The 288,358-nt window shown below is 45.3% G+C and overlaps 4 protein-coding genes across 14 annotated transcripts; all 4 read right to left on the bottom strand.

Moving 5' to 3' along the window:
- Window positions 1–9,529: 9,529 nt before the first annotated feature.
- TRAP1 (TNF receptor associated protein 1) lies at window positions 9,530–38,988 on the bottom strand. Of its 2 annotated transcripts, none has more exons than XM_080353743.1 (18): window positions 38,861–38,988; window positions 29,838–30,005; window positions 28,333–28,415; window positions 27,798–27,938; window positions 20,066–20,137; window positions 19,166–19,326; window positions 17,876–17,985; window positions 17,617–17,690; window positions 15,026–15,181; window positions 14,523–14,643; window positions 14,331–14,400; window positions 13,802–13,949; window positions 13,101–13,286; window positions 12,364–12,502; window positions 11,785–11,870; window positions 11,106–11,251; window positions 10,653–10,725; window positions 9,530–10,365 (listed from the first exon to the last, which is right to left on the bottom strand). In XM_080353743.1, the coding sequence occupies exons 1-18, from the start codon at window positions 38,952–38,954 to the stop codon at window positions 10,264–10,266; spliced, it is 2,130 nt and encodes a 709-aa protein (XP_080209869.1). In that variant the 5' UTR covers window positions 38,955–38,988; the 3' UTR covers window positions 9,530–10,263. The 2 variants fall into 2 exon arrangements, with proteins under 2 accessions (XP_080209869.1, XP_080209870.1); XM_080353744.1 differs by lacking the exon at window positions 38,861–38,988 and adding an exon at window positions 34,701–34,796.
- An 11-nt stretch (window positions 38,989–38,999) lies between these two features.
- On the bottom strand, window positions 39,000–131,383 carry CREBBP (CREB binding lysine acetyltransferase). Of its 7 annotated transcripts, XM_080353737.1 has the most exons (32): window positions 130,568–131,383; window positions 116,467–117,002; window positions 116,290–116,340; window positions 95,499–95,675; window positions 85,343–85,592; window positions 84,688–84,801; window positions 79,521–79,763; window positions 78,779–78,878; window positions 78,188–78,334; window positions 77,592–77,709; window positions 74,822–75,014; window positions 74,635–74,688; window positions 73,272–73,396; window positions 72,477–72,665; window positions 70,612–71,031; window positions 69,803–69,982; window positions 69,387–69,573; window positions 64,679–64,797; window positions 64,312–64,551; window positions 63,725–63,813; window positions 58,225–58,305; window positions 57,409–57,465; window positions 56,087–56,164; window positions 55,532–55,599; window positions 51,346–51,496; window positions 50,378–50,524; window positions 49,827–49,940; window positions 49,236–49,401; window positions 47,683–47,850; window positions 44,395–44,556; window positions 43,844–44,125; window positions 39,000–42,226 (listed from the first exon to the last, which is right to left on the bottom strand). In XM_080353737.1, exons 1-32 carry the CDS (start codon window positions 130,650–130,652, stop codon window positions 40,052–40,054), a joined length of 7,266 nt encoding a protein of 2,421 aa, XP_080209863.1. In that variant the 5' UTR covers window positions 130,653–131,383; the 3' UTR covers window positions 39,000–40,051. The 7 variants fall into 7 exon arrangements, with proteins under 7 accessions (XP_080209863.1, XP_080209861.1, XP_080209862.1 ...); XM_080353735.1 differs by having other exon boundaries at window positions 116,290–117,002; XM_080353736.1 differs by having other exon boundaries at window positions 73,272–73,366; window positions 116,290–117,002.
- Window positions 131,384–160,006: 28,623 nt separating this feature from the next.
- ADCY9 (adenylate cyclase 9) lies at window positions 160,007–245,989 on the bottom strand. Of its 3 annotated transcripts, XM_080353763.1 has the most exons (11): window positions 244,178–245,988; window positions 242,947–244,066; window positions 199,584–199,756; window positions 194,169–194,273; window positions 189,567–189,784; window positions 184,731–184,833; window positions 181,564–181,772; window positions 173,702–173,861; window positions 170,596–170,744; window positions 167,604–167,645; window positions 160,007–162,162 (listed from the first exon to the last, which is right to left on the bottom strand). In XM_080353763.1, exons 1-11 carry the CDS (start codon window positions 244,643–244,645, stop codon window positions 160,974–160,976), a joined length of 3,936 nt encoding a protein of 1,311 aa, XP_080209889.1. In that variant the 5' UTR covers window positions 244,646–245,988; the 3' UTR covers window positions 160,007–160,973. The 3 variants fall into 3 exon arrangements, with proteins under 3 accessions (XP_080209889.1, XP_080209887.1, XP_080209888.1); XM_080353761.1 differs by having other exon boundaries at window positions 242,947–245,988; XM_080353762.1 differs by lacking the exon at window positions 194,169–194,273 and having other exon boundaries at window positions 242,947–245,989.
- A 17,860-nt stretch (window positions 245,990–263,849) lies between these two features.
- Window positions 263,850–287,347, bottom strand: SRL (sarcalumenin; the record flags this gene model as incomplete). Of its 2 annotated transcripts, XM_080353711.1 has the most annotated exons (7): window positions 263,850–264,661; window positions 265,381–265,614; window positions 266,348–266,464; window positions 271,118–271,153; window positions 274,916–275,011; window positions 275,849–275,947; window positions 287,287–287,347. In XM_080353711.1, the coding sequence occupies 7 exons, from the start codon at window positions 287,345–287,347 to the stop codon at window positions 263,850–263,852; spliced, it is 1,455 nt and encodes a 484-aa protein (XP_080209837.1). The 2 variants fall into 2 exon arrangements, with proteins under 2 accessions (XP_080209837.1, XP_080209838.1); XM_080353712.1 differs by lacking the exon at window positions 271,118–271,153.
- Between the last annotated feature and the right edge of the window lie 1,011 nt (window positions 287,348–288,358).

Raw genomic sequence — 288,358 nt, 5'->3', positions numbered from 1 at the left:
TATCAGGTTAAAAATATGTTATGACAGACATCTACAAATACTTCATGATCATTTCAACCATTTTAATAGGTACATATAGAAGACTTACTGCCTTGTAATACTTAGTTCAAAGAATCCTTCTTAAGAAAAAAAACAACAAAAAGACAATAGTTAACACATCTGCTACTCTCTCACCTTCAGAGCAGCTTCTAACAACTGAAAGCGTATTTCTACCAGCAGTCCAGCCACTTGACACTATCTCTTCTGAGCTTGCAAATATACAACATCTGGGGCTGCTCACTTGCTGCTTTAAACTGTCCATTCATTCCAGGAATGATTCTCCCGCCATTTCAGTCTCCAAGAATATGTCATCATCATGGCTAGAAAGCGTAGATCAATGCTAGGCAGGCCTCAACGACTTGTACCCAGTCAATACCTTCTCTCCTCTCGAACCCTGCAGTGGTTTCAGTACATAACCTCCTCAATTACTCATTGTTAAAGAAAGCCAGACTCTACATCTTCCTCGCCAGGACCACCCTCTCCTGCTTCCTCCACCAGCAACATCAACATCAGAGTGGTCCTGACAGTCCTGCAGGGCTGGCCAGAACTTAAGGGAAAGTCAAATAATGGGATCAAAGTGACTGATATCACCTCAGTCTTCAGAAATGAGTTAATTGCCAGAGCCTGTATGAACCTAGACTGCTAATTACAGCATGTTGACAGCGGACAGGGAAATGGGATGCACACTGTTGCGCTGGCACTGGAAGTTCTATTGCCCCCTCCCCTTTTTTGAAAGCTGCTGCCTGCCAACCTGAAGGCTGGTAGCAAAACTTTCAATCAAGCCAGTCCAAATATTGCAAAGTGAAAGAATTTCTGTAGTGTTTGTTCTGGAAACCACACCAGAAGGCAGTCCTTAGGGATTCTTCCAGACCAAATCCTGTAACAAAAAAATCTTTCTACAGGTTCCTGACAGAGAAGCAGCTACATGTCAACACTATCACTTCTGAAAAGGCATATTAGCCTCCATACTTATAGAGACTCTCTTCACTAGAGCCTGTTCTCTCCAGATCCCTGCACTAACCAATACCTTTATCACCAATGCTACTCTACAAGGACACAACAGTAGATCTGCACAGTGCAGGGTCTCTATCCTTGTAGAGCGCAAATAAATTAACACTGAGGACAGCAATGCTTGTTCTATGAGGAGAGAACAAACGTAAGTGAGGAACGGGAATTCAAAGTCAGGTACCAACCTTCTCATTCTGGTCTCTACCAGCTTACAATAACAAAACCAGAGGTGGATATATTGGAAATGACAAATTAACGCAAGTCTATAAAAGCAGGGGAACAATAGCTAGGAAAATCATAAATCAGATTCTAATGAGCAATCTCAGCAATGACCAGTATCAATATCTACTGACAATACCCACTTCTGTTACCTGATATGCTGTCAGAGCACCGTGCTCACACTTCTTGTCAAGATTACACCCCCCTGCCAGTACCTCATACATACAGTAAAAGATTTCACAGCCAGTAAAAAATCCATCACATTCCAGACATGAATTTTAAGTCACTACTTACATGACAAAATGCCCTCCTATCTTTCAAACACTGTAGAAACTAACCTTACCTTGTAAAGCACTTCACTGAAATAGACATTTTTACTTTATACCTCCTCTGGAAAGATAAAGGGGAAGTGAACATATAAATAAAAATTAACGGTTGCTCAGGTGCAAATGCTCATGGCTTGTATGCAAACACAGCAGCATACAAATCAGAAGTATATGCAGCTGGTGTTTCAAAAATGCTTTTTTGATTTGATTGAAAACAAACAAAATTATTAATTTAGACAGAAAAATACAATTGAGAATCCAGGACTGAATAAAAACATTTCACAGGAATCCCAAAAAATCTGTAAAGAGAACAACACTTACTAAAAGCTGATTTGGTTTTCAGAGAAATAAAACTAATCAGAGTAATAATAAAAATAAATATGTAAACCAACATCATGATAATAGAATTGGATAACCCTGAATATAAACAATGGATTGTATTAAAATGAAAAGGAGGTAAATTTACATAATATTAGTTTTCTGGTTAGAAAAGTTAAAGACTTTCAAAAAGATCTTTTTGGTGTACATCAAAACCAAAAAGAAAAAACTACCAAGGCCACTAGATCATGATAAAACAAACTGTGGACCTGTTAATACTAAGAATACTAAATATTCTTATAATATCCATCCCACAATGTTGATGAAAGCAGCCCATTCTCATAGCAATCCAAAGCATCCTGACCAGCAGCCATTGAAGGCACTTCTGCCAACAGAATCAGATCATTTGCAAGGAGAAGTCACTGTAATTTTTCAAAACGGCAATTACGGAAGTAAACACCCATCCTTCAGACTGCCATCAACACCAGGTGCTTAAAGAAATGGCTTATATGGGAATTATGAATAAAAATGGATAATGAAATTAATACCAGTCAACACAGTTCCATGGAAACCAATGTTTCCTACGCTGAGCTAATACCTTTTTAATGAGAACTCTGTGTATTAACAGAGGTGTCACTCTTTTGTAAACCATTAAGGAAGTGTTAAGAGACAAAATGATTAATTAAAACAATACAAAATCAATACAACACATCGAAAACTATTAAAACGTAGCTGGCTAGGTTTCAAAACGCAACTGCAAACAGCAGTAACCCAGCACATATGTTTCTAGTATCATCCCACAGCAATTAATTCTCTATCCATCTTGGTTTTTTATTACTTAGACTTAGGAAATGAGTTAGGAGAGACATAAAGCACCACTGGTCAAACTGCCTGATGGTAGAGAAAGGAACCGTTAGGTAGTGCAGAGGCAGAAGGATGCAGACCACTTGGTAAACTAACACAAAGCATCGTTCTGGGACAAGGCTGTACTTACAGGTCAGGTAAATCTATCCTGGGAAGCAACGGCTACAAAGGAGTCAGGAGTCTGATAGATAATCAGAACAATGGCAGGTCCCTACAGGTCTTTGGCCATATAGATATTGTAGTGGTGAAATTGTTACAGTGAAGCTACAGCACGATCCATTCTGAAGAGGACGCATTGCCCGCAGGTCATACAGCACCAGTGGCACCAGCTTTGGAATGGTGCTGGTTCCAGTACCCAACACACAGCCTCACCTGGCCCATCGTTCTGCCAAACTGACCAGAGTGACCTTACCCTGCACGTCTGACCCCACTCCAATATGGATAGTTTTGACCATGTCAAACAATGCCCTAACTCTGTAGATCAAGAATGGAGCAATCGGCATTATGGATGTTTGTGGCAAGAAAATCTACTGAATAACTAATGAAGAAGTGGATATGAACACTTTAATGTTAAATATTCAAGCCATTTATCTCCAAGAAGACAGTATTACTCTAAAGGGCATGCTTACTTAAAATAATGCAAGTTTTACTGATACAATTTTTCCCCCAAAAATATATCTTCTGGTTTGTGATTATGTCAAAGCTTATCATCACAAAAGCCAAACATAAAATGAAATTTAACGCAGCATCTTGATTTCTGCACATTATCTAAAATAGAAAGATGCTTGCTTTAAAAAGGAGACCAGACTCATAACGGATTTCTACATGTGACTTAATCATGTATCTTTTATGCTAATATTTCATTAACAACAAATAATTTGCTCTCTTTTCAGCTAAAATCACATACAAGAGCTACAGTAATATAAGTAACACATTACTTTGCAGATGTTACTTTATGCTGTTTCCACACTATCACATCTGTTCTCCATCCTCCAACCTCTATCATTAACAGGCTCAGTTTAGTGCTCTGAAAATACAGTTTCACATTTCTTCCTACTAAAATACCTTATCCTTTTATCAATTTAGTACCTTTGCAAATACACTGCTACCCATAGACTTGCTGTGAGCGCTCTGGGAAACTCTGGTATCATACCAGTGATCTCAGGGATGCATAAATGTGTATCTTCCACAGACGACTACAACAGCAGCAAGAGGTCAGCTCTCAGACAACGATGTCAATTCCTCTGAGTTTAGCTTTCAGGAAAACGATTTTTTGCAACTCTGCACAAGGGCTGTAAATTCAACTAAGGACTCTGAAACATAGTTTGAGTTTCACTAGCATAAGATAATTTGTCAAACATCCTGCTTAAATCGCTATTTTCTACCATTCGACAGTTTATTTGGAAAAAAACCCCTGTAACAAAAATTAACTCAGTGGAAAAAACAAATGCTCAAAAGAATCTGAGGTCCATTTTCTTCCAAATGTAAAGCTTATGATAAAACTTCTGTTTCCAGTCTGCCTCTGACACATCTGTATAGTCTCAAGCAATAAAACGACTTCTGACTATCCAGAAAACTGTTTTAATCCAAACAGCAAAATCAAAGGAGGGAGGAGGGACAAGGAGGGCGATGAAGAACAGGATCTTAAGTAGATCTGAAAGCCAATCACCCAAGGGTTTTGGTGGGTTTTTTTTGTAGATAAAAGTCACTGTACCCAACCTGTGATTTTTAAGAGTTCATACAGAAGCCGACAGACTGAGCATCAATGCGATTGTCTTTGGGCTTTATGAGAGTCAAACTATTTAGTAAATTCATAAATGTTTTTGCCCAGCAAATACATAACTTTGGCTTTATTTTAAACCAGCATGGTTAAAACAAGCACCTGTATATCTGCAGGATTAGGGCCAGAGCATCATCAGTGAAACAGCCGACACCCAGGTTCACCTCAGGGCTGGCCCGCTGCTCCTTTGGCCCCTGGGCCTGGAAGAGAAAGATAAAATTTCACATTGCTTCATGAAGGAAGCAGCTGACAGACTCCTCAGAACTGCTTTCCCTGATAACATTGCTTGAAGGAAGTTTGCTTTGAGACAGGACACATAAAACAAAGTTTGTAATGAATATTCCTAGCAGCCAACACATGCTTGAACTTCAACACCCTCGCAATTCGGCCCTCCCTTGAAAAACTTTGCCTTTTTCACCTCATTTTAGCTTTTGATGCCGTGTTAACATCAAGGCTGGGGCTTCACCCTACCGAACAGCTGCGGCACAGCAGCGAGGCGCCACACGGACCCAGCCTGGGTCCCTCACAGCTCAGCGCTCCCCCAGCTCTGAGGGCGAACCCCAGCCCCTGCTCAGGCTCCCGCAGGGCCAGCCAGGCCTGTGCCGACCATGCCGGTGTCTCCCCCGCGCCGTGCCCGGTCCCCCCGGGGATGACGTCCCGCCGCCACGTCACATCCTCATGCCGATGACGTCGCGCCCTGAGGATGACACCGGTTCGACGCCGCCGCCTCCCCGCCGGCAGGTGGCACTGCGCCGATGGCGCGGGCGTCGTGACGTCACGCCGCGGCTCGCGCGGCCGCCGCTGCCCGCGGGCCGCCCCTCCCGCTCGGGCCGCCGCCCCGGCCCGCCACTGACCTCTCCGCCGCGGCGCGAGCTCTCGCCGCTCCTCGCGCCCCACCGGTGTGCGCCCCGCTGCCCAGCCCGAGCGCATGCGCGGGCACCGACCGTCTCCCTCACCCCGCAGCGGGCACGGTGCGCATGCGCCAGCCAACTGTCAGCGTCCCGCCGGCTGGGCCTGCGCATGCGCCTGGGGCGAGGGCCGCACCCTTCCTGCGCAGGCGCACGGGCTTCCCGCCACCGGTTGCTATGGTGATGCCCCCCACGCCGTCCCCATCCGCGTTGTCCCCTCAGCGGGGCCCGGCGGTCGCGGCACCACTCGCCAGCGGGGAACAGAGGCGACCCGGGCCGTCCCTCGCCCCGGAGCCTCCCCACGGGCAGGCGCGGCGCTGGGCGGCGCCTGCCGAGACGAACCCGGCCGGGGCCGGGCGGTCCGGCGGCCACCGGGGGCGGCCGTGCTCCGGGGAAGTGCCGGCGGGCCCGGCCCCTCCCTGCGCACCTTAATCTTGTGCTCAGTGTGAGGAGTGCAAACACCCTGACCCTCACTGATGCGTGTAAATGCAGCCTTTTAAAAGTCTGCATTGAAAAGAGCCAAAAGAACTGTGGTATTTCCAGTGCAGACAGTTCCAAAAGCACCAACCCGTAACAGCATGTACTGGTTACCAATCGCACATCTGTTTCGCAGGACGTTTTGAGGCCTCAAACCGTTCCTAAAGGCAATAAGGACACGGTGGCTGCACAGGCTCTAATAGCTATTTGTACTCAACAACAGCGCGAAGATGCAGCCATAGGTACAGGTGTAGCGAGGAGAAGCAGCTCTCCCAGAATCAGGCAGCTCACCAGACAGACAATCTGACTCCCCATGTAGACCTGCTGGACTTTTGCCTGCAATTTCTTAATAATTCACTTTTTCTCCCCACCAGAGAACCGGTGTGGATCAGAGTTGGCCTAGGGCCCAGTGCTTTAGACTCTAGTATGAAAATCTTGGCTTAATTTCACGCGTGCTACTGTATAGATGAAGGCAGGTCCCTGAAATAGCAACACTTCAGATACATGTTGCGAAAGATAGGATACACTGTTACACTTTGGTTTTGAGTTGTCTTGACAGAAAATGTTTTTAAAAATACCTGTTTTTTAAAGTATCTGCTGCACCACTTGGGACAGAACAAGTCCAGTGATTGAGATACATCAGCAAAACAAAACAAGTTGCATCTGCCTCCACCTCCTATCACAGCTCTGCCTTCCCGAGTTTCTAAGGGTTTAATTTGGGCCAGATCCATAAAGGATTTACTTACTAGTTTACTTCTGGTGTGGGTTTTAACCCCAATTACCCCTCATTTACTTGGGCTGCAAAAGGAGAACCAAGCTTTGCTTGGCATCGCAGACTGCTGCTTTGTTAACTACTATTACCTGACCCCAAATCCCTTGCGGATCATATGTTGATACTTGGAATAAAGTTGGACAGATATGTTTAGTGGACAATTCATTACGATACCTTTTTGCCATAAACATTTAAAGAGGGGAGGAAACTCTTATTCTTTCACCAGTTTTTCATCCTTCCTGTTGCTGTAAATAGATCAACAGCAACGAGACAATCAGGACTCCTTACAAACTTAAGTACTTAAAGAAGCTTTCAGTCCTTGCACTCCTGCCAGCTATTCCATTTTGACCAGAACTGATTACAGACTTTTTTATCCCACCTGCTCATACTCCAAGCTGTTTCCAGGAGCAGTGTGATGGGCGAGGGCTTGTGATTTGAGATACAGTTCTTGCTTGCTAGAAGGAGCTCCAGGTCTGACAGTGGGAGGCAGCACCAAAGAGCAGCACCCTTCTGTCACAAGTGAGAATGGGAAAATTACTGTCCAGGCAGATAAACTCCCTGCTTGGCCAAGACCATGTTGCAAGCACAGCATCAGCCACTAAGTGCACTACAGAAGATGGAGGTTAAGTGTAAAGGAGGAGGTAAAGGAGAAACAAAAGATGATTCTGAGAGTAGAGGGAGAACAAATGACTTTTCTTCCGGGGGGAAAAACAAAACAAAACAAAACAAACAAACTTCTTGCTGATGAAAGAAGCAGAAAACCTGTGTTCAATCCACTCCAGAAGCATCAGGAGCTGAGCTGTTCTGGGTTGAGAAAGACAGCAAGATAGATTTTAGCATGCCATCCTCTCCTTCCCAAGCGATAAGGGAGACAACCAGCTGGAAAGGACTTTGTACATGATAATTTCAGTTATCAGCCAAGGTTCCAGGTCTGCTCTGAAATGCTCAGAATTTTTGAACCCTGAGGTTACTGGGAAAGTAGATGATGGCACTGGGTAAGGTTTGGGCAGACCCAGAACTGCCCTGGGAAGCATTTCCAGATGCATAGGGTATTGGGCAGAGCTGCTCCCCACGCTGCTGTTACATTAGTGCAGATTGCCTCCTCCAAACCCAGCAGGTACTTGTTTTTGTGCCTCTGGACCTTGGAGGAGGTTTGTTTCACTTTGTGCTGGGATTCTCAAGTCCTGGGCTGCATCCCCAACTCAAATTCACTGTGTTTCTTGGGGAAATGTATGCAAGCTCCACACAGACCTTATTCGTACAATAAAAATAATTCTGACTTAATTCACAAGGAGGCTGGGAGGATCAATTAACAATCATGAGGCTCTACAGAAGTGCTAAACATTATTAATGGATCCCAAGTTTTCTTCTTGCGGAAACAGTGGCCATTTCTTTCCATAATGTTTTAAACAGTTGCTGCTCAAGGAGCTTAGATTGCAGATTCCTGGCTTGTGGTTTGTCCATAAATCATAGACCTGGAGCCTACCCAAGACACTCTCGATAGCCTCAGCAGGAAGTCTGGACGAGAGAAAACTCTGTTCTCAATCTGGCCCAGTGAACTACTTCATGGGCCGGTCCAGTTTCAAGGTTCTGAGCCAGATGTGATAGGGATTCTGTCCAGGTTTGAAAGCACGAGGTCTCAGGAACGTCCTTTCAAACTGGATTTCACTGCCTATAAATATTCTCCATCTTCTGCCCTGGAGGACATAGATTTGACTCCACAGCTGATGAGCCTGGGCAAAGCAGGACAGAAGGTCACGCTGTTTATCACCAAGTTTGTCAGCACACAAAGTTTAACTTGTAGAAAAGAAAACAAAACAAAAAAAACACCCCAAAAACAACACTAAAGAGACACGCAGCAGTTAATAAGGTCCCAGTAAAAAACGAAGTAGGTTAATTTTTCTACACAAAGCAGGGTTCAGCATTGCTTACAGCCAGGAAACCAAACAAGCTGGCATGAGATTCTTCTAAGTTGGAGATCCCTCTGCCAGCTTAGTGACTGGCTTAGTCTTCCAATCTTTGAGTATGGACAATTTAAGGGTATTTCATTATTGCACAATCAAGAAATCCCAGCATGATCAAAAGATGCCATCCATATCTTACCAGAAGCTGGATCAAGACCTGTGGCCTCTAGCTGAGCTACACAGCTACCCTACGGATGTATAGGGTGGCTCCCTGTCCTTCTCAACACCCTCTGAATTGTCACTTTAGTTCCTCTTCTGCATCTGAATAAAAATGAAATTCAGGTAATGTTAATAAAAATTCTACAATGGTACTCTACGCAGCAGACCCTTTTCATGCCTCTTTGCACAGTCAGCCTTCCTTTAGCTTACCGCAGCTCATGGCATTCAGGGAAAGAGCTGAAGGTTGTCCTGGCCAGCAGAGCATCCAAGCAGTTACCCAAATCCAGTTTCAGAATCTTAATCTGGCAATTTTAAGATAAGCTAAACAAATATCACAGCTGCCTCCGAGCCCTCACTGGGCAGCAGAAAGAATTCTTACAAATCAGACACATTTTCTGTTCCAAAGGCCTCTTCTGTTGAATGGCCACTGCTCCTCAGAAAGGATTAAAATGGCTAAATTCCATTTTCAAAAGCAAGGTTAACAGGGTTCATAGCTGCAGATTCTCCTATTTTCCCTCCACACTCTCTGCTGCTACCTACTGTTTTCACAGCCCTCTCTTCCCAACACTGTCCAGTACCTGATGCCTTGAAGAACCATGCAGCATCTGAAGAGAGAAGAACCGACAAAGCACCAGCTGGAAGACAAGAAGTCCAACACAGCAGGGGGAAGAGAGAAGAGTGGAAAGGTCTGGAAAAGCAGAGGAGTTTATTTATCATAAATACAGATCAGCTAGACATGCAGTTTATCCCACAGAAGAGGCAAAATCCCTGGAGACTCTCTAGAAAGCCACACACTGGAAAGCTGTTTCCCAGTTTCTTTCCTTTCTCCACAACAAGACCAGGATGAACTCAATTATCCAGCAACTTGGTGATCTTCTCTGCCATGGCACTGTAGTGACACGTTCTACCAACAGTATGTGCGTCTGCTAATGGCAGCAATCAATCTCCATAACAGCCAACTCCTCCTGCCTGGTCAGAGGTGGAAGTTTCTTAATAAATTAATTAATTCTGTCAGTTCTTGTTTGGAGCGCAATGGTGCACAGGGTCTCAGTGGATGGGGTGGTGTATTCACACACACAACTGGGAATCTTGCTGACAATATCTGTTTCGGTAAAGGCCATTTCTAGAAACAGTATGAAATAAGACTCTTCAGGCCTGTGTCAGAAATTTGGCATATTTAGTAGCAACCTCTGGATTTTGTTCCTACTATGAACATCGCACTTTGAACAGGATGATGACACACGATCTAATAATTACAACTGGCTCCTCCATGTGCAGCGAGGGACTGAAGTCCTTGTCATTCTCCCTGGCTCTCTGCCACATGAACCCCTTGCTGCACAGCGCCTGCAAGCAGATGCTGCAAGAGCTGACAGAGTGACTGCACTTAAAGAGAGATCAGCACAGAGTTCATCCTTCAGTCTTCTGGGGCTCAGTTCTTCTCCAGGATTCTGGTGAGGAGTTCGTTCAGCCGGCTCACCATCGGCCTGGGGTCCTCATTCAGTCCTGCTGCTATCATGGCATTCTCATAAATCTGAAAAAGAGAAGAAACCAATAAGTAAGCAGCAAGTGCAAGCTGGATGAGACCTGGAGGGGAAGTGAATGTCACTCTCCAGGACTTGCATGCTGAGACCAAGCATGTCTTCTAGGTTGTCTGGTATGAAAACATGTGGACCACAAGTAACAGAAATACCCAGAGTAGGGACCACAGAAGGATGTGATTCCTGCTTGCAACGGCTTCACCCTGTTCCCTGCCACACGTGGTCTGCAAGCTGGCTCTGGGGAGGATGGGGCCACCCCTGAGGAAGACCTGGCTCTCACCTGGTCAAGCAACAGCTGGGCCAGATCAGGCTGACTGTCCTTCAGTTCATTAAGCTTCTTAATCAAAGCATGCCTGTTGAGAACAAGAGAGATCAAGATGGAGACTTGGTATTTTTCAACACAATGAGAAATCTATTTCCAGAATGAGTAGCTAAGCTGAGGTGGGGCAGAAAAGGTTCTACCTACAGGTCAAAACAACTCCAACTTCCTTTCCCCTGTTCTGGAGGCTTCTCTCTTCTCTCCCTTTCTGTCCCTGTAAGCCCCAAGAGCTCAGAGGGCTGGACAGTGTGTGTGGGTGGCTCAAGTCAACTGTGCCATGCAGCCTCACAGATTAAGACACTGTAGCACACACTGCACCTAACGGGGAGGGCTCCACTAATTGGGAGCCTCTCTGCCTCCACCCCAGAAAGACTGTGGCGTCCCAGGCTTAGCACTGGTGTTGTTCCTCCTTACCCTGTGTTGATCTCCAGGGTGGGCTGCAGGAGCTGGGCACGTTCCTCTTGGGTCTTGGCCAGCTGCTGCATGCGAAGAAAGTGGCGGGCAGCCCCCATCTCGAGCACAGTGATCATGGCGGGGTGGGTGTCCAGCCGTGTAGTCACCTGTGGCAAAACCAGCAGTCAGTGCTGAGATGGAAAACACAGATGGCTCAGAGGTGGGGGAGATTCAAGGACTCAGGTTCTCCTCAGCACAGATCCACACCAAGCCCTGGCACAATCCGTCCCGACCCCACAGGAGCTACATAAACCAGCAGGAGAGCTGGGGGCTCAAATGGCCCCACTGGTCCACAGGTAGCAGCTCGCAGCTGGACCCAAAGCACTTCTTGCCAACAAGCCTTTCTAGTCCACAGGCAAGACACTCACCAGCCTGTTCTTCTGCTAACCTGAGCATGAGCTAGTAAAATGGGCTTGATCGTTACACATTAAGATGTGGTTGTTCTGCTGCCACGCTGATTATCCAAATCACAAATGTCAGCATTCATACATCTACACAGTGGAGGCATGGACAATGGTTTCTCTCAGGGTTCAAATAAAAATCTGTGACAGCAAATCAGCAATCAACCACCATCTTTTTTCCCTAGATTGTTAACTCCCTGGATCTCCTGTATTCAGTTATCCAGGCACAGAATACCTACCTTAACACCAGTGACACGAGAGCCTAAGGCATTTCTCATCCAGGCCAGCAGATCCTCCGCCTCTTTCTCTGTCAGACGCTCTGCAGCTAGTAGGGGAAAGAGGGCACATCTGAGCATGCATTTATGGTGGGCCAACGGACAGTGAGCTTTCCTTCTGAGCTCAATCCATTTCATACTTCCATTTATCTATTCTCTTGGGGAAATGGGAAGGCAGCAACACTCAGCACACATCTACATATTTGCCTCATTCCAGATCGTGCCGTACCCAGAGAGGACAGGTTCATGCCCTGCCAGTGCCTGCCTGCCTGTCAGGGCACCAGACGTGTGCGTGTTGTTAAAACTCACATCATGGGAACCCTGCATATGACATTCCATCTGTTTAAATTAGCAAATCCCTTAAACTTCGATCACACAGGACGAAAGGGATCTGCAAAAACTGCAAGTTGCCTCAGAGCATGAAAATGGCAGAATGGAAAGGAGTGCTCCTGCTTGCACGCTCAGGAGCTGCACAAGCATTGGCGGTGACCCCTTGCTGTCTGGCACAGGGCAGCAGTGAGGGCCAGGGGAGCCTCACGATACCTGGGTGGCTCTCCTCAAACTTCTCTTCCTTATAGTGATCAACAACAATATCTGTCTCCACCGAGATCAGCTTCTTCTTGTCAAACTCCCGAAGGTGCAAGAGTGTCAGCTCATCAAACTGCTCATAGCAGAACAGGACCTGTGCCAAAAAAAGGGACAATAACACCTTGTTTGGGATGTAACAGCATTTCCTCCTTCCCAAGGCAACTCCACACCAAACAACAAGAACATCACAATGGAAATTAGCAGGTTCAACCCCGTAGTGACTACTGCTCAGGGCCCCAAATGAAGGCAAATCCTTGGAGTGCTTTGTCACCATGGGTGGCAGGTCTGCAGCTGAACAAGTCCTGCTGCCCCACGGAGAGTGAGAACCAGCACCAACTCCCGTCCTGAAAGGGCCACCTGCCTGCAGAGAACACCTGTAACCCCATCACCAGCCCTGCACAGCAGCTCCCAGGCTCCTGCTCTGGGGTTCAGCAAAGGTATTAAACAGATGTCAGAATTAGGTGTCTGCACAAGTCCCAACCTGCCTGCACAGAGCGTGTGACAGGTCCTTCCTGGCCTCACGCTGCAGTAACCAGTCTGAGCACAGACAGAGGGAGCTTGGGCAAAGATACAGTAGTGACAGGGGTCTGTCAGAGGCTTCTGCCCTGCTCAGCTCCAAGATCCAGGGGAGCCCTGACCATTGATGTAGCAGCTCTGGGTGTTCCCATGGCCATGGCACACTGCTCACCCACCTCCATCTCCTTTTTCTTCATGGCCTCAAAGTATGGGGAGTGCTCAGCCAGGTGCCGATTGGGTGCACACAGGTAGTAGATGTTTCTGCTCCCTGCCTTCATGCGGGAGGCGTAGTCGTTCAGGCTGGTCAGCTGGCCTGCAGGCAGCGCAGATGATTCATAACGGAGCAACTTTGCTATGTCCTCCTGAAAGAAAAGTGCTTCTGTGAGCAGAGGACAGGTGACTATGCTCTACCTGACCATCCCAGCCCCAAGACATTGCTGTGTAGCATGCAGGCCTGTTTGTAGCCCTGCAAAAAGGCTCAGGGGATTTTGAGTCCCTCCTTTCCTGCTCCAGATATTAAGGAGGCAGAAGAGAGACCTACACAGGACGTAGGTCAAGCTCTCCTGGAAACGGGAATCCAGGCAGAGGACAACAGCAGAGGAAAGCCCTGTTCATGTTGCATCAGGGAGGGCTGACAACAGTGTGGGTACAGAGAATCTGCAGCATCTCAAATTAAGTGGGAAGCAGCACCCAGTCAGAAAGAGTGAGAGTTAAGGCACTAGAGAACATGTAGGTAACACGTAGGTCTTGTTAGACCCAGGAACACAAGTTATGGGCATATAAGATTCACAGAGAAGTGGCAGCCCCCCTCATCCCAGGTCACGGTAGGAGCCAATACTCTTTCCCAACAGCTGCAGTGCTTCAGGAGTTCTGGTACCTTGACATCCTGCTCTGCTATGGTGACAATCCCCTCTCTCATGAAAACCCCGTAGTCCTCAAAGAATTTGGCATATTTCTCAGGGTCCTTTTTGCTCTGGTCAATGAAGAACTTGATCACTCTCTTCTGCAAAACATCTCGGAGCTTCCTGCAGCAGGAACAAGCCTTTTTAAGGACAGCTGGGTTTTGTTTTCCACACCACTTGGTGGTGCAGATCAGACACTTTAAAGAGCAAATCCACTGTTACCACCGTAGATCAGAAATACTGAAAGGCAGCCTAGGACATGAGGGACACATACCCAAGCAGGCAGCAGCAAGCTGTATGACACAGGACACTGCTCCCACATCTCAAGATGTGATCAGCATGGCTGAGAAAAAACTCACAGGCTACAGAAATTCAAGAATGAAAATGCTGCAGCTTCCATACCAGGTCCCTCCAAGTCCCTGTAATTATCCCACAATGTCCCCTCCTCAACCAGCGAGAAGCTGGAAGAGCCTCAGCAGTCCACAGGATCTACCTCTTGCTTACCTGATAAGGGCGCTCTCCTGCAGCAGCTCCCTGCTGAGGTTCAGGGGTATATCCTCACTGTCCACAACCCCTGGAACACAGAGCAACCCCTGAACAGTGAGGCAAACACAAGTGCCAGGCTCAGGAAGGCAGCCCCTTGCCTCACCCCCTGTGGAAGCTCCACAGCCTGCTAAGCCCGATCGCAGCACACACCTCGAAGAAAACGCAGCCACTTAGGCAGGATGTCTGCAGCTTTGGTTTGGATGAGAATTTTACGGCTGTAGAGGGCAACACTGGAGCCCATTTCCCTGCTGATGTCGAACATGGATGGTTTCTGCAGGAACAAGAGACAGAAGGGTAACACCAGCATTGTGCAGGGTGCCCAGCTATACGTTGTGCTGCCCCATCTCTGTGGCTACACCAGCTGACCAGGCCACAATGCAGTCTTGTTTACCAGTGCTGAACCCAGCAAGAGCTGAAATCTTGCCTCTCTTCCCTAGGGACCTACCAGAGCCATCTCCCCACTCCTCCTGTGGTTCAACAACCCCATAACTATCCCATGGCACCCAGCCCACCGCACAGATGCCACACTGGATATTCCTCCTTGCCATTCTGCAGTCGTAGCTGCCCCCTTTCCTTAAGGAGCTTTCCTGTTCTCTCCTCTTCTGAGCAACTGGGCGGGTGTCCCACTGTTCCCTGGACAGAAGGGCACGTACCTGTTCAGGCACATAGAAGATGCTGCGGATGTTGAGGGGAGCGTCAGTCTTGTAGTGCAGGATGTAGCGGGGCTTGTCGTAAGCTTGTGCTATGAAGCGGTAGAACTCCTCGTGCTGCCACTCGCCAATGTCCTTTGGGTCCAGCATCCAGAGTGCCTGTGGATGAAGAGATGAGTTCCCGTCAGCTATCAAGACCTGTGGCCTCACAGTGCAGGGTTCTTCCTTCAGAGTTACGCTTTCCTTCTGGGGCACTGAGTAAGGAAGTACGATTTTTCAAGCATCCAAAATCTCTGCGCAGACCGAGGGCAGCGGAATGAATTATGGTTCAGGCCCTTTATCACAGACTAACAAATTACTGCCCCTCAGCTAATCTCAGGTCCGCTCCCACAGAGGTGCTCTTGCACTGCAACGTACCTAGGGCAGCTTTGTTTAGGCCAAAACAAAAGGAATTTGGCTAACATGCACTGATTCACACCTGCTACTGGCCAAGAGCATCCTGGGCAGCTACCACAGCTCAGCTGACTGGCAGAAGTGGTCAAGTATCTCAAGGCCTGACCAACAAGCAAAAGAAAAGCAAAAGTTTAAGCGGGTGGATCTGTTGCAACCAGCCTGTCTCCCTGATGGAGGCCACCATCCCACCATAATGTCAGCTGAGTGCTGGTGAAGCAACTCCACAATTGCCTGTTTTCTGCTGATTTGTTTTTGAGCAGTTCAGGAGGTGCTTTGTGAACCACTCGGCCACCCCTGCTGCAGGGGCAGAAAGTGCCCCAGCAGTACTGTTTCACACATCAAAACGTGAACTGAAATCCTGACCTCCAGTCCACGTCCTTCCCCTTGGCCACGCTTTCCACCTGCTGCTGCTCTAAAGCCCCCAGCGCTGTCTGGAGCATCCAACCCAGGCTCACACTGCATTTACATTTTCAGTACTTCAGCACAAGACTGGCATCTAGCAAAGACACGGGAGGTTCTGCCTGTTTAACAAGCACTGAGACTCAACCAAGAATCTCCTGCTTCCCCTCAGGTGAAGATCACTCACCGCCACTCTTTTCTGCTCAAGCCTTAATGAGTGACAGGAGTGATCACTGGGGGTAATACAAACATCCAGCCCATCCCTCCAGGGGATTCAGGGTTCTGGCAGCCCTGCTGTGCTGCCACACTCCTTAAAGCTTCTTCTGCCCCAAAGTCTTGTTCCACAGGTGGCTTCAAAACATTTCCAGCACACACAGGCATCCTAGAGGGTTTGCAGGATCACAGGTAGGATTACAGTCTCAACTGGGTACGAACGTGCTTTACAGCAGCTGTTGCTGGGTGAAGCGCCGCTTTCCCAGAGGTTTACTTGTAGCCACAGTTATCACAATTAGACCAGAAAAGCCTCTAACTCCACATTGTCAGCTACATGGCAAGCATTCAAGAGCTTATCTAGGAAAACCCATACCAGGGAACTAACCATGGGTCTGTTTACAGTGAACTGATGTTGATGTGTGGAAAAATGCAAAAACAAGATCCTGGATAAAGAAAAGGCTTGAAATGGGAGCATAATGAGAACAATGCCGTTGCTGTATCCCAAGGGAAAAAAGACTTTCTGATAAGAAGATAAAAGTACATGACTCTTATCAAGGGCAGTTCACCCCTTACTCTAGTACTAGTCTTCTCTAGGGAGTCTGTTCTATTGACTGTCAGGTAGAAAGAGCAAACAGCTGTCTACATCTATTTCTGGTTTTGTAACTTAAGGAAAACAGCTAGAAAGCCTTTGGAACAAACACTATTATGCAGGAATCCAAATAAATATCAGTGACTAATAACACCAATTACAGAACCTTAGATAAATTAACATGATAAAATATTTAAGTACAGTCTTGAAAGTCTGTGCATTCAGTGCCACATTCCAGGAAACAAAACCAACATACACACACTCTCTACTTGCTCTCTTAGGTAAAGAAGCTTTAACCAAGCAGAAAAAGGAGATGCTGGAGGAAAATGATTAATAGATTTTTCGTTTGTAGATAATTAACTTCACCTAGGTGATTGTTGCAACTGGGCCAAGAGCTTCTGACTAAAATGGATCTGGCTGCTATATAAGTTTTAGTGGTCAGAACTTGCCAGCATCAAGCAGTGCTGTGAAGAAAATCAGGCTGTGAGCTGAGCCATTATGAAAACCAACCATTCACTGGCACTGGCTACCCCACGCTGAAGGACAGAGAGAACTGCAGCAAGAGGTGTCAGCACACCAGTGATATGAGAAAACCCTGCACCACTAGCATACTACCTGGCTTAAACAGTTAGAATAAGTATTACAAAGTACTGAAATATCATTCTGATTAAGGGAAGATCTAGAAGACAATTATAAATAAAAACTGCTTAGCTAATCTGCATGAATTCTCTCCAACAAATGCAAACAAGCAGTACCAGGCATGACTTCTGAGAAATTGTCTCCTCTTGTTCTAATTAACTGATTGCTACAGGGTCTGTGATATCCTGGACAATCCTGCCTTGATTTTCAGGAACAGCAGCCTTATGCTGTTTCCCATCTCCAGTGGAGGATCACAGTGGTTCATCTCCACGAGTGACCTGCCTGTGGCCCTCCTGCTCACCTGTAACGTGTTAATTCTTCTCCCATTGAGATACAGTGGGAAGCTGATGAAGTTGCTGTATTTTGTCACCACCTCTGGAATGAAAATAAGACAGAGAAGTCATGTTTGTGAAAACAACAGAGGAAGAATTGCTTCAGTAACAGCAAGTGAAAGGTGCTGCAGGAGAGGAAGCTGCTGTAAATTCACCTCCTGCTCACAGAGAACCAAGAGACCTCACGCAGCCCCTCAGCAGGTAACAGCACCTCCTTCCTCCACTCACCCTTGACTCGGTCCTCATTTGCAAACTCCTTGCAGTCTTCTTTGAGATGTATAATAATCTTAGTCCCAGTTCTGACACCAGATGCTTCTGCAATCTCAAACATCCCTGAACTAGGATTAGAAACAGACCCCATGTCAGTCTGTGCCTCAGATACATCCATGATGGGACATTAAAATATTTTATTAAACTAAGAGCACACACAACACTTCAGCATCAAGAGGAAAAGGCAAACCATCCTGAATGATCTCTGTGCCTCTGAGAAGTGCCCCAAAAACATGTGGCTGCCTTCCCTACAGAAACTCTAGACCCAGGACACACCACCAGCCTTTACTGAAAAGGAAGCAAACTTCAAACAAACTTCAGGCTGCGTGGGCTTAGCCTTCAGCACCTCTCCTGCATTTCCTGCAGTGACCCACCCAGGCTTCTGCCTTCTCCCTGACAGCTCTGACTGGTTTGTGGGCCCCATTCGTATCTCCACTGGCGTAGGCGGTAACAGGTTACAATGAAAAGCAGCTGTGCTCGTTCTGGACAACCATTTCTACCCTTCTGCTATGTGAATGCCACATGGGGATCAAACACTGGTGAGAGCACTGACCAGCAGAGGGGAAACAGCACCGGTGATGGACAAGTGAGCCTTCAGGCATCCAGCAGTGCAGAGCGCAGCGCACAGCAGCACGCCTGCAGCCCAGGACAGGCTGATGTCTCAGTTACGAGACCTTTTTTTCAAAAGATGTGAATAACTTAGTAAAAGCTTCATTCCTAGGAGGTTTTATGGAGATGCAGGGCTGTTCACCCTCAGGAGATACAATTTCAACACAGTCCAGAAGTCCACAGCTTCGCCATCACAGATGTTTGCAACTTCAAGCAAAAAGCAAAGGATAAGCGCAGATCCAAACTACAGAAGGCACGTGTCTCAGAGCCACGGCACTGCACGAGCCCTGCCTACTGCGGGTGCCCCCCAGCAAAAAGACAGGGCACCAAAGAGATTAAATCTGTCTCTGCAGTTTGGGGCACCGCTAGGATGAGTGCCTGCCAGCAGAGACAGAACAGGAGACGCAGGTACTCTCTTTGTCCTCAACACACCTGCTCTGACAAAGCCAGTTTGTCCCTGTTGTTTTCACCCTGGCACATTTGGCCACACTCTGTTACCCTGTTGAATCTGAGCAGGATCTAAACCAGTAAGCCCAGTCATGAAAGACAACACAAGCCCTGTCTTGCTTTGCAGAGCTTTCAGTCCATGCCTAGTCTGGTCACAGCCCCCCAGGCTTCAATCCCACGCTGCAGCCTTACCCGTCCGATGACCAGTGGTAGCCTGGGCTCCCCGGCTCTGCAGACTGTGAGAACACCTCCACTTTATCGGCCACCATGAAGGCTGAGTAGAAACCCACTCCAAACTGGCCAATGATTTTACTGCTGGCTTCAGCTTGGCTCTGCAGAGCATCTAGAAAAGCCTGGAGGAACAAAGGAGATATAAACCAGTGTGCAGTAAGCTCAGGTACCCCTGGGAGGCTGCAACCCATCCTCCAGCTGGGTTTCTCATGCACTGACCCAGGCCTACGCCAGGTACCGCAGTCCTGGCAGCCCAGCACCCTCATCCCACAGTTCTGCCATCAGTGTTCTGAGGATGGTGCCCAAGAAAAAGGGTTTCTTCCACAGGGACTGCACCTCTGGAACCGGAGCATTGCTTAGGGCAACACTCACTGTCACTAGCAGTAAAAGAAAACAAGTGAGAGCTCAGTCAGTCAGGAGCACAAAACCTTAAAACGGTGACTCCAGAGAAGGAAAAAAAAGAATCAGGTACACATAATATATAAAAACTTGCCAGCACAAGCAGGCAGCCGCTGCCCTCCTGTTCACAGGGTGAATTCTGAGCAAGCATGTGCCCCTCCATAACAATGGTGTGGGGAGGAAGGCATTTGCTTTTGGGAGCAAGGGCAGCCAGCTGCAGCAGCTTTACACGCAGGTGCCCATTAGCCTGGGCACCACAGGCCTCTCACAGCACATGGCAGAGACCACTAGGAGCTAGAAGACTCCACAGGTAGGTTTTACCTTCCAGGAGGGGTATAATTTCACAGCTGGGCTGGGGGCCAAGAGACGAAATGGAATGAGAAACTACTGGGAGAACAGAAGTGCCTGTAATTGGAGCAGACCTTTCTAAGGGGGAAGAAGGGGTGCCTCATCCCAAGTTACCTTTGAGCCCGATCGAGCAATGGTACCGAGGTTAGAAACCAGCTCCTCCTGGGTCATCCCAATACCTGTGTCCTGAAAAGAAACAGCAATTGCAGCTGAAACATCAGTAGAGAAGTGGTGCTTTAGCAACCAGCACCTGAGCAGCTTCTGCCTCTGACTCCCACACCCTCCCAGCCAGCAGAGCAGTAAATGCAACAGCAGACTTGCAGCTGCACATCGTCAGGACAGCGGGTGCCAAAGCCACACAGCTCCAAGGGGCAGCCAGCTGCCTTGTCGCTATAAACCACCACAAAGTTAAAAGACTTGAGCCCTTTATTGAGAGAAAACAAAACCATGCCAAGACAGGCTGGTTGCTACAACCCTCTAAAAATGCACAGGATGAGAGTGCTGGAAAGAGATCCCAACACAGGCACAGCCTCACTGTACATGGACAGAGTTTCAATTCCTGAACAAATCGAAAGGGGAACTGAGGAGCAGCGAGAAACGGCTTGTTTCCAATCCGCAGATGGGGAACTGATGCCCTCACACCAGGGATCAGTGGCAGAGCAGTGAATCCCTTAACTCTCTGCCTACAAGCACCACATTCACTGATCCCCATCTGCTCTGTCTTTTTCTTCCTCCTCTCCCCCTCACATTAAACTCCACAAGACCTGAGTATAAAGATTTCGGTGCCCAGGTCCCCAACAGCTGGGTATTGTGGTGTCTCTGGGAACAGCCCACCCGCAGCTGGAAGCACAGCACGCTGACTCACCCCACAGTGCTCTGTCCAGGCTCCAGAGGCACAAGGCTTGTTGTCTTCCCCACTTTAATCCAGATTTGCACTCCTGCACGCAGATAAACAACTGCCTGCTGCCAGTGCACACCTCGGGCAGCAGACCCTGCAGCAGCACCATCCAGAAAAGGCTGCAACAAGCCTCAGAGCAGGCTGCAACTTCATTTGTTGCCACAACACATTTGCACAACCCCAAGGAACACAGATAACAGCAAACCTCAACTAGAAATGGCCACCCTGTCACACAGGACCGCAACAAAAATCTTCCCCACCTTGTAGCCCGATGTATTTTCAGACTTGCTCCACACACATCTTGCACAGAAGCAAGGCACGGGCTAACGCCCTCCACAATGCCACTCCTGAAAACCAAGTGCTATTCCCTCTCTCACATCCCAGCAGCTCCTCTACCTGACAGAAACACTCCTTGCAGCCACTCTGTAAGGTGACAGCACTGTGAAAATCAGCCAAGTGACAGGCTATTCTTGTTCACACGAGGAGTCCAGCCCTACCCGAGTAACTGTGAGCGCAGGTATCACAGGAGAGAGCAGCCTGCGCATCCCGAGGTGGCCCGATGCTCCCAGCATGGTTACCGCGGGGGGCATTCGGCACGCAGCAGTCAGCAAAACGAGCTATAGAGCAGAGCTGGCTGCTGCTTGATGGCTCGGAGGTGAGATGCCTGAATGAATTCTGGCACAGCATGCCTCTACCACCCATGTGGGGCATTTATTTGGCTTATTCACTAGCAAATTAAGTTAATGTCAGTACATGTTTTTTAGTCTAGTGTTTAACGCCACCGAAGAATCGAACTGTGGTCAGCTTGTGGGGTTACTGAGTGAGGTGCCATGTGGCTAAGACATTTTTCTGCATCTGCAACAAGCCATAGAACAGCAACACCTTCCCCTTGATTAAATATGGTAAAGCCAGGCAGTCATCTGGGCCGAGATGAGGGATGATGCCCAGTGAGATCTCAACAGTGGGAGATGAAAAGCCAGGAAAAACAAACAGAGTATGGCAAAATCTCAGGAATCTGACATAGTCCCTTCCCCCAGGGAAGAAAAAGCCAGAAAGAAAAAATTTCAGCATCTGGTTCAGGTTTTGTTCATGCCAGACCCTGAACAGAGCTGTTAACTCCTCTGATCCACTCCTATTTATAGCACAGCATGTCATTCCCAAATTCCAGTATGTTAAAAAAATCCATCGCTACCTCGTGAATTTATTTAGCTATTGAATTCCAAACTCCCTGCCAAACTTATTGCAAAATACTTAACGACAGTTCCTGGAGACGGGTTTGATGGTGGTGAATCGCAACGAACAAAGAGAGCACAACTCAAAATGCTCTGCTCCCCTGACGGTGCTGAGCCGCTGACAGGGAAAGCGGAAAGTGTTTTTAGGTGGCTGGCCAGAGATCCTGGCAAAGCCGACATTTCCTACGGCAGGAAAACACCTGGGCGGATGATGATGGAAACGCCATCAGGATTGAAAACGCTCTTGCCGCGCACACGTTTCCTGCGGCTGCCCTTCCACTGCTGCTGGGCTGCCTGCGCCTCATGGGGCTGCTTGGGAACAGGGAGCGAAGTGGCGGCGGAGAGATGGGAGCTCGGCTTCTGCAGGGCAGGGCCTCTTCAGCCGCGGGAAGCGGAGGAACCTGCCCACAAACAGCCTGCCTGGGGCTGGCCACGCAAGTGCTGGCAGCATTAGCTCCGAGGAAGTGGCTGGTGGGACGTGCACGGCCCTTCTTGCATCGCCCCGCGCTGCACAGGCTGCTGCTCGGCCTCTGGCATCTTTGCCAGGAACCACCGTGTCATCACGCATCCCTCTTCAAACACTTGTTACCCGCAATCGGCCAGCACAAATGCAAGGACCGCCGTTGCTCCACCATCAATATCGCCATTTTTCTGCCCCTGCAGACAGTTTCAAGCCCCACCTTCAGCCTGCAAGAAAAGTTGTATCAGGCTGAAAATAGCCACAGCAAAGTTATTTGTAAAAGCACAAAGCAAATCGTACACAGGGCTCCCAAAAATATAAGACGTGAGGGATACGTTCAGAGTTCCAAGTGCCAAATGCTTCTCCAAAGCTTGGAGAAACAAACCACTGTATACCATGAAATACAGTTCAGTGCACTGACACTTCATTAGCTGAAGGTTAATTACAGAAGCCCTTCTGTTACTCAGCAGAACAACAATCTACTTGCCCGGTTGAATTTCCCTTCTGGGACTTCTTAGGGTGCAAAGTAAACAGCCTCCCCCTGTCCCTCTGCCAGACAACTCAACAGGCTACAGACCTTCAGCTCATCTCCCAAGGGACCATGAAGAGCACTACGAACACATCTGTTGAACTACACCTCTAAACTAAGTAACATTTCCCCTGTAGACACAGCAGACAAACACCAATTTTAGCGTCTTTTTTTTGTGTGTGGCAGCCTCCCAGATACAAAAGCTACGGGTGAACTGCTCGGGACCTCTGTGCTTCCTCTGCACTTTGCTCTAACCTTCGTGGAGTGGGTGCTGGACGTTTGCAAACAGTGACCGTTTTGTGTAAGGACGGCTGGATAACTGCCGAGCACGCAGCACCTCCCGCTCCCAGCGTGAAATCCTCTGTGCTTGTTCCGCAGCCTGTGTGCCTCCGTCTTCCTTGGCAGAGGGGTAATGCAACATCTTTGGCCCCACTGTCTGTCTCATCAGTCAGTCCACAGCTCTGGTATTCATCTCATACTTTTTGGTAAAGCAAAAACAAACTGCACATAATTACAGCAACAAATCTAGTTTACATCAACAAATTACCTACGTTCTTGTTTACCAGCAAAACTATGCAATGTAACATCTTTGCTCATTACCCAAGTCCAATTTAAGGTATTGCAGAGTCTCGTTAAAACAAGCAATCCATTAACTAACCATTAACTGCTGCCTTTGCCACGGCTGTATCTGAAGTGCTTGCAGTTAGAGGTACATGTCTGAGCTACTGTGCCTTTCATTTTGCTTTGTTGCCAAATGAACACTTGAAAAACATTTCAGTGCAAAATCTCAACAGGGCATCAGAAGAACACTGACTACATTATAAAATAAGGACATGCTGCTTTCACCAACTGATAAGGTAATAAAACCCCAAAATGTCTGTTTAGCAAGTGTGCCCCCTAATTTAAATATCCTGCTCAAAGAGACTTGAAATTCATAAGACCAGGAGAGCAGCCGCGCTGGAGCAGCGTTCTGGTTTAGAACCAATACAGCACCTGCAGCAGCCACGAGTGGAAGAAAAGGCACAAAAAATGATGCATACATATACAAGGTAATCCTGGTCTAGTACACAGAAGCTGTGCAAAGCAGAGAGCCCGAGGTTTCCTTTCCAATACCCCGTGTTAATTTTCAACAATGCTGAGCATTGCTACAGGCTCAGCCTCCACCCATCCAGGTCTAAATATCCGCTGTTTAGAAACGTACTTCCTTTTATCCACTTGGAATTTCTCATTTCTAAATGTGACGTGCTCTTATTCTGGCATGAAGGGGAAGAAAAGATTCTGCACTTCCTTCCCTAGGCCGCAGGTTATTTGAGATGCGTTTATATTTCTGGTTCTCTGGCTTATTTGTTAAAGATGATGCAACAACTGGAAGCTCTAACCCACCCCTGCAAGCAGCAGCACATCCACATAAGCTTAATTCCACCGCAGGTTTGTCCAAGTACAGACAGCTTTACTCCTCCACCTGCACTGTTGTCCCCCTCCTGTTCCCTCCAGCCGGTGTCAGAGGGATGCGGCAGCACTGCCTGCAGCTGAGGATGTCACCCTGTCCCTGCCGCAGCCCGGCAGCCAGGACACGGCCCAGTGCGAGGGGGACCAGCTCCCCAGTTGCACGAAGCTTTGCTGGATGTGTGGGTGCACCTGCACTGAACTGCTACCGCCCAAACGTCCCAGTTCCTACCGGAGACTCAGGACAGCCCACATGTCTGCAAGACGTTGTTGCAGAGTGTTTATAACTCGTAAGCCAGGAGAGATCTGCTCAGTGATACAGGGAGCTGTTGCAGAGAGGAGTGGTGTTTGCAGTCATTTTAACTCCTCCCAAACACAGCAAACTTGTTATTTTGTGGCTTCACAGACACTGATTCTGGATGACTGCAACAGTGAGAAGAAAGCCCGGCAAAGAGAACTGTGCAGCCCAAGCTCTAGCAGCAATTACACTGCTTACCTGTGTTCAAACAGCAGTCACGCTCCCTCACCCAGCAGCAGCAGCTATTAGCTCTGCAAACATTTCAGTTTCCTCTAACCGGTTAGCACTCTCCAAGCCCTAAATTAATCCTCAGCAATGAGCACAGCTCCATCCCTGAGCTCATACAGAGGGCGACCACCAGACACAGCAGCACGGCAGAGCTGCGCAGCAGCAACACCCACTGCGCCAGAGCCGAGCGCCTGCTGTGGGGAGCCCCACGCGGGTGTTGAAGGAGAGTTCTGTGGTCACAGGGCTTTGGGGTCTGTGAAGGGTTCTTTTCCCACCTCAATGGGTCCAAAAGCATGTCTGTAAAGCCTTAGCATGCAGAACTGCAGAGCTCTGCAGATCTGTCCTCATTGAAAACACAGCCCTGACATTTTCAAGTGGATTTTGTTAAGAGATCTGGCCTTGCAGTCTGTGGCTGCTACCAGATGGAGCTGTCCTAGAAACAGAATGAGGCAGTTTCGAAAGGGGTGGAGGAAACTGCAGAATTTGCTAAAACAAAAGGACTTCAATGAAGAAACTGAGGTGGTGTAATCCAGTGGACTAGACAGTGCACGTTTCCCCCTTAGCAGATACAACACTTGGCAATGCTTAGGCAGGACACTCCTGAATGAGGACATCAGGTTAAAATTCTGGATCTTGCTATGCTTACAACTGAAATTCAGTCCTGGCAGAGAATTAAGCAGAACTGCAGTCACTTAACAGAGACAAATGCAGTCCTTTACTGGAGCTCGATAATCCTCTCCAGAAACACGCCTGCAACAGAGGCCATCGCACATTACAGACCTGTCTTTTCTCAGCTCATGGCACACAGAGATACTACAGCGTTTGGAAGGGACGGGGAGAGACCCAGCAGATCCACGGGCCAAGAGCAGCGTGAAGATCTGAGGACAAGAACCTAGAGGTCAGTGTCAGATAATAGGACCCTTCTAAAAGAAACTGTGATGACTGTTGCTGCGGACCACAGAAGTGACCTGCCGCTTCTGTGTTGGTGAGTCTTAGTGAGTACAGGCAACAAAACAGCAACTAAGGGGCAGGCCCATCTCTGCATCAATCCTTGCAGGCAAGATTTTTTGCACCTCTGCATTCCTGAAAGGTACGGAAATGTTTAGAATGAGGCTTGTTCAAAGTAATCGTTACATATAGTATGTTTCGTCAAGAGGTTATAAATAAACCCTTCACTATAGGTAAGGAGCTTTAGGCACTACTGAGAAGGCAAACCTATTAAAAGGGATTGGAGTAGCGCTGTTCTCTCTCCCTTCTCAGAGCGCAGTATTGCTGCAGTTAAAAGCCTCCTACTTAAGACTCATTTAGTTGCATTAGAGATGCAGAAGCGACCAGGTAGGGGGTTATAAAAAGACAAATCCCTAACACATCTAATTGGGTGTGACGTCAGATGCCCCCTGTCTGCGGTGTGGGCAAACAGGTCTCTCAGCCAAACTGCCAGTTACAGGACATGAGCTGTACGAATGTCTTGATGGAGTGAGAGGCTACACGTCCACCACGATCTCAGAAGGGAAAGATGAGAGCAAGATAGTAATGACACACTACTAGGGGCTAAATGAGAGCTCATTAAAGAATCAGGTGTTACACAGCAGCCAGAAAAATGCAATAGTCAGGTGTGAGAGGAATAGCAAAGCCTCTGCATTATGGTTTTAGAATCTTTGGGTTGATGATTGTGTTGCCCACTGACGATCACTAACTTCCCCATGGCAACGGCAGCTGCTTGTTCGGCAGAGAAACAGAAATGTAAAATAACTGAGCAGCCTCCAACAGCAAGTGCTTTTGTCCCATGTGAAAAACATCAGACCACATGCTTTGTGTGTGCCACATCTCCCCTGGACTTGGCAATGGTCAGCTTCACACACTGCTGGCTGCATCATTCTCCACTCTCCTGAGAACAGTCCACAGCTATGCTCTCACGGCTGACGCTGGTTCACGAGGAAAGTCACCAGTTGCCTTCTTTGCATTAAGAACTTTGCCAAGAAAACACCGAAACTAACCCTGAGCCTTCCACCCTGGACAATAGCCACAAACAAGAGCACAAAGAGAAGGACCAGCTCCACCTTCCCTCCCCACACTGCGGCCCACAGGCCAGCACGCTTACACCCATTGCCCCCCTCCTACTAAGCATTTTGTCACCAGTAGGGAACAATCAAAACCATGGCTGCCGAAGGGAGGACAGATGAGTGCTACGGTATTGCTGCAATCTATAGTCCCACTTCCACGTTAGGGCAGAGCCTCAGCACCAGCTGGACTTGATCTGTCCTGGAGCAGGAGGAGACAGAGACAATCAGCAATGAAAGGTTCTTCTCACCACCCCAACATCTCCCAGCAACTGAGGTGAGAGGGAAGGTCTGTGAGCTAACACTTGACACCTCAGGCAGCGACAGAATTCCTTCCAAAAGGCCAGGGTGAAATGAGACTCATAACTTCACTAGTGACAAATGCACATACAACCTGGAAAGTGCACCAGATAAGGTACTGGGAGAAAAGCTACTGGTAGTTCCTAACAGGAAGGAAGGAGCAGCTGATTATCCTATGGGGACAAGTGGGAAGCAGATAAATTGGTGGTTTCTCATCAAATCTTGAGGTTACAGCTTTGTGAACCAGAGTCCAGCTGAGGACAGAACACTTCTCCAGGCAGGCTTGGGAACCCACAGGACTGCTCTGCCACTCAGCTCCCACCAATCCTTCAGGGGACAAAGGCCAGTGATGTGAGAGCAGGGAGTAACGCTCTCCTGTTACCAAAGGGAGATACCTGGATCGTGATGGTTCCCTTTCCACTGTCTGTCTGCAGATGGATCTCCATCTCTGGCAAGGCCTTCCCTTCTGCCATCAGCCGATGACGCAGTTTCTCCAGCGCATCACTGCCATTGGAGATCAGCTCCCGGACAAACACCTGGGGACGAGACACAACCTCACACTGCAGTGTGGCCTTGGCCACTGCCCAGGACTCCCAGAGACCTGGAAACTCATTGCCTGCTCACAAAGTAATTCTCAGCTCAACAGAAGAACGGTGTTTCCCCATTATCTGCCAGGAGAACAGTTTGTCTGAACGCAAATGAAAGTGCAGAGGCTCTGAGTTACCTGGCCATACTTACAAATTGTTTTGAAAACACATTTTCAAGGTGTCTTTAAGAAAACTGCATTCAAGAAAGTGTGGCATGTGAACAGCACAGGACTTGCTGGGAACTGAGCAGGTATTCTCCCAGCTCAACTGTTTTGGATGTACCCTTAACACAGAGAAGGGCTTTGCCAACAGAAAGTCTACCAGCAAGAAGTGGGTGTCTTACCTCCTTCTCCGAGTACAAGGAACGGGCAACAATGTCCAGCAGTTTCTTTGTTTCAGCCTGAAACTCATGTTTAGAGGCTGCCCCTAGAATAAAATCGCAAACACAACTTTAAGGCACTTCACCAGGGTTCTCTTGGGAAGGAAGGCGAAACTGCAGTCTTACCACATGCTTCAGCTTCCCAGGAGCAAAAGCATGAAGCAGGATGGGGCACAGGTAGCTGTGGCCTCCAAGAAGATGACAAGAAAGGTGTTGTTTACACACCCTGATGAGGCAGCATGCTTTGCCAAGCAGACACTCAGCTCCTGCACCTCAACTCCTTGCACATGAAACTCAAGGCAGTCAAAGCTTGCAGTACCTGCAAATTGTTGACCAAGCCTGGGCTGCAGAGCAATCAGTAAATGAGAAGTGAAAGCTGACTCCCCTTGCTCCTAATGCGTGGCTCCATGCAAACCCCAACTGCTCTCTCCAGTGCCTCCTGTGGTTTATAGTCTGCCTTCCATACTCTTCCTTGACTACATTTTCAAGGGAACCCTCTGCAGATGCCCTGCTCCATGAGCTACTACAGCCAAGTAGCATTTCTCATGTCTAAACGATACACAGAACCTTAAGCAGAAAAAGGCAGATTCTCAAATGTCTCTGTGGAGCAGGGAAGGCGGTGCATACGTATGGCCACTTATGGAGGTAGATAACTGTGCCCAGAAAGAGAATTTTCCTCAGAAAGAATACTACTACAAAACATCTCATCTGAAAGACCATCCTTGGCCTTTTAAAAATAGCTTTTCTCCTGCTAGAGGCATGAGAGAGATCCGAACAACATGGGGAAAGCCACGGGTCACGCATCACCTCTGCCGTGCCTTGCTGGTGAGGACGTGCATTCCCCAGGGAGAGGGCAAGCCAGGGTGTGGGCAGCAGTGCATCACCCCACTGCAGCACTCACGGCCTGGCAGCCTCAAAAGCACCTGCCAGAAAAACCATGAGAGCATGGAACTAAGATGCTAATTCCGTGCCTGAATAACTCGTGTGACTTTGCTATAAAGCACCCAGAGATGCGCAAAGCAATTCATTCTAACTAAAAGGCTGACACCAGGATTAGCCACCCACAATCCACAGCAAAGATCTGGGCAGGCAGAGCTTGCTTCTGGGACAAAAAGTCTCTTTTCAGGCAAATTCTAGTGCCCGTGGAACCTCCACGCATATGCACGACCGTCAATTGCCTGGGTAAGCCCACAGATGCAAATTCTTCCTGCAGTCTTGATGGCCTCATTTCTCAGTAAAGGCCATTTTGATTTACACATTCCAGTTTTAGGGGCAAGAGGGTGCAATTCAGGTTCAGACTCGACTCTGCCAGCTCGGATGTGGTGACCAATACCCGCAGCTCCTCCAGAAGCAGCACCACTACCGCAGAGCACTCAGCCTCGCGGTCAGGGCACGGCCGCACCAGAGCTTGTCCCAGGTCTGCCCGCACCCCAAGAGAGCTCCCACGAGACATCTGTGTTTGTGCCCACCTTTCACGTTCTCCGTGTTGCTGATGATGGTGTGCAGGGGCTCTTCTTCCTTGTTCTCCGCTGTCTGTGTGCTGTACGTCCGGAAAGCAGAAATGCTGGTGGCAGAAACGTTGTACCGGAGGCTCCAATGACGGGGTATTTGTCTTTGGAGACATGCTGCTCCTTTTGCTAGAAGACACAGTTAAAGATATTTCAGTATAAATCACAAGTATCAGCAGCAACACTCTTCAAAGGTGCCTTTTAAGTAATCCCGTGGGGAGTTACGTTGTCTGAGCATGGGCGAAGTTCCCTCGCAATCCAAAACCCACTGCTTCCCTCCAGCATTGCCTTCACTGCATCAGGAGGGCAAGGTGCCACTTTAGACTGTCTCTGCTGAATTAAAATTCTAGCTAGAAGATGACAATTAGTAGCTTTCACAATGAATTAACTGGTGAGGATGAGGCAGTCTGCAGCTTTCATTGCTGTTACCTGGCCAAGCTGAAGACAATGGGGAACACTTCAACTCCCACATTACTACCAGCGAAAAAGTAAACCCCGGTGCAAGCAAGGCAGCCTGCAGCTCCCAGAGATGCCTCTGCTGCACATGCAGACTCTCCAGGTGCAGCACTAACACCTACATCTAGGACCAAAATCTATTTCCTCACTTTCATCCCACCAACAGCAATCAGCTCCTTTACAACAAGCTCATTCTCATATCTAAGAACAACTTCAGCCAACCCTGTTTGGCCTTTATCAGCCAGCTGAACAGCTACTTTATGGCAATAAATATTTGGCCTTTGCCTGTTTGAGTACAATTAACAGAGCACAGGGAGCACACCTTCCAACAAAGCCAGCTCTGGCATAAGCAGCAACAAAGCCACTGGTCAGCAAAGCAATCAGTGGGGAAAATGTCAAGTCAGGAAACAGCACAACCCCCATTAAGGGCTGGGATTCCCACTTCTCCTCCTTCCATTCATTGTTCCCAGGTGAACCGAACAGTCTTCTCTCTGTTGGGGGATGAAACAAAGCCAAACCCAGCCACAAAAGGACAGTTTACAGCACTACAGAGCTCTGTCCAAAGCCAGTTACTTGGTGTGATCTCTGAAGTACGAGAGCCCAGGGGGCTCTGAACATGAGCTGTGCTGGGGGCAGGTGGTCACTTGGCCTTCCCAGGCCCTAACCACAAACATAAACGGATGGGGCTGTTTTGGGAGGCAGAGAAGTGACCAGGATGACCAGGAAGAATCTGGATACACAGCAAATGTGGCTGGAAGCAGTGACAAGCCCAAGGCTTTTCTTACAGCTCGCTCTGTGCTTGCAGGCTGTTTCATCAAGCAAGGAATGGAGGCAAACCCTACACCCCAGGGCTTGCAAGAGGCACATCTCCAAGGTGTCTTTTCTTCAGGTGAATGGGTACAAAACCACACAAGACTGAACTGAGAACCACTGGCATGGTCAGAGTCCCTGCAGCGCACCTGTGACCTCCCTGAAAACTGCTGCTTTGGCCGTCACAGCTGACAAGCTGGCAGAGCCCAGCGCCCTCCCGAACCTTCCTCCACCTTGTCACAGCCCTTGAGTGATCTCAGCATCCCAGCCCTTTCACTAATATCCTCCTTTGTCCTCCAGCTCATCTCGGGAGGTCTCAAGCTCCCTTCCCAAGCGCTCTGCAAACTCCTGCCCACCTTAGCAGGTACCACAGCCAGGGCAGTCATTGAGAACAGGTTTTGCTGCTCTGGATCTGGCTGGGCTCTCACTCATTCCAGATCAGGTGAACCCAAACCCCTGAGCCTTAACAGCACTTCTGGGTCCTGCACCTCATCCCCAAGAGCTGATCAATGAGGCTGTCAGTGCTCATTCTTCCTCCTCCCTCACAGAAAGCTTTCAATCAAGATGCACTTCTCCAGCCAGAAGTTTGAATTACTCCCCTGCCCTTAAAGAGCCCACGAGTAGTTCTTAATGCATTTTAACACCTCCTACACACATAACTGTTCGCTCTCTGCATCACAAACAGCTCTGCTTTATCACAGGACATGTTCTTCATCTTTCATTTCACTGCCTTTGTTGGGCTCATTCGAGAAAGCAACAAAGAAAACAGCCCGGGTGACTGAAGTGGAAAGCAGCAGAGAACTCACCGTGTGGCCGTTCGGCCCATCAAGCTTCAGAGAGAAAGGGCCTCCGTCAGCCCAGGGTTTACATATTTTATGCTAGATGGCGTAGGATACTCTGAAAAATCTGCACTTGTACATACACATGCACACACATTTCCCAAGCAGCAGAAATAAAAGGGAATGTTCTCCCTCCCTGACTCCAGGATCCAAAAGAGCAGCAGATCAGCAGCAGCTCCGTGCTAACTGTAAGGCCACTTCTGTCACCAGATCCCCAGGCAGCAGAGCCCCTGAGCCAACAAACAGGTCACCTGCCCTCCCAGCCCATAAACATGAGCTGACTCTAGAAAGTAGAATTACTTACAATTTTTTATGTATTCTCATGTTTCGCCTCCCTGCCTCTAAAGCACAACAATGTAGCACCACCGATCAATTCAAAAGTGATTTCTGGATTTGTGTAATGTTCAGTCTTACAATTCTTTATTAGCAGCCCGTCCTGTGCCAGTTGGAGACAAGGCCCATTAAATGCAAGCTGCAGCATCTTCAGACCATTTGTCTGTTGCAGAGCCCTTGCCTGGGTAGCAGGGGGAAGGCTCCCAGCAATTCTGGATATAAACCCACAGCACATGAAAGCTACTGAGAAAGTATCTGCTGAGTTAACAAGGTGAAGTGATGCTCAGAATGAGCCCAAGAAACAAATTCCTAAGACCAAGAGACAAGGAAGGAATGGCTCTTGCCCCAGTTGAGCACTGTGATGTGCTCAGGCAAATCAGGTCTTTCTATATCAAGTTAATCAAATGCTGAGCTTTATCACAATCCACACACCTTTCTATCTGCATCACTGCCCCACCTGCACTGTAAAAGACAGCAGACACCCAGATTATTCTCTAGCTTCCAGTTCTCTGTGAATTCTGAGTGATCCTGTACGTATGGCCCACAAGTGGCCTTGCACACGGGGAAGATGTCACAGAAAAGAGAAGGACCCTCCGTCTCAGGGGCTCCTTTCAACCCAGGCACCAGGATGCCTCAGTGATTCCTGAACCCACCCAGCCCCCAGGAAACACGGGTTCTTCTGGGAAACGGACTGCAGCGAGCATTTAGCCAACCGGAACGCCAGTCAGAAATTTAGGGTGGAAATCGAGCACAAAGCAGTACGCAGCTCAAAACAAAGAGGAGAATTTAGGTCAGCAGAAATTACCATAATAGCTGGACTGCTGTGCAGTCACAAGCCTGAGGATGATGCTCTTGCAAAGAAGAGCACTAGCAATGAGAGCTTCCAGCTCACATCTCATTAGAAGGGACTCTCTAGCTGGGCATGAAACCCTGTGTGGATCTACACAGAAGAGAGTCCCTGCCTGAACAACGCACCTCCCGAAAAACTCTGTGCCAGTTTCAGCCTTCAGCAACCTGAGAGCCAAGAAAGAACGCTGCCAGCTTTGTGTGGCTGAAGGGAAGGGACGGCTGTCCCTGCAGCCAGGGATCCCCACTGCGTCCAGGTGGAACGACACCAGCTCCTGCTCCTCCTCTTCACTCCCACCCCACACAGCTTCTGCTCACTTTTTTCTTCCCCCTGAACGACAGGTTAAGGAATAAAACTGGCTCTGCTGGACTATATCTAACCCAAGAGAGGCATGCGGTGTTTTTCTCAGAAGCAAATGCTAACAGACCACTGGGGATTTCCGCGGTGGAAGAACTGAATTGCCCAGAAACACCAAAGTGGCACTTGATGGCACAATAAACCTATCAATCTACCCCTGATAGCAACCCTATTTGTCACACGATTTCCTCTGTCACATTTTCCCTTTGTAACCCACAGGGAAACCACAGACCACTTTGACAACTTACAAATCTGTCGATTAGGAGCCAGAGGACAGATAAGGAAATACGGAGCACAGCACGGGCTGCTCACAGCTGGGAGAAGACGTGCAGGAAGCTTCTCACCACGCTCCGGTCAATGACAATTCACATACCTGTGCGCTTTGGCCTCGCCCAGACAACACATCCTGGAGCCGAGACCTCAGAGTTCAGGTTTTTTCAGCCCTCAATCCCGCCAAGGACCCTCAGGTGGAATCCTGAGCGGGAAACGCACACGCTTCAGGGTGATCTCTCAGGTTATCTTGTATGAGAACAGAAACACCATCACCTTCCACTCTTTTTCCAGCACCCACCTGGCCTGGACACACTCTATGCTCTATATGAGCCAGCAGATTAATGTAGACATGTTATATGCCCTATACGAGCAAGCAGATGAACCTGGACATGTTGTACAATCTATGCGAGCCAGGAAGTGAACCTGGACATGTTACACAGCCTGTACGAGCCAGCAGATGAACACGGATGCGCTCCGTGCCCCACACGAAGCACGGCACACGCCCGGGACACGCCTTACACCTGCAGAGCCAGCGGGCACGGAGCGGGCGGGACAGCGACACGGCCCGCAGGACTCGCCGCCCCGCACCAGGGCTGCGCGTTCGCAGCCGCCGGGAGCCGCTCCGGGGCGGCACCACGGCCCTGACCGCCCGCCGGGGAACGGGCGGCGGCTGAGCACGCCGGGAGTCGCGTCACCTCCGTGCGCACACACGGGCCCGGGGGCCCGACGCTCGGGGGCGAGAGCAGCCCCGGGGAGGCGAAAAGCGCGGCAGCCGGCGGTGCCACAGGCCGGGCCGCGGGGCGGCAGCCGTCCCCGCAGCGCCCGCGCCCCCGCCCGCCAGAGCTCCGCGCGGGACTCCGGCCGCCCGGTAGCGGAGGGTGACGGCGCGGCCGGGCCTCCCCAGCTCACCTGCGGGCCGGGCCCCGGGGCGCAGCAGCAGCGCCAGGCACCGCCCCCGCCGCCACGCCGCCGCCATGCCGCGCTCCGCCTGCCCGCTCCGCCGGCGCCGGGCGATGGCGTCACGGGGCGGGGGCGGGCGGCTGGCCCGTGGCGCAAGGGCGCTGACGTCACGCGGGGCCCGCCGCGGGTCCGGGAGCCGGCAGCGCAGCCCCAGGCCCGGTCCTGACGGCGGGGGCGCAGCCGCGCACCGCCCGGCACCCCGCGGCCTTTCCCCACCCGTGCGGCCGCTTTTCCCCGTCCCGCCGCTCTCTACGTGCAGACAGCGCCCGCCGCCGGGGCGGCCCCGCGGGTTTGGCGCCGCCCGAGCTCCTCCGGTGAAGCCGCATCCCTGAGCGCCGGCCCGTGGCCCTGCGGGCCGAGCCCGACTGGCTCAGCTCGGCTCGGCTCGGCTCGGCTCGGCTCAGCTCAGCTCGGCTCGGCTCGGCTCGGCTCAGCTCGGCTCGGCTCAGCCCGCCCCACTGGAGCCGGAGCCGGGCAGACCCAGCCCGTGCCGAAGGCTCCTTGTGCCGGGGTTCCAGCGCTCTCCTCCATCTTGCAACGCAGGTTGTAGCCGTGGAGCCCGAGGCCAGGACAACACTTCACACCTCTGCTGATGCTTACAGCCCGTCCCATGTCTCTTCTACCCTGACACCCGTTAGCAGCGGGAAGCCGCACACGGGTTACAAAAGCAGCCGCCTCTCCCCACACGGACACCCGAGGGAACCCCGCCGTGACCCGCACAGGTGTGCCGCAGGGACCCGTTCCACAGGACGGGGCGCAGCACGAGCTCGGTGCAGCCGCATCTCGCGCAGCTTCCCGCGGGGCTGAGCACAGGCTGTGCGCTCAGGGAGCCTCCGCGTGCCAAGGCCCTGCGCAGCTTCGGCCAAACTGCTTAATACGGCATTTTCCCATTCCTCTGAAATTCCTCTTCTCTTGGGGCTGCCGTGAGTGTAGATTGAGACCCAAAGGGCTGAGGTATAGGAGAAAGGCCTTGGATGGCATCGGGGTGAGAGAGGAAATAAACCGCTCCACTGAGAGCTGAATTTAGAACGTGCGTGAGAGCAGAGCCTGGCCTCCATGAACACCACAGCTAAAAATAAAAGACCCAGCAGGTCTCCTTTCACGAGCACTAACCACTTCCAGACAGGAGGCAAGAGCCTTCAGGAGGGAGCTGAGCGTCCAACAGCAGCAGCTCGCTCGAAAAGCTGCACGTGCACTCACTTGTGCTCACCACTTATCTTTGGGGCTATGCTAATCTGCATGTTGTTTTGGAGGTTTGCTTCCAAGAAACGCGTGCATGCAGTGCGGTGTGTGTGGTGCTGGATGTTATAGATTAGGTGCAACACACCCAGTGCAAGCCTTTGCATCACTGCAGCACTGTTCTGCAGGGCTGCGTGTCCACCTGGAACCAGCCCCAGCCCCTCGAGGTTCCCTCTACTGCAGCCAGAACCAAAGTGACTTCTGAGCCTGTTTCAAATGCTTCCCTCCTCCTGTGTTAATTACTGCCTCCAGCCGACCCCACAGCGCTCCTGAGCATTGCTCTGCCACGACGCTGTGCCAGAGCTCTTCTACCTGCTCTGAAACACCCAAGTCCTCCTCCTGCCTCCCCTTGCACTGCATCACGCTCCTGCTTTGGGTCTGCTTGGACCACTTAGCCGTGAAGCGTGTTCCCGCAAGGAGGGCTGGAGGATGGCAGGAGATGTGGTAAAGATCCTCTCCTCTGTCCTGGCTAATTTTGATTATCCAGTGGTTGGCACCGACTGTATTCAGTCGCTACCCTGGCAGTACACTGGGGGTGAGACATCACCCCGTTCCCCACTTCAAGTTCTGGGCCATGGGGAAGGACAGATGGATGCCGCACAGCAACCTGCGTGTTCTGCAGTGCTGCCCCAGCTACTGCCTCCACAGTGGCTCGATTGATCTTTGCTGCATTGAGAAAACCATGGGCTGGGATTTGCTTTGGAAGCAGCACATGGAGCACACCTGCTCCCTGTGTAAGGCATTAACTGCCTTCCCTTAGGCTGCACCCTGCCACTGACTTGAAGGAACTTTACGCTACTACAGCTGTGGACATGACCACATCTGGCTTCAGACACAGTGTCTGTCAAGGTTACTGTCCCCGGCTTTTTGGGGCCTGCAACGCCCTGGCAGGAGGGCCCATCTTCCTCAGCCCATGGCTGCGGTGAGCCTCTCTTTGCTCTGATGCACCCGGCTGGCAGAGCAGAGCAGGGAGCGCTTACAGCAGGGCTGCGGACAGCGAAGAACAGCCAAGAACATCCAGCGTCAGCTGGTGCATCTGCAGCACGGAGAAATGCACCATAGCCCGCTGCGACAGCACGTCAGGATAGCCAGCGGCGGAGCGTGGTGGGCAGCTAAGGAGAGAAGAGCAGAAAACCAAGTTGTTGCAGCTCAATGTTGATATTTCAGCACCTTCTTCCCCTCCAGAATTCAGTAAGGGGGGAGGTCTCAGCCACTCCTCCTTGTGATAAAAAACCTGCACCAATCTCCAGCACATTCTTGCCTTTAAATCCTCGTGTTTCTAGGATGCTGTACCCAAGACATCAGATGCCCGTCCAGTCTTCAGGTGCACCAAATTTCCCATCAACGCTCAATGAGACCAAAGTCCCCCGAGCTGCAGGGGCTGCACACCAAGCCCAGCCCTTCCTCACGTTCAACTTCAGCTTTGTGCTTCCCTTCTCCCCCTGGTAAAACACCTGCTGGGATTATCAGACCTAAATCTATGCCTTGCTCTGTGCTCTCCACATACTTCAGGTTGCACTTAAAATACGTCGGTATTTGCATCTCATCGCATTTTTTTTCCACTCTTCCCCATGAGCCGGAACCCAAGTGAGCTGCAGCCCCAGAGCTGCACCACCTCTGCGCTCCCACCAGGACCCGGCTCACCCAAATCCAGGAGCAGTGCTGATGTTTTTAGAACAGATACTAATTAAAGGTATTAGCGAGACTGATCCTGATCCTTATCCTGATCCTGGGTGTCGGCTTCGCTGATCCTAGCGGGCACCAGCCAAGCGGAACCATCCTTCAATCCAAGCAGTTTTACCAGCTTTTATTAGAAACACCAGCACATTTCAAGTTTCCTCTTTTTGATCACAAATATAGTATTTTCCCTCTTTTTAAGTACACAGCATGAGACACAGCATCAGGGCTTTCCATCCTTTTTTTTTTTACAGCAATTTCTTTTGGACAAGCTTTGGGTTAGCGCTCGCTGACCTCACCCAAGCCCCAGCTTTTGACATCTTGAATTGCTGAAGACAATTGCGTGGGCAGATGAATCCAATGGTGGTGAAAAAAGATACAAGAGTTAAAAGTTTGCAAGGAAAGTTTAAGCAGAGACCCTTTACAGTTAAAAAAGAATGAAGTAGCACCGCAGTGCACTACTGTTTTTCACAGTATGGGGATTAAAAACTGAGATATATATCATTTGCTCTTCTCCCCGTCGTCCCCCAACACGGTTCCTATAAAAACGTTAAGGCTGGAGGAAGCTCTGACTTCACACGACAATCCAAGTGTGGCCGGCGCTCCCCGCCGAGGCGGCAGCGGCCGGGAGGATAAACCTTGTTGGATTTGCTGCTAATCCCACGCCAGTCGCACCTAATCGAGAAGCCTCAAGGCCCGAGTGATGGGATTTTAGGCCAGTCGTGGTTTCAGCTCACACCTACGCTGGGAAAGTTTCCCTGGACTTTCTAACTCCAAGAAAGTCATTCATTTGCGGGGAGGAGGGGCAAGAATCCCAGGAACAGGAGGGCATGGTGACAGGATATTAAAGGGAACATGTACATGATTTGTTATTTTTTATTCCACAGAAAACCCTCAAATCTAGACTCAGAGTTAACAGCAGAAAAATAGTGTTAAAGTCAATAGGTTCATATTTACTGTAGACTAAATAAATTAGCCTAGAATTAACTCAATACTCTCTATTTTCCTTTCATTGGTGATCCTTCTCTAAATTAATGCAGTTTTTAAAAAGCAACGGCTATTAATAATTTATTCCAGTTAACCCTTATGGCCGGACACCTGCAAATATTCCGTGTATGGGAACTATTCCCCTCTCCTCTCCCTCCCCAAAGAGGAAACAATCACTACAGGGTGTTGTAAAACAGACATGCTACCTACAATACTCCATGGATCGTGCCACTCCTCGCCATGCCTCTGGCTGCTCCGTGTAATGAGTGAATATTCATAGCCATGTCTTACAAAGAACATGATCCAAAAATATATAAATAAATAAAAACCTTAAACATTCTTACATGGATTTTAAAGAACAGAATACATGTTAAAAACTTCAGTAATTTATATCAATTTTAAGCAATACTTTATATACAATGGAAAAAAGACATGCATAGTCCAAATACAATGTTGAAAACAGCATTTTCATAACAAAAAACCCAAACACGAAGTGTTAATACCATGTACATGAATTCAAGAAGGACCACCCTTTTTGTCTGTTGCACACAGTTTATTTAACAATATGATATTATAAGTAAGAAATGAGTTTGTTTTTTTTTTTACCATTCTATACAGTGATTGAATCTTCTTGGATTTTCTTATTTATAGTAATTATAGCGCTTGCATGATTTACACTAGAATTGCTTTTCTTCATTTCAAGTTTCACACAGAAGAAAGAAAGAAAAGAATGCTGCTTCTCTATTCAAATCAGCACGGTCTAAGAGTGATCATCCCTATTTTCATCTAAAACCAGTTTTATCAGAGAAACAAAGCAACAATTTCTACATCTGCAAGACAAGGATTTTGGCATTGGCCAATCTGTGTTTGTGTGTGCAAGAGTCTCTTCCTATCTTTCCAGGGTAATACTTCAAACGCCTGAAGAGTTCACTATAGAAAAAAAACCTCTTCCCGCAACGTGTCAAAGTTACCGGGACACATTATAATGTTGCATTATTTCAGGAAACAGTTTCTGAATATTATTTTTTCTTCTTTTAAACGCAAATGTTTAAAGTCTTGAAAATACAAATAAAAAATATGAATATAATGAACTTGTTTTCCCCCGTTAAAAAAAAGGTATGAGTCAACAGCAACAAAAAAATAAAAACCAAAAAAACCCACAAAAGAGACCAGATATTTTAACCGTCTGGCTTTAACAAAAAAATATATCCTTTGTATTGTTTTTTTTTTTCTTTTTTTCTTTTTTTTTTCTTTTTTTTTAAACAGCAATTCATTCTTCCACGTGTAGGAAGCAGCAGTTCCATCCGGGATCCAAAACAACCCAGATGTCTGAATTTTCAGTACAAAATGTCCAAGAACACGAAAGGAAAAAAAAAAAAAGTGATGCTCCCATAATGCTACAAACCCTCCACAAATTTTTCTAGTGTGTCCCCGGTGGTGTCACCGACCAGAGACAATTCATTAGACAACGCACTCCTGTTGGGGGTGTTTAGTTGTGGAAGCATTGCACTCTGCTCGGGGTTGCCCAAGTGTCCCTGATCCATGGAGCTACTAGCCATAGTAACTGCGAGTCCCGGGTGGGGGGAACCAGTCTGGGGAGAGACGTGGTGAGGTGACGGCTGGGGCTGTATCCTGGGTGACGGGCTGGAATGTGGCGGCTGGGACTGGGGACGGGGAGACTGAACGGGTGCTGGGGACCGCACCTGGTTGCTGAGGGAGGTGGTGATCTGCTGGCCGGGGAGATGAGACGCCGGCGCTTGTCCTGAGAGCATGTGCTGCTGCGGGCTCATGGAGTTGGGCTGCCCGGGGGACCCTATCTGTTGCTTCATCTGCTGCTGCTGCAGGATGCGCTGCTGCAGCGCTTGCTGGATGTTGGGGGTGCCGTCCGCCCCCATGCCGGGCTGGCCCATCTGGTTCAGCTGTCCCATCTGAGCCATCTGTCCCATGGAGCCGCCCTGTATCGAGAGATGCTGCTGCATCCGCTGCTGCTGCATGGCTTGAGGGTAACCTCCCGGTCCCTGGGGCTGCTGGAACTGGTTGTGTCCTGCCATCCCTCCTGCCATGCCAGCCCCTCCTTGCTGCTGCTGTTGCTGTTGCTGCTGCTGCTGCAGAAGTTGCCGCCTCAGGATTTCTCTGTACTGCGGACTCATGTTTGCCATGCTAGGGTTGTGGCTGGGGTTCATGATGTTTATCGCTTGTCCCTGGGGATTCATAGCTCCTATCCCTTGCTGCTGGGGAGGCACGCTCGGTCTTTGCACTCCTGCTTGCATTGCGTTCATGTTCTGCAATCCTGCTTGAGCGTGCATGCCCGGCTGTTGCATCCCAGTCTGCGGCTGCTGCATCCCAGGCTGGGGCTGTATGCCTGCTTGCGGCTGCATCCCAGGCTGGTTAGCCACGTATTTGGCTGTTCTTTGCTTTATAAAAGCTGCCATAAGCTGAGGGTTGGATTTAAGGATATTAAGAACCTGCTGTTGCTGCTGTGGAGAACTCGGTGATTTCAAGGTCCTCAGTAAGTCCTGAAGTGCATTCGGGGGGATGCTCCGTGGCGGCTGCTGCACACCCTGCATCCTTGGCCCAGCCACGGCTTGTGGCGTTGCCATTGGCATCACCGGTCTTGCCATTCCTGGCTGCATTGGTTGCTGCTGCGGCATGGGAGGGGACTGCCACTGTCCAGGCTGCATGTTGGACATCACTGGACCGCTGACAGGGTTGGGCCGGGGTACATTCATGCTGACTTGCTGCATCTGGTTCACTGAACCCACTGTCGGGTTTACTAGTCCTGGGCGACCAGGAGGCAAACCATTGTTAATGTTGTTGACCCTGTAGAGCTGCTGCTGCTGCTGGGCAGCTTCTCTCTCGATCTGCCGAGCCGCTTCCACTGCAGCCGGGGGAGGCTGAGCTGGAGGTGGAGGTGCAGAAACCGGGTTTGCAGGTTTTCCTGTTGAAACAGTAGTAGGGGGCTGAGTTCTTGACACAGTGGGAAAGCCAGCCGGTGACATACTTACAGGGGAAGGCTGGGGCTGGGGAGGAGGCTGTGGTGTTTGTGGTGTACTTGGCTGCTGTGTAGGGGTACCAGGTGTTGCTGAGGTAGGAGAAGGCAAACTTTGCTGAGGCACGTTTCGGGTGTTCATGGTAGCCATCCTTCTGCGCATGAGCTGAGCCTGCTGCAGGCGATGCTGGATCTGCTGCTGTCGAAGCTTATGTTTGATATTGAGACAGAATGGCACGGGGCATTTGTTCTCTTGGCAGTGTTTGGCATGGTAGCAGCAAAGAGCTATGAGCTGTTTGCACACCGGACAGCCACCGTTGGTCTTGCGCTTGCAGCCCTTGGTGTGCTGGACAACCCGTTTCATCTTCTGGCAGGATGGCAACGAGCAGTTTGCATTGCGGCACTGGCAGGCATGGACAAGGGACTGAATGCAGCGCTGGATGCTCAGTCGTCGCGACTCCTGGGGGCTCTTTGACTGTTGCTCTCCTTGGCTGTTGCTCTCATCATCCAGACCCAGGCCCCACTTAACCATCTTGTGGTCATGGCTCTTAGTGTTGTAGCAGTTAATGCAGAGGTCATAGTCCTGAAAGCAAAGAAAACCCAGAGTTCAGTTGTCTACAGAGCACTAATTAAAGCGGCAGAAACAGAAGAGTGGCTCCAGGTGAGCAATATGTGCCTGGTGTGGAAGCACATGGCGGGTTTCAGTAGGTACAAGTACACAGCAGAACAGAAGCAGGACAACAGCCACACGCTGTGAACAGTGGCTGGTTGAGAAGCAGCTGCACAGGCTACAGAGTTACCGTGACAGTGAGGGTTGGGCAGCTGAGGACAGAGCCCACATGAGCTGCCCCAAAGCCATCATGAGTCTTGGCTGCTGCAGGTAACAATGCCAACAAGGCGGCTGCTGGATCTTCATTTTGTTACATTAAAATACCTTGCAGGGTTTCTTTGTTTTTCCCTTTTGAGGACAGAACTCTCTACTTTTCTTTGATGTCTACTGGGGTACTCACACAAGGAGGGCTAAAACCTCCAACCAGTAAGCCAAACCTACTGTCACTGCTTAAAAATAGGGTTTGCCTCTCCATTTAGCTATTCTTAGTGTAATTACTGGCTAATAACTGCCACTCTGAAATACGTATTTTTAAATCTCTAACGTGACCCTCAGATTGAGTGCAAGTTTCATGCTAAGACAGACACTGATTTGAAAACCTGCTCAAACACCCATTTTCACTGCCCTGTCCCTTTTTGCTGGAAGAAGAGCACTCCCTTATACAGAAGTACCCAGAAGAAACCTGAAGGCCATGCCTCCTTCCATCACTTAATTTCTCTAGTGTGTACAATCCATTTCCTCCAGTCTTGCCTCAGGAAGCCCTGTTCAATACTTTCCTCGGAGGGATTAATTAAGACTCTTTCAGCACAGACCTGGCAATAACTTGCAGTGTAAAAATTAGGCTGCACTTATTCACAATTTTTGTTGGCTCAGCTGCAGCCAGAGGTCATCCCCAGCCCTGCAGAGGCTGCCTTCTCCTCAAGTCCACCTGTGTAACTCCATGCCTAATTGCTCTCTAACACAGTTCAGTGGAAGTGATCTATGCTGTAAAAGGACTAGTCATTGAAAGCATCGAGCCAGGTTAGAAAGCAATTACTTGGGCTGACCTGAAGGGCAGGCAACCTCTAACGCTGGGCTGAACAGACAACGATGAAGGGCTGGGGCAGCCTCCTCGCCCAGCTCTGGGGCAGCCTGAACACGCACCCGGCTGTGCTCCTTACGACATGAAGTACCACATACAAAGTAGAACAAAAGCCACCTTGCAGAAAGGCACAGCAGCTCCTCTCGGGGACATGCGTTTTAAGTGGATGAGTTAGTGCCCTGTGGATTCACACTAGTCCTAGGACTAGGACCACCCAGTCCTTAAGTTCTTTAAAATTCAGTTAAAAGCTTGTCCATGCAGAGGAGCCCTAGTGGAATAACTGATGCAGTGGTAGCCATTCCAGAGTACTGGCATTTTCCATGTTGAGAGGCTAAGGGTACTTATTCTAGAAGAAACAGCCCACCATGGCAGTCACCTTCCCTTAAGGCTTAGCGGCCCTTTTAACAGTATAGGCTTATTTTGGAGAAACTTTCGCAATATCTCCCCAAAAAACCCAAGCTTGACTGTAGGGCAAGAGAGAACAGAAGTCTCTGGTGACATACACCTACCTCACAGACAGTGCAATGCCACCTTGTTTCCACATGATGTTTGCACTCATTGCACGTATAGACAAAGCGATCCTGCCCTTGAGTGTGCAGTTCCACCAGCATGCAGAGCGTGGACCACTTGGATCGACGCAGCGAGGAGAACTCCCAGTGCTTATCTCTGGCTAAGGTGAGGAAGGCATCTCGCCCATCCATCAAATCACAGCTAAGTAATGGATCAGGGTCCACAATGGGAGGCAGAGTGTTAATTACAGGCCCAGCATGTAAATGAATCACAAAAAAGACCTGCGGATAAATGAGGAAAAAAAAAAAAAAAATCAATGACGTTAGATAATCTTGTAGGAAAAAGCTCATGTTCTGCTGCAGTAACAGCGTGCCACAGATGTTATCTAATTAACTTAGTTTAGGCTAATTTCCAATATGTTGTTACACAACAGAAGAAGTTCTAGCGCAATCCCAAGCTTCACTCCTCCTGATTTGTCAGTGCTGACTATCACCATGCCCAGATTTACAGGAATAAAATCCTCTCTTTACACAGCCTACTTTGACAGTACCTCTTTATGCTTCTCCATAGTGGCATACAGCTTCTGAGACAGATCATTGGACACATTTGGCATGCTGGGTTTCTTCTTGTTAGCTCTGCTGATGCTACTCTTATTCTTGTTGGTCTTCTTGTTGTTCTTTTTCTTGGCGTTTTTGCTGTCGCCCTGGCTTCCCTGCAACAAACGCATAGGAAAGATGTTACACTTTACAGAGCTCTCTCCCATTCACTGCAGCTGAAAGTGGAACACTTCTGCTGTCAATAATAGAACTTTGTTCCAATGCCTGCAGATCAGCCATCCTGTGATAAATATATCCTACCTTCCAGGAAAAATCAAAAGGCAAACTGGCAGGCAAACAAATTCAAATGCTGTTTAAAAACAGATATAATAAGTATGTATATACATTAAATAATTTGTATCTTACACTTATTTTTTCCTTCTCAAACACTGTACCTTCAGCTTCCACTGCTCACTCTACAACATCTTATACATATTTCATGATAAAATGAGCTACAAACAAAATGGACTTCAAAAAATTCCAGAAGTGCAGTATTTTGCTTTGTTGTGCATTGGGTGTTTCACATACTTGTTTGAGCTTTGATCTAATGTTTTGGTGGTTTTGTTGCTGCTTTTATTGAACAAATTTAGGGCTAGTACACAAATAAGAACATACAGGATTTCAAACTAACAAAATACACTATTCTCCATCCTGAAGACTTACTGCTGCATATGTAACTCCAAAAAATCCCCAAAACCTTCACTTGCATTTAAGTTACAACAACACAGACCACAGTGACCATATGCTGAATACTAGATGTAAGTAAAGAAAGTAAAAAATAGCAGATGATGCTATTTACATGACCTGTGAAAGCAGAAATAACTTTCAGTCTTCTCCTGTCCTTGAAAAATAAACCCCCTAGCCCCTGCCAGGGAGCTCAGCACGCAGTAAAAATCCCCGATCTAACTGCCAGAATGTTGGTTATCATAATATTAAAAATAAGCAACTGAAATACTCTGATATATATATATATATATACACACACACATAAACACACACACACATACAAGAAAGTTTCACGAACACTCTGTACAAGCAAACACAGGGTTTATCCACAAGCATATTTATTTAAAGAAAACAAAAATATTCCAACTGAAGAAAGCAATTCTATATTTAGACTGTTGCCATCGCTCCGTTCCATTAATTAGGCTTAGATAGGAATTCCTGTCCAATCTTGGTTTTTGACCAATTCTGTTTGGAAATTAAAACTATACTGTTTTATGGGAAACTACACAGAGCTCTAAGTCATCTCAAGGTATTCAGAAATGAGCTACTGTATGTTCCCATCTTGATAACTTTCCCCCAAATTTTCTACCCCTGACAGAATCAGGGCACGTCCTCCTTTGCCTGTGCATTCTAGAGCATCAACATTTTAAAATTTAAACACCAAAAGGAAGACTAGATTGAAACTTAGCTGACAGTACAGGTCTAAGTTTTCCTCCTATTCCACCTTTAACAAGTCTATATGGGGTGAATTGTACAAAGCTATTCCAAAATATTTTACGAAGCTATTTCATTTTGATAGCATTTAATGATTCAGCCAGGTTTGCTAGAGATGTTCATGGAACAGTTACCCAGTGAACCTCAGCCCTTTGGAACTTTTGTCAAGAACTTCTGAATATTTACCACCTCCTTAGAGTCTCTTCTAACTCACACTCACAGCACATGTTGGCTTTTAAGAAGCTCTGTCTCCACACATAAAAAGTTGAGGACTATTAAAGAAAAGACAGGCACATTCTGTACCATCTTAATACAGGGAAAGTTGCAAAGATTCATAAAGTGCTTCTGCAGGTGGAGACCCCGTTGCTGTGCAGTTTCCTCCTCAAAGTGTCACACCTTTTGGTGACTGCACTGGAGAAGTTCGCATGCTTATAATTTCACTTATTTTCTGAGCCAAGTGGCAAAGGCCAGACTGTTATGTTTTTTGTTGCATTCTTAGACAACACCTTCAGCAACTTGGATGCAGATTTTGTTTCCCCACTACCCCAAGCAACATCAATGGCATCAAGTGGGAGGATAAGGATGTTAACAGCCACGGCTGCATCTTCTCACTTCAGGAGGATAACACGTATGAGCTTCACAGTTACCTGTTCTGGGCTTTTTAAAACACCTTTTACCCCCCTCTTAGATGTAGAGGTTTACATGGGCATCTTCACTGGAAGAGCATGCTATAATTTATTGAAAACGATACTGTTAGCAAAAGAGGACTGCAACTCAAATTCCAAGCCTTGTCTTTCAGTTACTTTCATACCGCTACATTTGTTGAAATATTTCAATATTAAATGTTAGATCCAGAACAAGGTGAAAACTATCAACTTCATGGTTCCATAAAAGACACAGCAACAAACTACACCAGCTTTGAAGGAGCTACTCAGGTTTAATAGAAGGAATCTTCTGACATAACGAAATCAATGGGTTAAGGTCTATCACTCCATATCAGTCATGTGTAATACATCCTGTATGCAAAGTGTAATGGCATCTAAGCTGAAACACAGCCCCTCCCCAGGTGAAGTTTTGGTTCCACCAATCTGTTAGACTTCAGATCTTACTGCATTTATTTTCAAAACATCTTGAGGCAAATCACAAGTAATAGGGACAGTATAAAAGTGTTAAGACCATTTGGATACAGATACAATCAAGACAGAAATAGAAATCAATAACGAAATTCTGGCCAGGACTCTGAGAAAATACTTTTTTTTTTTGGTTTTGAAGTATACAAAGAGAATGCTGGTGAAGGAACAGCACCATCAGGGTCAACACTTCACACCAATGCAAAGCTTGCAATAAAGCTTTACATTTCAGCTCTCTACTGTTGAAAATGACAAGCACTTTTGCTTAAATAACAGCAAAATATAATTCAACTCTGAAAAATACAGCATCTTTCAAAATGCCAATACTAAAGGTGATTTGCAAAGGTGTGAAGCAGAAGCTCAGCCAAATGACTGCAAACAAATGTAGCAGTCATGATGCAATCCAAAAGTAACTTAACACATTTCTCTGAGAACAGAGATGCTGAACTGATGTCAAATGGCTTGTTACTGTTTTTAACAGAATCTGAAGCCATCAGTATATTGGTTATCCACAAAGAAAGCCAGAAATGTAGCTAAAGAGAACCCTGATTTAACGTCTGATGTGAATGGCCTTCTTTTTGAGTTTACTGGACGTGAACTCTCTAATTTATTAAAGTGTTAATTGTCAGTTTTGTGAGTTAGAAGTAAATATAGCATATAAAGTTAACCCACCTCTGTTGTTTCACTAGCTGCAGTGCTTTCTTCCTTCTTCCTTTCCTCCTCCTCCTGTTCCAACTCCTTAATGCTTTCTTCCAGCACATTGGGCCAGAAATCACCTTCGAAGTAAGGCAGCTCCTTGGCACTTGTCAGCCTGTCCTCAGTTGCTTGTTTGAAGATGTCCTGTTGAGTGTTTCACACAATACCAAGAATAAAGAAACAAAGACCACTTAGGATAAAGAAGAGAACCAGAGAGATGATCCAGGGCTGCCCTGAACAGCTGTGCCTCGCTCCCAGCAGGCCTCCTTTACTAGGTGCAGTTCAACAACTGGCCTGGCAATACTGATAAGAGCCCACTCCCTTTCATCTCGCAAAGGCAGCTGCCGAGGCACTCCTGAGCTTCCATCGTGCCACCAGTTCATGCTCCTGACATAACGGGAGTCACTAAGATATCCCTGGAACACATAACAGACCTCTCCCTGGTAACTGCGCCAACTCCAAGTGAAGCCTACAGCACTCTGCTTGTCCTGTGCTGCTCCTGGATGAGAGCAGGAACTGCTCTAGTGACAGCAAGTGTGTCACATCCAGCCCTTTCCCTTACAAATCTGGAAGCGCGTAAGCACTTCGATGCACGTGTGTGAGCTGTGCATATGTGCAATAAGCCTGATAACCCCAGAAGAATCACTGAATGCACTGGCCAACTATTACATGCAGGAATATCAAGTAATGTCTGGTCGTGGCAGGGGACTGTGAGCAGGCTGCGTCCTTCGCTGACTGCAGCTCTGGGGACCACCCAGCTGGAAAGGCCAGGGACCACGTAGAGAAACAGGTATTCTGACAAGGAACAGGTATTTTACACCGTTGTTCTGGAGTTGTATTTTTTTTTAAGTGCACTGCGTTTAACAAGCCCATACCAGACTAGCTGATTTCCTTCTTCAGCTTCATTTCAAGACCACCTTATTAGGAGAGAGACAGATTTTCTAGCTCTTCGCAACACCGCATCAGATGACAAAGCTTGCTACACGCTGTTCTGTTCCACACACGTAGTAACTGTCACTTGCAACCAAAACAGCAATTTTTCCCATCACTGTTACTACCATTAAGAAATTCTTGCAAATTTTTACATGCAAAGAATGGCAAATGCTACCTTTGCAATCTTTTAACTTATTTCCTTGGATACATGTGTGATATTCTCCAATTATGAAAATCACCCTTTTTCTCTTCAAGTGAAGAAGCTGTTTTATAAGCAGTTTTTCTGATTTCACACTAGTGGGATCCAGCATTCCACCGGCTCCTCCACAATCACCAGACGCAAGCAACTTCTATAAACCTTAGCAAGCTACATACTTCCTTGCCTACAGGACTGCAGTGAAAGATGGGCACGCTTGTCTTTAGGCAGAAATCAATCCTAAGGGACTTTCTGAAAGAAAATCTGAGAAGATGAAGACACTAGCTGAGAATAAAACCCCTTGTACAGCACAACCAGTTTCATGTCTTCTGTAATGGTATTAGCTACCGTCAAATGAAAAGCCCATAAAAATTAATTCAGGAAGTAAACAGTAGCAAACCTTGTAGTCATGAATGATTCTCTCCGCAAATGCCTTGTCCAGCATCTTCTTATACCACTCTTGCAAACGTTTGGGTTTGGGTATTTTCTGATCAGGTGGATGGCAATGAAAAATATAGTCATCTCCTTCACTTGGGGGACAGGCCCAGATGTGTCCTGTCACATACCTGTGTTTCACACACAAGAAAGAAAACCTTACCCATTTTGACTATCACCTTAGAATTAACTCAGCCAAACTGAGATATAAATTCAGACCTCTGACGTTGCGTGCCCCTCCTTCTTTCTTTATACAAAGATGCTGTAGCATTAACCTCTATATACAAGAGTAATAGTCCGGGATGTAATCATGAGACTCAAGCTTCTAGTGAGCCTCTGATAAAAAGACTGATATGTTGCCAGTTTAAGAATCCTAACAACAGAAAAATCACCTTAGTGATAACACCCAAACTCTCTCCTGCAGGAGTGGCATGTGTTCCACATACCTCAGAGAGGGCAGAAGAGAGACTATCCCAAATGAAAAGCCACTTGGCATCCTGGATTAACAAAATACTAAGAAAAAAAAGAGGTATTTCTTTACAAAGATCTCGCTTACCCAAGTTTCTTCACGTACTCCAAATATCCAATAAGGATTTCATGATAAACTGCAGTTCGGAGACAACGGGGGCGGAAGAAATGAATACTATCTAGATATGATATGTACACACGCCTAGAGTAATAAGAGAAGAATGACAGAAAATCATGTATAGCGGAATGTCCATTTTGTCTACTTAGAACTGACTTTTATACTAGATACATATACAGCCATACTGAACAAAGAAGAATTCATTACGTTATTTTAACACATCTTTAAGTATCTTAACACGGTACAAAAAGTTCTCAAAAGCAAAAGATGGCTACCATTTTTTTTAGACAGGAAGAATATACATCAAGATGCAAAATTAAATACAGAATACAAAAAAAAGTAACATTTTTGTCGTGATATTTGTTTCTCCCTTCAAAGTCATCTGCAGTCACACAGCCAGACTTATTTGTGCCACAGAATAGAAACATATCTCCTAATCTTCTGTATTTGAGAGTAACTGTCCAGTGACCATAGCAAGATGTTATCTGGGCAGGCACCACAGTACAGAAATGAAAGAGTACCTTGTATTTGGAGGAGGGCAATCCGAGCCATACTCCTGTACGTGCATGCCAAAGAAGCAAACATCTACTCCGTCTATCTCCTCAAATGCAAACAGGGCTTTGGTACGGTAAGGGAAAGACTCTGACATCTCACCAGAATCCACAAATCTGAAGGGAAGGGTGTTAGACAGGAACAGGAAAAACAAACACACACAAAAAGCCAGTTATTAAACCAGTGTCCTACCAGAATGGGGAAATTATTTCCAACCTTATTTTTAACTCATTAGAAATATTTATGCGGAAGTTAAACAGGGTCAAATCAGAGCTGTATTAAAACAGGGAGTCTTGCTACTGTAAACCTCATGGAAAGACAGTTTCCATATAGTTAACATATGACTGAACAGGCAGCATTGAGGACAAGAGCATCCTCAGAAACCACGAGCCTTTTAATATGTTGCGGAGTAGAAAGCCTGATGCATTATGATGAAGTGATGTCACATAAACAGTCGTGAATTAAAGCCAAAATGCTTCATAGAATAAACCTTTTAAGCTTTTAATTTATGCTGAAGCAAATTAAAAATAACTTTTGAAAGCTGAAGTATTTATAAAATCACAATAAAATGAAGGAACAGTAAGGAACCGAATCTCAGCAATCGTTCCAAACTAAACTATGAATTCTGTAATGCTAACCAAAATGTGGTCAAGACACTCAAGATTTAGTAATATTAAACAAAGTCACAGCATTATAACCAAAACCAGGATGTCCCCACTACCCAAACAGTCAAAATACAACTGTTGTCTCCTCTGAGTTAATTTATTGCATGCTGCTTTTTTTACGTTTCATAATCTTACTCATGCTGAGCTTTCAAAAATGTGCAAAGGGATTAAGGTGCAAATTAGCCCAGCTGTACAAGATGTATGCAGGGAGACTCCAAAATAAAAATGGGCCAAAAATCAAGATTGCATTTATTGTCATTAGCAGAACTAACCTGGATTTCATTCCTGGTTTAACTTCTACTGTCTTATCTGAACTTGCTACTACTCTGACAAAGACCTCTCCAGCTTCAGGATGATTCTGTCGCCGCAAAAATTTGTTTACTCTGTCTTCCAAATGGTTTCCTAAACGCGTGGTCTGCAGCCCTAGAAATGAAGGGGGAGAACGTGAAAATGCAAACGTTAACACTGGAGAAATCGCTGTTCAATTCAGGGTGTTACTATGCTCATGAAGTCTTTCAGCTTGCTTCTCGGTATAGAATCAGGCTCTTGTCCCTTTGTTTTACCTCCATGTAAAAAATCGATGTTTTTATTTATGCAGTCAAAATTCAAAAACCAAAACCATGCACGTTGTTACTCAGCCCTTAAATGTTCATACCCGATTGTGGAAGCTAAAACCACTACAGTGGGAAAATTACTAAGTGAACTAACAAAGGCAGCTTTACATAGCATTTTTAACTTTGCAGGCTTATTTTATGAACACTGCAAATGTTTTCTCCTAACAAAACCACTATCTGGCTGTTTGACAGAGATGACATCATTTTATAGATCTGGCTCAGTGCCACACCTTTTCAAGCAAAGCAAAGCAAATCAACAGAAATGAAAGCCTTTTGACTTCAATGGAGATTTCATTGCTTTTTCTTTTCTTTTCAAGAGAGCTTTTAGATTGAACAGTTACAGTAATCTGCACATAAAGCTTAAATAGTTCTTGCCCAGCGATAGAGGTCTTTAAAAGTTCAAGTCCACATATTGTCCAGATCCCCTCTCTTGGTCTTTACATTGACAATGAACTTTTGCGGGGATAGCTGGGTTTGTAGTATTACAGGATGTGACGCTTTTCAAATAAATCCACAACAAATTACAGAAATTAAGATGAAGATTTTGGTTTAAATTAAGAAAACAGAAGGAGCGCACTGTTTTGACTTTAAGATTTATGACTATTTATTTTATCCCGCTGTATTTATTTTACCAACTCTTATTTCTACTTCATTTTTATGGTCAATCTGCTACCTTTTCCAAAGTGATATTGCAATCTACAGATGTTCATTTTACTAAAATGCATTTAATTTTTAGCTCTCCAATGCTTCCTTTTCCAGTTGTTATTTGGCTACTGACACAAGGCTGTTGGTTTTTCCTCCTGAATACTGAGCCTGCATACAGAATGCTGCACTGAAATATCTATACTAAAAATTATTCTAGGTTCCAAGAATGGGAGAAAAAAGCCACTAAGGAAGATGTCACTTTCTAAAGGTTTTATATACTTGGAATTCTATTTTACAATAAGCTTACACAAACTGTCAAACATGGCAATCTTGTTTTACATCTTTTACTCTTTCTCATTCTCCAGTGAGATTCTGCGGTTATAGCAGCACAACACAGTCCAGATATCATTTACTTGGGAGCCAATAATTAAATGTAAAGGCAGGTTAAAGTAAAAATACACTATGCCCTTTACCAGTTCCAATATACTGGCCCTTCTCAGTGTTTCCCAGCCCCATACAATATATTTGGCTTTCCATATATAATAGAAGAGGGTTGATTTTAAAGGAAATTCAAATAATCTTAAAGAAAATTCATAAATGCTATCTGAAGAAATTATTTCGTTTTACTGATTTCTCCAAAGACGAACAGGGAAAAAAAGGAAATGGCTGTTTCAGCTAATGACTTGGTCCATTTTTAGAAAGCCCTTTCAGTTAACTCCACTGTCTCGTTCTGTTTTCATTTTATCGTGTTTCCAATGCTAAGCAACCAAAGGATATCTGCTTCCTTCCTTATGCTGCAATACATTAAGACTTGAAAAACAAAAGAGAGACCAGATAAGAAGATAAAAGAAATTGCCACCATTAAGATTACTAGTACCGTAAGGAAAGGATCTAAAAGCTGCATATTTCGATATATTAGAATGTGCAAATTCTTTCAGAAAGCAACCAGATTTTGGTTCTTGGACATCTCTAACATATCTACTTCCAATAAAAGCTCAGGTCTCAATGAAAACTGCAGTGCAAACTTGAGAAAAGGCATCCAAACCGCTAACAAAACAGCAGGTTTCGGGTCACTTGAGTACAGAGGTTTTGTTGCAGTAGCAATGACCAGACATGTGTTACTGGATGAGTAATTGGACAGATAGGAACAAAGCCAGACTTCTGGCTCACTGCAACTTGTTGTCAGGAAACTTCTTTGGGTGATTTATTTGTCAGGATATCTTTGCCTTTGAACATCTCTGCATTAGCTACTGGTTAAAAGTAGTATTTGTAGATTTTATTAGTAAGAAAAATACTTCAAAAGTTAGGAATTTCACAGTGTGATCCAGCTGTGCGCTGGTTTACAGGTTACATCTGGCATGTTATCAGTCACCTTTATGCAACTTACTTGTGATGTGGTCAGGATAATCAATTTTACTTAATATACATTAGGAATATGAATGTTACCGTAACAGCTGAGCAACAGCTTCCAGCTGAGGGACATGCTATCTCGGTTATTATCAGTTGCGCCAGCGTGCTTGAGAAAGTGTAGAAATACTGGTGGTAATTCAGTAAGTAAAGGTTTTTATGGGAAGGGAGGGGGAGAGGAGGGGAAACACATTAACATTTCCAACTTTCATTGCTCATATTTGTTTTTAGGTTACTAGTAAAACCAAAGTGTTCCAAGTTCTCTTGTACTTCCACTAGAGAACTGTTAAAGAATATGGATCTCGAGAGCTGAGCCCACCAGTGGGTTACAGCTGGCAGCAGGGCCCATCATGGGGAAATGAAAACAAGATGGCCAAACAGCAGGGAAAGGAGAAGGAGGAGACTAATGGGAAGGAAAAAACCACCATTATTTCCCTGTCTAGACTCCCAAAGAACAGAATGGTTACCGTGATCTAAATGGCTGGTTACTCAAACTTTAAGGAATGTCACAGAACAACTACAGACATCCAGGAATTGCATACTTATTTAAGCTAATTTACATCAACATATGCTATAAAGTCAGCATACAACAGAAATCTATTTTAAATGGTTATCTAAAACTACATTTTTATGTCATCATTTTACTAACGTTCTCTTACAATCTTAATCTGTCTTTAATGAGACTAATTTTAATGTTTTTAACAATACTACCTTGCATCAGGTTACTCCAGAGACCATTCTGAGTACTGAAACCTAATATGTCTCATATATCATCATCTCCAAATTATCGCCCTTCAAATCTCTTATTATGCAATCCACCGCACACAAAGTTATCAAGAAGTTATATTTAACGCAAAAGCACTCCTTTATTATTGTTATTTGGAAGATTCAGGCTTGCAAAGTCACAGTATGACATGGTAACGTGCCCAGGACTTCCATGGACCAAAGAAGAACAAGTAATCAAGTGCACCTGCAAGTCCCAGTTGTTCAGGTGTCTGAATCACCTTCTTGGTTTCTACACTCACTGTATTTTTCTACTTTATGCCACTGACACTGCGTTTCCAATCACAGCCTCTACTGTTCCCTCCGCTATTTTTATGAGTAAAAGTTAAATTGTGTTCTCTGCTGTTAAACGTATGCAAAGAACACCTGTATAAGGATTACTAAGGACACTGAGACAACTTCACCTGACAAATTTTGACACTTTCTTTAGCACATATTTCAACAAGATTATGACAACAGTTAATTCCAAGAAAATCTGGACATGTAGTACAATTGGTTACTTATTCCAGCGGACAGTTCTTATACTACAGTCCACCCTAGAAGCAAAAAAAGCTCTTCAAATACATTAGTACTTGGCACCACCACAGTACACCTGAAATGCAGTACAACTTGTTACTACACGTTATTTGAAGGGCACAGAGGTGTCAGTAATTTACTACAGTTTCAACGCTACATGGAAACATGTCTAAATATAGCCAGTAAAGCGCACACAGCCTTATGTTTCTCCTGTTCTATTCTCCTACCTTTTTTTTTTTTACATCTTAGAAGGGGGGGCATATATGTCAAATACCTCAAGTAGCATCAAGACTGACCACAAACACATAAAAAGCAGGTCTTTAGAACATTAATTAAAATTCTGACAGCTACTAAAGTCTTGGGCTACACTACTGCCCATCTTGTGAATGTTCCTGTACTGTCTGTCTATCATGACAACAGAAAAGTCATTATCAAAAAGCTATTAGAGGTGGCAGGGAGAAGATGAAGATAAAACAAGAAATATCAAACTCACTTTTAGCACTGAATTTGTTTTCTTTGCGTGTTCTACCAGTTTTCTTCAGACAATTATCACAGACAAACCTATTGAGAGAAAAAATTGCCAAATATTTAGCATACAACCATTATTGACTTGCTTAAGCCCAATGTTTGAACAACAATTTAAATGTCAGAGTACAATATTTTTCTGTGGATTTGAACAGCTTGTATCTCTCCATTATTGAGGGACTTAAAACCTTTATAAGTCTGTTTAATTCTGCCAAGCAGTTACACCTGCAGTTGTGTTCTGTAGTACACAAACCTACCTCCAACCAGCTTCCATTGTTTAGTGGTTAGAAAGAAACCACAGAAACCTGTGTACATGAATAAGTTGGTTTCATGCATATTTTCATCTGAATATACTGAAGTGAGACCCCAAACACCAAAAAACCTATTTTACTTAGAAACTCTTTGTCCTTATGTACTCAGTTCTTAAAAGGGAGTGACTGGATATTAAAAGGCAGAAATTCTAAATTATGTAAACAACGTTGGTCTTATTATACAAGGGGTAAAAAACTAACAAACATCTTACCCTGAAGGCCAGATAATATCATAATGTAATACACAAATCTGGTGCATCTTCCGACCACACTCTTTGCAGTCAACAAACCTGGGAAGAAAACACAGCAGCCAATTACTTCTGTTGTCAGACAAGTAACTTTCCAGAATTTGGCAAGAAAGACAAGACTTTCCAACCCTCTGCATCAGCTTCAGCAAGCCCAGTTCATGTGTCAGCTCTAAAAAATACTCCTTAGAATAGCTTCAAGTATACATCTACCGATCCTGCGTGCAAATAATATGTATATTACAAAAACTATAACACGTACTAGTTTAAAAATGTGAAATGGGCTGTCATGAACCATTTTTTCTGGTTCTTTTCTATCCTTTTCTAAGCAGAGTTCTGAGTTTTCCCAGCTTCACAGAATTCTGCTCAACAATACCTCCACAGATTTAATTTTCAATTGTTGCAAGAACCACAAGCTGACTAAATGGTTGCTCAACTCACTGTAAACATAAAAACTAGTCATTCATGAATCACTGTGCCAAGGAAACATGTATTAGCTTGTCTTTGCCTGCATGGGTCTGCTGTAGTCGTCTTTTTTGGGGGTGTGTGTCCAAACAGTATGTCAAAATTTCCTTTTTTAATGGGAAAACTGTTACAGGTTTTTCCTCTTGAGACTGCAACATTGGTTATGAAGTCAAATGCATCAGGGTGTACCTCAGCAGTCTACCTCTAAAGGTTGGGGGGAGTAGCTCTGTTTAGTATTTGCAAAGGTAAGAAAAGGAATCAAAATGTATTATGTATCAAACTGCCAGAGAACAAAGCAGCAGCATGATAAAGACTTGTTTAGTTAGTTAAGGACAGTAGGAAAAGCAGCACAGCGCTACCAAAGAAATATTCAACTTGGCTTTTACTGAACTTCCCGAGGGCAGTGAACCCAAGGGAGGAGGACGGCTCTGCTACTGGGCAAAGCACCCGGGTGAAGAATAAAACGTGTTTTAGGAGTCTGGCTAAACCAGGGGAGCAAAATGCAGAACTCCCCCACTGGCATTCAGGGCTTGGCATGACAGGCTCTGACCGACGGGAGCCACCTTCAGCCTCACAGAACACACCTCAGGAATTACCCAAATGCTCAGAACTGCCATTAAAACAGGCTCACATTTTCCTCTCGGCCATCAACGGCAGACATCAAGTTTGTGTGTTGTGCTACGAACTTTAGAGCAGGATTCAGTAGTCTGGGCAGAGATGGGAGGAAAAGAAGACTCTATTGACTGCCTCATTCCTGAAGTGCTGCCTAAAGGACGAGTGGAAGCGATCACATTGTTTTAAGAAAACGACAGTCTGGTACTTACGGCTCTGGATCTAGTGTATCATTTTTCTTCTTTTCAAACTGATCCTTAGAGATGGTTCTAGAGACAAAGAGTTAATATAAAAACTCAGTAGTACCTTTATAGCAAGAGGCTGAGAAAATATCATGCTTTTCTGAGCTGCAGCAAATGAACAAATCTCAAACCAGAAAAAAGTGTATCAGTATTTATTCTCTATTCAGAGAGAGCAATTCAGCTCATTTTATTTTGAGCTACAGAAAATATTTTTCTCATTTCACTTTCTGTGTAAATTAAAAGCAACATAAGAGATACCCAAGTATACACATATATTTAAAATCATAAAGAACGAGAGAAGCTATTGTCAATAAATCAGCCACCTTCCAAAACAGCTCATATCCCTCAAATCTTAGAGCACATGATTTTCTTATCAGGTTAAAGAAGAGGCACTGGTTTCATGAACAAAAGCTGTGCTTCAGAAGGTGAGATTCAGGATTAGCCGAAGTCTTTAATTTGAAAAGGTAATGGATTGGTGACATTTATTGACACAGCTTCCAGTTCGCCCCCTCCAGCCACGTTATTGTGTTTGCCAGCCCCTGCAACCAGTCCAGGGGCAGCTCTTGAGTAGCCCAACCAGACACAAGTGACATTGTTGGGCAGAATAACACACCCAACACAGTAACAACTGTTCATCTTCTGTTACCGTAAAAATCTCCAATTAGTGAGAAAGCAGGCACTTCCTCAAACACCACCACCGGCCACAGGTTTTTACTATCAAACCAGGACTACACATCATCCCCACTATGTGAAAAGTCGGTATGCGGAAGAAAGAAAGCGACTTACGTTTGAGGCTGGGAAGGGTCATCACCCAGGGTGACATTCTCCCCCTGGATTTCAGTGAAACACTTCTCACAGAAGTGATACCTGTCAGCAAGAAGGCCATATTTGGGTGAACTGGTCCAGCACAACATACAGCCACCCAAGCACGGAGCCACCAACCAGAGCAGGGCAGATCACCACGACGAAAAGGGGGACGTTGTTGGTTGATAGATGGGTCAGTGTGGACAATGAGGAGGAACAGAGGGAGGGGAGGGCAGGATTAGAGAACAGGGGAGGGAACAAACAGCACAGACGTAAGAGGTAAGACGCAAACACCAAGACAACACAGAGCAGAAAGCCAAGGCAAAGCACAGATTAGCATTCGGTCTCATTTTATACATTGCTAACAAGTCGTCGGGCGTCAAATTCAAAATTTAGGGAGGATTAATGAAGCAGCTACCAAGCGCTACGTTTGTATAGATTTCAAATTTAAGAATTTGGATTTGATTTGCATTATTAAGGAAAAAATGCTCTTTGATTCCAGGCTTGGGACTGATTAAGTTTACTTTGGGTAATTAAAAAAAAAAAGCCTGTCAAAAAGCTTTAAGAACACATTCGTTAAAGACTTCAGTAATTAGAAAATATGCTGAAAGCATTTACTGATTGTCAGTAAAAATTGTAAAAGCAGAAACACTTGGTATTGAAAAAATCTATAAAAAATTAAATTCAGAAATTAATTGACTATAAGATTAAATGTGACCAATTGCTCAGCTAATATTATTTAATATAAATGAAACCAAATCCATACTCTAGACAAACATTTAACATAAATGCAATTATGGGTCAGAGTTTCCAGCCATTTATCTATATAAGTACAATATATGTATATATGTGAACAACATTAAATTGTACATACATACAATATATTTATCAGGTACATTAGAGATTAGAGATGGTAGAATTAAGCTTTACAAATTGAATGAGGCTAGGTACAATTTTTGGTCACCAGACCAAGAGCCAATCCAAGCTATACTCAGCAAAACCAATACTGCAGTTTAACAAACCAAGCTGAGTAAATTGGAATATAACTCTATGAAAATACAATCTGCATTTGAAAAAAAAAATAAAATGAAAATTACACAGATTTTTCAAGGCACTTTTTTGGTGTTTTTTGTTTGTTCGTTTCTTTCAGATGAACTGGAACCAAAGTTGTCAGGGTCATTAAAAAAAAAAGAGGCTAAATGTTTGGAAAGGATATGAATTCACACATGAACAAAGGTAACAAAGAGAGGCCACAGCTGTAAAATGCAGGAAGGCCACAAAGGATCATCAAAATAAAGGAGCTTTATGGAGGATCAAGAGTGAGAGAATATAAGCAGCAATGGCAGCACAGTAAAACGCAGTTTTAGTACTCAAACACTAGAACCATCAGAACGGTAAGTTTAAAAGGCATCAAATGAGACTCAATGTCACAAAGAACCAACAACTTAAGGGATGGAGATTAATAAATATGGCAGCTTGCCCCTTCTTACACATACTGATATACTTAAACTACTGTAATCCAGGTGACAGATCTCCAAGGCTGCGCTTTCCTGGAGACAACAAAAGCCGTTTACAGGCACTTATTGAAACGTGAGGATCAGAATTTCCTCCTGCGACACACACTGGCCCTCACGTCACCACTACACGTTTACTAAATGCTTGTGCAACACAGTGTAAGCAGGAAGGAGAGGGTCCTTCAGCAGCACCCGGTGGGTTGTTAAAGCCATTCTGCGGAGCCATCAGTGTCCTCCCAGGCTGCAGCCAGGGCAGAGCCGCCTCGGCAGAGCCTCAGGAGCCCCAAAACTTCTGAACCTCCACCAGCTGGCTCGGGCTTCCAGAGCTGCTCTGCCAGCCAAGAGCTGCTGAAATGCAGCAGCACCCTGCGCACTCCCCGTACCGCGGGACTCCTACAAAGAGCAAAAAGGGGTATTTTCTTCTATAGTGCATACTGACACATCTACATCACCCTCTGACCAGCTGCCACGCTGACAGCACCCACGTGAGCTGAAATGCCACGTGTGCCCTGCCCAGGGGCTTCCCAGCCCACCCTGAGTTCAACTGACAGTGACTTCTGGGTCAGCTCAACCAAGATTAAACACATCACCCGCCCAAGAAAAAACAAGGCTTTTGCTGCTGATAATACAACAGGACAAGGCCAAGGAAAAAAAATGTATTCTGTTAATTTATAATCAATGGTAATGATAAAGATATTATGGTTATTACAGAGCGATAATACAAGAGAACTTCAGGACAGGATACTGACACTGCACATCTCGTTTGCACTGACTTCACTTGCCCCTAAAGTGACACAGTTATTGGCTAATACTTCTTAAAAAACCCCTGCAAAAATAAAACGAAAAAAAATCCCCAGCAACCCATAAAACATTCAGAATTTGCTTTAAGCTTTTCTTCAATTAAAAAAACCGCACTAGTTATTTTCCTTACTAAAAGGTTGCTCATTTTAAGAGCCAGACTGGAAAGAACTGGCACACAGGAGGACCTAAACACAGAGGGGTGTAGCAACAAAAATTCATGGTCAATGGATTCAATGAATACTTTGCTAAATTTAAACAATCCCAGAAAGTTTAATTCTGACCCGTTTTCAGAATAATTTCTGGGCTTTCAAAGCACTCACGAAACTGAGTAACGAGGCTGCTTTCGATACTGGATTTAAGCTACAGGCAGAAATGTGCCCAGCTCCACTGGCGCAGGTTCTGCACCCTCTGCCCCCAGTTCGGCAGCAGGTCGAGCACGAGCTCCAGACAGCCCTGGGTCTGCAGGGGAGCACAGGATTTCACATATGGCTGAACCAAAGCCTAATGCCATAGCAAGAGTCAAGCCTTAATCCATGATATTAAAATGAGGAAATGAAGGCTGAAATATAGTGAAAATGAATCACCTACAGATCATGAACGTTCATCCATAAAATAATCAGGGTGAAACAACAGCTGTAACTTATTGTGAGTATGGACCCTCAGGAATGGAGACTTACTTGTAATTCACTGACTTCTACATGTCACTACACATATTCAACAAAACCCATAGCAAGCATACAAAATTTTAGTTATAACGGTCATACAAAAACCAAAGAATGTACTTAGTGCAACACATCAAAAATGAAAAGCTTTTCAAATGCAGACTGTTCAGGTGACTGATTCCTGTTTATCAAAGACTAACATTATGGTTCAATACCAAAGTCCAGAAAATGCTCAATCTCTGCATTAACAGGTGAATTTCCAACTGTAATTAAGTGCATTCAAAGGGAATTCTGAGTTAGTAGTTGGATGTCTGTACTAGGTATGAAATACCCATCAGTTTTCTCAACTGGATATTCACACATGAAGTATATTTCTGAACACTTACTTTAACCTAAACTTCTGCTGTATTATGGAAGCCAAACAGTTCCACACCGAATAATTAACTTTAAATCACTGAACTGCAGTGCCACAGTTCATTCACTCAACAGTGTCTAAATATTCTTAGCTGTAATTTAGTTACACAATATGCTGGACTTCAAGTGCATCCAATTTTGCCTGTTCCATAAATGGTTGAAGTCAAGAACATTTGCCCAATTAAAGATATGCTGGAAATACAGAATTTGTTTTTCACTAATTTGCTGCTTGGTTAAGAAAAATCTAAGATTTGAAGATCATTGTCACAGGAAACAGTCAACTTGACTGTTTAGAGCACTACAGCTGATGAATAAGGGCTTTCTATGATCTGACAGTCTAAATGCACACTTAAAAATAAGGTGATTGATCTTTAGAAGTATTTTGTTAAGTAACCCAACCCCCCTAAAATCACTCATTACTTGATTTAGTTGACCTGAAACTGAAAACCTCAAAAACTGTCCCCAACTCAAAGCCACCCCAAATCCCAACCTTTTCCCAAGGCATCTGGATAAACAGATTCCAACACCTAGTTTTGTTCTGCTATGGGCACACTGACACTCGGAAAAATCACCTCCCTTTTATTACTGCTCTTATAGGTTAAACTCAGTGTTAAGGGGCTATCACATTTATAACAAATAGTAACACAATATTTCAATTTCCTGAGTCCAGAGGAACCCACAGCCCCATCGACCCTGGACTTCTTGCCAGCAACCAACACTGCCTTCCATCGAGTAATCCATATGATTTAATACTAACTTAAATAGGAAAGGGATAACTGAAAGAAAAATGAGCCCTTCTTCAACTATTTTAGAAGTTCCTATTCTTTTCAACATAGTACTACCTGGATGCAGAATATGAAAAGTATTTGAAATTGTACCATGTAGAGTTCATATTTAAGGGTTATTTTTTCCCCACTTCCAGTACTCAACTACTGTCTCTTTAGATGCATTTTAGTCGCTTTATTTCTCTTCAGACTGACTTTTTCCCAGAACTCACAGTGGCTGTATCAAACCTTCTATGAGAGCTCTTGAATCTACATTCCTCTGTGGCAATACTACCTGCCTCATAGGGACCCAACAGACAACATGAGACGACACGTTTTCATGACCTCGCTGTGCTGAGGGGTTCGCACCAGCCCCCCTCCATCTTACACCCCATCTGGTGACCGAGGGATCGTCCTGAGACGAAACGCAAGCACTGACTGTCTGAATTAGTTCTGTAACTTCACTTAGACAACAGCCCTGGTGCACTTCAAAGTTGGCAAGACTTATAGACTGCCAAGGCTCTGGAAAGCAATTCGTAACTGTTTGAAACAGGGAAAAGGAAGTTTGTAAGTTTGTGTCTTAGCCTTTTTTTTTGAGGGGCGGGGGGGGGGGGAGGGGGTGGATGAGGAACGAGCAACGAATCTAAGAAACCAAACCCAAAGCCAAGTTCTAAGTTTACTTTGTTAGTATAACACTGCTGATTTAAACATTAAATGGAAAATTAATATTATAACATCTGTTTAATAATAATACTAACACCAAATCATAATATTAATTAAAAAAAATAATAGAAACTATTGTTTTCATAGCTTCTCACAGTCTGGGTGGTTTTCAATGCTAATTCAAAGCTAATTTAAACAGAATTAAGTCCTAACTAGAAAGACATAAAGTATTTCAATCGATCGCTGTACCCTTTGTTTTGCAAATTCTGGCACTAATTTGCAAACAAACCAGCATATTTTTACAGTTCTCCCAGAACAAGGCAACATGATTTCCTAGGGCCTTTCTGCAGTTCTGTCCTTCTCCCTGCAGCAAGCCCAGCTACTCATTTTATGGAAAACATGGACAATTTCACTTCCACTTAAGCGGTGTGTGGTGCAGACCAGCTCATAGCAAGTGCTTAAGTATTGTGTGTATCAAGCTGCAGTACAGGAAATTAAGTGCTCACCAGCAAAATGACAGCATGCAAAGATATGAAAATAACATTTTCCTGACTTAGCTGACAAAGGAAAGAGTAAGTTAATAATCCTCCTTCTCCATCTGTGCAGAGAACTCAAAGGATCTCACTTCCTGAATAAGGAAAAAAAAGCAAAGTCAGGCACTTACCTATTCTGGTAACTGTAGTAGGCAGCATCACGAGGAATTGTGCACAACTGCTTGCCGTAGCAGCACAAGGTCTGTGGAGAAAACTCATACTGCAAAACAATGGTGAGAAAAGAAGCTTCAAAATGTAACCTTAGGTTAATCAAGCATCTATTAGGCAATCCTGACACTTAATTGATATCACAGTATATTGTTAGGTTTATCACACTTTTCCAAGCTCTTGTAAGTATATTAGCACAGTTATCTTATTTTAATTAAATTTAACTATATAAGCTAAACAGCTGACCTTTAAACTGCCTACTTTTTTTTTGCACTGGACATGGAAAACAAGCAAAACATTTTACTATTGCTTCTGACCAAAAAACAATGTGTCCTCTCAAGGAGAAAAATACAACAATAATAATGGAATAGCAGCAAGAAGGATGCTATCTACCTTTTTTAGCGTGCTTACAATAAAGTAAAACTTTTAGCAATTCTTTCAATCAGTGTTTCACTAAAAAAACCCCAAGAATTATACAAAGCTAATGCTTTATCCAATTAAGCAAGCTAAGCTCTTTAGAAGAATGCAGCTCCATCCCTGGAATACATACCTTGCGCCCACAACAGTAGCCAAGTGATTGCATAACAGGATCGATTTCTTGTTCAAACACCTCCGCGAGTTTAGTGCAAAACTTATAGACCCTGGAAGTCTTGCGATTGTAAAGCCAGGCATTGTTAAACATCAGCCAAACATCGTCCACATACTGCCAGGGTTCTTGGTACTGCCCAGTATCCAATTTACGCTTAATGGTTGAAAGATCCATAGGATTCTTCACAATGTCGAAGTAATCCTTCAAACACACACAAAACCCTTCATTTTTAAGATGTCCAATGTTCACAATATGTGCAACTGAAGAAACAAAATGTTTATACAAGCAAAGACAAAATACAAAAACATTTTTGGTAATGCCCACTCACCGGAATCCCTAAAAGCTGGGGATCCACAGGCTGTCTGAAAGGTAGAGACTCTGGGTCCTGCCGGTACAAAGCTTCGAGCGTTGGCATGAGAGCCTGGCGCAGCTCCTCAGGCTTGAAAACTGTTAATGAAAGTCAGAAAGGTTAGAAAATCTCTTCCGCATTTCCTAACCTCCTGACTCCCCTAAAAAAATAAAGAACTATGTTAATACAAAATTCTTAAGAGGGATTTCCTGATCTGTGTAGCTCATCGGAGGCAAAACTTACAGTCAAGAGGCTCTTGCACAGCCTGTGCGTTGACTAAATCACAGTAGGTGATATTCCCAGAATAAGGAGATAGGAACAACTGTAGCCCATAAGGATACATATTGTAGCGCTTAAAAAAAACCAAACGCAAACTGTATCTAGAACCAAATGAATTCAATTGCTTCAACACAGACGAACCTTAGCTCTTCAGAGAAGAGACTAAGCATATTTTCCTCTCCTGCCCTTCTAACCTTGTTTGCTAATTCCAAGCCAAGATTCTTCTAGCAAAACACACCGTAGTGGACAGGTCCAAAGAGCCAAAGAGGAACCAGATGTCCTGATAGTTGGCACAGGAGTTTTCTGGCCATAGCACACAAACAGTCCTGGTCTGATGGGACTGTTAATTGATTTTGAAAGTGTTAATACTTCCAGATTTATATGCATCATTACAACCACTTGGCAACAGTGGCATGGCAACAGCCATGCTTCTTTCAATAGTGGATGACAAGAAAGGCAATGTGCTTTCTGAAAAATAATGATAACTTGGAGAGCTCTTTGAACATCTCAGCAGTGTAATTACACTTATTTCCTTAGGAACAGAGTCTTTAAATAGGGAAGAATGACTATTATTGAGAAAAAAAGACAACTAAGGAAAGTAAGATGGCATCTAATATTTATCTACCTGGCTGAAACAAGAGTGGTACCAATAAAAGAGAGCAATTAGGAGTTCTGTTGAAAGCACTTAAATTAACAGGGCTACAGTGACCCCTTCGAGGCCGATCATTGCCTTTGTCACTCAAATGGTATTTTGGTAAGATGTAAATTGCTCTTTATATATAAATTTTGAACTCAAATTCACATATATTTTTTTTAATTCCCCTTTTTCTCATGGGTCATATTTCTGAGAGGAAGTCCTTTCATCTTAACTAGATTCACCGAAATATTACACCCAAAAATACAGCATGTTTGTTGTTACAACAACAGATGCAACTTGACAATCATTTCAGCTGTTTCAACAATCTCAGTCCTGATAAAACGGCAATACTCTTCCACATTTATTGATACCAAATCTGCATGCGCTTTCCTGTGAAAGGAATCCTACCATATACTCTCAAAGTTTTATAAATAACTACTTAACTATATTATGGAATTCTGAAAAACAGAAGGAAATATTAAATTCCATTCATGACAAGATGAATTCTCTATTGTTTGTGAGCCATCTTGCTCTGGCTCAGGTAGTTCATAACCTGATAATCCGAATTATTTCATTTAATGAAATTTAAATGTCAAAAAGCACCTTTTAATAATCTATCCTGGCCATCTGCTTGATATTGCTTTCAGAATTTTCCCTGTACCAACCCCTATAACAACATACCACTAACCGAGAGTACTTTTCAAAATAAACCAAATCCTAATTGAAACCCAAACTACAGAGATTCAGAACAACTTCTGCCATGTTCCTTAAAGCCTCATTATCTTTGCCGATAAGGTTTACAACTTGCTGTCATTTTGAAATTTGAAAAAATAAAATAAAAATCCAGTTATTGTTTCAATTTATGACTTCACCTACAAACATAAAGAAAGGCTGCCTTCATCTTTAGCAGTAAAAAAGCTGCTCTGCCTCCAAGGAATATGACTAATAACAGAACATTTGATCTCCCTGTACACGGATTTTACAAAAAAGTTTGTTTTCCCTCCTCCCCTCTCCCCCTTTTCCAAAATTAAATGCTCGCAGTTCTCCTCTGCTGGCTACAAGAGCTTTGTAAGGAGCTGGCATCTAGTTGTCCCATTTTGTCTTGGATGTGTGGGTGGTTAAAAGAAAATGGGATCTTTGCCTGAATCTTGATGATGTAGTATCTGCCAGAGAAGAATATATTGCTACCTTTTTCACCTTTTAAAATTGTATTGCTTTTAAACAGAGGAAATCCTGCTTATGATTACTAAAGAGAAAATTCATAAATGAAGATGAAGACATCTTCAAAACAATAAGGACAATACACCGGATTACCCTGCCCCAAAACCAAGCCCCTGCCGGCTCTGCATTATTATGTCTTGTAAGGATGGGAAGAAATTGGTAAAACTAATTTTGAAGGTCAGACTAAGGCAGCCATCTACAGCAAGGAGACAGGAGCTACCCAACTGAGTATTGTACTGTTTCTTTTGAGAAGACTGCAAGGGAAGAGGCCAGGAACCAAAACCCTTCCTTTCTTGCTTACATTAGATCTGCAGAATAAAAGCACAACAAAGCAAAACCCTGAATTTGAAGGGTTTGGTTGCCTGCATTCATGAAGGCAAAACCTGGATGAGGAAGAAAAGCTTGCTGAAGGAGGGTGTCTGCAATTCTCCAAAAAAGCCAAGCTACAAAAATTCAGGTGTAAGTGAACTGGGCAGACCAGTAGCCCATCAGGATTATCCTGGGCTATTCTCCAGCCCGTCCGTATTTCTCATCGCTGAAGTCAGGTTACAGTCTGGTTATACAAGGTGAGCAGCCAGGCAATGGTGTTCAGTACACTTGGGTGGTGGTACAAACAGGTAAGATTCCAACTCCAGAACATAAGCCATGGGGTACCCATAAAACATTCCTTTAGGTTCCAGACAAATCTTTTCAGACATTAAGGTACCAGGCTACAACTTTTTAAGTTATCTATGACACTTCCAGGCATGAGCCTTCCCCTTAGCAGCAGCTGCACGGATCTGCTACGTCCCAAGTTACTGGGGCTGCACCTCAGAAATCTGGCCACACAGGAAGGAAGGAAAGTTTCCATTACTTTTGCAACCCCTGAAAAACTCCAGATGAGTCTCATAAGTAGTTTTAAAATATCACATAACCCATAAGCACACTTCACAGTATTTGCTCTCAAATACCTCTTGGTTTATTTAGCATTTTAATACAAATGCTCTATTACAGCTGGACAAACTACTTGGTGAGAAAATGTCACTGTATGAAATTGTGTATATAGTTTCACCTGCCAATTCTGCACACGTATTATACTATATGGTTACTCAGTGACAGTATTTCCAAGATAAAATTGTGTTACTAAATGAGGTATGGAAAACAGGATGTAATCCAGACTGAATCAGAAGGACAGTGCAGCTCTTCCATGGACTAAATTCTGCAAGAACCTTCCTCTTTCAATCGCTTGCCTTGATTTACTTCCAAGTACACTTCTAACAAGCAACAATGATTCTTTCCACAGGGAATATAACTGGTTTCTAAACACTAATATGCTTTCCACTCCCTATGTTACATTTTGTTCAAAACAGGCTCTGCCAGTTCTGCAGCACATCTCATTTGGTTGGCCCACAGTGCTACAAACTGAACATACAATCTACAGGAAAATGTGTTTCATAGCATTTTATTATAAAAAGATTATGTTTAGTAATTAAATTAAATCCAAAGCATATATAAGAGATCAAGATTCAGTCTGCACAAACTTTGAAACTTTATGACTTCTTGATCACATTCTGGAAGGCATGCAACTGAAATGCTCTCCTCATGTAGTTATACATGGTTTCCTTTGCAAGGGAAGAAGAAAAAAGTAAAGAAATGGTCCATCACTTTCCCTTTTTTTGACATTTGCAGCATGTTGAAACATTAGTTTTGATCAAAACCTAAATACTAACAAGAGAAAACATCATCTCAAAAACCAGGATGGTAAGAGACAGGGATCTCTAAATAGCTCAGGTTTTTGACTCAAAAAACTTACCACAAAGCCTGCGCTACAAATGGAGTAATTTCTTCTTGCCTGTTTCCTTTAAGAATTTAATTCATTTATTTCTTACTAACTCAAGGCATGCAACAATTTATATAAGTCTATCCAAGATCTGTAATGCCATCATGTTTCCTTCTGGAAAAATACATAATACAGACACAGTCACATCTAAATCTATGCTAACACTGTACATCAATTTAAGAGAGTAGTGCCCCAACTATTTCTGAAAAGAAAGCTTTCAAATGAACGCTACACTGAAAACCATACAGGGCTTCAAAGTTAAAGCCAATTGCAGCAGTCCAGCCTTGGAAGAACAGAGATTCAGCAGAGTTCAAGCACCTGATTCTTGGAGAAGTGAACACTAAAACTTGGGATGAAGGCAGTTGTGTGCAGCCTCTGGCAGAAGAGCAAAGCAATGGATATCCTCAGTTACTGAGAGCACTACCTACACTAAGCTCCTGGCCAAGATGCACAGGGAGAGACTGATGTATATAATTTCTCCAACAATCGCTGCCTTACTGTCTTGGTCCTTCTGGACAGAAACTGGAAGCTGTGAGACACTGCTGGGATCAAGACCACAATGATATGCTTTTCTCACCTGCGATTCATATAACATTAAAGGAACGCTACATTCAAAAATAAATTACACCAAGTATGGACCTCCTAGAACTCCATGTGCTGGATCTGAGACCATGAAAAAAAGTGCTAGTAAAATAAAGTACACAAGAAAAACTCAGTTTTCATACACATACTTTTTTTGCGTGGCTGAGATGGCGATGTGGATTGTGAAGTGGTTCCATTAGTGCTGTTCTCCTCTTCCTCTTTAGCATCTACTTTTATTTCAGGCTTCTTTTCTTCTATTTCCATTGGCTCCTGTTTCAGTTCTGTTCCATCTGTTTCTTCTTTTGTTTGTGAAGATCCTTGTAAATCCTCCTCCACCTTAAGAAAGGATGCAACGAGATGTACTATTACATCTATGACCCAAACTTCGGTCATCAAAATATTAGTTTGAGATTGTCAAAGCACTCTCCATCCATGGCTTTCCTCAGGAGAGTTACTTTCCAGTAACTACCCTCCTCTCGCCCCTTAGCTCACCAATTCAGACACATCATTAAGTGCTTTTATAGCTATCACTGCTTTCAGTTAAGCTGTATAGAATCTCATTTACCTCAGTCTTAGCTTCCACTTGTGTCTCACTAGTCTCTGGCTCAGTTTCTTCAGTTTTAACTTCTGATTTGCTTTCTAGCATTGGTGCATCTGGTCCTAGTTGCTGGGAATTCGTATCAGCACTAGCAACTGAGGCAGGGGTGGGGACCCTGTTATCAATACTAGCTGCTGCCTGGGATAGCTGTTGTAAAAACAGTACAAAAGAAAGACACTGCATATATAGAAATACTTTCCTTTACTAAAAATGAACAGCACAAAAGAGACATGAGATGATATTCTAAAACAGTGCAGAACATGGATACAGGAGCTCACTGTAGCCAAGTTTTGATATAACACATTTCATAACTCTGCTTTACAGAGGAGAAGCCAAGGAAGAATTCTGCCCCAAAGACGCTTCTCTTACAGAGAAAACACCTGCCCAGTAAAACACTGTACATTCCTTGACATGTGCATTCATCCTGACTAAAGCTTAAAAGAAAAAATTTATGCAGATTTCATGATCAAAAAAGACCAGTTCTGGTCAAGGCCACGGGTATTAGGCCCGTTACACCTCATCTTTCTGCACGCTGCTGCCATTTTTACTTTAAGCAGCTCCAAGTCATTCCATACACCCCCCCCTCCTTCAAATAATGCTGAGGAGCATCTGAACACACACATTTTTACATTATCTCTATAATGAACCCTTTGGTCTGAAGTAGAAGCCACTATTGACAACTATGGGCTCTATACATTCACGGCACGGTGCTATACACAGGGAGAACTCTTGTGGAATGCCACTACACAAGAAAAATGCAACTAGCTGGTACTTACTGGAGTGCCGGGTGGCTGCGCTTGCACAGATGTTGGCTGCTGCTGAGATGGCTGCGGGGTTGGCACAGACTGGGGCTGAACAGGGGTCTGAGGCTGTGGCGTGACTTGAGCCTGTGCCGCAGTCTGCCCCGTGGGCGTGCTTTGTGTCTGCGTCGCGTTAGGAACGGAACCCGGTGTCGGAGTTGGTGTCTGTCCCGACGATGAGACGGGTGTCGATGGCTGAGTGGGTGCTGCTGGCTGAGGAGGAGTCATTCCAGTTGGCGTTTGGTGCTGAATAGGTGGCATCCCAGCAGCAGTGGACACAGGAGGTGTAGTCTGATGTAGAGGTGGCTGGGTCACTGGTGGACATGGCAACTGCCCGCTCTGCGGTCCCAGCATGTTCATGGAGTTGGGAAGAGCAGCACTGGGAACCTGCCCCTGCTAGAGAGACAGATTCTCTTACAGACATTTGGATCCCAAAACTCTGGGAATCACATCTATCCTTAAAATCACTGCACTAAAGTTTCCTTTTAAAATATACTGTAAGTCTAAACATGAGATCAGCTATAAAGAAGTGCTGCTATTGCAAATGATGATGCTCTGATTTCTCCAAATATTTTCACCAGCTCTTAGCCAAAGACCGCGCTCCCAGATGTGCCACACACTTTTTTTTTAACGTTAATTCTACTGGCACAGAGAGGGAATCCTCACGATCTCAGAGTAACACAGAAAGCCACGGGCAGACAATCTCTAAATCATGCCATTAGCTGGGCAAAGGTCACACTATGCATACAAAATGGTTTCAAGCAAATACATGTTTTAGGCCAGGTTTCTAGAGCTGCCCTGCTTTAGATAACAGTTTAATACATTTAATGCCTCCCTCATTGCACGGTGCCAGACTTAAGGGTGCTTTGCTTTCTTTTTCTAGTTAGACTACTCCAGTTGCTTAGGAAAATTGTGGATCTGTTTTTCAGAGCAGCACCAATAAAGTATTCTGGATGTGCACGGACTTTTAAATCACATATTTTACCAACAATTGTATCAGATAACTAGTGATGAAAAAGAATTCTCTATTCTCAGATGTATCTCTTACTCCTAGAAATCTAAATCAACTAATAGTTTCTTGCAGGTGAGGTTTCACACTTAAAACATGCTTCTGTATTGCCGGTACATAGTCAGTTTTAGTGAAATACGTGCATTAGGAAAACAATATTCCCCACAAAGGTGGTCAAACAACTGAGCCAGGGCCCAAAAAACTGCAGATGCTCTGTCCTGAACACACTCCAAACCTGACCTGACAGAGCTCTTTGTAGCCTGATGTAACTGGAATCTCTCATTTAAAGAGGGCTGGACTGAAGAACTTTGGAGGTCCCAACTAACCTAAATTACTTGGACTCTGAGTTAAAAAACAAGCCTCTCCCTGTGGAAAAGCATATACATTGGCATCATAAGCACAGCTGCTACTTCACTGACTATTACTGTAACAGAAAAAACCCCAATTTTCTCTTCTGAAGTAGAGGTTAAAACAAACTTTAAAAGATCTTCCCCAAACACTTTATTATAATTCTTGATTTAAAGTTACCTTTAGGCCCACAAAAAGACAAAAGCATATGCCATAAATGTCCCATAAACTAACTTCTGATAGTCCCCCTAAAAAATCTCATCAGCATGCAGTTTTTTTTGGAACTTAAATCAGGAATTACATGGCATTGCCCCCATATATAAATCAGCTATGGAAGAGCTTATGAAGAGGGGAGGATCCCCAGAAGTCAGGGGTGACTGCAATAAAGGGTGGATATAGAAATACAAGTAAGCAAACATACATAAAGAAATCAGAACAAAACAACTAAGAATAAATAATTCAAGTATTACAAAATACATCTTACCTGTGCCACCCCGGCCTGGGCTGTTGTCTGGCCCATGCCTACATTGTTCACATTCATGGCCCCACTGGATGCTGGGAACTGGTTCTGGGGCAGGAACTGGTTCTGGGTAGGAGCCTGACCCATCATGTTGTTGCCATGAGCTCCCATCATGTTCTGTGGCTGAGGCATTCGGGAAGGAGACATTGCCATCTAAAAATTAACACCCAAATTAAAGATATTGCCATTTAGTATAATGTAGGAAAACAAAGGAAAACACGCTCCATGTAACCAACACAAAGACAGGTCAAAACAATAAAAAGAAAGCTGGTAAACCAAATGGAAGCAGACAAATACATACAACTTCGGCATTTGTTCCACATTATTCATGAGGAAGTTATTTTTAAACAAGTAATTTTCAAAACTCTACTACAAGTGTTAGAAAACTGAAAATACTTTTGTTTTTCTAAAGAGTAAAAGTATGTTTTCATGCAGGAATAAAGACAGTATATATACTGCAAAGACAGCTTCTGGAAGAACTCCGCTCTTCCGAGGACTGTTGCAGATTACCGCAGCTCTGGCATCTGCCTCTCTAAAGATTTGAAACAACACCACTAACAATCCCACCAAAACAGAACACCATATGTAAATATTGAAAACAAGCACCTCAATATAAGCCTGACAGGCTTGGTACGTTTCCATGAAATTATCCTACAATTTACAGTACTACTCTATGACGTGGCCTTTTCAGAAGAGCATTAACACCGCTAAATGTAATCTACCAATTTTGAGAAGAACACAGTAACAAAAAGTACGAACCGCAGGAACAGCGCCCATGTTGTTCATCTGTACAGGATGGTTCATTGGAGAAGCTGCACGGGGTCCCATGGGTGCTTGTGGCATCTGTACATTCCCTATGGACATGGGGTTAAACTGATTCATTCCTGCAAATGCACCCCCAAAATAACTCATTAGGAACAAGTCATCAGAATTTACATCTGCATATTCTACTATAATATTAACATGTATTATGACTAAAGTTTGACTGCCCTATGCTTTTTTTAACTTTCTTCAAATTACTTGTTTTAAGAGACAAATCAGGGTGCAAGAAGCATTTAGAAGAATACCAGTTAGGCTGAAACATAACTTTTAATGTCTAAAAAAAAAAATAATGCAAAATATGAAGAGTGTGGATGATCTGCAAAGACAGGACGTTATTTGTAAATAATAGCTTGGAATGGCTTCTTAACATCAAACATTTACTTTGAAACAGACATGTCTTATTCAAGCCTCACTGAAAGGGTTGAGGTAAATATGATAAAAATACATATGGTATCTATGAAGGCAATTCCTATAGCCTCAAAGCAGGACAAAAGCTAGCAATATGCTTAAACAGGTGTTGTGCTTTTTATATGAGACATTTAGCCTCTCCAAAAAACTTGTCTAGCAGGAATTAAGGTGTAAATACATAGTTATGGAGCTATACCTGCTATCAACTTTTTTCTCCTATTGAACTGAATGTTAAAACAATGTAAGTTCTCAAGGACATTTCAACACAAGTTCCAACTTACTACTAACTCTGACCAAGAAATAAAACAATTTGCGACAATTTTTTGGAGGAAGCTGAAGCACCTAAAAGTCACAGGTTTGTATTTTCCAGAAAAAGCACACCCATGAGCCCACAGCAGCCTAAATCAGCAATGAGGGGCCATCAGTGCTAGAGACAAGCTCCAAGGCTTTATTAGAAGCACTGTGCATCAGAAACCAAGAAAGGTTATCCTTAGTTAAACAGATTCTAGGATTAATGTGCTAAGTTTCCAGCTATAGGTGTATTTTTGGCTAATTAACTGACGAAAACACGTCAGCATTCTCACCCCCGCTCCCCCCTTTTTACAGTGTTTTATGTGAGATTACCCACAGTATTCTTGCTTGTTCTCTCCTCTTTTCGATAGAACTGAATTAATTCCCAATCACTAGCAAAGCACTGGGCACATATTGCCAGTTTTTAAGATAAGACTGCACCGAGACAGTTCCTGCCACAGAGCAACACCAAAGAATGATGCTGGTAAAGGGAGACTCAGCAGTTCCTCCCCCCACAACTCCAAAAGAAAACCAGATCAGCTTTGCCCCTAACAATTATCTTGAAACCACAAATTGCAATTAGAGAGGAAAACATAGATACCTTGAGAAACCTGCATACGACTTATAGGCACGGTTGGCATGGACATAGGCCCATCTGCAACAACACAGAAGAATGGTCAGCGAAAACCGATTTAAAATACAAACTCAAGATTAACATGAGAGCCCAAGGACACAAAACTGCAGAGCCACAGGTGAAATGCAGAAGTAGCTCCTACGGAAGTACTTACTGGGCGGCCTGACGGGCTGTGCCTGGCCCATGGCTGCAGCCACCTGCGGGATCCCGGGGGGCTGGGGCCCTGGGGTCTGCAAGGCCGCCTGGTTCCCCAGCATCCCTTGTTTATGGAGGCGAGACCTCCGCTTCTCTTCTAGCTCCTTTTGTATCTTATAGATTTTCTCTGCTAATAAATGATAGTATTCATCCTAAAAGAGAAAAAAAAATAGTACTCAGTGTCAAGTGCAAGAAAACAGCAGCAGAACTCAAAGAGTCACCTGTATTTTTATTTAATGTGTACACCTGCCTTTTTAAGCAAGAAGTATTTATTTTCAGAATTCTGCTAAATTGAGAAAGTCTCATCACTGCTTTAATTCAGAAAAGGAAAAGCAAAGCTTCCAGAAAACACATGAGACTTGGCTTTATAGCTATCCTTCATACCTTCTCTGAGCAGATTAGCAGATAAAGGAGAAGACTGTAGGTCTCCTGTTGCTTCATCAAAAAATGGGAAGCTGTGATTTAGTTTCCAAGTGTTGATGATTTTTAAACATTTTAATAATAAGCATTGTCAATAATCCACAGACGAAAGAAAAAAATGTCCCCAGCAACACTGTAATGCTGAATAAACTTCAGGAGCCAGATGTTAAGGACAGATCTATTTTTACAGAAAGAAAGGATTCCTGAAGAGTCTGACTACAGACAGCCATTGCAGGGAATAAACAAAACCAGACCAAACCCCAAAGGAATGGAGGAAAACTGAGAAAAATAGTCCACAGGCACAGACAACTAAACACTACATCTGTACAAGATGAAAAATCCATTTTACTCAGTCCACATTGACAACAGATCAAATAAGACAGTCACAGTGCACAGCAAGGTAACTATTCTGCTTCTCAGCAACTGCTGGACACACATCTGTCAAGTGCATGAGATTATGCTCCTGTTAAAGGCAAAAAAACCCCTACAAACTCTCCAGACTACATTTCTTTTGGAGGTCACCTATGTTCTTAAAACCCAGTGTTACATGGAGCAATGGCTGAGTGACGTTTATGCCGCAATCATTTTGCCTTAACCCAACTTTCATCAAAATTAGAATTTATTACAGTAGGATTGAGTTAATTTCAGAAAATTAAAGATACTGGTATTCCTCACCAGCCTTGTTAAGAAGTCCAGTGTCACAACACAAAACTTTGGGTTTATGTTACTTCCCTCCTCTCAATGTCTCAAAAATCCATGAGTGCAGATACTTTCTGCTGTCTACATTAGAAGCACTACGGCCCCTTCCCTTCTACTCAAGACACTTCACCTCTAACCTTATACTTGTAAATTTAATATTGTGCTACTTTAACACTGAAAAAGGATGTGTTCACAAGGGACACATACTACTAAGACAATGTCAAACTGCTTACAGCAATGCTTCATACTAATCTGTTTTTCAATGTCAAAGTAGGACGGACGCTCCTGGAAAAGAAGGATGCAATTCCACATGGCATCATTAATATGTTCAAAACTATTCTATTCTTTCAAGTTTGCTGCTTGGAGCCAATACATAAGATAAATTCCAGTAACAGATTTCTGACAATGAGGCTCTGACAGCTGCTTTAAGGGGTGAAGATACTTTGGGGTATAATGGTCAGAAAGCATTTAATTTTATAAGCAGAAGTCTACTATGCTCATCCTTACTGAGAAGGTATTTAGATGCCCATGTATGTCTGTGAAATCCTCATTCTTGCTAAAGGTATTCTCTATAGGTGCCAGGGTGATCAAGGGCGATCACATGCTATGAACAACCTCTTGGTAGACACAAGGAAAACATGATACTGTCACTGACTAATGCTGACAAAGCAGCACTACTGCAAATACGGCCACTGCCCATCATTCCATCTTCAGCTCTTCTGGCAGATGGTCTGAGAGGGGCAGACTATGTGTTGCTCTTACTGGGTGATTATCACCTGAAATGCCATTAATTACTCTCTTTAAATGCTTTTTACCTTATTCAGGAAAGGACCTCAACATTCTGATCAGGTAAGATCTCACTAGCTACTGGTGCTACTAACATTGTCTTCAGCTGATGAGACCTCTCAGGGAGTGGTTCCTTTAGGGTAAAGTTACCACAGTGTCATAATGAAATAGTATCCTCAGTATTTCAATCAACAGGGGTTTGCTTTCTCTGAGTAACAGAGATTTGAACTGACCCTTCTTTGCAGAGAGAGCAAAAGCCACAGACAAGAACAGGAATTCTGTCCTGTTTCCCACGCACAAGGACAAATGGACCACTTATGTTGAGAGGTGAAACAGCTATTTCTTAGCCAAATCACCCTTGGTGCTGCTGAGTAGAGGATAAATAATTTCAACAGTGTGGGTAAAAGGTAACCAGTATAAACACAACCGAGTCCTGGAGAAAACCTCCAATGGTAAAGAGGCATTAAGAAAATTTTAAAACTACTATTTACACAGACTTCCAGAAATGAGAAAGTCAGTAACGCAAACATCGAGAACTGCAAACTGTTCGCCAATCTTCATGCGTGCCAATCGCACTTTCAGGAAGAATGCAAATAAGGCTGGGAAGATGTTGTCTAGTTTTCACAGAGCTGACAGAAGTGAATTAGCTTGGCGTGACATTAATCAGATGTCTTGGGACTATACAAATGCTGTCACAGACAAAAAGCAAAGGTTTCCTCACCAAGGACAGTGAAACGATTCTCTGCGGTTTTCATCATGCTTATAAGATTTGTGATACTATTGTTCTTGAACATATACTGAATACCTAGAACGAAGCAACGTACCCTACTGTTAGCAGATTCGTACATATCTCCTTCCACTTTCCTGGCATAAGCCACCAAGTTCTCCATGCGGCGATCCTTCAGTGCTGCTGGATCAGGAGTGGGAAAGATGGCTTGGACACTACAAGAAAGGAGAAAGAATAAAAGAAACATTATTCAGGGAAAAAAAGTATACTTCAATGCAGCTTTATAATGTTCACCCTGGACACACCTTCATACATCAGAGATGTAAAAACATATCAAAATCGTTTGGAAAAAAAATTCTGTATTGCACTACTCCCCACAAGATTAAAGCAAATTATATGATGGAAAAAATGGGAGGTTTGACAGTCTATAGTCTAAATACTTGTTTACTACAGCAGGACAAATTTACTAGCAATATAAACCAATTTCATGCCGATTCCTTAATAAGCATGAAGGATGAACTGTAGGGTGTCAAAGGTAACAGCTCATCCTCAGTGATCCAGTGTCAGAACCACTACTGGTAACTTTTCATCAACAACTTTTCATCAACAACTTTTCAGGTTAATAATAGAACTATGGTATTAAAATTCTTTAAAAACAATCAGGAAAAATACATGGTCTTGGTGAGTACTTACAGTTTATGCACTAAATGATTGCGCAGGTCCTGAGTGACATGTTCATGCCATGCTTTCCTTACCCCGGTACTAGAAGGAGGTGCAGCCGTTGGCATTGAACTGAGGTTTCCAACATTGCCAGAATTTGTGCCATCATTCATTAGTGGGCTAAAATAAAAAGGGACTGCTACAGTACAGAATGCAAAGTTCCGTTGTATGTTTGATGTCTGAAGCAATTTTAAAGTAATTCCATCACTTCTAGCTACTGCATCAAATGTTATCTAAGTGAAATTTTTGTATTGGCAAACTGCAACACCTACAGCAAAGCATCTCAGGAGTTTGCAAGACATAGTGTGAACAATAAAGAATGACAACTTAAAAATACATTATATTCTTCCTTTGGGAATTCATTTAAAACTACTAAATGTTCTAAGGCTCTCAGGAGGACAAAGTGGTAGATATAAAACTGAAATAGGAAAGAAGAGTATAGCTATAGATGTGCCTGATCATTTGCATGCCAATACAATTAGTTTTTAAAGCATGCTCTTTATTTACATTCATAAGCATGTAAATAAATGTTTTATGGAGCAAGAATGAAAACGCATGCATTACTTATTTGTCCCAAGGGATGTTGGAAGAGCAGTGTCAGAAATTAGACTAGCTTGCTGGTCTGTTGTTATTCCTCCTGCGGGAAGGTTCATCTGGTTGGCTCCTTTGGGACAAAATTAAATCACATTAGTATCCAGTTCACAGTTTTGACACTAACATGGCAAAACTACACCTTACTGACCCAGATAGTTAACAAAAGAAAACAGCCTATCAGATAACCACTTTTATGAAAATATGTGCTGTGGTGCATATATGTAGCTATTATGGAATCAAAAGTTACTTTCATTCTGAACATTTTTTTTTTTCCTACAAAAATCCTAGTCTATTAAAACTTAAGATTCATGAACCCTTAAGTCCAGTTTAATAAGCTAAAAAGAAGGTAATACCACAATTATGTTCCAGAAACAAATCAGGATTTAAGACAGAACTGCCTGCTAGAAGAGGATAAATACTTGTTAAACAAACCAAAATCCTGTGGCAATTCAGTCTAATCACCTTAAACAACAGTAAGCTATGGAGTATACATTAAAAGAAACTGAAACTACTGCTCTTTGGCAGAAGCAATATATTCAAAATTTTGTAATATTAAAGCGTAAATTAAAGGTAGTGTTTATAATCAGTGTAATTTTATGTTATTAATCAACATAAATAGAAAGTCACTACTCCAATGAAATGGAATCCTGGACTATCCTAAAAATTTAACCATATTTTAACACTTTAGTTTCTTGGTATTTTTTCCACCTACCCAGTGCATTAATGGTCCTCATTTGCTGGTGAGCCTGCGGCTGTGCCGGCTGTTGCCCTTGTACCTGGGACTGCAGCTGCGTCTGGGGCTGGTTGCCGTAGGGCAACCCGAGCGCAGCATAGGCTCGCTGCATGGAGCTGGGGTCGATGGGGTTGGGATTGCTCAGCGATGGAGTATTCTGCTGGCCCGTGCCAACCGAACCGATGGAATTCTGGATTCCACCAGCTGGAGATCCTAAAAGGGCTATAAAAAAAAATGGATGAGAGAAAATTGAAAAATCAATGAGGACAAATGATAAAACAAATCATGCCAAGAATCAACAGAACGTGTGTATAGTTATATGGTATGTATTGTTCTGCCAAAGGACAGAACGACACCCGAGATGCCAAGTGGTGAAACTCAGCCTTTGATTCTACAGGGCAGAAACCACCTTAGCAATTAATACCTGTAGTCTGAAGAGAAATGCTGTAAACTTCAGGGAGATAAGTCCATAATTACTGTAATATACAAGAAGTACAGGCTCCAATATAAGGCTAAATAGGATTTTCCTGCTTGGGACAGTGGACTAAGGCAGGGGGGAAATTCCTCTACTTCTCTCTTTCCCAGTCCCATTTTAGGTAAAAATATTTGGCTCCAGAACAGAGATCCTGAGTTCAACAGAAATACTGTGTCCCTGGACACAAAGTTAATACTGAAGATGCTGGTAGAAATTTTCATTCTGAGCAGTCACTAGATGAATCCCCTGAAGGCCAAATTACTCTAAACCCCAAGTTATTCAGAGATATGAAAAGCCCGATGGGTTTCAGATTGTACTGACAAAATCTAAAATCATTTGAAGAGTCAGAAAGGGGATGAGCCTGTCACAAGTTTTGGTAAACAATTTAGATAATAATATTTAGATATTCATTAACCATCACAACCAAGGAACTTCTCTCACCACACAGATGTACGGAAGAGTCATTTGCACTGTAGACAGGAAATGGGAACAACAGGGAAAAGTGGGTTTTATTAAACCCAGAAGCGAATAAAAATCTGCTTTCCAGTCCTCATTTTAGCTGCCATTTTAAGTAATAAAATGTTCCGTTGTGAATGACACATGGAGTATATCCCTCACTACAAAGACACTGCATTTTGATAACTGAGACTCTGGTAGAAGTAATACATACTTCACATTTTCCCTCTCAAGTAATTAAATATGTAATGTGCATTACTAATTTGTGAGCTAAACATAGCAACAATAATAGCTTTTAATATAGGCCACAATAGCCATTTTATTGAAATATTAGGAGAGGCACATGGTTAGGAAAAAAAAAAAATCAGGAAAAAAAGCCTTCTGAGACATTAACGGCATTATCTAGGCTTTCTTAAATCCTTACCCACTATGGAAACTGAATCATTGAAAAAGATACACACTTTCAGCTTCCAGCCAAGAGCAAACACACAGAGAGTCCAGACTTTTCCTTTTCCAGATGAGAATTGAATTTGATCTCATTTGCCAAAGAACTACAGATTGATATAGTCAGAGATCCCCTCTCCAGAACAAGCAGCCCCACAGAAAACATCCTTTATTTTTTTTTCCACAAGGACAATCCACAGTATTTTCAACACTGGGTTTACCATGGCAATCAGGATTACATATGTTTACACTTTGTAGACATATTCACAATAGCTTTTGAACTCACTGATAATTTCCAAGCAAGTTTAAGAACAAATAGAAGTTGACTAAGATCCTATCAGTTTAATTAAAGACGACATATTAAAATTTCTTGTTGGACTTGCACATAGCACTCTGGAATCACACAATGTAAGAGCAGGATGCCTTCACACTAGTGCAAGCCAAGAAATAAGGAAGCCTCCAGAAAGGTTCAGTAGCATAAAACTTGTGGCACCCTGGCATTCAAAAGGCTTCAGAGGCTGTTGTGATAGCAAAGGATCGATCTTGGAACTAATAAAAATTCCAGCTTGTTAGGGAAGAAGGATGATGTTTCTCCAGAAAAGTTACCAAAAATCCCCAAACCCAGAAGCTTTCAGCATTGGCTGTAAATCAGAGGCCACATCTCTGGAGATGGCAGAATGACCACAGGTGATGCGGAAGGCTGGGAACAGGAAAAAGGCTTCTGGCCATCACTCTGATGATCACCACCTGTTCCATCACTCCCCATGCTCTTCTAGGGGAAAATGCTAGGGAACGCAAGCTTGGCTTGAAGCTCACACTGAAGATACATTGGAGCTTGGAGAAGTCAACCACCTCTTGCCCACAGCTCTGGGCTGAGCTTTGGCAGCGGTATCAGTCACCAAGAAGTACCAGTTCAGCCCTTGTGTTACAGCAGCTTTAGGAACCACAATCCAGCCAACTCTAGAGAAGTCTACTTCAGCAAGATCAGGTTTCCAGATCTCTATTTCTGCCCCAGACCAAAGACTACTTACAAAAAAATCCCCATCTGGGTATTTGTCAGAGTTGACAGTCTGAATGTCACTTTAAAAGTGACAACATGGATAGTGAGTCGATAAAAACGCCACTGCTTCTTCATAAAACTACTAATTTTATAAAAAGGGGACAATGTCTGAAGACGACTATTTTGACTTGCATTTTGAAAAGACTAATGATCTCCAAGAAGTTCCACATGTGTGCACATACCTATTCAAGCAAGCAAAACTCACTAATCCTGGTAAACACCCAAAAGTTGCTTCAACATTTCAAACTAAAGTATTATTATGAGGAGACAGCCTATGCTCTTGCAGCCAGTGGTGCACTTACAACATGGAAATTAGTGGCTCTGTTTAGTCTCAGCTTTTCTGTACTTTATAACTCAATAGCATACTGTATTAAGTATTTTCACAATGTCAGGAATCTGCTTGTTCATTGGCTTTATTTGAATGCATGATGTTATCTCAATCTGTCAAGCAAGAAGATGGAGGAATAGAGTATTAAATTTCCATCCTGGACAGATCAAGTGCAAATGCAGACCTTTCTGTGGCAGATACCATAGAAAACCAAGTCAATTACACTAAATGCAGCACTGAAACAAACAAGAGTTATCATATTAGGCTACTGCTACATGAAGCAATGCCTACTATGATTTTTTTGTATTAACTAATGCTTTAGACATTGATGAGTTCACAACAGAAGCTACAAGTGTGAAGACAACTCTGTACAGGACTGTTCACATTCTAAAGGCTTTAAGGACAACTGAGCTCCATATGTCCCACTGTTACAAAGTCCCAGTGTTTATGTATCTTAAGAGTGAAAGTTCAAACAAGCAGAAGTTAAGAAGTTAAGCAGCCCCCTCAACACTCATGTACAGGATTCCTGTTTCCAAGTGCAAAGCAGGTAATGCTGCCGTAGTGAAACTGCATCCATGTCTCCTAGAGGGGAAACCCTCCCATCACAATTTACTTTAAACAGAGCCCTGATGCTATTGGAAGTGTGAACGTCCAACACTTCTCTAACCTGACCAGCCCAGTGAACATGTTAATAAAATTTCGAGTCTGATTTGAATTTTCCATTTTGCTTCCAAATTGTTTTTGAAGGCCAAAAAAAGGGGATTATCCTTTATAATATATCTAAACAAGTGGTTTTAGTGTTCACATTTTAGCTTCAAACAAACCATCAGGTGTTACATGTACAACTCAGAGACATAATTCAGAACAAAGAACCTTGCACCTCAGCGTACTAAACTGCAAATTTTCATGGTTACTACCACTGGATTATTGATTAATTGGAGATTTCATATTTATCTCCCCCACATGCAACAGGAGAGCCAAACTCCACACTTATCCATTTTAATTCTGTTGCATTCAAACAACATCCTATTTGATCCCATACAAAATTATTTTTAAGGACTGTTTTTGTTCAAGTGCCTTCTCTTTTGATAAGTTGTATGAATGGCATAAAACCAAACACTGCACGAAGTACTTTCTACAGCAGCTTGTATTGAAAAAAACAATTCTGTTGTGCTAGATGTTGTTAGCACTTTGGTAACAACTGTGTAATAAGGATGTGATGCACAAATGGACCATGTCATATTAAAAAGCAAAGCTTTCAACACATTTTTCAAAGGCCAAACATAACTAATCACTTGCAACAAATTACTTCCAAAACAAAAGACGCATCTTATTTACCAAGGAGGGGTTTGGTGAAATGAAAACAAAATCCTTACCTCCAAATAGCTCTATATTTATATATTTTTTTTCAGTTTTGGAGGGAAAACAACCCTCCTGAAACCATACTGAGAGCATGTTTAATGGATAATTTGGACAGTCTTATCAGCCACTCTCTCCTCTACCTTAATGTCACCTAACCTAGGAGCTCTTCTCTATCCTCCAAGGTTTGTTAGTGCTCCTCACTGCAGTCTCAGCCTAAACGGAAATTAGCAGAATGTTTCCAACACAATTCAAACGTACAAACTTAGCAAGCTCTCCATCTATTTTTCACTTCTTAACCCTTATTAAGTAATACTTGGGCATAACATCACTTAAGACTTTTAGAACTGCTGCACCTCTGCTGTAAAATGTTCTACCGTGGCACCCCTTAAAAGGATTTGATAAGAAGCAAATCTACCAATGTAAGTTCAGTATTTTCTGCTTCAGAGCAAGAGGGAAGAAATGCATTAGAAATTGGCTGCCCCCAAGCATCAGTAGCAGCTAAGTGATTATAAAAAACAGGCCTGGGCAAAACCACTATGATTTGCAGAACTTCGGCTAGTCTATATCAGCATTAAACAGACTTGAAGACACCCAGAGCAGATCTTTTTTGTGCACAAGAATTCTTCCATTTTTTATTATTCTTAATCACTAGCATGATGATTAAGGTGTTTCTATCAGGAAGAAAAATAATGAAGTAGCTTGTATCTTCCCCAAAACCCTACCTACAGCCAAAACTGCATTGTAACTGCAATCTATGGACCTGCCTCACAACAGAACACCAGTGAGAAGTTGTCACACCCTTTAAAAACAGATGTGCACTTGATCTGAGACTTTTTCTTTTCAATTATTGTGTTTGTAAGTAATAAATTGCATTCAGCGATCAGAAAGGAGAACAAGAAGATTATTAAACAGCTATTAAGTTTGCTGGGACATTGTAAAAGTTCACTCCTCCACTGCACATCTGATCAGCTTTATTTTAACAGTATCATTCCTCTGTGACCACAGTAAAACAAATACTTACGTTGCTGATTTCTTTTGTCACTGGCGTTTTTCAAAGGAAGGCAAACAGGACAGTCGTGCCGAGTACAATTCTTCCAGTGAGAGATGATTTGTCTTGAAGATGCACAATGAGCAACTGCAATAAGGAAAAGCAATAGAATTCAGGTCACCCCTTGGATAACAGGTTTTGAATAATCTCATTTTTAGAGCAACTTCATTCTTTCTCCTTTACAAAGAATACTGTATACATAGCTAAACGCAACTAAATTTTTTTGGAACCCACCAATAATGCCATAAAAAATGAAGGAAACTAGTACTAAAATCTGAGAAACTCTACATGGCTGAGTTGCAGGTGAACACATCATGGACATTACACCCTCTTTATAGAATGGAGGGACGAAAAAGAAACTTTCAAGGCTATAGTTGGTACTATCCTGCTTCTAAAAGGCAAATATTACATTCTGTTTTCTCAGCTGACATCTGTGAAGACATCAGAAATAGGAACTGAGCAAAGGTAATGAAAAAGGGAGCAGCTGTTTAATTAAAGAACCAGTTTTGGCACTAATTTGTGCCAGGTACAGGGATCTTCTTGACAAGAAAGAGACATGCGGCTGACAAACACGCAAGAAACCTTACGCAGCTCATTTGCAAGAGCAGCTTCAGCAACATGCGCTCACCTTGACAGGCCTTCCCAGCTTGACAGTGCGTCATGTGGTTGAGGACGTTTTTCATGGTTCGGCAGTGCGGGAGGGCGCAGGCCCGCACCTCTCCGTTCGCCTGCTCGCGCCGCTGACATTTGTGAGCGTGAAGCAGCAGAACCAACTGCTGCTGGATCAGTTTGCGCTTCTCGGGATCTGCTGTTGGTCCAGTCGCCATGGCCTGCGTCGGTACGATCCCCACTTGCTGTACTTGGGTTTGCATCTGGGACTGAGAAAACAGAGAGTTTAGCATTGTGTTTGCAAGTCTCATTTCTGAACTCTATCTTGTGTAATAATTTGAGTACCATAAGATTATTTGCCACGCATTCTGCTACAATTGGCTACAAGGATTATTAGGCCAGTCTCTGTAGTATTCTCAAACATTTCTATAACCCTTGGAACAGCAAAAATGTATTGAGGGGTTTCCTCTGTTAAGAATTTTACAAACAACAGGTTAAGTAACAAGCATCCAAAACCTTCTCTTCATTAGAGAGATCATTATTCCAACAGAAACCAGCTATTACCACACTTGGAGGTAGAATTCAAGTCTGTTTAGTATTATATTTTCATATTACAGGTTTTAATACACTTCAATCCTAGTTTCTTGTACCCAAAAGAAAGAGGAGTCCAATGGGAGAAGACAGTCAAAATTATATGACTGTTTCTGCTTATTACAATAAAAGGCAGAACTGGTTTTCCAAGCCTAAATCAGCCTTTCTCTTCCCAAATGAGCACTGATATTCCTTTCATCGAGAAAATTTCCAAAGTAATAGGTACACAGTTTTTATTCCAGAAAGGGCCACCTAAACCTGGATTGCATTTGTCTACCAAAGTGAACTAGAGTTAACTACAAGGTGATGTTAGGCTCTATCAGTTTGTAAAAATCTGACGTTTTATTTCCAGCATCTATTCTTTATGGACATGCTTCTGTAGCTGTGCCTGACAGAGCCCGCTGAGCCACAGGGATCTTCAGTCTAAGACATGGCTCACACCAACGTGGAAGAGATAAATAGCTTCCGTAACATGTCAGTTCTTCAGCACACATTTAGAAACTTTTCAGCTACCTTCTTGGACCTCTGAAGGACAATAAAGAAAGAAACCTGATTTACAAAATTAAACACATCCCCAGCCTACAACGGCTCCACTAGCAGAAGACACGGGCCTGCAAAAGTGCTTAAATCCCTGTAATTCACAGCCTGAATTAATCTCATGGACAAATATGAAACTGTCCCAAGATTCACTTTGATTATACACTGTAAATACAGGTTACCACGGAAAAGCTCACCAACTTCCAAGATACCCAAGGAAAACCAGGCATTAAAACCACTTATAAACAGAATATATAGTAAGAACAGGGTTATATTGGGGAGCAAATAGTTCAGTGCTGTCTACAGAACTACTGACCAAAGCCTGCTTACTACATTTAAGGATAATCACCCTTAAGTGACAGAATATACCACTTGTAGCCCACTCTACTTTTGACCTTTGAGAGAAGGACTCCCCAGAAAAACTGCAGCCTACAAAGCAGAGCACGTAAGAGCACCAAAACCCATTTTCTTAGGTTAACAAAAAGTTCCCTGGTGCACAAGTTATCACTTCTCCAGCAGCAAGCTTGGTCCTCAGCTTTGCCACCTGCACGTCAGGTTTTTGAAGAGCTTTTCTTCTGGAGAACGAAGCGCACGAGACCAAGTAGAAAACACAATGGCTGCTATTTGATGGAGGAGGTGGGGACTCTGCTGCTGATAATGATTACATATAAGTCTTAAACAAAGAGAAATTGCTGCATTTGCCTTGAACTTGCAAGAAAAAGTGCAATAAAAGGAAAGAGGGCGAGGGAAACCCATTCACTTAGGCTCCTAGTTCATGCAGCTCAAATTAAGTCTTCCATTTCTTCTGTGACCAAATCCACAAGAGCAGGCAGGTTTTGCTGAAGCAATTCTTGTGTCACAAATAGGAAACAATTAGTTCAGCCAATCTGCAGAAAAATATAGAGACCATGCCAAAGAAAATCTTGTTGGAAGTGATGTTTTCATCCCAGTCAAATAATTGTTTCCCAAGCCAAAGTTCTCCTTTTGTTACTACCCTACCAGCTACCAGACGTGACTACAGCTGTATCAGCACAGATGCCCTGACCCAAAAGCATTTCCTGAAGACTGAGTAACAAAAAAGCAGAATCATGGGGTATCAGTAGCTAGAAGAACAAGCAGTCTCGGTCCAGATGAACATGTCTGCAGATAGATAAAAAAAATAACTCAGAATATTGCCTAAGCTCCACAGAGTTATATTGGTCACTATTTCAACATTGTAAAGACCTAAACCTGCAAATATAATGAATGTTCTTCCCACCCTCTATCTCGCTTTTAAGACTGTTGGCTCTTTGAGGAAGTTGATCTCTTCACTGTTAGCTTGTCTTTTAAGAACAGCGGTCTGCAGGACGAGTTCAAAACCAGAGATATGCTGGTGCACGGCAGTCATGCCAAAGGTGTGTAAATCCTCCATCTACCACAGAAATCATTCCGCTCCAGAACAAGCAGGAGGCTTCATGTTGCTTCACCTGAATGACTAACAATTTTCTTGATGAAGCAGGAAATTCAGACACTTCTGCTCCCCCAATTAAAATAAATGCTTCAATGGTCATATACAAGAGATTAAAAAAAAATATATATAGAAGTTTTGCTTTTCTTGCTTCCTTGCTGAGCTCCACCATGAAGAGAACAAACAGATCAGGGGTCGAAAGCCTGTTAAATCTCCAGCGGAGACGGCAGCTTCATTAACCAGTTTTCTACAAACAAAGTAATGCAACACTTCTATAGTGTAAAGCAGCTATTAATGCCATTTAAAACCATGGAAACTATATATTCGCACAGGAAGATGGTTCTGATCCTGTCCCCATTCTGAAGGTCAAAAACTTCCCAAGCTTCTGGGCAGCACAGATGCACAAGTATCTCATCTTCATGGACTTGGATGGACACAATGCTCTCTGGTGGTTTTACAGTACTGAGACGACCAGTAATCCCCTGTGTTTTGATGTGTTTATATTCAAAAGTGTTCAACACTATGTACCTTCACTTGTAAGAGTCGGCACCAATTCAGCAGCACTGGTAATCTTTCAACAGGCAAACAACCTGACATAGAACTTAGTATCAGCCTAGCTTCCATATAGCATTGAGTTTTAAAAGTACATTTCCTCTTCTATAATTTATTTTTATTTCCATGTTCTTTCTTTCTCGCTGATAACAGGATACCACCTTCTGGAATCACTGTACTAGGACAAATCCTGTGTTTCAAAAATGCCTTTTAGCTCTTTAAGACATGTTTGTAATGAACAGTGGACCTTAGTGAGATAATTAATAATCCACTGCCACAAAGGATTACTATTTTGATACAGTTGTTTGTTTTATATACCTCCCCTCACCCTGAGCAGAAGGCAGGTAGCACTTTATACGTGGGGCTTCTCAGCCCATTGACATCTTGGACTAGGAAAGGGATGTTATTTACTAGTGACAAGAGGTCTTTAGCATGTCATCCACATGTGCATTTACATTATGAGCACATACAGTCTATCAATTAAGACTATAGAAAAAAACCAACCCTTGCAGTATCCCAGAGAACAAGGTCGCATCCCACCTTCACTCATGGAGGAGTACAGGAGGTGAAGCACAGACAAACCTCTTCAGTTTCCCTTCAGCCACAGGCTAAAGGCTGATCTGGCAGGTCCCTTTCAGAGAAGGGATGGCAGGCATAAAGTGCGATACACACGTGAGCCGTAAATCTCAAAGAGCACTTCTAATTAGCAACACTTCTATCTGAATTAAGTATTTACAGTGTGATCAATTCCAATCACGTGCCCACACATTTACAGTAAGACTGAAAGAAGTCCTTCCTGCAAACAGGAATTGCAGGAATGCTCTAAGCAGCGTTGAACCAACTCTGAATAACTCAGCAGTCCCTGGTCCGTCACAGAACTGCAACGAGAGGCCAAACAGCAGCTACCTGCTGGCAACATGGAAGGAGGTGTTTTCTCCATGCCCAGGCTTCCTCCAGTGACTACCAGAGCTTCAGTGTGAAAGCAACACAGAACCAGTGTACACTTCTTGCAATTCACGCTGATGCTCTTTATGTGGATAGTGGTTTCTCTGGTTTCACCAGTTACTGTGAACAGCCATGTTCTGAGCAGCTGGGTGCTGTCCGTATGGGAAGAATCCTTCTGCCACCAGGAATCTGAAGGTCTGCTTTGGCTCGACAGGTCCATGTCACACAGAACAGGCTGACACAAGTGGATGTCACAGAGCACAAGCACCTACATTTGTTCCCAATAACCCTACAGTGCTGCATTTTCTCATCCAAATAGCAGAAGGAATCAGAATATGAATCTGTATGGTGGACAGAAGATTTGAGAGGGTGAAAAAGGTTTCCTGAACCGGACACAGTCTCAGAAGGTGGTCGTGCTCTCCGGAAGGAGAACTCAAGTGGCAAAACATTACAAATAGCCTCTTAGCAGCACCAATCTGAGAGCTTGCAATGCACCTACAAATGAGAAGAAAGGGAAGGCAATATGCTCAGCTCCTGCATCCAAAGCTGACAGGATGCATGGTCATAACATGAAGAATATATCCAGAGCCCAAGATTCATGTCAAAGCTTTGGCATTGACATGGTTACAGGAAGAATTTTCACATCAAGTGAGAACATTTTTATCTTCCAACTTCCACTTACCACTATGGAGTATAACTTCCAGCTCTGAAGGTGGTACTGGACTGGGAACCTCACAAGCCCACAAAAGGTGAGAAGGCTCCTATGGTGATTCCATGGAAGAACTCAAATAGCTGGTCCTAGAAAGTGCCCTCAAGGCATTTGGCTTTTAATTGCCAAAGGAGTTTTCTTCTAAAACCAGCAAATGCCTCAATATTATGCAGTTGACTCTGCTGGGAATGTGAGCTGAATCAGCACTGTTCTTAAGGACACACTTTGGAGTTTTATCTCCCTGTCTTTGTAAGTTTTCTGATTTGAAAGACCAGCAAATGACGAGAAACACAGAATGGAGAAATGTTTCAAAGCAACAAAAAGGAACAAAGCTTGATATAGGAATCTGCAGACAGAGTCCAGCTCTCACAGGCAGGAAATGAAGTGAACAAAATTTTAAGAGAGCTTTATACACTAGGTGATAAAGCAGACTGAGAAATGATCAACATTAAAAATCCCAATCTGTGGCTAATAGACAAATGAGAAGTTTTAAGTGAAGGAAAGCCATACTGTCAAGAGTGCTGGCCATGGAGTGCTCCACCTCAGCTGCTGGCAGAGACAAAGAAATGGCAGTGGATATTCTCCTCCACATATAATCATATATGGAGGATGGGAAAGTGGAACAGGAGCCAGAGTGCTGGGAAAAGAGCAGATCCTCTTTTTCAGCTCACTTCTGCCAGCCTGGCACCATTATTTATGGATGGTGCAAAAATTAAAATGTTCCACCATTCAAAGCAATACACATTCCCAGGGTGAACTCCTGCACCATGACAGAATGGGGATGTTTACTTTGCACCCAACATAATAACATAGTTTCTCCAGCCCTGGACATGATCTGTTAGATTTATTTGCAGATGAAGATCTTTTCCTTTAGAAGACCATTGCTAAACAACATGGACAAGAGCTCTTCCCAGCTGTTTGTGGGGCTGCTGCTCCACTTCAGATCAGGTGGGATTTTCTTGAGGAGGAGGAGTGAGCACACCTGGGAAAGAGAACCTTCCAGGACAGGCCCAGGGAAGGTGAGCAAGCGGACCCAGCATGGCTCTGGCGTCACTGTCACAGACCTCCCCCGCAGCAAAGGAGAAGACTGACTTTGCTGCAAGAGAGGAAAAATCACTGGAAGGTTAAGAAAAGCAAACCGTCTTCACTATAAGGACACAATAGGAAGAGATTTTTTCATAATGCCTTTTATTTCTAGTCTCTAGAATAAAATGAGTTGTCTATTTTAAGTAGCTACAGTTCTACTTGTTCTAATTAAACCTGGCCTTGCAGCTTTAAAGCTTTCCTCCTCTCTCTAAGAGAGGCAGGAAGGCACACGTAGGACATCCTCATCCCCCAGTCACTGCTTCTCTCTCTTTTGATCAAAATTTGTTAATAAGGAAATCCAAAGGACATAAAAAGAAACAGAGAAACAAGGAAGAATGCAAGAGAAAACTGGAGATGTAATTCAATAAGAAAGAGGGAAAAAAAAACCAGAGGAAGATGTGCTGCTCCAATTATAAGTCAAGAACAGAGGCAAAATTATTTCCTTTGCTTCTAAAAAGTAATATTCAACTCCATCTGCTGGCCATGGGTATAACTGTGAAACCACGCTGGTGTCTGGAAGCCAAACTTCACACATCGTACTCCTAACCCATGTAGAAATACTAGATTTACTGGTACGTCCATGAAGAAACCATCCGTCACCACCCTTGGAATTGGCAGCACTGCAGACACCGCAAAGCTTCAGCACATTTGATGGAAAAATCTGACGGGGTCCCCTCACTGACTGCACATCCCAGAGTTCGGGGGCTCCAAAACCAAGCTGCTCCCTGCACGCTCCACCAAGTGCCCAAGTGCAGAGCACGGCTCAGCACCACAGCCCAGAGATTCTGCATGACCTCACCATAGCAGAGCAGTGCCAATCCTGCAGTGAACAGTCACACTGAATTCAGGAGCGTTTCAACAAAACTTCCAATGTCAGAAGCAACATCTTTTGGAAACAAGTCGTTCACTCAAGATTTCAAGCTGCCCATCTGTAAGGAAAACTGTATTCTGTGACACAAAGCAATAGCTAATACACCGTTCAGATCCACAGATAAGAAAACAAACCAAATCAATCCATCTGGCTGGCACTGAAAATTAATACCTTAATGCTGACTTTTTAATCATTTTAATGCCATAAAGTTTATCTCCTTCTTAATTGAAGAGATTAAGCCAAATGTGATTCTCAGTCTCATGTAAAGTCATGCTTGGAACAAGGAGTGGAAGATGCAATGAACTAACACTTCTGAGAGGCACTGTCTCTTGGGAGGCGAGCTAGGGGAGACTGTGTGGTTCTTAAGAGAGCAGTAGCTTGAATTTGGATTGAAAAACAACAAAATCCACTGCTGCAACAGAGGTTTATCCTGGTCACCAGTGTGAGGGTTATGTCTGGCAGTGGGAAAACTCCCGGTTAGTGTCTGGGACAGGGTGCCACACATAAGGATGCTCAGAATAATGGGAGTTGAGAAACACACTCATCTTCTGTTTTACTTTTGCAGCAAACACCCTAAGGTTACAGAGGAAGACAAAAGACTGAAAGGAGTATTTAAAAAATGCCCTGCTTTTCAAGACCAAGGGATCTTAAGGCAATGGCTGCACCTTTCTATTTCCTCTTACTTAGTCTTAATGGTAACCAAGGTGTTTAATATCATGCTGGAATTCAGTTTCTTGCCTCAGACATGCCACATATAAACCCATGAGGATGAAAACATTGGTAGTCTCTCACATGGAACAGTATTTTCGGGGGCCTTTAAGATTAGGATAGTTTAGAGGGTTATTTGAGCAAGATACGTGGTTCCAATCATCTCACAAAAAACCCCAGAGGTCCTTTGAAAAAGATGTAGTTGGTCTTTCGCTTGCTGTAGTAGATGGAGTCATTTCTGATAGACAACACAACACTCTACCCTTTTCCACTTCAATCCTGTCTCCAGTAGGCCACCCACAACGCCAAATACATTAAATCAAACCGCCATCTCAAGGGTGCTAAAGCACCACGGGACACAGCAAATGGCAATGGGATTGCAGCAAGAAAGCGTGGCGTAAGAGTTCAAACACCGCAGCTCTGCTCTGGGGAGCTGCTTCTGTCACAAGCAACTTCTCACAAGTGGGTCATATTTTAGTTGTCCAATGTGAGACAGAGACATCACCTCCATGAGTTATGGAGGCACACATCTAAACCATGTGAATTTTATTTTACCCCTAGATAATGTCTTAACATCTGAAATGAGGAAGGCTCTAGCAAGCCAGAGTCTACAAACCTCAAGTTCAGAGTTAGCAGATGCTTCCAGTTTTACTCTCTTCATACTTCTCAGCCCCATGTTTAAAACAGGGTGAATCTTTATCTCAGAGACGTACTGTGAAAATTAACAAATTCAAAGAATATGCCTGCTCCAGTGATGACTGCTACAGGAAAGACTGTTTATAGAAGACTGGATGAGTAAAATATATTACTACATACAGTCAACAAGGCCCACAGCTACACACTGAGCAGGAAAAACATAACAAAATGTTGACTATGTGCTCTTTCAGAGGGCACCGTTCATATGGTACACTGAATAAAGCAAAGTCCCTGTGGAAGGAACAGCATATGGCCGTGTATGTACTATTACAAAATTATACTGCTTTACCCACTGCTGCCAAGTAAAGGTTAAATTTTAACAAGTCTGACATTTCCTATTAAATTCTTAGCTTTGCAATAAAAATGTTTAGATGGAAATTTTAGTTTTTAAAGAGGAAAGTTCCACCACCATCAGGACTGCAACCAAACTGTAACCACCACATGATCCATAAGCAGGGCTAGGATCATCTGGCTCAACAGTACAGATGCCTATCGGCTGAAATGGCTATTACTCTCCACGTTGGCTTGAGGGAGAAAAAAAGATATATTGGACATACAAACCTTTTGACATCTGAGAAACAAAGAAAGATGGTTTTGATTGTCCTCTCAGAGGACAACTCATTTTTGACATTTTAAAGAAACTGGAATTGATAGTACTGGGAAAGTAAGTTTCTCTTACTTTCCTTTGTCTCTTGGACAAGACACAAAAAAGGGAACTAAAGTTTTTTCTATTACTTGCTACCCCAGCACTGGACAAGCCTTCACGGCAAATGCCTTTTTCATTCCACCTGAATATCTGCCGCTACATCCTATACTAGTAAGCGAGTACATTAAGGTTTAGGCCTCCCAAAACCTGACAATTAAATGAGCACAAAATCAGGCTTCAGAATCATCCAGTACCTGGGATGAATACAAAACTCTGGGCAGATTTGTAGGTTCTCTGCAGAATCAGGGCAAGAATTCACTTGATTTACATATGATCCAAACTTGAAGTATTTTAAAAAAAAACAAAATTAGAATAGTCATAAAGCAAACTGTCTTTTGCAAATATTCCACAAGTGCAAGTGGCATTCTGAATGTGGTCTTAACCCTGATCACCAGCTCCTTTCTATAATCATAAGCAATAAATGACAGACGATATTAAAACAAAGATTTCACTGTGTAACTTACAGAAAATTAGGAAGTGGTCCTCTAAAATCAGGAGAAAAGAGGAAGTTTATTACATCGTGTTCCTTACACGATACAGCCTTATTAGCGATAGGCAAATAGTAAACTCTCTGATGGAAGGACAAGCATTGCTTGTGCCAAAAAATAGCTGGTTTTCTAGTTAAATTAAAAAAAAAAAAAGTAATCTGCATCTTACGGAAGGTTTTACAAGTTTCTATAGTAACTGCTATCATGTATAAGAATATAAAATGCAACAAGCTCAAGTTTCCATAGAAACAACACAGACAGTTTGATTAATACGCAGACATACTGAGACAAATGGGAATATTTAATTTCAGTTTATAAAGAAAACTCTAGTAAACAGGATACTACACATTTGGGCAAGGTATCCTAGTAAGAACCATTCTCACAAGCTCACAAGCTGCAAGTCATGCACAATATAAACAGAGTAGCATGTGGTGTGTTTACCATATTAGATTCAAAGCATATGAATGGTACTATTAGTTTCAGGGAAGCTGATGATGTATCCAACACATTCTAATTGATTTAGGAATTTAAACCTACAAACAGCACTTACAGAGAAGACATTTTCATCTGGTTTGGAACTAAATATACCAGACAAAATGAAAGTATGTAAGGCGATTCTTACAATAAAATACTATGATTGCTTAGGAAATCACTGCATAGAAATGTACATTAACTTTCCATACACACTGCAGAGGGGCAGTGAGGAACACAGGGCAACTCTGATATCTAAGCAAACATGAAGAAGTTGTCCAGTAACTCTGCAGAAGCCATATCACCCCAGAAATCTGAATGCACTATCAAGACGTAACGAGTAAGGGAAACAGGTAGGTATAACTCACCATGTTTGGCACACTGGTGACGGGAGTACTCTTGATGTCGGCAGGAAAGGGAGACAAGCTATTTGCCATGCCTGGCTTGTTCGGTAACTGAGGATTCACTCCCGTAGCTCCCATCTGCTGCCCTCCGGTTTGACTGAAAGGCTGCCCGAAGGGACTAGTGTTACCTGTCATTCCCATCTGGAAAAGAACGAATGAAAGTATTAGCATTTCCCCGATTCCAAAGGGATAGGAAAAAAAAAGAACACCACATATGTAAAATATCCATCTTTGCATTCACAGATATCAAATTCTGGTTTAAGTTACTCAATATTAAATTCTCAATGTCACAACTTTAATCAAATTAAAATTAAATTTTTAAAATATTTTACAAATTTACATAGCTGTGTGTGTCTGGCAATTCAACTTACAAAATCATTGTGCAAATGCAAAGGAGAAAACAAGACTGACAGAAATTACTTTCTCTGACACTGCAAAAACTTTTGGAAACCAAAGCAAGCTCAAATCCTGTAATACTTTGAGCATTCTGTGCAGAAAGCATGACTTTGTACATAGGCTAGATGGGAAAGCAGGGGAATGCATAGAGACATCCAGCAAATGCCTATCTAGTTGTGTTTTGGTATTTGAGAAAAAATGTCTGAACAAAACAACACCTATCTACGGCTGACATCCTTGACAAATTACACCCCAAAACTCCTTAAGAATAGCAAGCAGAAACAGGACTCCCCCGAATGAGTAAGGAGAACACTGTCCATCCAAAGAGCCATTTTGCCTGAGCCATCTCCCAAGAGAAGCAGTTACATCTCTATTACTTGAGCCAGTTAATACCACACCGGAGAAAATGTCCTGAAAAGACAATTTAGCAGGAATTTACTTCTTTCAAAGCATATGACCTTCCTTTCTCCCACCAAATAAAGAAGAGAGAAAAGTTGACAGATGACATTTGTGCTCCCCCCTGCCCCATACTGGGAGGACTTCTAGACAACTTTATCACCTGTCAGAATGTCTTAAATATAAATCCAAACACTGAGCAAGTCTTTATTTGAAATATTAAATCCCGTTTTCCCCTTCCTTTGACGTCTCTGGTCATTCCTTACACAACACACTGGTTTTCCATGGTCCTGGTCTTTTCATTTTCCCTACCAGCAGGGATTCAGGACATTATTCCTGCGGCTGGAAGAGGGACTGTGCACGTCAGTTTATCAGCGTAACACCCTTATATTAAGGAGTTGCTCGGTGGTTGCTTTTTCATGCTTACAGGGATTGGACTGAATGACCAGCAGATGAAGCACTGGTTACTAGCAGCACATGATGTCAGGGCAGAGTCCAGTAATCCCAATTTGACTGTGCCTTGTCCTCTTTGCCAGCGCACTTTGCACACCTGGGTTGTGGAGAGCTGGCCCAGCCGCACTCAGAGCAGCCTGACCTTAGGAAACGCTCCCTGCACCTGCATCCTGCTCAGTGACCACTGCCAGATTCAGGTCTTTTCCCACTGTGGAAAATGTTATATTTTTACAGAAGAATCTGATCTACTGTATACCATTACTTGGCAATGTAAGAGGTTACCATGTATGTGCTGTGTTCCAAAGTAAAGTTGAATAATTCAAATAGCATATAGGCCAACCCCCCCGAGTTGCTTAACAGCATGAAAAGCTTAGCAATAAAAGACTGCTTTTCAATAAAAGTGGCACTAGCTACTATCCAATTGCACAAATATAAGTAAATTTATTTCCTCTATTTCTGTGTTTGTATTGTAGGACTGTATGTTCAAATAAGTTAATTTTTAAATTATTGTTTATTACAACGTGGATTTTGGCAGCTTTTCTCTGAAGTATTAATACATTGCTATTAATTAATTAACCCACTCATCTTAACCCACTATTTCAGACAAGGTATGAGAAAGGATCATCTGATACCTACAACTAATCATCAATACTACAATGGTCTATCATAATAACCATGAAGAAAATTTCTGAAACTGAAAGTGAGGTTCTGAGGAAGCAGCTTATGACCGACTATTTAAACCTTTCAGAGGCCAGAAACAGGAACATTCACTGTCTGGCTATTATTCAGTTTCCCCTTGTGTCTAAATCCCCAACTACAAACTCCATTTGCCTGCAGGAAGATTTGGGTCTTCTAGTCTCTGAACTTGCTTGCAGGTTTGTTGGAGATTTTTTAAACTGCATAATATATTGACTTATTCTGGCAACCTCTGCTATGCTACAACTTCCTAGGAGCCCTACAGCCACCAGCACCACTGTGAAAGCTCAGTGGGAAGCCTCAATTGGGAGAAATGCTGCAGAGACACAAATATTCCCACTATTTCCATAGCGTTACACAGGCACATCAGCTGGCAGGAGACAGCGCAACATCTTTCTCCAGCTCGCGGCTGGAGCATGTTCAGCCACCACGGAAGAGATGGAAAAGCTGGACAAGACTCAGTGCAGGCAATGAAGCCACCTAACCCAGCTGTGCTGTTTGTGCAGTGTCATGTTATACAGCTCTGGCAGAATCTCAAACACAGCTGAATTTCCAAAAAGCAGAATAGGGATTTTCTTTAGGCAGTCAGAATGCCAAGCAAATTTTACACCAATTTAAGTTCTTGCTCCAAAAGAAACAGGTGTTCTTCATCTCATATCATTATCAGGAAATATTATCTGTTTTTTACTAAAGGAAAAATGTCTAAAAATAGATTTTTGGAAAAATATTACAAAATATTTGTGTTTCAGAAGACAGAGAACAGAAAAATTCATTTTAAGTTTGTTAAAACTCTATATCACTAGAACATCGCCAAAGCACCCGAGAGCTGTGATTCTTAACAGGTGCCACATGGTTGTTTTTTCGTATTTTAATAGTTCCTTTTCAATACATCATCTTATTAAACATATCACAACACAGTACAACAACAAGGCAACCTTTCAAGTCATCATATTAAGCATGCAGTTTGGAAGATAATTTTTTCCTTTTCTAGGTGGTCATTAAGTAATAGATACTTGATTGAACATTCAAGAAATGCCTTGCTGTTCCTTGAAATCAAGCTGGAAGCAGAGTAGCTTTCACTTGAAACATATGTTTTTAAACTTGCTCTCTGTCACAAGGTATTTCAATGTCTGAAGCTGTGCTTCAATAAGTGAAAGGAATCCCAGCCTAAAGAGTTACACCAGCCTAGAATTTAAAAGAAAAACAGCAGACAGTTTGGTAACAGTCACTGTAAAACATCAGACATGCCCTTCAACCTACACTTCCTTTTTGTAAATTACGGCCACTGAAACAAAGTGCCCAATACTATTTTTTTGTTTGAAGTCAATCTTTAAAAAATAAAACAAAACAAAACTGAAATCTGAAAAGATGGAAAGACCTATCTTTCTTATGTGACAATCCCTGAAGTAAATATGGAGACAAAAATCAGGAGGGACCATACACAAGACAAGCTTAATAAAGCTCATAGCTGTTGCAGTTTCAGGGTTTTTTTAAACTCAGCTTTGCCTCAGAAGAGTTAGGCTTATCAACAGGAGTGACTTCCAGAGCCTAGGAGAAGTGTACAAAACAATGCAAGAACTGCTCCAATGAACGCTTATTTATAACAGTTTTCAACCAAGACTGAGATCGACAAGGAGTTTTAGTGGCAGAACAACCTGCTGCTAAACAGCATTAAGATAACAGCATTTCAGAGCTGTTACTGGAGGCTCGCGGAGAAGCTCTGTTTTTATTCCAGCAGGAACCACCTCCAGCAAGCGCAGTCAGACAGGGACTCCAGCAAAGCCAAACCACTGTCAGCTCCTCACTGGTGGGAAGGCAATAACAGCAGGTGGAAGGAAGAACCAGGCAGATCCCTGCACATCAAACACTGAAAAGAAGTCCAAGGGCATACGGCATTAACTGGTATTGCCTGGTTAATTATCTGAGCACTGAGAGGAGGTGACCCTCCCTCAAAAAACAACTGGCAAATACAATCAGATGATAGCGCATATACAGAATAAAGATTTTACACTGTTTATTCATTCTGCAAACTAAAGCCAGCAGCTCTGAAGCAAACAAGTCAGAAGGCTTGAACACTGTGACTCCTGCCTCCACCCCCAGGTTTTTCCCTATGTGAAATGAGGGGGCAGGTGGGAGAAGGCACATAATCAATAGACCTTTGTTTTTGTATTACTGACACAGAATCCTGATGCCAAATTAGGTAGTTCAGGGGAAGATTACTAGGTAAATACAAGTCATCAGAGAAGATAAACCAGCATGAACATGGAAGAGAGCAACCTGGTAAGAACTGTCCTTTTCATACGGGACTGAGCCATCACAAAGACTTGTATTTTGCTTAAAGTTTGCTTTTGTCCCTTTCAGGAAAATAATTAAACAAAAAATAATCCAGTGAAAGCTGCTTTTTCCACCTGCAATGAATGAGCACAGGTGTGTATCACAGGGCTACTCAGGCTTCAAAATATCATGTGGCAGGTGGTGCATTTCCACTACAACAAAACCAGAATGCTTCTCTCTGAAAACCTGGGCTCTGTTGCATTTCACTCCCATTTTGTTCTAAGCATAAGGATGTTCCCTCCCCCGTTGCTTTCTCTTCCTCTCTATCAATTCATTCAACTGCCAGTTCATCTCCCTCCTCTACCTGACCCCCATTTTCTGCAGATCGTGTTCTCTCCACCCCGGGGTGGCTCCTTTCATCCCACCTCATCCTCTGGCAACTCACATTTTATACTCATGTTCCTGTGTCACAATTTTGTGCAACTCATGCTTCTTGGCTGGTTCTCTGTGGTCACAACTGCGATGACTTCTGATGGAGTAAAGCAGACTTTTGCGCAAGCAAGGGTTTTTTTACACAGCTGCTCCATCAATTGCAATGGCAGAGATGCAGGGATGCGATTAACCACCCCAGCACAGAACTGCGAGGTAATGCTAGAAGTGCCTGAAGAAGTAAGATGATTAATGCAGGACACCAGCTTAAATACATTATTTCTACTCTAAAACAGTTGTTCTCAGAAATATGATAATGCTACTCTCCTTTAATGGAAAAGATGCATTTAATGTAATAATTCTGCTATCCCAGAAAGACAAGCAGATTCTGTTCCCTTTTTATCACTATGGTAACTCTCTAAGATACTGGAATCTATTACTGAGTGTGGATAGGAAACAAGGGTATTTCACTCTGCTCTCATAAGCTGAGGAATGCACAGACTTCCAAGCTAACAAAAGAGAAAAACTTAAACCCCTTGTTTAGCTGACTTGGACTACACAAGACACCACACACTGCCATGTTCTGAGCAGCAGGTGTGGGAGGTACTTCTTGTTTTGCTTTTTAGTTATTTTCAGAGAACAGAAATTCAATTTCATCAAGTTCCTGGAGTTTCATAGTTATTATAGATCAAGTCTGTGACCAAATCTATGTATCTCATCTAACGGTGCAACTCGGAGTTGATATGACAGAAATGAGAAGTTCATCAATCTAATTTAAAAGATACTTTAGGACCAGACTGCATCTTTATACTACGTTATTTCTTCCATTTTTAAAGCTTACTCGTTTCCTCCCTTCTTCACCACTGCTGACATACCACAGTATTTCTCCCTCAGCATCAAGGAGCTACTCCCCCTTTGTACATGAAGCATGTAGGTCATAAATAGAGTAGGAGGAAAGGATAGGACTTAAGTTTTTATTGACTGTCCCCTCACCTCTACCACTACAGCCAATTCTCTCATTCAAGCAGGCAGTTACTTATTGCCACACACTCCCGAGGCTCCCAGGACATGCAACCAATACAATACACTGCAAAAACTGTTCACTAATACATGGACATAGCTTCCTATTCACAATCCCTTTTTTAGCTTCCCCTCCAATATGCTGTCATAAACAGCTCTGTGCTTTTGTATCTCGCACATTCACTGCCTACATAAATACTATATTGAAAAAAAATAAAATTAGCTGGTCCAGACAGATTAGTCCAGAAAAAAAAAAAGAACAAAAATAACCAACCAACAAGAAACTTTCTCAAAGTTAAACGTTGATTTTCATTAAGTTTTAAAGCACTGACTCTTCTGTATAAAAATGGAAGAATGTTATTCTGGCCAAGTATTTAAAACCAACACAAAACAATACGACCAGATGTGGACTAGCTTGACAGCAGAAAAAATACTGAAAGATTGATAAGAGAATCAAAGGAAGCAGCATGGGTTCAGTGAAAAATAAAGCTGGCTGAAGTAATTTGATTATGACCCAATCCTGTATAACTAAAAATAGTCATTGTTGATATTAATTTTAGTATCTATTAGATTTTTAACTAGAAAACAGTCCTAGAAAGGAACCAAGCTAGACAAGCTTGGCTGGACTTTGAACGCTGTAAACCTGCAAAGTACATGAAGGACAAATCTGAGGTCTCAATATGACAACAAGAGGTATGAAAAGAAGATGGGGTAAGTGTAAAGTGATATCTTCACACGTTTGCCTTGACGTGAATGCTACTGTAATGGTGATGATCATGCTGTATTAGTTCTTCATGAATGATACGTAAAAGCAATAGGATTCAGAGAGGCTTCAAGAACTATTCAAAGGACTAAAAGGCATGGCTACAACAGACAGTCTAATTGCAATCTAATAGCCTAATTTATTTAGCTTGCTATTTAAGCTTACTGATTTGCTTATCTTATTAAGGCAAGGATTGAAGTGATCCTAAAGTACCAATTTTGGGAACAGAGAGGTGATAACACAAATATTTTCCATTTAGCAAAGACATATCAACAGGTAAGAGCTGCAGCTCTATAGCTTCCAAGCAAAAATTAGAAACAAATGTGACCAAATACCACTGAAATTCTTAATATAATCTTTTATCTAAATAGTGTGTGCTTCTACTCATCAACAGGAATTAATTCACAAAAGGCATAAGGCCTATAATCAGAGGTATCACGTCTGACTTTGTATGACTGTCATTTTTATATGCTTAATTCTTTATAAAATGGAACCTAATAATAGAAAGGGAATTAGAAGTTCCCTTCTGCCTGTCTAGAGACAACAAAGAACGTGGAGAAGAAAAAGTTATCTCAGGAAGGAAAAATGATCTAAGACCCTGACCAAGCTGCCAAGTCCATTAGCCAAACCCAGAGACAAGTCTCAAAGCCCAGGAAATCAGAGGTGCAGAACAGAAGCCAAAAACTGCATCAAACTATTGTATCCTCCTGTGCACTGCAGAACTGCCTCAGACTGAGCATGGCCAAGTGCAACTTCCAACAACTGCTCTTCTAACCCGAGACCAGAGACAGGGTAGACTGCAAGACAGAATTTCATTCATTCACTCAGCCCAGCAGCAATTAAGTTGCCCCTTCCAACTGACATTGATCGCAGGATCACAAAACCAGTTATGTTGTTAGCTGGGTATCCTAAGGAAATGGGGCTTAAGCAATGGTCCCTTCTCCTCGCCCTTCCTCAAATCAATTCTTCTCTAATCACTTTGGAAATCACTGGTCAACTTGACCTGTTTTTGTTAAAGTTCTGAAAGATAACTAAGTTCCTAAGGTTGCTGAGAGATGGACAGGTAGATTGCAATGCTGAGATTAACATCTCCACAGAGACAAGGCACAAAGCTCTCTGCCATCATCCACTGCGCTTCACAGCAGACAGTGTATCCAGGGCTCTGAACGAGCCACCCTCATTGCCAGGTTTGTCCTCTCAGCACCTCAGAAAAATTATCTGAGGACATGGGAAGGAGCTGAAAGCACAACAGGAAATGGTTTAGAAGACCCTTGGAGAGGGTGCTGTGAAGATCTACAGCCTCTATAGCGGCAGTGTGAGGATACACAGCAAACCTGCTGGTCATGCTGCCCTCATATCTGTTCTGGCAACAGAAAAATAGGAAGGTCATAGCCTTTTTTCCTACCAAACTGTCCCCATACCTCTGAATCTGACAAAACAGTTATAAGGAGGAAGACACACAGACAGCCTTTGAGAGAGCTACCACTGTCCTTACATTATTCTGGACCAAGTCTATGGTACAAAAGCTAAAAATCAATTTAACTGTAAGCCCCAGATTAACAATTTAAATTATTTCAGAGAACAGAACATGCATGTTGTAATTAAGAGAGAGAGAGCAGAGGGATCCTAGATATGATCTGTTTTGATAAAAGGCCAGTTCTTCACAAATTAACAGTGGTGTTGAAGAGTTGCATACGTGAGAGTGTGACTGCTCAACAGTATAATTTGCTTTAGTAAGACATAGTTGTCACTCACCACAGCCTTCTTCTGAATCCCTTGTACTTGCAAGGAAGGATGTTCCCCCTACTTGCTCCTGTTGTATCACTGAAACAACCCAGTGTGAAATAACATGCTAAATGCTGAGGAGACAATAACTAGTTCCACCTTTCAAAAGCTGCCTATGAACTATGATTCAGCTGTCTGAAGGCCTGAGCTGAGCAACTGTGCATAAATAATACAACCCTTCTAGAGCCATTCCTGCTCCTGTCTCACATGCTTCATCCCAAACCCCCTACTACATGGCCAATACATTAGTGATACTTTTCTTCTTCCTTTTTTTTTTTTTTTAAAAAAAAAGGAAGCTGGCACGAACTGGAAATTCTGCACTTCCCGCTATGATCCAAGAAGCATCCTCTGGGTTTGCAACGAACAGAATGAGGGGGTATACAGAAATGGGATACTGCTCCTGCCTCCAAGCTATCACTGTCGTAAGTCACTACAGACAGGGATGATTCAGAACATCTTCTGTACTTGCTGCCACCACCAAGCTGTGCAATCCCATGCACCCTTTACTTCCCTCTTTTATGGGCCTCACCAAAACCAGTCACATAATACTTCATTATTCAAATCCCTTGTCATCAAATTATACCTACTTCCAGCTTGGGCTTTCAACACACATCTTGGTTAAAAAGCTCAGCATTTTATTCCTCTTGTCTCTTCCCATCCATTGAAAAGTTTTTGCTACCAAGAAGTGTGTCACTCTGCTTGGCTTGAATAATTCTAACTTTCTTCCTGTTGATCTTTCTTATCTTTCTCTCAAGACAAGGGAATCAAGCCGTCAGGCGTCTCAGATGTTCAGAAGTTATCTATTAAAGTATACAAAGTACTGTGAAGGCAAGAGTAGATCTTCTCTAAGTAATGGAGCAACATCAGAAATCCAGACTGACAGATAACCCAGCTCCTTCCAATACTGCTCGCAAGCAACAGCAAAAGAGGACAGAGCTGCTTTCAAAAGGCTTATTATGGCATTCCAGAGTGGTAACTCTATGAGAGACAGAGAGCTCTGCTTTGCCACCTGCACCACTTCACCACAGGTTCCCAGGTGAGTTTAACACACACAAGTTTCAGAGCTACTGTGACCTGGCATCAGCCACCTGGGGTTGATCCCCCATCAGCCCACTGTGCGATGGCCGTGGCTCCACCAGCCGCTTTGCTCGCACGCTCAGCGCACAAGAGCAGCATTCCAGCCACGCACGCGCCGAGGACTTCGCACTTTGGACTCTTATCTCCCTCTGGCATGAAACACAAACCTCTACCACGAAGCAAGGTCCACCTAACTGATTAAGGCTCTCAGAGAAGTGTGAAAGATAGGTCCATTAGGAATTTATGTTCATCTGTGAAGTGGGAAAGACAAGACAGGCTTTCTTTACTATGCTGGCATCATCTTGTATCTGTTTACTGACAAAAAAAAAAAGTAAGTCTCCACTAATTACTATTTCATCCTATAGTAATGTGTTCCAAAAAAAAGTCACCATGGTGCTTGGAATGTATATGCCAGAGGGACAGATGGAGAAGCAAGGAAAAGATTAATCATTTTATGGCAGAAAGCCAGTGGCGCTACCAAAAAAAAAAAAAAAGAAGAAGAAAAAAGTGAATTCCATTTCAGTGCAAGAATGGTGGCAATCCTATCATCCTATCATCCTATCATCTCAGCTGAGGTGAGAGCACCTCACCTAAACCAATCTGCAGATCTGGCGGTTTGACAAAAACACTAATTTAAAAATCCTCGCTTTTAAAGTCAATGAGTAACAAGAATGCCTTTAAAAAGTAACATTTCAAGAATCAGGTTTGAGATTTAAATTGTGATCTGGCCAGCAGTGCCCAGAGGAAGCTGTGGCTGTGCTCAAGGTCTCCCCTCTCCCACCTCTGTCAGTGAACCCAGCAGCCTCCCGCAACGGAGTCACAAAGCATTGGAGCGTCTTGCTCTTCAGTAGGAAACTAACTCAAAGAAAAACACCCAGATGCCCAGGAATAACTGTAATTTACTTCATCCTTTATTACAGGATGAAAGATTTGATAAAGCTAGAAACAAAACTTTTTAAATCCCATTGAGAAGAAGCTAGGTGTTTTACTACCACTTGTAATAAGATTTTAAATTCTCTTCCAAGCATTTCAGAGGTCAAAGACAAATTTAAGTATTCCAGTGGAATAAGATCACTTGAATATACAAATGTTTCTACATAATTAGTGATACAGAAACAACAGAATTTTGTGGGAAAACACTCTTTACACTTGATTTGATACATAGAGAACAAACTCTTTTAATATATTTAACTAGAAATTCACCTTTTCCACAAAAAACCAAACCAACAAAAAAAAACCCAAAAAACCCAAACCCAAACCAAAATAATCATATGCTTGCACTGTGTTTATGTCTAAAGAAAGTGTCTCAAAAATTCTGCAGGAGCCTGAGGGCTATAGGAAGAATCAAAGTAATTTCTGCACAGAGCATCACTGTTGTACTTACAAACAAAAAATAAAGCTCAGAAGGCTTATTTTTAAATGGGAGTAACCTCTGCAAATAAAAACTTCAAAGCTCTAATGGATAATTAGCCACAATTGATCAATGTACTCCAATTGCTTCAAGAGCTTTCATGGGTGTCAAGCAGAAAGAGTAGCTTTCTTCAGATAAAGAACTATTCTTACTACATAAGAATAGAAAGTTAACCAGAACCGCAAAATTAACTAAAGATGTTTCAAAGGTTCGTTTCATCAAGGAAATCTCGTTTCAATGCAAACACTAATTCAACAACGGTTAAAAAGAGGATTTTGAAAGTCTGAAATTCAGTTAAGATATACCTCTACAGATACCTGATTGTATATTCACAGGCCAAAATCGTTATGACTTACTTCCAGATGTGTGTACTAAAACACATTTATAGTCACATCAAAACAGAATTTTACAACACAGGATCTCAACCCAAATAGCCCTGTCCCCTCCCAATTCCTGTACTTCATCAGCACTAAGCTAAATGCCGGTTTCTAAACCAACAGCAAATCTCAATACAAAGGTTGTGCTTCCTCCTTTATTTTCTGCATCATAGATATTAGCCTTTCGAAATGTACCCAACAGGCCACAAAAGAATTTACAGATGTGTCTGCTGGCATCTCAGCCGTTCTGGAGTTCCTATAGTTGGCTGGTGAGAGTCAAGGAAAAGGAGAACAAGTCATGCTTCAAAAATTTAGTATAAGGAATTAACTGTTTTGGTAAGAAAAACAGTAGCACTATTTCAGAGATTATTTCCCATTTATCTCCCAGAAGCTGGCCAAAGATAGATTATCGGGCAGTCTGTGTGATGCAATATTCTACAGAGATGGGAAAAAGGCAATAACAGCTCTACAGAGTAACACCAACAAGAAAGGTGTCTCAAAAATATAATGAAAAGAGGTATTATGTTTCTGTTTTTTTACAGTACGTACTCTCCTTGGCAGACATGAAACCTAAAGGAAAAATGGATACACTGAGGGGAGGGACTCGTCTTCTAAAAGAAGTAATTATTCTATTTAAATCCAAGCCTGTGGGGGAAGGGAAATCAAATAGACAAGAAACAAATTTACACTACAGGTTACATTGAATACATTAAAAAAAAAAAATCAATATAGCTTACTCAAAACAACCACTTAGCACAAATATCATAGCCTGACATTAACAGTAGCTAAGGAGAAACATAACTATAAATAATTTACACTGCTGAAATGATTTTTAAATAACTCCAAGAGCCAAGTATGTTTATTTTGAAACACCACACTGATTTGAAGAACTACCTTGAAATCTCCAGTCTTTCTGTAGAAACATGCTCTCCTTGAAGACTGAAGAATTTGCGCGAAGCTATCAAGAGACTTCTCAATAGGTTTTTCCACAAGGTAAGATCTGATTCATACGTTTTTAAACACATGTTTAAAATTGATCAGTGGTAACAAACTAGGCCTGTACACAGATACTTCTCACGGATAACAGCCTGCACACAGTATTATCCAGAAATGTATTTTAACCCCAGATCCCAATATCAGACTAGGGAAGCAAACACAGCTCAATCCAAGAATGAAATTCCATCTTCGACCTGTGGTGTGCCAACAGTTTTCCATCTCCAGGGTACAGAGATCCTCCCATTGTAAAAGCAGTTATTTAATCTAGTCCATTTGCCAAAAGTTTCAAAGGGCATTTGTTTTTCATTTGCTTTTAAAAACCCTCTTAAAAAGAAAAAATAATAATAATACCATACAGATAGGACAGCACCATGCTGCAGTCACTCTGAAAGCACAAAACCTTTCCGTCCCTAAACAGCAGCACCTCTCAGACACTGCTAAATAATCTATTTACTGCTGTTTTCTAAAAGTCCATTTAATAGATCCTTTTGGCCAGGGTGCTCCTATATTTAACATGCTGTATTTTCACTATGATTCATTCTAAAACAAAGGCACTACTGAATCCCTTTTATGGCACAGTATGCTTCTAATTTACCAAACCTAAAACACATTCGTACGTACACCTACCAAAGAATACAACGGTCACTTTGGGGCTTGCACATCTTTGGAACATGTAAGTACCAACATTCCGGATGCTACTTAGAGATAGTTTTTGTGGCATCAGGAGTTCAAAAATCATCTGAAATCTTCATTCATCTAAATCTCAATTCCACAAAGTATTTCTGGCCTTAAAATTAAAGCCATTGCTTGGAATACATACAAACAGTTAAAACACAAACAATAAGCTTAGTATGCCACCTCCCTCCCCAGTCACAGCAATTTCTGGAGTAAATACTCTCTACTGTAGCAAGAAGGAGAAGGGTGGGGAGGAGAAATGAGCACATGCCATTCAAAGCCAACAGACAAAGGTGCAAAATCAAACTACAAATGCCACATTAGTGAAAAAAACAGCCTGCCTGCTATAAAGTAGTCTTGGGCATGCGCAAGTGTGGCCTCTTCTATTGAAATCTTAACCCCCTAAGTGAGGGGATTTCAAAATTTGTCCAATTTGTACTTCAACAAAGGGTCTTCTTTCTCTTGTGGAAGCCACAGCACGAGAACTGTCTTCTCTCACCGCTTCTCCACTCCTGATCCGCTTCTTGGTGAGCTGACACAGTCTGCATCATGCTATAGGTAATTTTCCAAGTTTCCTGCATTGCCTTTTTTCTAAGGAAGCACACCACCAGCATTTAGTTTTCAGACCATAACATCAGCTGCTTTGACACATTTCTGTAGGTACTTCCAATTACAGGATTCCCAATATAATCACAGCTCAGTATCAAGTACAAATATTAAGTTTATCATTTTAAGTAAGGAGAAGTTTTGAAACTTTCTAAAAGGTCCTGTCATCAGAAATGTTCTCGTGCAGTAGTATCTATGTGCATGATCCAAGTCTATTAAGAAAATTACTATGACAAAGACATTTCCTTCTTAATGAAGTAACCAGGCATTTCGCAACTTTTACACACAGACATTTAAGTTTTTCTCCCTCTGAGTCATTTTTACCTGTATATTGAAAAATAAAAACCAACAAACTATGAACGGCAGCAGGAAGATAGGTGAAAACAGTCTAAAAACTTGAAAGAAATAATTTCAGTCACATCTGTTATTAAGGACTTGGAAGTTTGCTTTGTCGTTTTAATAAACCAGAAAAGATAACCCACTAGAAATCTTGCTTTCAAACTGTGGCTTCCAAAAGAACCAGTTGCTCCACTAGTTTCACTTCCAAAACCTTCTTTCAGATACACTACTTAGAAATAAACCCCATTCCAACAATAAGAATTGAAGAATGACAAGACGGTAATCAATTTGACGGAGTGTGACAAAATGCTCAACATCTGTGTTGTGATACCACAGTATCAAAATTCTGCTCTGAAAAGTTAGTACCAACATTTCATTTTGTGAGCCAGATGATAAGCCAACATAAGTGAACAGAGTCGAGCGTTTCAAGTTTTAAGCTTATCGCCTGAGTTGGCAATACATGGAGGGAACACTAAGCCGCAGCCTGCCTCTGTGAAGGCAGCATCCACCTTGCAGAGCAAGAGCCAGATGGAACCCAGGTATCTGCTCAAGCAGAGGACAGAAGCCAAGTGCCTATCGCTTCAGAGATCTCCAGTGGCATTGCACAACTGCAAACAACAGGTAACTCATGTACTAGAAATAGGAAACAACTCCGTTTCAGGTGCCAGGAGTAGTAGCTGTGGTGAGTGAGCTTTTTAAGTCACCAAACCTCTATGGCATATCAAACTCACCTGCAGAGTACCACTCTGCATGGTCAAGTTTCAAAACAAAACTGCATTACAGGTATTTTAATTTTACTACAAGTCAGTGTGTTTTGCTGTTACATGTTTCTATATATTTATATCCTTCTTCTGTTTGTATTATTATAAAAGCACATATGTCTCTTCTCACTAAAAATGTTGTTTTGGTGACAGCTATTCAACAAAGAACCAAGCAACTCTGGTCAAGTCCGTAACATTATTAAGAGTCCCCTGAAACTGGGAAGCAGCATTATTTGGACTACATCGTGGACTGGCTATTTGTGTTTGCCAGAGGCATGGTCTGCTGGGAGACAGCTCGGCAGCCTTGAACGGACAACTTCGAGGATGAGAAGCAAATTAACTGCAAATCACGTTAAAACAATTCAGGCAGCCTCAGACAGATTGAGAGTCACCAGGAAAACAAACAGCACCAGCAGTTTGCTAAAACACACAGAACTGCAAAGGAATGAGAACATCTTCAGCCGACTTAGTTCACAATCAACAAGTGTATCTAAACCTGGTACTCAGCAAAATCAACTGGGTAATCTGTTTAAATAATTCGCTTCATCTTTTCTCACCATAAACTTGCCTTAGTACAGATTCCTCAAAACACTGAGTCAAGCAACATAACTACATATACAACTTAAGTCTGTATCAGAACTGTTGCTCTTTAGAGTAGTTCATTATCTTATTAAATATATTCAAGATTAATCTCCAACACCAAAACTCCACTCAGTGAACAACCATAGGGAGCAAAATTGCAAACGTGCTTGTGAAAGGCACATGTACTGTAATACCCCCCGCCAACAAACAACAAATAACAGAATTCAGTTCTTTTATAGCTCAGCAATTAAAAACAAACAAACCAAAAACCAAACAAACCAACCAAAAAAAAAAAGAAAAAAAAATAAAGGCAAAGAGACAGCTGGTTATTCTCTGGGTAGACATAAAAATTACAGTTTTCTGAAGTTCTCTTCTGGTAAGAGTTTCTCCTCATCTTTAATCTAAAACTACAACTGCAACTTGCATTGTCATGTGGCTATTTTAACTACAACAAGGTTGACCACATGCCCCATTCAAATTAATTAGGCCAATGCAGTTAAGATAAAAGATTGCTCTGAATTTGTATGCAGAAATCCAGCATATTAGGTCTATTTTTGCACAGTTAGTGATATTTTTAATCTGTACGATTCTGTACCAATTTTTAATCTGTACGAATCCTACTACTGGTACCAACTTCCAGTTAAATACATAAATGCACAAGTAAAGAAAATTCATCACTTGCACACAGCACTTTGAACTCTGCATCTAAACTCACTACTACCAGATCATCTGAAACACTACATTGGAAGATCTGCCAGCCAGATCAGCTTTTCCATCAGTGCCTCCCTGCCAGGCAGGTTCTAGTTTACATCAATACAAATATTTTCCTCTACAACTTTCAAAGTTTGTAGCATAAGGTTACTTAAAATCTAGAATCTTGAAAAGGCATTTTACAAAAATCCAATAATGTTGTAATCCTCCTAACTATGTATGAAAGTACATACCCATTTTCTCCTGATCTCTTTATAGACTGAGACTACGATCTGACCGAACAATTACATCCTTTTATGGGGCATGCAGAGCCCAATAACATGTTTGATTAAACTGCACCTTTCAGAAAGAAATGTAACTTTGAGGTGGGTTTATTAATTCTATATAGAAAATCACTTTGAGAAGAGCCCCCAGCATGCTGTAGTTTCCCTACAGCTTCAAAGCAACAGCTTCTGCAGATCATCAGCCACACACAACTCCAGGATTTGTTCCCAAGTTTCCGCTGCTGGGTACCAGCACATCCTTACTTGAGTAAAAGGGCTCTGAAGTTACCGAAGAAAAGGTGATTCCTTACAGAATAGTGTAAGGAGGCACTGCACCTTGGAAACACATGAAAAAGAAAACATTTGAGAGTCCTACTCATTTCAATGGGACTTTACTACTACTTAAGGGAAAAAGCAGAAGTATCAATTAGGTGAATCACTGTCCAAAACTCTCAACAGAGCGCAAAAAGGAACTTTGAGTACCATACAAAATAAATGGGAACTTCCCAAAATATTCTTCCGATTTTCCACAGGCTTTGCTAGCAGTGTTATGACGAGGGGAATGCATCTCAGCAAGAGACTATACAACATCTAATCTACAGAAACACAACTTCAAGCTCTTGCCAGCCACAAAGAGGCTCCGTCTCCCTCATTTGAGAAAGATGAACTCTCACAACAGGAGAGTACGATGCACAGAGCATGCTTGCATTGAAGTGCTCACTTCTACGGGAGCAACAGACCATCTGCTTAGTTCTGCTACTGCTTAAAGTGTTTGACAATCAACAATCTTAAAAACCCCTCTAATTTAAAAATATTTTCTAGATGGTTTGAACACGTTTTCTGGACTTAACGCACAGCACAAAAAGCACGGCACAACATAAAAGGTCAATTCTGCTACTCCGGGAATTGCTGTGACAAGATGATCTGTTCCTCTACCCCCGCCAAGTGGTAATTGTTCAAAGAAGAATCCTTCTGCTCTTTTAAGCAGATTTCTTTAAAGAATTCCAACCCAGTCAAATGAAGCTGTCCTTGTAGCGGTGTCCAAGAAAACAGGGCCACAATGCCACAGTTACAAGCAAAATTGTTACAGGAAAGGAGTCTGGTAGTGAACGGAGCAGAGATATATACAGTAATATAGAAGAGAGGTTTCCTCAAAGATTTACAGATGATCTCGGACAAGCCAAAATCACAAAGCAGCGGCTCTAAATAAATACAAATACGCAAACTGCACAGCTGTGGCCAGTGAAGAATTCAAATCCTTGCTATACTAAGTTGTTGTATGTTTAAATTCACAAAACCTTTGCAGGGACTACCCTACTCCCTATTTCCAAAAATATTCTGGGCTATCAAGAACATGCTACATACTCCCAAGAAAACGAAACTATTATTTTAATAGTTATTGTTTAACTTGGATTGACAGGTTGCTTCTTCTGGAGGATCATATGAAATCCGTTAAATCCTTTGCTCATGTCTGTCTAGATAGAGGAAATATTTTGCTTTAATCTCTCCCTACCAATGGAAAAATATTCATCTTGAAGTCAGCACCCTATGGCCCTCTGACATTGGGAATCAGTTATTTTTCATTCCCTTTTTGATCGGATAGGGGCAAGGTTTGTGCGCCACCTTCGAATTATGCAAGCACATGACTCATGAGTTTGAGTTATCATGTTCATTTCTGGGATAATTTTCATTCTTTCAAGAGTTTCCTTAAAATGGCAAGTCCAGCTCAAAATTAACAATACTGGCTTACAATGCTCCAGATGAAATGAATCACAGTTATTTCTGAAAGCAGGAGAAGGCATCAGATTCTGGATTTTTTTTCCCCTTCTTTTTCTCTTACTAGAAAGAATGCTTATAAAAACATGCCACAAGAAAGAAAAACAGAAAAAGCAATGGACTTTCCTTGATTAGCCATTTACTAAAAAAAGATTAGAGCAAACCATCAAGGAAGCAAGGTATTGCCCAACAAAACTGGTCCCAAACCATAAAGGGTCAGGAGTGCTGCATACGGCCCATAAACACACCAACGAGAAAAATGGAAAAATGGGCCATGCTTGAATGAGGTGAATCAGTGATACACGTTACGTACTTTAAATATAACAAGAAAATCTTGGCTTAAAAAGATATTTTGGATTTTTTTTTTCTGCATTTGTATTTCAGAACTCCTTCTTTACCTTAGGATATATTGCTACAGTCACCATCTAGAGAATTTACTTCCAGCCTTGATACAGTTCTTCAAGCATGATGGCAGCTCCATTTCAAGCCATTTAGTCAAGTTAGGCACATGTACTATGAGGCAGCTCAGCTGCCTCCCCATTTTTATTGCTGCTCTTCCAATCTTTTAAGCTGTATATATTATGCAGTAAACATCAGGGAACAGAAGGTGAAAAACCAAACTAACCCACATTCTCCTTTAGCAGAAATTTCAGTTTCAGAAGAACAAACACTGAAATATTTCTTTACTTTTCTTAAAAGCTTTGATCACAACTGGAACATCAATAAGCTAACATACAATCACAGTTGATAATCCTATTGGGGCAATAAACTGTGGGGTGGGAAGAGACTGGAAGAGGATGTCAATTCTCAAATGTCTATTAAAGAGAACAGGAAAAAATGGAGAACACTTTTGCTTGTCAAGAGAAAAATGAGGGAACAAGTAACTTGTTCCCAAATGGAAACATGAAATATTGAGCTCACGTGCTCTCTTACCAAGAGAAAATTAAGACATAAAGAAAAATGTTTTTTAAAAAAGAGGTGTATATATATATATATAAAACGCATGCAATGCTTTCTAGCTTCATCTTGTTCAACATGAGATGGAGCCCTGGAAAACACCAATTCTTCTATTTTTATAAGCTGGCCAAGTTTTAAAAATTGAGTTCTCTTAAGTGCTAACACCTTCACAGAAGCACCATTTTATCACTTATGCTGTCATTAAACGGTCCTACCTTTTCAGCTTCTCCAAACAACATTGCGTCTAAGGACTTTTGAAATCACTAATTTTGCTCTAATCTTTTGGAAATGCAACACCACCGCTGAGCACAGCCCTGCGTACAAGGGCCACCTATTAGATGTGTAACAGGAACACTTCCAGTATTCTTTTTGCAACGTGTTCCTTGTCCAAATTAACTTTTAGTTCTAGAGCATATGCTAACTGAGAAAGTCCAGGTCATCTTCCTGAGCTGGTGAATCCCATCTGCAGCTTGAAAAACAGAATTTGAGTGCTGACCTACTCTTCACCAGGGTGGGTTTGTTTGAAAGAAACCAAGACATCACAGAACCTCCTCCTCCAGATTCATTCATACTCTGTCACATGAAGACCACAGGCAAGTCTCTTTGCTTTGAGGCAATTCTACTTGAGTTACATCACTTAAAAAAAAAAAAGGAAAAAAAAGGTAGTTCCATCAGATGACTATGTAGTGCCTGGGAAAAATCTGCTCCTAAGAACTTACATAACCTTGTGTTTATAGAGTAAGTCAGATAATTAGAATTTCTCACTCGTCCCACAAACTGCAAAAAAACCCAAATGAAAGATAAGCTGAGTTTCTTCCTGTGCAGACCAACGTCATCCACACAAAAAATTTAGCCCATTTGGAGGCTGTAGACAGCTATACCCTCTTTCACATGACCCTCACTCAGACCACAAGCATCTGTTCTTCAAGCAAAGAGATCTCCTCCAGTGCCAAGAGAATGCTTTTTACATTCTCATTTTCAAAAATTAAAGTGAACTATGTGGCACTCCACAATGACATCAGCATTTATTCAGAGAGCCTGATTTCTTCTATGCCAGGCAATTTTTCCTGTGATTGTCAATGCATTAATGAATTAACACTTACATGTTAATAAACCACAATAATAATGACTAGTGATGTATGAACAGATAAAATATCAGAGTTTAAATTATAATTTTCTACATTTCAGAACAGGATTGGTTTGCCATCAAAGTTGCAGGAAGGAACTGGACCCAAAGCAGCACAGACAAGAGATGAGGCACGCTGCTTTCCAATTAGAAGGCAGGAACACCAGCAATCACAATCCTTCTCTAAGCTCACGCCTGGAAAATAACTCAAAAGCAATGCCTATATCAAGCAGGGACTAGAGCAGTACCCCAAAACAAAGGCAAATACTTCCAGGTGTATATATACCCTGTCCCAATTTGCAATGGTCACTGAATGAGACTTCTTGCCCAAACCCTGCCCTCCCCTTACACAGAGTTTGCAGTAGCTTGGCAATCTATGCAGAATGTAGTGTTTCCAGACCAGTCCCTCTACATTTGAAAAACATTTACTGCAAAGCTGTTGACAGTGGTCCTGGACAAGAGTACCAATTGCTACACATCTCCCTTCAATCTACAAATATTTCTGTAACAACTTTCACACTGCTTTACAATATATTGTTGTCTGGAAGCTAAATCTAGATCCTGCACAGAAATTATAATTCGCTTCCTTTGTGCGGGATTACGCTACACTTTTCCAATTCACTCTGCTAAGATACTACCCAACTTTTAACTTCAAGGATGTGTCTTTCAACAAGTGCTTTCATTTCTGATTACATGAGAAATACTGTTTCAATTATCTTTCTTTCATGATGTCACCAGTGATTGAAATGCAAAACTACAGATCCAGGGAAGCACATTCTTTGGTTCTGTTCCAGAAAAGAATCTACTACATTTTTCTAAACACCTGTATGGAAAACAAAACAAAACAAATGCAATAAATAGAATATATTAAATTATAAGTACATACTTTAGTCATTGCTCCTGTCTGTGCTGTGTTCAGTCCGGTGTGACCAGCCATCTGTGGAGATACTTGGGTTAAAGTCTCTGCCAGCACACTGCCTGCATTCCCCTGCATGGCAGGGGCAGAATATTGCATTCCTGCTCCCCTTCCTCTTCCAGCTGCCCCAAGAGATCCATTCATTACCTGCCCTTGTCCTTGCTGAGGCTGATTCATTAAATTGTGACCAGAATTACTGTTGAGAAGGTTCTGGTGTGTCTGACTGAAATTAGTATTCATACATATCCCAGGTCCAGTCTGTGATGTTGCAGGGCTGCTCGTCACCATCCCCACTTGTTTTTGTGCTTGAGAGTTCAGTGTTTGTGATGCGGGTGTGGTAGGTCCGGAGGTGCTGGCTGCTTGTTTTGCCAGGCCTGAAGCAGAAGAGTCTCCTTGGTTTAAAGGGCTCTTACCCATAGCACCCAGATTACTGATATTAGCACTGTTCGGTTGCCCTTGAACTTGACTGCCAACTCCCTGCTGGACAGGGCTACTGGAGTTCACATTTCCAATTCCTGGGTTTAAGGAAGAGCCGCTGCCTCCCCTTAGAAGTTCGGAAAGTTGTTTGTGTTTGGAAGCTGCATCTGGAACAAGGTTCCCACTGCTGTTTAAAAGGCCCAACTCGCCATTGGGGATCAGCTCATCAGGAAGATCATTTTCCAGGTCAAACAAAGATCCAAAATCTACAAGTTAAAACAGAAATATAGGTGAGAAAAACTTGACAAACAAGTGAGTAAAATATTCATCCACACTGCGCTGTACTAGTCTTAAACAATGACGCGCACTAAGGTACATCTTTATCCAAGACCCAAAGCTGACAGCAAGTGAGCGAGGGTCCCTGTGACACGAACGCCAGAGCCCTTCAGGAAGTGGAGTCACTGACACGCACTGTGCACACACAACCAGACTGAGTCAAGCACTGGCCCAGAAGTAGAGTTTTTTTGCAAAACTTTTGACAAAACATTGCACCAAGCTTAAGAAATTCAGGTGGCACAAATCTAACCTAACTCCTCAATTTCTCTTGTTTTGGCTAAAAGAAGGCACCGGAAATATCAAGGTATTCTCCACCCCCCGCCTTTTAAAAAAATTTTTGTTGTTGTTTGCTTTGTTTCAGGTTTTTTGAGTTGTTTTTTGGTTTTTTTCCCTATTGATTTACTCTTCCAGAAGAGCAATTACATCACCTTCTCCAACCTCCTACGCAACCCCAGGCCACTGCATTTCACCCAGCAATCCTACTTCAACCTTCTAATTTATGGTTGTGTATGGTCAAAGAACATCTCCCAGCAAGGCTTCCAGGCTTGATCAAAAGACAACAGTTACTTCTTCGGTAAGTTTGATCCCAGTCTCATCTATAAACGTGTCCAACATCAGTTTCTAGTCATTGATTTGTACCATGATCCACTGCCTCAGAAGATCCCAAAAGGCACTCAGCATTTTCTCCTTCTAATGCCTCTTGAATCAAGTCACTTCTCGATCCCTGAACAGCTCAAATAATTCAAATTGCTCTCTAAGTGCCCAGCCCTCATTTATCATGCCCAATATTGACAGAGCTAATCCACACACTCTGCAGATGAGCAAAATAAATCAATCAAATCTTCATTAAGCCACTTGAAGGAACTGCTCTGCCTGGCTGCAACATTCAGACTGACAAAAAGTGGAGGGTTGTTTTTGAAAATGAGTAGCTCAAGTTCACTCAAATGTTTACTGCACGTCATAAGTGATGTCTGTGCAACAATGTTATTTTGGTATGTAACAAAAAATAGGAAGTTACTTGACTGTATATAGGTACTTCCATGTGAAAACAAAGTTATGTCTGAAGACATAAGGACAAGAGAGTACAGCAACATTAACAAACATGTGAGCAGACTATACTCAATTAAGCAGTGCCGCTGTTCAAACATACAGCACATCTCAGAGAAGTTTTCCAGTCCAAGGATGTGATCTAAAACAACCACTTTTTAGTGTAAAGTAACAAAAATGTGTGAAAACTTTATTTTGCCCTCTCCAAGCTAGCCCTGAAAAACCCCAGCACCAAACAGTGAACAAGACAAACTCATTTTTTTTCCAGATTAGATCAAACAAAAGTTATTTTCTAAATAAGAACACTGCAAAACTTTCATTATTTTGAAGTTTAATTCACTCTTCAACCACAAAAAGTTGGTGCAGGACTCGGGTTGCAGAAGCAGCATATGATTGTTCAGCCACTGACAGCCTGGACCACGCTTAACTGCCTTGAAAACAAACAACAAAAGCCCGACAACACTTGACCTGTATCGCAAAGCTAAGATGCGTTACCAGCACATTTCAGCACAATGCATTTCATCAGCATTCAAATTTACAATTCAACCTAACTGAAGAAAATTAATTTTTACATGTGTTGCAATGGCCAATGAATTACATAAATGGTCACAGTAAACATACACAAAAATATTAAGTTCTGCCTGTTTTGAAGCACTCACAGCAGCATGTCCTTTAGGAGCCAACATTCTGCCACTGTTACCTACTGAAGTCAATAAGCTCTGAAGAATTCTTGCAGCCTTGTATCACAATGGCCACAACAAAATGCACCACAGCTCAGAACAGACCAACTACTCCCTTTCAAGCAGGGAAGTAACAAACTAATGTTTTCATTAGCTAGGGTCACTAAAGTATTTTTAATTTCTCTCTTACTTGCTGGCTTTCCCTTCAGTTGTTTAGTTCACCTTTTCAGCTTGTCTTGAACAGAAACTCCTGGTATACCTTCAACCACATTCCTTTCAGCGATGGCTTCATCTCTTTCCCACACAACCACTCAGCGCTCACTATACGCTGCAATTTGGGTCTCCTCTGTATCTTGGTTCCACCTTCCTCTTTCCCAGATTCCACTATTTTTAACCTTCCATCCCTCTCTAACCCCATGGCCTGCTTTGGCAGAGCTGCACGTGGAGCCCACCCAAAGCCATCTGCTTGTGTGTCACCACGGCTGGTGACACAGGGTCCACGGCTGAGCCTTCACCTTTCTTAGGCTGCTCTTGTCACCCTGCCTTGCTGGGAAGTTCAAGGTTCACAGCGCTTGTGCAGACAACTTGGGTAAATCCCCTGAAATGGTGTTTTTCCAAGCTTCTACACCTAAATTGTTAATATTTCATAACAAAAGACGTGTGTGCCTGCACATGTAGGGTCAAGAGCAGAGGAAAAGTAACAAAATGTGTAGAGGGAAGATGCTGCTGTGGCTTAAAAAAAGAAGAGTACTTTTTTCCAGTTGCATTTCAAAATGGGATGTTGGAGTACAAGTGCTCAATTTTTTTTATTTGGCTGGCTGGACTCTTAACATTCTTGCCAAGGAAGGGAAATGTTTTTGCAGTTTACAAAAAGAGTGAAGAAAGCGTTTGGGAATGCTGCCTCTTCAAACGTAAAATAATCTACCGCTCCTAAGCTCCTGTAAGAAGGCTATACATTAGGGTTAGACACGGGAAGTTTACAGCTCTGCCAGCAGGAAAACAGAAAGCAGGTAAACAGCACAGTGGCCACGTAAAAATTCACTAAGTATTCAAACGTTCAGGTAATGATTAATCTTCCTGCTTTTATATTTTCATCAGACTTGTACATTAAAAACATCAACACAAGGTGTATTTTACAACAGTTATAAAATACAATGGAAAACAAAAGTCTACTTGAGCATGTCTGCAACAAATCCATGCAGATAAGAGATTGTCTTGGCAGTTATAAAAATAATAAATGCATTCTTACACATATAAAAATCTGCCATACTAAGGCTGCCCACTTCTACCGGTAGCAAAATGAAAAGAACCTCAGCCCCCCATCCTCACGGAAAGAACATAACCAATCCCATCCCCAACGCTTCAACTATTTCTCCAAGTCGATGACAGCTACCAAGAGTCTAAAAAAAACCAAACAACACAACAAAACTGAGATGCCTTTGCCTTTACATAGTTATCTGAAGCAACGCTCAAAACTCACCTACAGAGAAGTCCCACTCTAATTACCGAGCTTTCTACCTGCTCCATCTCTCAAACCTGCTACTTACCCAGCACACAGAGAACAGAAAAGTGGTCTTTATTTTACGGGAGGGCAGTTCCCCTTCTCTCATCAGGCACATGTTTGATTTCAGTGCACAGGAAGCAGCAGAGCTGACTAAGGCCACAGAGACCCACCTCGTAGCGTCTCGTCTCTAACGCAGCACTTCTGATCCTAAACCTCACACCTTTCATTATCTCTGTTACATAAAACCAAATGGCCTCTGAACAGGAGAGAGCCAAAGAACAAATAACTTGTATTTCGGAAGGGATGGAAAAGTACTAGGCAACGACAACACCCCCACTCTCTTCAAAGGGCTCCTTTTCCAGTTGGAGAATTTTGCATTTTGCGAGCATCTATTTTTCAAACATAGAAGATAACCACACTTGAGACACACCCTCTCCTAATTTCAGTTTTATGAGCTTAAATGTCACAGTTTTCTGCCTTCCTGGACAACACTTTCAGCAACCAGAATAAAAAAAAATGTTCTGTTTCTTACCAAGCCTTCTCAGAAGAAAAAAAGAAAAGGTGCTGCATTTTCAGGCAGAACTTTTTCATCTGTAGCACTACTTGTAACTGTTATCAGGAGACTCTTAATATACAAATACAATCAATTAACTTGTTTCAATGTCACTATTTCTTTTCCCCATTAGATCAGCCTGCAAAGGTGACAAAGACTCAAAGGTATTTCTTTAAGTGATTTATTATCGTAAAGGTATCACACAGCAAACAGGAGGAGAAGCATCGAACTCAGTTTCATTTTTTTACATTGAAATGTGATGGGGAGTTTTTCTGTCCCAACTTCTGACCGCCCATCCACGGAGCAGACACTGAAGTCACACTGCAGTCCCGGCAGACAGGCAGTATTTTCACCCTGCCTTTCTTCCATGCCAACATTTCAGTGAGCCCAATTTTGTTTTGTAAGGCTTCTTTCAATCATGCCAGACCCCAGCAGACAAAGCCTCAACAGTTCAGAGCTCCAGCCATTCCCTTAAATTCAATGTCAGGTAACTCAACTCAATAGTCATACTGTTTAGTGCAGCCATCCATTCCAACCTCCTTTCGAGGTTTGAGGATTTTATAATTTATTGTTTCATTAAAGACAATTAGCGCATTTAATGTTTCAGAGCAATTAAACAATGCATTCATAGAAAAAATAAAATTTCCAGTACGGAAACTTTACATTAGCATCTTAACCTAACAAGACACGTAGAAAGACTGCAAACTGACATGCATCTGACCTTGACTTTGAGAATAGCATCTCTTTTTCAGAACACGGTGTTTAACAACCAGGTTGAAAAACTGAGTGATGAGGGACCTGGCTGGGGCAAGGAGACCCTAAAGGCTGACGGGGAAATGAAAGATCCAATAGCAGGCATCTGGATGAGTCCCAACAAGTTATGGCTTGCATAATAAGAGATTTGGATGTTTAACTAAATTTCTTTCTGTCTGATCTTTTGAACTACTTCCAATTGGGATGACAAAGAAATACAGTCTGGTTTGTTCATTCGCAAGTCAGTGGACTGGTCAAAATTCAAATAAATCGATATGCAGGAACGAGCCTTGCCTTTAGGCATTCTAGGTACTTGCCTGCCAAGCCTCAGCCTCTTCTCAAAGGGCAAGTGACTCTGACCTCCTTGGTAGCCCCTGACTAAATTCACCTCAGCTGCTCCATGACCTTCCCAGTGAGGGAAGGGAGGCTGACCTGTCTGTAATTGCCCCTATTTGCCTTTTAGTCTTTCTTGAAAATGATGTAACACATGCGTTCTCCTGCTTTCCCGTGGCTGGGATTTCAGGACGGGGGATTGAGGAGGAGGCATTCGTTCCACCAAACTCCCTTTGCAACTTGTCTGCTGGCAAAGCATGATTCTCCATGAGATGAACACCATCCAGGGTAGACATGTAACTAAGCAGTTCCTAAAATCAATTAAATTAGATCCATTTTGTGCAACCCAATAACCAAAAGGAACACTATTATCTTAGAATCTAGTTAATCTTAAAGTAGCTCCACGCTCCTAAAATCTCCTCCAATCCATTTTTGTAAGATTTTAGCAATTAAGTGACTTTTCAAAACTGAAGCTCATTACACAGAGCAAACAAATCAAGAAGCTAATGAAAAAGAATCTGTTCTCTTCTAACCTCCACTCCAATACTACCAGTATTATTGATCCAGTTTTAAAAACCCTCCTGACACCAGTCCAAACACCAGACACACGGGTCAGGATGTATCTATATGCCCTATAACCACAACGAACGTGTGTGTTAACGACAACTACCTGATAACAGGAAAGACCAACTGATCTGCTCCCGGCTTCTTTCTCACTTCCCTGAAAGGAGAAAAAAACTGAAATCCTTCCCTGGCTACACTGAGTTTAGTTCCTAACCACTCTTTCCACTTGCACACTGTGTATCACAATGCCATAACCTCAAATTTCTCTCTACTGGACTTATCCAAATTGTCTCTGCCATTTATCTTTTGCTGTGCTCGTAATGAAAATACAATCTGTGTTGAAGGTCCAAAAAACCCTAAGATACTAACTTATTTCAGGAATAATCCCTATTTTCAGATCTACTACACTTCCACTAAAGAAAAAATAACAAAAAAATGAAAAATCACAGATTACCTGAATGTTTGACTATTACAAATGAAGTAGCATATAAGGGCACATTAAGTGCACCTGGTACCAAAGTTAATAGACAGAAATATGAAAAATGCATTCAGATAAGCTAGTCTCTCATCTTGTCCCAGATGCTAGAGGGGAATAAAACCAAAATAACCTTCAAAATGTGTAGCAGAAGCAGCCCAAGATCTAGTCTGTTCTTGGGAGCATCAGAAGGCAAATGATAGACTGACTTTGTTCTCCTCTGCTCCTACAGAGTCTCTCCACAACCATTCTTCTTCTTAATTGTTTCCCAAGGTGTCTTCGCTATTTTGACACTATTGCTGTGTCTGCTCTTGTGAGTAACTTTAAATCCTACCCAGCAGTAAGAACAACACGGACATACCTACTGTCACACTGCATGTGGCAACCAGGCTACACACGCTTACTGACCAAAAGGCTTCAGTAATTTTGCCGTAAGAACAGAAATGCAGACAGAAGAAGAGGAGGCAATCTGCCCATAGACTGGGAGACCACCACACCGGTAACCTCAGCTTCTCCTTTACAAGATCATCCTGATGAAGATTAAATATCTCAGGGTTTTTGCAGCACATTAACAGAAGCAAGACCTGCTTCTCATCCTATCACACACATCTTTTCTGTTGCTCTGTTTTAACATCTGACAAAACAGTTAATTTCAGGATGACTCTTTAAAGAGGAATCATCTGAAAATTAACAGTGGGCACTTGCTCAAGGCAGCATGAAATGCAGAGTCTGTACCAAAACAGTTTACAGGTGAATGCCTTTGGTTAGCTCACACAACTGACAGATCCACTGCTTCGTGTTAAGGCTGTGCCACCCTCACTGCACATCTGGAAAAAAATATCAGCTGATAACATACAAAGATGGGAATTATCTTGATAAACATTAACTGTGACATTCCCTGGCCATAGACTTCTTATTAAATACACATATCAACACAAGGTGTTTCAGCTTTCGAATTGTTCAGCCCTCCATCACCACACAATGACTGACAGCATCGGTGGCAAGATTCCCACGCTCGGTTTTGCCTTCTAGCTCAGGCTGTTTCTAACACCCCCTTCACCAACATGAGTCCTTCTCTCGAAGTTCCCACCTTTGTGCACCTTCTGTAACAGAAGCACAGGCCTATTCTGCTAAGGCTAAAATAGCAACAATCAATCTGTACCTGAAGTAGTATTATGAAACAGACACAATGTTATGCAAGATCACTAGGAAACAGGCAAGTTCTGTGTCTCCTTTATGATGTGTAATAGCTGCAAAAAGTGTGTTTCCATTATCTTTGTTTTAATGCCACTTTTTCCTCCCTATTTCTGATACCAAATTATAAGTGAAGGGTTGTTTGCTTGGCAACTCAAATTCAGCTGCGCAAGAAGACACCGCACAAAATAAACCAAACGCTCACAAGTAAGCAACGTCAGACATGTGCTTAAAGCTAACGATTTTTATATATTTCGCTCCAACAAAAGCTTCCAACCGTAACTGACTGAATACAGAAAAAACAGTGCCCTCACAAATTTGCTTTCTTTAAAGCATTAATTTCAGTGAGATGAGGCTGTTCTAAATTATTTTCATTAATATTTTCCTTAAAGGAGTTTATGAACCTTAGGAAAAAAAAACTTCACAGCTACTACAAAAACAGATTTACATTCAGTACTTACTGAATTCAAGTCGCTCGGTAATTTCCAAGTTTCTTTGCTCCATTAGGTGAAACTACACAGGAGATGACACAGAAGCTACGTCATCAACAACACCCACTATCAAAGTACCGGCAGCGGTAAAGTTGCGCAGAGCAAGAGAGAAGCTCGTGGTCTTCAGGTGTGACACACACGGACAGCAGTTGGACTCTAATATTTCATTTTCCTTCCCCTGTGCAACAGAAAGCAGCTAGCTCCGGTGTCTGCCCCGGAGATGTCTAACAGCAGCAACGAAATAACATCTACCTGTGAGACTGAAAGGCATATCACCTAGAAAGAGCAACTCATTTTGACAACGCTGTCCCCTTGAAGAAGCTCCCACAGCACTAAAGATGACCCTCAGAAAAGTAGAAATTATTTTACAGACTTACATATGTATTAATAAAAATACATACACACACACGAAGTTACTGCAAATCAGGGCTACTGTATTTGTCCAATGTTCCAAATAAGATCCTTATTTCTCAATGGTGGTGAATAAGAGGAAAGGGAAGATGAAGTCAAGCTTTTGAAGACTATAAGTTAAAAGATTTAGACCCTGAGTTATGACTGCGAATTACCAGCGATAATAGGAGTTTCAGTTTTCTTTTGATTCACACTATGGTTTTGCACAATACTTGATAGTATTTGTTGAGACATGGCTATTAAAGACATTTTTCCAAATAAAAGATTTACGTTCTCTCTGTATCTTAGACATCTGAAAAGACAGATGGAAAGCATAACATATGTTAAAATGAAGACTTACAAAGCAAAAATTCTTGAAAGTGTAAACCAAATTAAGATGGAAGTGTTAGATTTCTAAGCTATCCCACATGCTTTTTCGTTGTATAAGAACAAACCCCAGAATTATTCAAATCCTGTTTTTCAACTACCCCCTCGCCCCAATTTCACATTACCCTGCACTATCTTGCTAACAGGCTGAGATTTTTGATCATGTTCTTCTTTATTAGTAGGTAACAACAGACAGCAAAATCTCTAATAAAAACAGACACCAAGAACAGGTGTATTTTTTTTAGCGTGAGGTTCCAGATACAACAACAAAACACAGCATGTTGCTGTAGAAATAACTAATGGCACTGGACTACGACTCCAAGGAACATTCAGACAGACTAGAAAGTGAATAATCTGCAACAGAGAACTGGGAATGATTTCACAAGCTATCAAGAGATCTCTGGGGTACAACAAAGACTGACCCCCCGAGCACAGCCTTTATTCCTGCCTGCTGCTGGCAGGGCTCCTCCAGGAGCCACAGCGCAAGACAGTGCTTACCACACTAATTTTAAGTCATGACGAAGGAGGAAGGAATCAACGTGATAAACTCCCAAGCACACAGGCAATTATCACTCCAAAGTATGAATTTCAAAAAAGGAAAGGGCACAACTGCAGGACTGCCACATAAAATCAGGTTGGCAGATCATCTGCTCAACTTTTCATCTCACACAGATGTTACAGTCAAACTCCTTGGAAAAATCTATTCAAAAACCCAAACAATGAGAAAGTATACAATAACTTGCTATCAGCAATGCTTCATGAATTGATAAGAATTAGCTGCCCTAGACTATCAATAAATGAGACAACTTCTAACCGTACAAATCTCCTGTCCCACATTACAACTGCAGGCATGACGTTACGCAGGTCGGTCACTTAAGGTGAAAAAAAACCCCAACAGCTTGTATCAAACTTAACACAGCTCAAAGTAAACATTTTTGCTTGGCATCACGACTTCCCATTCACGACCCCCCATCAATATATGTATACGGTAAAGTCTTAAGAAACAGTACCGCCATGAAATATCACCCCACGTTTTTTGCCATCCCAGCTAGTTATGGTGCCAGTACCACAAAGCAAAGGACATTCCCATGAAATCCTTACAACCACACTCACTCCTTCACCTACATCCTTCCAGAGGAAACATTTCTTCCTCCCAGTTTTCTGTTTATAAATCTAAGTCTGTTCACTTAACAGAATTACCCTTTTTCTTATTCCAGGAATGGATGGAGAAAGCATGTGTATAAAAGCAATTCTTACTGTGAGAGCACACAACTGACATGAAAGTTTTGTGTACGCCATCTAAAACCAGAGCAGACCGATTAAACAGGCTTCCATGAAACTTTGCAGCTATGCAGGAATGAACCCTTCTAAAACATATGTACTAATGCTTTCATGCGTACAAACAAAATCTGGTTTTACATCACCAAGATGTCAGTTCCACTCAGAATCTCAGCTAAGAACGTGAACATAAGCTTAAAAACACTTGCCTCTCCTTTAGCGACTTTGTTTTCAAGGTAGTCCACCCCTTTTAAGACTAAAAACTAAAGCCACTGAAATATACCTGCTTTTTGGGAGGAGAGCAAGATCAAATCAGGCTGCGTATTGACACAAACTCCCTTCTGTGAAGTTCTGCAGCTCGCTGGGAGTTGGCCAGAGATCTGCTTATCTCGGCACGTACAAAGCAACGTGCGACAAGGCCGGTCTTTCCCCGGTTTTCAAACACAGGCACTAAGATACTAACACGCTGGGCTGTAAAGAGAACGTGAACTACCAAAGATCTCAGCCTGCAGCTCTTGCAGCAGCAGCCGTACTGTTCCTGAAGTTGTGTGGGGTGGAGGGGGGGGAATCCAAACCACAGACACAAGAAAGTGTAAAGTGAAAATGCAGCTCTGACGGACTTTTGAAGCTGCTCATCTCACCTTCTTTCCAGCTTCACTTATTTTACAAATTCATTAACTCATAACACAGTTAAGAACACCCTCTGCTCTGGCCCCAATTATGATTTGTCGTTACTGGAACCAGCACAGCCGAAGGCTGCAGGGTACGTAACTGATGCAGCGAGGCATTACTTGCATGGCAATGCAGACCACCCCCAAGCTACCCGCAGAACCACGGGGAAGGGGCACCTGACGAATGCCAGGTTTGCTGCTTCTCCATCCTAGCACGTTTTTCACAATCTGTGCACAGAGTTCAGACCAAGACCAACTCAAGAACGCTGCCAGTTCACTGTATATTCTGCCGGAGGACCAATGGCAGCAACATGCAAAGTAATCACGACACTCAACCTTAAAATGATATACTGCCATGGCCACAGTTACTGTAATTCTACTTTTCATGTAAGTCTCTTGTTTATTCTGCAGCACACTAGATAAGAATACCTTGTAACAGTTAGAGAAGAGACAAATGCTTAGGTATGAAAAATACTGTGTACCTAATAAAGCGGTAATTAGACAAAAGCACTACTACTACGTGGCTAGACAAGGAAAAAAAATCTTTCCCATGGACATTTTACCATAAGAGTCAGCTGGTTCAATGCTGTACAGCAGTGGCAAGCTAAGTTAACAGCCCTAAGTCTTAACCTCCTTTATTCATTTAAAGAGCAACTGGACAACTGCAAAACGTTGACTATCATAAAACTTAACGATGGTCACAGTACACGTTTCTGTTATCCTTTCATGGCTACTCCCTTCTCCAAAACCACACACTTGATTTAGCCACTTAAGTTTAACACGAAAGGCCGCATTTTCACAACGTAAGTAGAGAATTTCAATTGCACAAAGTTCACTCCGGTAAGCTGAGGAGCTATTTTTACCAGAAAGATTAAAGGCAGCTAAAATTTGCCCTGACAAAAGAAGTTGCTTAACATCACCGCATCAAAGCATAAAGTGAAATATAAACACGGATGAGCAGATGCTTTCTGCCGAATGTTCAGGCCTGCCGTCAGACCCTCCGCCATCGCATCGCTGTGCTCGACTACAAGCATTTGCAGGCTCGGAGCCTGACTGTTCAGCAACAGAACTGCACAGCCGGGCCTAACGCAACATCTTTTAAAGCACGTCCCACTCACGCAAGCTGCGGTATCAAACACCGCAGGTTTAGGACTGCAATTACAATTCAGTTATCCAACACATAACTTACTGCCTGTTCAGGGTGCAAACTTCAAACCCATCTCCCCCAGCATCTCTGGTCACAAAGGCAACTTCCCAAGTTGCAACGTAACTTTTCCATTCTGGTTTAGGTTCAGGAGCAGGTATTCGATAGCAGTCGCTACTCAAACTATTTGTATTGCCTGCTACAATGCACAGAAATGTTCAACAATCTTTCAACAAGCAACATTTGCTGCTGGCAACACACCTAAAGAGATTTTTTTTGGAAAAAGCACTTTAAAGTGCACACACATTACCTGCACTCTCAAGCAGAAAGGCATTTTTGCCTGAAGAACACAGGGATGATGACAGAACGCTACAGACACAATTCTGCTCGTTCAAAATACAACCTGTGGTTTGCCGTCCCTGGTGACCAAAGGCCCCTTCAGCCACGCAAAACTTTATGCGGATGCTGGAGTTTACATATCAGGCACCGCACAGAGCTCACTGAGACACATTAGAACTTGCTGAACAGGACGTAATTATGACTGAAGCATTCCAGAACAGACCAAGTGAACTTCAAAAAAGGGAAAAAAAAGACACCGCTTCAAACATCTTTCACTGGCTACCAGTAGAGTCTAAAATGCCGAGCTGAAGAATTAAAGAAAAACTGCTTTTCCTGAGTTACTGTGGTGCATTTTGTAGCAACTTGCGTATCAGCCTTCCATGAGATATTCTGCTGCTTCCATGAAAAGGATTAACGTAGTTCAATCACAAGACCTCACCAAGATATTCTCTACCAATTCATGCTCTCAATACCATTTCTTTTTGGCATGTTCCATTTATTTGTAAGCTGAGAAAAAAATCTATAAAAAAAACCCCAAAAAGGACTGAAGTATCTATAAACTACTGCCAAATCCAGATTAAGCAAACCGAAAAAACCCACAGAATTTATCAGCTCAAGTGTAGTGACATTTTTTTAGTCTATAAAAACACAGCAGGAATTGTATGATTAACTTATCACTGTCCCTTCAACAAGATTCCTTAATCTCTGAAAACCGAAATGCAAGTCCAACACACTTCATGTTCCTATAAAACCACTGTTTCAGTGATTAAAACAGCTGGCACATAGAAAGACACCAGTCCACGCACACATGCTCCGATGCACAAACGTGTATTTACAACGGGCACGATCTTGTTGGAAATGAGAAATTTTGATGCGTTTTATTACCTGCAAACCCATTACAATTGAAAAACAAGCACGCCTAAGACACTACACAACACACCGAGAAGTCGGAGGGACTGCCAGCCATCACGCAACCAACACCACAACTTTAATTATTATCTGCAAATTGTTCGTTTTTTGAAGAAAAACGCTCAGAAGAGGTGGAGCCGAGTGCCTTAAACGAGGGTCACAGTGGGGAGAATAAAAAAAGCAAAATATTAATAGGCTATTAGGGAGTTTTTATTCCGTAGCGTGTCGCATGCAGGGGCACAGTGGAAGCGGCTGCCTACATGGAGCTTCTAGTTGTGGGCGATACACAGCTTTTAAAAAGCAGAGATGGAAACCCCCAGCACCCCCTCCAGAAGCGAGGCGGCCGGTGTTTCTGTGGCCGGGTTTTCCTCCTTCCCCACCGGCATCCCGCTCACCTGGGCACCCCCAGCATCCAAGCCGAGGCAGATCCCTCCATCCCTTCAGCATTAAAACGAAGCGGCGGTCGACGATGGAGGAAAAGGAAATTCAACTCAAAAGGCCTTAACTCGTCCCTCCCGACCACTATTTATAGCCGGGACGGTACTTGGCGTACAGGTCCCACCCGGTAACTTCGACTGGAGGAGGCCCAGGCGCTCCCGGAGGGATCCTTCCCCCTTTCCCGGCACCTCGCCAGGCCGGTTCCCACCCCCGGCGGGAACGGGCGGTTCCTCACCGCCCCCCCCACCTCCGGCGGCCGCCGGGCCCGACCGCCCGCCAGAGGAGGAGCAGGGGGGGAACCGCCGGCCGGGCCCGCCCGCCTCCGCACCGCCCTGCAGGCCTTACCTGTGCTATCGCTGGCGGAGAAGCCCGGCGAGTTGAGCTTGGCTCGCTTCGGGTTGGGCGGCCCGTCGAGTAAGTTCTCCGCCATGGTAGCCGGCAGGGCCGTCCGAGGAGAGGCTGCCGAGCCGGTAATCGTTGGAGCCGGTGGGAGTCCGAGGGGGGGTGAAGCTCTCTCTCCCCCCGTTCCTCCGAAGGGGAACCCGCCGCCGAGCAACAGCGCCGCTCAGTGCCCGACCGGCGGCGGCCCCCGCTCCCCCATACCCGGGCCGGGCCGCCGCCGCCGCAGCAGGCCGCAGGGGAGGAGGGTTCGGGGCGGGGTGGGGAAGAGCCCAGCGCCCCCTCCCTGCCGGCCTCGCTCCTCCCGGCCTCTTCCCCCCGCCCGGCCGCCGCCGCCGAGGAGGTGCCCGGATGGCGGCTCAGTCAGTCACTCGGGGAGCATAGCGCCCCCCCCCGCTCCCCTCCGCCGCGCCCCGTCCCCTCCCCTCCGCGCCGGGGGGTTCGCCCCGGCCCCGCGGCGGCCCCCGCCCGCCGCCCCCGCCCGCGGCCGAACCGCGGCCGAGGTAGGGGAGGGAGGGGGGGGAGGAGATTTTAGAAAAACACAAAAAAACGGAAAAAACCCGAAAACACCCAAAAAACGCCCCAAAACAATGAGCGCGGCGCGGCGGCGGCCGCGGCTCCCGGTCCCGGCGGCGGCGCTCGGCTGGCTCCGGCCGGCTCTGCCCCGCTGCCTCGAGCCCCTCTGCCCGTCGGCGGCGCTCCGCGCGGCTGCCCGTGTCCCGGCGGGCGGCCCCGCTGCCCCGGCCCGGCCCGGCCCGGCCCCGCTCCGCTCGCGCCGCGCTCCGGCTCCGCGACAAGATGGCGGCTGTTGATTCCTCAATTAAAAAAAAAAGTTTTTTTTTCTCTTCTCTTTTCCAGAGACCATGGGGGCGGGGCCGGGGCGGGGCCTGCGCCTGGCGTCACCGCGCACGGACACGCCCCTCCCGCCCCCGCCGACGCCGGAAAGGCGCGCGCGGCGACGGAAACCGACGGGCTCGTCCTCAGTTGCTCCGCGGAGGGGCGGCGGGCGGGGGTCCGCGGAGCGCTCGGCGGGGGCGCCCCCCTGCGGTGTCCCTGTGCCCTCGCGTCCCTCAGGGACCACCTCGGCGCCCTCGCGGTTGCCCCGGCGCTTTATCCCCCTTCAGTGCCTTCCCCAGCGGCCCCCAAGCCTGCCCTCAGTCGCTCGCCTCCGTCTGCCCTACTTACCCCTGTCAGGGCTTCCCCCCTCAGCACTGCCACAGCTGCCCCCCTCACAGTAATCCTCCACATTATCCTCCCCTCAGTCCCCCACAGTCTCCCCCTCAGTCGTGCGGCAAATGTCCTCCTCGAGGTCCCCGCTTAGTGCCCCTGGTTCCCCGAGGTCCGCAGTGCTGAGGGGCGGCAGGACCCAACAGCCCCACACAGCACAGAGGGGCCATGCCAGCCTGTGCCCCCTCCAGCTGACACGCAGCCAAGGCCTCAGGGCGATGCTGAGGCTGTGGGGTGCTTGTGTCCTCCCAGCACCCACCTGCCCAGGCTGCGCTCAGCGTTCCCCATTGCCTGCCCTTGTCCTCAGTCTCCTCCTGAGGAAACCCACCAAGCAGCCTCCGCAGCCCCCTCATGCCTGCCCCACATGCACCCTGCCAGGTTTTGCTGTGGCTTGGCTGATGCGCTTCTCCCCCTGCTTTTTGCTCGCCCACAGGCTTGGCTTTCCACTGCTCCTCAACCCTCACACACGGCTCTGCCATCCTCCAAAAGCCCCACTGCAGCGGCTGGCCCAGCCATACACCAGGGCACATCTCCAAGCCAAGCTGATCCTGTCTCTCAAGCACCAGGGCCGAACCCAGGTTTGCTTTACAAACACCTCATGCTCTGTCTAGACAGACTTCCCCAGCCTGAAACAGGCTTATAGGACTGGAGCTCATATACTTGAGTGGATTTCCATACTGGTTCCCAACCTGAGAAGCAGGTCGTATGAGCCCCGGTGATGTGACGTGCCAATGTGGCAGCAGAGCTCCTTGTACCCAAGCTGGTTGCTTGTGCTGTTTTTTGTCACCTACATGTGGATAGGTCCACTAAGAGCAGCCATAACCCAAGGAAGGGCACTGAGACAATTCTGAGGATGTGTTGATGAAGTCCATAAGGCACAATGGATTCATCAGTAACATTTTATTGGTTTAAAGGAGATCTATAATGACACCCTCTTTTGAAAAGAGCAAGTCTGTCTTTTGTTTACGGCAAAACTCGAATTCATTACATTTACTTCTACATTTACATGCATTTAATTACATTTACTTGCAAATTCTGTATTTATTTACATGGTGCCTGTCCTTGCTGAGGTCTGGCTGTAATCACACTAGAGGTCTCTTACAGGCCTCTGCTTCTATCACTATATTACTCATTCGCTACACAAACAAGTGCTCTCTGGTTATGTCTACCTTAATTTCCTTCAAAAGCAGCGAGTTCTATCTGTTTTAGGATGGCTCAGCGTGGAACAGGGTTTGGTGTCTCACAGCAGCTCCAGACATGAGAGCGACAGCCCTTGTCCAGCAGTGCTTTACTGTCATACAAGGCATTTGCCTTGGTTTAGGTTGAGGGAAAGTGTTTTGCTGTTGGAGGTGGGGGGGTGGAAATCAGGTCAGATTGTCTGTCAGGCATAGCTGAGGACAGCAGCACCCCGTGCTATCTGCTGCTTCAACTTTTTAACAAGTTGGGTCAGCTCATCTCGAACTGCAGCTTGGGTAGTTTTTTGCACTTGCCTTGCCTATTACATCACTTGTGGTCTTGGAAACAAAGGATTTTCTGGAGCGGCTGATGCCAGGAGACCCCCGTAGCATTTTCCACCACTTATGACCCGCTTCTCTGCGGCTGCAAAAACTCTGCAGCCCTGGTATGGAGATCTAGCCTTGGGCACACAACAGAAGCGGTTCTGCAGCTACCACCCAGCTCCAAGAAGATGACTGAGCCACCCGGTGCTGGACAACACACTGATGTTATACAGCTGCTCTGACCGCACGGCCGAGGCAGAGGCCAGGGTACCACCATCACCGTAACAGGAGCTGGTGTGCAAGGGTGCATGCCAGGACAATGTGACATACTCCATGTTGGGAGTGGGAAGCAGGTAGGAGGACTCATGGAGGCTGTGATTCTGCTCCCATGAGCTGGGAGAACTCCCTGCCTTTAGAGCAAGCACCAGACTTGCCACACTGGTGAAATCAGAGTGGGGCTGTAAGTCCTGGGGCAGAGAGGGAAAGGAAGGAGGCACTTTGAAGAGAGGGAATCCTATACCCCGGGGCAGTAGGGGCGGAGGATCTTATTGCTACTGTGTCCTGCAGCTTCTTGGTGGCATGATGTCCCCTTAGGATGGCCCCAGTTGCCCCCTGCTGTGGGATTAGAAAATCGTCAGGTTAATGGCAGGAGGGAAGACCTTGACCTTTATACACTGCCTCTGTAAACAGGGCTATGATTAAACACCCAAAAGACTTGACAGTACTGTGCTGCTCGGGGTACCACAGCACTCTGGGTTTCGATACTGGAAGAATCGGATGGCCTCACCCACTGGTAATGTCAAACACAGAATGAGCTCAAACAGAGTGGGAGGATTTTGTGAGAAGGAAACTGTTTGAAGGACACTATATAGCAAGGAAACGAGCCCTGCTATTGCAATCGTGCACTCAGGATCCCCCGTCTGGACCCCCGTGCATGACTCCCTGCTTCCCCGGCTGACGGTTAAGCCTTTCCACCTGTGGTGCTCAGGAGGCACAGTGAAGCAGGTGCTTGATGGATAACTCCTTTATTCAGGGGCTAGTTCCAAGATAAGTTGCATAATAAAATCTGCACTGCTGCAGCCCATTTCCAGACTTCCTGTCTCCAAAACTAAGCTGCTTAAAGATACAGTTCCCAAGATCCTACCTTCCTTCCCCAGACAAAAGGTGCAAGTATCGTTTCTATAGCTTGTGACCTCAAAACCTTAGAGCCAAACAATTAACATTTGAAAAACTTCCGAGGAGCTCTGCACTGTAACTTATAGTCACCATGGCATCATCAGAGCAGTTCTCATTGGGAATAAGAGAACCTGTTTTTCCTGGTAACGTTATGTCCCAGCATCTGGCTGCCTCACCATCCCCTTGTGTAGCCAAGTGAAGCTGTCCCAGGCTCAAAGACAAGCCCAGCACCCCTTACCTCCTCACCTCCCGCCTGCTGCAGAAGGTGCTGCCTGCTCTTCCTCCAAGTGTGTCTCTGGTTATACACACCCGGCACTCATGGGATCGTGAAGCAACTTTATGTGAAATAAATGTTGTTTCTGGCTTCTGATTTTCATTGTATGTGTGAATTCTTGTTGTGTTCAGGAAGTGGTGGTAACCCTGGGGACCGCAATCAAAGTGCTGTCTGGTGTTCAGCTCTACGTCTGTGCACTTCTGCAAACCCCCAGCTCCAACTAACATCCCAAGAGGCCTCCTTGCTTCATTTTATGCAAAACAAAGTATCTGCAGGTGGCTAGCCGTGTTTCGTAGGTGCCAACCAGTCATTTAATGCTGCTAAGCTCTGGTCAGACCTGATTCTCCTTTTCAGTATGTATTCATTATTTTAAAGCCATTTCCTACCTACTTGTTGAATAGTGTAGTGGGAACTGGATGGACATTACTGTGAACTGTCCTTCCTACCAGAGCTGGTCCCTCCCTCTGTCCATTCTTTCTTCTGCTCACTCCATGCACCTCAGAGCAGTGACACTCAAGCACTTTGAACCTCTGCCCCAAGGACTGAGCAATTCCCTGTCCCTTGAAAGTTGTCTTCAGAGTCCTCCTCACCCCTCTCTGTCCTCTGCTCTTTCCGTGAGGGCATTGCAGAGATGAGATCATGGGCTCAGCACATTTTACCACATTAAGCATTGTTCCTTTTGATCAAATGCAATCCAAGCATTTATTAATCCACTTGGATAGACTGCATATTTCTTTTGTGGAAGTAAATTCATTATATTATACATCTTGTAGTTCAGTTGTTTTTGTCTCTCTTCATATAGCTTTTTTAATTGTTGTTGTTGTTGTTGTCGGTAGCAGTGCTCACAATGATACAGTGACTTCATGTAAGCATTTGGAAATGCCCTTCTTGCATTCTGGCTGATAGTCCGTATTTTTTTCTGCAGCAAAATCTGGTGTTCCCATGAAAACTCTGCCTGAGCTCATAGTCTCACCATCATCCTCTTAGTCACCTGTGTGCAAAAGCCATGGGGACACTGATTGCATTTTCCCTAGCTCTGCCGTTGTCCTGGCTGGTGGAAGTAGCCACAACGATACAGCTCTGCTGTTGCTCCTCCTCCTTTGAGCCTGGCCTCAGTTCTCTTCTTTAAAAGAACTCTTGGTGTCAATCACAGCTTTAATGCCACATCTTTAGTTATCTCTTCATTCTTGGAAAATTCTCCCTACCTTGTCAAGGGCTAATCCTGTCTTGTCTACCAACCCCTAAGCTTTTTGCTTTGGTCTCAACTCCTCACACCTGCTAAAAAGCTTTATTTCTTATCAAAAAGTCAGTTGAACTCCCAGAGTCACCCAGGGAGCAACCACAAGCTCTTCTGTAGTGTCAGCCTCTCTTTCTCACCTGGGTTAAAAGCCATCCCTGTGAAATATTTTGGTTTTAGGTGGCAGACAGGTCCCTCATCTTCTGCATTAGGCTCCAGGAATTAACTCTACTGAAGTTCTTGAAGGGTAAAGCCTCAGAGGTGGCTGCCCTGTCCTTGCTCAGGCTCTGTCCTTTGCCATCATGCATCTGATAGGCCCAGTTGGGGCAGAGACCAGCTCCAAAGTTGAATGAACTGTCCCTCTGAAAACCCCAACCACTGTCCCACGCTGAGCTTCTCAGAGGGAAATGGTCGGCTCTTCCCCAGGACATCCCTTCCCTACTGCTGTCTGGAGCACCCAGTCACCACCCCATCTGCAGACTCTGCTCAGCCCTCTCCTTTCCCCAGGGAACCTAAATTTTGTGTTTGCTGGCACTTTCAGCAATGGAAATGCCTGGTGACTACAGTTCTGTGGCTGTACATGTGCAGACCCCTCTAGTTTATGGCACACAAGACCTCTGCAGCTTTGCAGGTGGCCATCGTTCCACCCTACTGAACTAGGGGTCCCCCCACCGTCACCCTTCTTGGGGAGTCTCCGAGCCTGCATCTCCCACGGGTCACCTTGAAGAAGAACAGGGTTGCTCATCCTCCTCAAGCCTTCAAGCAAGGTTGTGGACTGTGCTCTCCTCCCGTGGAGAGAAGGGCCTCAGCAGCCACCAGGAAGTCTTTCTGGGCTGGGTCTCTATAAAATTGTCCTGCTCAACCTGTTCCAATTTGTATAAAATTCTTCAATATTCATCAGGGCCAGGAGCCCATTGAGCTGTGTTGACAAGGTGAATACATTAACTGCCTGTTTGTTTCTCCAGCCTCACTTTTCCTCCACCACCAGGGTTCTTCCCCTCTTTTAGACAAAAAAGAACAACTTCCACAGGAGAAAGGAGCTCAGAGCTTGATGTGGTCTGGCTTGAAGTGGGACCTGTTATCCTGTTATGATCCAGCCCCACATTGTTTGAAGAGCACCCCGTCGAGCCATACCATGGATGGGTCCGTGGTCCCCATGACCATGTCAGCCAAGCAGCTATCAGGAAAGATCTATCTCCAGGCCCAGCCTTGGGTGGGTGGGTGGACATGGTGGTCTCTTGAGGGCCCCCTTGCTCAGGAGCTGAGGTTCAAGAGACCTGGGGTCAAACCAGACAAGCTGTGGCATAGGCTGGACATCAGGAGAGCATTGCAGTGGCAGATGCCAAGCAAAGGAGACACTTCCCTCTGGTCTGGAGAAATGAGACTGCTGCTCGTCTTCTCAGCAGTTCTTGGGGGACTGGTAGAGTTGGATGATGATGGGCTTTTTTTCCCTTCTTTCTAGCAAATGACACATTTGTGGACAATCACACTTTTCCGCAGGTGAGTAGCTCTTGCATGTTGAGATATTCAGTAAGTGTTCAGAAAACCCCCAGGGTTTCAGCTTTTGTAATTTGAAAAGCACCGAAACTTTCTGATCTATTAATTGATAAAGAAAACATTTAATTTCCACGCTACATGAGCAAAGCTTTAAAAACAGCTTTTAGCTCCAAAACTGGGAAAATAAAAGGAGTAAGAAATGACAAAGTGACCAAAACATATCATTTCACCGACCTTCCCCCCACTGACTTTTTCAAATCAGTTTGATTCCAACCAGATTTGTTATTTTTCTTGTTATGGCAACAAGCAGTTCAAAGGCTCTGCTATTTCTCTAGCCCTGTGGCTGTCTCAGAGAGCTCCCTGGGTAGGGTCTGGCTCTCATGTATCCCACTCACATGCATCTCGCTTCCCTCCTATTGACTTGTGTTGGCTGCTTGAATCCCAGCTGGCATCTCCTGGGCCCCCACACAGAGTGTGGCAGAGCCAAAGCCAAACCCTTGCTGCCGGTTCAGTCCAGAGTTTCTCCCAAACGCAGAGTGAGGCCTTCAGCTATAAAACCTTTTCCAGCAGAAATCACCTTTCACCATGTGTTTGCACAGTGCCTGAATAATGGGCTCAGGCAAAAATAGAAATAATTGTTGTCATTACGGCTTCTAGCTCAGGTTAAGGGGATCCGAGCAGGGCAGCAGAGTGGACTGTTGTGGTGCTGATAGCTGACACAGGAAAACTAGGATAACTTCCACTGGAAAACCTGCGTGAGAGCAACTCCGACAAGGTGCTCTACTCCGCTGCTTTCAAGGGTATCAAAAAAACAATCACCCTCTCAGCTGTGATGTCCCATTCTGTGACATTCATGGCAGGAGAATTTAAAGCTGAAGGAATCTCTTGGCACAGTATGTAATTTGCCTGGGGAAATTAGTTTCAAAAAGGATCAGAAAGTTAAATACTATTGCTGGGCTTAAAATGAAGGCGAATAATTTTATAGCCAAAATAATATTTCTCTATGATAAATTATGTAGAAGGCAAGAGTAATAAAATGTCATGCTCCAGGGTATAAAACAATCCCTGTAAAGGTCAGGAAGCACTTTTAATGTACGTGCACATCACCGCATGTTAGTCCAGATGCATTTTAATTTGTTTGGGGGTTGTGTCCTTGATTGGATGTGATACTCTTCTTGCCTGAAGTTCCCCAAGTTCCCCTGGCCCCATTGTCAGCTGGACAGGGACAGAAACCTTCCCTGGCTCTCTCAGATTATCGCTTCACTCCTTTACACATGACGCCAGATTATTTTTGTTATGGATATTACACCTGTCCCATTCTTGCGAGGCCTGACGCACAGTAGGTCTTGGCATCAACTTGCCCTCTGATTTATGACTCTACAAATTCACTGTTACAACACTGTCTCTAATTATCACAGGATTAACTTTTCAAACCAACCTGTCCACCTTCTGCATGCTGCTTACTTCCTACAACGCCAAATTCAACAGGTTGGCTGCCCATGTGCGCAGCCACGCACATGCACTCTGTGCTTTGGGCTCAGATCATCCTAGGTCACTTGTTTTTCTGTTTCCTTAAGCCAACAGCAAACTAGGTGTTAAAAAGAGAAACTCGCTTTTTTCCCTGTTTTTCTTCCTACCCCACATCAGCTATTAGATCTTGTCCCTGCCTTGTGCTTAGTGGGGCAGTGGAGCCAGATCAGTTCCAAATCACCCAGCCTGGAGATCCCACCACTGTGATCCTGGAGTGATGCTTGACAAACTACCACACCTTGGATCTGTTCCCCAACTCCACCATATCCAGATTATGGTCATATCTGTTAAATCAGACTGTAAGCAACCAGCTTGGCCCCTCTGCCAGGTCAGCTCCATTCCCCATGGTCCAAGCCCACATCTCTGCTTATCTGAAGGCTTCTCAGCTGCCTTCCAGGCTGTTCTACACAAGAAGGCGCTTGGTGCTCATTTAGGGAAATTTACCAGGCTGGTTTGAATTTGAGAGCTATGAAATACACTTGTAAAATAAGAACAGACCCAACCTTTTTACAACGGCTTTCAGTGATGCTCACAGCATCCTGAAATTCTTGGGTGGAATTTGCTCACCAGCTTTGTAAAATTACACTCTGGGAGAGGGGAAATAGGGCAGAATTCAAGCTAGGAAAGCCAACTTATGTCACTGAAGTTTTAAAACAGGACAGAGTTGTTGTCTCAAACCCATACTACGAAAGCAGCCAGGGACCTCATAAAATACAGGATTTTGCATGGGTGGAGGCTCTGCCATGAAGAGATTATAACTTAAAACATCACAAATGTACCAGAATGAGCACAAGCACAGTCACTGGAGCAAGTGCAGTCCCGTGACCCCATCCCACACATGGGGAGAGCGAAGCAATCAGGAAGAAGAGTGATGAGAGACTTCCAGGCATGGTGACCAGTCCAGACTGGCCCCCTGACACACGCAATGGCACTGGGGTTGAGCTTTGGTTGATAGCACCTACACCAGCTGCACACAGTGCTCTCCAGCCCCTTTGCACCCTTGGTCCTGCCTCCTCCTGCGGTTACAAGGAAGGGGCCAGGCCAGCCCAGGCCAGCCAAGGCTGGGTAGCTGCACCACAAGGGGTGCAAACCCACCGCAGTGTTGCTTAAAAGCTTCTAGGAGGCATCCAGTGAAGAGGCACACCTGCAGAGGGCATGTGGATTTTACTCACTCACAACATGATGCTTCATTTACCTTCTTATGGCTCCAGCAGCTGGTGAAAACTCGTGGTGAAGCCCAGACACCCATTCCTGGGCCTCTTTGTGGGACGTCCAACAGCCGTTCCCTTGGTGGCTTCTTGTTCTGTCAAAGCCGGAAAGCATCCGAGCACGGCTGGGCAGCGGGTGGGCTCTCTGCGGCTCTGGACGTGGAGTTCAAATCCCTCCTCCCAGACATCTCAGGCTTTTTGGAGAGCTGCTGGAAAAAAATCTCCTTCTCAGTTTTTGATTCCTCTGGTCTGTAAGTGGTTACTGTTGAGACATGGCCCTGGTTTCTCCTCAGTCTTCAATCAGAGATGCTCAGAACGCCTCTTTCAGAGCAAAGGCAGCGCCATCTCCACCACCCCGCTCTCCTGGAGCGAACAGTGACCCTCTGCGCTCCCACGCCAGCACGAGTTCCCACCGCAGCACTGGGATATCTTTACAGCTTTGGTTATTGATTCGGATCATCGGCTGGCTGTGCCCAAACCATCAAAATAACATCCCCAAACTATCCGGCTTTGTATTTTCCTGACCTTAAGTCCAACTGAAACCATTAGATCATCTTTTCAGTATTTTGGGTGTCATAGGTCATTGTACAAAAAGATGGACCTGATTTCAAATCAGTGTATTTCACAATAGCACCATGTTACAATTGTACAACAATTTACAAACAGTTTAATGAGTTATCAGGTTTTAGTAACGTTCTATAAATGCTCTATTGTCTTTGACATATCCCCACAAGAAAAAGTCGTAGGGTGCAATTTCAAATTGGGTACATGTTTTTGAAACACCCTGAATTTCACTTGAACACTGAGCCCTGTAACTTGGGTCAGACTAAAACCCAATGGCCCCCGGGAGAGCAGAGCTGCTCTGGGCTGAGATGGGGATCAACGAGATGCCAGTGCGGCCAGGGAGGGTTTAAACACTCGCAGCACGAGCTTGTCCCTCCAGCCCAAAGGAAAGGGGACGACCCAGGCACCCGTGATCCCTCTCCCTCCCCACTGGCACAGGGCACTGAGCTCTCGGCCCCGGTGATCCTGCAGCACTGGGATGGGCAAGAAATCCTCAGGGCTCCACCTGCCAGCTCCCAGCTCAGCCATCCCTCCCAGGAACGGAATCGAAAACGTGCGGCTGAAAATGAGCTCATTTTGCTTTAAAGGCTGCAAGCCCTGGTGAGTGCACCGCTCCCCCGGCAAATTGTCGCAGTGTGCGGTTACTGTCGCTGCGAGAGAGCTGCAGCTTATTTCAAGGTTGAATTTGTCCAGCTTCTCGTCCCTGGGACATTTACATCTCTGGAAATAATCTGGGGATGTCACAGTTTGTTATAGTGGAGCTGTCGCTTTCCTTGGTCAGATCTCTAGGTAGGAGCTTGTTTTTTAGCAGTCTGATGTCACTATATACCCCCTTCTTTACATTCTCTGATTTATTTAACATTAGGTAAAACATACATTGCATTTTCAAGCTTTTCTTTGCAATTGCAAGGACCAGATACTTATTTTTCTAATGACGGGAGCTGAGAATCTCATGCATTTGCGTGACTGTGACCAATGACTTCACAAACTCTTTTAACTAAATCGCTGCCCAGAATTTATCAAAGACTCGCGAGGCTGATGTATGTGACGGCTGCTGACACCCAGCACAGAACATACCCCAAAGTACCTAAAATTATCTCATGTTAGCTTTTGAAAATATGTCTCCACCCTCCATTCAGAATGACAACTTTTGGCAACAACAAGAAAACAGAAATGACAGATGGCAACAAAATCTGGTACACAAACATGACAGTAGGCAATATAATGAACATTTCACCCACTCGTTCATTTATGCTAATCATCGCTTTTGAGCAACCTGAATTGTTATGCCAGACAGCGGCGGATCTGAAGCCTGGCACAGCAAATCTCAACGGGCCACCAACCTGAAACCAGAATAAAACCCCTGCCGGGCTACTCGTCAATGAAATTAAAGTATTGTTAAACTACAGCCTGCTTTGATGGCTGCTGAAAACCCTCCCTGTTCTTGAAAAGCTCAGCAAACTCCCCTCCTGCCCCCAAAACCACCACTTCCACAAAACAGAGGTAGCCGTGTTTTCCTGCTACCCAAAGCTTCATCAAAACTCAGATGAACCAGCAAAACTTGCAGGCAAAGGTGAGAATTAGCATCCTTGCGGTAAATGCATATTGTGCAACTAAAATGTATTTTTTATAGCAACACCAACAAAATTGAAGAAATGCTTTCGTCCCAGGGCGAGCTCTATGGTAAGAATTCAATCCCTGCGGGAAAATGTTTATTCTTTTATTTGAAGCCCACTTATCTCACGCTGACATGCTCAGTGGAAGGTGCTATGTCACCCACTAAACTCCTCTTATTTCCTATAAAAATGTAAATCGGCCTATTTTTTCCCCCAACAACCTTACGTAATGCACAGTATCCTTGCTTCAATTATTTTGAAGAAATGCTTTTAACCTCTATTTTATGCAGAAATCTGTAAGATTGAAACCCTTTCTCCCCTGGTGTTTCCATGCTTGCTCCCATGCCTGCTGATGCGAAGGTCTATTGACGTTCCTGGGGTGGGCAGGACCTAAAAAACATCTCAGAGAGCAACAGCAACACCATTATATTTTCCTGAAGGTAAAAAATAAGTCTTCCCACAAATAAATTGCCAGTGCTTGCAAGAAAAAAAAGAGGCAATCATGAGCAATTGCCCTCAGAGATGGCCAAGATGTGTCATTGTACAAAACTGTATATATTTGTAATTATAAATGAGGCCAGTCCTCCATGATGAAGATTTCCAGACACTGCCCTTTACAAGACCCAATTTTCATTTGCTTACAACGCTGTCAAACATCACGTATCGTTGATGAAATGCTCTCTTCTGGGGCCAGAATCGCAGTGAAAACTCACAAGGAAGAAGCAAATTTCAGCCCAAACATTTCAGTTGCTTTTGAGGGAAAAAAAATACTATATGGTTTTGGTAGGTTTCCAGTAATGATGTCTGCAAGTCCCATGCTCAGCCCAGGAAAGGGGCTGGAGATAATCTTTGTGCTGGTGATGATCCCATCCTCCTCATGAAGATTCACCCAGATTTGTCTGACCTGGGGAAAACTGAGCATCTCTTCCCTTGTCACCTCCCACCCTGGATAAAGCGTCCCAGCCTGGTCAGCAGTTCCTTGGGTGGAAGCCACTCAGTTTCTTTAACTGTCCATGTTGCCTATATCTCCACTTCTTCTAGCCCTTCTGCACAAAGAACTATACGTATTTGGAGACAAGAGGATGTCAACAGCAGGGACTGGTCAATGTACAAGCCCACCATGGATGGAGCTATGACAGACCAGGGCGCTCTGTGTTCCTAAAAATAATGCCCCAGCCAGCTCCCAGCCTTGGCAAAGCTGCTGCTGGAGAAACACTGATCAGCAGGGCTGGGGTCTCCCAGAGACCCCACACTGCAGTGAGGGCATCTGGGCTCTGCAGGCAGTGGGTGTCCTGCACCGTGACCAGCGGCTCAGCCCACCCTCAGGAGCGATGCTCAGGAAGGCTCTTTTGGACTCACAACGCTCCTCAGCTGGTTCATGCCTGTGGCTGGTTCCCAGCCCGTGCACCATCTCCATCGATGGTAAGAAGATGTTGCTTCATCTGACATCCCCAGATCTGATCCCATCTCAGATCAACGCCCTTTTGGAAGTCCCTATCCAAGCAAGCACCAGACAATATCTCTGAGACACTTCTTCCCTTCTTCCCTATGCTTTTAACAAGACCAGCCTCCTGTGTAGACCACTGATGTCCATGTAGACCAGGACACCAACAGACCATTTGATGGCTGCAGACACGGCTGCAGATTTGGGGTGACCCCAGCAGCAGGACAATCTGGGGCTGAAGATGGGAGCTTTGGTGGGCGCAGGGCCCAGCAGCACAAGGCAGCAGCAGCACGCAAGGCTCCCCATGGCCATGGCCGCCTGTGAGCCCAGCACCTTCTCCAGCCTCCCACCCGTCTGCTGCCAACCACATCAGCACGGACAAACAGACAGTCAGGGCTGCTGCATTGAATGTGCACCCCACAGGTGACCCCACGTCACTGCACAGGTACAGCTGCCACAAGTTAGAAGACAAGCAAATCCTCAGGGTTGTCTCTTGGTTTGTTTTTAGGGTTTCTTCCATGGCTTTGCACACACACAAAGGCCACTTGTACACCCTCCTCCTCTGCCCAGTTTCAGAGTTAGGAAGCCAGATGTGATGCTGCTCTGCTTTGCTGCGGGTGAACTGGCTGGCAGGTCGTCTGGTGGGAAGGGATGTCCCCTGGGACACCATGAGGAGGTGGGAGCTGCTGCTGGTGGGAGCTGCTGCCGGTTGTTTGTCCTGGAAAAGGGATGATGTTGCATCCTGCAGACAGCACACGCAGCTCCCGAACCTGGGAACACCAGCTCCTGAGGACACTGCTCCGATGTCACAGATAAGAAGGCTTAATTTCTTGTGTGGGTCCCACAGCTGGGGGTCCCAGGGTGCTCCAGGGCTCCCTGGCCATGGGTGCCTGGCTCTGGAGTGGGGTGCGTGGGGCCAGGACGTGGGTGCAGATGCTCGTGGTTGTTTTTGCTGCAGCCCTGGGGCTGGGACCCCCGGCAGCCTCCAGCTCTGCCAGCGCCATCCCCCTGTCTCCAGCTGGGGTTTTGCTGGACGTACTCAAAGTTCACCGTGCTATAAATACCCGGGAGCAGGGCTGCCAGCACCCTCCTGGCTGGGGGGGCTGCTAAACTGAACAGGGTTTAATTGCAATTAACCGTTTGGGGTTTGAAAAAGAGGAATCCTCCAATTGGAAATGTTTCTAAAGCCAGAAGAGTGCAGCAAACTCCTTCTGTGGGCTGATTCCTGCTGGGAACGGCCCAGGGATCGGTACGGGGAGCCGAGGAGCGTGGGGGCTTGGGAGACCTTGCCGGGGACGGGTGTTTCGTGGCCAGGCACAAGCACAGCCCCTGTGTGACACCCTGGCTCGGGGCGGTTCTCTCATCGGGGACAGGGTGGTGTGGGGCCAGCATTGCTCATGTCCCCCCATAGAGCCGAGGCTGCCTGTGCCCCCCATGCTCCCCACAGAGCACAGCCCCACACCCTGACACAAATGGTCCCACAGAGCGTGACCCCATACCCTGCACCAGCTGCTTCCACAGCCCAAGGCCCCACACCCTGCCCCATATGGCCCTATACACTATGGCCCTATACGCTATGGCCCCAGACGGTGTCCCTGTCCCCACGTGCAGGTCTCACTCCTGGCCACAGCCAAGCAGGAGGAATAAAACACGTCTAGCACCCCAAAGGGCAACAGACACACACTAAATCAGGACAAGCTCTGTCCCCAGCTTGGGAACAACCCCAAAACGTGGAGTGCCCGGCACTGCCAGGTCACCCAAGAGCCCAGCGTGTTGCCCGCAATGGAGTGTGAAGGGGCACAGAGGCACGATGGTCCCTGGGATGCCAAGCACCGGGGCAGACCCCTGCTACCTGCAGCCGTACAAAATACAAAGCCCTTTCCTGGTGCCGAATGTGTCTTTTAAGCCATTTCCCTGCCACGCACCTCACTGTGCTGAGCTGGCAGCTGAGCCATTCTCCAAAGAGCAGCCTCTTCCTCCATCTTCCCTGTCCAGGCCGCAGGAGATGGGCAGCTGGGAGCTGATGGCAGAGGACAGACCGGCACACCAGCCGCAGACACCCGGGAAGCCCTGACAGGCTGCGTGTGACCCTGCGGCTCCCGCTGAGGGTGGCACAGTTCAGTGCATGCATGGCCCAGGGACACGGTGGGACCCACCGAGGTCCTTGTCCCCAGAGGTCCCGCAGTGCCCCGGGCTGTTGCCCAGCTCCAGTGTGGTGCAGAAACCTGGCGCAGCTTGGCCTTACAGCCCCCAGGGCCCCGCGGGCTGGGGACAGCCCTCTCCTTTCGCCCTGGGGACTCTCGCGGCTGCCCTGAACCCCTGACCTCACACCTGCATGGGCTGCGAAGGGACAAGTCACAGCGTCCAGCAGACTGCGATACTGAAACAGCCTCATTTCAGCCTTGGAAACGTCACCTTTTGGGCACCTTTGGGCCAAGTGGAAGTGCCTTCATCACCTCCCTCTCCTCCCCATGACCACCGCTGCGCTACGCTCCCGGGATGCCAAACACCCCCTTAGCACAGCTGGACACCACAGCCATAAGCAGAGTTTGCCAAACCAGGTTTTTGGGTTACTCAGGTCATTGCTCATGATGCCGACACGAGTCCTGCCCCACCACCACGCTGCACCCACGGCCCCGCTGTGCCCACACCCCGCACTCCGGCGCCGCTGGACTCTGCACTGTGCAGCGCCGCAGCAACGGAGCCGGGCGGGTGGCACTAGGGGGAGATAAAGGCCGGGACATGCGGGGCCCTCCGCCTTCCCCAGCCCGAACTGTCCCTCTGTCCCCGTGGCCACCCGGGCCCGAGCTGCGGGTTTCCCTGTGTCACAGTCCCTTTGCTTCTCAGGGTCTTTCCTGGCATATTCGGTCTTTGGGAAGCACCGTTAGTGATGAGGGTCCTTTAGGTGTTTACACCTTCTTGTAACAGATATAAAAGCAAGAAGCTGCCTTCTGCCACATGCAGATAGCACAGGGGCACCTAAAAATGCACCCAGGAGGAAGAAAACCAGCACACGCTGCACAGATCAGGGTCCAGCAGTGCAAGAGGGTCCTGGGGACCTGGTCTGGAAGCAGAGTGGCAAACACTGGAAACTCAGCCCATCGCTGCCCTGGCTCCCCTTTCCCGATGCCCCCACAGATGCATTTGGCATCAGCACAGCAGAGCTTCAGCCCCTGCGCTGGAGCATCAGCCACCTGGGCACCTGCAGGGCTGAAACCCAGTCCAGGGGGATCTCCGGCTCCAGGCACCTCCCCAGTGCTGTGCCAGCTCCTCTGCTCCCCGGCTGCTCCCCGCTCCGTGGGCTCCTTGTCACCCCTCTCGCTGGACACGGGAGGATGGCACCAGGCAGAGTCTGAAGGAGCTGAGCCAGCAGGACCTGACCGCTCGGAGCTGTTCATGCACAGCCGAACCTTACAGGCACACGTGGGTGCAGCCGTGGGTCCCACGGTGCGAATCGGCACCACACACTGGGGTAAGCACAGTGTGACCGTGGCTCCAAGGGGCAGGAACAACACAAAGGGGGCACTTTTCACTTGTATTTTCTACAAGTTAAAAAAGAAAAGGTAAATCTTATTTCCCTTTTCCAGGAGGAGCGATTCAGAACACGACTGGCGCAGCAGTTTCAGAGCTATAACCAAAATGATACCAATACAGGCTTGTACATCACCCATGATGCCATCAAGCCATGGTGCTGTGCTCTCAGAGTCTGTGCTCATCAGGCACATCCCTGAGCTCCCCGAAAACACAGCACCTGCCTTCAAACCCACCAACCTGCCCCAAACCCAGGTTTTCCATCCCCATTGCCCACCGTCTGGAGTCACAGAGGGTTTGGGCTCACAGCCTCCCCAAGCCCCAGGGCCGGAGGGAGCTGGATGTGGTGGAGGGCTTGCAGGCTTTGCTGGCAGCTCCTTGTGCAGAGCAAAACCCACCCTCGGGTCTGTGCCGGCCAACAGCACTCGCCGAACCCGTCCCTCTCCCCCAGCACAGGCTTTCCGTCTCCTCCACCATAGCTTGGCACGGGCCCCTTGCCTGTGAACGGGTCCCCATGTCCCTGGTCACGCCGTGGCACACAGCGCCATTGCTTGCTGTGCAGCCAGATCTCTATTTAGAAAATATTTGGAATTATTCGGCTCTCAAGTTTTCAATACCCTCACTCTTGAAACTTCACGTCTGTCTGTGCTGGAGGGAAACGGGGAGGCTGGGGTGGCTGGTAACACGATAGGGATGTTGGCCTTGGACCAGGGAGGCTGGATGCAAAGAGGGAGGAAGGCAGAGGGTGCCCGGGCCGGGGTGTTATCTGAGCCCCTGCAGGAACAGGGTGTCTTTGCCATGATGTGAGCTGGCCAGAGCAAGAGAAGGGAAGGAGATCCTCCGTTAGCGCTTTGCTATGTGCTGCACCCCCACTCCTGCTCGCCGGGCACAGGGACTCAGGGCTGCGGTGGCAGGACGCCTGTCCCCGGGGCTGCATGCTCTGAGCTGCTGCACGCTGGGTCTTTGCTCCCTCCCAGGCAGGGAAAAACAAATTCATGTTGTGCTTCGGCTTCTATACAAACACACCCCTGACACACAGTGATTCGATGCAACGCAACATAGCTGCTTTTCCCGGGATGAGAGAAGGGCGAGGTGCACACAGCAGCACCCTGATGGGTCACCCCCATGCGCTGAGAGGCCACTGATGGAGGCACCTCTGGCACAATGCTGTCATATAAAAAACCTAAAGATTTGTACCAAGTCCTGCTCCTGGCTTGTTTTTCCCTGCAAAAGATGCTCCCAGCCCCCAGCGCCCGACTGCAGCATCTCCACTCGCATCCCAGTCCCTGCGGCTGCCCCATCCCCTGCTCCCTGTGCTCAGACCCATTATGGGTGTAAACTCCGTGGGGGCTCTGGTACAAGTCTGGGATTTGCCCTGTCTCTTACCCAGCAGATCTATGTATTTACAGAACAAGCTGGAAGTAAAGGATCATTTTTTTCTGATATTTTTGAATAAAATTAAATAAGGACAAAAGCAACTCTCTGCGATTCTGCTTGTGGCACCCAGTGCAGCGACTGCAGTGCAGCTTCCTCATTGCGATATGCATCGTGTGCCATCAAGGGATACAAGTTCTGGATCTTGGGCTGCAAACGGGCAGGGACTTTATTTTAACCATCTCATAATATCCCAGTGCCCTGGATAACGACCTATTCCTGTAACCCATCCTGGGACACAGTTCTCCAGGAGACCTGAAGCACTCAGACCCTCCATCTGTCCCTCTAAAGCAGCAGCGACCTGTGGACCTGGTCACCCCTGGGCACCCCCCACTCACTGCCTGCCTGAGTGCAAGAGGTTTCCCCGCGCGCAGCCACGTGGGCTCCCAGGGCATTCGGAGATGTTCCCTGTGTGGAAGAGGAGTCGGCTCTCAGGGAAGGCCCTGACGCTCCACGTTCCCAAAGCCAGGCTGGAGCATTGACTGGAGAAACAGGCAGCTGGTCCCGGAGATTCAGCTTGGAGAAGACCCCACCAGGCTCCCAAACGCTCCTGTGTCCCTGACTCCTTTGCTGAAGCTGAAACCCAGGGCTCGCTGGGCAGCGGATCCTGGCGGGGCACAGCCCCTCGCCACAGCCGGCTTGTCCCCCTCGTGCTGCCTCTCACCGCAGTGACGGATGCGGGCGCTGGAGCCACCCCACCGTCTTTGAAACCATGAAACATGCCCAGCTTTCTGTCAGAAACCACACACGCCATCCAGGCTTTCAGCTTCAGGCATCCCCTGCACGCCCTGCTCTGGGGACCGTAGATTTCTGCAAGCAGCTGGTGTCAGCAGCTGGCACCCCGACACACGTGCCAGGCTGGTGCTGAGCGGGGCGCCCGTGGGTGCTGTGCCGGACCCCGCAGCTCCCTCGCACCACCAACAGCCCCTGGGTGCCACACAGGAGGGAGCCTGACCAAGCACCAGCACCAAGCTCCGCGGTGACCCTGACAGCAAACCCACCCTCCGCACATTGTCCGGCTTCAACCCCTCATCTAGCGCAGCCTCAGCTGGGACGGGTCCCTGCGCACAGCACCACAAGGCCAGGCCTCTTCTAAGACTGGCCCAGAGCTCTTCTACAGGGAACCCCCTTGGGCAAAGCTCCCGGCTCTGGCTCTGCCTTCCCCGCCCCGACCTCTCACCCATCAGGGAGCCTCTTGCCAACCTTTCTCTCCTTTTAACACATTGTAAAAGTTTCCACACTGGTTTTTTGCTTTCAGCAAATCACTCCCAAGCTCGCACCATCCTGCCACGCGTTTTGCCCGTTTGTTTCCAGTCCCCCAGCTTGGATATGGCCTTTAAAAACCAACATTTCTCCTCCAACACGTGTCCCCAGCATTAAGCTGGTCCCTCGCAGGGAGAGCCAGGCTGTCCCCAAAGGCTCCTGCTCGCAGCCGCCTCGTGCCAAGCCTGACATGGTGCCTTGTCTTAAAGCATCAAGTACAAAGCATATGCAGGACAGATGGATACGAGGTTTATAAGATAATTAAGCATGTTAATGAAGTTCATTTGCATCTAGCTCTTAAATTCCCATAAACTCCACAAAGCTGTGAAATGAGAATTGCCACTTGACACCACAAAGCAACAAAAATGTAGTTACCAAAAGCAAAACACTGATTAACAAGTGAGAACAAAGGCCGCTGCGGCCCGGCTGAGCGAAGCCCCCGCAGGTCCCCGCTGTGACAGGTCTGTGTCACGCGATGCCACCGATGGCAGCGCCAGGGGCAGCGGTAACGGAACACAAACTGCTCATGGGCTTCGGCTGGACTGAAACCAGGGAGAAAGGGGAAAAGAAATACCATTTCAAACAAAGATTTGGCCACAGAGATGGAGGAAAAGCCTTTTAAGTGGTGTGAAAATGCAACCAGTGGGGACACCTGCGAAACATGTCCCTGAAAGATCTTTCAGCTTTTCTTGTTCCCAAAGATCCCAAGTAAACTAAGCAAACATAGGGCGCATCTTCCCAAACATCGGTGTTATGATGTGTTCTTGACCATGAACCAAAGCACAGGAAGGGAAGAAACGTTAACCAGGGGTTACATGAGGAGAAGACAACATAGAACTGAAAACAGGAAGACCGGATTCATTTGAAATGCCTTGATAAGATTTATTAAAAAATATCCCTTGGCAGTTGACAATCACCATGATCTACAATAGCAACCTGCCTGGGTAACGCTGAAACAGTTTTCGCCTACAGCAGAAGGCGAACACCCAGAAAGTCTTGAGCACGGCTTACACACACCTATCGGCATTAAAAACCTGGGCTGGCACCGAGCACCCCGGTGCAGGCGCTGCCTGCAGAGCCCATGGCGCTGCATGGGCATTGCACCTGCGCCGTGACACTTACCTGGGCCTTGGGAAAAACCTCCTACTTAAACTACCAGGGAAAACAATAAATCAACACCCTTGGAGAAACTCCCTGTGACTGCAGGAAGACAAAGCTCCTGGTGTGCTGTGACCCACGGGACGGCAGGCAAAGGGAAGCGTGGCTGGACCCACACCAAAGGCCACGCTTGTCAGCCCGTGCGAGGAGAAGGGTTTGGCTGGTGCTGCAGGACGCGGTGGCTGTGGGTCTGCGGTCACCAGTGGGCAGGGGCAGAGCACCCAGCCACGCATCGGGAGGAAACCCGCAGATCTCGCAGGTCCAACCCTTCCTTCACAAGGACTCCGACTTCATTAGGCTTTTATTTTTTCCCCCAGTGAAACCCAATGAACACACAGTGCGATGCTTAAAGGAGAACCCAAGGGATGCAGAGGGTGTGTGTATGCGGGACAGACAGAAACACAGACACAGGTTTTGCTGCTGAGCCGCCTGCGGACATCCAACACCTTCAGCTCTTCCGTCCAGACGGTTCAGATTTTGAAAGCACTGAGGCTCCTCTTCCCAGCCAGCCGCTCCCGCTCAGCCCTTCCTTTTCCCGTGGCCTCTTACTCCAGAATAACAATGCCTCGCTCCACTTTCCAAGCGGATTAACTTGAATAAGGCACTGGTATTCCAGAATAAACCATCCACGCTCCCAGCTACAGAAAAAAAATCCCCTATTTTGGCCCAAGCAAGCTCCCCGTGGGGAAAAGCCCCTGCGGAGACCTCCCACCCAAGCCGGCAGGGACAACACGGTGGCTGCAGAGGTGCCGCTGGCCCGGCTGCGGCACAGCCCTTCCCAGCAGCTTAGAGCAGCACTAAAACGAGGACAAACGATGGAGGAGTTTCCTCTCAACTGGCGCTGGGAACACGATGGTCATTTACCACCAACCCACACATCAAAGTAAAGCCAGTCTATGTGACAAATTCCTTTCACATTTGAAATGCCTTCTAAATATGCACCTAATCAAAAACGAACTCGGTGGTTTCATGGTTTATCAAAGAGACATTGTAAAAAGCCAGATCCGAAACAAAGGGCTGAAAAAACTTCTGTTCCAAACTATTATTCTTCAAGACAATGTGCAAACGGCACGGGACTGCGCTCGAAGTCGTGCTGGAGCAAAAATGAAAAAGCAAACCAATTTTAAGTTGACATAGTGTATTGTGAATTACTTTCTCAGCTTTTCTACATCTAAGATAGCGTGAAATGATCTGCCGTACAGCAAAACAGTTTAATATACAATTGATTACAGAGCCGTAGTAACGAGTCAAGAGATAATACGCGTTTTATCTATATACATATAGAGCTTAATATTTCACAGATACAACTTTTGTCCGTTTCAGTCTGAGAACGAAGCAGAGGCAGAGTATTTACAGCGAGGCCATGCGAGGAAGCCCCGGCCCCGCACAGCCCCAGCAGAAGTCGCGGCTTCTCCCAGCGGTGGGTGTAAACAGACCCGTTCTCTCTCTTTCTGCAAGAAGGTTGGGGAGACGGTAGCGGGAACAGGGGCTGCGCTGGGTGGGACAGAAAGGAAACACAGGTATCATGAAGAAACAATTTCCAGCTAGCCTGGAGACATTAAAAAGTTTTAATTTGCCCTTTTAGTTTTTTTTCCTCAACTGGAAACTTGATTAATGTTTCAATTCATAAATCAATAATTTTTCAGTAATGTTCTCAATTAACACTTTTGGTACAATCTCCACGTGTGCTTTGGCGAGGCCAGACAGCGGTGGCGTCCTGGCAGTGCCGTGGCAGCAGGTTTCAGAGCACAGGGGCCGGTCGGGAGCCCACGGTGCCCGGCTCACAGCCGCTCCGTACGCCAACGCCAACCCCGCTCGGAGTTTCTCACTCCAAACCCAATTTCTCGCAGGCTGTTTGTCACCAGGTGCCACAGCTCCTGCTGCACAGCGATGGCTTTTATAGGGCGGTGTGTGGGTGTTAATACTGTACAAACCCCGGCGGGACAGGATCCAAGCCGCCGCGCAGCCCGGCCACGGTCAGACAGCAGCGCCTCCATCTCTAGTGCATGTTTGTAACAACCACCTGAAATGTGCTCTTATCAAAACATGAAATGAAACCAACAGGCCAGGAGGGAAGACGTATTGACAAAGGCACCGGCCAGGCGTGGGGCTGACCGCGGGGCAGCTCAGCGAACACAGAGCGAACCCCCCGAAAGCGCAGCCGCATTGTGCCCCGGGCACCGCGGCCCCTCGGCTGCTCCAGGGACACGCTGCTCCTTCCCAACTCACCGTCCTTCCCATCACCTACATCCCGGCCTCCTCCATCTCGGTGCTGCGGGACCCAAACAGCCTAGGGGTGGGAGAGGAGGAATCCAGCCCCTCCGTCAGAAAAGACAACGTTTTGTGCTAAGTTAAAAACATTGTTTCACAAAAGGGAGGAGCTTTTCCGAGCAATGCAATATATAAACCATCACACCAGCCCTGGGGGAGAGAGGTGACCTTCCTGAGAGCACATGGGGGGAGCCTGCCTGCCTGTTCCTGGGTAATTTGGTGAGGGCGGCCAAGGTCCTTAATGTTTTTGGATACTGCCACAGCCTCGTCGCAAACAGGAGACACTCGCCATTGAGCAGAAAAACATCCCAAATATTGAAACTGTTTTGTCTCTCAGCAGATGTTTGGAGTTGTTAAGGCTCTTGGCTTTAGAGAGTTCATTACTTTGGAAGTTTAAAGCTGTACTCGCAGTAGGGTATAACAAGTCAGTCTCAGCATATGTATATATCTCAACGTGGTCTCTAAAATCTAGAAGAAATGAAATTGAGGAGAGGGTTCCTCTGGCAATCACGGACTCCCGAACACATGAAGAGGAAGGTCTGACGGTGCCGGCGGGACCGTGGTGGTACCTGCGCGGTGGCCAAATCCCGGTCCTGGCAGCGGCGTAGCACAGAGCACTGCAATAATGCAAACCCCCTCCTCTGGACAATTTCTAGGGGCAACAGCGAGATGGAGTTATGCAGATAATAGCAAAAATAAATCACAAAGCTCTGGTCTCACTGGAATAAAGGCAAAGTTTCAAAGACACTAAAAAGGCATTATCCTGCTGGGCTCACTCGCAGATGTACCACACACTGCATTTTCACTGTCCTGGCCTTAAATCTTCCAGCAATGAATTGATATAAACCATCTTTCAATTGCAAACAATGACTTAGCCAATGCATTAAGTTAGAAACAAGCAATGACATGAGTGACTAAGGGAGAAAAGAAGGAAAAACTCAAGGAAGTCGCTTTGACTAATTGAGAGATGACCTGAGAATGGATGCTCAAAGCAGGGAGGTGTGAGCGGCAGCACCGGCCGCCCGGCCCTGACATCGCTGCGTGTCGCCGCTCACCACCGATGACCAATTGGTTAGAGGAGCACTGGTTAGAGCCAAAACGTAACATTTTAGTAAGTGTTCCCAGGCATGACCTTCCCTGCAGTTCTTCAGATTCAGCAAACGCTGCAAATTCTGGAGATCAAAATACGTGTTGTTGCAGCGAGCCAGAAAACAGGGAGAACAGAACGAACCGCGTAAGGGCTGAGACACGAGCAGCCGGCACAGCAGCCGCGGGGCCTTCCCACAGTGTAAAACACCAACGGCTACTTCCTCCACACTGATTCCTGACTCGGAGACATGCGTGTGAAACAGCTGCTGGAAATGATGTTAAACATACCGCATCTGGACTCATTAAACGTATTGCATCACCTCGGGCCAGGCAGCTTGGTTAGGCGAGCAAATATTTAGCAGCTAGAATAAGAGACCAGGGAAAAAAGCTTTAAATATCTTCTATTGATCTAATTTTTCCAAAATAATCTTCTTTCTCACAATCTAATGATGGCTTTCAAATGGAAGTAACAAATATTTCTACGCATGTCGCACAGCCATTTATCTCTGCTGCAGACAAGAAGCTCAGCTTGTCCTAAACACTCAAAAAGAGGTTTTAAGCAGGAAACTTTTTTCTTCCTATGAGAGCTTTACCCAGCGTCCATAAAGCACCCCAAACTCATCCCCGCAGCACCACTTGAACTGAGCTGCTGTTAAGATAAAATACAATTCACTCCAATTTCAGTTTCTGCTTGCACCTCTTCAGAGCCCCATGTTTGAATTTAAATAAACTTGAAAAAGACAAAGGTAACGAGCTCCTGGTGCCTGATTTCCAGTGACAAAACTCCTTCTCATCTCTCTGACAGAGTTCAGAGGGTGGCGTTAAAGGAGATTTTAAAAAAGTCCATTTTAATGCTCCCTGATCCCACCACAGCAAACGTGCGCTGCTCAGAAACCCGCCCCAACAGCAGCCAGGCAAAGACACCACACCTGGAAATTACAGATCAGCCTGAAAAACAACCCAAGGTCTTGTTTAATGTTCCCCTTCTCCTTCTGTCACTGACTCCAGACCTGGAAGCACAAGCTATCGTACCGAGCGCCTCCCACGCCGTGTACGTTGGCAGGGGAGCCCAAACCTGCGCCACTGCGCTGCCCTCCTGCAGGCCGTCCCCTTTACGTTTTTGATGTATTTCACAGCCCTTACTGAAAACATTCAAACCATCAAACCACTGAAATTAAAACTGGACAATGACAGCATCTTCAGGAATTAGCGTGTAGTGGTTACAATTTCTAACTTTTTTACAGGACTTTGCCAAATCCAGTCGCCACTGCCTGCAGAAGATATCCTCAAAGTGAACAGCAATTCAGGTTTTCTCTTTAAATGCTGTCTCTCTAGAAATGCACACAAGGACTGCTACAGCCTGTGTAAAGAGATCAAAAGGAAAAGTGTTGGAGTAATTGACTTTCCCACCCAAAGTGAAGGTGTGCATCCCGCTGGCCACGTCTCAGGGTTATTCCAAGGCGCCAACCTGGGCATCGACAGACATGGAAGCGGGAGGATCCCTGCGCCTCTACCTTGACTGCTTCTCTTTCCACATGAAAACCATTCTGCATTTACAGTCAAACCACCCCTGTGACACTTCAACAACTGGGAAAGACACATCAATAAATAATTACTGCATTTTTAGCACTTTTGTAATAGTTAACTACAACAGGACTTGCTTCAGCAAATCCCAACACTGACAGCAAACACTGCATTTTACTTCTTACCCCCTTCAGCTTTTGCACACTTACTAAAACTCAGTGTAATTACAAGCTTTTCCTCTTTTGGTGTGATGAAAAAGATATTTTTTCCACAGAATTATTCAATTTAACTACTGGTATGTGCCTATTGCTCCTCTTTATCTTCTATCAAGCAGCTTAACATTGAACAGCAGAAAGCTACAGCGGTGACTGCACAAATGGACCAAGACATCAAACCAAACGAACTCTGTATTAGGAAGCAGAGACGCAAACAGCAGCGAGAGCAGCACGTGGAGCCCCGACGCGGCAGCAGCAGAGCCCAAGCGTTGCGGTGTGATGCCAAAGACACCGTTTGGCAACCCGAGGAGCCGGGAGGCAAGAACCACTCGCACGTCCCGTCCAGACCGAGCAGACTAGAGCACAGCAGGGAAGGAGGGAGAAAATGGACACGGTCCTTAAATTTGGCAAAAAAGCCCATCCCAAGCTGCACAGTTAAAAAACTGATTGCATTATAACCAACCTCAGGCGCTCTCAGCCTCCTGTGATGTTGCAAAATACAGACATGAAGTTAATAACTGCTGCCTTTGTTGTATTCAGAATTAAAGTTTTAGGAATGGGTTAGAGTTCGTCATTTAAAAATGCAAGATACCCTGGAAACTTGGCTCTTTAATCAAGAATAAGTCTCAATTTAGCTAAAAGCCAGTATGGGTACAGTGTTTGGTTTATAGCTCCTTTCATTTTTGCTCTGGGTGCCTCCTTTCTGTGTTTTAGCCCTGAGGGAAGAGTATCCAAATACTTATTGTTTTGTAAAGCCCTTGGGTATTCTCTCCTCTCCCTGCTCATTTGTCACCTCAAAAATCCCCCTGCACCTTGTACAAGGACCCGGCAGCGGCCGGGCAGGCAGCGGCACGGTCCCGGTGCTCGTGGCACCTCCAGCGAATGGGAACAGCCCCAAATCCTCAGAAATAATAGGAAATCTGTTCTTCTCTCAAAATCATAAATGCCAGAAGTAAATCAACGGGAATGCCATCGACTTGTTTTTCAATGAGAAATCTGTCTCACAGAAGTAGCTGGGAGAAAAACAAGCACTTTTGTGTGTTAGCAGCAGATTAAGACAACGCTGCAGAAAACGTTCAGCACATTCCTCGTTACTCTGAGCTCCAGAGCCGCTCCTGCGAGTGAACTGTGGCAGACGACAACACAGGGTTAGCAAATATTCAGCAATCGATCCTCCCTGCTCTGGATCATTTTTAAATTATCACTATTAAAATACCCTAAAAAAGGAAGCGCAGCAATGCACCAACTATTCCTGCAGAACACGATTCCAGGTATCCAGCCAACTCCTGAACTTTTACACGGCGTCTGAATTGTGCTGGTACTAACAGAACAAGCACAAACGGTATTTTAATGAAATGAACTTTGATCAAGGCCTCCCACAAGCACACACGTGTCACAGCTGCAGAGAGGAATGCGGAACCGCACAGCGCCATTAAAAACGCCTCCAGAGTAATTTTTCCGAGCACTGGGACATCTTTTCAAAGGCATAAAGGGAAGGTGTAAAGGTTCAGCTCCCACTGTTTTACAATAGGAAACAAGTATCTCCTTGCTCCTTGTGCCTGGGAAAATCTCACTATCTAAGCGGTACATTGAGAGCTTAGATTCTGATTTTGTTAGATTAAAGAAGAGATTTAAAAGCTCCGAAAGCAGAGCTGCCGTCCCAGCTGTCGAACGCTCGCTGCTGTCCTGTTGGCCGTAAGCACACAGGGCTACCACTAGTTACTGAGTCTTCACGACTCTTTTCCCAGGTTCAGAGTTAAGGCAGAGTAACGGCGCCGGCAGCTCCCAGAGCAGACAGCCCTTGATTTCAGAGTCTGCTAATACTGCTGTCTCCAGTCATTTTATTTGCTTAGTGCCAACAAAAAAGGGGCCCTGGTATTTTTTAATTTTTGGTATTCTAACATTACCAGAAAACCAACAATACTCCCCGCAGCACCATACCATGACAGCATGGGAGTGTTATTGACTTTATAGACCGGAGGATGAGGCGGTTTTGTATTCCCGCAGTGCATTGCTTGAATAATGCAAAGGAAGGTGCTCTGGGTGCAGGGCCTTACTCCAGCACCTCTCCATTCGGGTTCAGTCACCGGTGCAAACCTCCCGTGGGACGCGGGGCTGCTGCGGGGGAGGCTCAGTTAACGTGCAGCATCTCATGTGAGAGAGAAGTGGCACATCTCCACCGAACCCCGCCAGCAGCTGATCAATGAGAGAGAAATGCTGGGTAGAGTCGTCTATAAAACTGGGAGAATGAAGTGAAAGGGAGATTGGAGACACTAATATAACACTAGAAGGCATGTAAACAATTCTGGACCACGTTAACTCCTCTACTGTAAGAAAAGAAATACTGACATACACTTAACTGAAACAAGAACCCTAAAAATGGTTTCAAGAATACATTCTTCAGATGCAAGAGGTATTTGCAGAGTTATACTACCTGAAAGTTGGAAGTGCAACCCACTACGGGGAGAGGGGCAGAGGGGACAAGTTTTCGTCTACAGAGAAGGAAGGCTGCTGTAAAACTGTGCACTAATGCAAACTTTATATTGTGGCTTGTCAGGAATAGCCCCCAAACAGGCTACAGCATCTGTGGCAGAACGGTATGGGGACGAGTATCCCCTGTTCTTTTGTGTGCTGGCAGACTGAGCAAGTAAGATTAATTTTAAATAGCTTTCCTATCAAATGCAATTTAGACACACACGAACAGCAGCTTCTGTGAGAACGGTGCGCAGAGTCTTGTTGAAGTAACTGAAATCCAGAAATCTCACAGATTTACACTTGACAAAGGCTTCAAGGGCTCCATGCTGACCGTGGAGTGTAGAGGGATCTGAAATAGCTGCATAGGAACTTAACAACGTACATATTTATTACTCAAACTCCAAGAATCACATGGGGAATAAAAAGAAGCATCAATATATTCTGACTTTAGTCCAGGCAGAAAGAAGTAAACCCCACACCAACAGACAGACAGCCCAGCATTGCCCTTCACCAGCTCTTCCCTGACTAACGAACTTACTTGGGGCAGAAAAATTCTTTCATTTTATTTGGTGTCACAAGGAATTAGTTGAGCTGGGACAGTCGAATAATCAATATCATCCAAAGCAGAGCGTCAAACGTAAGTGACTGGCGATGGAAGCGTGCAGAGGGCAGACGGTGCAGTCTGAGGCGCCCACCTGCAGGTCTCTCTGTGCTCCTGCGGGTCTCCGGTCCCAGGGACCTGCACAGAGTCACCTGCAGGACTGGGAAATTATTGTGCTTCTCAGCTCACTAAAAGGACTCTTTTCCCTATTCCTGCTTTCAGTGGCACGCAGGGAGCATGCTGTTTTATTCCCTGCTGCAAAAGCACAGTGTAGGGGGAAAAATCCTGAAAAATATTGTGCAGCACCATTGATTCAGTACAGAGGGAAGCTGGGATACTCAATTGCGTTTGGTAGCTTTGGAAGTTTCACCAGTTTTGAAACAAATATTGCCTAGGTAACATCCTCACAGTGGTTGGTAGTTCAAAGAGGCTGAAACACCATCTTATCACTCTTATTAAACCAATTAACAATTCGTCTCTCCTGATCCCTTTCGCACACGCACACAAAAACCCCCAAACAAAATAAAACCAGGAATAAAATAAATAAATAAATAAAGGCATTCCCAAAACATTTATTTTGCTTTTCTCTCTCTCTCTCAAATCAGACCAGCATAGAGACACCAACTTCACCTACCTTCACAAATTTCGCTAGGGTACGGAGTAACACGAAACTGCTTTAGACTCGTAAGACCTGAATTGTAACACTCTCATGGTCACTCATCTGCTTCTGGAAACCTGTCCTGAGAGCTGGTGAAGTCCGAACCCTTTTTCCATTCCCACATATCAGTAACTCATTGGCTATATGGAAAAGAAGTGTATCCAAAGCACACAATGGCACATTAAGGTTGAAGAAAGCATTGGTAAAGAAGAATAAAATTACAGCAGTTGTTCAGCCTACTCTAACTAAATGTTGAGCCACTGCAGAAGTCCTCCTCCAGCCCAACACAAAGTCAAATTGTGTCACCCCCTTGCCAAGACATTCTTTTGTGGTACGTTACTGGCACTTTATGTCAGTCTCATATGGTAGATACATGCACATTTGTTTACATACAAAAGGTCTGATAACAGTAAAACATTGTTCAGAGAGATATAAAAAACCTAAGGAGTTGCATTAGCCAAAAAAAGTATTTTGTGAGAAACAACAATAAAAATGATATAACCACAGCTTTTCTTTTTTTTAAAATTAGATAAATACCCAAAGCTATGATTTCACTTGGGGCCTCTGTACCTCGACAGGGAGTCCAATGGAGTATATCTGAAGGCACTTAATATCCTCTACTCAGCTGTAAGATGGTTGCACAGGGAGCTGGGGAGTTTGGGATGTGATTTGGGGCATGGAGGAGAGAGATGGATGAAAACACCCCTGAAGAGCTGTGATCCACACAGCAGCAGGCGCTGAAATGAAAACAAACGTACAACCCAGGTGTTGAGAAGGTCTCTCTTGAAAAAGGAAACTGCCAATTGCAAAATGTCTTTGTGTTTCTATTGACAGAGCACTTCATGCAACTCTGACAGTGCATCATACACTCTTAGAGATATTTAGCTTTGTCAGTTCATTGACCTCCTCAGTTCCCGCTTCCTCACAGTCAGTCTTCTCTGTGGCTGTGCCAAACCTGCACCTCTCCTCTGCTCTCACCGCGTCTTTCTGGAGCTTCTTGGTGGAAGGAAGGATGTCCTTGGTTTCTGAGTTATCTGTGCCATGGGCTATCTTTTCAGAATTCTGTACAGAAGGCACCAGGTTGGCAATCTCATCCGTCGGAGATCGCCCAATGCTGCCATCCACTTGAACCCGAATGTCTGGAGATATAGACAACTGGTGATGCGGCACGATCCCGTTGTCCATGCATTTTGGGTAAAGGTAGGTCTTCATCTGACCCTTCCCCTTCACATTGACTGTCCCCCTGTAGTCAAAGTCATACCCCATCTTGTTGAGGATGCGATAGCTCTCCTCACTCACCTGTATACGACACTCGACGCCAGTGGTGTCCATTCTGCTAGCAATGTTCACAGTGTCACCCCAAATGTCATACAACAACTTGGTGGTGCCAATGACCCCAGCAGTGAGGGGGCCATGGTTAAAGCCAATCCTAAGTTTAAAATTAAACCATAGCATGTTGTTGTTGAAGTCATCCACCACTCGCATCATTTCTTTGGCAAATTCAAAAAGGGTCTGCAGATGTCCATGGGGATGGTTGCTGTCCTGACACTGTGAGGGGTTCAGTCCTGAAGCGGCCATGTAGGTTGCCCCAATTGTTTTGATTTTCTCAATGCTGCTGTAATGCGGTTTGCTTAGAAGCTCATCAAAATCTCCAATCAGTTCATTCAGGACTCTGTAGCACTCTTTGCCTCCCTCATAGTTCTCCTCGTAGAACTCGCTGAAGTTCACAATACTTGCAAAGATAACTCCGCCGCTGTCGTGGTTTTTGGAATAGCTCTGGGAAACCTTCAGCTGCTCAGCCACGTGGTACGGAATAATATTCCTCAGCAACCAGTCAGCTTGATCCCTCATGCTCTGAATTTTGGTGCGATGAAGATCAGCCTCCACATCTCCATGGTAGTGGAGACGGTAACTGACCTCAAACTCTCGATTCAGGAACCAAACCAGGAGGAGCAGAAGGAAGGAAACCAAAATCACTTCCTGACCGATCAGGTCTGCCGGCCTCTTCGTGTCATATGGCACCGAACTGTTGCATGGGCTTCTTCTGGAGCTGGAAGCAGAAGAAAGGGAAGAACATGAAAGGTGCATTTAAAACTACAGAGTTAGGGCACTGCTGTTTCTGCTCCACTGTCAGAAATCCTCTTCTAGAAAAAAGTGTAGGAAGTATATGTTACATACTAAAATATAAAATAGGCTTTGATAATTTCATCTGCTGTTAAGCATGCTAAAGAATTAATTTAATTCTTAAATTCAGTGAGTGCTTCCTTAAAGGGATATCATGAGGTTCAGCAACACAGAAATTGCCCAGCCTTTATGGAAGCCCTATTTTCAGGACTTCAGCAAGGGAACGGTTTTCATTATTTCTAAATATATAACTAAAAGCACCACATGTAGATATGTATATAAAAATGCTTAATAATGCCTGTATGTGTGTTTAGATATATGTGTGCACATGTATATTTGTATAGGAGGGGTTGTATGTAAGTTTTGTGGAGTTCGACTTTTTTTTGTATTACTTCCAATATTCAGAAGCATCTGCTTTATATACTTGTAGCATTTTTCCCCTGTCTCCTCATCAAAGGCCAGTAACTTTTGCAGTGGGTCTTCAATGTTAACACAGGAAGGTTCTGGAAGAAGATAACCCTGTATAAGACACTTGATGGAGAACTGCGTGTCTCCTGCTTGAAAGCAGAGAATATGGGGCTCTGGGTTGACATCTTTTGTACATTATAACCACTGAAGCTTTTTATGGTGGAGACAGAAAGTTTCTCAATGTGCCAAGATTAACAACAACAAAAAAGCCAGTCATGTCTCGCATACATGGAGAGTAGTATTTCAAATCCTTCTGACAATTCGTTGCCTGCCTGTGCAGATTATGAAGCACTGAGGGCGGATGCTTCTGGTGCCAAACCACCCTTAACAAGGAGACATCTGCATCCCACAATCTCCACTTTCTGGAGAGATGGAAAGACACCAGTTTAATCTCAGAAGACACCACCTATGAAATCCTGGAAACTAAGTCTAAACCCAGACAGATTGGCATGCAGTGATTGCTGAAGTCACTTAACTGCTGGTTTTTCTATGAAATTATGCCAAAGCTTAAGACTTGATATGAGCAGACACATGCTGAAGTTTTTCCAAGTTAAGAGATGGTTTGATGAGGGAAAGCGTCACATCAACCTTTCTCCTTGAAAAGCAGAAAGGCAATGTGTGTTTCAGTGTCTGTCTGTATTTCTCTTATGAAGTTATGTTGCCAAAGAGATTAAAACTCGAAGCACAACTGTGGCAATAGCTTGAGAAAACTAAATTTTTCTTCTGTATTTCTAAGTTAAATTTCATGTCCACAGGGGACGACATTCCACTTCTAAAACAGAAGTAGACATTTTAGCAATTGAGCTATATTATGGACCCAGTTTCTTTTTCTGAATGTTCATTCTCAAATATTTGATTGACAGAAAAGCATGATGAAGCAAAACCATACACAGTTGTGAAACAGATGAATGTGCACAATCTCTGAAAAAAATTTGTATGTGCCACGGTCTTTCTTTGCATCTAACCAGCTTTTATCACAGTAAGCCTACAGGAGAAAAAGTTTCCCGTAAGTAAAATATTTACAATAGAGAGCTTACAGGTTGAATTTCAAATTAAAGCTAAGACTGCATATTATGTTGGAAATCACTCCTTTTGCTTTCAAATAAACAAATATACTTCTCCCGGGAGAAGCAGAGATATATTCATTTTATTGGTTTGATATTAAAAAAACATGATGGAAGAATGAAAGGGAGCAGTTACTCCCAACTCACAGAGTAGGTCCCTGCAATCAAGTTCCTGTTATTGCTGGTGTGTTGCTGTACTAAGACTCCTTCCTTTCTCCCTTTTCTCAACAGAACTTCTCTTATGAATCTACTCATTTTCTCCCCAGAAAGACAAGACAAAGACAGAGACTAAGACAAAGGCCAAGTTATTAATGACTAGAATGGTAACAATCCCTGAAATACAAGCTTGCTACCTATTTTGCCAGTGGCAGAATATCCTCCCAGTTTGATGGACTTATAGAATAAAATTAGGGGAGGATAAGTAAGAGAAAAGCTCTTAAGAGAATAAACAAGGCTGGAGAAGGTGAGGAATTAATCTGAATTAAGGAGCACAACTCAGAATCTTTTCAGACCAGTTCCTTGTTTTCCGCTATCTGTGGGAAGAGATCCGCCAGAGGATCCGAGCAATGACATGTCACTCCTTTGAGAGTACGAGTTTGATACAGATAATCTGCTCTAGCATCAGACATCCCTGCCACAGGGATTTAAGTCATTAAAGGCTTTTTATTTACAGCATATTGTACAAAATGCTTCTCAAAGTACTTTAATCCCCCCCAAATGAATCAGGGAAGCACCACAAGTTTTAAGTCTCAAAAAGTGGCTCGTGTCAAACGCAAGATCTGCCTTTCGAGAAAAACCTGCTGCCTCCCATTCACCGCTCCTGAAGCACCAGCATCTGCAAGCTCTCCATCACCTCCTCATGCGCTGACCCTGTTTCCCACGTGGGCGCACAACCTCAGAGATCTGCACGTGAACCGAGTGACTCACTCGCAAGCTGACCTGATTTCATTAATAAGGTAATGGGTTAGTATCTCAAAAAAGAAGGTGCGGTATCTTTTCCAGAGCGTGGAGTCTTGATCACAATGCGACTGCTACAAGCTTTAGTACAAAAAGCCACAATACCAGCCTGAAGGAGAGAGCAATTGCATCTTAATTGAAAATCAAATTCCTGGATGCTGCAGCAACGAGGTCACAGGACCTATAGGACTATAAATCATCTTACACAGTCAGTTAGCAAAGATGACCTAAAACTGCCCTTTGGGGTGAAAAGAAGAATCACCACCCCATAGCTATAACAGAAAGGATCACGCACACCCACATCTTTTTAAGCTTTACTTTTTATAAGGTGCTGCAGCAGAACATTGATTTTAAAAATCATTTCAATTGAAAACTTAAGTTAACAATGTTCCTTTGACTCAAACTGGTGAAGTGCTTCCTGGCACAGACACTGAACTATTAACTTGGCATCTTCATCCAGGCTGTGTGTTGAATATGGAGCAAGTGAGAGCTCTGGAGATAGAATCTCCTTTGGCTTGATCACAAATCATCAAGATAATGGCTTTCCACTCATAAAGATTTTTGGAAAGCCATTTTGTTTCTGAGCCAGTAACCTATGTTTGGATTTGGATATCTTGCTATATTTAAAGAGGATGCATGCCTCCTAAATCTTAAAAAGGAATGCAATGGTGGAATAGTGTGGCAAGGGGAAATCAAACTGCTGCTTTCGATGAAGAACATACAGTGGATGCACATAAAAAAGCCCCTGTCATCAAGTGAGTTCCGTCTCCCACCTCAAGTGACCCATCGCTGCTCCTCCACTCACCAACCAGAAAATGAAACACCCTACCTGCTCCAAGATAAGAAAGGGATGAAAACAAGAAATATTTCCTGCTTAAAAGACAAAGTTCAAAGAACTGGTCTGTCTGGAAAACAAGGCAAGTTCCATATTTTCATTTATTGAGCATAGTGCGGACAGTCTAGAGATGAACTGTGTGCTAAGACACCATCGCCATCACTAGTATCTCTCTTCCCATGCAACATTAATTATTATCTCAACTCTTGATCAAGGAAAGGGAATAACCTCATTAAATACATGCAAAACAAGTAAGTTTGTTTGGCCCTCTTAGAACACAGGAAAAGCTCTCGTGCTGACTGAGGTGAGGAAGGAACCATTTTATTTATCTCACTGAGAAAAGAACAGCAAAGAAGTCTGTTAGGATAAGGGAGCTTCAACTTTTTATGAGTCCATCACCAGGAAAAAGGGGGAATTCTGCACAGAACTCTAGAACTCTGGTATTCCACAATGTACATTACAAGAGCCATGAAAAGAGAAGCCAAATTCTCTTGCAAATTAATGGTAGAAGCGGAATAGGAATAACTATCTTAACTTCCAACACACAGAAGCATTGTGTTAATTTGTGTGCCTGGGCAGCTTAGCTCAGTGGAGCCCGGATTGGTAACAACGATCCTGCTGGACAGACTCAGCTCTGCAAAAAAACAGCGACAGGGACCAACCAAGCTGGCCAAACCGCTGCAGAAAAGGCAGCGCTACGTAGCATTGACTCATGCACAATACACATGCATTTTTCCCCCCAACAGTGATGAGCAAAGCGCAAATCTGTACATCTCATGATAAAAAGTTTAAAACGAAGTTTAGAAATGTTTAATGAGCCAGACGTTTTGGTCACTGCCTTATTTGGTATTTAAAGCACAAACTCGCATTTGCAAAGCAGGCAGAGCGTGTTCCACGCCTGTTTGCAATAACATCTTCTGCATGGTTTGGTTTGTTATCTGCTTTTACCTTTATTTGGCCTGAATTAGAAGTTATATATTTATGGAAGAAAAATACTTGCATACAAGCAATGCTTGAGTAGCTATTTTTTTTGGCAGATTTCTAATAAGTGATGATGTAGAAATAGTAACCGACTGGAAGACTGGATTGTCAATTATTTAAGGCAGAATGAATTACTTATTAGTGATCAGCAGCTGGTCAGGAGCCTCCTAAGCTGCTGTCAGTGCCGGGCAATACATTTGTAATTCTGAGCAACACAAAAGCTTCAGTGATTTCACAAACTAATAATAAACCACCTAAAGGTCCAAACTCAGGCTAATCCTAACACATTACTTCCAGTGATCACCACGCTTTAATATTTTGTACGTTGCCTTTTCAACAGATTCCTTTCGGTGGTTTAGTTTACAAAAAGAAAAATAAATCAAGCCACATCTATTCTTTTGGCTTTAACTCTCCATTGTAGATTTAGTGAACTGGGATTCTGCTATGAAAATGAAGTCATTGTTCATGAGTCAAAGCCATACAAAAAGGAAAAGTACAACACTGTCCCAGTATTGCTCCCAAATCTGTAATCAGCAAATACATACTTTTCTATTACCAAAGATCAATAAAACAATTGAAATAATCAATAAAACAAAAAGTCACCCAGGCTGCCCTCACAGCCGGCTCCTGCAGCTCCTCTGCCCCAGGGAACTCCCAGCTGTGGATACCATCCAACTCAGCACACTCCTGGATGGTGCAGATCAGCCAGGGAAATCCAGTAAATAGCTTCTGATGAACAGACAACGCTTTAAAAACTTCTACTACTAGAAAAAAAACCAGATGCTATTTTATATAGCTTCTCCATGGTCCTATTTCCTAGAAATCCAATTTAAAAAGATAATAGTATTACACAACTCTGACTGCAGCGTCAGCGCTCTGATGATTTTTGGTCATACCCAAGTTCTCTGTAAAGGAAATTACACACACAAGGAGCTTAAACACAACTTGCTGAACCAATTTGTTGAACTCCCAAGCGTATTACCGCAGATGCAAAGTTTTGCTACACATAATTGACTGAAAATGTTTCTATCCATAAAGATGGTAATTTTATATACAGCTTACCTAAAGTTCTGCGCCAAATCTAGATGAAGAGTTTCCATGGAGCTGAAATAAAAAAGTATTGATATCAGAAGGAAAGTTAAAGCAATAAACAAAGCATCCTGCCAGAATTTCAGTTCGCATTTTAAACTTTTCTATTATGTAGACTGTAGGACCAATAATTGCATTCCACGCTTGATCAGCTTCAGACAAACTCTGAACATGACTTTTCATTATTTGCTTGGAAGAAGCAACCAGTCAGACAGATGCAAACACCTCTAATGGGTAACTGATGATAATGCAGTCAAGATGATGCCTGGAATGAGTAATTGTTAAACAATCCAATCTTACCTTGGCAATGTGGAAAAGCAATTTCAGAACCCTAAATCCCAGTTATGCCTTCATCTTATCTGACCACACAATACAAGGATCAAAACAACAACACCCAAAAAACAGTAACAAAAAAACACCACAAAAAACAACAACAAACCAAACAAAAAAACCTCACAAAACAAACAAAAAGCCAAACAAATATACAGCCTATTTCTGAAAATGCCATTACAGAAAATAAGTAAGTAGTTCAAGCAATTTTTGTGTTTACAAATTTACAGTTTCTCCACGACAATCAAGTATCACAACTCCCAGGATTAGTTACTTCTGGAAAAAAGAAGTAAAGAAATGTGCAGAATGGATTTGCCTGTGATGTGCACTGAGCTGCAGCTCTCACTGAGACAAAACACATTACCCAGACTAATGATAAGAGAGGGGTAAAAGAGCTGTTATTAACAAACAAAAGTTATGGGTCTCACTAATTCAACCCGCATTATTTTTGTTCATGATCTATTCTATAACTCACTTTTTCACATCTGCAGTTTAAATGTTTACTTTAAAAAGACTAAATAACAACATACTCCAAGATTTCTGTACTTGGCCCATTAATGGTCACTGCTGTTCAAACCACTGGTGAAAATACGCTATCATTAGCAAAATCGCTAAAGATAATATTTCTTTAACATTCATGCCATCCTTTTAGTAGTCAGTGAAACCTGATGCTATGAACTGATACAATAGCAAGGTCTCCACCTCTGTGCTCAGGAACAGCCTTTCCTGGTCCCTTAATAATGCAGGGAAAATCCCAAGTTTTGCGTCTCAATGCAGAGCTTATCCACAAGCCGATTTAGTAATCACACATATCATTTGTTCTACAAGGAATAATAATAATAAGGAATAGGAGGAATAGTAAGGAATTAAGAGTTACAATTATGGCACCAAACCTCCTGATTGTTCTCTAACAAACTGCCTTCGACACGGACATGTGGAGGCTGGTTCAGTTGCTCAGGAAATGTCAACCGTGACACCTTTGTCATGCTTTGCCTGGGCTGCTTGCCTTTGTACGAAGGCTTTTGGTACCACAAATATATATTAACCTATTTTAAAAGCCTCTGCCATGAACCAGCATCTTGTGATGCTCCACACAGACACTCTAGTGTAGCTTACGGTAGCTTAACAAGCAACAAGAACCCCCGTTTGGGGGGAATGATGGAGGAGCAGCCAGGGAGTGAAGAACTGGCATCAAGGGTTTGTTCTTCATGAACTTCCCCCAAAAAACAAACCTGGGGCTGAATTCTCAGTGAGGCAGGTGGTTGGACAGGGAGTGTCAGTGTCACGGGGGAAAAAGGCAAGGGATGGAAAGTCAGTGTTGTTACTGGGGGAGGATCTGTTAGCGCGCTACAGCGGAGACGATGTCAGGTAAGCTGGACAACTGAAACCAAAGGGGCAAATCAAAGAGAAGGCATCCAGAAACTAAACGCTACATCTCTGCACTGAAGCCAGAAAGAACTGCCCTGCACTCGGTGCCCGAGCGCTCTGCAAAGAGACAAAAAGGGGATTTGTCTTCACTCTAATAAGATCTAGAAACCACTTGTCAGCTGATTCTGGTTCCAAGTTATTTTTTCCCAGGGAAAGACTTTCTTTTGACATCCTTGCAGCCACTTCCACCTGTGAACAGGTATAAGGAGTGATTTTTATTCTCCTTGTCCTTTTTTTCTATCAATTAGATCAAGACTAAAAAAGACCATTGAAGATACCTGAGCAGGGGATTAAAAGCTAAATAATCACACAAAACATGTATCTGCAAACTCTTTGGTTTGTTTGGGTTTTTTTCATGTTTTTCACTGTAGATTCAGCAGGTCTGAGGAAGGGCTTTTGATAAGAACTAGAATAATCCAGCTTAAGAAGTCCTTGCAAAGTCCACACCATAGTAAGAGTGCTAAAGGTTATGAGGTTTCTTAAGCCGTGGAGAAGCGCAAGTTGATTATAAAATTTTGACGACAGGAGTGGACGGCTGCAAGGACTCCCCTGACTCTCTTGGCAAGAAAATAGAAGGAGAATCCTGCAAACAAATTCTCCTATGGGGAAAATTGGTTATTAGAGGAAAAACTGAAAAGCCTTAAGGTTATTGCACAGAAACGGCATTAACTTGGTTCCTCTGGTTACTGTCTTGCAGCGTCCTTTGAAGAGGCAGGAAAGGGAGAAAGGAAACAGGGTATTAGAATCCTATTAAATCTAAGCACCTGCTTTCCACAGTGGAAAACTCCTTGAGGAAGTAGGTAGAAGATTCATGGTTCTTAAGGGCAAAAATAAATCCAGAGGGGTGTGTGGGAACAACTGGGCTCTCTGGCACCATCAAATGCCTCAGAAATCTCTTTATAAAACAGATTTTCAAATAAATGGTGAAAGACAATTCTATGAGTCTGATAAGCATGTCTTAGAAACACATCTGTTGAGGACAGTGTGATTTCAAGACAGATTACAGAATCAGGCCCCTCAGAGATCATCCTGAAATCCTTAAAAAAAATGCAGAATTCTTCCCAAATCAAATTATGAAGTTTTAGATGCTGGAGAGATTCATGGCAGATAATAAAATCCCTTGCATTAGACCCTCACTTCACTGGCGGAGAAAACTAAGTTAGTTCACCCAAAGCGCGGTCTCCGAGTGCAGAGGCGCGATGCTCACCTGTCCGGACACAAGGAGACGTAGAGCAGGACGAGCAGCACTGCTCCTACCACGGTTGCCAGCAGCGATCGCATCCAGGAGCTCAGCTGGCAGAAGTTACAGTACTGCACAATGGTGATGAGAATCGCGCAACACATGAACATGGTGTACTGCAACAAAGAGAGAGAGCGGCGTTAGCGTCTTCTTGCTGGCTGGAGCCCTTCTGCACATATACACCAGTGTAAATTAAAGAATGTGTGATACGGAGGAGAAAGATCTAATTTCATCTGTATTCTATGCAGTCAGTTATCCCTCACAGTGTCTGTGCCAGGAGACAGCACTTGAAGATGGAGATCTTCCCTTCAAAGAGCAAGGAAACTTTTAGCACAGGTAGTTTGTCATAATTTTCCCTAGATGGAGTGTTTTATTACCGCATTGCACAACTGTTATTTCAGTAACTTTCAATACCTTCAGCTTACCTTTGCAAAAAACTCAGGGCCGCCTCTTATTAAGAAAAAAAAAAAAGGAAAAAAGTAGATAAAAAGGAAAAAAAAAATAAGAAAGAGAAAAGAAAAAAGAAAATAAGAAAAAAGAGAATACAAGGTAAACATTTCTCGTAATCTCATTTGCTGGGGTTAGACCCTGTCTCTTTTCAACGGGATGTTGAAATTCCACTGCACTGAAAATGTGGAACGCATTCACCCTCAGAAACTTCATCCAATTCCCTTCACTTAAAAACACCTCGTAGAGAACATTATCATACTGGCCAGCAGCAGTTGAAATCAAAAAGGAAAAGAATCTGCTTTGATAACAAAAGGCAGGGATCAGCCATTGTCAACTGATGCTCGGTAACCCGACCATTGTGTCAAATTGCGCCAATTTGAAAGGACAATTTTAGATTTTCTGTTCCAAATGCCCTACCTCAAAAAAACCTCAAACTTTTCCCTTTCCACATCTTTACTGGATAAAGAAAAGGAAGCTCAGGATGGCTGTGTTGCCCAGAGTGCCTTCATTTCCCCGAGACACCATCTTACAGCGATCAAAACTCTCTAACCCATGTGCAAATTTTGGTTTTATCAAGAATATTCACGGCCATCCAAGCTAAAACAGAAACTCCACAACTGCATTATGGAGCTCTGTTCTAACCATATACTGCATTTTACACTATCAAACATTCAGTCTCTCTCTCTCATTTTAAATTTCCTTTACAGCTGAAATGCAGAGACTGCAGATTAGCAATACCGTAGCATAACAAACAAGCGTGTGATTCAGAAGTAGACACAGTGTACGGAAAAAACCTTACATAATTTACCAGTTTTAAACCACAAGCACAGATTTTATTTTTTTTTTCAAAAATGGATAAAAGGAATTTCAGAAGCGTCCATTAAAAAAACGTAATTTAAACTTACTTTTTTTCCCCCATTTCAGGTCTCCTAAAGTGGCAGAGCACTGGTTCTCCCTCCAAGTGATGCCCCAGCATGAAGCCAGCCTATAGAGGGTCAGGATGTGCTGTGTTTTACTATGTACGCATGGCTTTGGAAAGTTTTTTTTTTGTTTTTTTATTTTTCATTCTTGTTTTCGTTAATTTTGATTTTAAATATTTTATATCCAGGGAGGGTATAAAATGCTATGAATAAAAAAAAACTTCACAAAACCATGTCATAGTAAAAGATGACACTTACCTGACCCTCTATAGATTGATTCCATTTCCTAGAGCTCCATGAGTGCTGGAACACAAGGCGAGTTGGGACATCTCTTGGAGAGTGAGCCAACCGCCCCACGACTCTGGAGGACCTGCAAGAGGAAAGAAAGCCAAGTTCATTCTCAGTTTGGTGATGAACGCCACCATCTCCTGCTGCTGCCCGGAGCATTTGGACGACAGCCTGATACGGACAGGCATGGAGAATACTCAGCGCAAAGGTTCTTCCAACGTATTTTTAAACGTTTGGAGAGATGATCAAGGATGGTGATGAATGGGGATGATATAAAAATGAGTGGGCAGATTTGAGAGATTTGAAGGTTTTCAGCTCCCTTCAGTGTGAGGAAAACATTCCTACAGTTAGTTTATTGGTAGTCAGGAGGGAGGAAGACCATCATTAAACTGGAAAAAAAATTACAGCTTAAAAATAGTCAGCTAAAATTCACAAAAGGTAAAAGCTGCAGAATGATTTTAAACATGAGATATGAAAGAATAGAAAATACACTTTTCTGTAACTGTGATAACCATGGAATAATATTTGCTTAAATCAGGAAGGACCAAAATATGCCTGGTCCACATGTTTCCATGGAACAAACACTTCCAACACCCAGTAATAAACTGTGATAGGAAGAATGAAGAGGATCTGGTTGCTACCTATGCCTAGGGCCCCGAAACAGCCAGGGACTTGTGAAACAGAATTCCCTGAAGATCCTGGAAAGGAAGGATCATGCACTGTGCTACCTAAGAGAAACCTCCTTCCCCCTCCTCATTATTTAACCCCTTGTTCCCTTCTTCTGAATGTTTTTATTAAATGAGACACCAATTTCCCTGTGGACTTTTCTGCGGCGAGGCTAAACATGCTAATTTCTTTCCATTCTTTTTCAGAAGAGAGCTATTGCTTTCCTTTAACCGTTCCCACAACCTCTGTGGGGTAATCATTGCTGTGTACTCAGGTCTCTCTCCTTTGAGTTTCTCCATCTAACTCTGCAAAGAAAACACATCCACTGCTAACACCGTTCTTGCTGTTGAGATTCGCTAACGTGCACGCAAAGTTTTTAAGTATACATGGCATTTCCAGCTGCAAACTCTAACTCAAAACCAGAATGAATGCAACGCCGAGTCTGAGATACACTGCTCACATTATTTAGGATAAACACCTGCAGAAGTGCTTGGTTTAAGAAAAAAATATGTATGTAGGCAGGCGTTTATAGGTACTCCTCTCCTCTTTTGTATAACAGTTTTCAAATAAGCAAGTAACTGTATTTACATAACAAACCAGGCATTTCATCATACACAGAAGCCCTATCCCTCTGCGGGATCTGTATCACACAGATGTAAAGCAGGAGGGAGGTGAAGAAGACGGCAGGCAAGCAACAAGCTTTGTTAGATCCAAAACGTCAGATTATGAAACAGAGTTCGACAACTTACATGTATATTTGTTTCAAAATCAGAGGTGAAGTGCGAAAAAACTGCAAGAGCTGGGAGAGAAACCAGGATTGCACCGAAAAAATGTCGAGGCAGCCAGCCAGATATCACCTCCAGGAGACGCTTGGTACAAGTCATCACCTCCTCCAGAAAGAACGCCATTCTGGAACAAATGAAATCACAGATCCAGGCATTCATGTCAGCGCATCACTTCGTACGTCTAATTTACTTGTAATAATATAACTTCAAACCCTTCACTTGGATTGTATGAGCAATCATGACATATTATACGCCACAGCACCTGTTGATATCTTCAGGAGAAAATCCACCTTTGCTGAAAGACGGCCAGTTGTTTGCTCCAGCAAGGGGTGTGAGAGCAAGCGGGATAGTGGGCTTGCAGAAAAACTGAAGCCCAAATTTCACTTACGTGGAAGGTAAACACATGAAAGACTTCTCTCCATTCATAAATATTTAGTCTTAAAGCCAGTGGGGAGAGAGGAAACTTCTACAAGTTAAAAAAAAAAATCACTTAAAATAACACCAGCAACATTCTAACAGATCAGTGCCCCAGCGGCCGTGGGCATCCACACTGCCTTACCATCGCACTGCAGCCAAAACCAGTTCTCCCAGTTCCACCCGCCCCGACAGCAGCTCCCGTCTGCAGCCGGAGCCCGTTCCCTGCCGGGAGGGTCGGGAAGCGGAGCGTGGGCTGGGGAGCTGGCACGGCACACGGGGAGCGGGGCGGGCGGCCGGGCCAGCTGGCAGCGACTCCGCTCGCCAGCAGCGCCGCAGCACACTTGGCTCGGCGAGGCGCCGGGAGGAACGGCTCTTGCCTCAAGCTGCTGATACAACCACGGCCCAAACCTGCGAAGTGCTGGAGGAGCCAACTGGAAGAGCTCTGGAGAGCAGCGTAACGGAGATACTGCTTGACTGAGAGCATTGCTGACTGTTAACGCACATAAAGAAAGGTAAAAGGATGCTTAACGCTCGAGGACTCTGCACAGAAAACTGTTATTTATCTACAGAAACAAACCCTTGGGGTAACTTGCTTCTTATAGCTCAAAAATATTAGTCACTCTAGAGAAATCGCAATTGCTGTTGAAGTTTCTAATTACTTTTATGAAGACATGAAAAGGTAAGACAATAGAGTCAGCTTTGTTCAAAGCTGTTTTGTTGTGGACGTACGTAATTATCAGAATTGGTCTGGGCATATAATTCTGCTGTTGTAACAGTGGGCTCCCGTAGAGCCCAGACAGTCATAATTGCTATTTTTTTTTGGACAGAGAACCTCACAGCTAACAAAAAAATAAAAAGTAAGTATAAACGCAACATACACTGCATATAAAATTCACAATCTCCCAAAGTTACGCAAAGTATTCCATATTACCTATACCTTTCAAAAGAGAAAAACTGTCTTCTGAGTTCTTAACACTGTTGTCTAAAATATAAGGTATTATGCCGGATAAAAGTTTATTGCAAGACAGGATAAATTTAAAGTTCTTTATGTGAATTTGACACTTATTCCACACTTTAAATATGTATTATTTATGAATTATATTTCAACTTTCTGGTCTAGAATTTTTTTGAATCTTGCGAGCTCAAGCATTGTTATTTAAGATTCAAGAGTTCTTCTCTAATTTAATATATTAAAATCGGGAAACTATACTTAAATGCATTGAAAAAGATAAATTTGGGGTAACAGAATTGAAGATGTTGTAATACATCAGGGCCCCACGAGAGGGTGCTCACAGATTTGTCAGTTCCTAGTTTAACAGACTTTCATTTACACCAAAAATTATAGCTATGTTCCATCATTAAAAAAACTTCACAATAAAGCACAGAAATTAATAAATTGTACATAAAGCAAAATAAAGTTATTTAAAAAGCTCTACGGAGGAAGAACTGGGTTTTCTGAAGCGTTGCATAGTGTCCTAACTCAGTTGCCTCCAACATCAATAACAGCGGCAGCCAAGCTTGCCCGGTATCGAGTACTTCTGAAAATGCCACCCAAGATCGTGCCTCTAAAAATAAAGTTCAATTCTCCCAAAGCCTACAAATTAGGATTAACATTTACGAGGCTGAACTGTGAGACAGGAAGCTGAATTGGGCTCCAAGGCAGCGCACCCGGGTTCTACCTCCCCGGGCAGCAGCGTGCGGAGCCAGGAGAAGGCAGGCAGTCTGTCTGTCTGTCAGTTAGTCAGTCTGTCTGTCTCCGTGACACCTCTGCCCACGCTCTGCCCGATCCTCCGTGTCGCTCCCATGTGGGCTGGCACAGAAGCCAGCTCCGTGGCACGCAAAGCATGGCAAGATACCCAGTGCAGCTCATGTCTCTCACCCCAACCCACACAACAGGGACTCCATGGTGCAGAAAGCTGCTTTTTACGTTTTCTTTTTGCCAAACCTCCATGCCAGGACAAATTCTCGTGGGAACTATAGCAACAAATCCATCAGTGAACCTGATCAGTTAATCCTGTAATGAGGATACTTCTTCACTGAGGCAGCTGCAAATTCCAGCACAATGCCACATTTCCCAGGATAATATTTACCTTCTGTTTTTTTTCCCCCAGTCCAGTATTTATCGCAATGCTCTGCACTCTGGAATTAAAATGATTGAAATCTCATCCTTCACAAAACAGCAAAAGCCTGTGAATACCGCACAACCCTCCCATTGCAGGGAGCAGTGCATTAAATCCAGACGGCAATGGGAGCTGCAGACAGATTTAATGGATACAGGGCAGTATCGGTAAATAATGCAGTGCCAGGGGGCAGCTCAGCAGGGCTTAAATGCTAAAGCATCCAAGATGTTTACACATGCTGGAGTTCAAATTAGTAACTTTGACATAAATGATTAATGGGTAATGTTACCATCATTTCCGTATTTACTGGCACTTTGAAATCAGTTCCCATAGTTCAAATCAAAAGCTTTTGGCATAGCAGCAATTTGGTGGGATATTAAATACCAAAGTCACAGATGTTAGAAATAAATAAAGGCAAACAGAATACACTGATACAGAGTATTGATGCAAGGCAAAGCAGTCATGTTGTAACAGAACAGTTTCATTAAGCTCTAGTTGCAGAGAACAATTTCTATTCCTGGTCACTGAGAATTTCAGAAGACCTGACTGGGTGGCTGCAGGGTCTCAGCTGTGGACAGACCTGGGGCTACTTCAGCAAGCCCTGGGAACCCGAAGTACCAGGCAAAGGCCAGTTTTGCTCCATCACACAACAGCAGTTTCCCCTTTGACTGTTTTACTTGCTTGCTTTCTTCACTCAGAAGGTTGTTCAGTTTTTTCCCTCGAGAAAGGTACTTCTGAATTCCCAAAGCAACTTATCGAGTGCTCCCACCTCTCACTCTTTTGAACAGGGTTGAAATATCCACTATTCTCATCTCATCTCTTCACCCAGAAGTCTTCACTGAAGGATGCTATCAAAAGCAACACTTCCTTTTTTTTTAAACAAACTTATCTATAACAAGTTCTACTCAAGAACAAGAACTAGATGTCAAAAGTATCTAGTTAACAATAATCCTGTTTTTACAACCAAAATAGTGGGCAGATGCCTTTTACCTGTATTCCTGCAGAAGCAATAAGATTCCCAACTGAAATCTCACACATTGTCCTATGTTCAATGACATTTCCCAAGATATTTTTATAAAATAGCAGAACTTTAGGACCTCTTACACTTCAGCTGAATTCATGAAAAGTCAAAGTACCCACATTTCAAGTGGGCAGGAGGAGATTCTTTGCACTACATTTACAGAACAGGAGATGACATCTTCTACACGCTTCCAAATGAAGCACCATTTTTTGCGTGCAGCTTTATACAATTAGAGTGGCACTTGCAGTAACAGTGAGATCCTCATTCATAGATACTCCAATAATTGATTATCAGACACTTCAGAGGAATCAAAACATCCTTGAAAGCCTTAATCCCTGAGGACTTCTGCTCTTCTAGAGCTTTAGAGTTTTAACTCGTTCCTTGCTGTACAAGCAACAGCGCTCTGCTCTCCCGCTCCTGCAGCTGGACTAAAGGTCTTGGCCACAAGAGCTGTAGCGAGTACTTCCTAGGCTGAGTCCTGGATTCAATTAGAAGTTAGACTGATTTAAAGACAGGGTGTTTCGCATCACGATAATGAAAATACAATGAGAAACTTAGGCAAGAATTTTGTGGTCCTAAAATAATCCCTTTTCCTGAAATCCTGGGATTGTGCCCAGCATTGTAGTCCAATCTCCTCCCTTCAGATATCTCGGTGGTATTCTGTGATTGTCATTTGGGATGACATTTCTGCACAGGAAGTTCCGCACCGTTTCTGTGCATAACGAGTGCTCGGAGCGAGCAGTCCTCACTCTGAAGAGGATTTGAAGAGGAGAAATAGACTGTTTTCTTTCTGCTCAAGGGAACTGTACAGGAGTGTGTGCCTTAGGTTGTGGAGTGTATTTACTATAAAATAAAGCCGTATTATGAATTCAAAACAAAAAAAAACCCTCCAAACCAAAACACATATCTTTTCCTAAAACGTTCCCCTCAAATACACCACTGCTATTACATTTAGAACTGAAAACCTACCAGAAAGCTTCTGAGATTTGAATCTACAAAGACTGCTCATTTTTGGTGTATAGTATGAGGCTGTTTTCAAGAAGGTGCCCTGGGTAAGATCTACTCTGACCTCAGCTGATCCTGTTCTGTACTTTAAGAGATTTACTGAAGTGTTACTTTAGATGTGATGATCGGAACTAAGCCAAATACAAATTATACCTCATTAACAGAGGAAAGCTTGCCGATGACAGCAAGTTCCTGACAATCAATTGCTTGTAACTGTGGAGTAAATACAGTGATTTGCAGACCCTTCCCTCCTACCAAAAGGAAGGAGCAACACATCTCTCACATGCACGACAGGGGCTCCATGCGCCAGGGATACCTGCTGACGTGATTCCTACATCCCTGCTCCCCAGCTGAGGGAGGGCAGCAACCGCTTACCCCATCCAGCCATCCTTGTTTCTGTTTCAACTAAACGTGACAATTTGTGGGGTCTCGAGATTCAGGGTCATCTTGATTCCAACAAATGCAGCAAGCACTGCTGGCTACCGATCATCTGCGCCTGCCGTAGCTGTGCTGGAATTGCAATAGTGCAATATCCCCTGCGTGCCCAAATCTCCTGCGTGCCGCCAGTACAGTGTTCACTGAACATCTGTCATTACTACGCCAGGTGGGACTATGAGCTTTGATGGCTGGCTACAGGTGTCCTCCACAGTGTGAGATGTTTCCTAACCTGTTTTTTTTCAAATCAGAATTAAGCACAAAAGAATGATTAATATTAAAAATTATGTATTTCTAAGACTTAGGAGCGATCCCGTAACACTTGCTTTTTAAACCTCACTGACTTTAAACGAAGCATCCCAGCTGGCTTACAAAGTCAAATTCAGACTTTAAACTAACTTAGTCTCGGGAAAATATTTAAAAAGTCGGGGCAAAACAAAACAGTGTTAAGAAAACATTATAAAGCCACTTAAACTAGCCTCAGTAATGGCCCAAGGTCACTAACAGAGAGCATGGCTCTCAGCACAGTGCTGCAGTGAAGCTAAACCTCTGCACAGCTGTACATGGCTCAGAAAGACAAAACCACTTCGCAAATTCTTGACTATACACAGGGTGTTTCAAAGAGATGGACTCCATTTGAAATCACTATAGCTTTGAAATTGGGTCCATCTTTTTGAAACACCCTGTAGAAAGCACATTGAAAACAACAATATGCCTTCTCCTTAAGAAACTCATAAACCTCCAGTTACACAACAGGACTGAAATAAAACCATATGTAACTACACATTAAAAATTCCTAAGATTATAGCAATAGTTTTTTTATAAATGCAAATGCGATGTAGCATTGGAAAAAACAAGTGGGGACCATTAATGAAATAAAAAAATACTAAAGTGGAATACTTTGATAAGGTACCTGCAAGGTCAATGAACACAAATTTTCTCCAAACATACCTGGAAAGCAGAACCCAGCTCTTCTGCAAAGTGGTGGCTGAGTTGTCCAGAGCTGAACAAATTCAAGCATACAATGCTATGGCAAACACCAACTACCTGCTCACTGCTGCCTTCCTACTCTCCTGCTTGGTGCGATGAAAGAGCTGCTTGGGCACATTAAACTGACAAAAAACCCCTTCTCTCCTGTCCAAAAGAGAGTACAGAAACTGTTCTGCAAAGGGAAAAATGCATTTCTGGTGCAAGAGAGAGGACAGAGCAACAGTTAATCCAGGTTAGGATGCCCTGGAATGACAGTCCTACCAGTTCAACCATCAGTACAGGTTTTAACACTTCCTGAATTTCTACATTTTCTAAAAACTGAAGAACCACAATACTATTCAAATTGCAGCAATCAAATACACCTGCTAAGAAATACTGTCCTTAAAAGCATTTCCAAATGACCTCTCCCTACACCTAAATGCCAGCTTTCATGCAAATATGTTTGCATACATTTATATGCATGGAGTTACAAGCTTCTGTCAGTGACTACGGTACAAATTCAGTAGCTTTTACCTTGAGTGAAAACTGCAATGTCTTGTTTCCTTTGAAACAACAGCAGAATTGCTTCTAACTTGTAATTATGAAAGCATTTTAACTTACACATACCTGATAGATTTGCAGAACTACAAGTGAGGACACACGTTTCCACACACCACCCTTGTAACATGCTCTTGTGTCAGAAGGAAGCGCAGTGAAAACAGGGGATGAGGAGGGCAGAAAAAACTTGCTCTCACAAGTATAGACAAACAACTTATTATTGGGTCTGTCATCTGGGTTAATAACAGGTTACAAGTAGTATCAGTACAAATCAGACAACACACCCAGGAGAGCAGGAGCTTTACTGAATGCTGTAGTCTTCTGCTGCACTTGAATGTGTTGGTAGCTCCAACATGCCTGGGGGAAACCCCATGTTATGTAGGAACCGCACAGTAACCACTCACCGAGTAGTTACAAATGCCAGGGTAAGGCCTGTAAGCGTCTTAAAAGTCCAGAACCACATTCTCTGTGTGACTGGGCACAAGCCAGGAATGAGAAGTCACTGTTACATATCAGGTATCTGCAGCCAAGTGTCACCTCCAGGGCACAGGAGAGGCAGAGGGGCAGGGGCCGCAGGGACGGACAAGAGCTCAGGGACTGGGGATGCTCCGCTGCCATGGGGAAGAGGCAGCGCTGGGGCCGGCACTGCCAGCTCACCCTTCCGCAGCAGCGTGTCGCATAGCTCAGGACCCAGGGGAAATGCTAAACTCCATTTACGTGTCAAACAGAGAAAACACAAACTGTTTGAATATTAAACCCATGAGACTTGAAATGGAGGTCATTCAAAAAACTAATTCTGGACAGATGTGACTTTTGCACACCTCCCCCTCCCCTTTTTTTTTTGAGAAAAGAACTGCTCTTTGCATTTCTGATACATTCTTTCTGTTTTAACCCCAGAATGGTATACTTTTATCTAGGAATTTTAAGGCAGAGTTGTTGTTTTAGAAGGACAGATCAAAGTTTTCTGTTTGAGTCCCCTCACTCTGACAGCCTTGTGAGGGGAGAAGATAGCCAGCTGCGTGTGGCATCCCAAGGAACAAAAAGCAGGGGCAGACATGGCATGAGATTCTGATTTCTTAAGTGGCCTCTATCAGAGTCACCTTTCGCTCCTACGAATTCTGTAGCTCGACCTCTCTCTACACAAGATCTGCCGTAAGCCTTCTTGGCTTCACTAACACCGTTTTCTGAACAGTACAGATCATCCAAGTGAGTTCCTGGGGTGCTGTCAAACAAAATGTTGCCAACCCAGCCACCATTTCAGTTCCCATTGCTATTTCAAGACCTTCTTATGCTTTATTTACCTAATTGAGATGACAAGGGACAGCACCTCTAGCAGGATGGCGATGACGAACACCACGACGGCTGCAGGAGGTGGAGGGGATGCAACCATCCCGTGTTTCAGGAAACACGTGACAGACAGTATGAGGAAGACTATGGTGGAGAGGAACACATCCAGGAGCGAGCTGAAGGTAGCGCTGGCAAATGTCTTCACTGGAGCATTCCTTATAACCTGTGTGGAATCCAGGCATTGAGAGAAGGGATGGAAATTAATAACTGCCATTTTGCTGAATTTAACTGTATTATAAACAGCAGTCTACAAAAACAAAGGAATACAGAACTTTTTGCCACTTCATTAATCCAACATGAGTACTGTTTTGAAACAAGAAACAGAAGAGTTAGTTTGATGGCTATCACAGTTCCCTGAGAATAAATATGTGTTGAAAAAAGAGTACTGGCAGCAGAGTCCCTAGGTTTAGGGTGATTTTTACAGAATATTATGATACTGAAATAAATATCAAAATTGGTTGTTCTGTGCAAAGAAACACAAAACACATAATTAGCAGCAGATAAAGCTATAAGAAGTTTTCTTCAAGGATTTTCATTTAAAATAATAATAGATTTTACAATAAACCTTTTGGATCCAATGGTTCTTTAAGAAAACCCTCCAAATACCACTCTACAGAAACAGCTACTTGTCTGTGGCAGAGTTCACCTCTCCCTTTCACACCAGTTTAAAAGCAGCAATTGGGACACTGCGTAATCGGAACTGATGGCAGCCCAGGACACCAAGTTCTGTTCTTCCATAAGCCCTTACCACACATTCCCATCCCATCTTGTCCTGGCCCCAGTGCTTGTGCAGCTGTGCTTTGTGCTGCTTTGGCCAGTCCAGCTGAAAACTAGATCATGAGCTCCACATCCTGGCTTAATGCAATGAGCCCAGCGTTAAGAGTGTTTGTATCTGCTCAAGGGACCACAGAAAGCAAGTTCCAATGAAAAAAACAAAAAGTATGTTATCAATGTCGCCATGAAGTAGCTCAGCTTGACTATACTGGTTTGATTTGGAAATTCTGTTTGCTCCTCAGAATGCTATCTGCACTCAGCTATACCGGGAAATGAACTTGTTCCTCATTTGTACCTCTCTGCAACCAAATTAATTCAGCTAGCATCATTTCAGTGCCAAAATTACCTTTCCATCTGAACTGTAGCAGAATCCTGTTAGTCCACAGAGAAAATGACATAAATTGAGTTACGGGAAGCAGCCCTATATCCTAAAGTGACAGCATTAAGGGTGCCCTAACAGTGTTAAGTTGTGCTTTAATTTCCAAACAAGACCAGGGCAGTCAAGCTCTTGGGAGCAGAGCTGCTTACAGAGAAGGATCACAACTCGAACACACAGCGGGCACTGTGCCATGAGGTGAACCTGGGTGCTGGGAGTGACTGTCAGCAACAGTGCCCTGCAAGGCAATTAAAGCACCAGCAGTGCTGACAAACCGTTTCACTCTCCCGAGAGAAGATTTGTTGTTGTTTTGGACCCAGTGCTATGTTAATATTAGGGCTCAAACAGGTTTTGCTCCAATGCTGCAGTTACTAGTCCAGAGTGAAGACTCCCACTCCCAGGAAGTTTTACACATAATGATCTTCACATTAATAGCTTGCTACTAACAAAATGCAGAGCCCACTTCCCTGCTCCTTCTATGAATTTCCCACATGCCCACATTAATATGTCGATCTGTGTATGCTTGACTCTCATTGTTTCACTTCTCTTTCCAACCTTTCCACGGGAAATAACTTAATTTACTTTTTCCTGTATAGTTTATCCAGGAGAAATTTCTCCCTGCTGTTGCTAGATGAGCTTTATTCAGAGAGATGCCACTGAAAGGATGAGTATGGAGTTTCTGAACAAAGGGAACAAACTGAACTGCAACACAACTATGTTTCCCTTTGTTAAAAAAACAAGTTAGGTCTCGCTTGTAAACATTGGAAAACAAATAAATAGGGGCTATTGCTAAGGTCAACATGGCAACACTGCCCAGAACAGAAAGCAGCCCATGAACAGAAAGCAACGAGCAGCAGGAGGAGAAATCCTGCCTGCCCTCAGATGTAGGACATACTGGGAAGAAGATAAATCAACAGCTACATTTATGACGATGCGATTCTGCCAGACAGATGACCCAAACTAAGAGCTCAGCAGCACTGGAAGGGAAGGGCCCATTCCCCTTACCTTGCCCTGGCTCTAGCACCTGCCAACCACTCCGTGAGCTGCTGGTTCAATACAGCAGAACACAGACCAGACAGAAGACAAAAAAAAGCCCCCATGACTATTTTATGCTGGGCTAGTAAAATGAACTGGCTCACAGCAGGGAAGGCTGATGAGCACCACAGCCACTAGAAGGGGCAGGGAACGGTAGGAACAAGGAGGGGAGAGCCATTGCCCTCTTTCTGCAGCAGCTTCTCAGCAACTTGTGGAAATGCGGATTCAGTTAGTGCTGACACCTAATGTCATTACATGTAAACATAAAGCATCTCGCCAGTTCCTATCAACCAGGCAGGAGTTTCTATTGCCATGGAGAGCCGGCAATACTCTTAGCCCCCGAGGGGATTAGGGACTTTTTACACTCAATGCAGAATCCTGAAGAGAGCACCAAGTTCCTTGCAACTTACTCACTGTTCCTTGCAGTTACTCAGTGTTTAGAACTGCCTGTTTCTGAATGCAGCACACTTAGCAAACTTACAATATTTGAGTTCAGAGCAGGTTTAGGTTCCACAGGGATAATCATGAGGCTGTGACATGAAGAAGGATCAAATTCAAAGTTATCATTCTCAAAGTCAGGATATTTGATGAGAAGACAAGTAGCAATTGGACCTCTACATTCAGCTTAGCATTGTTCTCTGGCCTGCCCAAAGCCTTAAAACATTAGCCTGAATATGGAGAAAAGGCAGGTGAGAAGTCATTAGCGTATCTTGGTGGACTGTGAAAATATATTTCCAGCCTCAACACTGGACTAGACCCAGGGCATGGCACAAAACAGGTAAGCTGAAAGGAGACTGTTTTCAGAGGCAGCAATACCAAGTAGTAAATCACATTCGACATTTAATGATCCTTGTCATCGACTGAAACGGAATGTGTTAATGACAGACAGTTGCTTAGATAGATTACAGAAGGAAACCAACACCAGGAGAAACACACCTCTTCCTGATAGCTTGTCCTGTAGGCCATCTCCAAATCCTGATCCAAGAAGTTCAGGCTCAGCTTGTTAATGGGTGGTTTAAAGAAGTAGTCCTTCATGAGGCTAAAGAGAAAAGACAACATCACCATCAGTTTATTCAGCTGTAACTCTTTCAGAGCCCCCTGTTCTGTGGTTTCTGCCTCCAGGGATGCTGGCGCTTGGCTTCAAAGTTCCTGTTGCTTTTCTTCACTTGCTCAGTAAAAGGAAATACTTTACTAAAAAATGAGAGCGCAAACGTCTATATTTTCAGGAAGAGACTAACAAGCCCTTCCAGAAACTTAACAGTTATAACACAGATGACTACAGATAACTGTAAGTGAAGCCAGCAAACGGTAAAGGTTAATTTCTGCTAGAGAGGCACAACCTTAGGAGACGTGTGGCTGCAGGATATTTGTGTCCTAGGGTGGAATTCTATCATTCAAAGCAGCCAAGGATGACAAAGGTGACAAACTGTTAGGAAAACAAACAAACAAACAAAACAGAAAAAACAACAAACTTGTCCATTTTAGAAAAAGCACTTGTTATTTCAAAGACACTAAAATAACTCAGTAACTGAACTGGGAACGTTCCGTTAATGATCCGGGCCACAAAGAAACAGAACTGAGGAGATGGATAGCTTACATTTACCTCTGAAACAGAAGATTTGAAATCACTTGAATTATCAACACTGACAAAAAATGAAATTAGCTCACTAGGACTAGTGCACCAGAAGGCAGTATCTACCAGAGGGTGCTTATGCACTCCTTCACCTTATCTGCCAGCACCAGGTGCAGGAATAAAACAAACCAACCAACCAACCAACCCAAACATAAAAAGAGGCCTCAATCATTAAAAAATTGTTTCTATTCCTCACCCTCTGGAGCAAAAATACAACATTTTTTTGCATTTTACATTAGTTGTAAGAGGTTTATGAAAGAAGTTTTCTAACAACATCCATGGCACTTGATCTGCAAACCTTGTCTTTCTCTAGTAGGTGTCAGAGAGCTGAAAGGATTTGATGGTCACAGCGTAAGGTTACACCTGCGTACACCATTTATTGCTGGTTTAGCCCGTCATCCTCTCTGCTATGCAGTCCTCATCCAAGACACTGGAACACGCACTCTTGCTGTGAACCTCCTTTCATTTTCCAGCAACCCACTGTTTTAAAAATTGCTGTAGGATCTGAAATGGGGCTGCTGCTTTCCAAGTGCTATTCCCATCTTGAAAATTACAGCACCAGAGCAACAATTAGAGTGGGCTATTTTCAAGTTGATAACTCTAAGCAAAAATCAGAGAAATGCACAGGAGATCAAATTCTAAGCAGATGAGGAAGCTGAAGGATCCTACAGAACTGTGCCTGAATTCTTTTATTCAGGGGTTTGTTTTTGTTTTTTCTGTTTATGTTTCATGAACACTTAAGGAGGTTTTTTGGAACTACAAGCTCCCCAGTACAAGATGACGTGTGGGAAGTATTTTTTTCTTGAGATGCAAGACCAACCAAACACATTGACAGACTGAAGCTTGAGAAGACAAAAGATTTCAACCATGAATATGGCAGATACTTTATAAACTTTAAACATTCTGGCCTTGGTCAATATATCAAAACCATCAGGTTAACTGTGAAGGAATGACAGGACACAATTCACTTGAGTCCTCCTCTCATTCATTCTTCCATCTCTCCCATCTCTTAGAGGTTTCTAAGAACATCTTATAAATATTGCAAGGGTTATTTGTTTCTTTTTTGGGGGGGAGGAGTTGCGTGTGTCTGTGTGTGTGTGTGTGTGTGTGTGTGTGTGGTGGTTTTGTTTGTTTGTTTTTCTTTGTTTTAATATTGTTGAATTAACTTTCTTCCTCCAGGGAAGCTCAACAGAGTACGGTGATGCTGTGCTGGAGCTGCAATGGTCTCAGGATGTAGGAAGAACAATCTGATTTGCCAGCGCAGCACGAAACAGAAGGTGTAAGATGGTGACACCAGGGCTAAGGCAGCATTTCTGATGCCAGCAGCCGTACTGCGCCAGCCCAGCCCCATGTGAATTGTCGTCTGTCCCAAAGAGGAAGACCCCGGTTTATTTGACTAAACGCAGTCAAGTACATAATCTGCTTCCCAGGAGGGGCTGTGCCTCTCCAGCACAACCAATTTCTGTTTGCCCTGAATCGAGCAAGACTGGGAAGTGGGTGATTAAAAATCTGTTTGTTTCTTTCAGGTATTTAAAGAGGAAGGTGACCCGGGGTGGGAGATGAAGTGCTGCACAGAACCTAGCTGCTGGGGAGCTTCATCTTGCCCTGGGACTGATCTGCAAGTCTAAAGAGATCATTTTTAAGTACTGCCCTGATTAGCACATAAGTACTTGTTTCTTGTACTTCAAAAGGTTTCTAACCTAAGGAATATGTAATTTTTCTTGGAAACAAAAATCTAAATAGTGACAACCCTTTGAGGCTATCCCCAGTGAAAATAACTTTAAACCTTTTGTACTCTTACACTATAGTTTTCTTTTAAAATACACAGCAATAAGCAAATGAACAAAGCATGGTATTTTTATAGTGGTTGTAGTAAGGTCAGACTCAGAGCTCAAACTATACGCTGTTTGCCAAATATTTATAATCAAGTTGTAAGAAGATGCACACTGATGACTTCTGTGAAAAGGATTCTTATGTAATGCAATAATACAAACATGCCACACCAGCACTGGCTTTATTGTTGTTATTTTTAAAGACAACCGGAACCGTACTGAGACATCACCTGCAAGGTGAAATCTCGGCACACAAACAAATGAATGGCCACTCATGAAACTCAGTCACCTGAACTCCAGAAAGGTGCTGGGAAATGAAAAACGTCACCAGTGTCCAGCATTTCTGCCCAGCTAACCCCAACCAGCCCCCTAATGTCACGTACGGGCTCCTGAACCCTCCCCTACACACGTTTAACTCTTCCCAGCTGTACAGGGAGCCTGTGTGATTAATTTATGCACCTTATCGCCACCTCTGGGTTAGGCACCTTCTGTTAACACAATTTGATATGGGAACACCAGCATCGTGCGGCACAGGGGAATCACTGCCCAGCATGGGGAAGCTCACGCTTTGCTGCTGCTGGGTTTGCAGTAACATAAAACCAGAACTGGAGTTTTGCAGTTTTATGATTAAGAATGGGGGTTTCATGTCAGATGAATGATGGGAAGTTTGGGCTTCACCCCTTCCTTGAAAACACCTCAAATTTCCCATTCAAACATCCTCACGCATACTACATTTGTTGAGATTAACAATATATTATGTTTCCCAGTAGGAGATCCAGAATGGTTTAAAAATGACTTATTACATATAACTTCACATTGAGAAATGTTAAAAAAGATTAATGTAAAATAGTAGGCTTAAACCATTTGCATAGACCTAATTAATCAGAAGATTATTTTTGGAAAGTTATGTTTACATGAACCGAACTCAGCAGAGAAGTTTCCTTGGCAACAAGAAATGGCCCACTTAATATGGTAATGATGATATTTAATTGAGACCAAAAAAAAGCCAGGCTTTAGCTGGCGTCAAATCATGGTCCTGCTTTTTCCTTTGGTCTGAATCAGAAAGAATTATCCATGTTGTAAGTGGAGGAGGAAAGCTCCAGGAACACGAGAGCTTGAGTTCGGTATCTTCCACAAATTAACAACATAAATCAAGCTACTTCTGCAACCGGAAATTTGCAGAAAGTTGGAAAATCCAATTGGTTCTTGCTGATTTTTGCCAACATTTGGACCTTCTCAATCCGTCTCTCCTCCAATATTTGAAAATATCAGCTAAACCCCTATTATCAGCCACTAAGGACAGACCACACATAGAGGAAAAAAAAAAAAAGGCAAGCTAAAATTTCAGTTGGCTACAGGAGAACGGTGAGCTAAATAAATCTAGAGAAGACACAAGAGAGGGACGGGTGTCCCCCCTTCTCACTGCTCCTGCTTTAGTCCAGTTTCAGTCCAGATGACACCGTTCCTGTTCCAAGCAGCCTGGAGTCTATACGAGCGTGCACTTTCAACGATATTTAGATAAAATACCCCTAATCTGAGTGGAAGGAGTGAAACAAAAATAAGAAAATCCATAAATAATAACAAACTCAAGTTATTGGTTTAGCTGATCCAGTCAAGCCACTGCCATAAGGGAGATATGGTTGTGTGTTTGCAAAAAAATCACACACTGCTGAATTTTGAAGAATGTATTTTTGTCTGCCCAAAATAAGCTGGTGGGTTTTGTTTGTTTGTTTTATTTGTATTTAAACAGAGAGAGAAGCCAACTTTACAAAATGCTGTAGGCTGGTAGTATGTCCAGGAGAATTCACTCCTATTCATTCTGCTTGCAAGGCCAGTAGGATTTCTAGGTAGGTAGGTAGTCATACAAAGTTATCAGATGCTGTTCTTTTGCTATACAAAAATGTGAGTTTTGTGGTTCAGATTTTACGTTACAGTTCTAATTGCAGAGGAAGGTACACGCTATGTGTGTTAAGAGGACTTTTGAACGTACAGATAAGAGTTCAACTTCATGACAAGTAATTTACAGACTATTTTTCCTTTTCGAAGACGACTGAAGAATGACTGTGCACCAAGGAAACAATTAAAAACCTGGCTTTACGTACTCCTGAGCAGAATGTTTCTGATATCAAGTTCCTGCTGTAGTTTAAGCAGAATATAGACTAAGATTAGAAAACATATGACCTGTTATACGTTAACAATAAATACTGACATTAGACAAAAAGCGCACAAAGATTAAAGATATGAGACCCCTGTTATCACCTTCTCACCTTTATACAATTTTACATTGCACAGCTCGATTTTCCTTACCTGTCTTCTTTAATCACATCCACAAAGTGAGCATCTGTCTTTTCTCTGATGTTTTTGAACCTCAAGGGAAGAAGAGCTGATTGATCCAAGCTCACTCCACCCCATCTTCCTTTCTCTTGCAACATTTCATAGAGTGAGGTTTGACTATTGCTGAGCTTTTCTTCTTGTGGAGGACTCAAAAGTCCATTCTGAGTCTTAGGGCTGTGTCCTCCTGGGGCCTGGATGACAGAAAGTAAAACATACATGGAGAACAGTAGTGGTTGAGAAAGCAGATCGAAGAGATTTCATGGAGCAAAAGGTGAAAGAAGTTCTTTCCTCAACATGCTGAGCTTTTACCTGCCCATGTTAAAGACTGAACTCCACCTGCCCTGAAATTATTCATGTCTGCTGCAAGTACACACCTGTTTAGGTGTCGTCTTTTTGCTTTTTCTATACCAAGTTTCCAAAGAGCACAGAACAAAGTACATTTTTACCCACGCAACGAAGACTTAGACAAGCACAAATTTCATTCATTCATCTTAAGGTCAAGATTCTTCTAAAAAGCTTTTTAAATACCTACTTAAGCTGTGCTATCTATCCACAGGTCACAGGCAATCTGCTCTGCCAGCCCCTGCTGATGCATCCCCTGACCGCCACAGCCCTGCTGCTTCTACACAGAGCCGCCTCCTCTCCTACCTGTGGGAACGGCCCTTCTGTGCATCCCATCATCCCACCAAAAAATTACCCTGCAAATTAAGCTACATTTTCTTCACTATTATATACTTATTTCTGCCTTTCTTTGCCTTTGTATTAGTTAAAACTGCATTTTTAAATTCTGACACCAGCTTGCAACGCAGCTTAGGTACACAGTATTATCAATTCTGCTTTCGGTCTTTTGAGAACACGGATTATTTTAACCAAAATTTCACTATTTTCATGGAACCTGAAGTTCCTTCTTTTACATTTTGTTTGATCTAGACCAATATGCACTGAAGCAACTAAAAAAAAAATTAGACAACTAAGTATGGTTATTATGAAAATGAACTGCAGTTAGTCAGGCTCATTTCTGAATGCAAATATACATCAAACTTAGCATATATGAATGTTCATCTCCCCCCTCCATGTCTTATCATTTATCACGTATCATTTATCCTTGTCCTGAAACCCACTCATGACAGAAGTTTCTTCATTCCTGCCTGTACAGCAGTGACAAGCTCCTCCAGAAGACTATTCTTGGATGCCACCACAGTGACCATAAATAAATACCACAAATATCATCACCACCCCAACCACGCACTGAAATATGTTACTTAGATCATAAAATCGACTTTGTTAAAGTTAAGAAATATCTGGTTTCTGGCTGCCCATGCAAAATTAATTCAATCTCCTTGTGTATGTATCCTGTAAAGCAAATGAGGCAGATGAGCAGAGGCAGGTTTAATGAAAGGTGCAAACACGATCAGTGCTGATACGAGACTGATAGAGCAGCAAGAGAATGTCACCTTGTGCAGGGAAGAGACAGAAAGAGTTCAGGCTTGGCTCCCTATCAGTGCCAAGACCTCAACAGCTAAAAAGTCATAACAAGGTGTGTTGGAAATGTTCCCTGGAGCTCCAGGAAAAGCAGGAGGGAGGTGGCCTGTGCTTCCCCTTCCTCCCATCGCAAAGGGATGCAGGATCCCCGCTGTGGGCTGCCCCATGGAGGTGTGAGCCCCTAGAGCCACGTGCTGGGAGCCAGGAGGTGAGAGGATTCCCAGTCCAGTCCAGTCCCTTCTACCACTCACAACAGCTGTTTTGGCAGCTTGCAGGTGTTCACAGCACAGTGACAGCAGCTGATGAAGTAGAATAGGAAATTGAGTAGTTACCTTGGTGTGCTGCCAGCGTTTTGCTAAATAACATAATCAACAGAAGACAAAGGTGATTTCAGCAACACATATCTTGGCAAAATCCAAACAAAACCCCTTGGACTGCAAAGGCACTTGTGTACGGCAGAAGGGCAGAAGAACTCAAAGAGGCACAAGACCTCACTTAAAACATCACCAGTTTCTTTCTAAGGGAAAACATCAGCAGCTTCAGAGCAAGCCCTGCTGCAAGTGTCCCGGGTTATCCAGCCTGCCCAGGGGGAACATGGCTACGGAGCACAGCTGTACTGCAGTGCCAGGGGATCCTCGCTGCTTTGGGAGAACCAACAGAGGCAAACCAAAGAGAACTGTCCAGTAAGCTGCTAGAAGTGAAGGATCTTCATTGTGCGGTGTGGTTTGGTTTTGTTTATTTTATTTTTTAATTTATGTTAAAGATTATATTTGCTCAGAGCACTTCCCAGAACAACTTCAGGCCTAAAAAAAAAAAGGGGGGGGGGCATAATTATCACCTTTTTTTTTTCATTTTCTGGTAAAGAATATTTGTCCTTTTCCACACCCTTGCAGCAGATGTCGTTACTTGAAAAGCAGTAAGTGAGAGAACACAGTTTTGCTATTAATATGAGCAGCTCAAATAGAAGACAGGGACTCCTCTGCACTGTTTGCTTTCCCTGTCTGTTCTTCAAGTTCATCTGAAAAATGCAGCAAAAAACTCTGCTCTTTCAGAGAAGGTCAGCATGGACTTCGCTTGGCCTTTTCTCTTTAGCTCTTTGGCAAAGGCTCAAATCCCTAAGAAAATTCTTCTCTTCAGTCAGCTCAAGGTTTTCCTGTGCTGTCTCCATTCTGTTAATCTTAACGGGAGGGGATTAGAGTATGAAACTGCCTGTGTGTAAGGATAAAATCCCGATTAATTAAATGTTGTTAGGTCCAATGTTACCGTGGTTCCTGACAGCAACAGACTGTACAGGGGTTTTTTGAGTGCTCCAAGGCTTGATGCACCATGTGACAGTTCATCAAACGACAGGGAGGCGCCAGAGGCTGTTGGGACACACGGAGGTCCAAGGACACAGTTCACATCATGAACGCTCCCTAAGGAGAGGGGACGTGAGTGCTGCTGGGCCAGGCACAGCAATGTGGCACGGGAAGGGAACAGAGACAGGTAAAGGGGGCTTACGGCTCTCCTTCCCAAGAAACCCGAAACTGCAAAGAACATGTGGAAAACAAATGCCACCGCAACTTTGTGCATCTGTTCCTTAAGCTTTCGGTCAAATGGGCACCCCAGATGTACTGGTAGCCACTTAACTGGCCCAATTTTTGACATAGTGATAAGTGAACCAAATCAAAGCAGGACATGGGATTTGGTCTCTACCAGCATGTTTCTTCCAGTGCAATTATGGACATTTTATTCACTACGTACAGGCATCTTCTAAGGACGACTTGCTGATTAACACACATGAAGCTAACACAGTTGTAGTAGGAAAAACTTAAAAGATAACTCTGATGAAGACAACATATGACACGAGACAGTCAATACCTAAGGCAAATCTCTGCAGTCGGTTCCTGGAGATCCCTGGCCTGTGGGCAGAGGCAGCTTGGCGAAGAAGCATCACACACACACCATCTTGACAGCCTGGGCAGATCTCCCACAATGTTTTCTGTCTTAAAGATCTCATGCTGTTCTGAGCCCAGCACCTGCTGGCCACTCTGCTCTATCTCCCAAAGAGCTGAAGGGATTATTATTTTATTTCCCTCAGGCTGTTTCCAAGGAATCCAGCACAGAACATGGTCTGTTGTGTTACCTACCATTTCAGTCCAGTATAGTAAGGCAGTTCCTGCTTCTGAGCTTACAACTTAAGCATAGGAGACAACAGGTCAAATACAGGCTGAGAGCAGAGGGACACAGATTAATGTAGTAGCTCATCAGTAGAATAAGTGCTGGCAAGTTTCTCCATTAGCTCTATATGCAAGAAGAGTTGTAAAGACAGATGTGAAGAAAAAAGCAAGATAGCTATCTCCGAACATGTTTCAAAAATTATTGTCCCCAAGAAGGGAAACCATTAAAGTTATTTGAAAATAAAACAATTGGGTGATGAGCACTGGTATCCAGTCTGCATTTAGGCAGGAGCTTAGTATTCAGGAAGGAGCGAGAGACAACAGGCAGAGCAAAAAAGCTACGAAGGCTATGAACAAAACGACAAATAGGCAACGTCTGGTATTGCAGAGGAAGTACACGGCTTCAGTGAGAATATCTAAGCAACAGGCAAGGAAAGCAATCCTGGCAGCAGCATGCTGAATAATTAAGATGCTGTATTTGTCGGTAGAAAAAAGGATGTGAACTGACTTAAGATGCCTGAATTTCAGCTGTGTTTGTGAACAGAAATGATTCTGTTGTAGCTCAGAGCTATGATGCAGAAGACATTGGCAAGGCATCGGTGTAACTTGTGGCAAGGTGACACGCAGACACTGGCCTAAGGGATGGAGAGTGTGGTACCGTTGTTTGTGCCTCTTGCTTTGGGTAGCCGCAACATAATTTAAAGAGTCCTAAGTTTAGTTCCTCCTCAGTATCAAAGTGGGCCCATAAAATTACTAGTAATTTTGAAAATTGGGGCGGGGCTCAACTAAATTTCAGAACACAACTGCTCAAAATCAAAACTGTTTCTGCTGCTTAAGATCTGGAATAAAGGAATAGCAACAGAAAAATGAGAAAGCTAACTGAAGCAGAGAAGTAAGGGAAAAGAAGGGATAATACAATAAATACTTAAATTACCTTTGTACTGTTTTTATGCTCATCCTGACAACCATTTTGGATAGCTCCTTCGTCTATGCTGACATCGCAGTGGGGAACAAGGGTGGTACTACATGAAGGGCAAGGCTGCAATGAGACAAAAAATTTTAGCCAGGAACATTCTGGTGTCTTCGTAGTATTATGCAATTTATAATTCAGTCCACTTGTATACTTGTGGCATGGTTAGAAGATAAACAATGCTACAGAATGGGAAGCAGGGAGCAAAATTTGACTGGAACAGGACACACCATTTAAAAAATAAATCACAGATTTTCTGTTTACTGAAGCTAAATCTAATCCAGGAAAGATTTACTGGTGTAAGATCACGGATATACTGTAATCACTGCATACTAGCAAAGGGCCTGCCCAAGAACAGAACACTCTTTAGTGAGAGAAGTGTCGTTTTCTTGTTTAAAAACTGCCTGCAAAAGAGTCTGAATGGTATTATGAGTGAAGACTTAGCACAAAATGCAGCACAATTCAAAAAAGCATGAAACATCACAATGCATTATGAACGGTACAGGGAAATGGAAAGCAACAAATCTGAAACTAATAAAGGTAAATACTTTTTCATATAGTGCTTTAAGACAGTAGAGAGGAGCTCAAGCTATTGTACATTATTGAAACCAAACATCCAGCAAATGCCACCAGAAACAAGGAAAGCAAACCCACCAGGACTTGTAATAGCTGCAGGTTACACGTTTGGGAAGTGACCTAAAATGTCAGACTTCAGGTTTTAAAACGACCTAACCCCTTGGAGTTAAAATGTCACCTTCTTAAGGGGAATTAATCCCATATCTGTATCTTGCAAGTTCTTCATACTTTTCTGCAGGCCTGGAACCATATGGGCAGGACTCTGTCCCCGCTCCCTTTGGGCAGACGGCTCAGTGCTGCCAGGCTCGCAGCAGCCTGCTGCTGGGCACAGGGGCACCAGGCACGGAAACTGCGCACTAAATCCAGCACACTATGTACTCAACGGTGGTAGGTGGTCCACTAAGTATCTTGACAAATTTTCCAACAAGTATCTTAAGTCTTTTGTCCCAAACTCAACACCTCACAACCGTTTTATCCGTTTAGTTTGGACTCAGGAGGGACTTGTTCAAACCTCCGTAATCTATCATTCTGGTCCAAAATCACAGCTACTTTTGCCTTCAGGTTGACTCTTTATTGCAGAGACCAGCATGTGAGTCTTTTCAGAACTAGCCCCTTTTCTGTCTCTGCCGTCACATCTGAAATTGAATCACTTGCACGTTTAATTTTCAGGTTGTTCCCGCGCGGCGTTTCTCCCAGCCCGCTCTTCCCGCAGCTGCCAACGCCCTCAGCACCCAACGACGCCTCTCAAAGGCTTTCACAAGGACGCTGAGTCTTCTTAGCGGCCAGCAAACCATCACATCGGCTGCTCCACAGGAGCACAGTCCAAGCTGGGGCACTGAAACTACTGTGAGTTTCCTAATCTGGCATCAGATAAGCAAGTTACATCCAGTTCTGAACCCGTACAGTCTGAACAAATACAAGTACACTTGGAGAAATTATGAAGTTGGTTCTCAAATGGTTTTGTTTAAAAATAATCTAGAACTAAATACAATGAATGCCTTGGCCACTTTGGGAAAGGCAGTATCAGGCTGCTTTAAAAATGAATGTGACAATGGGCTAATAAGCCTTCTGTGCTCCTAGACTGCTAGCTAGTAGATTTATCCATGGCAAAAGTCAGTTCACGGTAATCAAAACCAAATGCCTCTAACAAAAAATAAAGAAAATACTCCCTGTTTTATCTTGCTAATAAATCAGCATGATCACCTCAAACACTTGACTCCTGGGGTTAAACAAGAACACAAACATCTCACAAAATAAGCCTGAGCTTTAGAGAAGAGGTGGAAATCTGTCTTGATGTACCCTGTGTGTTCAAGTCACTATAATTAACTTCATTCTCTGTTGCAGACATTCACACAAGCTCAGTGCATATGGGAGCTCATCATGACGAGTAATACCTTAATGCACTTCTGAAAAACACCAAGACAAGAAAAAGTACTTTCTGTTTTCATAACAAGAAATGATTAACAACATGACTTTAACAACAGCTTATGATTCACTGTCAAGTAAGGGATTTTATAAAATACAATCAGGAAAATAAGCTGAGAGCAAAACCGTGTAAGCAGGTTACAATGTTTTCATTGAAAAAAATCAGCTGCTACGATAGATTTACTTATAGATTTTAGTTTCTGTCTTCATAATTTTACTTATGTACGTGTATTTTACCAACATTCATACTGCAACAAGGCTTGAAATTAAATGAACAATAGATACGCTGGAGGAGAGAAGGAAATGTAATTCCTTTCATGGATCAATAACTGCTGCATTCACCTTCCTGACTTTTCTTAACTAGAACTGCTACAACATCTGTTCAAGCCCAAAATGCGAAAGTCAGCCTTTACACCCAATACGGCCACTTATTCCCTTTAAAACAAAAATATTTCAACTTGCCTTTAATTTTGCCCCTCCTACTTAGTCTCTCTTGCAGAGCTGGAGTCATCTCCTCCTACACCGACACTGTTTACAGCTTTGTATTTAAAACAGTTGGCATGTAAGTCATTATTCTTTTGCAAATTATTATCTCCAGACTCTACCAGCAAGCTGCAGGCTTAAAAAAAATATTAAATAAAAATCATCCCTCCCCCCTTCCCCCAACAAATCTGTAAAAAAAGAAAAACACTCCTTTTCAAAAATCATGCTTGAGCTGTGATTAAATTGCACAGTTATTATTTATGGGGATTTATATATAGATAGATAAAGTTGTTTTGGGTTTTTTAACACTGTAAGGCCTATTCTAGCATGGCTGGCAAATTAAACACTCGTTGCAAGCTTGACCCAGCCTTCTCGGCCCACAGCCACTGCCACAATACGCAGCAGAGAGAAGGCTGGTGCACATGTGCACTTGAAAGCATGCTGCGGGGGCTGGAATCCCTGTCCCAAGACATGTTGTGAGAATCAAGTACACTTTGAGCTCCTGTACTGCAACTACAGTGACAGAACACGTTTTTAAGAAAGTGCTCAGCATTGCCGCGATTGCTTCCTCACTATGCTATCCGCATTCTGACACGGTTTGTGACATGTATTGTATGGATGCGCATCAGGCAGCGGGGGAAGCTGAGTTTGGGGTCGTTCAAAATTGGCTCCAGCACCGGTGTGTTTTGGTCAAGTCACACACACTATTTACCAAGAGCTGTGAGGCTGCTGAGGAGATCACCGGCCAGACCTGCAGTACTCCTGGAGATTAATACAAACAGGTACCTCTAAGTATAAACTCGATGCAGTAGCTTTAGCACAAGAGTAGACAAGGTATCCAAGAAGACTGAAACTGAGCTGGCACTTGTCCTGGATGCTCTTCTGAAGCAGCTTCTTTTAGATTCTCCTTCACTTGTTTGGATAGCCACGCTTGCACTTTTGCACTGTGCAAACCATCATTCAGCTTTTAAACAGCAATTAACACACAGCCAAGACGGTTCCAGAGCACAAAAGTTGGGGACTAGGCAGTCAACAGAACATTATGGGTCAGCAGCACGCCTCCGCATTGCATCCTAGCTGTTTGGGAATAGCAGTGCCCCTCTATCTACCCTCTGCAGAGTAAGGCACCCCATGTTTTAGAAAACACTTACCATAGCTGATCTTTAACAACAGATTTAATTTTGGACTTAGATCATTTTAACAAGAAGTACCACAAGTTAATAGATAACAAATTTTATCAAATCCTAGCTGCAGCCAGGCCAGCCCTGTAGTTTGCTGTAGTTTCACGGTCCTCTGGTTACAGCTTACTTTGCTGTCTCACACTAACAGAGCGTCCTCGCTTTCTCTCAGAACAGCACCCTTAGTGTTAGGGTTTTAATCCCTCCTCTCTCCTCCCCGCTCCACAGACAGGCAGCTCAGTAACACTGCTCCACCTGGTACCTTTGTCTTCCTTCACTACTTGAAATAAGAGAGTTTCTGCCCCTCACTGTCACACCCGTACCTCTGCATGACCACACACTGGGCAGCACAGACGGGCTTATTTGTACATACACCCACTGACTGCTCTCAGATGTATCTTCCTACCTTATTCACTAGTACCTTCTCTGAAAGACAAGAGAGAGGTGCAGAGCTGGACCCCGAGGGATGCAAAATATATTCTTTCTTACACAGGAGAAGGAATAGAAAAGTATCACCAGTAACCTGGATGCAGTCAAACCACACACAGTGCATGTTTTGGGGAGGGATAGATGGCTACAGTTCCCTTCTGTAGTTAAACAGTCCTGTCTCCTCTAAAGAAGCTCATTTAACTTTGTACCACATCCTCGGGCCAGCCTTCCAGCTGATCTCACTTGTGATCCATTGGTTTTACTCCAAAACTTAAAATCGGGCACAGAGGCACAGTTAAGGTGCCCTACTCATACTCTCCTGACCCAGACAACATACTAACCACAAAAATGGAGTAGCATGGAAGTCACCCCATATACACACTGTCATGTCTATCTCAAAACCCAGTTGAAGAGATCCTCTCAGGACTAAACGCACTGAGACAGTGACCTGCAGGTGACAACCCATGGTTCTGACATTTGTGCCCACCTCGGGCAACCCAGGGCGAGGAACTCTTAGCACAAATGAAAATAGAGAATAGACATCTGTTGTTTGGGAAATCTGTTCTGAGCTGGAAGATGGAGAGTAACAGCATAGCTTCAAAGCAACACACATTGTTTCACAGATTTCCTTGTCAAGAGATCTTGTGAGAGGTGTGAACATAACAAAATGTCATCGTTTCTCTAAGCTGAATCCACACAAATCATGGCCCTCAGTTATAGATACAGGTTTCTAGAGCAAGCAGCTCAAACCCTATCTCATAGCCTACCAGAGCAGTTTGCCCCACAACACAAACAATCCTGTTATCATTCTGCGGGGATGCCTGTTACACACTCCTATGAAAGGGTTCACAGGTACGCTACATGCACAAGAGAGGAACAGCAGAAGCAAGGTGCAGCAAAGCAGAAAATCACATAAGTTACAGTAGCTGCTTAAAGTATATTCTGTATCCCCTCTAAAATCAAGTCCACTGAAAATGCAGCATTGACCTCCAAGTCCTGAAATATTAAAAAAATTATTTATTTGAAACCACATTTAAAAAGCATTCACCTTACCTCAGGGATTGCTTGTAAACTCGTGAGGCATTTCACCTCAGAAGTTTTTTTTCTGTCCCTCAAACTACATTTTGTCACTATATGTGTATGCACACATATACATATATATATACACACACACACAAATACATAAACCAGTGCACAAGCAAACCTGTGATGTTTTCCCATCCGCACCTCTCTCCCTGGTTTGCGCAGTTTGAGATCTACGCTGCTTGGCTTTGAAACAAGAACTCACCTTAGGTTTTTCTGCGTGTTTGAGAGTCTTTGTCAAGTCACTGGTGTTCTCAGCTGACGATGCTCCCTGTATCCTGGCTCCATCTCCAGGTTCCAAGCCAGGCAGCAGCGTTTGCGAGCAGCTGCAGTGGGGCTCCTTCACCTTATGACCAGAGATCAGGTAAGTCTTCAAACCTACAGAAAAAATAAACAGTCAGAACCATAGAAAGACCAAAATAACAACCACCAGGAATATAAAGATGCTCTGTATAAAGTGGTGGCAATTAGGATTGCCCAACATCTGCTGCTGTCCCAGACACAGGAGACTAACACAGCAACAGCCAGGACTGACATTATTGCATTTGCACTCATGAACTTCTGAAAAACAGAGCTAAGACCTTACGTATCCACTTCCAAGTTGCAATTTGAGCTCTCATACTAAGTCTTTACTTCCGCAAGGGATTTGCAGCCTGTTTTTCAGTGATATCTGTATAAATATTCTACTTCTGAAAAATGACATGTATTCCTCCACTTGTACTCTCCATTTGTCAGAGATATGTTGCGAAGATTGCTTCATGCTGGTAGCACATTGAGAAAGGAAATGGCGTTTAAGTGCGAGAAATTCTGATGGGTTTTCATAGTTAGTGCAGACTTCACATTTTTAAAGAACAAAATCAATCTCTCTCATGTACACCCACACGCGCTCTCTGCAACTGTTGTACGAATTGAAGCGTAATTGGAAAGCAGATCCAATATTAAAGGCCAGGCTGGTAAATACCATGTTGTGTCAAGCTGAGCTGTATCAAAAACCTGTTCAAAAAGGAAAAGATCTGAATTTCATTTAGAATATTCCTTATTTTACTGCCTTGAAACTTTGCATTGTGACGTTTTGGGTTATTTCTAGGCACAAAGACTAAGAAGACTACTAACCACACTTCTTTCTGAATTCAAATGAGTTAATTTTGTTGCCACTGTATGGGCAATCTTGCACTCGGCAAGGAAGGGCACTGACGTGCTCCCAAAAGCGCAGCGGTCATCAGCTCGCAGAACTGGAAAGCGCTCGCTGTTTTGTGATGCCGGAGCCTGCTGTCCCATGTGGTTCAGCAGCCGACCTCTCGCTCATGGGGTGGCTGCTGGGCTTGTGTTCGGGTCAGCTGCGCATCACCCCCTCTCTTGTCCTCACACTTGGCACCAGCCACCGCCAGACACGTGACTGTCACAGCCATCGACTGCGCTCAATTGCCTCCGTCCATAGGAGGAAAGCTGGAAATAAATATGTCAAGCTGCAGTCCTTGGAAGAGGGCAGGTTTCTGTTCCTTATGATAAGGTCGTTCTCTCATGAACTTCTTCACAGGCAGAAAATCATATTCTATAAACCATTTATTTTGGTCTGTAGTATGTCACTCGAACAGCACTCTGTCTGTAACCCTTCCAATAAAAGTAAGTTAGACATACTAATAACAGTCTTGCCACTTCTGTTTATTCCACCAGTAACTTAAACTCCTGAACACTCCTTCAACCAACACAGAAACCCACATCCATATCAACCATTTCAACCTCAGGCTCAGAAGCCGCTGGGAAAGCTATGGTGCTGTCACATAGTGCCCCAAATTCTGGAGCATTCGCTTGTGAATTTGAGATGTTACACTATAGCCAATTTTTATTTTTATACCATTTATAGTAGCACTTGGATTTTATTTGGCAGTGCCACTTAATAAAATCCTGAGCTGCTGCTGGCTTCCAGATGTAGGGCTGTCTCCTTCGAACTCATATTGATGGGGGCTGTCATTTAAGGAACTCACCACAATCGGCTTACAATTGTATGTTTGCTGTGGTAAAAGCTGGAGCATTAAGATTACTACTCCTATTTTCAAAAGCTACCTTAAACAGGATTATTTTACCATTCCTATTATTCCTTTATTTTTTTTCTAAACCACCACTTAAAAAATAGATATATTTTTGTAAAGGGACTTCTTATGTTCTTACTGCACTGCGTGGCATAATTATTTTGTCAATCTGTTGCATACAGTAAAATTATCTCCAGTTTGAGCTCCACACTGAGGAAAAAGGGTACAATGCGCCAGTAACTGCAAATGTGTTTGGGAAAGCAGAACCCACTCTTGCCCCAACCTGAAAACACAGTGGCTGCAGATCCCGGGCTCTGCTGCTCGCACCCGCTGTGTCCCATAGGTTTTAGCTGCAGGGTTTAAACTTGGCTAAAACGTCTGGTCTTTGGCACCAAGACCTGTAAGGATCTCTTTATTAACTCCTTGTGCTCTCCAGCCCCACCACATCCAGCAAACAAGGAGCGTTACTCAAAACGGGTAATCAAGTTCTTTCCAGAACTTGACTAACATTGCCTGCCTAATACTTGGTTTGTTATTAAATCCTTCTTATGATAGCAAAATTCAATTTGCTTTAGTATTCCTTGTAAATCTGTGACACTTCACAAAGCAACTCCTTCGTTCAGTCTGAAATATTTCGGTATTAAAAAAAGGGGTCATTAATTCAGTAGAACTGTATCGATAAAACTAAAATGTATTATACAAGAACAGTATTCTTCCTCCTTCTACATCTCCAGTGAATTACTACAATCAACACTGTCATTTTCCATACAAATGGTGTACGGAGTGAAAAACAAGCACGCCACCATGTAGCACGTTTAAATCAATTAGGTAACACAACAAAATCAAATGAATAATACAGCAATGGAGGAGCTGCTATTTTATGTGAAAACCAGCAAACGTGGTGCAATTTTTGGTGTGTGTTGCTGCGCAACGATGTAAGTCAAGACATGGCAATGAAGAAAGTGCTACAAGATGCTTGTACTGCTATTTATAACGGCAAAGCTCACCCTTTGTTTCCCTCCTGCCATTCCCAATCTTACACTCACTCCCTTCCTTCAAATTTATTCAAAATAAATGCTCAAAAATAACACAACCTCAAGCTGCTTGATAGCGAATCTGTACTCTGGCAGGTTTTATCCTGCAGTGCATTTCTGCTTCTTCCAGAGATGGCTCTTGGAAACAAAGACAGGGAACTGGCTACAACAATGCAGCCCCAACATACCAATTTAATGTATATAGTGTTTCTGCCTTGGGGAAAAAATGAGCTACATCACTTATCTTTGAGAAGCACAAGCCATTTCCTTCACTTGCCTTTAAGCGTTATAAAGAGTAACAGCTCCTGCGTGCTGAGCTAAAACGCTCATTTATTGAATTCAACCATTTTGAATATTGACATGGCAGTGTTTGTGAAGCGCATTTTTGACCGAACAGTTAACAAGTGAGATCTCCACAGAACTGCAGTGGATTTTAGTCCTATTACCACTGCATTTCAGAAGCTTTTGGAAATTTCTGTACTTGGCTCCTTTCTTCGGTTCACTTTTCTTTTGACCAGTGGCACTTCTCTGAACTTACACAAACAGAAAACCACCCCAAACGTTGAAAAATACTAATAACAATTAAAAAAACCATACGCATGCACTCACAAACAAATTATTTTCTCTATGCACAAAAATAAACAAAGATGTAAATAAGGCCACGTATAAACATCTGTCTTCAACCTGGTTTTGGTGGCCCTGCCAGTGCAGGTCAGACCCGGCTGGGTCGGGCTGGCGCTGGAGCTGTGTTTGCACAGAAAAACTGTCCCAGGTCATCAGTGGAAAGTCACTTACTGGGAAGGAACAGGGAAAGGGAGAGATGTTCTGGTGCTTCAAGTCCTTAATTAAGTCATTAATTTCCTTCCCTTCAGTTCATTTATCCTCATGACTTCAGGACAGAAGCTGCTCTTAGGCCAGTCTAATCTGATTCGTACCTCAGCAGAGGGCAACCCACCATGCCTTGTTTAAAGACAGGATGAGTTCTCCCCCAGGAGATCTCAAAAGATGAGGGATTAATACAAAAGCTGGTGAGCAATTCCTTGGTAAGATAAGATCCAGGTTTCAATTTTTGATGCTCCACTTGTATGGAATTGAAACTTTTCAGCCTTCTATTGACAGTGGACAGGAGAATTACTTCACAGCAAACTTTTCACTTCTCCTCACACTTCAAATGCTTTTGAAACCCTTTTTAGCACTGATTCTCAGAGACACCAAAAAACAATGGCAATATTTTAGTCATGGTCTTACTGATCCATTTAATAAAAATACAATCTCACTCCGATTATATATTCCTGTTCTTCCCTCCATGAATCACTTCACTTTTTTAGTTGCAGTACAGAGAAACAGTATTTAACTAGCAGATGACATCCCTTTTCAGAATAACTGCTTCCTTCTGTTCTCTAAGACTAGTAACAGTCCCTGATTGATGTAACAAAATCCAAATTATATTAATTATGCCTCTTTTACCAAATAGCTTTATATTAACAATTCTCCTTCATTATTTATCTCTCCATCATTTCCCTTAGTGTCTACACAATTAAATCATTTAATCACATTACTTTCCAAATAATCATTAAGTATAAATTTACAAATCTAATTGAGCTTGATTTTCACGTCCCTCTACTTTTGTAGTATCTTACCTCACAAAGTTAGAATTTGCAAGAAAACTGTTTCATCATGTAAAAACCAGCGACTGTGACTCCCATGTGAGAGCAAGCTGGACACAACGAGAACATGAAATGCCGCTCCAAATACATGTGCGCTAGAAACTGAAGGACAGAAAGTTTCACTTCATATTTCACTAGAGAGCAAATCTGAAAACGATGGATTGGAAATGTAAAATCCTTTTCTTAGACAGACTCCGTAGCCAACATAAGACTGATCGACTGAGGCATCTTCAAAGAGGTACCAGTGACCAATCTGAATGTTATGCCAAGAACAGTACAACTTTAAATGTAAACAAGGGTCATTACTTCTACATTTTTTTTCCCATTTTACAGTCTTAATTTGGCAAAAGATTGTTGCACTTAAGAAGTAGCTTCAGCATGGTTTTCTTCTTGAAGCTTCTAATAATGTAATGATTACAACACTTGCTTATGTCAAAAAGAAGAGAAGCAAAAGCTCCGAGGAATGTCCTCCCCTAACAAGAGCACCTGGCAAATACAAACTGGATCATCAAAGGGGCTGTGATATCTCTGCAAAACACCTTTTGGTCAACTGCACTGTCACAGTTGTGAAAGCAGAAATCGTCTGCTCTAGTAGTTATTCTACATCACAACTCGCTGGAGTCGCTCTGACTTTGAAGCTCAACTTTACGCTTTTGGTTTTCAGAAAGTGCGGCTTGTAAAGGCCTATAGGAACATTTTGAATTTCAAGGAAGCAACTACATTGTAATTAGATGGCTTGGAGAGAAAAAATTCCAACAGGGAAAAAATAATAATGATTTGCTAAAAAATTAATCAATTTCTGCTGGAACCTCTGAAGCAGCCCAGAACTCATGGGACTGTGCAGAAAGAGGCCACTTACAGGGCAAGTCCTCCCTGAAGAGGTGTCAATGGGCAGCGGAGCAAACATCCGCTTGCCCACGCTGAACAGAGGAGAGTGCAGAGCTTCCAAGGCAGACCCTTCCAGGCTCCCCAAAGGCATCAGCCCAGGATGCAGTTATTAGCCTGATCTTCTACTGCAAGAGGAGTAGCAACAAGTTTATGAGATGCTCCAAGACTGGAAACACTTGCCTAAGCGAGGCTGCCAGCAGTGCCTGACAGGCTGCGCCCAACAGAGTTTACCCAATTTCCTGAAGGAACTACGGGCAGTCTGATTTAAACACCAATACACACAGCATTTTAAAAAGTGCCGTTCTCCCTCACCCATCAGGAAGATCCAAGAAAAAGGAAGGAGCATTTAACTTGATATTTTGTCTTTACGTTTAAATTTTACTCCAGCTCCAAGGCTGTAATAGCTCCCACCCCACACATATCCATGGGTGCTTCTGACCACGAACTCACAGTTCCCTCATTTTTACTTCTTCTAGACCTTCACCTTTTTCACCACCTCCCCAGATAACCTAAATAGGATTTTCAGAGAGGAGTAAAACATATTTCTATAACCCTACAGAGCAAATGCACATTTACTTTATTATTTTAGACAACTTCCCCGGAGTCACTGAGAATAGCTTCTCTTTCAGGCACAGCATCTCTCCTGCTGTCCTTCCTCCAGGTACCAGGGGCAGGCCCAAAAAGCCTGCACCTCTCCCTCGGCACACAACCTGATCTCTCAGGTTCCGCAGGTGAGCTTAGTGCTGCCAGCTCTCAGGGTGGCAGAGCTGCTCCTTGCAGGAGACCCCAGACAGACGGGTCCTGCCTCGCACAGTCCCTTCCTGTTGTCTCCACACCCCAAAGCAATCTGGTCCCGCAGAGCCAAAGTCAGCAGGCTTCCTAACACACAACTGGGGAAGACTTCTATGTTAATTCTTATAAGCCCTAAACAAAATGCCTGCACATTTCTACTGCTCTTGCATGAAGTAAGGTTGGTGTGCAACATTATACATCACAGCGGTTTACCAAACACTCCAATATCATTAAATACAAGCCCTAAAGCCCCACATTATGATACCCATCCTTCTTGAAAAATAGTGGTGGAAGTGCCAGGAAAGTCAGGCACAACACAGCCACTTACCAGACCAGTAGGATATATGAAATATTTTTTATGTCATTCTATGAATACTTTGTTTGAAAGCCCTAAAAATATTCTTAAGAATTGTCCTGCTGTAGTCCTGAATTTCTCCAGATATTTTAGCAAGAAAGCTGTAAACCGAACCCACATCACTGTCATTCATATCAACAGGCATTTTCTGCCACTCACATTGCAGGACTGTGGAAGATGACATTGGATGATTTTACAACAAACAAAACTAATTTTCTCCCACCTGCAAAGCTGTATTTGTGATACAGCCAGTCCTGCCCTCCAACCCGCAGAAACCACTTCCAGCTCAGAAAAACAACAAAAAAAGCAGCACATAACCCAAAACACCTGGATTCCAACAGATCAGCCTACCTAGAAAAGCACTTCGTATGTACGGAGCAGCATTTCCTGTGGCTAAAGTTAGAAAGGGAATTTATGAGCCAACTCGTTATCTTAGGTCTCTGGAAAGCAGCAACAATGATAATAAGAAACAGAACTTTATAGACTGAAAACACAAAAGAAACTCCAAAAACCAAAACCCCAAACCTATCTTCATAATCTCCAAAGATGAATTGCAAAAGGCCAGAGAAACCAGAGGCATCTTCTATATTATGGAAAACCATTGCTCAACAAAAGAGGCAAAGAAAAGCAAAGTGTTTACTTTTGAGCAGCAACGGTAGGCTTAGAAAATGCTGATCAACAACATATGTGTAATATTAGTATTTAAAGTTTGCCAGTTTTAAGTGGGGAACCCGATACCTGATCCCACAATCTACATTTATAGCTAAACTGGAGAAATCAAGTTGCAGGCTGCAGGTCTATCCTCCTTCAGTCTCTTTCACGTTTTTCTCACCTGTGTAAGGAAAAAACAAACACCAAACAAAACCCTGAAAAATACTGGGGAGAGAAATGCCTCGGCAAACCCAGCTCAAACACCATTGTCTAGCTACCACTGTCGGCTCAGGAACATATTTACATCCAGCTTTTAAAAGTCTACCAGCAAAAGGAAAGACGGGCTGGTGAGTGAGACCCGTCCTCATCCTGGGGTTTACGATTGCCCTTATTTACTTTCTGCTCCACCGGCTTTGCTGGTGCCCACGTGCCACTGATCACGGCTTGAAAACAAATGGCTGACGAGCGCACTCACTGGAATTACTCTCTGAGTTTTGAACTGATTTTTTACTCACTACAGTTCACAACTTGACACCTTAACAAGAGAGAAGAGTCCATTTGATTCAGAAGGCTCGCCTGGGATTTTTCAGTCCTGCCAGGGCAAACAGCGCGCTCTACAAGAGAAGCCAGAAGCCCAGCAAATTTAGCAACGTGTTGCAGATAAAAATATTATCTCTGTCTTAAGGATTCCTCACAAAATCTAAGAGATATAGGATGTTTCTACATTTAAAGCAAAAAGATGGCCTGATTCTATGACTGTCTGCCTTTTACTTACTGCTCAGTCCTGTAAACTCGCCTGCACTCTTTGCCTCTGCAATACCTTTGTGAAAACAAATGCCATGGTACAATTACATGCAGCGAAAAGCATCTGCTGTTATCTTATTGGCATTATTTTTTTTCACATTTATTCACTATCCCTTTGCCCTCTGTGTTAATTTTAACAGCTGAGAAGGAATCAGTATGATGAGGAAAACAAAATTTTTGAATACAACTGCCAAAACAAGAGTCAACCAAGCACATGCAGGCACAGCTCTTTCACAGGGTTCAAACTTCTTCAAAAATGACAATATTCCTACCACAGAATACCTTTTCTGAAAATATACCTAAAGAACAATGAATTAGAAATCAAATCTAAATATGAATGCAGTCCGTTTAGAAACTCAACATTTGCTTCACTGGGTTGCGACTGAGGAGCAGACAGGACACAGCAGTGGGTGCAGACGGAATAACCCCAGCCCCAGGAACCCCCTGTGCAGCACCACCCAGCTCCCCCCTACACCCCCGCACATGGAGCCGTACAGCACGCTGTGCACAGCTGCGCTGATGTAAAGCAGATGTCAATACACAACATGCCTGTTTCGGCATGCTAGGGACTCTGTTCTTTAAGAAAAATGATAAGGTGACAACACTGCCTTTTGAAGACATTAAAGAGAAATGTTTTCTTACAGTTTTTTGTTTAGCGTGCTGATGTGGGTTTGGGGTTCCCCCCTCCTCGACTCATAGTTGACAAGAGCGTACCTCAAAGTTCAAGGCTGCTTAGCCTTCCATTTTAATAAATGCAGGACCACGCATTGAGATCCAGGAGTTCCTCAGTACTGCACCAGCATTATGTGCATCCCTGTACTTAGATTAAATTACTGCAAGGGGCCTGGCCGCAAGAACATCACGGGAGGAAGATGATGGAGGGAGCCCTTGCATGGAGCCTCCCTTACAGTCACTTCAATCCAAGCTTTCGGTCACGCATCTGTCAACGTTTCTTTCCCTGGTGAATTTGCACATGTGGGAAGTTCTGACATTCCAGATCGCAATGATCCTTTGGGGATATGTGGCATATACTTCCAAAACTTCCTTTTATTATAAACAAAAAAGTGTTTCCAACTTAGAACTACATTTTACTGTGGGAGGGAAACAATCAGAAAACTGCGCAGAAGATATCTCCAAGGCACGGACTTCAGCCAGTCTGTTTAAACAACAGCATTATAAAACAGAGATCTACAGATAGATGAGGTTTTTTCAAGAAAAATTCCACTCCTCTAGACGAGACAATTATACAAAGCATATACAAAGCATTCCAGGAAGACATCCTATATATTAAGTTTTCTTCTGGCTGCCATACCTTAGGAACTATGGATGGCCATACCAGCTTCTGCTAAGTATAGGCAGAATTTAATAAGTTGAAGAGAGAGAGGCTCCAAGTGAAAGTTTCACCAGCTCTAGGCTCTTGGGAATGAGAATTTATTAATTTTAAACTAAAAAGGCATGGCTGGATTGAAGGCAGTTAGAAGTTTAAAAGAAATCCCACCCAGGAAAATTTCACTGGGGACTGGAAGATGCCACCTATCTTCCTGATTGATATTTTAGAAGCGATGAATAGCAAGCGCGCAGGATGCACAAAAGGATTCCAATTAAAAAAACAATAGTCTGATGCAACTGAAGCCTGCTCCGGCCTGTGGTAACAGAGTGAGCTATTGTGGCTCTTGGTACCAACATTTTTTTAATAGACTCCAGACAAGAGCACGCACCAATTTAAACAAGACTTTAGAAGTCTATTTTGTTACACTGGTGCAATCTCTCTGTGTTGACAGGACTACAATCAGGCAAATTCTTTCCCACTTGCATAATGCAGGTAGTCTGGATCTGACATGCTAAATCAGCATTTTATTTAAGCCAGGACAATCCTACGGGCTAATTAGGCCTTCACAAAGTGCCGTGCAGCTGCACTGCTCTCTATGGACTTGTAGGCAAGTAAACCTAAATCAACTAAGAAATGCGGGCAAACCTACTATGAGCTGGTGGGCTCCTCATGTTGGAACTTTTTTTGGTTGATCATAGTCAAAAATTGACAGTCTGACATTTAAAAGGTAAAGTAAAGACCAGATGTCACACCATCATCAGCAGTTTTAAGAATTTTTTTCCAAGCAACTGATCAAACAATATTGAAAACACACAGCAAGCACCCACATCTTAAGTCAAAATGAAAATGTATAATCTCAGGCATCTTTGTGATCATATACAAGAAAACTAACTCATATGTTTCCAAATATCCATCACATACTGGCAAGAATGACCCTTCTCATTTCACCTTTCCTCAGGACTGGCTATGCACATGTGGAACTTGCCACCTCTTCCCATTACAAAAAGCAGTAACAAGGTAAAAGTAATTAACTGAGAAGGCGTGGCAGGGCTTTGGGAAATGCACACCTCTGGAGCTGCTATGCAACTCACTGCACACTCCGGCCAGCTTTGCTCCATGCCTGTTTATTTGCACTGGAGCATCTTACGGGACAAAAGTAACATTTCACCAAAAATACTGACGATACCTCAAATAACACTTCATTAACTTGATTAGCCCAAGTCACACTCAGAGAACATAAAAGATGTGTTCTTAAGGGACAAAAAGTAAAAGAAATAAATTTGCATATCACAGATAATTCATGCATTACAAATAAGAGGATATTCATTTTTTTTTAAATTACATCTCAGTTTTCAAAGTAAAAGATCATCATTTTTATCTTTCTCATCAAACCCTGCCAGCACAGTTTGAAGAATTACTGTTCAAATCAAGCATTTGGTAAATACGTTTTATTGTTGTTAAATTGATTAATAATGATCTTTTCTCCACCCATCCAAGCTCTGTTTCTCTTCAGCCAGAACTGAAGAGCTACCTAGTGAGCGAGCACAGCTTCTGCAGAGCCTGCAAATAACATTGCTCATCATTGTATTTCAACAACATGGCAATCCAGCAATCCCTGTCCCAGGCTGTGGGAATCGTGCAAGCTTAGAGATATTAATATTTATTCAAATGGGCTACAAGAAATTCAAGAAATAGAAATTACGTTGCACTACTGAATTCAGTCATGTCACAATTCCCCCAACATTGTGCCTTGTGCAATACAAACAGGCGGTTGTAATTCCAGGTAAGTTGTTACTCATAACTTATGCACCACTTGTTTACATGTGGTTGACAGTTCTAAATGGTTACTAATTCAGTACAGAAAAATAAAACTAATGCAAATAAAACTGCTGCAGGAGGCAGTTCAGAATAACAATATATAGCAGTAGTATAAACACTGGTAAGGTAGTGAAGAAGAAATTCTGAAGTGCAGCCACCACCTAAGTATGTATCACTATGCAGCTGTAATTTTAATTTAATTGGCAAACTCCAGCCACTGAGTATTTACAGTGTTCCTAGCACAAAAGAAAGATTAATTCGAGAGCCACTGCTGAGAACAGCTACTGAGTGTTTTGTCTCCCCCAAGCAGAGAGAATCATCTTTTCAGTTTATTCCCACTCCTTAAGTAAAATATATAAACAATCTCTCCTCAAAATAAAAAGAATTTAAAAGCCCAAAACAAAGTTAAATAGGAAATATTTCCAGGACTATGTTTATTCGCACAGTCAAAGCGGTTCTGAGATTCCTTCCACTTCCTCCCTGTATGACATTCAATGTCTAGTCCTGACACGACACATTGACTGTCCTCTTCCTCTGCACATGGCAGCCGTGGCTTCAGGCTCCAGGGCGGATCCACACCACAGATCACTTTTACTCAGGACACCGTGGAGACTGACTGTGTGTTGCTACACGTGGAGCAGACCCTCAAGGACACGATGGCTCCTGTGGTGGTTGGTTGCAGACAGAACCCACCACCCGGTGCGAAGGCGGCCGTGCTCTTAGCCGGTTACGCCGATGAGACAGACCCAGCAGCCTCTCCACTGGAAGAGCCTTAGCCACAGCTGACTCTTTCAGTTGTTTTCAGCCTGTGATCCTTAGACTCTGAATTTATGGAGTAGTTATTAAGTGTTTGCGAACAAAAATCAAGGAAAAGGAACCTGCTGAGAGCTGGCTTTGAGTCTCTAAGCATGCTGAAGCAACTCATAGGAGGCTGCAAACCAGAACAGGCTGAAAACCACCATAACAAGGGATCTTCTCTAGGGCATCTTCTACTGCCCTCTCCCATTATATCACTGTCCAATGGAGTACACCACACCTCTTATTACTAGAAGATGACAGGCAAGAAGGGTGATGACTGCCCGCAACTACAAGGACAGAGAACAAACTTTCTGTCATCCGAGTAGCTGTTGCGTGTCTTCCTCCCATCACTCAAAGCTCCCCTCATACAGGAGCCAAACACCTGGCTCAGGAGACATTAGAGCAAAAAGCAGGGATCTTGTGCTGAGAATAAGACCATGCCAGCTCTGGTGCCATGTGCTAACTTCAAATGCTCTGTCACTATCCAGTTTAGCAACTTGTACTTCACCAAATAATATGATAGATCAATCGTAACTTGGATGAATCATTCACATATAGAAGACATAATTAATTCTTTCATGTATCCAAATGGTAAATTGCCTGATGAAATTGAGATTTATCACTTGTTACTCAAGAGATTTGCTTGATCATGATTATGTTATGTCACTAAATCACCTAGTGTGAACAACATTAGACAACGTACAGTTAAACAGACATTGTCCAAATGCAAGGCCGTTAACATGTTTCTTTGGCTTGTTACTGTGTTTGAAATGAGTTCATCCCCATACTACAAGCAACAAGTCTTTGCCCAATGCTGATACTCAAATCTAGTTTTAAGACTGAAGGAGATACTAACACCACTGGCTGTAGAAGTCTTTCAAGTGACATAAAACAGATGTGGGTAAAAATCAGCATTTCTGTTTTTCCAAGGTTCAAATATTCCATAAATCATCCATTATTATTCTCCACATTTGGACCAAATCTGGCAGCCTGCTTCATTCCAAAGCAACCCCCCAATAACCAGCTCCTCTGTCAGCTCATGTCCCACATTTGATTTCCTCCTCCTTTCCAAAAACATTCTCAGACTTTGTGCTAATAACTGGCTGATTACATTTCAAACCTCCCTCAGGCTAAAAGTTATTACTGGGGAATACAGGAATGTGTCTGGAATGCAAAAACAACGGGGTGAAAAATCAGTGGGCTCTGAGCTGGTATAAATAGATAGTTCATTACAGAAACTCATCTCCTCACACAAAAACAAAACCAGAAGACAGCAGCCCACTATCCCCTCTAACCAACCTGCTGGTGAACTGATTCAGCTGGTCTCCTAGCTCTTAGGAAGAAGCATCTCGTATCTACATAAAATACAATACAAATGATGTTTCTGTGATGCTTATATGCTAGACCCATAACTGCCCTGAGTGATCTGTTGATAAACAGTAGTTTTGGGATATACCAAATACTTCACATTTTAGAAAGAAATGTGGAACTTTATGTTCTAACCATTTCTTTATGGTTAAATGATGCCATGTAACAGGTTTATTGACAGAAAGTTTTTGTTCTGAAAAGTTTCTTTAGATCACGGGAACTCCAGCATCACCCTCCACCTTGTACTGCCTGAGTATCTTCAAGCAGAGTATGAAACCATGAGATCAGCACACACAGCGTAAAGGGCTGTTCTCTTTCTCAGCCTCCCTGCAAAGGGTGCTACAGCACATAGCAAGACAGTAGCCCTGCAAGGTACCTATATAAACAGGCCCAGGTATGCATGGAAATGAGGGGATCTGTTGGGCTGGTGTTGTGCTGTACCTGCATAACTTAAATCCCTTCTCACTCAGATGTGGACTTATTAAAAGTATCTTAATCACTATGAAGTAAGGTATAAAAGAAACTGGGAAAAGTAAAAATCACACTTCAAGTCTCCAGAAGAAGATTCCTGTGAAAAATCTGTATCTCACTGAGGGGAGGAGGGGTGGAAAGCTAAAAAGAGGCCCTAAAACACCAATAATCAAGGGAAAGCACAAAACAAAAAAAAAATATGCCCTACCCTACCAAACCTTAACAATGGGCTCTTGGTTATACTTCGCAAAATTGAAAGAAATCTAAAGGCTAAATATTTCCCTGACCCCTGCTTGTGTACTGCTGCTGCCCTTTGCTGCCAGAGGTCTGTCAGAACTGCAAGGGGCACCTCCCTCGTCCCATTGCTTTGTAACTCCATCAAAACACTTGCCTAACGAAGTCTTTCACGATTTATTTGAAGATCCAAGCATTCAAAACCAAAATTCCTCAATGAAGAATGAAGTATTTTGTGGGGTTACTCTTTCCCTGAGGTTAAGGATCAAGGTTTCTGAGAAACACGATGAATCACAGTGGTTTTAGCTTGCTCATCTTAAAAAGGGGAGGTTTTGTTAATCTGATAACAAGCAATTCTTTTTCCAAAAATATCTAAGAAACACTATGAGCTTGTTTGAATGAGAAAAAGAATATGCTTTTTGTTACCCTCCTACTTGTATATACTATCTTATGTAAAGGGAGAATTTTATAACAACTGCTGATACTTTCTGTATCACCCTGAGATAACCAGTATTATCTCTTGCTGGTTTAGAAGCAACAGCATAACTAGAGTATAGCAAGGCAGCTGCAAAACTCAAGAGATGCACAAAAGTTTCAAAACAGACAAATCGACAAGTGTTAAAACTGCCCTTCAATTTACAATGCCTTCCTGCACAAAGACTGCAACTAAACAACCAACCTAATTAAAGACACTGATACCATGAAATGGTTTTAAACAGGGTACATGACTTACAGGTGAGTTCACAGGTTATTCAGTACATATCTTCCCTGCCACTAATATCAGAACTTCAGTCTATGCCTCAGTTTCACCTCGTTTTTGTGTACAGTGAGATCTCTACTGTCCATGGGCATTTTCCTCCTGGGTGGACTTCTGACTGCACTTCACTCCTCCTGTTGCTCTTTCATATTCGGCTTCCATAACCAGCAATATGAAAATTATAGAATAATTTGATGTTAAAATCAAGCATACTGTCCCAAATGATTAAACCTAAAAAGCTTTGTTAACAACTTTAATAAAAGTTTACTTAATAAAACCAGTTAAAATTCAACAAATATGTTATGAAAATTATTTTGCATATAAAGGAAGACACATCAATGCTGTGAGTATCATATAGAAGTGAGAGATTTTTCTCCCTTAGAAAGTATCACTTTAGAAACCTACGATATATGAGTGTGCAAATATACTTCACTAATACAGTGGTCTTCCACTGAAACTTACAGAATGATTACTTCTTCTACAGGGGTGAAACTAAATAAATAAATAATGTTGTACTGAAATGGGCAAGCCAAAATTAATTGCATTATGCAGCTAATGATTTTCGAAGAAGGCTTTGCTGATCTCCCAGCCCAGAGCTGCAGCTCTCTGCTTAACAGAAAAAAGCCCAAAAGGTGACATGCCCGGGCAGCAGTTTTTGTTCCATTTGAGACACTTCCTGAGGCTGGAAATCTTCATTTGTGTCTCTTAGGAAAATAAAACTCCAAAAGGAACAGCATTATTCTCCTGCACAGGACAAAATACAACCTAAACCAAACTTTTTGCGCTAAACCCATAATTCAATGTCTTATTTTCCAATTAGCTGCCTAGTCCAAGAAGGGACATTTTAATTTCTCATTGATCCAGGCCACTGGAATTTCATGCAAGATTTCACTTGGGAAACTGGAACAGGAGTGTATACACTTACAACTGAGAAAGGAAATACTTTTCCAATAGTTACTGGAGGGCTCTACTGAGTCACAGCCATCTACCAAAGGTTATTACACAACAGCTGAGTGTCCTGTGTGTAGAATACAAAGAACATATAGAACATGGAAATCATACGAGAAGTTACTTTAAGAACACTATATGAAGCTTTTTTTTTTTTTTTTAAATTTATGAAGCTGCCACAATCTTAAGGAGCAAGTTCTGGTTTTAAAAGGAGGTATGTTTTTTATCTTTTATGTCAGAAGGCATATAAGTTGTTTACTTTAGATGAAAACTGATTATTTTAAGTCTGCTCCTCCATTAGCACCCAAGCACAAGCAAAGCATTTGTCTTTCCAGCTGGAGCAGCACGGTGCACACATCCAGGATAGCTGCACTTTCTCTGAGACAAACCAGCACGCACAGAAGCTTGAAAGTAAAAAACAATAAAAATAGAGCTGTGCTCAGTGAAGCCTGAATCTGATCTTTTGGTGTGAAGCCCGTGTTGCTTTTAGATTGTCACTCTATCTACTGGAGGGTACAGCAAGTTCAGGAAAAGACTTGCCAACTCAAACAGGGAACTGTTGTGAGGACTATCACAACAGCTACGCTTTGTTCAAGATAACAAGGTGATTTCAGGAGTTCAACCGAGGGGCCTGTAACAATATCAGAAACCAAATAAGATCTCATGGAAAAAACCAGTATTTCAGAAGACAGAGAACAGCCATTGCTCTCAAAAGCAAATAAATAAAAGCGCTGGGTACTGAAGTAAGGCTGAGCCCATTTTGCCTGATGCACTGAAAACACTGGGTGAAGATGCTGATCCCAAAAGAGAGGAGCATGCGATACAGAACCTGCCCTGAGAAACCAACCCTTCTAAAATGTTTCCATTTGTCTCTTTTCTGGGAAAAGAAACTTACAGGACAGCATCATCTTCTAGTCCAAAACAAAGAATCCACTGACCTCCCCAAAGGCTCTTCATTGTCTTTATTATCTGTGACAGCACATGTAACAAGAGCAGCGGCCCCGCACTGCGCCTGCAGCACACCTGCTCGCGCTCTCGCCAGCACCCGCAGGGCAGCTACGGCTCAGAGCCCTGGCCGGACAGTCCCTCCTGGGGCACCCAGGGTGTTCCCAGCTGAGGAACATGGACAGATGGACAGTCCCTCCTGGGGCACCCAGGGTGTTCCCAACTGAGGAACATGGATGGATGGACAGGACCTCCTGGGGCACCCACGGTGTTCCCAGGTGAGGAACATGGATGGATGGACAGTCCCTCCTGGGGCACCCAGGGTGTTCCCAGCTGAGGAACATGGATGGATGGACAGTCCCTCCTGGGGCACCCACAGTGCTCCCAGCTGAGGAACATGGATGGATGGACAGTCCCTCCTGGGGCACCCAGGGTGTTCCCAGCTGAGGAACATGGATGGATGGACAGTCCCTGCTGGGGCACCCAGGATGTTTCCAGATGAGGAACATGGATGGATGGACAGTCCCTCCTGGGGCACCCAGTGTGTTCCCAGCTGAGGAACATGGATGGATGGACAGGACCTCCTGGTTGCAGTGGTTATGGTGAAAGGACATCTCTCTGCTCATAACTGTCTCAACATGAAAGCAAGGTTTGGTGCTTCCTCCTCCGTATTTTGGTTTGTTTTCCTGAAGCTGAAAAGGTAAAATACTGGAGTTACATGTCATTTGGTGCTGGTACACAGGTTTCATCGGTATCCTCTCTACAACAAGCTGGAGCACCTCAATTTGCAGTTGTCATTCTGAGGGGGAAAACAACTCTATATTATCACTGAGTTCATGACCAACACCAAACTGAAGGGGACAGGACATGATGACATGCTGGGTGCAGTCAAGAGACTGGTACACCAGGCAGCTGTTCACTGGGACCTCAGCAGTGAGCACGAGATGGCACTTGGAGAACCAGGTTTTGGGTTCCCCAGACCAAAGAGACACCTGCAATAGTGGAATGAAAACAGCGAGGGCCACCACTATGATAATGGGACTGAAGCACACGATGTGCAGGGACAGAGGTGGGTTTCAGCAGCTTTGAGAGGAGAAGACTGTGACTGCCTAATGGGAGGGCAGGGAGAAGACAGAGCCAGGATCTTCTCAGAGAGGCACAGCAACAGGACAAGATGTGATGAGGACAAGTTACAGCTGGGGAGATTCGTAACAACCAGCTCCAATTAAAACTCTTGAGCAGGAACAGAGGTCCATGAACAGCCTCTGTTCTTCTGTGAAACCAAATGGCTGCCACACAGAAAACTCCAAGAAAGGTTTTGCTTGTCTGAAACATCTGCTGTGTACCTGTTTGGTTTAGATTTTCATTGGTCTGGCAGAAGACTACATAGACTGGAGGAAGTTTTCCAAGTCTTTGTCATATTTGATTTAAAAATTCCTCTTCATGCCCTAATCTTCACAAAGAAACAATGTACTAGATGGATTTTTTCAATTCATCATTAATTTTGTCCATCTGACAAAAACCCTGGGCAAACACCACTCAGTAACCATCATCGCCATTCAGAACAGGAGTCCTGTAAACATACTTGCATCCTCTTTAAGGGTGCTGCAATAAACTTTATAAACTCATATATTATTTTTAGAAAAACAATATATATCTTTTTCAGTTGAGATTTCAATGTTTCCTTCAACATTTTTATTGTTGTTTCTACAGAAACACTGTAACATCAAAGGTATCAGAAATTCCCCCTCTGTTCTCTGACTGAGGGATTTCCACCATAACCTTACATCCCCCTGGAAAATGCCGACCGCATATATTGAAATTGTATTTATGCACTGAAAGCTTCAGGGAACACCTTCAATGAGCTGCCTATATGGAGCAAGATCTAAATCACTCCTGATCTGCAGTGATAAACTGAATTTCAAGTCCTGTCGCTGGAAGAAGAAAGACTTGAGATAAACTGGCTCGCCTGACTCAAAGCATGAAGGTTACATCTGAAAAGCACCAATTTTAAATGCCAAAGTAGTTATTTTTATCACTCTGTCTCATTTAAATTTAAAGCAGGACATCACTAGTGATATTGTTAGGTGCTAATGTTGTTGAAATGCAAGGGGAATCAATAGTTTTTTCAGGAAGAGAAAGCACAGAAAGGAGATGAGCAGTTTCAACTCTCCTTCACCTCTGCCAGCAGCAGCTTCAACCACATCCTGGATACTCAAAACCCAAATTATCTCCAACGCCTTACTCCTGCCAAATACACTAATTTTTCTCTCATCATCTAACAAGTCCCTAGCTCCCACATTCTCAACAGCTCTTCCAATATGAGTTAACATGATGAATAAAAAATATGTGGCATATTGAATTAAAAAAATCTGGGAACAGCTCTAACAGCTCTGAATCTGCTGCACAGATTTCATTGCTCTCTGGCGCAGTGAGGCAGAGCGTCCTTGCAGCAGCCACCTACCTTCCAGTCCAGAACAACACGAAGCTCTTATCAAGCAATACACTTGTTGAAGGAGAGTCCAGATCACAATTTTATGAAACATAATTCTGATTCTCACTCTCCATACATACCCCCCAAAATTTCCCTCTAAGACAATATTCTATTAGTAAACAATTTAGTTGTTGTGTTTAAATCGGTTTCCTTTAGAAACCTGCTTTGGGGGAAAAACAACTACACATGGTTAAAAAAAAACAGGGAATGAGAAAACTGCAAACAGTGAAGTCATGTAAAGCCTTCACGGCAAAATCATTTTGAATTCAAATTTAATTGGAATATAGCAGCCTAGGAAATTATGGTTCTAAACCACAAACAACCAAGGGAATGTTTAGTAACCCCAAGCAAAAATCCCCTGGCCTCTGCAGTAGCACAGTTCAAGCTTAAAGCTTTATATCTATTTATAGACCTCGGGCACATATCACTACAATAGTTGATTGTGCTTTGCAGCTGTTTTGTGTATCTAGAAGGGCAGGAAAGAACAGACTGCACTTTGATCTTTCCCTTTTTTGGAGTATTAAAACAACAACAAAAAATGCCATTAGAAAGGACTCAGTATTTTTGAATCACAAGGGTACATGTTCCAAAAGCCACAGCTTACACTAAACATGCAGGACTCAGAGCTAACATGTTCAATTGTTTACCATTATTATAAATACGGGCTGCAGAAAATATTTATTCTAGAAGCATGCAAACTATTTCACCTATCCTGAAAACATATGCCAGATCTAATTATAGGAGTCTTTATGCCCCAAAGCATCTGCTGTTAAGTGACACACACATAAAATTAAGATTCAATGTGAACGCAACTGCATCATAAATTAGCACTTAGCATTTCTCGGGCAATAAAAGAAATTAGGCATTTGCTCAAGATATCATTGTGGGATAAGAATTAACTGTAATACAACCTGTAAAACCTGTTGGTATTAAAGTTTTATAAATTACACAAATGTATTGGAGCTAACACTCCTCAAGACAGAAATATGGATGAATTACGAAAGTCAAATCAGTGATTCCAACCTTAGGAAATGTGCTGCCCTTTCCTGAGCTCTGAGGTCAGGGAAGGATCTATTGGCCACTCTTGCATTCTTTCTTATGTTTATCACTCCAGCATTCAAATAGTGGGAAGATGGTCAGTACTACAGTGAGAAAAATCTGATCTTTTCAGCAATAGAAAGGAAACAAGCATAAAGCAAGCACCTTCAGAGACCTGACTATACCATATCTAGCCTCTCTGAAGAACAGTTCTAATCAGTTACTGATAGGATTGACAAACTGCAATTAAACATAAAAAATGGGATACAAATGTACAGCTTACAATTGCTATCTAAATGAGTCTGAAGAGCTCGTTTTCAAACAGCCAGATGGACTGAAGTACATGAATAAGTTTAAACTCTAGCAAATGAACAGTGTGTAGAACAGTCTGTAGGCTGTACCTGCCGTACAGCAGGTGCCGGGCAGCCTCACCCTCCGCTGTCGATTCAGGTATGTCAGACAGAGCAACTAAACAAGTTACAGAATTAGTGAGACGGAAAAGTAGCAGTAGGCTGCACAAAACAGAGCAGATCAAATGGAGGAGAGAACAAATCTGTAAGAGGGAAGTTGGTAAGTAGGACTTTTGTTAAGTGCTGAACAGCCTCAGAGCTATCTGTATTGCACGATCAGCACAGCACATTTGATGATGATTAACAAAGCTTTTAGACTTTTAAATATATAAGATAGGACATTAGATAGTCCTTTTTAAAAACTCATTTGTAAAGAAAAATATTTACCTATATTCATATCCTGAATGCAAATTTCTTTCTGCTGTGGCCTGTATCTCTCTGTTGCATCTATCTTGTTTATTTAAACCAGAGTTCACAGGGCTAGAGGTTTTTTTCGTTGTTGTTTTTGGAGCACTTAAGAGAATGTTCTTAATTTTCATTAGCATTATTATGTAATTATATATTAGATTAGAAACTAACATATAATAATTTACTAACTAAGTTACTTGTATTAGGATAATAATAGAAATGCTACCACATCACCCTGACCACAGGTATGGGAGCGGCAGAGCAAGTATTTATTGCTAGGTATATAACCACATTTCACTGCACATATTTGAACAACTATTGGAAAAAAAAAAAAAAATCTGAGACTTTTCTTCCTTGGCCACAAAAGCTTTTACTAACCATTTATTTTTCAACAAATAAAAATTACTGATATGATTCAGTCAACAAATAACACAACTACAAATGTGACTTGGGAACATGACTGTGTTGTTCCCAGTTGCCTTTCCTAATGCTGCAACAACCAGATGACTTAGTTTAAGTGGAGGCAGTTGCCCTTCATCCCCCAATTCCTCTTGCTGGACCCACCTAACGACACAGAAACACCCTTGCCAGGAATATTATAATGCCATCACAAGGACAGCCAGGTACAAACAGGAGTTGTCTGTCCCTGTGCCGCTATGCACAACGAATCGTGTGCTGGGCTACTCTGACCGGTGACCGAAAATCCCGCTCTGCTGTAGGACTGCAGGTGGTTCAGGAGGAAAACAAGGGGACGGGAGTTACCACCAAAAGACGCTGCTGCTAGAGAAATAAAGCCATACAGCACTTCACTGGCGGAGAGCTCGTGGTCTTGGAAAGGAGCCTCCAAACCACAACTTCAAATATGACTCAGTATTAGCAGGCAGTATTAGAGAAAGAATAAACAAGAGAAAGTATGAGCTGACCACGACAGCAGCAGCATCTGTGGAGACTATGATAATGAACATTTATAACTGTGCATATCACTGACAAATTTATTAGTCTGGTCTGAGCAAGCTACATTTCAGAAAGGTAAGAAAACACTCTGAAAGGCTCCAGTGTATTCACATTCTGCAGTGCAATCCAAGACTGAATTTTTGCATTTTCAACTCAATATTTTAAGAGCTGGAAAAGATGAAATTTAGAAAGATCTCGCATATTATTCCCTTTTACAAAATTTTTAGTAAAAAATGTTTTACATACAATATCTAAATGTTCCAAAGTGGATTTAGCTATAGTTACCAATGGAATTCCAGAAAGTCTGTTACCTGTTAGCATAAGTCTTCTCAATAAAGGGATGCCTCCCTATAATGTTATTTCTAAAGTAAAACATGTTAAACATTAAGTTCAAATGCCAGGCTGGCTCAGGCTGAGGTAAACTTTAGCTTTAAGTAGTGTACAGCTGTTGTGCAATGTCAAAGCACGTTAAAAGCTTCCATCTCACTGGTTGCGTGCCCATGTGGAAGCCAGCCAGGCTTGATGACACAGATAGGATACAGTAAAGCCTGTATAATTACTGCTAAACACAAGAACTGTGCTGAAACAACACTCACAATCTGTCTTAAAGCTGTAAGAATGGGAAATTCAGAGTCCCTCCAACTGATGCTGTGGGACAAGGTACAATAAATATTCTTGCAAAACATAAGTGCTGAAGATTGAGTTCTAAAGAGGAGAAAAACCAAACTCCGCTTGGCTGTTGAGATGCCTGAGATGAGAACAGTTAATTCAAAGTATCTGTAAGGGGCAGCACAAGCATCCCATACAAAGCTTCCCTGGGAGTGCTGGACACAGCCAGGCAGAACTGCCAGACTTCCAGCTGAACCAACACCGGCATTTGAGCATTTTCCCCATTGAGTATTTTCCTGAGCATCTTCTTCATTTTTGGATTAGACAGACAGCTCCAAATCCAGCCTGGGATATGGATAAACCTCTGGGAATGACAAACTTGGCTGCCCGTTAATTTGTGTTTGCTGACAAGTAGATCAGACCTTCTCAGGAGACAAGTGCCAAAGGCATGAGGGATCCGAGGTGCCACAGCAGTCAAAAAAGTATTTGTGACCAATTTTAGGTATACTTTCCAAAATATAAATGCGACTTTTAAAAAACATTATCGTTTTAGAAGCAATGGTGCATACTATCAGACCTCGAGAAATATTTTTACAATTGAAACATTACACACGATAACTGCTATTTATACTTCAATATGTCAGTCTTAAATATTTACTTTTCCACTCAGTTTACATTGTATGCCAACAGAACAATTTCTTGCATCATTTAAGGAGCCTATGGAAATTTAAAATCCTCTGAGCAATAACGGAGAAGTGTTATAAAGTAATCCAACTCAACTGATGAGGAAAAAACCTTTACTATTTTTTTTTCAAAACTGAATTTACTTCAAATATGCATGATTTCTGCAAATAATGAGTTTGTTCGCTATATTCTTCCTGATAAGAGACTTTTTTTTTTTAAAAAAAAGGCAAACTGCTTTGAACTTTAAAGCTCTTTCTGGGCCTTACATTGCTATGTGGTGACCATTTGTCAGTCGGCAGCACTATGTTTTTCCCCTCCCCTGGGGGTTCTGAAAAGCCAACAATTTTAGTTAGGAGTAAGTAAATGTTTATACATTTAATCTGCACATCACAAGGCTGTACCAGCAGTTACTGGACATTTTTCCCAGAAAGCGAACAGGCTGGGCAGCTGTATTTTGACAAGAAATGTTTCTTTTGCTGGCCCAGGCAGTCGGTGGCTGTGGTGGGCACCTCCGCTCCATCCAACAGCGCGGTTAGCTTGGGTGAGCTGCTCTTCCCATGGTCACCCCAGCCCTTCCCTTCCTAGTCCACGCTTATTTCAAGTGCAAAAGAGATGCTCCAGATAGGATATTGTATTATTTACCTTCTGCTTTGTGCTATTGTAAATCTCCTAAATGCTCAGTTAAACCTAATTATTTGGATTGAAAACTGTTTATGAGCACTTCCTAGCCCACCAGAGATGGGAACCAACAAGGGGCTCGGCTACTCTGCCATTTGTATCTTTAAATTTTCATGTTATTAAAAAGAGTTAAAATGGGTTTTGAAGAATGGACAGCCTGGATATTCACTGCCAATTCATCAACACAGATTGCATAATGTTCTTGATCGCAGCCCATAAAAAAATTTAAAGGATGACTATGACCCTTTCAAATCAGGTTTCTGGCTGTTTCTTCAGGAATCCCATCCTGATGGGCACAGTAACTGGACAACTACAAGGAAGAAAACATGAGACCGGAGGATGTGGGAAACCCAGCAGCGGATCTGCTGCAGACTGACGAGGAACGCCTGAGCTAGTTTCCAGCCCTCCTGCCCCAGCTTCCATTGCTTCATTCACTCCCTTTGCTTCAGCTTTTCACTCCTCCAGTTGTACCAAACACCAAATCAACCTGCTTTCGTGGCTTCAGTCTCAGAGTGGAAACCTGGAAGGAAGGACTGGAAGGAAGGGAAGGGGCATAGGGAAAAGTAAGAAGCTGGAGGCAGGGAAGGAAGACATCTCTAAGATTTTGTTGAAGAAGGTAAAACAAATTTTCCAAATGACAACTGGAAATGCAACAATCCTAATCTACACGGAGGGGGAAAGGCCAAGAAACCACACAGCTGTGTGAGCACCACCTGTGCCCCAGTGCCAGCAGCAAAGCCTCATTATCCCCTCTGCTTAAAAACCCTTCTCTAGCTGCTGCCCCTTTCCTAAAACAAAGCAAAAGCTGAAATTTTGCATGGAGGCAAACTCCAGGCAGCACTTGAACACTGCATTAACAGAGAAAAACCAGCCTCTTAAAATGTGTTCATTTTCCCTTGTGTGTCCTTAGTTTGAGCAAAAGTTACACCAGTGAGAGGAGAGGGGGAGAGCTGGCAAAGGAAGGGAAAACCAGCGTGTGGGGAGCAGCAGCAGCTGAGGGCAGAGCCCAAGGAGCAGCAGCACTGAGCCTGCGAGCCAGACTGGTTGGGTATTTGCAAGGACACAGGGAAACTGCAGAACGGGATTTAGTTTCTTGGACTAAATCTCAGGTCTGTCCCCATTGCATAAGGCCCACATGAGTGGGACACGGGAGAAACAGGCCACCAGTTCTCCCTGGTGCTCCTTGGGAATATGATGTATTGTACCAACTAAGGGCAGGCTTCAAATTGCTCGACATAGCCTGCTTTATGGTAAGGCAGCCCCAGTGAGATGACCAAAATGTATTCATACCTCAATTTTTTCCTCAATCTTACTTTAAAACTTAGTTTCCACAACCTGTAGATGGAGAGACTAAAATGAGTTATGGACACAGGTCCCACAGTAATTTGAAATTGCAAATTAAATGCAAGGTATAGCCTGGATAAGTTCAGGACTTGTGAAAGCTCAGGGTTATAGAAAATGTTTAAGTTGTGAGTAGGTTACAACAGGAAATTTAAATAATCAGATCTGTTACATCACACTTGAACAAAAGCAAATAAAAGAGTTAAGTTTCAAACTCAAAGAGAGAACCAATTATTGAGGAAACTGGATACAATGTAAAGGCTGCCAGTGTGTGTTTGTAACATGGGCCTGTGCAATTTAACAAAAAAATTAAAGAGATAAAAATTAATAAAACAGATGCAAAGAAATATTTAGGTATAAATTGATTAATATAAACAATACAATCCCCTAAAACTTCCCGAGATCCTTAAAATATAGTACTTCAAAGCAACAGTTTTCTTTATTATGAAAATAAAAAGAATTTATTGAAAAACAAAACACAATACAACCAAACAAACGGGGCAGGGGGGGAGAGAGACAGTCTCAAGTTTTAGGTACCTAAAACCAGCCTTTGGAGTGATCCTCCCCCAAGGATATTTTGATCTTCATCACATGCTTTATTCTAATGTATTTTTATTTCATCTCCCTGCAGATAACTGCAAGGAGAGAACTGCTAACATGACATTAAATTAATTCTTTGATGTCTCCCCTCATAGCTGGAAGAGGCATTAAGCCTGAAACATGACCAGTAAGTCCCCAGCATCACCGACCACAGACAATGTTCTCACACACACGTATTGTTTCCGTCTCTTGCCAACTCCGCCTCAAAGTTTATTTTATCAATCTTTGATAAAAGTATTTTGATATTTACCTGCTTATCAATAAGCAAGCCTATATAATTGTACTAGTAGATAAGAAAAAAAATTACAATAAGAAGAGAAAATATTTGAGAATGTTTCATGATATAAATGTACTCTTGTATTCAGAAAGGCAGAGAGGAAATGGATCTTTTACTGTTTGTGGTTGATACTTTAACCCAAACCAACTTCTATTTTTCCACTTACATCCTACTTTTTGAATAAAAATTTGGAAAATATGCAGAAAGAACAGCTCACACAACAACCTTTCCAAATAGTTACGTCTGGTTTGTTTTTGCAAGTTTAGACAGCGTGAGTGAAGTTTCCCTTTAAACAGATCTGGAAACATTACAGCAGGGCTTGCAGACCAGAGCGGAATGAATTCCAACAAGAAACATACTTGTAATCACAAAAACTTATCATACAAGTGCACCCACAACAAAAACACCTTCAGAGCAGGGCTCGGCACTGCAAACCGAGGCCTGGCTAACTGGAGTGGAATTGGACTCGGCCAGCCAAGGCAACCACAGATAAGCACAGAACGAGAAGACATAACAAGCAGAGTCACTCATGTACGGGCAATGCCAACCTGGGCTGTCACATCTACCTGCCAGGGACACAGGCTGACCCGCAGCACAGGCACCGCTTCACTGGCAGCTCAAATGGAAAGAGATATCCAGCTTCTACCTTGGCATTTTACATGGCTGCAGCATCCAAAAGCTTTCACATTAAAGGCAAAAAAAACCACAGAACATTAACGTGCAATATTTATTTTCAGTTCTGAATAGAATCAAAGAATTTATTTATATACCTACACATGTATCCATATAAAGATAAAACTGAATTCCATTGCATGTTGAATTTCTACCAAGAGGAAAAGCTTTGGTAATGAGAAGCAGGGACTGATTAAGTGTTAAAAAGTAAAAAAAGGAATACTAACCCTGTGAAGCACCTTGCTCTGTTCAGCAGCTGTCACTGGGATGTAGGACAAGTGCACAATTCTCTGTTCAACACCACACTTTCATTCCAGAAACAAGTACTGTGATCCCAGTGCACATCTGGGTCACCGTCCTACAACCTGTGTGTGCAAACCCACATCCACGTGCACCCGTGGGCTGCTCTGGGAACATACCATAAAATAGGCTACCAAGATTGATGGGTACTAAACCTTCACACAAAGGAAAGGTGGAGCTTTAGCATCACTTTATCACTCCATGGAGCTTTTGATGACAGCAAAGATCATCTCTGTCTACTTCAAGCAGAGCAATTGTATTTTATTCTGCATCCTGGACAAGTCAGACAGATCACGACACCAAAAAAAAAAACCCAAAACATTCTCCACACCCCCCAGTACATCGGCAACGGTTCTATGTCAAATTATTCAAAAATAGGATTACAATTCTTTTAATGCCATCTTGCTGAAATAGTTCATATTTATTCACAGCAGCCCAGCTAAGCTGTTCCAGCAGCAATCGATCACTATTTGCAGCCTTCTGATCCTTTCTAGAAGGTGGTATGTTATCTCCACAGAAGTAATAACTGATAAGGCTCACAGGACTGCTGACCAGCCCAGGCACTCGCCCGCCCCAAGGCCACACACCCCAAAGCAGTCTCTGCAGATATTCATAATTCCTCAACTTCTCCTTCGGTCGTTGTTCCCCCCGACACACCTCGTTGCTTTTGCAGCCATTTCAGTCCAGGGCTTCTTGCTCCGCCTCCTTTCCCCTCTGCCCGCAGCCCTTCCCCACATCTGCAGAATGTGTCTTTCTCTCCCATCCAGCCTTTTACTCTGGACCAAACCAGCTGCAATTCCTTTGCTCTTTTCTAGACATCTGACTGTCTCGGTTGCTCTGGTATGAACTCTATCCATTTGGTTTGCATCTTTTTTGTTCATGTCTCTTCTATTACTGAAAGAAAATGTATGAAACTTAAGGACTAAAGAAAACACACCACAAAAAGTGATCGAGGTTATTAGTCTTAGTTAATATTAGTCAATAGTTTTCTACAGATTTCAACTTCTTATAATCTCTTCCCTCGCACTGTCACCCACCACCCCTTTGATTTCCACTTCCCCACTGCCTCCCAGTTTTTCCAAATACCATCAGAAAATTCCTCTCTAATTTACTTCTCAGAAGATACAATCTAATGGGTAATTAAAAATACAAAAGAAAATGTAGGAATAGCTGTTTTCCCTTAACAGCTTCCATCCCATTAAAATATTTTGCTGCTATAATGCCTACGGGGCTTATCTTCAGTTGCAAGAGAACAAAGAAAACAAACACTGAAACATTATCTAAATAAGCCACAATATTTTAAGAAAAGCTACCATGGTGCTATGGGACCTTGGAAACTTGCTGCAAAATATGTGAGATATTGCTCAGAAGCAAGTTTTGCTCTTCAGTTCTATAGCTAGAAACCATAACAACACCAGTATCCATAAATCCTGCCTTTCCTATTTCACAATGTATTTCACATCAGCAAATTGCATTGGAAATACTATTACAACTCCCACCACAAAGTCCACCACTTCCTCCACTTGTTTATTCCTTTGAATTATTAATATTAGCAAACAAACATTAAAGAACATGAAAGTAAATAAAAAGGGGAAAATAAACTACACCATTAACATACGATCAACTACATTAAATTGTAAATAAAAGTACAGTGCCATTTTTAAGAGGGGGGGACTGCTAAGTTTGTTTATTAAGGAGTTTGGTTCTCTTCCAAGTTTCACGTTCCAGCCTGAAAATAACTTCTTAAAACAGCTGTCAGGTTTTTTTGGGCGGAGGGAGAGTGATCTATGAGCAAATATGATCTTTCTTTAGAACCACACAAGTTATCAAGGGTAGTCGCTTGTGCTTCACTAAGAAAATTCAGATCCTTTGTGGCGCCTCAAATCTGCAACTGAGAACCTAAAGGAACATCCGGAAAGAAAACTAAACCTCCATGGAGAGACCCCAGTGTCTGAGCTCACAAAATGGAGGAGAACCATCATCCCCATGCTCAGAAGACCATGGGAACTCATCAACTCCCACTGGAACAAAAATCAGCTTTTAATCTTCCTTTCACTTCAGGTTATTTTAAAACATATTTTCCCCAACTAAATTCTTAGTTAAGTAGATATTTTTAATTACATTAAAAACAGCAATATAGTTAAATATCAAGTAATTAAAGCTCCAAATCTCATAGTAGTATGTTCAAGAGCAAACATGAGGAAATGCAACAACCTACTGACTGTACTGTAAACATGCACATTAGCGTTTACCCTTCAGATTTTCATGTATTATATACACTTGGTCTCTCTGTTGTTGGCTGATAAAACTGCAAGTAAAAATATGTCATTCTTTTGTACAATGTACACTGACAGTCCAAAAACTCCAATTTCTCCACACATGGAGACACATTCACATCAGAAGATATATTCACAAAAACAGTCATGCTAAGTAGTTTCTGTATTCAAAACAGTCAAATATTAGCTAGACACATTTAGTGATTCAATCACTTTTATATGTGGGACAAGTAGAGGCTCCTCCATGTTTTAAAGGTCTTAAAATGTACTTTGTGAAGAGCTTATTACAAATGAGCAACCAAAAAAAATCCTGGCTAAACTGTTGCTGTTACAGTATGTTCTTTCTGTCTCCAACATCCCTAAAGCTAAATTCTGTTTCAGGAAATAGCATGAATCTCCCCAAAACGCAGCATCAGAAAACTTTAGACTGTTAAAGAATCACTTCCTTTCTCCCAAATAAGTGTCACTTAAAAATCCTCTCTCTTCTAGAACTACTGCAACATTGCAGTAAGAGAAACTGTTATCTGTTTTGTATTAAGAAAAACGAAAACAACCCCCACACACACACAAAAAAACCCCAACACTGACAAATATATTCCATGGCAACTTCTCCCATCTAAGTCTCAAGGCACAGAACCACCAGTGCAGGAACTGCAAACCAAACAAAAAGATGCAGACAAGCAACTGGGAAAACGTCACTAACGAGCATCTGCCACCCAAGTGCAGGAGAGCAGAACAAATACGGGGCTGCAGGACGAGAAAGAACTTCCAGAGGGGATAACACGGACATTCCTCCTTACAGACACGGCACCTACCCACATCCATGAGATTTCAAATGCTGCTGTGCTGAACACCTGCAATTCTTAATCCTTTTTTTGAAATGACGCCTGGTATCTCCACATCCCCCTACCTCTTCTAATGTCCTAATACAGATTTACCTTTTTAAGACCTCAAAGTATTTTACTATTTATTTATACTGCCATACTAAATAGAAAAAGTACAATTCTCCCCTATGTTCCCCTTACTTCAACATCGAGACACGAATGCTATAGGTAGAAAATGTGGGACTGTGATGGGATATGAGAAAATATTCCCATTGCAGCCAAAAACAATATTTGCAAACAAACAGTGTCCAAGATGGAACTATCAAGCAATACTCCCTGTGTCCCACTGAACAATAATGAAATTTTAACTACTCCCTATTTAATCAGTTTATAACTGCTACAGTAGCAAGCACCTGGATTTCTGCACAAACCTCAAATACAGCATTTTGAGAATTGCTGTCAACAAAGGATTAGCACAGCTTCTTATTAATAACCGAACTCATTACCTGACCTCAGCACATAACAGCCCTTCGCATCACTTGTTCCACTACAAATACATTTCAGAAGTGAACACATGTCTGACTGCTAGGGATTTAAACCTGGTTTTGGGAGTCACATAGAAGGATGTACAGTAGAAATCTCAGTTACAGCAAGACAACACTTCATCGTCACATTTTGAGGATGTGTCTGGCAAGCTTCACATTAAAAAGAAAAAAAAACTTACATTAGGAATAGTTAAAATTCACAGAACAGAAAGGTGAAGTAAACTATTCCAGAAGCTTTCTTAGAGGAAGCAGGAACATCAAAAAACACAAACACCAAGACACCCAACAACAGCTATAACTGGAGTTTGATTAGGGATGACTTACCTCTGGCAAATTATCAAATGGGCATGTCAGAAGAATGATGCATTCAGCATCAGGCATCAGGCAAATGTCTAACAACGGGTTTTCAGGAATGGGTGACGCAGTTACAAATGAGAAGTTTATTCTTTAAGAAACTAAAGATACGGGTTCTATACAGTTTTCAAAGCAAGCACCTGGCTCACTCTTACCACAATATCCATGTACGAGTACATACATTTAATCCACACTAGTTATTCAAATACCTGGCTATCTCTCCAGTTTATGTATTGTGCCTATGTGGTAGATTTTTATCACCTGACAAGGGAAAGGAAAGAGTAAATATTAGTGAGTAAAACTTCATTCTCCTTTTGTTATGGTTCAACTGTATATTAGTATAAAAATATCCAAATGTATATAAATCAATAGATTTCTTTTAGGCTTTTTTGAAAGAAAGGAAATGTACGAGATTGGCAAAGCCACATCAGGGATAAAAAAAAAAAAACACCTAACTATGCTCAAAAAACTGAAACTATTTATTTGTCCTACAAGGTTCTAAGAGAGCCATTACCAACTCCAGTGCTTTTGCCCAACACTGAATTCAGGCTGCCATCCCCGTCTTTCTTTGCGCATTCCCTCTGCCGTGGGGAGTGGGACAGCACATCTGGAATAGGTTACTGGTGCTACCAGCTCCCTGCTCTCCGCTGTCGCCGTGCGAGCGTGAACCTTGCCAGGGCTCGGTGCCACCACTCCTCACCAGCTGGAGATCACAGGTAGCAGCACAGGCTTCCAATTAATTCAATACCACTTCTTCTCTGAGAAGTGCCTCATTCCATAAATAAAGATCAAAGGACTAACCCTTTCAATGACCATCTAATATCAGCTACACTCTACTGGCTCATTTTCTGTAAGATCTTCTAATAGTCATTGCAGTTGAGTTATAATTTTACTGAAAGGGCAATAAAAACTCTTATAACTACTCCTACCATCTTCCATTCCCAAGTCTGTGTTTATAGCTTTAACTCTTGTACTTTGTGTCCACTTTATACTGAATCACCCAAATACAGCAGCAAGGACCTTTGTAACACCATTTTGCTTTACCTGTATTTCTGAAAGTCATTTGCTACATTTAAAGTTGTCTGATTTAGATAAACTATAGACATACTCAATGTATTTTAACTGCAGTTCCTGAATTGAATATTATGTATTTCCCCTACATAGACTGTTGTGTTACCATAATGTCCCAGAGATCACATTTAACACACAGAGTCCAGTTATTTCCACAAATCAATAATTCTGCTATTAAAAATAACTGGCTCTTTGAAATGAAACAACTATAACTGTAAACTTTAACAGAGTGCCATTTGAATTAGGAAGATTTAGTGTTTAAAAAGCTGCACCAGACATCGGTGGGGCATGGTCCAACTCCTGGGCTTACTAAGCAGCACAAGAATTAACAAATCCTGTACTCCAAACGGGTTAGACAAATAATGCGCCGTCAGCACAACCTAACACCGCAAAGCCTTCTCCATTACAGCAGCAGCAGAACAACTCACACAAATTTACAGCCGTATTGGCTGCACACTTGTCTATGGCTGATATTAGGCTCATACAAGTCAAATCACAACCCAAGTCCCAAAACGCAAATGTAGTGCAGTGTATTTAAGTGATTATCTAATACACTACTCCGAAGAAGCGCTGGTAAGTGTGGAAGCCTGGCAGGCAAATATCCTAACTTGAAAAAAAAAATCTTAATCTAAATTATAAGACAATTTCCAACTTTGTCACCTCCTGAAATCTTGGAAAGAATTATATGCTTAACAGATGTACTACATTTTAAATATAGCCACATCACGTACACATTTTTTTAAAACACTTAAACACTGTGCCTGATCAAAAAGTCTTCCGTATGGTCTGATTCACTTTCAGTACCTGATAATGGACATGAAATCATTACCAGCTCCTGAAGAGCAAACAGCCATTGCCAGACTGCCCCTGTCTCTGCGCAAGGGTAAGCGACAAAGCACAACAGTCGCCCCAGTGCTCACAAACCTGCACCTTCCCCTTGGTGGCCTTTGCCTGTACATTAAAAAAAAAACTTAAAAAATAAAAAAGGCATCCCTTATCTCCTTTTTTCCCCATGCCCTACATCAGACAAAGCAAGGAGCCGCAGGCTCAGTTACCATGAGCAGCAGATCGGATTCAAAGCCATCTCAGCCATAGTGGCAACCACCTCCTTCTTCCAGATCTCCCATGAGCAGCACTGTGAGCTGGGCACAGCCCATGTTGTGCTGCAGCCACCACGGAGAGAGGTTTGAAAACCTCTCCCACCTTCTCTTATCAACAGGTACATGTTATGATGCTCCCTATTAAATACAGAGAGCTAAGCAACTTTCATTTAAAAAAGCCACCCATTTGATGAACATCTACTCATTTGTGCTACAAGAATTAAGCACACCTTCTGAGCTGATTAAACATGATTCAAACATTTGCCTTCTCAGAAATAACAGACTGCAAAGACAACTCAGAGTATTTTCACATAAGAAACATCCTAAGGATGCACACATTTACTGAAATGTTATGTATATACACACATATACCTATCTATAAAAACCAAATAACTCACAACAGCTTTCTGTAATTAAGATGTTTTGATTTATTTGTGGAAAACTATAGTCAAAGACCAAATAAAAGTATCCGACACAGGTGAGAAAATGTGACTTTGGTGAAGACTGGCAGACCTTTTGTTTACCTCTGTATCCACAGCAAATTCCAGCAGCAGCAACGTTTCATAACCAAAGACGTATATGTTATTTTAACATCGTCAGCAGAAAAATTCAGATCATTATGGATTCCAGAACCTGGGGTGAGGCGTGGGGTGTGTGTGTTTCTCTTAAATGGTTTACTAGGGTTATGAAACACCTTGTAACACATTTTCTCATCCTCATGTGGTATTTTTAAGAATTATTTTTGCTTCTAGTTAATGCCACATTGCCAAGCAGCAACTAAAACATTAAATATTATTCAGGCTGTCTCATTAGTAACTCATACGTACATATGAGATAGAATCTCTTTTAGAACCCGTATCTTAGTAGCAAAGTCAGTCCTAAATAGGGAATCAGGGCAAACAAGTAAAATCCTTTTGCTTTTCTACACAGTGTTATCAAATCAGAACCAATTTTTAAAAACTGGAAATAGATGGGAAAAGTTTCAAAAGTCTTGGATCAAAGCCTGTTTATCTGCTGGTGTCATTTCACTGTGGACGTGTGCGACACTACAAAGTCTCCACGTTCCTTCTGGCAGCTTGTGGCCGCTTCTTCTCTTAGTGCAGTCCAAACTCAGACCTCCCAGAAACACCGACAGCTCCTACTAAGCATCACGCTGCCTAAACAAAGGAAATTTGGAGCTAGTGTTGTACCTGGTCTCTTAACAAATAATGTCTTTACAGGAACATTTCCTCATTACATCCTGTGTTTAACACTGGTCTTGTCAAGTCCTGAGCATTTCCAAAAAGATTTACCTGTTGTACTTTCGTCCAAGTTGGTCAGAGGTTAAAGACGCTTAGTACCTTAGAGGACAGACTTCACATGTCCATTAAACAAGAGGTAAAAAACGCAAGGATTTGGTTCCAAGAACTACTGGAAACAGCAATGCAAGAGCTTTGCCAGAAGGTCTTTTGGAAATAGCAAACCTAATGTAATATTCTGTAAAGAAAATAAAAATCTATTCCATATATTAAGCATATGCATCTAAGTCAAAAATCAAAGCTGCACATTTTAAAAATAAAAGATTCCACTTCTGACTCAAATATCCTTGGTTTATCTAACGAATGTAAAGAATTAAGCAGCCAGTATCAGAAGTTTTCTTATGTTTCCTGTAGGTTGAATCAATATTAATGGTATCTTTGATCATAGACTTTTTTTTTTTGCTTATTGTGCAGTTAAGCACAGTCAACCAAATCACGGCCACTTTGGCTCTTAAAACATATCAATAGTTATTACCATAATTGTTATTGATTATGGATTAGCTTTGCTTTCCACTTTCTCCTCCTCCCTCTCTTTTCAGGAGGGAAAAAAAAAGGGAGGGAAATTTTCTCCTGAGGTCTATAATTAACAAGACTGGACGGAAACTAAGACTGCGTGGCCCCTCTCCTCTCCTTGCACTGGCACCACCTCTGGTTTAAGGAATCACCTTCAGCCCACGACAACATCCACACAAGCGAATGTGAGTTAACTTCAGCTGAAGGTTAAAAAAAGCAGCAGCAAAAGGAAAGCAAATTGCTCTTTCATCAGTAGCTATTCAAGATACTACATATATAGCAAGAGCTTTTCTTTTGTTTGCAGGTTTCTGTATATGTTAAGCAGCAGGCAGAAGGAAAGGTCCATTACCAAGCTAGTGGATTTAATTCCACTAGTTCCTCTGCACTGTTCCAGCTCTGGAGATTTTATAAGTAACACTATTTTGTGACAATAACGTGATTTCTAAATTTATCACGTCAAGTTGAAGACAACAGCTTTAGAAGTACAACAAGAGGAACAGTAAGTTCTATCAGTGAAATAAAGACTTGCAATATAATCGTTGTTGTTTATATGGTTTGCTAAGAATTCACACATTAAGTTACTGTTGCAAATAACAAAGGCAAAAAGTTTTTGGGCAATTGTAAAGGGGCGTTTTGAATCTGATGAATGCTAGGTGAAGAAATATATCTAGAACGTTTTGTTCCTTCACCATGAAAAATATCTGTCTCTAAAGCCACATATCTAGTAAGTCTATTGCTCTGTGTTAAAATATCTGCAAGGAAAGAAAAAAAAAAAAAAAGAGAATATTCATTTGATGAAAACAATTTGGCTTGAAAGGGCAGTAGAGATTCCTAGTACAGTCCAATACTGACAAATGTGAGAGAAGCCCGACCAGCCAAATCTGTCCTATTGCCCAAGACAGCACCAGTGCCCCAACATGACATTCGGGAAAAGAAGAAGCTGTAACACTATGGTACAACCTCCAGTCTATACTTCACTTCCAACTGCCACTTTATATTTCCACCAATCAGTACTTGGGAGCAAACAGCTACACTTCCAAAACATGCATGGTTTTGCTTTAAATCCAATTCCATCATTTTCCTACAAACCTATGCAACAGCCATCACAATTATGCAAACTTATACAACAGAACCTGTTAAATGAGTTAAATGAGGCTATACTGACGAGCTGGCTTCTTCGCAATAGCAGCTCCCACTGGAAGTTAAAAATTTAAAGGCTAGGATTTTTTTCTTTCTTTCTTTTCAAAGGACAGAAATGAGATTGAAAATCATCTAAAAATAGCAGAGAATTTTCAAGTGTCAGCTGTGACAGAAAGAGGAATGGCTGTCTCTCCTTACAGAGCCACTATGGATGGAGTGAGCTTGTGATTTGGGATCAAGAGAGAGACATAGCTTACACACCAATTGTAGATGGTAGAAAACAATTTTAATTTACTAATTTTAGTAATATTCCAGGACAATATACAGCAACTTGAAATCCAATGAAACTGTACTTTGTTTTAAAGTGGTGAATGTTAATTCTTATCTATCTTGCCTGCCAGAAGGAAAAGTGAAGTACATATTGTGAAATAACTGCAAAAAGAGTTTTAAACAACCCATTCAAATCATGCATCCTCCTCGTGACAGAAGATGAATATAAATTATGTGTCTTTGACTTTGTTTTGTCTTTTCCATCAATCTTTTTCCTCTAGAAGCCACAGTGTCAAGGCTCTTCGTTAAATAAGTTATCTTGCATTTAAATAGTCCCCCACCTACCTCTGAAGCTTTATTGATGTAAATGGAAAGAAGGAAGAAGAGAGCTCAGACTTGTTATTTGTAGGGTACCTGTCTACACTGCAGCACCTACGTTTTGGGTAGCTGAAGAGAAAAACATCAATTAAGGACTCTGCAGATGACAATCACCGAAGGCAGCCAAAGACATGGCATCCCTCCAATATTACAGGACCTCGGATTTCAGCACTCATCTTTCTCGTGTTCCAGAATAAAGCCCCACTCCTGCCATGCTCACTTCAGCTCTTGGAGGATGTAAACATCCTAAGGTCTATTGAAACTGTTACTTCACAGTGCTCACAAAGGCTTAACCAGGCAGAGCTTCAACACTTCACAAGCACACTGTCAGTACTGCCTTGATTTACTTTTTAGTTAGTGTCAGGACGCAAAATAAATTGAAACTGGAGCTCACCCTGTTGAATAAAGTATGTGGTTAGAATCACCCTCCATCCCATACAAAGTGGAGAATCTTACAAAGACAGTAACTATGCTTATAAATTATTTTTCACTGTGTGCAATCAAATTAGCCCTGAAGCATGTTATCAAAACTCAAAGCCTCAAAACCCAACATCCAAGTTTCCCTTAAATAAAAAAAAACAGCTTAAGTGTGACTGTTTTTAATTGAGATATTTTTCTGCTTAACCTTACACAAATAGAAGCAAGAGCAATGCGACAAATCTTCCCCAAAATCTGGAGGAATTGTGACCTTCCTGCAGATGTCATAAAACCGACCTGGCAGTAAAGCTGGTCAGTGCTAATGCACAAATCCATCGGTTTCCTTTCAGAAAAAGTCATGTCATTGCATCATGTAAAATATTTGGAAAGCTCAGTAATCACTGGTTTTTCATACAAAGTTATTTCTTTTGTTCAGAACTATGAAACACATCTTCACCGCGTGAAGACGTGACAAAAAATAAGTTGAGCCACTATATTCACCTCCTTTTCTTTTTGCTATAACATAGTAAAACTACAGATCACATCAAAACGTTAAATCAATGTAGAATTTACTTCTTCCTAGCAATGTACCTTCACGCAACTTAACTCTAATTATAAGTCTTTATCTGTCACTGAATACTTTTCATTTTTTAAAAACAGGAGTGAAGTCAACCTGTGTACAGTATTTATTTTCAGTCTCACACTTGAAAATAAGATCATGAATCACTACCTCAATAACACCAGTTCATAGGTCAGGTTAGGTAAAATGGATAAACGGGTGATTCATTAAAAGGTTCTTTCTCAGGACTCTGAATTTTGTTTTGTGGGAAAAGGGAAATGTGTACATATGCTTATGTCACTACCACTTAGAAAACAATAAAATTTGTTCGATCAGCTGTTGCCTGACCATCAGATTAATTCTAGAATACCTGAAATTCAGAATTACAATGTCTGTTACAAACAAGTTCAATAAATATAAAAAGCCAGTATCTAAAGATGTACATTTATGGAACACGATGAAACCACAGGTTGAACGGGAAGACCTGCACAGCAGCTGGCAACAGACAAGATCAGCACCCTGACCTCCTGCTCTCATCCCAAAAACACTCACTAGTCAGAGAGCAAAGCTGCTCTTAGCCAAGCCACAGAGCAAAGCTGAATCTGCACAGAGCTCTCTGCAGAGCTGTCCTGCTGGCACAAGCACAAATCTTCTCCACTTGCGCTACACCCAGCAAGCCGGGCTCAAAAAGCTAAGGAAAACTTTCATCTTATCTTTCATCTACCTGGGAACTTCCAGAAGCACAGGACAGCTCCAGGTCCTCTGCACACAGGGCTGGTAAAAGACAGAAAGATGGGACAGGCAGTAAGGGTATAATCATGGTCTTCCTCTGACCACCCACAAAGGGAAGAAAAATTCAGCAACTTATTTCTTCATAACCTTATCTTGGGCTTCTGTCTTTCAGGAACACCCACACTGTGTTCCTTGGAACCCAAACCCAAGGAAGCAGCAGAGTATCAAGTCACCAGGCAGAGCTGCATCCCACGGTCTGCCAAGGGAAAAGCATCCCATGGGTCACAGGTTGCCACTGTGTAAAGCGCATGGCTATTTATGGAGAAATAATAACCTTAAATTACATTAAAAGGTTTCAATACGAAGTAAAATTGTGATTTTTATAACAGATTTGCTTCATTACAAAATGTTCAAAAGTAAAGCGGATATTAAAAGAACCATGGAGAACAGGGGAAGACTATACAGGAAGCTACAGATCTTCGAAATGCTTTGTCAGGAATGGCCACCAGCTGCCACAGGTGAACTGGTGGATTTTCAGGCAACCAGCGCTGAGAGAGCTGACCCTCCCCTGGAGCCATCGCCGACACGGCTGGGCTGGCCAGGTGACAGACTGCACCAGATCCACTCACATTTTCTCCATGATGTAGCAAATGGCAAAAGTCGGAGAGAAAAACATGTCTGTATCTTCAAGGGCTTCTAACTAAAGTTCAGCAATAAAGCCATTCCTTGAGGCAAACTGAACAAGGAGGTGTCTTGCTGCAGAAAGTTTGGGAATGCTTTAATAACAGTGACTCTAATAAGAGTATCAGCATACATACAGATGCCCGAAATAAAATCATGGTTCTGCTGTACTATGCTCTATAAACAGAGAGAAAGCATTCTTGCCCCCACATGCTTATGTATTTTGAGCACTCAAAAAAATAGAAAAATAAAATAAATGCTGGTGACCCTGGTATTTCTGGAAGAGTTGTGCTGGCTGGCTGGCAAATAGCAATACTGTGACCTCCTAAGTAACAAGAAAGAGAAATGCAAACAACCAAGAAGAACAGGGCAAACCAAAAATATTTCCATAAGCAGAACTTTTTATATCCTGAGAAGAGATCTCTGACTCCACCAAGTCCAGAAGGGACACATTAATGTGTATTATGTGACTCAGTATCTCATAGTCTACAACAAATGTATTTGTTGGGAAGTCTGGCATGAAAACAGAAAAAGTAAATTGTCTGAAGTCCTATGGCATTTTTTTTATGGCAGATACAATTGAACTGTTGTCTAGGGTTTATATATGGACCTCAAAATATCAGCACAGCATTACTCTCCTGCACTTCCCTCACACCCAAGGGGATCTGGTGCTGTGAAAATAGATGGCCTAAGCAATCTAAAAACAAATAGGCAGAAACAGGGAAAAACATTGCAAGGCCATCAGTGGCTCACCCTCTGCTGGTTTGTTTTAAACACCATCTATTTAATTCAGAAGTCAGAAACATAAGGGAACATAGCAGCACCCCACTTCTTGCAATAAGGAGTCAAGGAAACAAAGGTAGAAGAATAGATATTTCCATCCTAAAAAAATTAAATGAACCACAAAACAGCATAGGAGAGAAAAATTTAGTTTTGCGTCATCTATTCCAAAAACAAGGAACAGCACTAGCATAACAAGGGGTGCACATACATTAGTATTTCAAATGGAACAGGCAACGCCGTTTTGAAACAGCTGACCCAATTCACTCCTACATATCCCACTTTGGTGCACACTGTAGAGTTGCACCTGGATTCCTTCGGGTGAACCGAACCGAGAGGCTCGCTCCAGGAGCACGCCCGATGTGCTCCAACCACAGAGGTATTTTTGTTCAATGACCCAGTCCAGAACTAGCCTTAGGTAGAAGTCCTGAAATGTGCATAACGCGGGCACTGAGTTCTTGGCACCTCCCATTTTGCTCTATGAAGAGTTTACCTGATCATGTTGACTTAGTCTTAGAAAGATGGCTGAGGCTGCTGCAGCGGCTCAGACCATTAAGAGATAATAAACTAGACATACAACATAAAAAAAAAAAGGATATCATTAAGATACCAAAGATTGAAAAGAAGATGAGAAGTGAAGTACTAGTAGGGAAACAAAGCTTCTGTCTATTATCTCCACAGCACTTTCATACTTGAAAAGAGTATGATATATGACATAATTAAACAACCACAAACTTCCTCCTCTCTATCACTACTATCAATGAATTCTCAGGGAAAATAATAAAACAAAGCTTCCTAAAACAGCACCTCCATTCACAAAACTGAGCAGGTGTTTGGCAGAGGACAATTAATTAAGAGGTGAAATCTCAGTTTCCTCTATTAAATCTCAGAGCTGCTCCTTAACAAACCCCTCCCCTGCAGCAGGTTCCAGCCGCCTGCCTCTGGCACTGCTGTTAGATTGCTTTTATCATTGCTTTTTTTTTTTCCGACGTTATTTACCTACCAGCCAAGTAATCTGACTGCAGAACAAAGTACTGAGGAAACAGGAAAAAATGGGCAACTCCATAGCACACACCATGTGTCCTGAGGGGCTGGGCACTGGAGGGAAAGGGACCGCCTGCAGATCCAGGCGGTCATGGCATCTGCGTGGTTTAGAAGTACACACAGACTCCAATGTCTGTAACTGTATAAGACATTGATAAGAAATGGCAGCTAATTACAGTTCCAAAACAAAATACAGAAGGGAAAAGGGAAAAAACCCAACCCATATTCCTCGTTAAAGCAATTCTTACCACATGCTCCACGATTGCTTTCACAGTTAGATTTCAAGGTAACAAAAGACGGCTAAAATGTCAGTCTACAAAGCATACTTCATCTTATCTAGATTGCATTTCAGTTTGTTCATCCGCAGTGCCCTGGCTAAAGATGGACCTGTGGAAGTCATGGAAATCTGCAAAATCCAAACCACTGTACTGATGAGACACAGCAGCCTATGTATGCCTGCTCGCAATAAATGTAACCAAGGACAGAAGTCTGAGAAAGGCCATGAGCAATAAATACACTGCTGGCACAGAGTATAATTGCTCTACACAGTGCTCTTGCAACCTCCAAGAAAATATAAACAAATGAATAAAAATATTTCAGAGCAGCACCCTCAGTCTCCACAAATAGGTTCACATCGCTTTGTGATTAGTGATATCAAGTACAGTTATAAATTTAGCAAAAATACTTAATTTCATTTGTTGCCACAACTCACACTGCATCTGGCTGTAAAAGTAGATGGAAGAGGGTAATTAGGAACTTAAATATCATGTGGTTGTTTCTCTACAACCTATTCACTGTATTTTCACTAGAACACCAAGATTCGGCTTAGAGTAACAGAGAAATTATGTCTGATGCTTTTTTCTTGAAAGCACGCTTCCACCAAAATACACCAGTGTCAACAGTTTTCAAGGAAATTAACTGAATCTGTATTTTTAGAAACTAAACAGAAAGCTGAAGCCCAGGGACACACATCTGCTTTAGTTCTAAGGCTTCCAGCCACCAATGTCACTGTCGATATTTTTTTCTCCCCGTAAGCCTCTCATTTCAGCCCTGTTGCCATATGCATGTGGACAGCCAGCTCACCAAAAATAAGTATTTGTGTCACATCAAAATAAGCACCTGCCACAGGCGAGTGGCCTGCCATTACCACTTCCACCGCTGTTTTGCAATAATCTCTCCCCGTCCTTACTCACTGACACTTCCACAGCCATCCTGGCCTCCTTTTGTATTTGTCACAACAAACATCTCCTTCCTCCATCACAGCACTGTCCTGTGACTCCTTCAGCTCTTTCCACTCCGTCTTCAACATTTTCTTTATAGAAATGAATACACTCATAAAAAGAATGAATAGGCTGACATAGCATAAAAGGGTTTGCAACATACTCCACTCCCATTTTGATTTGTCTGCTCCCCACCTTGGGCTACAAGCGCTGCAGACAACCCAATATCTCTGCCAAAGGCACAGAACTGGAGACACAGCTTTTGCTAAAGAGACAATTAAACCCTCAGCACGTACAATCCTCCTGCACGCGCCCCTGAGTGCTGCTAGAAAGCAGTCAAGGGTTTCATTTCAAAATGAATACCATGTAGAAGAATGAAAATCGAATCCTCAGCCAAGCCATAAGGGGAACTGAAAGATCCCTCATTTTCTTTTCCGAATGGCAAATTTACAGTTTCATCCCCAAATCCTTAGAGCTGCAGAAATGAGCCTCTGCCAGCTCACTCAACCACCTGAGTAACTTTTTCCAGCCTAACTTCAAACTGTAGCAACTTGCTGTATCTAACTGCCAAATCTACAGCGCTCATTTCTTTCTGTGAATCCAGCTGTCATTTTTCCTAAATGTCTTCACAGTCCCAACTCTACCAATGCCAAAAAAAACTTTTCACAGATATACATAATTTTGCAAAACACATATGCTCTATGTATGGCAGATGAAGTCAATTAACAAGTTTACTTACTGAATTAAAGGATGACACACAACAGTAAAACAAAAACCTCTTGGAGACAGCAAACACATTAACCTCCTCCTCCCTACAATGTGATACTCTCACAAGGAGCACTAAGGAGTTTTGAAGTACATTTTGAGTACCCCAGAAGATCTTTCATGCTTATCTCCATGGCATCATTTATTCCATAATTCCCATGGTTTGTGATCACCAGCATGCAGACTTCAATGTAAAATGTGTTCAACTTGCAAGTCAGCAAGCAGAAAACACGCACTAGGGAAAACATATTCCCTCAAAAGGGAAAAAAAAAAAAAAAAGAGTGAGCACAAAATAAAAGCACATACCTTTCAACTGGTCGGCTACCACACTCTGACCAACTCGCTCAATCACCTTTCCATCCTCCATTTCGTAACGATCATCCAAATATTTTGCAGTAGCTTCCGAAATATGGACTTTTCCAGCCACGCCGAGCTGCTCCATCAGATTGGCCAAATTGACATCATTGGACCACACATCAAACTTGAATCTCCTCATTCCCAAAATGCCACACAGGACTGTTCCGGTGTGAACACCGACTCTCATGTTCACCATTTCTTTTTTCTCTTGGCAAAACTGCTCGATGGCTTTAATCATACCTAAGCCCATCTCGATGCAGCAGTAAGCGTGATCTGCCCGGGGCTCTGGGCAGCCAGCTACGCAGTAGTAACAGTCTCCCAAAGTGCTTATCTTCTCGCATTTAGTGTCCTCGCACAGACGGTCGAAACGTCCAAACAGGTCATTCAGGAGTCCCACCAGAGCGTGGGCAGACTTATTGGCACTCATTTTTGTGAAGCCAACAATATCTGCAAACAAAATGCTCACTTGCTCTATCTGCTGCATTTTAAAAGGACGGAATATTATGGGGGTTTTCTGTATGGAGGGCTTCTTCTTCCTGTTTTTGGGGCTTGAGGTGGAATGACGTTTGATGGAGTTTTCACTTTCATCATCCCCCTGCTTCATTAAGTCATCAGCTATTATTCTTGGCATAACAGAATGAATCATCCTCTCTTTCAGGGCTTTTTCCACTTCCAAGTCTTTTCCATGCATGATGGATTGCCCCACTTTCAGGAATGTGCTTCTCGATCTGACTTCGGACATGATAAATAAATGAATACCGATGGCGTGGATGCAGATGTGCAGAAAGGCTTTACTCAACAGCTCCCAGTAAACTGCACCAGCTCCGACAAGTGTAAAACAGTTCTCGTCACGGAAGTGATAACCGAAGGTCTCAAAGAGGACCGAGTATGACAGTCCCAGAAACAAGCTTAAATACAAGGGTAAGTGCATCACTGTGTAAAGCAACAAGAGCACTTCAATACACATAGAAAAACTGCCTACTTGAGAAAGACAAGTGTCTGTGGGATCTGTCGGGGAAGTCTGATTGGACATGTCACCACTTCCTGAGACAGGTTTCAGAGCCTGGAACTGCGGAGCAAGAGTCAAAGCAAAAACCAGGAGGGTGAGTATCAGTGAAGTCCACACATAATGGCGAGCGTAAGTCTTAGTGAAAGTGAACACAAAAAAGGCTACACATACCAAGAGAAAGCACAGAGCCGGTACCATGAAAACAATCCGTTTCTCTCTCATGTGTATGCCAAAGTAGATGCCCCAGAGAAGGCAGGCCACGCCGATGTAGAACAGCGCATAGCGAAACCTGCGCTGCGTCTGCGGGAAGCATCTCTCCATGCAAGCCTCCTCCAGGTTGTTGGAGTCGAACTTGGGATTCCACCACTTGGACGAGGCCCTCTCGAAGAGCTGCGGCAGCTTCTTCTGCCGGCGGAGGCCGGGGCCGCTGCCGCCAGCTCCGCCGGCTCGGCGGGTGCCCCCCGACTCCCCCGAGCTGCAGCTGGAGGAGATGCTGTACTTGCAGTGCTTGGCAGAGGAGCAGCCCTGGTGCTGCTTGGGGTTGATTTTCACGGTCACGCTGTTGCTGTCCCCGCTGGAGTCGCAGCTCACCTCGGTGCTGTGGTGATGCAGCAGCTGCTGGTGCGGTGGGGAAGCCATGTTGTCAATTCCTCCCGAAGAGCCCGCTCAGGAGTTGGGTCTCTCAGGCTGCGAAAGCCACCGGGCTCCTCGGAGAATCGCCTCTAGTCTCCTCCCGCCGCCACCGCCGCCTGCGCGGAGGGGCGGCCGGGCAGCGCCGCGGCGCTCCGCCGCTCGCCGGGCTCGGCACACGGGGCGCTGGGGCGCGGGCAGCCCCACATATTCCCCCCGCCTCGCACGCCTCCGCCGGCCGGGCAGGGCCGGGGCTGCCGCCCGCTGCTGGCCCCGCTCCCGCAGCCCTGCCGAGGCGCGGGGCGGGCGGCCGCTCGCTCAGTCCCGCCGGCGGTACGCCGGGCCCCCGCCGGGAGGGGACCGCTCCTCCATGTCGGCTGCGGCTGGCCCGCGGCTTCCTCCCCTCACGGCCGCCGCCAACGGGCCGGCCCGCGCCGCCCCTCTCGCCGGCCCAACCGGGACGGCACCGGCGGCCGCCCCCTAACGGCCTGCGCGGCGCCCCCGCCCGCCAACGGGGCCCTGGGCCCTCCGCCGCCTCGCGCTTTCCTGGCGCCGCAGGCGGCGCCCGGGCGAGAGAGCCAAGTGCCCCTGCGGCGCCCCCGGCGCGGAGCGCGGCTGCTCCCTCCTCCTCCTCCCCGCCGCCGCCTGCCGCGGGGCCGGTCCCGGTGCCGTCACCCCTCCCGGCGGGGTGGTGCCGCGCCGCCGCGGGGAGCTCCGTGCCCTGGCGGGGGCCGGCCCGCCCGCCTGCGCGCCGCCGTCTGAGGGGAGGGGAGCGGCGGGGGCGCGCTCAAGCGCGGGCGGCCGCCGCCACCACCATCTTCCTCACGGGGGCGGTGGCTGGGGGGGCTGCGGGCACGCGCCCCCGCCGGCCAACGGGGCGCGGCGCCGCGGCGGGAGCGCGCACCCCCTCCCGCTCCCCGGGCTGACGGGCGCGGGGCGGCAGGCGGTGCTGCCGCACGGACACCGGCCCCCCGGGCGTGCCCCTTTCCCCCAGAGACGGGCGCGGGGGGCGATTTATCCCTCCGTGAGGCAGCGCCAGCCCCGCGGCGGCAGCGGGCGGGGAGGGCTGACAGGGCCGGGCCGGCGCGGGGGCAGCGGGGCCGGAGCCGGGCGGGTCCCGCAGAGCGTCCCCGGACCCGGCCTCTCGCTGCCCCCGGGCCGCCCCTGGCCCGGCTGCCAGTTGCCATGCGCAAACACCGCGCACTCCAGCGGACAGTTTAACCTTTCCGCAGCGCGCTGCCAACTTGCTGGCTGATTTTTCTCCCCTTTCTTGGCTTGTTTATACCCGGCGCTATCTCGCCCGCGCCGCTCCCCCGGTGTCATTATCTCTTCCTCCCAGGCGGCCCCGATCTCTCCCTCCTTTGCGGGGTTTCTCCCTGCGCTCGCTTCAGCTTCGCCCCCGCTCCCCATCCCGCCCCGTCGCTCGCAGGTGATGTTCCCAAACGCTCGCTCCTCTCTGCTCACCGCGCTCCGGTGCCTGTCCCGGTGTCTCCCTGCAGTGCCTCCCGCTCCCTGAACCCCCGTTGCTGTTTCTCCAGACTATCCTTTCCCGTCCGGGAGCCCCCAAAGCATCCCCCCCCCGCCCCAGCACTGAGCCCCTTCTCCTCCGAAAACACCGCGGGTCGGTCGAATGTATCCTCTCTCTTTTTTTTCCAAATGGTAATAGAAAATATGTGACCAGTTACTGGAACTGAAACCGGCTTGTTTTTTCTTTTCATTTCCTTTTTTAAGATACTATGCGGTAACCAGGCTGTAAAATGTGTTTTTATTATTGTTTTGAATAAATTTGTGTTTCCTGACGTGCTCAAACAGCAAAACAATCTCTAATAAAAAATTCCAGTCAATAGTAATAATTGTTTTCGTTTTGCTAGGACACAGACATCTCTCGAATTCCAACTAATGGCTCGGGCTGATCAATATTTTATAGCGAGAGCTGCTTACCATGCCGCTCCTGCATAAACACTGTTGGGAATAAAGAAACCCCTGAGCTGACAGAGCAGAAAAGAAGGATGGCCTCCTGGACTCGCCTATTAATTGATAAATTTACTAAGACTTCTTTGCAACCTTTTATTGATTCACCTAAATGTACTTTAAATTACATTTTTACTTCATAAAGGATGATGGATTTATTTAATCTGGAGGATTAAACAAGTGTGACAACTTCCAGGTATTCAGAGACATTGTAGAAATTTGGTGGAAAAAGGAAAAAATATTTTGCCTCAATGGCAAAATATTTGGGGTAAAACTACCTGTGTTTTTTAACTTTGTTATGTAAACCTGTAAGACTTAGAGATAAGGTGATTTGGACTTTGAGATGTAAGAGGTACTGGATTTCAAGCATAATTTTTGTTAGCCTTGCTTTATGATAGTATAGAGTTTTTATTATTGTTTATGATGTCCTTACTCAACTGCCAGTCTGGCTCAGCTCAGCCTTTCCCTCTGAAAAGGGGAGAAACTGCGATGAGCTGCAATATGGGGGGGAAACAGGAAATAATTTAAGCCCATATTATTTCTAAGTAAATCAGGATGTCATTGAAAAGAACACCAGGGTAAATTTTCTTTCAGTTGAAGATGTGATTTTTCTCCTTGCTATCAATAAAGTAACGATTTCATTCAGTTCCTTTGGCCTAGGGTGACTAAGAGTGCATGGGCAGTAAATAGGTAAAACACTAGACTACAAGTAAAACATTAGAGTACAGTAAAAGCTGAGGCCCTTCAAATTGGTATTTACTACTGAAACTTGTCTGGGTAGGCTTTAATTTGATTTTCATCTCAAATGAAGATGCAAGGTCGTGCCTTCATTCGACATAAAATTGCTGGGCAGCGGCTTGTGTGTGAATGCACAGGTAGGAGGTAGTTCAGGTGCGTTTGTGCTGCACGGAGAGAGTTCATGTGCACAGGTGTGCTCACACCATCAGACGTGAGGGGCCATTCACGCGGATTTTCCCTGCGTGCACACAGAATTCTGAGACCAACACTTCGGGCACAACGGTGCGTGTGTGCAGGGGACGGAGGACAAGCAGAAGCAGAGCTCAGGCTGAGACGCAAGAGAAGTGTGTGTCTTGCTTCCCCTGTGCTCAATAAAGCAGGACTTTGTATGTTCTTAGAATAAACAGAATCACATCAAAGGTAGTAGCTACATCACAAGTTTTAACTGAGTGACCCACATGATCCCAAATTTTGTCTGGTTACTAGGCAGAGACCGCTTTTGATCTCCACTGATGAAGTAGTCTCCTCTTTCCCGGCTTTGTTTTACTTGTTCAGAGGACAGTGAAATGGAAGAAGACATACAATTTTTGACTTGTCAAACCCCTCCTTTGGTAACCTCCAGATCACAACCTGGAGATCGTTCAGAATCCTTGCTTCCCTGAGGAAGCTGCCACCAGATTTGTTACTCATAAACTCCAATCCAGCTCCTGCTTCTGACTCTTGGGTGGAACAGTTCCCCGACACCCCCCAGCCCAGCCGTGCCCCAGCATCCTCTCTCGGTGTCATGCTCTGTGGAAACATATACACTGTGTATGCAGGGAGGAGAACAGTTACCTTCTATTTGCTTTTGTTAGCTCCACACTGGCTGGGAAAAACCTGGTGCTGCCTCCTGAAAGACTGAAATTTTAAATTTGGGTATTAGGTCATTTTCGCTTTGCTTTTATCACAAAGTGAGGGTTTTTCCATTCAATTCAAGAAGCAGTTTAACTCCGTGTAAGCAGTAATCCAGAGACACCAGTGGTGCTTGTATTTATTTCAAGTGTGAGTAAAACTTATCTTAGAGGGCAAGAAGTGGTTTGAAGTTGTATCTGTTATTTCCCTCCTTGCCTTCTGATTTGTTTCGATCCAGGAGGTGGATTATGATACAGTCAGCATGTCCCTCTAAGGTGGCATCTGCTTGGGTAGTCTTTGTAGCATCCTTTCAGGAAGGCACTTCCTCTGGGTCATTTGCTCAGCAACCACGCTCAGCACATCTTGGCAGGGCTGGGAGCTACCCCGCAGTATCGAATTTGAGTCCTGGGCTCATTTTAGTGCCTGGTAGCTCTGGGTTGTACTGTTTTCCTGTAGAGAACTCTGACTGCGCTTCCAAAACATTCTGTGACTGGTTTCCTTTCTCAGAGACCAAGTGCAATACTTTACAGTGCAATAGTTGGGCAAATGCATATCCTACTTTTAACTTTTTTTGCCACTAAATATGCATATTTAGTCTATAGAATTGAATTTACTTCCCTTCTCAGAGGCAGAGTTTTGTCAGCTCTAATGATTGGGTTTTGTTTGACATTCATAATATTGTACTTCACCGTTTATCTGATGGAGCTGTACCAAACTATTTAGGGAGGTTCTGCAATGTGGCAACCCACATGATGCTTTTTTAGACTTGACAAACCGCCTTCACGAGGCAGAAGAATATGACACGGGAGCTGCTGGCGAGATCAACAGCGTATGTGAGTGCCAGCAGGTGTAGTCGGGAACGAGAAATGCTGTTTAGAAGTTTGTGGCTTTTATTGTACACTGTCAAGGGAAAACTTACAGCCTGAAAGAAAAGGCATCGTGGATGCCATGGGTGGAGAGTATTCGTCCTGTCTGGCTCTGCAGACAGCATAAATAGTGGAGGAAAATACATTAAAACCTATTTAGTCCATCCGGAGACAGAAAGGTGCGAGGGAGATGGCACAGATGACCCATTCCCTACCTTCTTACTGTAACAGCAGAATCTCACTTTCTGACAAACTTCTGCACCTGCGTCCTTGCTGTTGTGTGTGGCATTCATTAGAAGCTTTGTTTTGAATCCTGGTAACCTCTAGGTGAAAGAACTCTTGTTATAGATTAAAAACCTACAACTTTTCTGACTTCTCTTCACAGACTAACAGGCAAACATTACAATATATTTTGGAAGATTGTTACTCTTCCGTGCTTTTGAAATTCAGAATAGTATCATGGTGCTTATTTCACTCTTCCATCAAAGAAGAGCACAAGAATTACCTTTGACATCTTTTCCATACAAAGCCACACAAGGTGAGTAAGTGGTGCGTTCTTCTCACTTCCTCAGAGTAGCGAGGTTCGTTTTAATCCTGTTCTGTATTTTCCTCCTTCTGAAATCATTTGTGTTACTGATGTGATTTCATGTCCCAGATAAGATGTACTGATAAAATAAGTGAGGAAGCAGTAGAAGATCTTATTTGGGACTTGAACCTCAAAAGGGAGGATGAAACCTGCCCCAGCTGAATGGCAATTGCTGTCTCTCATAGGACCAGGAGTTTACCTGCAGGCTTTAGAGTCATCTCTCCCAAGTGGCCTTCTACACAGAAAGCAATGCAGACCACACCGCTTCTTCGGCAAAATGTCTGCCACCAGGAGGTGGCTTCACTCAGAGATACATTTCTGCAAGACGAGTACAAACTTAAAATTTATTGCTCATTCCATTCATAACCAGAAGTTCTCCTGGCTTGCCAAGCTGCTGAATCAGCTTGGGTACCTCACCCTTGAGTCAGCAAAGCCTGAAATAGAAACTTGCTCCGTTTCCGAAGAGAGGAAGTACCACTGTTGTCTGCAAATACAGCCACATCTAACATGCTTTTATAACCGTGAGCGCTCAGTGGAGGAACTTGCGTGATACTCTAGTGCTTTAAAAATAATAAATAAATAAATAAAACAGTAATTTTTCTTACTTGAAATAGGAGTGTTGAGATTGCTGTGAATGGGACCGTCTGGATGTGGAAGCACTGAGGAGTGAGCAGCAGAAGGACTGTGCAAGGGGCAGTCGCTAGTATCACCCAGACTAGCTCAGCACCACGCTCGCTCTCCATCCGCCTGCAGCTTCTCAGGACATCCAAACTGAGAGACAGCGGTCAGGCTACAGCCACGCTAAAGCAAAGTCTTAAGCCATTAAGGAATGATGGCAAGAATAAAGGGTGGAAGCTATAAAACACTGATTGGAGATCAGCTACAGCCGTGCTCATCCAGGATTCCCAAGGGAGAGTTGCGTCACTCTCGCTGCTGTGCTGTAACTCCACTCTATAACAGTATAAAATAGCAAAAAACAGTGAAAATGACCAACAGTTGCAGTGACACTGTAAAGTCATCAGCAGGACTTCCATGAGTAGGTGGAAGGCAGTGAAAAGGCATGTAAGAATAGTGCTATGTGATATCAATTAGGGAGGAGTTTCTGTGGCTCCAAGTCAGGCCAAGAAGCAGAAACATAATCATAATGTTAATTCAGCTGTTCACCTCTTCTCAAGTAGCTCAGCTTTTTATCTTGCAGCAGTAGCATCAGTAATTTTTAGCGTCCTACAAAAGGACACCCATTAAAGATAAATTTTCAGGGGGCTGTCAGGCAGACACTTGTGTGCCACCTTCTGTCGGTTCTCCTGGTTTTCCCTTCCTTGTGTGACATATTGGCCCCAATCTCCATTCTAAAGAGCCAACAAAGACCAGGAACCCCTTTCAAATGCTGAGCAGATGAGATATCCAAACATTACTGTGCTGAGGGAAGAAAGACCCTTTGTCTTAGGGAAAGTCCAGATGTATTTTACTTTCTCTGGAAACATTTCCTCTGTCTCCTCCGAAGGAAGGGCTGGATGCCCATGTGCTGCAATCCTGCACGGCAATGCAACCGACTCCCCTCTTGTCATGATCTTGTATAGGCTCCTCTACTTGTATAACATCACAATTTATGTGATCTTGCAAAATAAGGTTTTTGTAGCCAACACTATAGAGAAAGAGAAAATAAAGGCTTTCGATTCTCACAGCTCACTTATTTAGACAACCTGTCTCCATAGCACAGTTTCTGCAGGAAGATCTTGATGGACAGAGGAGTTCTTTTATACAGGAGCAGCCAAAGGACCCTCAGAACTAAATTCTTCTAAACTAGTCTAGCTATTCAGAGCTAAACCAGTCTAAACTATTCGTATAACCTCGCAGGCAAGTTTCCTCCGGGGGTAAGACTTGGTATGGGATTTTCCTGCAGTATTATGGAAGAAATTATAGAGATTTGAAAAAAACTGTCATTTGTGCAGTGGATGTGAATGTTGCAACACACAATTTTCTGACTTTTGCAGCAGTGCAGTTGCAAATTGCACACATTTTATACTTAGGGGTTTGCATAATTCAACCAAAAAGAGGTGGGGCTGAGAATTTCCCGGGCACAATGACAGGCTTATGCAACCATCTTGTGCACATGCTGCACGTTTGAAAGACCTGCTGCAAATCCACTGAAAATCCTGGCTGTGGGATTGCGCGTGCTGCGAGGAATTACACAATGTAAAACTTAGTGAAACGTTCACTGCGCAGGCACCGAACCCTTTTTAAACTCAGATTTCTGGGGAGACCGGAGTCGCCGTGGTGTTTGGGTGACCTGATCCCGTGTCCCAGCTGAGCTGCGGCAGGAAGGTGACCCCGAGCGCCGTGAGCTGGGACGGGTCTGAGAACCATCCCTGCCCAGCCGAGTGTTCTCTGACAGCGACACAGCGTCCCAGCCGTGTCCCCGAACACATTCCCGTTCTAGTCCCCTGGCTCAGGCTGTCATGGTGTATTTTAACTACAAATCTGTTATTCTGCACTGTGCGTGCCAGAATCATTTAAAAAAATAACCCAACTCAGTAATATTGGATTTTTGGTGATTTTCTTTTTCCCTTGAAAGGGCAGAAGAGAGCATTCTTCTCAGCTCTGCCTGAGATTGTCACTACATGGCTGCAACTCCAATGCTGTCTAGGAATATAGATGATCCTCACTACTCCAACCGGAGCAGACATATCTGAACAGTTTAGCCATGATATGACAAGTGTGCAGTGGAAGGCATTGAGCAAGTATTAGATCAATTTTTAGTCTGTATTTAAGATGGTTTGTACACGTTTGTATTCTATAAGCACAGGAAGAGCTTCTCTTCTCTACGAACACAGGAACTAGTCATTATTTCAATTTATTGAGCCTTTGAAATGAGAAGAAATTATACAGTGCGATTCGACTGCTGCTGTGTTAGTGTGGTGACTGACTTAGGGGTGGCCCAACGCAGCCCACTGATTCTGCACCAGCTGATATATTCAGCATTTGTATTTGTTAAAAGCTGATTTCATTCTAAACTGGTTGTGGCTGCACTTTATGACTTAAAGGTTTTACTTATACTGCACAAAGAAAAGGCTACAGTAAAATGTTGTTGTTGGGGCTTCAGAACCAAGTACTTAAAAATTACCAAACGATGATGTTACCTGTAGCATTTTGACACTCCCAAAGAATATCTGAGGAGTGCTGGATGCCTGCTGAGTGTTCAGGACTTTTGCTGGGCTATGGATGGACTGTGAGTGCTAAAGGAGCAGCAAACAATCGTGTTTCAAGCTGAGCGTGAATGCATTTTTCTGCCACGCACCCAGTTCTGTTTCCAGGGAACAAGATGGGAAGAAAATGTGGCTGAAAACACGAATACATAACGCTTTGGCAGAGATGGTTATCACATCTCCTAGTCATTTGTACCTGCGTTGCTGCCCTGACAACTGTGATATATTGTGGAAATAAAATGTGAAGTCACTCAAGTCTGAGTTCTGCTGTTTGTGAACTAGACAAATACATTAAATACTTTTTGAGGAAGATAAGAGAAAGTGCATGCTTTTACAGCAAGGAGAAATGTCGGTCCTGGGGCACCGAAAACACAGCAAATATTTGTTAAAAAAGGGAGTTTAGGGCAAAACAAAGTGGCACATAGGACACAATCAGAGGTCATCAAGGGAGAAATTCAATTAAATCCAGAAATTATTGACTAGATGCAATCAGGAGTTAGGAATGGGACCTGAGTCCTTTTATAAACCAGGAATCTCCTTGAACTGGGTAACAGGAGTATCAACAGTCATACTTGATAAGCCAGAAATCTAATAACCCTCATGCTTTGTGGCACGTGCTGAACTCTTCATGACCATCGGGAAAAATCAGAGCCCATCACAGGCTTTTCAGTAATTTCCCACCACAGGTTTCCTCCAGGCAGCAGCTTTTGGAAGCTCTGCATGATTTGTACCTGCGAGAGCTGCACAGGGGTCATGTTTGGGTAGATTCAGACTGCTCAGTTATTTACCAAAGGATGTCTAAAATGTGTGACCCCGGCTCGTCACCGCATGCCTGAAACTGCCCCACATATTGCCTGTTAATTTGGTCAATTATTTCCTAGAACACTTAGAAGACAAAACAAGGAGCTGAAATTGCCTCTCAGTGTTTCTTCAGTCCAGCCAACCAACCAACCAACCAAGCAGATTGTGTGTCTAGTCAAAACATCTCCGTTATTAATATTAAACTCCCAAGTGCCTGGAGAACCTGCTCCTGAATAATCTACAAAGCTGAAGCATGACTGAGATATCTATATCTATATCTATATCTATATCTATATCTATATCTATATCTATATCTATATCTATATCTATATCTATATCTATATCTATATCTATATCTATATCTATATCTATATCTATATCTATATCTATATATTCCACTGTCTTGAGGTGATGTTTCTGCAAGGTGACGCTGTCTGCAGCGGTGCAGGGGTGGCTGCTGCTCCAGGGCTCCATCTCACACCCAGCTGCCCGATCCTCTGCAAGGGACGGGACACACTCCCATAGAGAGAGAAAAGGCTCTGACCATAAACCAGGACACTGGGGGCTAAGAATCAGATTTATTGTGCTAAAAGTGGCTTTTACCATCCTCATTCCAGTTACTTCCTTGGCTTTGGCTCCGTGGAAAAGCAGGGAAAATATTCCATTCCCCTTTCATGATTGTAACACATATTTATTAAATCTCAGTTTATCATAACCCAAATAATGATTGCCATGGGATTTGGGGTTTTTTGTTTGGTTTTGTTTTTGTTGGGGGGGGATGTTTGTTTATTTGTTGGGGGGGGGGGGGGTGTTTTTGTTTTTTTATCTGCACCATTTAAGCTCTTAATGAAGGATTTGCCCTTAATCTGATCTCTTGCTTCCTTTTCTTGTTGTGTTTGGTTCAAACTAAGGCACATGCCATATTCCCTCAGAGGCAGTTTGGCTTGAACGGCCGTGTGTTGATTTTTAACCAGACTTTTCGTCCTGCCCCGTCTTACCTTCACAGCCGGGCTGCTTCGACCAGGAGGCACCGAGCTCATCACTTTTGCTGCAACCTCGAACATTTCATTAAAAGCCAGAAAAGCAGGCATGGGCTCTTGCAGAGATTATCGTCTTCCCAACCTCAGCCAGGCTGCAAACCAGCCGGTAGCCGCCTTCTTCCCCGAGCGAGCAGCATCTGCACCGACACCCCATTTGTAGGATAAAAAGATGCTCCCGGTGCCTACAGATACTGCTTTGTTTAGCAAAAGCAGCTAAATCCACCGGACTGTGGTGTTAGAGTATTTTTATGTATGGCAAATAACAACTGTCTTTAATTAGCTCTATTTACACAATACACGCCAACACCGAACTCTCTAAATTAAAAGGGCAGAATGTCCTTAGTGGGAAATGTGATTTTTGAAGCCTAACGACTTAAAAACAGCAGGAAGGTTTTTGCTCAGACTGCCTGAGGAGAAAAATCACCTTTGGCTCAACAAAACAGGAAGAATTTCAAGCCCACAGCAGAAGTTTTTCAAGAAACTAATGAAAATGGAGGATTATAGTTTAAACTATTTTGCAATCGCTGGCCTCAATCTTGCAGACACTTTTCACATGCGCTTAACTTTACATACGTGGTTAGTTTTGCTGACCTGCATGGTATTGTTTATACATGTAGATATAAGTATATACCTGGGTGTTTACAGATCAGGGTTTAAACTATAGCATTGGGTACCAAAAAAATGACATTATGTCAAGATTTCCAGAACTGGCTCATTGAGGTTCTTTACATCAGAAAAAAAACATAGCTGAGAAATTCAGGAATTAAGATTCCTGCGGCGGTCTCAGATCTGCTCCCTCATGTGAATAGGATCTTTTGTTGTGCTGGATCACAGAACTGGGCTAGGAAACTTATTTTACAACTATTAAAAAATACCCCCCACCTGCTTATGGTTTGAATCTGCTGCTCGCTGGAGGATGTTGTCTGCATTTCTTCCCACTCTCTAGTGTATATCAAGGCTAAAAAAAGTACACTTGTCCACTAGCTGAGAGTGAAAGGTTTCCCCGCATGGATGGGAAGCAACTAATTGAAAACAAAAAATATATATTTGTAAAAAATTAAATTAAAAAATATTTATTTATTTATATCATGGGAGTGTGTTCTACCTGACGTGAAGAGACTTGTTGAAACCCCTGGAAGGGGAATAAATCACCTCTGCAAACTGCAGCTCTGCCGTTTATCAGCTTGTTCCTGCGCAGAAGCCGAACTGCCATTAAGCTGACTCACATTTTGGCATTTTGTGTTTATGTACAAGATGACGATGTTTGCAAGCAATGAGTGAAAAAAATAAAAAAGGGAAAAAGACTTTCACTGGTACTGCAGCCCCAGCAAAACCTTTCCCTTCCCTGCGGCACCGCGGAGCCTGCGGCCGGAGCCCTGGTCCAGCGCGGGGCTGGTGCCGTCGCCCTTTGCCGTCCAGCGCTGGGTGAAGCCGGGTGTTTAATCCCAGACCATCGGTTACCATCACCACCCGCCATGTCCCCAGCCAGCCAGGCCCTGGGGCTGCCACAGCCCCAGATCTGCCTGCATTTAGGTACACCTGCTGCTCCCCCATCCCTCCCCACACACCCTGACCCTCGGATTGACCCTGTGTGAGTGTGCCAGCATCCTTCACTGCCCTGAAAAGCCCTTGGGATGGCTCTGGGGATGCTTCACATCATCTTGATTGCACTGGGTCCAAAATATTCAACACAGTATTCCTGGCATTGGTATTTTACTTGCCACAGGGTTTATTTTCCTTCTCTGGCCCTCTTTATCTCCAAATCCCTCACCCTAAATCTTATATTGGGACTTTTTGCCTTTCCCCAGGCAGTGTCAGGGGTTTAAGTACCTGCTATGGGAGGCACACAAGCACTGGCCATGCTCAATCTAACATGCCGTGGCGTGCCAGACCTGGCTCTACGCTGCTGCTGTCTCTCCTGGCATTCCCTGGATTTTAACCGCAGCTTCTGGCTGTGTCACAGTCCTGTCAGTCCCTGGGGGGAGGCAGAGGAGGGTCCCCCTTCGGCCCCCACTGGTGCGGCTCTTCTCAGTGTCCCCTAGCAAGGGCTGAGCTCTCACCACCAGCTCCACATCCCACCCCACAGCATCCTGCCTTGTCCTTCGCTGGGGGAGAATCGCAGCCAAAATAAACCAGGCAGGTAATGTTGTAGGAAAACCTTGTCCTGGGATGCAATAAACCCCCCATTCTGCTTTGCCCTGTGGTTGTGCATGTCGGCACAGCTCTGCCGTGGGCCTCCAGGCTGGCTCTTTGGGAGCGTCTGGCTGAGGTCAGCCACCCTTGACTTCAGCAGGAGCAGGTCTCAACTGCTGAAAATCCCATCAAGATCTTCTGCAAGGTGGAAACAAGTTGTTAAACCCTTTATATCGAGGCAGTATCAACTCTTCATCAAGCAGAAAGCACCAAGTGTTTGGTTTTCTGCCGACGGAGGGGAGAGGGGATCTGTGGGCACACCTGGAGTTTCTACAGGCTTCTTCATGGTTTCTAAACCTCTTCAGTTTTGTGCTTGAAAGCAGCAAAAAAATTTGTCAATACGGGATGAAATGTTTCATCTGGGGATGCTGACAAGCCCGGTGTGCGGTGGTGCTGCCTATTCCTGGCATCCCCAGGGATTTCGGGGTCTGGCAGCACCTCCCGGCTCTGCTGAGCTTCTCTGGCTGACAGAGATGAGGGACCGAGCTGGAGGGACCGCCTGGCATCACAGTGCCAGCGGGGAGCCAGCACCGCTCCTGCATTTCCTCAGGTCTCTGCATCTCTCATCACGGCACGAGTGGATACCGAGAGCACCCCTCGCCTGGCAGCCAGGTGGGTTGTTTTAGCATTTAGCTCCGACCACGTATGGCTTGTATCCCGTACCGGTGCTGGCTGCAAAGGAGCGGCAAGAGCACCAGCGACCGGCTGGGTGGGCAAGTACCCGGCGCACAGCCCTGGCTTTGGACAGGCTGGGGCTGCAGCTGCAGCTGACATGAAATTTCCATCACAAAGGGTCCTTCCTGCCTGAGCTGCCGCTGTCGGGAGCTGTGGGCAGGATTAAGGAGAAAAAGCAATGTATTCGTCATGAGAACAAGGAAAACAGAAGTAGCTCAGTAGCTCAGCCAGCCGAAGAGGAAACGGTGGGACACAGATGCTCATGGAAGACTGAAGCCACTTACAGAGGATGCATTTACTCTTAATTCCTTCCATTGCAGCTTATTTGCAATGTTTTTTAATGACAGGTAGGACAGGAGCTAAGCTTCTGCCTAAACACTTCTCCATCCTGCATAAAAGTGCTGAATTTAATATTAACAACAATTAATCACAGCTACTGGGAAGCAGCCGGCAGCGTTCCCCATCCCCAGGAGTTCCCGGTTCATATCCTCAGCCCCATTAATTCCCATCTCCAGGCAAATGGCGTCAGAGAGTTGGTGGACAGCAATGGGCTTCCCCATCCTGCTGAATTCAGATCCAGAGTTCAAGTGGTAGCAGTGCCAGCAGCCCCTTCCCATCCCTTCTGACAGCCTTTGCTGTGAATTCCGGGTGGTTTGGGACACCCCTGGGTAGGAACAGCCGCTCGCCATCAGCTTGCCCACCCATGTTTAACTTTCTCTGCCCATGCCCCAAAAGGCGCTGGGGTAATTCCAGGCCGCTGTGGGCAGCTGAGCCAGGTTGGATCTCAGGTTTGCTGGGACGTTGCTGTATTTTTCCTGTTGTTGCCACCATGCCTCCCTCTCTTATTAGTAGCACTAATTGCTCATCACATATTTTGCATGCATATATTTAGTACTTCGGAACAGCTCATTTTTGCATCCTCTAATTAAATGACCGCTAATGAATGTGTTAGGAAAAGAGCAGTCAAATGAAATAGCACGTGCAGGAGTGCTGGACTGTGGTGTGATTGCCGGCTGTGAGCCGCCCGGCAGGTTGGGCTGACACACTCCCAGCCGCCTTGCTGTCCCAGCGCCTTTATTTCAGGTGCTGGAAGAAGGAGAAAAGTTAATTATGAGTGAGATACTTCTTTTGGAACAATAATTGTGTGGTAATTCACTATAACTTAGCTCTGGACTGCCTCCCATGCTGCACAGCCTCATGGTGGGGACAAGCAGCATGAGAGCACCCTGCAGTCCCTCTGCTCCCTCCTCTGCTTCAAGGGACCCCCAGGGTCCTGGCCCACCACCCGCCTCCCTCTCACCTCTTTTGTTTTCAGCATCCAAATGAGCTTTTCTGTTGAACTGCCAGCCCTCCATACCCCTGCTTTGTGAGGCTACTGCAAAACCCCCTCCAGCTCCCAGCAGAACTTTCTGAAGGTTTTAGGTTCTTTTCCAATAAAAGGGGCAATGAATCTCTACATTCTCCGTCTATGGCCAAAGGCAGGTGCTCTGCCATGGGGTGGTTATGGCTGGAGGGGTGTGGAGTTCGGCTCATAACTGCAAGAAGCTGGGGCCTTGAGGACACAGCAAGAAAAAGCAATCTGCTCGGGCATCCCCTCCTCATCTCTCCCTGCAACGTACGATGTGATGCCTGTAAAAACCCAGAACTTGGATCGGCATAATCAGAAACAGCCTGCTGGGATACAGGGTATTTTCATCCCTGAAATGCAGAGATGCAGCTGAGGGGTTGAGGTTGTGGAGGGCAGCAAAGGGGACCATAAACCCTTTGGCTTGTGTTTAAATGTTGGCAATATCACCACTGGACTTTGGGAGACCTTTGGGGAAGCTGCTCGAGGCTTCTCCTGGCAGGAACAACCCAGGTACAGGCAGGGTCTGGACACTACAGGGCTCTTGGCACCACCAGCAGCTCTTCCCCAGCCATGTCTCTATAGTAAGTGTTTGTCTTTTCCATCCAAGAGATATGGCAGAATTGCTGCCGACACTATGTCTCAGAGGAATCGGTTTTATTTCTGCCAGGAGCGTTACCGGCTCATGATTCACATCTCTAAAGCAGCCTTGGAAGGAAAATGTGCTTCTCGGCAGATCTTCACACACATTGAGATGCCACAGTTTTTCCAGACTTTCTAAAGGAAGCCACGGCTGAGTGAAACATTCCTTCTCCTCTTCCAGCTTTCTTGGAACAACTTATTTTGATTAGCAAGCGAGACAGATAGTTGGAAAGACAGACAGACAGCCTGGCCAGGCAGTAGCGTTACAACAAGCAGTTTGTCTGAGCCCCAGCCTCTGGTGGGATGGTGCCTCCATCTGCCTCTTGCTATGCAGCTGGTGGGAGCCCCCACTGTTTGCTCTGGCCCCCAACCCACTGTCCTCTCCCATGGTCCTCAGCCCCCCGCCTTCCTCCATAGTCCTCAAACCCCTGCCCTATACCATGGTCCCTCACCACCTGCCCTGTACCGTGGTCCTCAAGCCCCTTCCCTCTGCCGTGGTTCCCAGCCCCCTGCCCTCCTCCATGGTCCTCCATGGCTGCAGGTGCCTTTGCCACCAGACAGAAGACAGAGGTGGCATCCAACATCTGCAGGTCCCAGCCAGGGCATCCCTGCAGGGCTCTCCTCGAGGCAGTGGCCAGGGCAAGCAGGACATAATCGTGACGCTGGAGTGGGAAGAAGCATCCGCCACGCAGAGCATCCCTGCCAGCCCACCCTGCCGCCCAGGCGGGCGAGCCGTGCGCGGCGCTGCCGGCGGGGCTGAGTCACGGGCTCCTACCTGCCATGGCGCGCGTGGGCCCACGGCCGTGACTCAGCCCTGCGGCTGCCGGCGCTCACCGCCAGCCCCACGGCTCCCGCTTCTCCTCGGGGCTTTGTGCCGGAGCCCCCGCAGATGAATCAGAGCCGGGTTTGTGCCGGGCCCCAGGGGACCGCAGTCCCCGTGGCTGAGGGGAGGGTTGGCTTTTCTCTCTGAGTGCTCGGTATGGCTGGCGCTCTGCGAGAAGAGGAGGAGAAGGAACACACACAAAGGGGGTTTAAAGGGCATCTCCTGGTGCAGGTGGGAACAAGGATCTGTCCCATCAGGGAGGATTGTGCTGCCCTGAAGTGCAAAACAAAGGAGTTGGGGTTCGCTTTGCATGTTTGTGCCTATGCCATGGGAAGCCAGGTTGGAAAAAGCAACCAAATGGCCCAGGTGTGGCCATCAGGTCCCATGCAAGAGACGGGTACAAGGCCGGGGTCTGGGCAAGGGGACAGCTGCAGCTGCAGCGCCCCGGCCACCCCAGCCCCAGTGCTTGCACTGCACCAGCAAGAGAAACAAAACAAGCGTCTCCAGGGAGTGTGTTTGAAAAATACCAGGTTTTATTAGACAAGACGATGTTCAAGCTGACAGTTTTATCCCAATGCACATGATCATAGGCATCAATGCAGGCCTGTGTCCCAGCTCCCTCCCTCTTGCAATGCTCTTGGGCGAGACACTCACCCCTCAGCACCACAGATGTGGGATCTTGGGGTTTCTTGGCAAAGTGAAAAGGTCTCTCTGCTCCCCATTTCCACCCCCAGATTCCCAGAGCTGTCCTAAGAAAGCTCAGAGAGAGCTGGGCTGGGGACCACAATCCCCTTGGGACTAACAGCCACTTGGATCCATGGGAGAGAAAACATCTTGGTGCCGGCATCTCCCTGAGGCAGCGTGTGTGTCACAGGGAGCAGAAAACAGCCTCGGCTTCAGACAACCGCTGCTATTGCTTTGGAAAGAGAACCTTAATGTACAGTATTGGGGGAGAAAGAAAGGTTTGGGCCATAACAGAGGAGCCCCATTCAGGACATGGGTCCAGGGCATGCAGGTGCTGAAGGGAAGAGAAAGGGAGGAGAGAAGGCAAGGAGCTGGAGAGTAAAGCAAAAGAAGTGGAAAACAGGGAAGGGATGGGGAGAACGATGGGAGCAGCCTGAGAGCAGAGCGATGATGCCTTTGCGTTCAAGGCCATAAGGGAGAGTTATGGCTCCTTCCTGGGATGGGGGCCCTTTCCCTGGGTTCCCAGAGCCCACAGCAGCAAAGAAAGAGATGGCGCAATACAGCACTTGCAAATAGAAATGTTTGATGGCCTTTGCTTGCCGTGACAGTGACACAGACCATGACAACAGGAAGAGCGACAATATTAGCACATTTCTGTCAGTGTTTCTATTCCATTGTTCTTAAGAAAACTGCGCAGCCCAGCCCAGCGGAGGAGCGAGAGGCAAGGAGGAGTGGATGAGGTAGAGCAGGATGCCATTGAACAACAGGATCATGGACAATAAGGAACAGCAGCGGAGTTGGGCAGCAGCTCTGAGGCAGGTTTGAGACCTCATGGCACTGACTCACAAGCACATCACTCCTCTCCAGGCTGCTCTAGCTGCTGCTTTCCCTGACACTCTGCTCACTTTCACTCGTACCTCTGGTCCTCACTGCGCTGCAGACAAAATCCCTCTGCACAAGCCATGCCCCCTCCCATGTTTGGATGTAAATCTGGGTCTCGTCTTCATTAGTTCAAAGGCAGAGTCCTATGTTGAAGCAGAGGCAAGGAGCATGGAAGTTCCTGGGTTGGTGTCGCCCCAAACTCACCTGGACTCGAGGGGACTCCTTCTTCGCAGTGCCTGGCTTCAGTGCCGGGGGACGTGGAGCTCCCATGGACCTTCTGCCCTAGCCCATGTCCCATTGGGCACATAGAGACAAGGGGTGATGACCTTCACACCTTTCCCATCACAACAGAGCCTTCATTCCCAGCTTTCTCTTTCCCTCTTTCATTCCTTTTGCCTTTTTCTTGCCTCAACTGGCACATCCACGTCTTCTTGTTCCTGTCAAAGCTAAGTCCCTCTGCTCCAGAGGTTCCCGGGAGAGCAGCACTAGCTGCAGTCATTTGGCAGGATGAAGGAGAAAGGATGTTCAGCAGGTCACCAGTGGGCTTCAAGGCTCCAGTCTCCATCCAGTGCAACATCTATCTCTTGGCTGGTTTGTGCTTGGCTTGGCAGCCAGCTGTGCTGGCCATGAGGGCCAAGTGATGAGGCCACTCCTAATCCCCTAGCTTTTACTGACAGGCTTCAAGGTTGGCTGTCCATGGGGAACATTGCCCTGCTTGGGTACTTCCAAAGCAATACCCCTTCTCCTTCCAGAACTAAGCACTGACATGCAGAGATGAGCCAACAAAGGGCTAAAATGGAGAAAGTTTGGCAAACAAGCCACAGAAACCTGCCTGGATTGTCCTGAGGAGAAGAGATCAGGAGATGGGCAAAAAGGATATGGCTGGTGCCTTCTTCTATAGAGCACAAAACCATGGAGCTCTGACTGAAGAAACAGCAACTTGAACAAGGTCAAACTGCCAAACCCTTAACCCTGGGATCCCTGCTGATCTGCAGGTTTGACTCACCAGCACAGGTTTTTTTGGTTAATGGCACACACAAGCACCAAGTGCCTGTCCCTGTGCTGGCCCAGGGAGGGCAAAATCTGCTCACAGCCCCTTGAGGGACTGTGTAATATGGGGTGCGGGCCCTCCTCCTCCAGCACAGCTCAGCCATTGCTGGAAGCTTCTTTCTAACCCACTTCTTCCTCTGACATGGACTTGCAAATCCCACCACAGCTCCCTGTCTGGAACTACAAATAACCCTGCAAAAGCCCCTTCTTAAGGCGAACACCCAGGTGAAGGCTGCAGCAGTTCAGCTCAGCTGTTAAGTGAACAGCGAACTCACCAGGTGACCTAAAAGTCTTGGAAAGAAAAACAACATCAATATTTGCAGAGATTCATAGGATGTTTGTGTCTGAAAACAGCTGGGACCTGGCCTCACTTTCCTTGCCCAGCGCTTTTTACCGGGGCTCCTGGTGATGCCCTGGTTAGTGTGTCACCGGTCTCCCCTGTGCTCACACCGTGCCCTCATTCTCCCTCCCTGCCAGCTTTGGGGATGCAGAGGCTGAAATTCCTGTTTGCACACTTTTGACACCAGTGTAAAAGCAGCTACAGTTCTAGCTCACCGTGCATTGCTCATACTTACAGCTTAAACATTGCCTTCTACTTGAAAGAACAAAGATAAAATGACAGGAATTCACAGTTTTTATTCTCTTTCTTATGCCCGCCCATCTTCCCCTGTCATCGATGTCAATGACTCAAAGTCCTCATCGTACAGCAGCCTCTGCCAGTGTGGCACTCAAAGGGTTAACAAACCACGGCTTCTTGGACAGATAAGACATAAGCTCATTCACCAGTAGGAACACGTGGATGGTTGTATTACAGAACACCTTAGGGTTTCCTGTAGCGATTCTTTGGGGTTTCACCACAGCCAGTGATGTCGCAGGAGAGAACATTGGGCTTCTTCCCCAAGCCGATGCTTCCCAAGAGATCAGGAAGCTCACGAGTGATGGCCTTCTCGATCTTCTCTAGGAAACACCCTCCCATGTAGGAACACTGCTGAGACAGCAGCTTAAAACTGGTGATGGGGTTGATTCCAAAGAAGTCCTTGTAAGCCTCACGGTTGGGGAGATCAAATTTGCTGACATTGGTCTTTGCCAAAATGGACTTAAAGATAAAGAACTTGTCAGGATCTTCCACAATGTCCCTGAACACCAGTTCTCCATCACTAAAGAAGGTCATTTTGTCCTTGTAGGTCTGTAGATAGCGATCAACCAAAAGGGCGTGGATGCGCACCCGGATGGCGTGCTGGCGAATGAAGGCAATCTTATTTTCCATCCTGTTCTCAATCACCTGGTTGAGATCTTCCAGGAGTGATATCTCTTCTTTGAGGAACAGGTCTTTGTGGGTATCCGGATGGTACTCGTGGGGCCAGAACGAGCTAACGTACACCCTGGGTGGCTCTGTGACGTTGATGAGAGGTGCCAGACTCCAGAATAAGGCACCGTAGACCCTCATGAGCTCCTGGGTAGCCAGACTGTCAGCTTTGTTCAAGATGATTCGAATCTGAGACTCACGACCCTTCAGCTGGCGAAACAGCATCTCCAACTCTAAGCCCACGTCTAGCTTTGTAGGGTCAAAGACAACGAAGATGAGATCAGCTCTGTCAATGAACCACTGGCACACATCATTGAAAGGGTAACCTTGAGGAGAGGAAAGAGAAATCCAGCAGAAATGGCCAGCACAGGATTAGTCCCTTCAGGTCAAGGGACAGATAAATCTTGATCCTCATGCCCTGTCTGGTTTGGACAGGGTGTGGGACACGGCTGACTTCCCATGCAGCCCAGAACCTGTTTCTCATGTGCTGAAAACACTTCAGAGTTTCTTGGCATGAAAACCCATCCCTGTGTGTCTGGGCCTGCAACTACATGTCTCCCTCAGCCTCACCTCCAAACCTTCCTTCTCCTTGCTGCTGGCCAGATTCCCACTGCTGCTCTGAGCAGATATTGGCCACATCATTGCTTTCCCCCAGGGGGCACCAAGTGGGTCAAGAAGCCCTTCTGATCTGTCCTGGCATCCCAGGTGCTGTGGGGATGGACTGGTGCTTCTCTAGGTCCTGCTATAGCACCAGCCATTGCCAAAGCCAGCTCCAGGGGTGACAAACAAGGCATTAAATGCTGAGCTGAGGCAGAGATTCATCAGCCCGAGGAGTCCCCAGGAAACACTTTGCCAAATGCCTGTCTGCCACACCTCCAAACAGCAGAAACAGCTGCTCTAGTTGATGATACTTGGGAATGTTCCCCAGGTCTCAGCTGCTGCTGCAGCTATGGGCAGCCATTCGCTCCACCCTCCAATGCAAGACTCATTTGGTAGCCTACGGCTCTTCTCTAGAGTCCCTTGAATGAACTCAGTAAACTCCTACCTCGTTCTTGCTGCTTGCGGTTTTCAATGATGCCCGGAGTGTCCACGAAGGTGACTCGCTCCAGCAGTTTGTGGGGCACCTCGATCCCTATCAACTTCTCCAAGAAGTTCTGCCCAAACTTCTCCAGGGGTGAGAAGGAGCGGGCACTGTCGGCAGCCATCACGATGCCCTCGATGGTCTTCAGCTTGGGGCCGTGCATGATGACAGTGAATTCGGAGGTGGTGGGTTCTGCCCCTGTCCAGCAACAAGAGGAGCAGCAGAGCTTTGAAATCCATACTGGGCAATGGACATGACAGGGCTGGCCTGGGACTAGCTGGGGAGCTTGGGAGCATCACTCACTTGCCAAGAGATGCTGGGGGAAGGCAAGCAGCAAGGCCATGAAACTCTTGCCAAACCTCTTGAGAAAATGCTAGCAGGGCTGTCTTCTGGGGGGGTAGGATTGTTCTGGAAGTGGTTTGACTGCACATGGTGTCCTGGAGAACTACCTCCTGGGAGCCCTCATTGCCCTGGTGCAGAGCTGGCCATGGGCAGCTGCACTCAGCTGTGAGATGGCATCTGTGGGAGCAGGGAGGAGGGAAGGGGCATGACTGCTCTCCTGGGAGGGTGAATTAATTAGCTCCACATGTGGAAGGAAGGGGAGAAGACAAGGGTGAGTTGCCCTTGCAATGTGACTGCTGCTTTCGTGGTCAGGGTTGGAAGCGGTGAGCCCTGCGCTGCGGGATGGAGATGCTGTGGGATGGGGATGCTGCCCACCGCCTCCCCGGGGAGGGTGGACAGGCCCTCGCCATGGTGGGGAACCTCTCCCTCCTGTGGCACTGTAGCCAGATGGCACAGACCAGATCGCAACCTCCCTGCTGTAATGGGGGAATGGAATAGACGTGGCTGGGAATTGCTGACCACACAGATGCAGAAATGTGCGTGCCAGCATGCCCTGGGCAGAGTTGGGAGGGAGCAGTGAGCATAGTACCTGTGTAGAGCTGGTAGGGAGTGTCATCCAGCCCGAGGAGGTAGTTTATCATGGAGGATTTGCCGACGCTCCATGGTCCCAGGAATAGCACCATTGGCTTGGAAGTGATCTCCCCATCTGTGGAGAGGGGAAATAACAAGAGGAAGTGAAGAAACAATAGCTGTCGCCGCTGCACGATTAACTCCCGGCTGTAATGAGCATCCCATCTGAGCAGCCCGGCGGCGCTGCCGGGGAAACAGCCACCCTTTTGGGGCCACCAGCCATTCACGAGCCAAGGCATTGCCCAGCGACAGGCCCCAGTGTCTGCAGGAGCCAGACGTCACCATGCTCTGCAGGACACTCCACCTCGCTGCAGCAAGAGCGAACCTTCTCTGACCTTCTTTGAGGTTGAGCCTTTCTCAAAATACAGGAGGACCTGAAGGTCTTTTAAATCTTGTCTCAATTCTGTTCTGGTTTAGCTGGAGTGAGTCTGGGGCTGGCTGCGGGGGGGAGTGTTGTTTGAAGGCACCTGCCACAAAGCGTGGGACATGCGAAGGAGTTGGCCATGCCACAACCAGGCGAATGCCTCGTGCAAAAAGAGCTGCATGGCTTAAGGAGCAATACTATGCGACGGTGCTTGGTAAGCACGATGCGAGCCTTGGGCTGGCTGCCTGCATTGCATTTCCACCATACCGTGGCAGGGATCTGCCCCTGGGCTGTGGCTCCCGGTTGGGCAGAGGCTCCATCCCAGCATGGGGAGGACAGGCTGGGCAAAAAGCCCTGTGCTGGGCTTGGGGAAAGGCGGGAGGAGAATGAAGTACAGTCCCCATCCCACATTCTTCAAGTGCTGCAGTTTGCTAAGGGGCTTGAAGAGGCTGGTGATCATGGAATCATAGGATGTCCTGAGTTGGAAGTGAGCCATAAGGACCATCAAGTCCAACACCTGTCCCTGCATAGGACAAATTCCCACCCAAAATTCACACCATGGGTCTGAGGGCATTGTCTAATTGCTTCTTGAACACTGTCAGGCTTGGGGCTGTGACACCTCCCTGGGGAGCCTGTTCCAGTGCTCCAGCACACTCTGGGTGAAGAACATTTACCTAATGTCCAACTTAAACCTCCGCTGGTGAATCTTCCTGCCATTCCCTTGGGTTCTGTCACTAATCACCAACGAGAAGAGATCAGCGCCTGCCCCTCCTCCTCCTCTTGTGAGGAAGCTGTGGCCTCGATGAGGTGTCCCCTCAGTCTCCTCTTCTCCAGGCTGAGCAAACCAAATGATTTTCTAAATCCTTCACCAACTTGGTGATGGCCGGTAAGGACTTGTCCTGGTGCCACGCAATTGGTCTGGGAACTTGGGGGTCCCTGGACACGCACAGCCACTGCCCCAGGAGCAATCCCTCCTCAAGCAGGACGTATGGCAGGCAGCTGGCAGAGCCATAGGAGCCCCTGGGCTGTGCCAGCCCTGAAGATGTACTCAGGAGAGCTGGTCAGCTCGAGCCCAAGTCAGGCCAGAAATTGAAGTAAAAACTGGATGAGAAGAGTTCTCATCAGTGGTAACTTTCCTCATCCCCATCCTGCGCTCAGAGTGGGAGCGGGTCTGTCCCGCTGCCAGCAGGAATCCATCCAGGGGAGGGGCTGGGAGCCACGGGAGGAGCTGGAGCTGCTGTCCCACAGCCAGAGCTGAGCCTTCCCCACGGCAAGGAGATGCCCTTGGGGGACCCGTGCTGCCCTCGGCACCCTCTCCTTGGCCCCACTCCTAAGCCAGAGCTGTTTTCCCTGCGGTGGGTGAGAGACCCCGCGGCTCGGTGGCTGCTGCCCACGCAGGAACTGGCAGCTTTCCAGCAAGCTGGGGATCCATCTACAAAGCAGGGGAGCTGCAGAGCCCATGTGATGCTGAGCTCCTGCTCCTGAGGGTGCTGGAGGGCACTGCATGTCAGCTCTGCACTGAACGCATCCAGCCATGGGTGCAGGAGTCAGGCAGGATGTGTCAGCCCCCTCCTGCCTGTACCTGCCCAACGCGGGGCCACCATATCACTGCTGAAAAAGGGAATGGGCTGGGGACATCTCTCCGTGGGGCATAGCTGTGTCCATGCAGCTCAACCCTCCTCCCCAAAGCAGAGCGGCCACATCCAAACTGGAGGAGGGCCCTGCTCGCTGCCTGCTCCCTGCCTGCTGCCTGCTCCCTGACTGCAAGCTGCAGGGATCCAAAGTTTTCTTCTCATGCAGGACAAAAACAAATGTTGAAACTTAGATTTTCATTATTAATCATTCCTCTGTGCCACTCTGTCGTTGCTGCTGTGTTCACTTGCTGGCTTTAATTGGGTTTTGGATTATTATTATTACTATCCGCTGTGATGTTGTGCCAGAGGTTTGAGGCGGGTCCCCGCGTGCTCTTTCATAACACGTTCCCGGCCAGGCGTGGCTGTGTGAACACAGGCAGCCCGTGCGCCCCAGCTCTATTCCATGTCTCCACCTTTGCCCCACCATGCCGAGATGGGCAGGGATGCAGGCAGCCCCCCAGCCAGGCCACCAACACATCATTGAGCCCATTTCCACTCCTTGCTTTGGGAGCTGGCACCCCATGGGCTTTGTGAGCAACACCAGGCACTGGCTCCTCGTAGCGGTCCAGGTAACACAGCAGCTCCAAGGGTGTGAGGCCACGCATGGATCATCCTTTCTCCTGCCCGTAGACTGAGAGAGCAGAGAGCATCTCCCATGCAGGGGGGAGCTGGCCTGACATCTGTCCCGGTTACATCCCCCCACTACGTCTGTTCAGCACCCCTGTGCATCACCTTGGTGGTCGGGCTGGAGAGAAGAGCCAGTCCTTGCCGGCTGCAGGGCAGGGATGGCAGCAGCTCCATCACAGCAGCTCTCTCCAGCCACCCTGTGGCTGCTCACTCCCAGCCCAGTCTGACTCACTCCCGGCTCAAACCTGTCTCTGATCAAGCTAATCCCAGCTCAGGCTCATCCCAGCCCAAGCCAGGCATGTCCCAGTGGTGTTCACTGAAGCAGTTGCATGCCGGTGCGTGATCAGGCCCTGCCTGTGAGCAGGAGGGTCCTCAGACCTTACACCCCTGCATCCGTGGTCCTGCTTAAAACACAGCAGCCTAAAATACAGCTTCTCTGAGCTGCCAGGTTTTCAGGGTAAAGAACATGCTGTGATCTGGCAAAGCACCAGGCAAACAAGGCCAGGAAGGTCATGTCTCCCTCTGCAGAGCCTGCGTTTGTCTTGGACTGTTCAGATCTGGGAGTAGGAGCAATTTGAATGCCCAAAAAGGTGTTGTTTTTTCTTTTTTTTTTCCCAGAGCAGTGGCTTCTTGAAAGGTTTTTCCATGTTGCTTGCAGCACCAGGCTGCCCTTGGGTTTGAGGACTGCTTCTCTGGGGCTGGGATTAGCCCTGGGCTGGGTCTTCTCCCTCCTCATTCTCAAGCCCAGCAGAAGTGCCTGGTGTCAGCTCACGCCCTGTTGTGCAAGTCTGTGCCGAGGATGCTGCATGAAGTGGAGGACGCAGCTGTCCTCGTTCAGACTGAGCCACAGGCTCTAAGGTCTTGCTCTGCCCTCACACCACCCGGGAAGGCCAAATCACCTGGGGAGACTCTCCCAACACTGCCCACGCTGTCACCCCACCCCTGTACCACAAACCCTGCCGGCCCCTCTGCCTACAGCACAGATACGCTGCCCGGCAGCCCTCAGAGGGGTGGCCGGATTGCTCATGGAAAGCCACGAGTATCCTCACAGCACGTGTGCCCGCAGACGGAGGGACAAGCCACACGTGGCTGCAGATTGCCTGCGCCTGCCTCCGCGCCCTGCTCCCCGCGCACGTACGCCCACGCAAGCAGTACGCACGCACGCGTCTGTGCGCCTGCAGCTAGAGATGCAGATAAGACAGCTATCGAAATATGCTATATTTATCTACAGCCCTCTCTGCTGCCAGCACACTGGCACGACACAGAGCCACGGGCCCTCCAGGCACTGGTAGGGCTCTGCTGGATCCGGGATCAGGGTGCAGACGAACCCATTTATGCAAGATCCAGCAGTGGGGGCCATGGGGTAGGACATAAGAGCCAGAAGATGGGATTTCCCTGCCTTATATCTCAGCAGGGACATCGTCCCCATGGCCCAGTGCCGGACCCAGGGGAAGAGATGGGAGTTGGCTGGTGCTTCTTGGCTGATCTCCCATCTCCTGCTTCTCCGGGGGGGCTGGCAGTACACCCTGAGTGGGACAGGCAGGGACAGGAGCCAGCTCTGGCTCCCCAGGGGGCTGAGGCCGCCACACAGGGGCCAGCCTGTGTTACTGGGACAGCTGCTGCAGGCTCATCGGCTTAAAATGCACCCAGGAGGGATCAAGGGTGAACATTTGGGAAAGTTTCTTCATGTAGGAGGGTGAAGGGTGGGAAGAGCTCCCCTGCAGGGTGGGTTGTCTGCTGGGCTCCTCCAGTTCATGCCATGGGTAGTAGGTCAACCCACAGGTCCATCTCAAACACCTTTGAACCATCGCTTCAGGAATATGCAACCTCTTGAGGCTTAACCCAAGAAGGAAAGGTGTCAGAGCCTGGGCAAGGTGGAGATGCACAGTCAGGCCTGGGACAGACAAGTGCAGTGATACACGTGCCAAGCTCTGGCAGGGCTGGGGACAACGGCTCCCACAAGTGCCATGGAACATGGATAACCGGGGTCTGCTTGGTGCTTGGGCAGTGTGGTCTTGTTGGGGCAGGTGAACAGGAAAGCTGGAGGCCAGCGAAGAGCTTAGGCAGCGCTGGCAGCATGCAGGCAGCAGGCAGCGATACCAACCTGTGGCAGAGGAGCCCAGGGTGCGTCCAGGGTAAGCTGTTAGCAGGGGACACGGGGAGAAAGAAAAGGTACCGTGAGTCGAAGAAGGGACGCGGCTGCCTGGGTCTGGCCCAGGCGGAGGAGGAAGCTGAAGACTGGCCCTGGCCTTCTTGTGGGCAGGAAAAGACAGAGACGGCCACATTCCCAGCAGCAAAGAAGGAGTTACAGTCTGTGAGCGACAACATCCACAGCTTGTCCTACCAGGACAAGCACCAAACCCCAGTCTGCCCGGCACACCAGGGATGGGGTTTGGGGGAGCAGCCCCAGGAGAGCTGCTACATCTGAGACAGCACCCCCACCCTCCTGCCCCATTCAGCAGAGTTATTGCCTTCCCGAGCAACGTTCACCGAGCAAATGGAGCCCAAAAAGCTGTGGTTAGGACAGCAACAAATCCCAACAAGTGTCGTGACCACCCCAGCTGTGTGGTTATCCATATCCAGCCCCAGACTGACTGGTGATGACCACTGGGAGGTCATTCCCTACACAGGGACACTTGCTAATTGGCACATATACAGTAATCAGGGTTACCAGCATGCACCACAAACTGGCATGACTTCACAGCAAGCTTCCCATCACCAGACAGGGAGAGTCCCTCACCCCTGAACTAGGGACAATTCCTCCAAGGTGGCTGTGCTGCGACCAGGCACACAGACCGACCCAGCTGGAATGTGCCTGCACCCACGTGGGATGGCAGAGCGGAGACGCGGGAGGGTGGCAGCCAGGGAAAAGGAGATGGCACCCGCCAGGTTTAAACATGCTGTAAGTGGAGGGTATGGGGTGAGTTTTCTGGGATGCAACCTGACAATTCAGAGCCTTGGGTTGAGGGTGGCAGCTGCAGCTCCCCCAGGACAGGCGACACTCAACTACATGGGTGTTTTTGCAAGCTGCGAGGAGCAGAGGGGCTCCTTGGGTTACACTGACTGGCGCACTCAAGCAGAGTTGATGGGAGGGGAGACAAAATGGAGGGGTGCCGTGTAATGGAGGGATGAAGGTGCTTGCGACGGCACCCCTCTAGATTGGCTTACACCTCCAAAGGTCACACATATTCCATGACAGTCCTGCCCCGCTGCTCTCCCAGCTGTCCCGCTCCTCCCAGCCAGCTGAGCCGGCAACTCTGCACACTCCAGCCTACCCTCTGCCATGGAAGGGGACACAGGGGGAGAGCCTGGGGGTGTCTCCCAGCTTGCAGGGACACTGTCATTGCAATGAACCCACACAGGACAGGGTCACTATGCAGAGGGAGCAGCGAGAAGACTCTCTCAGCCCTGCCATGTCCTCACCTGCCTCGTAAGGTCAAAAGGGCTCCCTGGGCCAACTCTCTACCTAATTTGCAGGTTTCCCTAATTACACTGCTAATGGGGGATTGGGACAAGTTGGATCTGTGGGTATTAAAGGCAAACTGCTGGGCCTTAGGTTTTCAGGATGGGGCTGTATGTGCCAGCATTGGGGTATCAGAGATGCTCTGAGGAGTCTGGTAGCAGGAGAAACATTTCTGAGGGGAGTGTGGCCAAGACTTCTCGTGGTTGAGCCAAGGGCTGTATGCACTGCAGTGTGTCCATGTGCCCTCCTCTTGGGGCCAGGAGGCTGTGACTGGGTTACCAGCTCTGGGGTTGCATCTGCACTGCTGGGGGGTTGCCATATGGGACACAGTAGAGTGTGCTTGGGTTGGGAAAACACAAGGGTTGGTGCTTGTTTCCTCAGGAGCTGGGAGGGAAGAAGCCATCGGAGGCCTGAGAAACACTTGCTCCCTCTTGAGATGGAGCAGGGAGGTGGCTGCTTGGGTATGGGGTGGCTGAAGTACAGGGTGAGGTGTCCTGAGCAAGGAAACAGGTTGTATACTGGGAGCTGAGTCTGGAGGCTGCATCAGCTGGCAGTGAAAAGCAAAGTGAGGATTAGAGGCTGGGAGCCCATCAGCTGCCCCTGTAACCCCACATATTCTCCTAAACAGTGTCCTGTGATTCACTGACAGTAAATGCTGATGCTTGCTTACACTCCAACCAACACATACCATAGCAGCTTGGAGAGGAGGTCAGGGCGTTGCTGAATCTGTGAGCTCCAGGATGGAGACAGTTGGGACAGGGCATGCCTGGGCTGTCCTAACTGCATGGGGCCGCCTTTAAGAGGCTGTGGGGACGAGCACCAGGGTGCAGACACTGCTGCTCCTGGTACTCCTCTCCCAGGCACAGGGCAGTGCTGTGCTGGCTGTGTGAGGGAGGGGACAGGCCAGCACAACAGGTGGGTGGCAGCAGCTGTGGGGTGATGGGCTGTGGGGCACCCCTCCTGTGCTGGCTGCAGCATGGCATGTTGCTGTGACCCCCAGCTACCCTCTAACGTGGCAAGTGGGTTGTGGTCCTGAGCTGCTGGCAAGGAGTACAGAGCAAGGCAGGCAAAGGCAGGAACATGGAACTGGCTGTGGGAAGCATCCAGGCACAGCTTGTCAGACGTACCCTCTAGAACCCCAATGGGTGGGTGGTGGATGATGTCCAGGGTGCTCTGTGTCTTGAGGGGACAGGAGCTGGACTGGTGATGAGGAGTCTACAGCCCTGTCCCTGCCCCATAGGTCCCCCATGCTACCCACTGGCTGTAAGCTGGACATGGGATAGCTGGGTGTGGAGATGCTCAAGCCTGCTCAGAAAATGTCTGACATGGATTTAGGAGTTGCATTTGGGCTGCAGTGGGAGTACCTGTAAAACAGGGGTTCTGCTCTGAGGGGATGAGTCCCAGGAGTTTGTCCAAATAAATGTGGGACTCATGCACTGGTGCACTGGGGTCCAGCTGCAGAAGGAAGGTCTGTGTGGAGGGTGTATCTAGGTCCTGTCCCACCAGGAGGAAGGGCCTGGCTCCAGGGTGTATGGGGCTGGAAACCCAGGGAGGGAGGCAGAACTTCAGGACAAGGAGGGACCCTGGAAGGAGGTTGATGTGGGCATGTAGCCCTGGGACACATGCAGCAGAGACTCCCTCCAGCATCCCCTCTCTGCCCAGCCAAGGCACAGGGGACATCTGGCCCTGTCTCAGGACAAGGCTTGGGAGGGGACTTACAGGAGAGTTACCCCAGTGAACAGGGATCTCAGACTTGGGCTTGAGCAATCCGTGCTTGGAAAATGAGGCTGCTTGTGCCATATGGGTCACAAGAGCTTCCTGTAGTTTTGAGTATCTTGGGGCCAGTGCTGCACTTTCCTCTTCTGGAGGGACACGTGATACTGGGGCTCAGCCTAAGGCAATGCCTGTGGCCACAGGGACCTGCTCAGCTGATCCAATGTGTCTGTGATTGCCAAGGGGTGGAAACTCTAACTCCCAGCATGAGCAAAGGCTGCTGAGCTTGAGGAATACCCTGCCCACATGGCTGTGTCCCAGGAAGGATGAGCAGGAAGGATGCCAGCTCCAGCCACCCCTAGGAAGCTCAACCCCAGCCTTGAGAGGTCCTAAGCTTCCTTGCCAAGCCTTTTTCTCTGGGCCATGATCTCTGCTTGGCATGAGTACAGGGCACTGATGTTGAGCAGGTGGAGGACCCAAAGCAGGCAGGGTTCAATGCTCAGCCTACACAGATGGTCCTGACAGCAGATGGGCTAAGGCAGATGCAGGAATGCCTGCCGCTGGGTTCACTAGGGCACATCCTCTAAGCCCAGCATGTTCGTGGACTTCTTGGGAAGCTGTAAAGTTAGACAAACTATCCAAGCCTTTCCATGATCTGCTTTTCACACTGTTATCTGCATCTCAATAACCTGATTGTGCTGGAGGCCCCGCTGCCTGTGGCATTACCTGTGATCTCATGCTGCCTCAGCTCGTTGTATCTGTAGGACTGCTCCAGGGGCTTGATGGAGGAGTGGTAGATCTTCCTCAGCCGCTGCAGTACACCTGCAAGGGCAGAAGCGTGTGGATGGGTGAAAGGTGAACCACACCACCCTGGCTGGATCCCTCTTGGGTAAGCCGTTGGGCATTCCCTGCAGATCTTGAGGGTGACTCAGCTGTGGATCAAGAGACTTGGCTCACACTTGAAATCTTGGCCAAACTAATCCCAGTCATGCATTTTGATGCCCCTCCCTGCTAATGTTTCCTGCTGGGCACTGTCCCCATCTGCTGTTGGTCTTGCATGTGCCAGCCACTGACAGAAGGGACATCTCTCATTAATGTTGTTTAGCACTCAACACCCATGAACATCTCTTCACCACAGTGCCAGAGACCCATGGCACAGTCCTTAAGCTGTTGGCTTGGAGAAAGAAGGAGCTTTTTCCACAGCAGCTTTCATCACTTTCTTTGCAGTGTGAACTGCCCATGGGGCCAGAAGAAACAAGCCTTATGATAGCAAAACCAAATAAATAATTGGAATCAAAATCCAAACCCTTTATTGCAAGTTGCCCTGGGTTTATCTGGGCAGCAGTGTGGCTGGACTGGGCTGATTCGTTATCTTCAGTTTACAGCCTCTCTACCCTCCTAATTCTTGTATGCCCTTGGAGCTGTCTTTAAAACACCTGAAGTATGTTAACTCAAGAACAGCAAAAGGGCTGTTATTGAAAACACAGTGTTGCTGGACCTTCAAGAAGTAAGGGTAAAACCAAAACTCTCTAGAGGAGGGAAATCCCATCTGCACTACTGGTGGAGCAGAAAGGTATGGAGCCTGTCCTGCAAGGACAGGGATGGCATGGACTGAAGAAGCAGGACATGCATGGCTTGGTGCCACCCAGACCCCCTCACCTGAGACATCATCGGCAGGCTTGTCCTCATTCAGCTTGAGAGTGTTCTCCAAGTGGGACCGGTCACGCTTGGTTGGCTCGCTGGTATCTTCAACCTCTTCTGGAGGAAAAAGGCGAGGAGATCTGTTACCGCTGGAGGAGGGAATCCGCGCAGGAGCTCACACAAGCTACTACTGGGGAGAAGGAACAAGGGAGCACGCACACCACAAGCCCACAGACCCACTGGGTGCTTCAGCAGCCACCGCTGCTTTTGGCACACCGTGCAGTTTCTCTTCTGCAAAGTCTCCTTGAGGCTGCCAGGGCTGTGGCTGCTGGGGGAAACATGGTGGGCAACCGCTTGGCCCTGAGGAGGGGCCGGCAAGGGAGGCACACAGTGCCTCCCCAGGGAAAGCAGGAACCGGTGCTTGTGGAGAATGCAAAGGATGTGCCTGGAAGGGGCTCCAGCACTTCCCCAGCAGCTGTGGCTCCTCCAGGGCTAAGCCTCAACTGTCTCTCTGCTCTCCCTCTTTGTCTTCCTCCCCTAAAAATCACCCATTCAGACAGACATGTGGGGGTATGCAAGACCCAGTGTGGCTCTCGAGAGACTGGCTGCCTCTGCTTTGCCAGTGGAGTCTTTCCCTCCAGCTTCTCCCCACTCTGCTCCCACATCAGGCTGGAGCCCTCTGTGTGAGGCCATGGGTCAGGGTGGCCCTGGGGACCTATTGGCTCCATGCCAGGCCCTGGGAACATGAGGTGGCTGTCTCTACCTGGGCTAGGCACCCCAGTGTTTCCAAAAAGGGGAGACAGACGTGTCCTTGCCCCAAAGGTGCTGGCACACCAAGGGTCCCGTGCATCTCCAATGTGCTTTTTGATATTGAGAGCTGGGTTGGGCTTTAGGAGGGGTCTGAAGACAGGGCTGGGGACAGATATGTGGTGGCTTGCTGGGCTGGGGACACCTGGGACATGTGGAGCACAGCCAAATTCTGGGGCTGTACTCAATGTCTCCCAAATGTTGGGCTGAGGAAGACCTTTTGACTTGCCAAGTAAAGCCACCAAGAGCAAACTGGGTTTCCCTTTCAGCACAATTGTGAAATTTTTGAGCTGGGACATTACAGAGGGAAGCAGAAAAAGGCTCGACAGGGTCTGAAGGTCGCTACCCAACCTGTAGGCCAAAGTCCACGAGTGTTTCTAGGAAATCGTGATGGGGGTGTCCATTCTCCTTAGCTAACCTGCCTTTCAGTGACCAAACGCAGCTGGAGCCAGTGCTTTGGCAACTCATCAGTCTGAATCCCTCTTCACATCTTCCCCATGAGGCAAGGGCTGGTGGACAAGAGACCCACCAGCCTGGGTAGTGTCCTGCCCTTGCACCAATAGAGCTGGTGGTCTGGAGGACTCTGAGGATGGAGGATAAAGAGCCTTTGACTGATCTGTGAGTGCTGAAAGGAGCCTGGGGGACAAAAACCTTATCCATGTCCACAGTCCAGAGGAAAAATCATGGGCTTAAAGTGCAGTGAGGGAAATGTTTGCCAGCTTTGGTATCGCTGTGACGAGCACCTGCATTGCAGGCGTCTGTGGGCTCCTGCCTGTGCCCTCCATGCCCGCAGCCGGCCCAGCCGTGCAGCGATTAGGGGCAGGCGTGGGAAGCACAAGCATTAGGAGAGGGCCATGCACTAGGCGCAGTTTAATGTGCCAAGCTCAGCTCTGCTGGGGATTGATAGTAGGTCATTCTCACTGCTACAGCACACCAACAAGAAAAGACTCCAACCTATCTGGCCACGCGAGGGCTTGGTGGCAGCAGGCTGGGTGCTGTGGCCAGGTGTGCTCTCCATTTCTGCCAACGATGGCTTGTCTGCAGAGAGTTCTGCTGCTGGTGGGTCTTCCACCACTTGTGGGTTTTCCACTACTGCTGGCAGGTCTTCTGCTGCTGGTGGCTTGTCTTCCACTGCTACTGGTGGGTTTTCCACCACTGCTGGTGGGTCTTCTGCTGCCGGTGGGTTTTCCACCACCACCGGTGGGTTTTCCACCACTGCCGGTGGATCTTCTGCTGCCGGTGGGTTTTCCACCGCTGCTGGTGGATCTTCTGCTGCCGGTGGGTTTTCCACCACCACCGGTGGGTTTTCCACCACTGCCGGTGGATCTTCTGCTGCCGGTGGGTTTTCCACTACTGCCGGTGGGTCTTCTGCTGCCGGTGGGTTTTCTGCTGCTGGTGGGTTTTCCACTGCTGCCGGTGGATCTTCTGCTGCATCCCTACATGGTGGGTGATGGCAGCTGACAGGGCCATCCCTGGCTTCTCTCTTGCTGGCAGCTGCTGGTTCACCACTGGCCTTATTGCCAGAAGCACCGACCACTTCCTTGTCACTCCCTTTATCTCTGTCCTCTGGCCCTGCTGGCCTAGCACCATCTTCCTCAGATTCTTTCCCTTCCTCAGACTCGTCTTCCTCCTCGGACTCTTCCTCAGACTCACCATGTTCATCTTCCTCAGACTCCCCCTGCTTGTCATCTTCCTCTGAGCTTTGTTCAGCTCCTTCCTCTTCCTTCTTTGGAGCAGACACTGCTCTTGTCCCATCTATTTTCTCTTGCCCAGACTCCCCCTGGTCCTCAGAGGCTCCTTTCTTGGTGCTGGGCTTCTCATCCTCCTGGGCAGGGAAGCCATCATGTGGCCCAGGCAGGTGGTTCCCTTCATTATGTGCTGCCTCAGGGACACCCAAGGTGGTGTCATCGCCTGGGCCTTGTGGCTCTCCAGACCTCTCGTGGCCCTTCTCCATGACGGTCTCCTCCGGCTGGCCATCCCTTGGCCCCAAGTCCCTGCTCAGGCCGCCCATGGGCTCTTCCTCCCCCTTGCCATGTCCATCTTTGGTGACACTGGGCAAGGAGGTGTTGATGGGGCTGCCATCTTTTTCCTCCTCAGGGCTGCCGTCAGCTGCCTTCTCCTCCAGCTTGGGCTCTGCAGCCAGCAAGGGGCTTTCGGCAGCGCCGCCGACATGGTCCGTGCCGGGGCTGTGCCGCTCTAAATGACGAGAACAGCTCAGTCAGTCTTACCCGCGCCAGGACGTGGCTACTGGGGCACCTGCTGACCCCCCGTCATCTCCAGGAGGGGCTCTGAGGGAGAATCTGTGGCTGTTACCATGAGGTTTAAACTCCTTCCTAAACCTTCTCTAGTTCCAGCTTAATTTCCTAGCGCTGTCGCAAGAAGCTGGCTGCAAAGAGGTGTTTGTGGGGGGGCAGAGCAGATGCTAGCAGGGGGCCCTATGGCTGCGCTGGCCATGGCTGCCTGGGGCCGTGGCTGCCACCCACTGCAAAGCGCTGCAGGGAGGTGGCAAAGCAGCCCTAAAAAATGAGGGGAAAGGAATAACGAAAAGCGTAGCTCAAAAGGCTATGGGTACTTGGCAGGTTAAAAGGGTTCCCCAGCCCTCAGGAGAGTGTCACTGGTGCTGGCCGTGGCGGGTGGCTGGGTGAGGACAGGAGGAAGGGGTGAGGGGGAGGAAGGGGCAAGGGGCTCCCTGGTGCGGGGCAGGTGAGTGCAGGCAGGGCCAGACCCTGGCAGCAGGGCTCAGGAGCTATTTATTGTGAGCATCCCTTCACTAGGAAAGCATTTGCCATGCTGTACGGCTGGCGGGGACACAATGAGTTTGTTCTGTGGCCCAGGAGAAACCAGCCATATTTTCCACAGTCCTCCAACTGCAATTTAACATTAGTCAACGGGTGCCAAAAATAAAAGATCACCAGCTATACTGTCTCTGTTACAAACAGTTGCTGCTAGTCTAAATAATCCCCCGAAACATCTAATGCCTGCATACCAGGGAAGCGTTTCAGAGGAAAATAATTCCTTTGTACTCCAGCTGGCAAGCAGATGCCAACCAGGAAAAAATGCCACCTCCACCCGGCTGCGGGGAGGAGAACGGGCAGCGCCGGGCACGGGAAGCGCTGGGCATGGGCAGCGCTGGGCACGGGAAGCGCTGGGCACGGGAAGCGCTGGGCATGGGCAGCGCTGGGCACGGGAAGCGCTGGGCATGGGCAGCACCGGGCATGGGCAGTGCCGGGCACAGGAAGTGCTGGGCGTGGGCAGCGCTGGGCACGGGCTGTCAGCCCTCTGGCTCCTGCACCATGTCCTTGCCAGGGAGCCACGGGGCCATGTGTCCTGCAGAGCATCAGCAGGGCCTTGCCGGACTTGGCAAAGCCACAGCGCTGGGGCTCGCTGGGCTCAGCCATGGGGGACCGCGGTGGCCAAGCACTGGAAGAGCCAAGCCAGGGTCGGCACGGTGTCAGCCCCAGACTGTGCTGCCCACTGTAAGCTGGTTTGCCATGGCCAGGGATGCGCCTGTATCCACGGCAGGGCCGGTGGTGCTGCTAGCTGGGATTTGGGCGGCAATGGTGGGCTCATGCTGGGGAAGGAGCTGTGCCAGTGGCAGGCGGCTGGGAGGGCTGGTGTGTCCCTCATCACGCCAGGATTTCCAGTCACTCTCATCTGCAGCCTGGCACAGCAGAGCTGCCGCCATCCCGCGGGCCCTCGCCCTGCCGAAACCGGATGCGCGGGTCACCCTCAGTCTACCCTCGACGACCTCCCCCGTCCTTTGCTGGCATGTGTTTCACAGGTGCCTCCAGGCTCCAAATTAATCTCCCAGCTGCAGGGAGACAGGTCCCGTGCAGCTCCAACATGCCTCCCTCCCCCCCTGGAGCATCCCTCTCCTTCAGGTCCCCTTCCGGTGGGACTCCTCGAGTTGCCCAGCCTGCCAGGAGCCACTTGAAGGGGAACGTACTATGTCTGAACTGCAAAGTCCCAGGTGGCTGGGGGCCAGCACACCCCTGCCTGGCCCTGGTTGCCTGGAGACCTGCCTGGGTCTCCTGAGGGTCCCCCCGGCCGATGGGGACAAGGATATTCTCAGCTTGGCCCCAAAATAGCTGGTGACCTGGAGGGCTGGGAGGTGAGCGCAGCTTCTCAGGCAGGCATTTGAGGAGGGTCAAGCCTGGTCCGGGGGAGAAGGGCCAGGCAGAGGAGACGCTGTGCATCCGAAGGGCTTTGTCTGGGGCCTGTGTGTCCCCTCTGACACAATGCAGGGGGACAGAGGGGTCATCACCCACCATGGCCAGACACAACGGCAACCCCAGTGCCCAGCATGAACCTTCTCTTGCATGAGAAGGGAAATATTCCCCAGGCACTCTGACTGGGATGTCCCTGCCAGTGTGCTGGTCATGGGCTTTATTTCCTGTGACCTTTAAGATCTTGTACAAAGTCCCTCTCCCCTTTCCACCTCCTTCTCCCTCCTGTTTCCCCTACATGGTCTTCAAATCCATCACAAGGCGAATTATGCTGATCTGCAGATGGCCGGCCGATGAGCAGTGAAACGGGCCGAAGGTTACGGGCTTAACACCCTCCACGCGTCTGCTGGAGGCTAAAAATATGGCCCGGCAACTGTACGGGGGAATCAGAAGGGGCAGCTCAGTGGACTGTGAATGGAGAAGCCCCAGCCCCTCACCCTACTGCCAGTTGAGGGTGACATCTGCACCTGGGACCTGTCCTGCAGGTCCCCGTGGACTCCCGGAGGGAGCAGGGACAGCTACGCTGTAAAGTGACACCGGGGCTCCCCTTGTTCATGCCCTGCGTTGTGCCAAGTGGCTGGGGGGCATCATAGGGGAGGCCTCACCCCCCTTCCCTTGGGGACCTGATCTCCCAGAGGGTCCTCGGCTTGTGGTGCCCCTGCCCACCCCAAATCTGTCTGCAGGGGCTGGGAGGGCTGTCAGCTGCCTGGAGACCCTTTCCCCAGCAGTGACAGCACCCTGGGGTGCAGCTGTGGGGATGGAGAGCTCACGGTGAGGCTCTGTGTGCCACAGGATGCCACGGCTGGTTTGCACCCAGGAAAAGCCCATGTGGAAAGGATAGGGATGGCTCCTGAGGGCTGAACATGACCCTGCCACCGTGTCCCCTCCATCCTTGCATGGAACGGTATGGAAGGGTAACACCCCGCTGCTGAAATGGGTCCTCCAGGAGGGACAGCCCCTCAGGACGGCGCCAGGGTCCAGCTAGGAGGGACAGATGGGCACAGGTGGCCCTGGGAGGGACACTCTCCCCCTCTGGTAGAAATTGGAGCCCTGAGCGTGGGGCTGGTGATGTGCAGCACCACAGGGATGGCTTTTCGCACGCCCCCTTTATCTGCCCAGATCCCGGCCCCTGCCGTGCACAGGGGAGTTATTCACTGGCTCCTGTGAGTCCTGCTGTCCCCTTGTCCTTCCAATGGGGTTTTGGGGGCAGCTTGCACTCCTAACCTGTCTGTGCCTTCCTTTTCAGGGAAAGGCAAGGATGAACGAAGCCAAAAGGCTGTGCTTTGTTCCAATGTAGCCCCTTAAAACCCCACGGAAAGTGTCTGGACCCAAAGGCACTGCAGCCCCATGACACTTGGCCCTGGCCCAGGCGAGGGTCAGCCGCTGCCTGCCTGGCTGTTGGCTGCTGTGTGGGGGGCTGCTGGGGAGGGGGTGCAGCGCCCAGGGATTACAATGCTCCGTGCTGCTGCCAGCCAGCAGCCTGGCTTCTGGAAAAAGTAAGTTGAGACGGATTAGCCCCATGAGCCTGACCTTTCTGCAGCAAGTAACCCTTCCCAGGCAGGAGGTAGGGCCAGGGGAGCCCAAAGTGGGGCCCGTGCCCCTCACCTGGGCTCAGGCCTGGGCACCCCAGCCTTGCAGCTCGTGGCTCAACTGGAGTGCAGCAGAGGATGGTATCTCTTCCCTGCCTCAGTTTCCCACTCTGCGCCATTCTGGCAGATCCTGGTGCCACTGCTGAGCCCTGCAGACAAAGTGCCCATGGTTTATTGCCCACATTTCACACGGCAGCCCTATCACAGCCAGTGCAGGTTGGAGCCTGGCTCCAGCACCAGTTTGGGGTTGTCCAGGCCAACGCCTTCATCGACTGGGAGGGGAAAGTGTTCCAAAGCGGCTCAAGAAACCCAGAGAACACAAGAACAAGGCTGATTGAGGATAGGCTTGGTTCTCCAGACCCTTGTGCACCACAAATCCCAGGACACACAAACACAGTGTCCCATCCCAGAGGCACCAAAGGGATTAAAAACAGGCTCGGAGCTTTCTACATAGAGCTGGCAGCAGGGAATCACTTTTGCAGAGTGCCTTTTTTTTACTGTCTCCCCACAGGGTTCTCTACCTGAGATTTGGAAGGAAACTTGAACTCGTGACTTGCAGAAGACACAAAGATCAGGGTGGTGGAAGATAAAGCAGCTACCACTCCCTGGTTGGGAGACATCTGGGTCCGCAGGCGAGCAGACAGCAAGAAAACAGCATGTGTATCAGCACAGGCAGATGTCATACTGTATGCTGAGAAACACCTACCCATGGCGTTCCTTGTGGGGTCTGTAGCCTGGGGGGATGCTGAAGGACCTGAGGGAAGTGCTTTGCAATGGCTGGGGCTGGAGGAGTCCCTTCCACCAGAGGAGGGACTCCTGAGAGGTCCCACTGGTCCTGACCCCAAGCCTCCAGCAACAGGAGGCTTCACCAACCCACCCCAGGGCTTCCTTGGTGGCCCAAGGGACATCCTCTACACACTGCATGTGAGTCTTTCTGGGTGAAGACTCCCCATCCCTCCTCTTTGGTCATCCCAAGGATTCCTGCTCACCTGGGCAGGACAGGGAGAGCCCTTGGACTTGTCAACCTGGATTTTAATGCCTGATGATCTATTGTCGCACAATATCCTCAAATCCTTGGGAATGTCCAGGCAGAGACACTGCCCAGCCGTGCTCAAGCAGCAGTGCCCAGCCCCAGGCATCTCAGCATCAGGATGTGGGATCCCAGCTCAGCACAGGGATGGGGCCATGCGGCTCCGAGCCCTTTTTCCCAGTGTGTTCACACGAGCGGGGAGGTGGGCAGGGACGATCCACACACCCGGCTGGCACCAGGGCTGTGCTGCCGCTGCCAGTGCCCCAGCTTGGCTCAGGGTGCCCGGCTGGAGACTCCCCGGCCCCTCCGCCAGCCCCCACCGGCACACGAGCTTGCTGGCTTCCTTGGCCTATCGCTTACAGGGAAATGTCCCCACAGGCTGAAAATAGCCCAGCGGAGCCCTGCCAAGGAACCAGCACCCGCTGCTATTCCTGCAGTGCCTGGGGAAGGGCCATTTTATGAGCAATTCAGTCACTCTTGGACCCACCGGCCGAGCTGGGGTTTCGGCGCCCCAGTGAGCCCATGCCCCCAGCGCGGGGAGCCGACGCCTGCGTGGGGCTGGCAGATTGGTGAGCAGGGGCACAGCAGGGACACGGGGGCATGGCAAGAGTCCAGCCCACCAACTGTTGTCCCCAAGCACAACACAGCCCTCCCAGCCCCACGCTGTCCCACAGTGAAACACTGGTACCTCTGTGCCACCAGGGCCATGCACGAGCGAGGTGTCCCAGGTGTTCTGCCCAGCTGTCACCTACACCAGGCTGATGGGAGTGTCACCACATGGCCAACATGCCTGACATCTGCTTTGCTTTGCTCAGCCAACACTTTGGGAGAGTTGGGGCACCCGTGGGGTGTCCTTCAGACAAGGTACCAGGAATGTGACAGAAATGCAGGTGACACACATCCTGGGTGATGGGAACCACCCCAAAATGCCATGAGGACACAGAGTTGGAGCCCATCCCGAGGTGACACCTCCCAGGCTGAGGCAGGATGGGGAGTCTCAGGGGTGGTGGCCTGCATTTGCTGTCACCAGCAGAGGTCTGTGTCCGCCCCTCAGTGCCCTCTGCGCTTGCTGCAGGAGGTGCCAGCATGCCAGGGCTTTCCTCAGCTCCTCACCCGGATTGGAGGTGGTGAAGACACAGCCCACTGTAGCCCTCCCACTCAAATCTGTGATGGCTGCTGGGGGTCAAGGGCTCCCCAGGGTGAAGCTGCCGAGCATGGTGGTTGGGCACTGCCCCACCAGCATCCCCATGGCCCGTTCCTGGTGGCCGCAGGGCCTCGCCACAGTCACCTTGCCTGAAGAGATGGCCAGTCTGCCTGAGGTGTAAGTGCAAGGAGACCTTGCCCTGGACAGGGATGGGGCAACAGGTGAGTGCCCTTGCACGGAGCCATCGCCCAGCCCTGCGTTGGGTTTTGGCCTTTGTCAGGGCTCCCAGCTGCTCTGGTGAACTTTGCCAGCCCTGGCCACGTTGACCACAGGCCTTTCCCACCCCCTGGCCTTTAGGAACAGTGACAGGTACCAGCAGCCCCAGGTGTTACCAAACCCTCGAGGTGCTGCGGCTCTGGCAGCATGTCCCAGTGTTGTTGTGCCGTGGGGACCTGGCACAAGGACTTGGCAGTTTTCCTCAGCCAGGGGCATCGCAGCTGGAGGGGGGATCCAGCTTTGCCTGTCCCATGTGTCCCCACCCTCCCTCCCTGGAGGGACACCGTGGCCAGAAGCCTGGCTGGGCTCTAGCAAACTCCAGCTGCAGATGCTCTGCTATCTGGGGCAGTGACCTTCCACTTCCACACTCAGACATTGCTCGCAAAACCCAGCAGCTTTACGCCAGAGATCACCCACTGTGCCGAGGCGGAGGTCAGCATGGTTAAACCAGCTCTGCCCCTGTGTGCAGCAGGAGCCTCCCAAACCCTGCCCTTGCCCCAGTGACCGCACTCCTCTGTGATACATCAATGAAACCCATCATTCCATACTGGGGTTCCCTTCTCCTGGTCCCCTTTCCCCACTGGGGAGCCTTCTCCTCACCAAAGGGGGGTTAAATGAGAAGACAAGGACCCAAAATAGGAAAACTCTTTCCCCGAGCCACCTCCTGCACCTCAAAGGAGCCCGGCTCTGAGAGCCCAGCTTGGGACCAAATGGAAAGCAAAACTCACTGTGCAAACTCCACCAGTCCCTATGGAGCAGAAACATGGGCAGGAGGTCTGCCCCGGCTTGTACTTTTTTCCCAAACCTACAGGGCCAGAGTGAAACACAGGACTCCCCTAATAAGCAGGAGCCACTGAGCATGGGGACTCAGGGAGCTCCAGCTGCCCCAGCTCTGGGGCTGCAGATCCCAACGCACCTACTGGCACCGGCACTTCCTCCAAGACACGTGGCTGAGCAGGGTCCTGGTGATGGGGTGGCCAGTGCCGTGGCATCCTCTGTCTGCCACAGCTCGGGCTGTGCCAGCCTCCATGCCATTCTCACCGAGAGCTGGTCCAGCAGTCACCCACCATGGTGACAAGCCTTCAATGTCCCACAGGCCCACCAGCCCAGCCTGGGGTGGCACTAGCCACCAGCCATCCCCATAGAAGACCTTTCCATCCCCTCCATCACCAAACCCAACCCGTGGCCCCACAGAGGTCACCCCACCACTGGCGGGATGTGTCACTGTCCCCAAATCCCGTTTATTAGCGAGAATGGTCCAAGATGCCCTTAAAAGGCCAAAACTCAGTGGGGCCGGGGGTGCCGGTGCTGGAAGGCGGCAGCTGCGGGTGCCCGTGCGCGGGGCCGTGGCGGCGCAGGGCGGGGGGGGCTGGTGGCCGGGGGGAGCCAGGGCGACTGCAGGGAGCACAGTGTCCCCTTACACGGCTGTTTCCATACTTAGCCGCCCCCCTCCCGGCAGCACGGCTGCCGGAGCCCGGCCAGGCAGAGAACGGGCCCAAATTAACTCAAGGGCAAGCAAGGGTATCGGCAATGCCACCCCACCGCGCAGCCCCGAGGGACACCCAGCCAGGGACAGGGGTGCTTGGTGGTGAACAGGATGGCCTGGGGAAGGGGCTCTGCTGTCACACAAATTGCTGTCTTGCTTGGCAGGTCCTTGGGTGGGGGGATGACCCCCAGGACAAACAGTCCACCCCATCCTGATCCAACTACAGGCTGCCGCAGCGCCCTGGCAGGCCCCCCACATCCCCACAGCCTGAAATGGAGGCACTTCAGCACCCATGGGTGACAGTGACCCCAGGTGTATTGGCGGCAGCACAGCCCCTGCACCCACACAGACCCCTGTCCATGCTCCCCCCCAGCTCACAGCACCCACCCTGTTTCCGTGGGCATTTTTGGGGTGACTCTGCAGCCCTGGCACCGCTGCTGGAGAGCCCAGATGCCTGTACCCCCAACTGGCACCCACCCAGCCCTGGGGTGCTCGGCTGGGCTCAGTGGGCACGCCAGAGCCCCACTGGCACCCACACTCCTATGGGGACCCACAGACCCCTTGAGCACCCACAGCTTCACGGACACCCGCAGCCACACGGGGACCCACAACCCCAGAGGCACCCACAGCCCCATGGGGACCTGCAGCTCCACAGGGACCCACAGCCCCACAGGGACCCACAGCCACACAGGGACCTGCAGCCACATGGGCACCCACAGCCCCATGGGGACCCACAGCCCTGTGGGGACCCACAGCTCCTCGGGCACTCCCAGCCCCATGGGGACCCACAGTCTCACAGGGATCCACAGCTCCACAAGCACACACAGCACCCCACAGGGACCCACAGCCCCACAGCCCCCACAGCCCTGTGGGGACCCAGCCCAGCGGGTGGTCGTACCTGCGGTGCTGAGGAGCAGGAGCGAGGCCACGCAGCAGCAGAGCAGGTTGAGGCCCTTCATGGTGGCTGCCAGGAGCTCCCTGCTGCTCGCTGCCTCTATTTATACGGCAACAGCAGGCGCGGGGCAGGGCAGGCAGGGCAGGCAGCGCAGGCAGCTGCCGCAACGGCCAGCACAGATGCTGCCACTGCCGCCTGTCCGCTCCCGGGGGGCCCTGGGGAGGGGGACAGGGACAGCACACAGCGGCAGTGCTGCAGCACTGGGAAAGGCTCATGTCAGGGATGTGGTGGCATGAGAGACCTCCTGGCACTGAGTCCCTGGGGTGGCGCTGCCCATGTGGGTGTCACCAGCTCCATCACAGCATCCCCTGGTGTGGGGCAGTGGATGTCCTTGGGCTGCCCTAATCTCCTGCAGCCCCTTTTTGGCTGGAGCAGGATTTCACAGAGGGGGAGAACTGAGTGTCATGGCACTGCGGTGTCCGCCACCTGTCCCCAAAGCAGGTGGCTCCAGGCACCTCATCCTGGGCTGATTTAGGGCACCCTCAAGTCAGCATGGGACACCAACCCAAGTGATGCCACTCTCCCCACAGTCAAGTGGACATGTCCCCTCTATGCTGGTGGTGTCCCCAATGCCACCAGCATGGCAGTCACTGCATGGCATAGGGGATGGAGGTGGCTGGAGGTGCAGAGTCACCAGCTCCTGTCACCCTCATGCATGGGGCATGGCCACCCAGTGCTATCCCCAAAGCTTGGCCATGGTGGAGGGCATGTCCTCAGCACTAGAGGATTCACTTTTGGGGGGCCATAATGCAGCTTTTTCTTGGGGAAGGGGGCAAACTGGGAGGAAAACAACAGCCCCGCCACAACCCCATGGAGAGCCATGGGGAGAGGTGGCTGTCCCGCCAAGCCATGGGGACACTCCCATCCTGGGGCACTGTGGGTACCATCCGCAGGACAGGGGGAGCAGCACAAAGCCTGACCCCAGCCCCCCCAGCCTCACTAAAACCAGTCCCAGACCTCCCGCTATCCCAGAGGTGAGCTGAGCCCCAATGCACCCGCAGCACGTGCAGGCAGC

Source organism: Nesoenas mayeri, assembly GCF_963082525.1.
Source record: "Nesoenas mayeri genome assembly, chromosome: 15".
Taxonomy (NCBI): Eukaryota; Metazoa; Chordata; class Aves; order Columbiformes; family Columbidae; genus Nesoenas; species Nesoenas mayeri.
The sequence above is the reverse complement of the archived record's forward strand: the minus strand, read 5'-3'. Positions and strand labels throughout refer to the sequence as shown.

What these genes read in the sequence shown, in the direction of transcription:
- CREBBP (XM_080353735.1), bottom strand. Translation starts at nt 130,652, where the DNA reads ATGGCGGAGAACTTACTCGACGGGCCGCCCAACCCGAAGCGAGCCAAG. An exon ending in TACTACAGTTACCAGAATAG is followed by an intron (nt 58,306 to 63,724) that starts GTAAGTGCCTGA and finishes TCTTGCTGACAG; the next exon opens with GTATCACTTCTGTGAGAAGT. An exon ending in GAGTACGTGAAGAAACTTGG is followed by an intron (nt 49,402 to 49,826) that starts GTAAGCGAGATC and finishes TGTGAAACACAG; the next exon opens with GTATGTGACAGGACACATCT.
- ADCY9 (XM_080353761.1), bottom strand. Translation starts at nt 244,645, where the DNA reads ATGGCTTCCCCACCGCACCAGCAGCTGCTGCATCACCACAGCACCGAG. An exon ending in GATGTGATTAAAGAAGACAG is followed by an intron (nt 184,834 to 189,566) that starts GTAAGGAAAATC and finishes TTTTCTCTTTAG; the next exon opens with CCTCATGAAGGACTACTTCT. An exon ending in GATTTGGCGCAGAACTTTAG is followed by an intron (nt 162,163 to 167,603) that starts GTAAGCTGTATA and finishes TTCTGCTTCCAG; the next exon opens with CTCCAGAAGAAGCCCATGCA.
- TRAP1 (XM_080353743.1), bottom strand. Translation starts at nt 38,954, where the DNA reads ATGTTCTTTGTAAGACATGGCTATGAATATTCACTCATTACACGGAGC. An exon ending in GTGGCTGCGTTTTCTTCGAG is followed by an intron (nt 14,401 to 14,522) that starts GTGTGTGCTGCG and finishes TCTGTGTTCCAG; the next exon opens with GGGTTGTGGACAGTGAGGAT. An exon ending in CAGGAGAGCGCCCTTATCAG is followed by an intron (nt 13,950 to 14,330) that starts GTAAGCAAGAGG and finishes TTCCTGCTGCAG; the next exon opens with GAAGCTCCGAGATGTTTTGC.